At 29.8% G+C, this 288,358-nt stretch overlaps 14 protein-coding genes, 2 long non-coding RNA genes and 1 other non-coding gene across 30 annotated transcripts in view; 9 read left to right on the plus strand and 8 right to left on the minus strand.

Annotated features, from left to right (window-relative positions):
• Window positions 1-1,996: 1,996 nt before the first annotated feature.
• On the plus strand, window positions 1,997-2,785 carry LOC132942331 (uncharacterized). The gene is made up of 2 exons (XM_061010637.1): window positions 1,997-2,096; window positions 2,156-2,785. Exons 1-2 carry the CDS (start codon window positions 2,019-2,021, stop codon window positions 2,540-2,542), a joined length of 465 nt encoding a protein of 154 aa, XP_060866620.1. The 5' UTR covers window positions 1,997-2,018; the 3' UTR covers window positions 2,543-2,785.
• A 2,264-nt stretch (window positions 2,786-5,049) lies between these two features.
• On the minus strand, window positions 5,050-13,618 carry LOC132943690 (gastric triacylglycerol lipase-like). Its single transcript, XM_061012735.1, has 8 exons — window positions 13,303-13,618; window positions 10,320-10,503; window positions 9,469-9,601; window positions 7,841-8,081; window positions 6,624-6,776; window positions 6,334-6,418; window positions 5,937-6,079; window positions 5,050-5,338 (listed from the first exon to the last, which is right to left on the minus strand). Exons 1-8 carry the CDS (start codon window positions 13,393-13,395, stop codon window positions 5,192-5,194), a joined length of 1,179 nt encoding a protein of 392 aa, XP_060868718.1. The 5' UTR covers window positions 13,396-13,618; the 3' UTR covers window positions 5,050-5,191.
• Window positions 13,619-17,825: 4,207 nt separating this feature from the next.
• Window positions 17,826-158,993, minus strand: LOC132943197 (serine/threonine-protein kinase tricornered). 8 transcript variants are annotated; one of them, XM_061012065.1, is made up of 11 exons: window positions 158,740-158,993; window positions 158,473-158,595; window positions 134,899-134,953; window positions 39,499-39,637; window positions 25,871-26,045; window positions 23,035-23,199; window positions 22,701-22,861; window positions 22,152-22,291; window positions 21,905-22,102; window positions 20,343-20,660; window positions 17,826-20,241 (listed from the first exon to the last, which is right to left on the minus strand). In XM_061012065.1, exons 2-11 carry the CDS (start codon window positions 158,491-158,493, stop codon window positions 20,126-20,128), a joined length of 1,488 nt encoding a protein of 495 aa, XP_060868048.1. In that variant the 5' UTR covers window positions 158,494-158,595; window positions 158,740-158,993; the 3' UTR covers window positions 17,826-20,125. The 8 variants fall into 8 exon arrangements, with proteins under 8 accessions (XP_060868048.1, XP_060868050.1, XP_060868052.1 ...); XM_061012067.1 differs by having other exon boundaries at window positions 134,911-134,953; window positions 158,740-158,992; XM_061012069.1 differs by lacking the exon at window positions 134,899-134,953 and having other exon boundaries at window positions 158,740-158,991.
• Window positions 158,994-160,837: 1,844 nt separating this feature from the next.
• Window positions 160,838-164,188, minus strand: LOC132943200 (NADH dehydrogenase [ubiquinone] 1 alpha subcomplex subunit 13). Of its 2 annotated transcripts, none has more exons than XM_061012074.1 (5): window positions 164,035-164,188; window positions 163,762-163,884; window positions 162,619-162,769; window positions 162,330-162,541; window positions 160,838-161,191 (listed from the first exon to the last, which is right to left on the minus strand). In XM_061012074.1, the coding sequence occupies exons 2-4, from the start codon at window positions 163,856-163,858 to the stop codon at window positions 162,334-162,336; spliced, it is 456 nt and encodes a 151-aa protein (XP_060868057.1). In that variant the 5' UTR covers window positions 163,859-163,884; window positions 164,035-164,188; the 3' UTR covers window positions 160,838-161,191; window positions 162,330-162,333. The 2 variants fall into 2 exon arrangements, with proteins under 2 accessions (XP_060868057.1, XP_060868056.1); XM_061012073.1 differs by having other exon boundaries at window positions 163,965-164,117.
• A 267-nt stretch (window positions 164,189-164,455) lies between these two features.
• LOC132943199 (ras-related GTP-binding protein A-like) lies at window positions 164,456-165,982 on the plus strand. The gene has a single exon (XM_061012072.1). The coding sequence runs from the start codon at window positions 164,752-164,754 to the stop codon at window positions 165,676-165,678; it is 927 nt and encodes a 308-aa protein (XP_060868055.1). The 5' UTR covers window positions 164,456-164,751; the 3' UTR covers window positions 165,679-165,982.
• Window positions 165,983-167,564: 1,582 nt separating this feature from the next.
• Window positions 167,565-181,410, minus strand: LOC132943196 (muscle M-line assembly protein unc-89-like). The gene is made up of 9 exons (XM_061012062.1): window positions 181,125-181,410; window positions 180,340-180,541; window positions 177,329-177,507; window positions 175,841-177,267; window positions 175,700-175,776; window positions 175,530-175,632; window positions 174,028-174,148; window positions 168,889-168,973; window positions 167,565-167,853 (listed from the first exon to the last, which is right to left on the minus strand). The coding sequence occupies exons 1-9, from the start codon at window positions 181,153-181,155 to the stop codon at window positions 167,787-167,789; spliced, it is 2,292 nt and encodes a 763-aa protein (XP_060868045.1). The 5' UTR covers window positions 181,156-181,410; the 3' UTR covers window positions 167,565-167,786.
• A 2,250-nt stretch (window positions 181,411-183,660) lies between these two features.
• LOC132942853 (uncharacterized) lies at window positions 183,661-189,878 on the minus strand. The gene is made up of 12 exons (XM_061011515.1): window positions 189,472-189,878; window positions 187,755-187,927; window positions 187,046-187,146; window positions 186,807-186,947; window positions 186,569-186,721; window positions 186,377-186,508; window positions 186,236-186,317; window positions 185,870-185,970; window positions 185,684-185,778; window positions 185,147-185,270; window positions 184,918-185,046; window positions 183,661-184,056 (listed from the first exon to the last, which is right to left on the minus strand). Exons 1-12 carry the CDS (start codon window positions 189,718-189,720, stop codon window positions 183,923-183,925), a joined length of 1,614 nt encoding a protein of 537 aa, XP_060867498.1. The 5' UTR covers window positions 189,721-189,878; the 3' UTR covers window positions 183,661-183,922.
• Window positions 189,879-194,709: 4,831 nt separating this feature from the next.
• Window positions 194,710-202,748, plus strand: LOC132942817 (serine/arginine repetitive matrix protein 2-like). 3 transcript variants are annotated; one of them, XM_061011467.1, is made up of 8 exons: window positions 194,710-194,946; window positions 196,285-196,356; window positions 196,427-196,538; window positions 200,559-201,015; window positions 201,088-201,245; window positions 201,301-201,478; window positions 201,545-201,792; window positions 201,851-202,747. In XM_061011467.1, the coding sequence occupies exons 2-8, from the start codon at window positions 196,293-196,295 to the stop codon at window positions 202,065-202,067; spliced, it is 1,434 nt and encodes a 477-aa protein (XP_060867450.1). In that variant the 5' UTR covers window positions 194,710-194,946; window positions 196,285-196,292; the 3' UTR covers window positions 202,068-202,747. The 3 variants fall into 3 exon arrangements, with proteins under 3 accessions (XP_060867450.1, XP_060867452.1, XP_060867449.1); XM_061011469.1 differs by lacking the exon at window positions 194,710-194,946 and adding an exon at window positions 194,956-196,143 and having other exon boundaries at window positions 201,851-202,748; XM_061011466.1 differs by lacking the exon at window positions 194,710-194,946 and adding an exon at window positions 194,956-196,136 and having other exon boundaries at window positions 201,851-202,748.
• LOC132942819 (uncharacterized) lies at window positions 196,981-197,488 on the minus strand. The gene is made up of 2 exons (XR_009664313.1): window positions 197,417-197,488; window positions 196,981-197,338 (listed from the first exon to the last, which is right to left on the minus strand). It is a non-coding gene; the product is annotated as an uncharacterized LOC132942819 (long non-coding RNA).
• A 1,173-nt stretch (window positions 202,749-203,921) lies between the features above and the next one.
• On the minus strand, window positions 203,922-205,226 carry LOC132942818 (NADH-cytochrome b5 reductase-like). Its single transcript, XM_061011470.1, has one exon. The coding sequence runs from the start codon at window positions 204,982-204,984 to the stop codon at window positions 204,070-204,072; it is 915 nt and encodes a 304-aa protein (XP_060867453.1). The 5' UTR covers window positions 204,985-205,226; the 3' UTR covers window positions 203,922-204,069.
• Window positions 205,227-212,259: 7,033 nt separating this feature from the next.
• On the plus strand, window positions 212,260-214,001 carry LOC132942814 (E3 SUMO-protein ligase KIAA1586-like). Its single transcript, XM_061011464.1, has 4 exons — window positions 212,260-212,268; window positions 212,799-212,958; window positions 213,076-213,303; window positions 213,421-214,001. The coding sequence occupies exons 1-4, from the start codon at window positions 212,260-212,262 to the stop codon at window positions 213,999-214,001; spliced, it is 978 nt and encodes a 325-aa protein (XP_060867447.1).
• Window positions 214,002-220,582: 6,581 nt separating this feature from the next.
• LOC132942557 (KIF-binding protein) lies at window positions 220,583-229,277 on the plus strand. Of its 3 annotated transcripts, none has more exons than XM_061011091.1 (7): window positions 220,583-220,719; window positions 221,828-222,654; window positions 224,142-224,263; window positions 224,402-224,639; window positions 225,438-225,692; window positions 226,234-226,384; window positions 227,332-229,277. In XM_061011091.1, exons 2-7 carry the CDS (start codon window positions 221,852-221,854, stop codon window positions 227,476-227,478), a joined length of 1,716 nt encoding a protein of 571 aa, XP_060867074.1. In that variant the 5' UTR covers window positions 220,583-220,719; window positions 221,828-221,851; the 3' UTR covers window positions 227,479-229,277. The 3 variants fall into 3 exon arrangements, with proteins under 3 accessions (XP_060867074.1, XP_060867076.1, XP_060867075.1); XM_061011093.1 differs by having other exon boundaries at window positions 220,598-220,719; window positions 221,796-222,654; XM_061011092.1 differs by having other exon boundaries at window positions 220,610-220,719; window positions 221,832-222,654.
• Window positions 229,278-231,394: 2,117 nt separating this feature from the next.
• LOC132942560 (TM2 domain-containing protein CG10795) lies at window positions 231,395-232,514 on the minus strand. The gene is made up of 4 exons (XM_061011097.1): window positions 232,359-232,514; window positions 232,035-232,295; window positions 231,872-231,953; window positions 231,395-231,800 (listed from the first exon to the last, which is right to left on the minus strand). The coding sequence occupies exons 2-4, from the start codon at window positions 232,240-232,242 to the stop codon at window positions 231,503-231,505; spliced, it is 588 nt and encodes a 195-aa protein (XP_060867080.1). The 5' UTR covers window positions 232,243-232,295; window positions 232,359-232,514; the 3' UTR covers window positions 231,395-231,502.
• A 93-nt stretch (window positions 232,515-232,607) lies between these two features.
• Window positions 232,608-235,102, plus strand: LOC132942559 (uncharacterized). Of its 2 annotated transcripts, XM_061011096.1 has the most exons (5): window positions 232,608-232,840; window positions 232,910-233,132; window positions 233,192-233,279; window positions 233,372-233,602; window positions 233,839-235,102. In XM_061011096.1, the coding sequence occupies exons 2-5, from the start codon at window positions 232,921-232,923 to the stop codon at window positions 233,962-233,964; spliced, it is 657 nt and encodes a 218-aa protein (XP_060867079.1). In that variant the 5' UTR covers window positions 232,608-232,840; window positions 232,910-232,920; the 3' UTR covers window positions 233,965-235,102. The 2 variants fall into 2 exon arrangements, with proteins under 2 accessions (XP_060867079.1, XP_060867078.1); XM_061011095.1 differs by having other exon boundaries at window positions 232,610-233,132.
• A 4,990-nt stretch (window positions 235,103-240,092) lies between these two features.
• Window positions 240,093-240,252, plus strand: LOC132944024 (U1 spliceosomal RNA). The gene has a single exon (XR_009664404.1). It is a non-coding gene; the product is annotated as a U1 spliceosomal RNA (small nuclear RNA).
• A 12,245-nt stretch (window positions 240,253-252,497) lies between these two features.
• Window positions 252,498-258,633, plus strand: LOC132942756 (uncharacterized). The gene is made up of 3 exons (XR_009664310.1): window positions 252,498-252,606; window positions 254,656-254,739; window positions 258,622-258,633. It is a non-coding gene; the product is annotated as an uncharacterized LOC132942756 (long non-coding RNA).
• Window positions 258,634-271,705: 13,072 nt separating this feature from the next.
• Window positions 271,706-288,358, plus strand: part of LOC132943965 (semaphorin-1A) — a 178,413-nt gene continuing 161,760 nt past the window's right edge. The window contains exon 1 of the mRNA XM_061013144.1: window positions 271,706-271,925. The gene's annotated coding sequence lies outside the window, so the exon portion shown is untranslated. The remainder of the gene's footprint in view (window positions 271,926-288,358) is intronic.

The following is a 288,358-nucleotide window of genomic DNA, read 5'->3' on the forward strand; positions in this document are numbered from 1 at the left end:
ATTTGCGCTTCATCTGTTTACCTGTGCCAAAATATCGTACATCATTATATGCACATCAACATTCTGAACAATATAAGGGTATAAAAAATAATTTTTGATTGGAAACGCAATGATTTTCATATATCATAATATGATACATATTATGTAATAAATATATACAAACAATTAAAAATAAATTGCATTAATTCAATTGAATTGTAGTCATAATTATTATATAAATATTATATAGATAATAAATAATATAAGATTTTTAAGTTTAAAAATAATAAAGATACATAGCAATAAGTTTTTGTTAAATTATAAGCATTTAAAGTTCAAATTTTGACAAAACTCATCAAAATCTGGAATTTTATTTTATTTAAATTTTTTTTATTAGTAAAAAGTTTTATTTATTATATAGTCAAGGTTTTGACGTCCAGGAGCCCGTTGTAAATGATAGATACCTGCACTAGAAATGTAGAAAACAACTTGCGGTTTTTGGTATAGGTACACCTATTTTCAGTTTTCTTGTTATATTGATGCGCAAATGATGTACCTACGACCTTTTAAACGGTCAATGCGCAAATGACGTATACCCCAAAAATCGAACGATGCGCAACTATCTTACAGAAAAGGTCAAAATTAACAATAGTGATGCGCAAACGACAACCTGCGCAATATTGTTTTCAGCTTCTTGGTTTATGAAACAAGTTTATAGATCACATACACATTCAAGATATCCAATTGCTAGAAGTTATATGAGCCCTGCTAATAAGATCAATGATAGTAAAATATTTTTTTGTGTTAAGTATAATAAGACATTCCTAGCCTATGCGACTATCTACATCTACGGATATTCACAGAATGGTTTTAATTTTGTTTTTGGTTATTTTAACATGATAATAATAATACTTAGGTATACGTACATAAAAAAGTTATTAAGGCTACTGAGTGTTATTTAAACAACTAAGTAGTGAGGCCGTCTACGCGGTGTTGGAGCGGTGGTGGTCGGGGGTCCTATGTCGAGTTGTTAGTGCATTGATCCTGTTGACTTCTGATTAAACTTGAAAAAGCTTTCGGCCAAGCTTATGATGTGGTCTTGGGCTAAAATAGTTAAATAGGTTCCTATGTATGTATAATGTTAAATGTATTTTACAAAATTCATAAAAATCCCAAATAACCGTGTAGTTAAGAATTCATAAAATGTAATATAAAGTTATTATAATTTATCTTATTATTATACACGTAACTATATATCCTTTCTACATAGATAATAATATGTACATATGACATTTCATTAAATAAAATCATATATTATAATTTATAATATTATATGTTAGTTATCCATATATCCATTATCTATATGAACATTAGCATTTAAGTTATCAATTGACGATTATAATAAATTGTTTTTAATCCAAATGTTGTGTTTCAATTAATTGTTTTATATCAATCAATTGTGTTCTGTACATTTGTAGGTACCTACATCATTTAATTTTTATTTATATGGATTACTAGTTGATCCCGTTCACTTCGTTGCCCGTTAAAAGTGCCAACTCTATATGATTTAAATTTTGTTCAATTCGTCTATTTAATATTCGGTGTATGATGTTCAAAACTTAAAAATGTTCATCGATCATCTTAAATATATATTACATACTGCCCGTGATTAAGGGGGCAGTATATTTCCATGTGCGAACGCGCGAATAACGCGTGAGTGCATTACAACGTTATTATTATGATGTACACGTATAGGTTCTCGAGAAAACATTAAAAAAATTAGCCTTGGGAATACCATTTTTACGAAGTTACCTGGTTTTGACCAAATATAATATAGGTACAGCCGCAGTGGTTGATTTGGGGGTGGGGAAGCGGGAGGACGGAGTCCCCCTTCTTTTTAATTTTTTTTTTAGCGTACCCCTTCTATTTATTTGAAACGGAACGCTGTTAACGCAACATTTACTAATGAATTTATAAATTATCATTTTCTGATGCCAAATTTACTTAATAGGTTGACACAATATTTGTTACAGATCATTATGTTAAGATCTGGATTAAAAGTGGTAGAAGAACTGCAGATGAAAAAAACTGTCCAAAACGATGTTTGGAAAACGATGGTACAAATGCATATAAACATTTATGGACATTATTTAATTCAGTTTCTATCTGAAATCAGTTTCAGTATTCATCTAGGTGCGTCAAATGCGGTGGAGACCACCGCTCCGTGAACTGCACAAAGGACCGAGCTAGTCCAGCCAAATGCGCGCTCTGTTCTGAGTTACACACGGCCAACTTCAAAGGATGCCGTGTTTATCAATCCGTTACAAAAAAACGCAAAAATACAAATGTACCAACGCCTACAAAGTGTTCGTCAAACGATGTCCCAGGAGATCATGCTCGGCAGCTTCCAAGGAAATCCTATGCTGCAGCGACCAAAACGGTAACCTCTTCCATGGAATCCATCACAAATGTTTTATCAGAATTTATTTCTAATTTTAACTCTTTAATTACTCCACTAATTAATCTCCTTACCGAGATTGTCAATAAACGTTTCTGTCCATAGTGTACAGGTTTTTCCCTTTTTATCTATCTTTTCATCGTATATCAGACCATACCTACAATTACTTATCTTTATTTACTTTAGTTTGTATAAACACGTTGCTATTTTATCTATTTGTATACATTTTGCTCATGCTAACAAATATCATTAATTTTATATGTCATACTATATTTTATACCAATTGTAATTATCCATAGTACTTAAAAATTTTAATTATCATGTTATAATGTTAAAAATTATGTAAACTTTCAATATCCCTAGATTTAGATAGCCTTAGGCTAGGAAAGTCTTATGTTTAATTAATAAAAAAAAAAAAAATTCAGTTTGTTGTTTTGATTATTATTCACCAATTTTATATTTCAAAAAAAAAATAAGTGTTTTTTTCTGTCTATATTATGTATTTGTCGAATAAATGTAATATTGTTTTGGTGTGATTGGTTGATGGGTGGATAGATGGAGGTGTGGAGGTAATGTGACGGTTAATTTTGTGTTGAATGCTTGTTTATTCAAAATCTGCAGAGTCCCCCTTCTTTTTTTTTCCAAATCAACCACTGGGTACAGGTCCAAAATTATATTTAATCATAACCAATAAATATAAATCGAGACATCGAGTTATGGTGTATAACAATTTGTATGCTTTATTCATTGGTTGATATTTTTTAGGCAAACGGGAGCTTTAATTTATCAATAAGTTGCGACTTGTGAGCTAGGAGCCAGTGCACCGCATATAAATACATGTGCGTCAACTTACTCCACGGTCAACTCCATTTACACTAAACGTTCTATAAATGACTGTCCGTGAAATAATAACGTACCTCTCCCGAAATGATGACGTGCGGACCCTGTCACGTAGACGATGGGAGTGGTTACGGCAGCGGCGATACGGCGCACAACGCCATCTGTATAGCCTCTTAAGTCTAAAGACTGTTGAAATCTAGTCGTTTTTTCGTGCATTTAGACCAATCAGCGGAAGAAAAACAAAAGCACTAAAGTAAAGGTGCATTTTGAAGAAAAAAAAAGAAAACTAATTGGTACTATATACTATAGATAGTAGGTACTTAAACAATACAAGAAATCGAAAACTCATCGGTGCTTCTCAGATATACGGTCTACATAATATTAACCAAGTACGCGTACCTATAAATTATAACCTATAAATACGAAGTTTAAACATTTTTTGATACTGGATGAATTTTCTTCCACTTTTTTAAGGCTTTCATGTTGAAACTTTTTTGATCGCAAAATATAGTGACGTATGTGATTGCGCGTATTATGTACGTTACGGATTTCCAAGAATCTTAGTCGTACCTTATCTTTAACTACATAAAGCGTTTGGAGAACTCATCCACTCTAATGATCAGTCACTACACATCACTCACGGAGGATGTAAATTAATGCCTAGATCCAACCCCTTATAGGTTCTCCTTCAACAGCCCTAATAATGTATGCTGCAGACGTACCGTCTCCGCTCAGAATCGTTTTTCGTATGCATCGAGTTAAAATTTAACGCATTTTTAATTAATTTTACCTAATGAATTACTATAGGTACACCTCGACATCTACTATACAGCAGAGCAAATTCCCCGTATTTTTCTTGATTATTTTTAAAAGTACTGAGAATTATTCACTTTTGACAAAATTTACCAAAAAAAATCCAATTTTTTACCAGAAACCACAATTAAAGTTAAAATTAAACAAAAAAAAAAACCATATCATTGTAATGTCAATTCATTCATCGTGCCGTATAGAATTTAAAATGTTGTTCATATGTTACCATACAACTAACACAATCATCAAATCAATGGCTATAGTGTTTGGGTATTGAAAATATTTGACTTTGGTAATACTTCTACTTCAAAACAAATCTCTAAATCTATCATAAACATGATTTATAAAACGGTTAAATTAATTATTAATAAACAAAATATATAGTGGGCCAAAGTTTTTTCTCGCATTACATTTTTAATTTTATGAGGTAGTGGAAAAAACTATGGTCCGCCCTGATTGAGCTATTCAGGAAGAATATATTTTATTTTATACATTAGTTGGCTGAAAATCTGGTCTATAATTTAATAACTATATTCTTAATTATGAAAAGAATATATTATATATTATATACATTTCCGTTTATTTTATATGGTCAATTCCTTGGAGTGGCATACAGCTAAAAAATATAATTTGATTACATTAGAATATTTATTCAGTAAATATTATAACATTGGCGAATTAAAATTTATCCACGGCGCTTTATATAGGCAATTCAGGTACACCAATATTATTTTCTTCGTATTTTATATTTATTTTTATGAGACATCAGTATACTTTATTAAAAATAAATCAAATTATAAAAAGGAATTATTATAATTTATAATGTTAAGGCTATGCATTGTAAAGCATTATTTAATATTAAAAACAGTGGGAAATAATAGGTATCCGCTCTGTTATTGTACAAGCGGTATAATAATATGTACACGTCGAGTGTACCTCGACATTGACTATTGAGAGCTGCATTGATTCAATCATGTAATTCAAAGTACAACGTTATACTCACAATGTGCATTACAATATTGTAGGTTTCTTATATTATTGTTCCTTAACAATTAAAATACATCACATTGACATAAATAAACACATTCTGTAAGATCATAGACTTTAATCTAATAATGTAGTTACTATAAACGAGTTCACGATTTCTTTTGTATTTGGATTTATTACAAGGCTGAGATGACCACCTTGTACTTGGTCAATATAACGTACTTCCTTAATATTTGGTAACAAATTTGCGAGCCTTTTTACGTCCTGAAAAAATTAAATTATATTTCTAAGTGTTTAAATTACGCAATGAATACAATAAATATATATTATAAACATAAATTTAAATTCTGAGTGGTAGGATGAATTGGTTTTACAATGTTTATGTTTTTTCATTTTTTTTTTTATTATCTAAGTTTAACGGTTAAACTGACTTAATACAAAAATAATAATAAAAAAAAAGGTTAGACTCTAACCTAACCTTCTGGAGTAGTAAAAATTCTTCATCGTCAATTTTGAGGGCAGTTGCTAGTAGAAATTAAGAATAATTACTTGATACTTTGGCCACTTTGGGTGTTTCACAGTAGGTACTATTGTACCATTTAAAATAATCGAAAAAAAAAACAAAATATAGAATTAAGGAAAAATCTGAATATTTACGCAAAACTAGTATTCGAAAAAATCGAATTTTAAACGCTGAGACTACAAAATAGAAAAGTCAGCGTTAACTTAAAGTAGATTGTCTTCGAATACATTTTTCTTTCTCTCAATTAAAGGTTATTTTTACTTGAACATTTTAAACATCATATTTGATATTTTTGGTTATTGTAATAAATGTCTTGTAAAATTATTGTTGGTAAATTACCTTTGATGTAGTTAGATAATCAGCTTTTGAATTTATAACAAATGTGGGCACTGTAACTTTGGACAGATCATAATCTGGTGGTATTATTTTATTGTAACGCAGCAAATTTCCAGAAGTCCCATAATCGTAATGACTAAGTTTGTCTGAAAAAAAAAAATTAGAACTGTGATTTATTTATAATGTAGGAATCTACATAAGTATATGGGTTTAACCAATTTTGAATGAGTATTGTAAAGACGTAGATATGTGTGTTAAGTGTGTGGATCACGAAAGTGTGCATTATGGTAATTGTAAAATGGTTACGTAACTAAAAAGTAAACATGATGTGCATGTGACTAGTTTTTGTTTTAAATTGGAAATTAAACGTTTTACAACCGTTTTCTTAGTGTATACTTGCCTTTCATTACTACTTGAAGGTAATGTTTCAACAATTTAGATGACACTGGCTGTGGAAATGCAGCAGCAAAGTCCAAAACGGAGTTCTAAACATAGAGCATATTATTTGACACAATATTTTCAAAATAATCTCGTACTATTAAGGCGAAAAAATATCAATAATGAAATTAACTTTAGATATTTTTTTGGATTATTTATTTGACTATTGGAATAATTTAAGTTAAGAAATTCAAATTCCAAGTTATTTTTTAATATTTAATTTAATAAATTCTACCATTTTTAAGTACACACTTTGTCGATGGGTAAGTCAACTCCATCCAATACATCGATAAACCTCTTACAACTCATTAAGACGCTTTCATTTGCACACATGTTTCTTAATTTACTTAACGTAGTGTCTGGATCCACGGTAAATGGGAAGAAATCGAATCCATTCAAGATTATCTTAAAAATAAAAATAAAAATATTTAAGCTCGTGCAAAATAATAATAATCCAGCATTTACTATAGATTTCATTCTATTTAATTTAGTTAATATATTTTTAAATGTTTTTATAATTTAAAATTGGATTATAATATATTAAACTTTAATAATTTTAATTTTAATAATTAAAGTATATTATATTATATATTATAGATATAGCATATACGTTATACTCCATTTTAAAAATGCATATTTAATTTAATGATACTATAAAACTTTAGCCTGTATAGGACATAAGTTTCGAGTATACAGAATGTAACCTGACAAATGAAAATTATTTTTGTTCTAACCAATATATTGTTTTAATTATTTTTTTTTATATAATTTACAGACGCTTGCGTTACACGTAATTTTTATTTTTAATACAGAAAATAAAAAAATTAAATCTGTTAGGTATACGTTATAGTTGAAAAAATTGATCCTGTCATAAATAATATTTTAAATTCAAGAAATATTAACTTTTTAATTATATTTTATGAGATTGTTTAAATACAGATACTTGTTCTAATCTACATTTTTTTTCTAATTTATTGCTGTTTAAATTAATGTATCTTACTTAAAAAAATATGACATTTCAAAGAATCATAAAAAATAAACTACTTGACTATAGTCAAAAGTTTTATAAAAATCAGATTTACTTTTGATACTTTGCAACTTTAAAAAAAAATTAAAATCAGATTTCAAAATTTTGGTTTTCAGTATTAAAACAAAAAAATAAAAAATGTTATATTATACGTGTAGCAAACAAGTCAGTAAATTGTATAGAAAAAAAATTAAAAAAATTTGATTAGAACAAAAGTTAAAAAAATTTAGGGTTTCATGTTACATCTTGACGATCTACCTATAGTATATTATTGACAAGTGAATAAGTGTCCGACCATATTATATATTCTTTAGCTCTTTGAATATATATGATATTAATACTCTTGTAGTAGTTGTACAGCGATAATGTTATCAGATTTTCGAGTATAAAATTGTTCCACACCGGTTTGAATTTGTCTTATGACAAAATATTATGAAATTACCAATATAATTTCTGAAAACTGTTTGACAATAGCAGTGACCGGCGATGTCTTAAAATTAGTCGCTGGGGCTATGAGTGCAAGTTTGTTGACCTTATCGTTGTACTCTGGCTTATCGGACAAGCCAACAAAGGCTACAGTTGCTCCTAAGGAGTACCCAACAATGTCCAGTTTAGAATATTCCGATTTTTTCAGAATGAAATCTATAACTGCGGTCAAATCGTAGACACCCAATTCGTGAAAACTAGAACATTAAACAAGAAAAACACATTTTCAATCAACTGGGATAGTAGGATTTATAATATATTATTGTATGCACGAAGCATTACATAGTATTAGTATAAAAACATTTGGTTATTAAATATGTATAGGTGGGCATATAGTGTTGAAAATGAAATAATAACTTATAGTACCTAACACCTGCAGCTATAGTATACAAACTTGAAAAAAAAATACAATAATAGTTTAGGTTGTAGAAATAAAGAGATACACGTTTCTTGTTATGTTAATGTATATTTTACTGTTTGTTTTAAACTTAAGAGGACGTCACACCTAGGGATAGGTACATCATACATAAATTACGGGAACGATCTATAGTTTACGCAGGGATAAATAATGATGTTTAAATATTCAAGTTTATTTTACTAAATTTTCTTTAAAAAAAATAATACCCATTATATTGCTTGTAAAATATAACAACAAAAACTCTAGTTTAAATTGGAATATGTAAACTATGTTACAGGCAGGTAGGTTATAATGGTACATATTATATATGAATAACAAAATGTATTATTTATCTCTGTGGAAGTCAAATAATTCTATGTTATAAGAATCGTAGAAAATAATTGTTGATAACCTTTAACAACATCTTTATATTTTCAGTACTATACACAATACTCTTGATCTTGTGATATCAATAATAACATGAACCAGAAGTAAAGCTTGAACATTGGAAAATCATTTACAATACCAATAAATAATATGTATAATAAATTTAAAAATATTGATGGATATTCATTTTATATAACCAAATACCAATGTCTAATCTTCACATAGGTTTATTTGCCATTTTGACGGTTTTTCGTCACGCTACACGAATAATAAAGTTCAAGATTCAAAACTTTTCTGGCATTTAACGACGAACCATTTTGTGCACGACAATTTTGTTAATAAATCGAGTCTGTTTTACAGTAATTTGACAAGTTTGGAAGATTTAATAGAAAGGAAAACTGAAGTCATCACTAAAGAGAAGTAAGAACTTTTGAAAAGTTTACCGGAATGTCTTTACGTTTGAAAACTATAGGAGCAGAATAGATAGACATTATATTTATTTTATTACCTATATAGTATGGGTTTCCAAACCCAGAGTTGAAGTGTACATACATTTTTTTCAATTATTATTTATTGTTGATTTGAAAAGTTAATATTGGTTACTGATCAAACCAATCCCAGACTCTAATATTCAAATTAAGACTGAAAAATCTTAGCAAAACGCTTCAATTTCAACGTTTATATAGTTTAAGCGCATCGTAATGATTTTGATTTCATAGAATTCATAAAAAAAAACCAAATAAACAAAAACACCAAAGTGATTTGGTGAACGTACTTCAATAATATACAAAATCTCTTACCTAAAATCCCACGATACTCTATTCATGTTTGGTAGTGATCCAGGTCCCTTATAAATACTGAGTGTTCTTGAAAGACCCGTACCTCTGGAATTGTATAACCAAACGTCAAAACCGGCATCCGACAGTACGAAACCTGAAGTCAAACAATTCGTATTGTTCTAATCTTCTACTTTGATAATAATAGGAGAATACAATGATAAATTATTATTACTGAAGTATATGTGTCATATAAACACATTGTCGAGTAGACTAAGATACTATATAGGTACCACCAAGTCCGTTAGTTCTAAATATATTGTCATTTATCATAAAAGTATTATCGATGCGTTAATTGTTTGCCGAATTGAGTTGGAGGTTTCCTAGTTGTATTAAATATTTGTTTGGTGTGAACATATATACGCCATGACAGTCATGTACTCATGTATAATATAATAGTGTATTAGTGTGAAGGCACTGTTACCAGAAATCATAAATGCAACGATTATTGCCACAGTTATTTTTCCGTTGTAGGACAATTTTATAATTAAAGTCCTAGTATGGTCGCCTGTTTGACAGAATTTTATTTGGGCACAGGCAGGTTTTAGACATGTCCGGTTAATTGTTTAAGAGTGTTAAAATTGTAAAAATAATATGAAACAAATTTATCAAGTCACAGTGAAAATATGTTATATTTACAAATAAATCCTAGGCTTAAATATCACTATAAATCAATTTCACTTTCTAAAGGATTAAAAAATGTTGTTAAAGTTTTTTTTTTTATAACAATTAACGAAATTTATAAAAGGAAATATTGACAACAAATTATACGATTTCCGTTGACCATAAAAACAATTAAAAATAAAGTTACTCACCAAGTGACGAGTTCTGTACTGCAAATACAACTGAATCTGAAAACATTCCGTGCATTAAAAGAACGGGTCTTCCGATAACTTTGTTGCCATTATGCGGTATTCGTTCTAAGCCCAAATGAGCCCTATCGTCGGTCCATACTTCATACGTCTCCAACGGATATCCGAATTCTTTAATTCTTTGCGACTTCAAAACAATAAATTAACTTATAAATGAAGTTAGGCGAACATAACTTTTTGAATAATAACTATAAAATGTTTATGATTCTACAACAAAACGTGTATGTTATCGACAATAATAGTACTAATTGTTTCAAAAGTGCTTAAATTCCATAATTATCCATTATAATATTACGAACAAGTCGTATGGAACTATAGTATCGCGAGACTGTGGTGCATATTATCGAATTTATCACAATACTCCAAGTTGGCGGTTGTTTTTCGTATTGAGTTAAATGCATGAAAAATAAACCTGTTTGACAAGAAAACATTATGAAGTCTTCATACCACGGATCCGATGATGAATTCTGAGAGGGGATGCATTTTTCATCACTGAGACATATTTATAAAATATTTAATATAAAATATATATTTTATTTCATTATAATCTATTTGTTAATATGTATGATTTGTTATTGAAACACGTGACATTTATAGTTTCATGAGACCCTGATTAAGTAATATTATAATATGTTTTGCAGGAAATATTAATATTTTAATACGCCATTCATTTATTTATTTATTTTTTGCTAAAAAATGTACGATTTATAGTAATATTAACTATGAGATATCCTTCAGGTTGATAGTTCAGATCATATTATTTCCGTGTTAAAAATTAATATACCTAATACATGTTCTACCATATACATAATAGTATTAATTATACTATTATATTGATATGTAATATAGGTATTACATAATATTATAGTGTATTGTGTAATTTTTTGTACTTGGCACCACCCAATTATTTTCATCAGTGAGAGAAACACTTTATTCGTTGATAACCGTTCGCGAATTTAATTTTATACACAATACAATACAATTATTTTTATTTTGCATTGAAATTATTTTCAATGGTGTATTTGTAATATGTTTTTCGTTGCGGATTATTCAGGAACGCAGGTCCATTAACGAGGACTGGTATAAAATGGCGTTTTCTTCTCGGTTTTGATTTTAAATGGAAATGTGATTGATGTGGTTAAAAAATGTGAGCTAAATCCATAGAAAACAATAATACCTACACGTTTTCCGACGACAATAGCTGATCCACCCACAGCTAGAATAAGGAAGTATATCGTGAGTCATGACTCACTTGGTGCAGGAAAAATGTATAGATTATTAAGCAACAAAAACCAGGATTATTTTTATAAATAAAAAAAGTTGGTAACTGCTATGATCTACAAGTAGGTGTCGAGTACTCGAGTGTATCTCGTAGTCCAGTAATTCACCCTGTCATGTAGGTATGTGTTAAATTTGAATCCAATGATGAATCATTTCTATGCGAACACGGTCTATATTACCTAACTAAGTATATTTTATGACATATTCGAACGTCTGCAGTCACCGGGATGTATGTAGAAAATTTTCAGTTTTGAATTTTTAGCTTTTGGTGTCCCTACATTTGTATATATGGTTTTTTTTTTAGAGTAGCGCGATCTATGTAATTATTATTACATATTTTGTTATTGAAATAAACTTATTGTATTGAAACATTGATATAGTTGATAACAACAATAAAGCCGTAAAACGGAATGTGGCCTTTTGAATATACTTTTTAGCTGTTGACAACAATGCGGCATAATGAAATACGTCCTTATTGCACTAAAATAATTATAAATATTTTTTGACTAACATTGATAAAAGCCGAATAATGAAATAACACTTTATTGCACTAAAATAATTATAAATGTTTCCTGATAATGACATCGATAAAAGTCGCATTATGATACGGCCTTCTTGCATCAAATTCATGGTTAAACTAAATATAAATATTTATATAGAAGACGCCCATTTGTCCGATGATTATAATTTATAATTTAATACATTTTTATACACCAATCTATAGGTTTTTTCTTGATTTACAGCGAAGAACCAAAATCGATTTAGTCAAAAACTGGTTTTGCATTAAACCTCTTTTTCCTTCATTTTTTTTTTTGTTTTCCCGTTGCTTTAGTTCCTACTCTGTTCAGCGAAACAACGCGCCGCGGGAAGACCAAAATTAGTTTTATTATATTTTCAAGTCATAGCTCTGAAAATTTAAAGTTGTATACATTTTTAACTACAAAATAATTTGCACATTTTCGCAACCTTACGAATTTTGTCAAAATTATTAAGCTTCAAATGCTTATAAATGCGTTTATAAACTTGTACATATATTTTTAATTAATAACAATTTATAAGGAAAATTGTTTTCAGTTTTCAACATTTAGTAAACATTTCAAGTACCAACACAAGTTTTGAGTAACACAATAACACGTGTATCGTTGACATTCAGTTTAACTTTGATTGGAATTAAATTTTTTTCTATAAATGAATAATAATGAACGTATCATAATAACGTAATACGTCACGTAATATGTGTATATATCTACGGAAAACAAGGATGCACTGCAGATATTATCTATTTAAATAAAATAAGTTTTCATTGAAAGCTTAAGATACGCCGTTGTAAGACATGCGTCAATACCTCATTCGCAATATTCTCCCAGAATATTTTAATAGCCTTTTTATGCTATCGGACCCGTGGATAGTTGTAATTAACAACTAAGTTTTATCTGTTATACACACAAGTTTTGTTCGTGAAATATTAGATATCATGAAAAACAATAACACCGATTAAATTACTCGATTTACTTAATCCAAATTAAAAAAAAAAAAAACATTTTAGGCATTTATTTTGTAATGCATCATGACGTTACGGTACGTTAAAATACGAGTTTAAACATCAAACATGACATCAAAACACGAAATATTATTTTTTACTTACAGTATCCAGACAAGTGACATAATCACACGTGTTAAAAAATATAACACATGACAACAAGATGAAGATGAATTGAAATTTGTCCAATAATTGCATGGTCGCGCTCGAATTATATCGTCTTGAGGTTAAAGCTAAAGAAATAAATGTTACTTAAATGTTTCACTGGCAGATTACCTATTGACTAGATCATATTATGTAATTGAATAAAATAGTACAAAAAGTTTGTACACTCAAGTATCGAAAATATTATTTGCATCAAAACTGCATTTGAAACATTCAACAGAGAATACGCGGATGACTTACCTACTATAACTTATTATTCTATGTGTACCTACCTATTTATACTGCTTAAAAAAAAAAAAAATGTGTAAACCATCCTTGAAGTTTGTGTAAAAACAAGAAGCTGTACCGGAAATTAATATTATTTATTATGATGTCATATCTCCTGTTGGAAATCATGGCCAGTTATTGAACTAAACGTTACATAGGTACTTACATATAAAGTAATTATAATATTATAATAACTGCGTATCAACTTGCGGCACTCCTGTAGGTACTTGCTCAATCTTGAATAAGTTGTGTTAACAAGATTTAAGGGAGACCAATTTATTGATGTAACACTTTTATAGTAAAAACCAAGTATACGTTCTACGGTACGTGAAATTTACTTAAGTTAATGATAATGATATATAACATTTTTGGGAATAATCGTCCATCTTACTTAATATTATACTTATGGAAAATTAAATTTCTTGAAGTAATATAAATAAATTATCAAATATCAGAGACACACCGCTAAAATTCCCTTTTCATTTATAATGATCTATCGCATTGAATTAAAAGCAAGTTGTCACATCCATTACAGTAAGTGTCCTATAATCAATAACGAGGTAAACCCAAAGTTTAATACTGTACCTACACCAGCGACCAGTGTGAAATTTCCTATTCATTAAATTTCAATTTATTATATCTTTTATTGTTGAATTTACTATAATTATTTTCACATTTCGCTTTAATTTTTTTTATTTTGTACCAACTTACTTCTATGTAATGTAAAATAAGTCGTCGAGTATGTAACCGCTCTGCTGTAGGTATAGAATAATAGGTGTCGAGTGTACTTAGTCATTTAGTAGGTCACTGCAATAAATATGTTTAATTTGTTAAATTTGTATACAATGAAAAAAAGTTTCGAGCGTCGTTGGTTTAACTTTTTGGTTCCCTACCAAGCTTATTTTTTTTTGTAATTCCTGATTATTTTGAAAAGTACTGAGCGTTTTTTACTTAAGACTCCCCAAAGTATCAAAGTAAAAGTACTAGATACAATTTGCTATTAGATACACCTTGAAAGTTTAAAATCGAAGCATTTTTATATTTTAAAAAGTGTCTTCAGACACAAAAAAAAAACACATCATTATAAAATCAATACATTCACTGCTTCGTTCAGAATCTAAAAGGTCGGTAATCACTCGCAAGTAATCACTCACTTCATGCATTTACATATTTTTTAGGAAGCTGAATATTAAAAATCTGATTCCGAATTCGTTTCATAATGATATGCAAAAATTTAAAAATGTATGTTGCATATGTTTGCATATTTTACAAAATTTATATGATTTTGAATATTACGTTTATATATTACGAATATAAATCAATTTAATACTAATCAGATATCTGTATTGGTATATATATATTATAATATTCGACTATTTAGAGACCATTTATGGGTACGTAGGGTAGTCACAACAAAAAAAGTCTAGTCCCACATACTGTTGACATTTTTTTTTATCATTAATTGACATTTTAGTTTGATAGTGCAAAACAAAATAATGTAGTGTATAAAAAGGTCGCGACGTATTGCAATCGTTCGCATTCTGCAATAGGTACCTAGGTATAATAGTAGATTTGTTGATTTATATTCCATTTGTTGGATTGGGTAAAAAGTTTTTTCATTAAAATTATTAAACATCGATATATTGTAACGCACCTACACAGTAAAAAAATACAGGATTTATACCTACTTTTAATTAAAAGATAAAATAATTTAAATAGTACTATATATACAAATGTATGCACGTATGTGTATATGCTTTTAGAGCGAACGGGATACCCATTGAATTTTTTTTTATACCCGAGTAGATTTAAAGTATTGCATTGTTTTAATGTTTGTAGAATAATAGTTTACTTCAAACGTGGTAAAGTATATAGACGACAATTATTCCAGGAATATATTATTATTATTATTATTAATATAACGTGAAAATGACAATAATGACATACTTTTTAATTTATATATATATATAAGTGCCTACAACTTACGCGTATAAATATAATATAAACCATACCAATTACTCATGTCTCTATTATATACCTATTAGTATAATTATTATTTGCCTTTGGGTGGATCAAAAGCAAACGATTCACAGTACTCTTATTAGTACTCGGGGAAAACAATAAATAAATTAGGGGAAACGGAAACAATTTCTATGACAAACCAGTTTTCAACAAAATAAATAAATAAATTAATTAAAACCTTTTTTTTATTTTTTATTTTTACAAGAAATATACAATCTAAACATATTATACACAATAAGTATATGTGAGATTAGAAAAAAAAAACATTATGAGGTTGCGTGAATAAGGAGCCACCCATTAGTAGCACTTAGTTTGGAAGTTGCGTTGTTATCGGATTAAGTTAAATTGTCTCTACATAATTGTCTTTAAAGGATTTTCATGGTTTTCTAATTTAATATAAAAACGTTTACAGAAAACAGCAGCTTCTTCTTCTACTGTTTTTACACCTAGGTCTTTGTGTAGGGCCAGGTTTGAGATATAGGTCCGTTGGTGATTTTTCGAAGTGTGATATTTTATTTATTAATTTTATTTTTTCACGGAACCCCGTAGTTGGATTCCATACGTCCATATGCATTTCAGAAGAGATTTATATATTTGTAATTTAGTGTTTAGGGTTGAGAACTTATTTTTTGAAAGTAATATATTTAAAAATCGGGAACGGGCATTAAGTATTAATCTTTTCTTTCTTATATGATTTTGCCAAGTTAGTCTTTTATCGATGTTTAGGCCTAAGTATTTAACAGTATCAAAAGAAGGGAGAAGTAGATTATTAACAGTTACGTTAGGGCAAAGTCCGAATTCAAAACCTAGGTATAATAATCGTATAGGTACTATTGACATTTTTACAAAACGTTTATAATATTATTATTTTCTATATAGGTATAAGTATATATATATATAAGTACATGAGATAATTTTAAATATATTTTAACTCTTTTTGAGATGTTTATTTGTTTTTAGCTTTTTTAACATAGTATATAATATGTTTTTGGGCTGGGCACAACCTTATTTTTCAAACTGATTTTCACGAGGCCATTTTTCGTAACGCTTTGTTTATTGCCTTAGAAACGCAAATCAAAAAAATAAAACTCAGCCCAAAAACATATATATGATTCCTCATTTTCCTTATGGAGGAAAAATATCTAGTAGCACGCCACTTATTTTTTCTATAAATGTCGATACAAAAATGTATGCTTGGTCAAAAGGCTCGACAATGTAATACAAGATTCCTCATAAGTTGTTCTAACTGAAATTTAAAAAATATTTTTTTAATGAGCATCTGAAGTTCAGATTTAGACGAAATTTGATTTTCACGCATAAAATAAGGATTTCTCTTCAAATAATTGTATCTTTTTTTATTTTCACTCAAAAATCTTATACTCGTGATGATTTGATACTTTTATATGTACATTATTATATTTTACTATACACACTAACGTTTTCAAAATATTTAATTTGATTTTAAGGTATTGCCTATTTATATCACGAACCTATTATTCACACTTGTCTACGCACTATGGTAACCAGTTAGTCTATATTCACTCAAAAGTTAATAACAATAATTTATGATATAAATATAATATATTCTATTGTAATAATTTATAACAGAATAAATACGATTTTTCGGCAAATATTAATTCAACCAATACACCGTGTTACCAATTTGTAAAATAAATTACTAGGTATGGTAATTATAAAATACCTATTGGTACTTAATAATGTAGGTTGACATATACCGTCTCCTCTCAGAATCGTTTTTCGAAATGATCTGTCATTGAATAAAAATAAAAATTTAACACATTCATTACAGTAACCTACTCAATGCCGAGATACACTCCATATACTTACCTACTGACTTACTGTACATCAGTGCAGCGGTTATCTACTTGTCCGCTTTTTTAAATATGAAAGCATTGCGTTTTATATTAATCTTAAGTAGTTAAGTATATTATACAGATGTCGTACACGCATTTAAGTAACAATACATTTTTTTTTTTAGAGGAAAGTAGGGTATAATGTTACTAGTGTTCAACTATATTAAAACTACGGTTTACAAAGTTCGGTATTAAATAAAATAGTGGTTACCAACTTGCCGGCTTTTTATTTTTTTATCGCATAGGGAACGAGGAAAAACGAAAAATGGTAAAAAGTAAAAATACAACGGTAACAAATAGTATTGATAATATATACGTTTATATTGTAGGTATATTATGTAAATACTTTAAACAAAATGTTCAGCTTAATTTGTTTCGTTTACAAGCACTTGCAGATAGCCAAACACATATTATAAAATAGTGCGAACAGTGTCGACATAATATTATTATAACAACGTGGCTATAACTTTGCCCAAGTTACAAATGATAGGTACGTAAAAATAGATAATATAATATCAAGATTTTCAAGAAGAAAATTCGATACGTATAGTTAAGTACTGATACAAGGCCCTCGTCCAATACGGGTCATCGGTACGTTTCGCATGGTAAATCGCACATTATTTAATTTCTCGAACGCTCAATATTTAACCGATACGTATCGATACACTCAAATTTCTTTCTTGTAAATCTTGTATATTATATAATAATATATTCTATACATTTTCGGGAATTTGAATGGCGTTATTCAATCAGTAGGGGGAAGGCGACAGTACGTCTAACTTTTGTACTATTCAATAATACACATAATAATATAATGTTTTACATTATAACATAAAATAGCAATATACATTGTTTTTTAGAAATTTTTTTATTATTATTAAATTAATATTTAACTAAAATACATCGAAATTAATCAATTAACGCCCCACGCCGTCCAAATAATAATACATTCTAATCGGCAAGTATCACACGACATAGATGATGGTGTTTATTTGAACATTGGCGGCAAGCGTTTCCATTCATATTTACACACAGAAAAAAAACATTTAACGACATTTCGAGAACAGAAAAAAACAATGAATAAAAATAATAAGTGAAAAAAAATATACACGCTTTAAAATTGAAATTTACATAGGTACTGAAAAATATAATATATTTATATATAATATATAATATAATAGCTTTCGACTCTAATCAGATATAGTGGTCTAATGCGGAGTATTGAGAAGACGACGGTTTTACGATTATATAAAACCACCACATAAAAAACGATAAACAGCGTCATGTTCGTAGTAATAATAATAATAATAATAATAATAATAATAATAATAATTAATAGTAGTAATAATAATAATCATAAAAAAATTACGAACAAACAATAATAATTAACTTTGCGAATATCACAACTGTTAAAACTAACGTCTACGCGTAAACAAACAAAATATTCAGATCGAGAAATTAATAATAATCAAACAAATCTTAAGTCTAACCTGTCCCGGGGTCAATCGCTTTCGGCCTTGTTGTCCGATGATTAATTAAATTAATTATTCATTGGCTACCACTACCTATAGTTTATAGGAACATGCTAAAAGTGCGTAATAATCAACTTTTTTTTAAAATTTTTTTTTTTTTACACTCGTCAAAGGGCAAGTCTCGAACGGTTTTACTAAAATATATAATATAATATATTGTCCGGAACGTTCGACGTCCCCGAGAACGATGATGTGCACTAGGACAATATTTATAGACGTTCGCATTCCCCGCAGGTGGTTGTGGAATGACCGCGCCTGAGCACCAGCGGCACCAGTGCACCAGACTATGTACACGAATAGTATATAACACTATATACGTAATATGTATATACACACAACCCACAGTGATCATTACAGTAGGTATGGTATTGTGTTTACGGTATATATATATATATACACACCAATATAATATGTACACGCTAAATATGTAACGCCTTGTCACCTATATCTCACGTTAATTAATATTGTTATTTGTTTTATATATTTTTGCCGTGGTTATGTCGAACGTGTTACGGTAAATATAAGATTCTTACCTAACGTGTATATGGATTCAAATTTCGAATATTGTTCGAGAGAAAGAAAAAAAAACGAAGGAGTTGACTAGATGAAGCTTAAGGGATAATTTTAGTGTGCAAAAATAATATCAAGTAACAAATTAAGAACATTGAAATTTAACGCTACACAATATATCGATTGGTTTTGTATATATTATATGTTTGACGGTGAATAGATAACAACTATGCATCATCGTTGATCACACAGGTTATCATATATATATATATATAATATATATTTAAAAAAAAAAAATATTTGGTCTTTGGAATCTTCAGTTGGTTTTTTTCATCGCTGAGAAGAAAACACTTTTCTTCTTGAGATCATAAAGTCTGCATGCCAACTAATGGTGATAGGGATGGTGGGGAATTTGTAGTGTGTGGATCGGGGGATGGGTCGGGATAGGGTGTTGAGGGGGGGAGGAGTACAGGGGGAGGTTGGTTGGTGGGAAAAGGAGAAAAGCGTAGGAGGTTAGATAAAAATATCACATTGCACTATCGTTAACGATATTTAAAATCACTTTTTGGTAGCTATGCCCCGCTGAGTGAGCCCCTCAAACCGCTTAAACGTGTAGTTGATGAACACCCAGTCTTTGTAGATCACTTCACCGTCTTGCGATATCGGTGCTGACGCTAGAAGAGACACGGAAAATAAACGGATTAGTAAAACGATACAAAGCGGACATGCGACAACCACATCGGTCGTCACCGCCGTATCATATGTAGGTACTCACGTATTTCGAGTTTGACGTCCGGGAAGTCGTCGAAGTTGGACGTGTCGTCGATGGACTTGACCTGGACAGGTATGGCGGCCGGCCGTTCTCTGATGTGCTCCCAGTCGACGCCACGGAAGAACGCTATCGTTGACCTGAGGTCGTCGATGCCGCGGCCGCTGTAGCCGAGACGGCGGTCTGATTCGCAACAGAACCGGGAGATGGCGTCGCGTGCCTCCTCACTGATGGGCACCTCGGCTGGGAAGCTAAGCGTCTCCCGCCAGTTCATAACCTTCCTGTACGTCTCCTGAGGGTTTTCGCTGCAGAACGGCGGGTACCCTGTAAACGAACGAGACCGGTCAGCAACGGCATGGATAATGTATTTTACTATTATAACTGTATATTATATCATATAGTAATTATTATTGTTAAAATCTTATAAAAAAATATCCAGATAAATGATGTGTAATTTCAATACATAATAATATATCCACTGCTGTTGCCGTTTGGAGTTGAAAGCCTCTCTAGGTTATATATTTATTCAAACTTTTTAACAGTGTCTAGTTCTTTCTGCCATAAAAAAAAAAATGTTGAAAAAAACCAAGTGACACGTAAAAGTTGGTTTCAAAAGGTATTTGATATACTGAAAACGCTAGGGATATTTAAAGTATTGATCACGTTTTACATTCACGCAAACATCTTCTTTAAACAAACGTGAAACGTGATTACAATAAAGGAACTCTGCACTGTGTATTATTAATTATAATCGCAGTCAGTAATTGTTTCATGCGCAAGTTTCGTTTCATTATGCATGTTGATGGACACACAAATACGTTTGCAACTATACGATATACAACTATGAAGGTGTAAGTCTTAAGTGGATGGCAGTATGGAAATATATATATTAAATGTGTGTACAAAAGAGAAGGCTTAGCTTAATGAATAGAATCTTAAGTCACGGGTTTTGTTTGGAAAAAAATAATTAATCAAAAATATAAGATACTTCATTGGTGTTTCAATAATATTGTATAATTAATGCTTTTATGGTACCTACACTTTGTTTCTTTTGAAATCATTTAAATATTTTTTTTAACTAATTTAATATAACATAAAATAGGTGAAAATATTACCGTCATAAATCTTATATTATGATCGGTATAGGTTAGGCAGTAAAAAGAAAATTAATGACTACAACAAACAAGATTCAATAACAACTTATAAACGTGAACATTTTGGAATTAATTATAAAATATGAACATTGAAAGAAATTTTAAAACATGACATTTACAAAAAAAAAAACCTCAAATTAACTATGTCGTAAGACATAAAGTCATATAAAGATGTAGCTACTATAATATAGTCATTATAATGATAGATTATTCAATAAAAAAAATAAAAATAAACTAAAACCGTTATACAGCGTTATGTAAACGCTTAAGACGAAAACATGAACGTTTTTAGGATGATAAATAACATTGTAATTTTATAGTCCATACAAAAACTCTATGCGTCTCTGTGTATACAGCACATAGTTAAATAAACACTAAATACGAATGAAAACTATATAGGCACGAATTCCTCACCGATTAGCATTTCGTACATGATGACACCGACGCTCCACCAATCACAAGCAGGACCGTAACCGGTCTGGAGGAATACTTCGGGTGCAATGTAATCCGGCGTGCCGACGGTGCTGTAGGCCAGCGCCCGGCGATTTCTCTTCCAGCTCTCCGCACGCCGTTTGCTGTCCATCGGACTCGATGCTGGCGAACAGAAAAAACCTAAATATAAGTTGGGCATGCAGTTGACTTTTCGACAATATACACTCACTGAAATCCGACGGTTTGGCCTGGCTCAAGTCTCTGTAGAAATCGGTCCGGTGCGATTTTTTCAGGCCGGTGCACAATCCGAAATCGGACAGTTTAATGTGGCCCCTGGCGTCTAGTAGTAGATTGTCGGGTTTGATATCCCTGTGTACGAGTCAAACAAATAAAACCAAATTAGTAAATCCAAGCTTATATATAATATATATATTATATGTATACATAAATGATACGAATGTCACGCACAGTCTTGTAAAGTTTTCTAATACAACGTACGTATATTTTAAGACTAACATTTTAAACATAAAATTAATTTTGTAAAAATAAAGTATCAACAACATTACGAATCGATTTCAAAATTTAAAAAAATAAACTTTGATTAGGATTCTTAGTAGTACATTGCTTTAAAGGTTATGTATTTGCTTGGTAAATAAATAAATATATAATATATATTTTATAGGAGCGCTTATTTTAATTTTATTTTACGTATATTTAATAATTTTAATTTTCATACAAGTACAAGACTGCGAACGCGCTTTAACATAATCCATCGAACCTGTGTATAAATCCGAGTTTGTGTATAGAATCAATAGCCAACGCAGTTTCGGCGATATAAAACTGCGTACACTCCTCGCTGAGTGTATCTTTTTTCATTAGTAGCGTCATCATGTCACCACCGGGCAGGAACTCCATTATAAGGTAAAGGTTTATTGGATCCTGGCAAAAGTCAAGAGGTAGAGTTTTATTATTAATATTTTATGAAAAGGTCCTTTTGTACATTTTTTTTTTTATATACCACGGTCGATATACACGTGATCACCACACCAAAGCGGTTTGGAGCGTACAATTAATTATTCATTCGCAAACATCCGGCGCGAGGAAATAGTTACCTGAAAACTATAGTACATTTTAACGACCCACTGGTGATCAGCTTCGACGAGGACATCCCTTTCTGCACGGACGTGCGCCACTTGCTCCTTTTCAAGCATGTCGGCTTTGCGTAGGATTTTCATGGCGTATATATGACCAGTGTCTTTCTTTTGAACCAGTCTCACCTAGAAACGAAAGCAATATAATATGTGATTGTATATAGGCTCAAATAATTATTTATAATATCAACAGAATAAACTACCTATATATTTATACATAATATAATATCATACTATACAGTTTTATTACTATTATCATATGTATATGTAAGTCGGTAGTAAAAATGCACACTTCTTCCGGTCCCTTAAGGCATGTATTATAGATTATAGCAATAATAAATAACGCACCTTTAACACCGATATAGGTATTTCAAATCGTTGAAAAATTTTAATATATATTTTAAAATAAGTTTTGCCAATATAGATCTTACAAATTCGAGATGCTCTAGTATTCGAATATATTTCCCACTCCCGGTTGCGGCAATTTTTATTTGCTGCAGCATATCGGACGTAAAATATAAATAACTTCTAATACTGAAGACGAACTCTTCTACTTTTGTAAATTCATATCATTTAAAATTCTTTACAGGCTATAGGCTCATATGAGTTATATGCTGTATTATGTGTACTTTATTAGATATACAAATTCAAATTACTCCAAATATGTATACGTTGTTAGAGTAAACAAAAAAATGTACTATTTTCTATAGATTGTTCGCGTTTGTCCCGAATTTGCGAGTTTGCATATACCAAATAAGGCAAATAATAAACATTAACCATTGTGTTTTCGTACAAAACACAAATAACATAAAATACATAATAATATGTCTTAGGAAATCTTTGTTGCCGATTGCTAAATTTATTTTATGTCAACTGGCCGCAATATATCACATAATAGAAGACAAAGATGTCTTTCCCATATTTTAACTACTAATGTATTCCATACCTACTTTAACAAACGAAATATTTTACAAAGGATAGCACGCGTAGCCTTTCGATAATATAATAATGTACAACTATTTCTGAACTTGAATATATTATAAAAACTATTTAGAAGCTAGAAAAACATAAATTATTTATTGCAATGTTTTTTGAAATTAACATCAACATAATGAACTTAAATCAAATATTTATAGTATCAAGGTATTATTATGGAAAAAATAATTATAAAGGTTTGTAATGGTACGTATTTATATGTATAATTTCATACTTTTTTAGACGCAATAACCGAATTTACGCATAATAATAGCAAGTAAAAACGATAAGTTAAGTTTGAATATTTTTTTCTTATCCTAACCATGTTTTGGAACAAAAAATGGATAGGAGTAAACATTAAGTTAGTAAATTGTTATTTTTTAGTGCGTATAGTATATACACGTTTCATTATTTCTTCTACTAACATCGCACAATTCTTTTTGAATTACCAATCATTAGGTACCTAATAACATGTTAGGTTTTTCAAATAGGTTTCAACAGAAAATACTTACATAAAAAACCCATATAAACCCTCTTTAAACCTTTTAAAAAAAATAAAGACATTTTATAGGTTTTTATTATTTTCTATTAAGCTATATGTGTTAGCGTGTTGAAATTTTTTTTTAAAGACGTGAATTCATTATGGAATACCTATTTATAAAGGGTTCACTAATATAATAAACTATAAAAGATTCACTGGGAAAAGCTGTTCGTTTTTACCCTCGACGTTAAATTGTACTGGAGTATGAAAATTACTTCTAATGATCACTGGGCTTATTAATATTATAAATCGGTTATTAAACTATTAGTTTAAACTTATTAAACTAATGAACAATTTCAATGAAATTGTTTGTCTAAAATATTAGTGTACTTGATGATTCGTATAGATACAATAAAATAAAAACAATAGTACTTAGCTCAAATGGTTATTTAGTTCTTATTACTTGAAAAAAAATATGTCAAACAAAAATGTCTGTAATTAAATTCCTTAGTTTCCTTTGTTAATAATAAAAAAAAAAAAAACTATTAAATATAATTAAGAAGTATAATTTAAATCACATTGATTACTATTGTTCTAAAGTATACACCCATATTATGTATGTCATATATAAATACATTATAGTATGTGTAATAACACCAATCGGTTTCTACAAAGTATCCTACATATATTATTGATCAATACCAACGAAATACTTGAAAACCGTATAACACAAATCATAAATTATAACAATTGGCTTCATACTTTATTATCAATTACTTAACTATTATAGGACGGTCAAGTATACTGTTTATAGCAAAAATCTAAATCGTCAATTAAAATATCAAACACGTTTTTGTTTAATACAATATAGACGAGAATGCATTATTATTCAAATATGTCTATAAACGGTATCTAAATATAGCGTAGAAGAGTTGGTTTTTTAAAAATCATTGGTGAATTTAGTATATTATATGTATATTTATAAGGAGCCGGCACAAAAAATAATGTAATGCCCATCTACACTCGTTAAGTATATTATATAGAGTAGAGAAAATGTACGAATCGAAGGTAATATGAAAAAAAAAAATATATATATTTATAGAAAATCTTGTCGGATGGAAAACCTAGTTAAAATAATAGTACTTTACTACTATATAAGTAAAACGAATTTGGGTTAAAACCGAATGGAACCAATTTATCGATTCAAATAGCTAATGGTGGCTCGATGTACCGTGACTGGTGTACTATATATAATATTATTAACTACACAACTTCCGAATAAAAATCAAAATGAAAAAAAGGTAAAAAAAAAAGTAATAAAATAAATAAATGATGGTTTACCTCTCCAAAAGCACCGCGGCCAATGACCTTTAACGGTTCAAAATCTTCTACCCCGAGCCTAGATCTCTTGAGCCTGAGAAATTCCGATTCTTTTTGCGCATGTTGCTGGCGTTTTTCTTGTTTCTGTTGCTCCGACAGACTTTCATCTTTCAAAGTTTCTTCGAGTTTCGCCAACCTGTATACAAAATTTAAAGGAATTTATAATTATGCGTATATTTAATAATTATTATTTATATTAACCGCAGTCAAATAAATCTCATCGTAACCAACCTAATCTACCCATAGTATTATATTATTTAAGTATATACGTGTATTTCATGCACATATATATATATATATATATTAATATTATGGTGTCGATCGAGAAAATATCAACAGCTCTACTTTGAATGACGAAAATCGTCAAATTGCATAGTATTTGGATGTTTTTAATTCCATTTTTTTTTAGACAATATATATGTATAGAACATTATTTTTTCATTCAGAGAGACTACCTGCTATATTATATAAGCTATGAATACATGCATATTCATCGAGGTGGAATAAGACGGAGATTCCTATTGAATGAAGTGTACGCACGGTGACGAGTTTTCTTTTTCTTCTTTACACCGAGCGAGAATAACAATATAACATTTTATATTATATTGGCAATAAGAGTGAAAAATCAAATTGGAAGTCTCGATATAGCGTGTGTAATATACATGGCACGGAAACAGACCGCGGGAGCGATGTTAAACGGACCGTTACACACTACACTGCAAGGTTTACCACTTATAAATAATCAGGTCATCGTTAAAATCACTTAAAAGTTAAAGGTACCTATAAATTTATTTTTATTCGAATACGAAATCGAAAAATCTGGCAGGAAATTGAATAGCTAAGCATGAGATGAGGTACGAATAAAATCAAAACAAAACATAAATATAGGAACCTACCTACTAACTACCTACTAACTGAATTAGTGGTACCAAAGTTTTATATTCCCCTAAGAATGGGATACAATTTAACAATAGTAGTGCTAAGGTTTGTGATTATGATCTTGACTAGGTACCTAAACATTAAAAGGTTACAACTTACAACTATTTTGTTAAATTGTTATATTTTTAAACTGATCACACTCTTAAGGGGCTCCATCGGTCGTCTTTTAAAGAAATTAATAAAGGCAATTTAAATGATGACATTAAAATTACTTGTAAGTGTGTAGTACAAAGTAAACGAACATTAGTATGGGTTTAATCTGTATTCGTTTTCTGTCAATATTTCCTAGAAATGTCCTGAATTATAACAGTAGGCCCACTGGAGGTTGACTGGAGCCCCCTTAAAACACATTTTAAGTTATTTAATCACAAAACCTCAACTATACAAAATATATAGTTAATGTTCCACAAGTTTAAGTGAACTCCGTAGATTTAATTTGCACGGTTATTTACATGCGTCATAACTTTTTAAAAACAACAACGATACGGTTATCTATTTGATAAATTATTAAAGCGAACAGAGTCTGCAGGTATTATAATTATAATAAAGGCTAATCAGAAATTTGTGTTATAGGAATGGTGATATTTTCAGAAAAACCATACCTACATAATAATGTAGAAATCCCTCAACCATTTTGGTATTACAAAGTTTAGATCACTATAATATTTATACATTTGTGTCATATCTTGATTATACATAAAGTCCAAAATATATTTATAAAAAATATGTTAAATTAATTTACCCCAATAGTAAAAAAGTATATGTCCCTAACATATGCCCAAATAAATATAGCACCAAGGGTATTTCCAAAGAAATGTTTATATGTATTTACCAAATTAACGACTATGTTGAACCATGGAAATAAACGTTTACAATCTTGAAATCTGATCTAGGTATACATTTGCACTTGCAAATTTGAAATTTGATGTCTTAGAACATTTTACGTATGCTGTACATATAGTGTTTTTATGGTATTTTTTTAACCAATAAATAAACGGGTCTTTCTGTGTCCAAATTAATGGATTTTCGTTTGTTGTGTTGAAATTTTAAAATTGATATAAATATATAAGATATTATGATAAAAAATGAATTGAATATCTGCCAAAACGTAAGTTACACAATGCATAAAAAGATATAATTGCTGTACACACGTGTAATAAATTATTTTCTAAAAACTCTATGTTATTGATATAAGTCATCATCTATATAACTGGTACTTTATAAATATATGTATATATATATATATATTTTAAAGTGTTAAAAACGTTTTGATTGGAAATTTGAGTTGTGATCTTATCTAAGGAAAGTGAAATGTTTAATAATAAGTAGGTACCTACGATCTACCAACTAAAAATAATTTGAAACATCAATTTTAAAAGGAAATAAATAATCAAATAATTATTTAAATTTTCAATTAAATACTTGAAAATAGAAAATGAAAACTATTTATAATACATTTACATTGATCATAATTAACTCACCTTGTCGTTAATTAACATAGAAGCCAATTATGCGGAATTGATTAGATATCATATTTACTGAAATATACGCATTGTTTTACATATTGACAAGAAATGTAATTATATCATACATATATTATATAATATAATACATATTTGCATATCAGATATGAAACGCACTTTATTAACACTTTATTTGGGCATTAAAAGGTAATTTAAACAGAAAATAATCACATACATATTAAATCGATTTAAAGCAATATTATGCAACCAACTAATAATAAGCTAATATCAATGAAGATAAATAAATAAAATATTAATTTTGTTCGCTAACAATCGATTTACAACAGAACAAGTTTTAAACCATCGACCGAAAAAAAAATAGAAAATAATAATAATAGGTATATGATAAGACCGACATAGGTTAGTAATGACGTGTACAACAAAATAAAAGAAATAAGAAATTGACCTCCGAAAAGAAAAATTAATACTATCGAGTCGTTTGTATATAATACCAATATATAGTATATACAGTGCCTACTGCCTTACGACCCTATTATTTTTACTACCTTTTTACAGAAAACGGCTTTAGATGAATTCTCAAGGGATAAATTGATAAAAATCAACCCAGTAAGTGTGATTGATTCCAAAGTTCTAAAAAACGAAGGTCGGCGCTGTGGCATTGGCGAAAATGGAAGACTATTCAGAACATGTGCCTGCAAAAGAGGTCCCTTTTGATAACAGATAATAAATAAAAGTATAAGAAATCAACTCGTTTCCCGGAGGGATTCCATTTGGAGCCCGTCTGAAATCGCGTAGAAGTGAATAATAATATAATATATGTAACATAGAAAATAATATATTTCATAGATGAATATAGATAGCATATGTGAAAAAAATGATTGAGCGACTTTATAGTAATGTAAGAATGTTATAATGATGCATTTTTAGACAAGGAAGGTACAGATAAATTTAATTGATAACAAAAAAACTTATACAGCACGAGCATGACGAAAAAAATTACTGAATCGGCATGAAAGTTATTAAATTTTTCTAAACTATTCAGCAATAATAACAACCGTTTTCTCGGAAAATATTCGGATTGTACCAATCCATTGAGTTTTTTTTTACCATAGCATTGTACTTACCTAATTAAAATTAATGTCACATTTTGACATTTGCTATTTTTCTATAATATAGACACAATATATTATATTGTTTGTGGACTACAACGAGTATTGTCGGGAAAAACTTTTGGGAAGAAGTCGGAGAAAAAAGTCGTTTGACGTTTGACCGATCGAAAATCAAATCATAAAAAAAAAAATAATAACGATTTTTAGACTAGGAAAATACTGCGGGTGACACGCAATATACAATTAGTTAAAAGAAATCTTATCGATTTCAGCTGACATAAATGTACGTGCGTTCGTGATTGAAAATTCCCGTCACTGCAGAAATGGTTGGGGTAATAACCGTCATTACCGTTTTGGTTCCACGAAAGAGAACATCGCCCCTTTGTGTTTATCATAATGCGCATAAATTGTACGACGCATATAATACAAGTGCCGTGGAATTTTCAACGTACTATATAAATACATTAAATATTTTGTGCACAAAGTGTTATTCCGTTTTCCGGCGGTATTTAAGGGGTTTTTAAAATCAAAACGCTGTACCGACTCAATGTCAATGCGCCAGTAAGTCCGTCTCCGACAATGACCGCGTTGTCATGATTGAGAGAAAAATCAGAGGAACGAAAAAAAAAAAATCTCAACGATTAGGTACTACTGTATTGATATGCTCGTATAAGTTAGGTATGGTTATAATTTTTTACGAACGTACAACAAAAATAAATTGTATCTAAATGCAGGGTTTTTCGTTCCAAATAAATGTGTTATTGATCATAATAATATACAACTGTATCAGGCAAACATCTATAATTTACAAGAACGATTTATTCGTAGGACACATTATATATTCGTAAGCCATAATCTATAATGTACCCAGCTACATAAACAACAAGTCTCTAGGACAAACAATTTATTATTTCCTTTTTTAGACACTTATATCGCTTATCGCAAAGCTTAACACGTTTCTCAGCCCCTTCTGGCATTATACTATATGGATAATATGTATAAAATAATCACGAGCCCAACTACAGCCATCGTATCGCACGCTGAATGTAAATAATTAACACACAGCACCGCTAAGTCGGAACGAAACGAGGGGGAAAAATCGACGTTTTCGCATACGCATATGTGTGTACACATTTTTTTGCGTTTAAACTCACATGAAAATTACACGGTTATAGACGGCACAGCAAAATTAATATTTACGAGTGGAAACAAAACAGAAATTAGGCATAGAGATAATATTATACAGTTGCTCCTTATCCGACCAATAATTATTATACAAAGGCAACAGGCTCTTTTTTTTGTGTATCGATTGTTTGGGAGGCATATTGTGTACTCGCTGCAGTACGGTTCATTTATATATAATATGTACAAAATACAAATAATATAATATTACTGCGCACCAAACCACACATTCAAATATACGTAACGCATATAGATATTATAAACATTTTTCGAACAGAATAAAATTTGTAAAATATATAAATAAAATATAATAATAATTATAATATATATAATTATTGACAAATTCTAATTTATACTTTTAACAATTTTCAAAATTATATTTTATTTTATTTATTTTTTATATATCATACACATATTTCTATATTATATTTAATTACTATTGACAAAAATTTCATATTACCTATTATAATAATTATTATTTCTTTATTTTTTTTTTATACAACTTATAGGTATAATAAATATTTGATAATTATCTATAAGTATAACACAAAGATTTAAAGTATATAATATTAATTATTAATAAACTTTTTGTTTTGGCCGAAAAGGGAAGGGTACGATTTTGGTCGAAAACGCGATGCCCATAAAAATAATGTTTCTGTGTTTGCACTTTGCAGTAAATTGCTATAGCCTGCGTGTTATAAAAAAACAATATTAAATGCATAATTTTGCCTCGGACAGGAATCGTGGGCGTATGTTCTTTATAGTCGCTTTGACCATTTCACCTGAATATCTAATTCGAAAAAGACATATTTTGTTCTGGAATTCTACCTGACGTCTTATAGAGGGAGGGTGTACCTAAAATTGGTAATTTTTTAAACATTGAGTCTGACCAGAGAAATATAAATATAAACTTTAAATAATTAACTTAAGCACATCATACGTTGCATCTATAATTATTGTTCACCCTGACAACTATTTTTTTTATAAAATAAATTGAATATGATAATACATTTCATCCTGCGACAGAGAGCCAAATATTATTATTTATGCCATATTATGCCATGTCCAGAATATATCAGATATAAAGGGTGATACGCAAGCTCGATACTACTTAAAATTTACCTCCCTCATCGTTTATAAGTTGATTTATAAAAACAGGTGTAATATTTTTATAATATATATTGTCTGCACAATTGCCCCAATATTTTATTGTTGTTATGGGATTATCGCTTTTTAAAACTTAAAGTGTATACTAACAAGTAGGTACTTATCTACGGCTTATACAGGTGTATATTTAGTGTTTAGGCCCCACCCTCGACAAATCCTAGTTTTATTCATAAATCCACATCTGACCATGGAAAAAAAATAATATTAAAGAGCGCGGGAAAAGAATCCGACACGATGCGCTAACAATTTTTTACGATATTTCACTGCGTGCGTTATTATATAGTATACTAACATTATAATATAATACTCCTACGTATAAATTGTTAACGTGACGACGCACCGGGTAATGATACCAACATTTAATAACACACGCGGTCACCTCTACGTATTCAGCAAGTGCGATAAACCTGCCAACGTATATCAATTTGAAGGAACCTTAATATATATTATGTATATTCCCAAGAGACTCATTATTACGGGTATTTGACTACTATATTGTACAATTGTACATACATACATATTATAATCGACGATTTCACATTACAATATATATTATTATTATACTCATGACGACGACAAATTGTTAACACATAATATATGTACATGAGTATAAATGCTCGTCAATTTCAATGTATATAATAGTTAAACGTGTTTTTGAGTAGTTTACAAAAAAAAAAAAGAATTATATTGGTACGCTACATACGCGTATACACGCTCTAACAACTTTACAAACTTCAAGTCGTATTATATAATATATTATATACAATCCAGGTTTTTTAACGATACCTACTATATAGCATTTTTGTGACTTTTTAGAACAAAAAAAAAATTAACTTTAAGTTTTTTCTTGAAGTTCTGAAAAATTACTTTTACCCTTTGACGTTTGGATGTTTAAATTTTATCGACTGTATATATTTTAATAAACGAGGTACGAAGTAGAAAATTTGATTACAACGCGAGCGATTTATTGTTATTTTTTTTACACACTTTTGACGTTCTAATTAAACTCGATCGCAAAAAAATGGTTGTGCAAATTTCCTTCGCATTAAGCCGGTTAAAAGAAAAAAAAGTTACATATATAATAAGTAATAATAGTGTTATTTCGAATTAGAAAAAAAAGTGCGCCGTTTCGAACATTAACATACCAGCTATTTATCTTTCATATTATACACAGCAAAAACACTGTATAAAAAAATAAGAGAAAAAAATCTTTCATAGAATTCCTGAAAGTTGTCATAAGAGTCATAATATTAAAAGTATAATATGGTGACTACAGTTGCATTTCCTTTAAGCCTTCCCTCGTATTCAACTGGTTTTAGGTACTCAATCAATACAATCTTACAAATTAATGTGTTAACAAAACAAAATTAGGTATGGCATATCATTTTTATTTAGGGACAAACAACTATATTAAGCAAGTCTGTATGAACTGGACTGAATGACGACCAGAGAGTCTTGTTCCAACATTCTGTCCACATTATCGTTTTTTTTTTTTAAGATTTTTCACTCTACGAGAATCTTATATAATTTATTCCGTATAATATAGTTCAGTGTATATTTCAACTGTAGGTCTGTACAACCACATGTGTTTTTTAAGCCAAAAGCTCAAGTTGTACACAACGTCAGCATTCAAAACCACAGATCTCTGGTGAGTTATTACATACTCATAATAACCGCTATAATACATTAGGTATATATATATATATATTACTGTTACGACGACAATGCGAGCCTTTATATAAATAGAACGTTCCAGCAGTGACATTAAGTTTTTTTTTAATGCGGTTCACGATTGACCACAGACCGTTTTTAATAGTAACCAAAAAAATAAAATAAAAATATATTTTGTATACCTGATAACATGATATTATGAAATTCAATAAATGAGAAATAAAAAAGTTTCGAAAAATATACAAAACGCGTATGGATTTGTATTGTAATAATTCATAATATATTATAATATAGCGTATCTACCTACATTAAGGAATGTGTAGCAAGCAAAACGTGTAGTTCAGTCTTCAAGGATTAACTCTGATTAAAGTCATATAATATTATACACACCTAAATATAGCTATATTACAGTGATCGAGTCATAGTAATATTATTTTATCGTATACATAGTACAAGCTCATATAACTGCTACACATATCTATATAATATCTATACCTAGGTATTATATTATACAACGTGAATTTATACAATTTCCGGTTCGATGGTTTACTACATTAACCTTACATCGCCGTTTTGGGGATTTCTGATGGTTTTAGATTTGGCTCTTGCAGGTATATATAGATGTACCGCGATCATCATATACTCGGCACGCGGCACGTTCGCGAAACGGATGTGACGACGACGATGGTTATAATATGTATAATAATTGAATACGTAAATTCATGTGTATTATACGCCGCCACATAATGCAAAGTTATACAATATTATACTAACTATGTACACGAACGATATACATATTGTTTCAATATATATATGTATATATAATAATGTGTAGGTACCTGAACGTGACGGATAACTGCATTTACGCATTGATTGGATGGGTGAGCGCGGTGGAGGAGGGGGGGGCTGGGTTGAGGAGCCCAGAATTTACTTGAGTTCTTACAAAGTCCGGATGGCCATTTCGAGTCTCTTCAATAATCTTCTACTACATAATATTACATGTTGTTTTTTTCTCGTTCGACAGCCGTTTTTTAATTTATTGTTTTAACAATGAGATATTTCAATATCCTTTTTGGATTCAGAGCGGAACAAATAATAATATAGGTATACTATTGGTTCAATAGAACGATAGGTGTGGTTTTTTCAATTCGAAAAAGATGAGCTCCAAAAGTTTCACGAAGCACTTTTTCTAAGTACCTACCTTAGAAATTTATCACAGGCAGGATACCAGTAGCGGATCCAGAAGTCACCCGAAGGGGGTGGGGAGGGGGACGAATTTTTAAAAATTAAATTACCTTTTTGTTTAGCCAATAAAGAATAACCTAACGCCCCTCTCCCTCTTCTAAATCGCCACTGCAGAATACCATTGAACAGGTAAAATATAAACAACAAATTTTATTGAGAAAATTTACTAAGCTCGATATAATGTATGGTAAAGTCGTTTTGATAATTTTTATGAATTTCAAATGATAATAATATTATAAAATACTGGATAATTTCGACATGCCTGTTTTCTAAATTGTCGACGACGCGCGACGTGGGTATTTTTAAGTTTATATAAAACATTGATTTTTTTTTATATATAAATGCAAATATAATATAGGTACACAATATGATGTATATTATTGTATATAATATGTGGCATATGTATTGTACATGGATAAGGCATATAGTTTTTGTATACTGTAGAAATGATTTATTTGCAAACAACGTTTTTACAACCAAAAGTTTCAAGAGAATAATTGAACAGCAATTATAGGAGTTTCATTTGGTAAATGGTATTGAAAAAAACAAATTCTTCTGACAATAATATATAATAGCTATACCGACGACTGCGAGGTTAAACTTTGGCTACGTTTCAGAAAAAAGCGTACAACAGTTTCACGTAAGGACAAAAAAATTGTTAATACATTATTTTAAGAACGAGTACACAAAAAACAATTGGCAAGCAATGAAAGATAAGTTTTGTGGTCGTTAAGAAGTTTAGTAGTTGTTGTTTGTTTTCATTATTGTATTAAGAGAAAATTAATATTTCTTTTATTTAAAATATAACATAATTATCGTAGGAACAAAACAAAAAACCATAGCACGCTATTCGATATTTTTTCTCTCCAAGAAAATTCTAAGAACCTTAAATTTAATATGTTTTTGTTAATACGTAACCATGACAACGAAAACCTTACGAAAAGTCGGTCAGAAACAAAAAACGTGTATCATCCAATATATTAGTAAAGCAGTAAATATATACGACAGGGAATGTATTTTTTCAACATCGAAATTTGAAATGTGTTATTAAGCTCTTAATATAATTTAAGGATATAAATACTTAATAATAGTGTTAAAACAATTATAAAACGGTTGTATTATTCAGTAGGTATATTTTTTATACTAGGACAATTTTTACAATCATAAAATTAATATTAATTAGTAATTAGTATATAAGTTTAAAATCATCATAGCTATTAAAAAATTTTAACTTATTATTATGGATTAAAATATCCTTAGCACATGAAGTCTAATAGGTAATTTAGAAACAAAATCGATCTATTTTCGATTTACATCAACATTAAAAAAAAAAAAGATCTGCTTTCATTTAAAAGAAGTAATTTTTATTGAATCTAAGTATTTGAAAATATGATCTTAATATAAGCGTATATAGTTAAGTACTTAAAATTTCTGAAAAATAGTGTTTTAATAAATTCATTATTAAAGGAAACATGGGGATGACTATGCTTGGTAAATCACTCTGTGTATTTATATATATATATATGTTTATATCATTATAACAAAAAAAAAACAGCCTCTGTTGGGTATAGTAATTCTTTATGAAAAATTTTTTGCAGTTGCGTTATCTTTCATGACGTTATTGCTTTAGCAGATACGCTTTTATGTTCGACTTACGGCTTCATAAAGAGATCCGGCTTTTACCATACCCCCAACTGACATTATCGTTGTGTTTCGCTGTTATTGAATTATTTGAGGCCTGCTTTGTTAGTGTTATTTTTTTTTTACAATGATGATAACATCTATAATGATGATCGCAAGAAGCATATTGTTGTGAGATAATTTATAATGTCAACTTAAATCGAATTCATTTTTTTTTTACTACTATTATAGTACTATATGAGTACTAAGGAAATATATTTATTTTTTTACTATAAATCACACAGTATACATAACTACTTAAATTGATTTAAATAAATATTCATTCGTACAAATAACGCGACAAAAGTATTTCAATTTCAGAATACCTCCATATAGGTAATTAAACATTATATTTAAATATTATTTAAATACAACTATTGATTCAACAATTTATTATCAAATGCCATTAAATTAATAATATTGTATGTGAATTTAAATTTGCACTTTAAATTCGATTGATTATACTATTATACATTTTAATATTAATACGAAAACAAATCGTTTGTATAGTATATCAAAGCCCTTATCATACCAACCATTGACGTTTGACCTTATCATACAAATGTTTATGTTTTCATAATTTGTGATGCAATTTGGTTAACTAGCTTTCGAACGTGTATTAATTCACGTTTTCAGGGCAAATTAAAATATTAACAAAAGATATATAAAGCTAGCAAACATTGTTGAGTGTTAGGTAGAAACTACATTTACCATATAATTTACTATATTGCACTAATAAGATATGAACTTATAGAAGAGTACATAAGAATAAAAATAACGTACCTAATTTAATTTAATTTTAAAATGGAGTTCTAGACATTGTCCTAAATACAGAGTACATACCAATTAAAAAGACTTTTTGTATGATATCCATAATTTACATATACAAATCATAAGTATTTTTTGTGTAATTATTATTATTATACAAAATAATATAGGAATACAAACTGAAAAGGTGGGCCAGTGGGTGTCGCTCTGCTGTACAGTAGGTTACAAGTGGGTCAATGTAATGGACGGTGTTAAATTTTAATTCAATGATATAATATCATTGCATACGAAAAACGATTCTGAGCGGAAGTGGTTTGTCAGTATGGATATTTTATATTATATTTATATTGTTATTAATTATTATTAATACGGTAGCCGGTTGGTTGAATTAATATTATGAAATTAAAACAAAATAACTAAAATCGATATTCTTGGTTATTTAATATGTAATTTCATCTAAATTTGAATATAAAATAACTATAAAAAAACTATTTTTATATTTTTGAGATTTTTTGGTTATAGCACAACTAACTTACGTGGAATCTTAAGAATCTTAACAATTGTCTTAAATTTTTAATCCTTAGCTATTTTATAATTTTTTAACTACAAAATCGTTTTTAAATTTCAAATTTGATAAATGTTGTCAAAAATCGAACTTATAAAAAAAATTCTTAAGCTTTTTAACCCAACGAATACAATTTTATCGATATGTATAGAAAACAAATAAAAAATTGGAAACTAAATATGTCCATAAACATCTCAAAACAAGTCAAAATATTTTCAATCGTGTACAAAAAATGCTAATATAGTGAAAATTGCATGTGACATTCTACGGTAATTTGTTTTAGAGTTACATCAAAAACCAAAATCAATTTAGTCGAAAACCTTTGAAAACTTTTACAACCTCAATGCACCAACTATATTCACTTTCCCATCAAACATGATACTGAACTTGAAAATCAAAGCATTATTTCGACTATTTATCGTGTACACATACACACACATTATATCACCCATAATTGTATTTAATACAATTTACTAAAATCAATACATTAATCGCTCCGCTCAGTATTTAAAATTACGAGATAAAGTTCAAAGATATCAAATTGTAATGATCGACAAAAAAAATCTTATCAGTTATGAAAAAGTTTTTAATTTATAACATTTTCAAAACAATTATAATTTATTGTTCTAATAACGATAATACTAATAGAAATGCGTATGGTTAGCTTAACGTTTTTCAATCCTAAAAAAAACCCTAACCTTCGTAGATTTTGACATTGGAGGTCAATAATTAATTATTTAAAGCTTAAATCAAATAATAATGTTCTATTATAAATAAACTTTTGTGCACATAAGTTCTATGATCGTTCTATGATTAAAATAAATTAGATACTCTTAATGCGTTCAACATTTTTTAAATTTATATTTGGCTTTCCGTTATTTAATTTCACACATTATATTTTATAGTTATAATATTTAAAAGATAAATCGAGATGTGACCTTTCGATTTCTTTAAGTCATGTTATCAGCCAATATACTTTAAGCTGATTGGTGTGGTTTAACTTGTTATATTTATACTAGTAAATAGCATGTTAATATAATATAATATTATACTATAGGTGTAGTAGGTTTTGTATATTTTATTTTATAATGCGTCACTAATAATATTCGTTATAATATACGTTTCTAACATTAAAATTAAACAATATAGAACATTCTGAAAATGTGATTATATGGCCAATAGTATTGTTGGCATTTAAATGTTTTAAAAGATTGAATTTATTTAATAATACTGCATGTTTAAATAGGTATATTGCCTTTTCAAAAGTATTTATAAAAATTAGTATTCCTTAAAAAGTTTTGGGGAAGGAACCAATAACAAGATAGATCGTACTAAAGATGTGTATAATATTGTATCAATGTGTGATATTCATATTTCATTTGAAAGAAATCGGAATAGAACAATCAATGTAATATTGTTGTAACTCCAAAAGCTCAATTAGAATTTTTATCAAAAAAAAAGAAAGGTTTTTTTCATCACAGAGACGTCATTTCTCCCTACGAACTTTCAATTTAATGTGGATCATATATACGATTACAAAGTATTTTTAAATTTGTTGTATTAGTTCAGATCAATATAAAAATAATAAAATGGAATTCTAATAAGCTTACACGATAGTCATAAATAATAATATATAAAAGACGTTGTCATGAGAATACATTGAATATATTACCTATTATATATTCCAGCCATAAGATCTACAAATATATCGTACGTCGTACATAACGCGTACAAAAAAAAAAATCAATGAAAATACGTATACGCGTAAGTTTACCGTACCTCTGTTTCCGTTCAATGTGCTGAGCGATCAGATTGCTGTAGTAATTCTCAAGGGTGACTTTGGCCTTGGTCGCCTTGTCTAGAGTATGTCCGCTCAACCGGATACCACTTTCGGTCGCAGCGCTCATCTCCAATACACCTGTGAAACAGAAAAAAAAATCCAACTAAGTAGGTATATAATATAATACAATAAAGACAACCGCACGTTATAGGTACTATACGCAATACAATTCGTTGCCTATTATATTATTATTATATCGTTGCGATATACTATATGATAAAATAATATATATTTGCGGGCACAAGTATTATTTACCACCCCGTTGTTTCGTCTACGGAACGGGAAGAAGCTTTATTGGATTTCCTAAAGGATCCGATTACTCGAACAAAACACATAACAAGGGTGAAGGACAAAAAAACCTATATAATATATGTGTAAAGCATACGTTTTATTATATTATTATTTTTTGCAATATCTTATACATATATATATTTATATATTATGTATATAGTGTTGTATACATATGTATACAATTGTTCCCTAATCCAGATCAAACTAACTAGTATGTGTGCGATCGTGTCAGTGATTAGCCTATAAATATAATAAATACATATAATACATACAGCGAAACTATTTACAGGAGACTTATACAAAGTAGGTAATTTAAAAAAAAAAAACGTAAGTACAAAATATTTTTTTATTGCTCCGGATTTAAAAACAAAATCGAATATATTATAATATATTGTATAATATTCAATTTGTATAATATTTGTACAATTTCAATATTATTTACAACAAGGAACGTTCTCCTCGACGACATTCGTGACCCAGATATAAAAATTATTTTGAAAAACAACAATTTTTTTCGTCGGAATTATTGATTCTTTAATAAAAGTTTCTTCACTATATACTTAGACAAGAAATATTTGATTAAAATGATAATATATTTAAACGAAAATACGAACGTAGGTGGAACTCGTAATAAACATCGAGACAATACGAGCCGCGGCGAAGGGGAGGAAATGTGCGGTGGTATAGTTGAAGTGTTATGGTACATGTACAACGAGGACGCATGAAAAATGGATTGACTATAAATAAACTAGGTACCTACTAGGTGTATATTGTATAAGTATATAGTACGAAGTGTTTTTTTCGCCATGCGAACTCTAAAATGATTTCAGAAGATGAATTAATTATTAACGAGTAGTTCCCGACCGGACCACAATTTATATTACGTTATAGGTGTTCGCGTCCATTTAAATAAAAAGTTCACGGTACGGCTGCTGCAGCCATGACAGATGTATACTATATCTATATAATATTATCGCCAGACTAAAAAAATCCATATTTTTTTTTTTTTTGTAAAGACTGTACACGATTTGACAATGCATTGTGTGCCGTGTGCAGTTTACAAAAGAAAAAAAATCATGATTCTCGAATAACAACAGACCCATCGGGATTTGGTTCGGCCGATTAAACATTAAACACCACGCGGAACGCTGTCTAACGTGGGTATTTAATTTGTCACACGTTGCAGGTATTGTCGATCGCGCAGTATGCCTACCGATGCGTAATACAATAATTGCATAAATTATAATGTACCTATAATAGTCCAGCAACATTTTTACGACAAACTGAGAAGTCGCAATACATTAATGTACGTAAGTGTATAGTATAGCGAGCCATATTATTATTAATGCATTAGCAGTATATATAGCTACCTACGGTATAGGATTGAAAGAAAACGAAATCGAATAGATAAGTTATAGACGCAAGAAAATAAAAATGACTTATCACTTATAGGTACTCGTACTGAACATATTGTTAGGTCTACCGTAATATAACAAATCTTAGAAATTAAATTTGTAGGTATACCCACATTTTCAAAACGATAATATTATACGGACTCAAATATATATTTTTGAACGCTACATCATATATTTATAGTATTATCTGTATATTATGTAAATGTTCCAAGTGTCGGATGGGGTCTCTCCACTTGCTTCTTTCCAGGGTAATAATTCTTTGAATTACTTTTGACAATTATTAACAGTATAGGTATATACTATATACTATAAATATATTATATATAATATATACCAAACACAAAAATTGAAGGATATTTTCAGCAGGAACTACGAACACGAGTTCTGTATAATATTGCAGCGTATTGATATAGATCAAAAGCGGTAAGATAATTAATAATTATTTATATATCGTACATTGATGATTAGAGTGAAAAAACGAATCCCAACAAGAAAGGGGTTGAGAAATAAAACGTTTCGGACGTATATAGTGTAATGGAGTACGGTTGCCCGTGAAACACGCGGTCGCGTCTATTATTGATTTCGAAAACCGCCAGCGGCTGCGGACCTGTTGAGCGACAACTGGGCGCCCAGTCAGCACCATTTTTTTTTTTTAACGACGTTTGCGATTTTTGTTTCGTCTGCCGACGACGATTTCCAAACGGCAACGCTATGCTATTATTATTCGCTGATCCAGGACCACACGACAATAATATATAATACTTACGACATTTATATACGCGACACAATATAATATAATATGACGTATACCTATTATATTTCAGTATGGAGGTAGTATATTATTATTATTAGATAAATACATGGTACGCGCGTTTACCCACTACGAGTGTCGCAGAAATTTGTAATTCAGTGGACATATTTTATTATATGATATAATTAGCGTATATATAATATAAATTGATACATATTATATTATATAGTATTTACGATACCCAGTTAAATCGTGAGTACCAACGCGGTAAAATGGTTCTACGCGGATGGTTCTACGCATTTCGATCTTTGTCACATCATTATAATACAATATGTGTACCTATGTCTCACTGCAGTATAATATACTTTTGGCGCATATACTAGTGTATAAAGTGTATGGGGTGGCGACAGGTGGCGTGTATCTCGAACGTTTGACACATTGAAATGGTATTTCATCACGTCAAACCTCATCTGTGATACAATATCCAATATCTGTATACACGACTATACCACTCGTAAATATAGGTATGTTATGGATAATGTAAATATTCCTATATTAGCCGGTGAACAGTGGGTAATTTTTGTTTTTAAAATTTCTATGCGATGTACTTTTGCAAGTTGCAATTGTCATATTATGTGTTCATAGAGGGGAAAAAAATAAATTGTCTAATTTATTTGAATATTTTTATATCTAATATAACATAATGCATTAGCTAGGTATATAATGTCATATAACATAGCTATGTGTAGACATTATCCAATATTTTAATAATATTCATGACGGCAAATATGAACATTTGACTGATAGAATAAATTATACTTGAGAATAATAACTGTAATGGTTAGATACATTTTAACGCGATATTTGGATGACCTTGTATATTTTATTCAACTCGAACACCAAGTTCACAATATTTCACTCGAAGAGAAATGTATACGCTGAAGTTTCATAAAATAACAAATTTTAATTTTCTAAATTGTTTTATTGTTTGTACATAAGTCTAGCGTTCTATATGTCATATCGTTATTGAAAATATCAAAAATGTATGATATGATGTACCTATTGTGTGTTGTGTAACTCATACGATATTATCACCATCAGGCATCAATAATTGAAAATCGTTTAAAAATATCACCTATATTTTATATTATTATGTTAGGTAGCTAAAGGTGTTTCTTGATTATTTTTTTGGTGTACCTAAAGTATAAACAAAAGTCGATAAGCTAAAAAGTATATAGCTGGTTAAATACATACAGGGGCATCATGAAGAAATGCTATTACAATTTACTATGATTTTTGCCAATTGTAATAATTATTTGTATCATGCAAAACATACAACGATAATAATCTGCAATAGTAGAAGAATGTTTTTAAAACTTTTATTTAATTTAAACAATTTTCAATTGTTGGTATATTTTTAGATGTATACTTTTTTAAATAAAAATAGTAAACAGTTAAAGTGTTATAAAACATAGCGGAAACCCTAAATATATGGGTAATAATATTTTTTATAATATAATAAGATGTCTGAAAATATGCAAAACAAAGTTTACCGATAACTGTGCATAATCATTGCATCAGTTCGTCGTAAAAAATACGCTATAACATACGCATTGCACAATGAACATATACTCAGTAACGGGGGGGGGGGGGGGGGGGGGGAGTCGGTCGCCCACGCCAGGTTATTATATAGTATTATAACACATAATAATAATTATCTTCTCTATTTAGTCACCAAGAGAGATGATGTATAACATGTTATAATGTAACACGAAACCTGGCTGTCGGCGGATTGGGACTGTCGAGACTGTGTTAGACGTTGTCGCCGGAAGCGCTTCCCGCGAGACAAAGTCTGCTTTCAAGGCGTATGAAGAACAGCCGCAAACCATAGGGGTGAAGGGTTGTGGTTACCGTCAACCCCCGCACTGTCACTCACAAATTTCAAGTTCACTTAGTGGAAGATTTTGTTGGTCTTTAATATGTGTTTTAGTCTTCAATTGTAAAACCCTTACTGGAATGGAATACTTCGCATACGCTATTCGTACATTTATGTATGCGTATATAAATATTTCATCTTGAAGATAATAGATATTGACGATTGAGTATATATATATGTGTATATTATAATATCACGTCTTACTTATACCAAAGCAAAATCACAATAAATATTAATAACATAAATAACAATACATATATTATATATTTCTGTATAATATATTATGATAAACTCAATGCAACGAAAACGTATCCCAGTTTTCACCGAATTTTCGAGAGATTCTTACCTCGTAAATGTATATGAATAACATTATATTATATTAGATATAATATATTTTCTATATCTCAGTTTGCAGAGCACATTGTTGGTGTTAAAATATTATTATACTTCATTTTACACGTTAATTTTGACTAAGAGAACATATATTATACAACATAACGACAGTAAATTTATCGACGGAAGTATTATTCGGTTTTTCGTGCGAAATTGGAAAAACAACGACTGCATCGGCGCCGATGGGTTTTCGCAATGGCGTCAACCACAAAAAAATGTTAGTCAAAACACGGCATAGACAATATCATATAATAATTTCATTACGATGCAAATTCATATTACCGATGAAGACAATACATTTCGAACGAAATCGACAAAATATAGGGATAGATTCTTGACACTGCAATGGGACCAGAAACCAAGAACAACAGCAAGATAATGAAAAAACCTTAAAAACAACAGACCTACAGTAAAACATAATATAAAGAAGATGAAAACCTATATCATTAGATCTTAGTTACTATTAGAATATTAGTCTTTCAATAATAATGTCATCCTACTGATTTAATGTAATTCTATTTATGTAAGTATATTTGTATATTTGAATATTTGTAAAGTATTGTAACCTAACTACAACTAATGGCCACAGATGCCGGGTTTTTTTCGAGATCAATAAAAATAAATAAATATATTTCGTGTCACACATATATTTAATATTTGTTATATTGCATAGTGCTGGCGCATACCCCAGTCTGACTCTAGGGAAGACTTCAGGTATTGACCTTAAGTCCCCATCCACATCCGATGAGAAATTGATGTTTTGAACTCGTAAGCTCAAATCATACATAGGTACCTAAAATATATATAGGTAGTAGGTTAGATATTATATAAGATATTTTATATTACGCAGTGACCTGTGATAACTGCAGGTTGTATAATATATTATTTTGACAACGTTTAGGGATACCTTATACCGTGGCAGAATTGCACGGTTTAAGATAAATATAAAATGTTATTGAATTAAACGGATAATAACAAAATAGAATTTTGTATGCAAAATACGTAGGTACCTAGATGCAATTAACACATACGATATAGGTTCCTGCCTAATATAGTTACTATGACGATCGCTGTTAAATTTTATGACACAGCATAGTAATATATAAGATCGTTGTTGAAAATAACGATTGAAAAATTCGATCAACTGTCTGGAAAAAATAATGTAAGTGCGTCCTCCCGCAACGTATTAGATGCCCCACTCGTCATCTTTTTGAAAAAAATATGAAACCCTCGTCTATATTATATTACATATTATTAAATGGGCGTCACAAGAGAAATAATTTTATGGGATAGCAGCAATTTGTCCACAACAATTTTTAAAGTGGCCCTCCATAAAGAAACCATGCAAGTACATCTTCGCCATATTTTTTAAAAAGCCGCAAAATGTTAAAGCTCCAAGCGGGTGAATTAAAAAATATATATATATATTAGCTTTTGAACACTTATTTGCTGCAATCATCTTGTAGATCTCATATAGCAACGAAAAAAATTTTTTAAAAAAAATGTGAGTATATGCAGTGTTTTCGGTGCTTTCTAAGTGGCAATAGTATTATGATGAGCTATCACAGACCGGGTAATAGTAAAATATAACCAATATAGGGGGGTTGCGGCGTATGACATTTTTTGAAAATTCGTAGCTAAGTATTACGATGAGCTATCATTACAGCCCCACACGTCCTTTTCTAGATTATATTATAATTTCCACGCGCGTCATATATTATATTACACTGCAGCAGATCACTTTACGTATATACCACGAGCTTTTAGGCGGAGGGTTGGGGTGGTACTCGAGACGGCCCCCGAAATCCTTTTGACTACGCCGAACACGATTTCGAGAACACTGCGTGACACGACTGCCGCGTCGTGCAATAATTTGTGATTCCGCGTACGTTGCATGTTGGCTTGACGCACTATGACTATACATATTCTACGTAGGAATTTGACGGCGTTGAAGAAAATAATAATAATATAATATATAAGTATGAGTTTCAAAAACAAAATGGCAAAAAATATGCGTCCGTGCGTCATTTACAAGAAGTAAGTAGGTACTGAATAATATAATAATAACAATAACAATAATCTATAAATCTGCGGATACAGTTATTTTTATTATATATTATTCAACAGTTTTGTGACATATATTATTATATTACCGAGAGCATGCATGCGTCACAACTATATATGTATAACATTATACGCGGGGGCGGCGGCGGCGGCCGAGGTACTCGACAACAATGTGATGCAGCTATAACGCTATATAGTTATATCAGTCGTCGTCTATATTATACGATGATAATAAAACGGGTTAATGGTTTGTACCTATATAGGTAACGGCGGGGGGCGGGCGACGGTGTTTTGCCCAGTGTCGTCCGCGGCGGTGGAGGGGTCAACGACTCGGCAAGTAAATATAATATTATAAAAGGTACACACATACAGTGTCTTCTGTTAAAAGTATATATATATACGACGACGACCAACCTGCCAAACTTCGTCGTGCCGGCGGCGGCGACGACACGAAACGAAGAAAAAGTATAACACACACACGCACATATATATATATTTATACATAATATAAACACATTATACTTATATATTATTATATATATAACAACACATTATACATAATACGCACGACGCCGCCGCCACGAACCGTAACGCACCGCAGAGTCGGAACGTTTCCGAATGGTGCTATATTGCCTCCCCTTGTGCACTCCTATGTACCTAAATGTAGCTGGAATTTTTCGTTTTCTAGTGTGCTTCAATTTTTACACACACAGCCGATCGGATTTTGGTTATTTCCTTCAACGCATTATCACGGGACATCATCAATTTGCTAAACGGTTATTTTTTTTACCGTCGGCCTGATTACCTATATTATGGTCTAAGTGAACATATTATATCAGTTGGTAAGTCCATTTCATAATATACGTCATCAAACATAATGTATATTTAAAGTTTTATAATTTATTTCAAATCGTGCGGTTTTGCTGCGGAAATACAATAGGTATATTGTTGTTATCGTATCGCACATTATATTATTATACAACCGCTGCAGTCGCCAGCCATTGCAGAGCACACATATTATAATACAACTGGATGACCTTTTATCTATAAATGTTATCAAATTTGAACTAGAGACTTAATAAAAATCCATTCTTAGTGGAAAGTTGGGAGGGGGGGGGGTTGTAAGCTCATAGAGCCCCATGGCTACACGAACGGTTTTGCAAATGTGTACTATAATATCACTGCATGATATAATACATATTAATATATTATTCAATTATTTGTACATAGAAGCCTGTTCGGCCGCCGTTTAGTTTTCTATGCATACTTGTATATTTAAGTATAATAATACCTATATATTATTACGTACAAAACGAATAAACGTGATCGTAAATACGGATAATACACGGCGGCTGTTGAAGTATATTGTAAACGATTTACCCGGAACTCGACGTCGTACGGCGTACATAATTTTATATATAGTATAATAATATATAATATAATCGTGGCGGGTGCGTGACGAATTTAGCGCAGCTGTTGCAAACCAAGTTTTTTTTTGCATCCAACGTTATTCGATAGCACTATTGTAGAACTAAGCGGGTTACTAAATTTTTTTGTGACGTATAAGATACTTTTTCTATTAATTATTTGAATATGTTGTGTCTGAGAAAAATTGCATGTTACATAATTTGAAATACATCTACTACTAGGCGCGTGTGGAACGATAGGTGCATTCTTGCGAAAGAATAAAACAAAAATTCCCAATTTTTATCATGGTCGCCATACTTTTTACATGGGCGCCCGCAGGGGGGTGCCGCGAGGGACCATGCACCCCCCCCCCCCACTAATTTAGTTAATATGAATTGTGTTATCACTTGTACAATAGTATATTATGCTGTATTATCGGAGATTTTTGACATTGTCCCGCCTCGGTTTATATTTCTGCGAGGGCCACTAATTTTTATCAGAGTATATTTTCATGTAATAATAGATATCGAATAACAAACAAATATTATTGTATTCATAAGGAATTGTCAATTGCGTGGGTATAAGTGGCAATAATTTACTCCACTCATCAATAGACTTACATTGTTTTATAAATATCGGTTAAATTTTTGATGAAACAAAAAAAATGTAAATACGTTAGTTTAAAGTTATTTTAAAAAACTGAAACTTACAAAATATCTTCTAACTATGGTAAAAAATAGTAGCGCACACGGCTTGACCGCGTGGGGGTCAATAAATATAACTACTTATAAAAACATAATTATAATAATACTATATATAATAGCTATTATATTTCTGTTATTATTCGCGTGCGCGCCAATGTTATTATTCGACAGCGACACGAAAGCGCCATCACTATAATGTTATACGCTTATATGTATCAGTACAGAACAGCACTTGTACGCACGAATCGCCGATTGTCCAAGAAATACTGCGGTTTTGTATTTTTTGGGGTTTTTTTTTGGCAAACCACCTTTTGTATACAATTTGCATATTATTTGGACATATTGTAGGACGTTGCTCGATAGGAATACAGCGTTTCTATTTTACAATATGGTAAAATACAATTATTATTTAAGTTATAGCAACAAGTTTAAAGTATAGTCAGTTGAGTTAATCTTTTTTTTTAAATCTATTGTATAGTGTCTGCAGCGTTGAAGACATTTTTCATATCAAATTATTGGGAATAATATTATTTTTATGTTATCATATTATCTGATTACAAATAAGATAAAAAAAAACTTTTGAGTTAATATATGCTCAAGTGAGATATCTGCAATACACAATTAAAAATATCAATATTGATTGCATGTTTTTGCTTGAAAATGAAATTCAACTAATTCAAAAAAATGAATTTTCTTTTAACTAAGCCTGGTTGTCTTCAATAAAAACAACTTTAACACATTAACGATACATTCTTATAAAACAACCACCAGTAACAAAAAATTAAAATACAGAATACAGATACGAATAATTAATTAAATTTAATATTTAAATTTGAAGTAGGGTCATTGGACCCCCCTTCTATCACGCCGACCCGTCTTGTATACTTGTATCCCCCATATTACCTATTGTATAGATTATTACAGATTGTATATATTCTTGTTTTATAAAAAAAAAAAAAATTGAAATAAAACATTTCAGGAAATTTAGAGTTCTAGGAAAAACAATACACAATAATTATTGTAATAATCAAAATAATTGTTTACCATTAAAAACTGATAATATATCAACATTAAAACAATCAATAGTAATAATAATAATAATAATACCATCTCAAAAAATGACTTAAGTTTCACAATATTGGTAATGCAGATATAGATGATATATTACAAAATCGTTAATCTTCTGACGGTTTTTGGATTAGAACCAGGTTCTGAGTCAGTCACATATACATTGCAGCGTATAGTGCAATAACATCGACACCATCACGACCGGCACACGAGGAAATCATAACGGTGCAGAGTCCTTGTCCTTTTTATATTTTCCCCATAAACTAGTTTACGGTTAATTTTTTTTTTATATACAATGATTTTATTATTTTAATAACGCGTCACCGCGTGCACTAATGATCTCGTGGTTTTCACGACTGAAAAAAAAAATAATAATATATAAAGATAAAAAGATTTTGTAGGTACGTATATATATATATATTCGAATCGGCGTCTGCGGTGGTGTATACGACGATATAGATGATTATAACATAGTGCCATCTAAAAGACATCAAAGTTGGAAAAACAATAGTTGCTGTATACTGTATACAACACCAATATAAAAATAAATACATTAATATGCACTGTGACGACGGAAATATGCAATAATAGTGATTCTATTTTTACGGAATAACACGCGAGACGCATGAGTCGTTAAACGATGATAATGAAGATATTATACGACAGTTTCGAATTAATTTTTTTTTTAATGACCGACATGGCTTGTCTCTTAGTTATTATTTTGTTTTTGAGCTTCCACACTCCGTTTTTTACCAAAGGTTTATTATACAGCTAGGACATAGGTACAGTATTACAGTAATAATATAATAGAATATACATATAATATAACACAAAAATGTACGTTTCACCGCATCGCCTATCTATACATACTCGGCCATGGTAAATATAGGTTCTTTATATTATAGTGGTATAATATTTTAGGTAAATAAAACAATAAAATCCCTGAACCACCAAAAGTTGCAATGCCGTTATTAAAAATTACCCGAAGTGGCAATGCTACGGTACGTACATACTAAATTATATAGACTGTTCTAAACACCATCAATCCTAAAATGTAAACGATAATTTTTCAACTTTTCATGCCTAAACGTTTTAACTTTACAGTATACAATAGGTAAAAATAACTAAAGGTTTAGGAATATATTCGATGGAAATTAATCATTTAAAATAATATCAAAATATTCACATTGATCAGCTCTATGAATTGGCTATTTCTGATATTGAATTAAGTATTGCGCTACGGAGTATTTATTTTTAGAAAAGTCATTGCTGGGGACAACGAGCAATGTACTATTGACCCTTTACATGACGCCATATTTGGCTGCATAATGTTATGTGATTCGCGCAAGGTATAAAACGTTATTATAATATCACATAATACGATGTCAATTACATATCGAATGCGCATACGATGCCGCATTTATGTATCAGACTTGCTGCGAATTTTAAGCATTCGGATGTGTTCGAGTTTCAAGTCTGGTCAAAATTGTCAGCTCACCCGAACAAAATTTTCCGAAAAATTTTTTGACGGCGATGAAAACTACATGAATATTGTGTTTGAATATATTTTTTTTAATTATTGTCCACATTCGTTGACGTGGAAGTAATGATTATCATCGCCGCTATGTGCTATAAAAACATTAATCGTAAATGGCGGCGCCTAAGTTGTAAACTTATATATTATACGGGTATGGAATATTATGTATTATTTGAGAGCACGCGACGCAGTGTGTATCGTGTATAATAGTATGTATAGTACAGAGTGATCCATTTACATTTTACATGCAGCTATAGTAATTATCTAAGTCAATTTTTGTTTTAGAAAAAAAAAATATTAAGTATTGATGTATAGTGTAATAAAGTATTTATAAGATTACATTTTTACAAAAAACTATAATATATTGGCTGTGTTACTTTCTTCTATATTATACTAAATTATTTGGTAATTAACTAATACGGCTTTCTTTCAAACTTTTCTGAACGAAAACTTATATTTTTAATTCCGTGATCAAAAGCAAAACATTCTATAATTAAATTTCCAAAAAATTATTAAGCATAAACATCGAATATTGAATACGTATTTTTAATTAATATATACTTATTAAAAGTTTATAAGTGAGTGGTAAAGCGGATGACGATTTTGATGCTAGGTACTTAGACCTTGCCATAATGTTATTTTACTGCGATCATCATCTAAGCTATATATTACTATAATGTTATTTATATTATAAACATATTAATTAATTTAATTTTAATTACCTACTTATTTTGTTTTTGTAAACATTTATCTATAATAGGTATACAGTATAAGTATGTCATATAAAAAAAAACAACACAAAAGTCCACTTAGAAAATGAGCATAGTCAGTTAAATGGATCACCCCGTATAATAATATGTATTTATATATTTTGGTCGCCATATTGAAACTTCTCCTATATAGTTTGTGTAAGTATAGATACACCATACACCGCATAATATATAAAAAAGAATATTATAATATAGAAACGTGCTGCACCAAAACACTCGCTCGTTTTTACAAGGTGCGGGCGTCATATTAATATGAGGGCCCGCGTGTATCAACAAAAATAAAGACGTGATGAAACGCATAAGAAATTCGTTATTTTATCCGTCCGACCATCAACAGTTTTCGCAGCTTAACATTTATAACAAGCATAATAATGGTACATTATTTTACGCAATAAACAGGACAGGTGCACATTTTAAATTTTAATAATAAATACAATTGATATAGGCGGTACTAAAAGACCCACTTCCGGCCTAAATGTTCCAGTGCACAACATGTTATGTGTACATTATCGACACAGGTTTCGACCGGCCATTTTTTTTTTTATATAAATTATTCGCCGCGTAAATCAGTTTTCTTCTGTCCCTCGAAATGGCAGGAAACTCTCTATATATTGCGGGGAAGTTCAACGCGGAGAGAGAGATAAGACGTCAATCGCTGCCCTATATATAATATTATACACACCGTAATCTGTTCACGTGACAGCATGTCGTGCGATTTTCACTTCAATTTAAGTGTATGCTGCTGGTAGGTATAATATGTAAGGTACATAATGTTATGCGATGTTCAAGACTCCCGCCTAGATCTGTAGTACAAATAGTGTGCTACTGCTGCAGCAGTGAATATTATACACGACATTATTTATGCGGTACACATCACGCCTAATAATTTTATTACAATACACGCCTAAAGCAAACGGAAGAAAAAATTCAAGGGCAAACATCGTAGCAAATTGTAAATATATATATATGTATAAATATAAATTTAGTATATGTATGGTACTGTCGTCGATATAAAGTCGGTGTCGTTATCGAGATCGCGGTGTGTACGATGGCGTCGGCGGAAAAAGTGTTTGTGTACGTGAAAGTTTCGAGACGAAAACTGCGAGAAACGATTTACGGCCCGACCCCGAGCACCGAGTGCGCGACGGGTGAATGTAATTTGCGAATGATTTATTATTATTATTTTTTTTTTTTTATTATTAAAACCAAAGAGTTGTGTGTACAAAATTCAAAAGTTGCGTTCAAAAGTCGAGAATAAGGTGAATATTGCTCTGGCGTCTGTTATCCCTCGGAGGTTTGGCGCATATCGTATTATTATATACAAACGGCTCGTCGATTTCCACATCACTCACGGCGCGTATAAACGCCACGCTCGGTATTTTTTTTTATCGTTGTTGTGTGCTGCGATCGGAAATCCGAAAATGTGAGCAGACCGCGGAAAACTAACAATTTTAAACCGCAAGTGTTTACGCGCATGCTGGTGATTTATTACGGTTGTTTACGTGCGTATGATTTTTTTTTATTTAAAAAACGAAATTGGATAGCACGGCGACAATTATAATAATACTGATGTATATATTATAATAAACACTCGGAACGAACGAACGTTCTTAAATCTATCAAACGCAGACAAAATATAATAATACACCTACACTGTCGTATGTATTTTTATTTCGTTTGCCATTCAGACTTGGAAATACGATAAACCTAACCGTTCGGGGCCTCCGCCGCAGTGCGTGGAAAACAATGCTACTGCAGACTAATGGTAATATAATATACTTTTGTGACGGCGGTTAATGTCATTAACGATTGTTATATTTTTTTATATACCTATATATTTATGTGCATTGTGTGTGTGTGTGACTAACGAAAACATTTCGTACACTCGCCGTAGGGTCAATCGAAGATTTGTAGAGCTCACGAAATCGACGAAAGACATATAGGACACGACACAAAACGACCGAGTGCGTTAACTTCTATTGGGACCTACTATATAGCTGCTATATCTACCATTATATTCTTCACAAACGCACATCATATTAAATTTTATACATTATAAATAAATACATTATCTAGAAACAGGGAGAGAACGAGAGAGAGAGAGATCCGAACTTGTATATTATGGACAATGCTACGGTGAATCATCATGAATATAGTTTTTCTTAGTATTGGTTCAATATGCTATCAACCAGTTTTTTTTTTGCTCAGTATGACATATTATTATATTCTTTATAAAATATATAATGCTTCTATCTACACATTATACAATTATAAATACATTTGAAGGAAACAAAATAATAATTACTTATAGTGTACTATTATATCAGTGTGATAATATTGAAATTATATATTAATCATTCATTATATAAATATAACGAAAACTTAATAGAATTTAAATGAAAATCAAATATTTAATTAGTTATAGCTGAAGGTTTATCGAGGCTGATATTTGCGTATATTATTATTATTTATACGTCATAATAAGCTGTTGTCAAAAATAATTGATGTTTTTGATGAAGAAATGCCACAGTACTGCCAATCAAAATAATTCAACATTTTTGTTATTTTACTCGATTCCTAAAGATTTTATATTATTTATGAAGTATTCCGTATTCGCACCATATTTAAAGATCAAAATTAAGGATCTCTGATATGTAAGTACCTATACGTAGCGTGCATCTTAATCACACATCTAAATTACACTCCGTTCCGGATAACTGCAATAAAAATAGCATTATCTTTTTTATATCAACTATACCTATATTATACTGTTATACGAATATTTATTATCGAAGTTGTAAAACATTACAAGTTATATAACGCGAGCCAAAAATCTGTAGTCCCCATTTCATACGATTACCGACTGGACAGATAATAACGACTAAAAATACATGAATGCGGCATACTGCAGTTTATTAAAACGTCATCAAATGTGTGTGAGATATATGAAATTTAGGGAAGATAGAATATTCAACCTGGTCTGAACTTGTCGTTTTTGAAGTGAATTTGATTTACTCATTAGTCAATTAGTCATTCCAGGACTTGGAACTTAATGCGCTAAAAAATAATGAAATATGTATACAATAAATTACTCGTTACAATTGATTTACCATATCCGTGGCGGAAAAGCAAAGATGGTTTGCAAATCAATTATCATAGTTTGTTAATTATATGTTTTATATTTTTAGAAATTCTCCAATTTTCGGTGACTATAATAATCATGTACCCTACGCCCCATTAATTTATATTTGCAGCTTAATTTTTCAAAATATATGATAATATATTATATCGATAAATCAAACCGACATTACAATATTTTAGTGTTAACGACATAAAATGCCTACCAATGCTAGTGTTATGTAAAACAATGCAAGTGGAAAATAAAATCATAAAAACAGACAAACACGCCATATCGCAGTTATACATATTATACGCATAGAAAATAGAAATGGTACAATAATATAATATAATAGGCGATGTGAATATTATTATTATAGATTGACTATTGATGATAAAGGAACGAGCGTGAGCGATGGTAACCTAAGATATTATAACGACCACGCGTAATACAGTATTTTGCCGAGGCCGGGCAGTATAACACTATAACACTATAACACACACACACACACACACAAATGATTTAACTAAAACACGATACAGGGCACAGCCAGAAAATAATATTGTATTAAAAATATGTGTGCACGTCGTCGTGTTTGCGTACTATGTGTATACGTTCATAAATATTGATCTGTTTACGTACGAATTATACTGTTAATATATTATATATGTGTGTGTATATAATATACGACCGAAAGGAATTCGAACAGAACCGATTTTAGAAAACATTTCGTATACATATTATACGCTGCGGCACTTAAAGAAAACACAATATACGGTGTGAATAACACGTTATAGTGTTTTCGATTATTTTATGCACACAATATAGGTTTAAATGTATGTTATAATATATTATTTACTCGGATAAAATATATAAATTTTATTATGATATTATGGTCACATTGCAATAGATACGATAAACCGTCGTCGAAAATTATTTGTTATATCATTATTATTAGGCGGTAATGTATCTAAAAACATTATGATATTATTATGGTTTGATGTTATATATAATATTATTATATTATGTTCAGTGAACGTTTCTATATTTAATTTGTTTTGACGACGAATATTGTTTCCGATCGATTTATCATTTTCTCGAATTAAGAAAATGTTTTTTTTCCCTCAGGCTCGCCCGAAAATTACCGTCAAAGAGAATTCAAATTAATCCCCCGACGGTAATGATCCAGTGTAAATCCTTGGGATTATATTTTCCAAGCAGCCGATCAATTTTTTTTTCAATTAGAAAAAAGCCAAGTCCGGATTTTTTTTCTTTACGATCGACTCTAACGAGTATTTCGGATAATTTAAAATACCACGCTATTATGCAGGGGTGGGGAGGTGGTGCATAATATTTGAAAACGTATTAACTCTATATACCTAATCATTATTCAAAATAATAAAACACGGTTATTTATACGATAATGACAGAAAACCGCATTTCCCACGGCTGCATCATAGAATGAATTGATTACGTTTTGTTATTTAAAGTTCCTATTTTGAAAAAAGTTATAGGCACAGCACATTAATCCTAACCGAATTAAATCGGAGTGGAACTGTAAAATCTATTAAATTAATTGCCTCCGGTTCCTGTAGAATCTTACATAATCCTTTCAGACAAAACGGTGTACCTATTTGTTTTTATTTTTGTAGAAGGGATATAGGTATACGTACATCTACGATAATCCTATGCAATTCATCTCGCGTGCACCTCGCCTATTTAGACCGAATAGCGTTTCAAAAATTGTTTTCACCAAAAGGTTTCTTGCGTTGAAATATTTGAGTTTAAATTTGCGGCAAAAAGCAGCACTCGTGTGTGTAATAATGATTTCTGTCGAAAATGTATAATTATTCCGCGCACATCATTATTTTTTTACGTTGCACCGTCCAAATGTCCAATTTTAACTTTCCACTCGGACGTTAAGATCAAATGCGGGCAATACAGTATCACCATTCATCATATTTTATATCTAACCAAAGACCCGTCACCGATACGCAATTAGGTAGCCACTCGTTTTACCGATGGTATACGCATTATAGGTATAGGCATTATTGACGATGGCTATAATATTATAATATAATGTTTTAGTGGTTTGGTTCACACACTATTTTCATAAATAATTTTCAACGCGTTTCACAGTAATGAAATTCGAACGCGACGACAGCTTATTATAATGGACAGCGCGGCGGATCGTGTGACATATAGTATTATGATGGTCGGTCGAAGGCGGCAAAATCGACTTTTATAATATCGTGTAGTTACGTATGATGACGCGTCCGTTCGAGATAATATTATAAACCGTGGTCCACAAAAACGGGTACACTCTACAACTCGGTTATTACCAATACATCACCCGGCACCCTAAACATGTTTTAGAATTCAGTCTGCGGTAGATTGATGATCCAATACAGCCGATGTCCCGCCAGCAGAATTCAAAAATATGTAGGTACACAGGGTACAACCGAGTAATAAGGGTAATTTAATTATACATTGGTGGTGTACCACGTTTTCGCGGACACGCGGTATATTATTATGTGTGTGACAGTGGCGCCGAACCCGAAGCGGCCGACGGGATTTTTAATCTTCCGTGCCGCCGCGCGTTTTTCTCCAAATGCGAAATAACAATATAATCGATTGACCGCGGCGGCGGCGGTACCGACAGCGACGAAATACGATGAAAACTGGATTTCATTCTTTAAGAGGATCGCGTCGTCCATTAAATAATATGGGGAAAAAAAAGAAAAGAAACGCCTCTCGGAAATTAGGTTCGCTTACAGTGCGTTTTTAGTATATACGGAGGATATTTCGGAATCACGTACCGGAGCAGCGCAGTTGCACGGCACACCACATACAACAATAATAATAATAATAATATGATATATAATCATAAGATAACGATTTACCCATTATAATATTATATGGTATTCATATAGAGACGATGCATTAGTAAAAATGTATAGGTAGGCGCGTATACATACAGAGATACGTCATATTTTGCCCTTCGTTCGCAGTAATCATCGGGTAATTTATCGACATTTCGTATACCTACATAAAATCGCCATAATATTGTAAATTTTCCTACCAAAGTCGCGTTCACTCGTAACGAGCCAGCTAAAATAATCCGGATAAAATAATAAATCATATTGGTTAACTTTGGCGTATCGTTTTGGATGTATTATAATAGCGAGAACCTATTAGCTTTAAATATATAATATTATTGTTGGTCTTTCTATATACACAATATTATTATCTATTCAACGAGGATAAAATACGTAACACAAATTGGATAAAAAAACATATACAAAAGGTCGGGTCGGGTCGATACGATTAATATTATTATTGTTACATCATATTAATAAATATAATTCTGCACATGTATACGTACCTATATGATCGCTGTAAATACGTGCATGGATATAGATATCATAATATAATATATTTTTTTATTGTAATTTATATTTTTCGATTTCCCCCTATTCTTCCGATTACGTAGGGAAATTTACGATAAACAAAACATTTACAGCAGGCTGCCAGGGACAGATAATAATATATATTATACATACCTATTTTTTGACGATATGTATGATATAATTCACTCAGATACCCACGCCTTGTGAACAGTATAAAATGACTAGCACGCAGCTCTACAACGACAAAACTATAATATAATAATTACTATGACATATACGGTCATATAATATATAATGATTATAACGTATCTCCAGCGTGTTTGAAAAAAAAACCAAAATTACGGCGATATTATTATATTATATGGGTAATTACTACAATGGCTACAATACGTGTGCGATTTCAATGAAAGTCACCGGCAAAACAATAACATTTTGTCATTATTTTCGAACGGCAGTAACAACCGATACGTTATACCTAATATATCATTATAATATTCTGTCACAAACGTCACAACAAAAATTATATTATGAGCGAATGAGCGACAGAGGACTCCTATAATACAACGCATTTATATTATAACATTGCATTTAAACACATAAAAAAGAATCGCTTTTTTTTGGCCGTTTCGCGGTAAGTATACACACACTTTGGAAATGTTAATCGGCTGAAACTGGAGCTAGGAGTGTGACTCTTACAGCGGACACTCATCAAACGAAATTGACCCGACGGCAAGTGCATAGGTTATAATCTAATAGTATACATTATATTATATAGTAGTATAATACACTCTGCAGATGTCGTTATAATTAATAATATATAGTACGTAACGATAGTTGTATGAGTCCACGCCGCCGCCGACTTGTCTCGACTCGAAGACGACACTTAATACATATTTATAATAAACGCAACGAACGCACATGATTTTATTATTATTACTATTACTATTACTATTACTATTACTATTATCATTATTGAACGATTCGTCTGCACGTCGCACTCACTCCGAACGAACCACTACGCGCGAGGGTTTCGCCGTCCAGATGACGTCCCAGACGGCGAAATATACGATAGAGACGATAGTCTTATATACTATATAATATTATTATTATTATTATTATGATATTAATATACGATGGTACCTTTATGCTTCCTTTAATATTGTATCAAATGACGACAAAAGTGTAATCTCGGCAACATTCGAGCGAATGTCCGTCGGACCGGAAACATTGCAACTGTGTTCTTGGACGTAAAATTAACGAGCACCATTATAAAGAGGATAGAGATAAACTTTCGTCGCCGGGTTATTAATACGAGCGCGTAAAACTAGCAAAAGACAATGTTTATGGCTATATATTATATTATATAATATATATAAATACACAGCTCGGTATATAGGAATAGGTACATAAAAGTATAAACATGTTGGCGTATTACATAATTATTTTATAAAACATATAAAGTTACAATATACATCTATATTTTGATTCGATTTTTCGTCGTTAACAATAAGACGTAGTGCGAGTAGGACCAGTGCGATTTATATTATATAATATCTGACAACCAACGATAAACATAACATTTGACTTTTTAAAATTGTCTACCGTTATGCATTAAGTGTATAGGTGTTGATCGAATGAAAAAATCTTTTAAGTCTGCAACGTTCAGCCAAAATGAGCAACACGAAGATATCCGGACATAAAACCTCGCCAAAACTATTTTCGGTTGTGACCTCTTGTATTCTTGTTTTTGTCAAACACGAAAAAAATAATTAAAATTGCAAAAAACAAATCAATAATTTATGGGTGTGTAATATTTTTAAAAAAATTGTCCATACATTTCTAACATTTAAATCAAATTTGTACCGCGAAAGTATGTGAAATATATTTATCATTTATACGGTATAATAAATACGTGCCTGCAGGAAGTGCATATTAAACTAATTTTAATAGGTATTTATAAAAAAAAGTTCTAACAACAAAGGTGGACTATATAACATACTAAAATTGATGTTTTCAATGCCATAAACTTATTAATAAGGAAAAACGACCTCTTTTCATCGCAAGGACAATAAATACCTACCTAATAAAGGTTATTGCAAGGGTTCGGGACATCTTGCCTTTTTTTATGGTGGTTGTATATAGTCTATAGGTAACATATAAATTTGTTTTGTTAGATGCTGAAATTAAATACTATACTTACAAGTTTGATTTTGCATATATCATATGGCATATTGTTACTACCTAAATATTTTACAAAATTAAAGGCATCATATTCGGCATTGTTTACTTTTGTTGATATCATGATGGACTATTGTTTTTACCGCTATAATTTTAACAGTACCTTTATTTTAAAGAACATTATTTCGGTAATTTTAATTGCATATTTTGAACATTATTAGTGAAATAAGACTAGTCAAACCAGAACCATATATGGTTATAAACTTATAACTATAGTTATTATATTATCTCTCTGTGTATCTATCGATCTTATCTCACACAACAATCGAGAAGATTATAAATTATAATTATAAATCATTGGAAAATAATTTAACAATAGGTGCGCAACAAGGGGAGCCCGGGGATTGAGTGGGCTGTCCACCCGAAAATGTATTGGTCTATATCAAAAAATATTCTTAATTTTATAAGTCGTCATTATAACATATAAGGTTAATTTTTAGTAAATAAATATTTATAAAAAGTATTATAGCAATTAAGCGTTCATATAATTTAGGTTAGGTTAGGCTAGGTTAATATTAACTGAAGTCAGATTTTTAGGGAACTACAAGTACTTTAGATTTTACGATTTTTCTAATTTGAAATAAATAAATAATAAATCTCAGTACCTACCTATACGACCGTTCTGAAACAATATAGGATGAACGATCAATACCTATTTATATTGTTCAACAAAACATTTTTCATTCACCAAAAATATCTATGAAATCAATTAATTATCTATTATATAATCATCCAGACATACATAATATATAGTTAATACCTCTATATCGTATTTGCCCTTTGTATAGAATAAATAACCACGAAAAACAAAACATTCTAGAGAAGAAATCGATCGAGGACTTAAGTTCAAGGCTATCCATACAATGGTAATAAACTATTTCGTTGTAGGTATTTAACTCTTTATACATTACCAAACCATCTATTATATAGCTTTTGGAATTGTTTTCAGGGATCCTAATATATGATATATTATTGTTAATCTAAAAACTACAATTTATCATTAGGAAAAAACAAAATTTGACATTTTGTCTCTTTTCAAATTGTCATTGTTCTGCGGATATACTTAATATACAATCATCCAAAAGTTTGTAACGTATATTTTATTTCACCAAAAATTATCACTGGTAACTGCGAATTCTGCTTTCATTAAATTGTATTTAAAACATAAACACCCACAGACAAAAGCAATTTATGCTTAAACTATTCCATTATAATTTATAAATAATTTTCGAATAACGATCGAGTATATACGTATATTATGGTACCTATATGTAAACGTTCATTATTATTTTTTAATTGCTGGTATATGATTTTTTCACTAAAAATGTTAAAAGATCTAAAAAAAAGGTTAGGTTAATAACGGTTACACTTCCTGTACAGATAACCCACTTTAACATAGTCCAATAACATTTTTTAATTAAAAATCGTTTACTGAGAAACACGCTTTTGAAACCATTTATAGATAGCAATATTCAAAAACATAAAAGCGGTACGATATATTATCCATCGATTAAAACGTAACTTACTTAGCAGTTTGCATCAAGTTTATAGAAGTGAATATATTATACATAATATTATTATAATAATACAAATTTATCGAAATGCCCAAAATCCGTTCTGGGTTATACATTATACTCGGGGATTACTAGTAAAATGTTTATGAATATACAGTACCTACATACATAGGTAATAGTATTTACTATTTAGGCGCACATGCATCGCGGTGAGTACCCGTTAATACGACCGTTTTATAATTTGTATACACAATAAATTCCTCATTAAATGCTTTACTGCGATGCATATATTTCATAATTCTACTGCGGCAAACATATAACGTTATTATACTAAAATAATAACACAAAATCGAAATCAATCGAATTGTAAGCCGCTAGTGGAGTTTCAAATAATTATTTTTTTTTATTACCTATATATGTACACGATATTATTATATTGTGCATACGCGCACACACACACATCCGTGTACGAACACATTAATTAAAAATGTATCCGTGTCAAACGATTTACATATTATAATGCACACGTCATAGCCACATAGGTATAATTTATATAATATGTGGTGTGTGTGTGTGTGTGTAGGCGCGAACTCTGCACCGCAGGAACTGCCGATAACACGGCGGATAAAACATTATGAGGATATGCGATTTCCAATTGCAGAAAAACTGGTCGCTTTTCCTGCACTAAATGCACATTATATTATGTACTATGGTGCGTATAACTTAATGATACGCTGCAGTATATACGCTACGACGACTCGACGTCTATACACAACATGTACATGTTTTATATTCAAGACAATTACGCATATCCTGTTTTAGTCGCGCAAAACAAACGCCGCACGCACTATTATTATTACTGTACAAACCGTGTGTGCGATTTAATAACTCCATTAAGCGCACGGGTTTCATTACCACGGCCTACTGCCCGGCATAACGCGGTGGTTTTTTTTTTTCTACAACTGCAAAATATTATTATTATTATATATAATTTGTTGAGATGAACAGTTTTAAAGAATCGTATAATGTTTAAATCGTATAATACGCATAATATTATAATATGAAACCAACAATTTTTTTTTCTTACAGTTGTATTATGTCATAGTATAATAAATACACCCCGTTGCATACATCAGGTTTGAATCATTACAGGTGTATGTATATATATGTACGCGGTTCTATTCGACGAGCAATTTTAGGTTGTGGGTTAGCTACATCACCTATATATCAATATAATATATATATATTATAATCCGAGATACTGGCAGCGCGTGACCCATCCCCGCATCGTATTATATGATGGTACGCTTTTCGAGAGGTTGTCTTGGGAATATTATACCACGAACAAATTGTTTGGAACGACCTATATAAATAATAAAGGAATGAACACGAGACGTATATTTTTGTGATCGAACTGTATAATACATAAGACGTCGAGGCGTGTTATCGCGGCATGGGAACTATATTCCTATTTCCTATTATATAGTATTGTAAGTTCGATTTATAATTCACCTCGGTTGGTCACCATTTCGATCAAAGTATGTATAATGCATATTATATTTTGGTATAGACGTGTCCTCTCAATAGCAGTCCATTCCTTTATAATAAAAAACATCGACTATTCGACTGATAAGATATAACTATATAAGACCAAATCATCGCATTCAACGTTTAGCGAGTGTATATATATATACACGCAGGTATACGTGCGCGTCGGTCGCGGTCGAATGGTAAAAAATTTTTGAGCAAGGGCGAAAAAAGGTCGCGCACGAACATCCGCGGTGGCAATGCAGAATAACAAATGAATTGCGCCGTTAATCGATTTCGAACCGGTCTCGCCCCAGCGACAGTGGCTGGCTACGATTTACGCGGTTTGTGTCGTTCTTGAGACTATGAAATTTTGACGAAAATGTATTGTTGAATATAGAATATAATACAGACGCGACTGCAATTATTATAAACATTAAAACAAATCTACTACATAAAAAACGATATTTAATTTCAAAAAAACATTTGCTAACAGAGTTTAACAATACATTAATAAACTAGCCATATATCATAGAAAGGTATGTATAATATACATATTATATTATATATAGCTAAATCACACATAAAAAAACTATAGGTATATCATAAATGATCATAATTTTTAAAAAATGTCTATAAACGTCCCACGAGAATCAGTTATTACAAAAACAATGGATGTCGGAAATCGTTTATAGTATTCTGTGTACACATTGCATATATATATATATTATATATTACGTGCAACAGAGTTTAAAAAAAAACATCTATATATATTATATATTTTTAATATATTATTTTAAGCCTTTTACGCGTGTTAGCCGTTTGCAGCAGTATGCTGTAAAAAGTGTTAAATTGTTTGCTCAAACCACTCTGATAAGCGACAACGTCGCATACGTAAAAACTTGTACATATAATATATAGGTGTATAATTGAACGGAATATTACGCATATTATCATGTATCCGCGATTTTTATATATATACCTTATATACCTCCTTAGTCCTTATATTATTCGCGCTCGAAACACGACATTCCACCGAGACGATGACATTGACGTTTTTATTACGCCATATAAGAACGCGACAAAACCGTAAATATATACATATATATAATATATAAACCGTACATAAATCGATTGAGCGTATTTTTTTTCTCTCACGCCGAAAATGCGCAAACACCATCGTATATATGTAATATGTAATAATATTATTGTACACTTTACGGTGTAGAGTGGCCTGCAATATATTTCTACGGCGACATACGACGAGGACACTTCCCGTATTTATTATAACATGTATGTAGGTACCTATATACGACGACGATGATGCTGATGATAATAATAATGCAATAATAAGTCAACATACACATAATATATATAGTACCTACCCGGCTAGCAGAGTACGAGAGCTGCAATGCCGTATATATAGAGAACCCAATAACCAGGTGTTTGTTCGCGTGTTCGGTGAAAAAAAAGTTGGCGAGCTCTCCTGTATATGTATATATAACTACACACCCACACGTGGCGGCGAACGAGGAAATCAATAGGGACTAACCACGGCGATCGAGAGGTAAGAAAAAAAAAATGAATTTAAAACATAACCACCATACGAATATAATAATATTATATAGAACTGAGAACAAACTGTGTGCGTGCATGGACGTCATGGAGAGATATACATATTGTACAATATAATACATCATAGTTTATAATATTATATACACAAATATAATATGTGATCAGTTTTACCGAAGCTGCTGCTATACATAAAATATCATCGGCCTACGATGATCTCTGACCTGATGACCGGCCACCTGCAATGCACGCCGCCGAGAGTTTTCGATTTTTTTTCCTTCGTATATTTTACGCAACGCGTCTACGTCAGCTTAGTCTGAAACGGTGTTTTATTTGTTTCAAACGTTTTATTATTATATCACAGTTGAAATAAAACAAAAGCAATTGATCGGGAGGCCGCCCATTTACCCAAGACAGAGAACCCGTTATCGGGTGAGATATTATAATATTATAATAAAGATGATATTTTAGTGCGTCCGTGTGTGGTGTTCGATATGATTAGTGATTATAAATATTGTTATTATAGATTTTATATTATAAGGCAACGGGGAGTCTGCTGGCATTGTTTCCAAGAGTAACGGTTCTAAACGTTTCGTGTTAGAAACTATAATATAATATTATTTATTGCTATAATAATGCGAGCACGTGAGAACATGAAACGTTTATTTTTTGACAGATAAAGAGAAAAACGATATAATGTATAGTTAACGAATCAAATCACGAATAAAAAAAAATACCTATACACTGCAACTGCGGTATAGGTAATGTATATAGTCGGATAGGTACCATCGATTCCACACGATTTAACTTTTTGTGTAGAAATTCAATTCCACAAATTGCACGCTTATAAACAACATGTTATATTTCCCCCTAAATTAACGCAATTCAACAAGAGAATCACTGCAACGTTTTCGATTTTCAATTCGTTTTCTACTATTGCCGCATTTAAATTATTTATCATTATGCGCTCGCACAAATCACAGTACCATAATTTATAATAGTTGAACAAATAATACAAATCAATAAACGTAAAAATATCAATAAGGTACAACAAATGTATTGTGTTCACAATAATTCTTCCCCTCGATCAGTGGCGCCGAACCTATAACACAAGAGGTGCGACCGCCCACCCTTTTTTTTGGAGGGTGGGGGTCCGTGGGTACCCCCCTCCCCTCACCCTATAAATTAAGTATGTGTGGTACAAAAGGTGAGTAGAGGTAATGAGAAATAATTGTTGCCCCCGACGAAAATAAATTAAATTCCATTGACAACTAACAGCTAGTTAGAATAATGACTATAATATAGCTGTATATTCACTTCCGCACTACCGACATTTGCGATGCAGATTGAATATTGAGATGTATAGAGTATTATAAACACCATCACTCCGATACACCATTGCATTAGAACTTTGCGGGATCGCATCATAGATATCTACGTACGTTGAAAGTTAAATTATGAGCAGAAGAAATTGCAATCGGAGTTATGTAGGCATCGTCACGTCATATTCGTGTTGGCGTGGAGTCACGCACGCGCGTGGTCGCGATAACGATCATGCAGAATCCCGGTACGATCATTGAATGAATTTTTAACTAAATTATTTTTCGAGTTTCCGCGAAGGATTCAATTATAATTATTTTTTATTCATTCGACGTTTCTACAGGCACAAATTCAAATATTGCTGCAGTTCACCCCTCTGGCGGATTTATTAACAGTTTAGACCCTTTTCACAGGAGTCATATTATAATGTTTGTACGTAAAAATATAATACTTGTACCTACGTCTAATAGAATATATACGTTGCTGGAGTGCGTGCGCATTAATTCCAAAAACACACAGTCTGCAATATTATATTACCTATATTATAAGGACGAAGTAAAAATTCATAACAAATAACCGAGTTCGGTCGACCGAAAAGATTTTGTATTTGTTAATAATTTCGCGAACCGGCAACTATGTGCGCATACAACACAACAAGAACCCACAGAACAATCCCTTTCACAAAAATTAAATAATAACAACAAGATCCACTATATACGTGTGTTGTGCTCGCCCAGGCACATACGTCGGCGTTTTCGTTCAGAGTGTACCTATATATATAGAGAGTACTTGTATAATATTACGCAAATGGTTTATTTTGCGCGGTACGATATAACGATGAGAAACAAATTGATCGCAATTGACACCGTCAATGAATTGTTTCCGTGTGGGTTACTAAAGTTGTTCATTAGTTTAGATCAGTTGAGTGTAGAAATATAGAATATAGATGCAATATATTTAACCCAACACAAAAGGCAGGTCCCAATTATTAAGGATGTCGAATTATATAGGCACTATATATACCTACTGCCTTATAGTGTGTCAAATAAAATATTATAAATTACACGTTTATTTCCAAATCGAATAATTAAATAAAAGCTCTATAGGCACGTTATTTGTCCAATAGCTGCGGTATATGGTTTGTACCTATAGGTGTCTCCTATATTATTTTATCGTTAAAATTGTACAATATCCAACAATAATATAGATGTGCGATAAAATAGTTCTTATAATTTCATTAATTTCCTCTATATACCTACATTATGCAATTAATATTAAAAGCAAGTAAGTATTATCTTTAAACTACACCAGTTTTCAATTTGAGCCAAATAATTATTTTATTAATATAATAATTCAAACATCTATGACACTTCCGACCGTAAATATGCGAAATAGTCATTAATATTTAATATTAAGTTTTCATTTTAATGGCTAAATATGTATCAAAACGTATACAAATTATTATTAATCATACAGATTTAAGAAAAGTATATTATATTGATAATCCATAAACAGTTTTTACGAACACCACCGTTCATAATATTATGATTACCTATAAGAATAAGTAGGTAAATGTACCACATTTTGTTAGGTTAATGACCTAAATGCAAAAATAAAACCTTGAATTTTAAATTATAATATATTATAATTTATAATGCAGCTAATTATTATATAATTGATGTTAATTTGTTTCGACCAAAATATATTATGCATTTGGAAGGTTACGCAAATCGCATCACAAGGTTTAAAGTTTGCATAATTGATAATAAATGCTGAGATATCAATAAATTCGCATTTAAAATGAAGATTTAGCAGGTTAATAACTTATTAAAATGAATGCCCAATTATTTTATCCACGAATTTTTCATCCTTCTCGTTGTTAACTCAACGGTAATTGTACTGCCCATTTTGTATACAAGACGATATGACTGATAACAATAATTTCATTCACTGCAAAAAATTATTTTTAATTTATCTGTAACCCGTCGAACGCGGTTGTCAATAATATTATATTGTCGACATATAGCTGCAAAGTAAAATATCATGTGCGAATGATCACATTTCTAGGAGTGCGAGGGAAGTCACGTGTTACATAGTACGGGTCATATGCGCAGCATACAAAGAGGAAAATTAAAAAACAACAATAGCCGTCACATTGTTCACACTCGCAAATTACACTCTATATCTGAGAGCATCTCGAAAATAGTTATGGAAGACAAATGTATATAATTGTCGTATAAACAATGAAAAATATTCGATCGGACACGTATTTGAGAGGGAAAAACTACGAATGAGCCAAATTAATACAGATGAAATCGATTTTTCAACTCGGCGAGGTATCTATTATTTTTATCAAGTAAATTCGACGACTAACAAACCACTACTGTTGCACAGCAGACTCGGGAATTGAGAAAAAACGATTCGCACGAACGGTTTTGAGGTGACAAATTATGTGCATACCTTCGCGTTTTATTCAAAAACTTATTTGCACCACGGCCCCGCCGTCCACTATATGTAGGTATACAGTGGCTGGTATGACAAAAACTATCCAAGTATAAAAGTAATTAAAAATTGAAAATTATTTTCCGTGAAATAATTAAATTTATTTATAAGTTATAACAGAACGTCAATCTCTAGATCGTAATTAAAAACCTAATGAAAAAAAATGATTAAGCACACAAAAGTATTAAAAGAATATGTATAACAAATATTCAGAAAAAAATTGTTATCTATTATTATTATCTATTATTATTAAAGTTTATAATGTATAATAAATAATGTGGAAATAATCATCTTGTTTTATATAACTATTAAATTACAATTATGAGAGAATTGTGAAGCGACGTGTCAAAAATATCATATAATAAATAAAATCTATTTTATAATTTGCTTAACTAGTAAGTAATGGCCGATGGGTATTATCATTGAGTATAATATATTGTATGCTATTATAATATTATATACAATGGTATTATGTATTTATGTGCACATACTATATATTATATACCTAGGTATATACTGTATATATTATAACAGATAATAATAGTTAATAGTTATTAGTTTTAATAATAAACACGTAGTATTTATTATAATATTAGATGATAGCTTTAAAACGTCAGAAATTGTGTAATCTACCATATTATTTAATGGGTTTTAAAATTGTAATCAGCGGTCAGTAAATATAAAATATTGTTACTGTCTTGGTACGATACATATCAAAAATAAGTTCACATATTATATTGATAATAAATAGATTGGGAAATTAATTAACAGTTTTACAATATCATTGTAAATATTTTAACTTACTGAAAAACACTATAATAATCAAAATTTAAAAAACGATTTTTTCGAAGGCATCTGCTGTCAACCTTTTTTTTTAAAGTTTATTAATAAAAATAAATAGTTATCTCGGGTAATCTTTTTAAATACAAATGTACTTCAAACAATTTAATACTCAGTATTTGAGCGAAAAAACATAAAAACATAACAAAAAAATAAATAGATGTGATCATAGGTACCTAACCTAACCTATATTATATGCTATCGATAACATTGCTTTTTATATTTTGATAATATCGGTTCATTGTTCTTTAGCCTTAAAATCGCTTGTCAATCATTTACAACTAATATTGTGTTTGTACTATCAAGAGATTATAATAATAATTATGTAACAGACCTATAATTGATATTCGATATATGTCATAGTGTGAGGTGGAATGAGGAGGGAGGTTATAGGTGTTTTTCGAGGACCATAATTTTTCTCGTATTGGATCCGACCGAAATGATTATTAATAAATCGTCTTATCACCATTAAATAACGTTTTAACTACACGTGTGCATCATGCATATTATACGAAGCGCTCGGTTTTCATCACATAACAAGGCCCAGTGGTGAACAACACCGGTCTGCATAAAATATTCGTTACTTAATTGTTTGAAACCCTAAAATGGCGCCACCGCCGCATCTCGTTCTCTTGTTATTTTAAACAACACACACGGCACATATCAGTTGTTCGTGTCGGAGCGACTATATATTTTATAGACATGTTGTAACGAAGCGCGTAGGTATAAAATGCGTATAATATTATGTTATAATGTTAGTATTGTATTCAAGCACACAGTGTAAAAAGATTCCTCGACAAAAAAAAAAAACAAACGCTCGGTTACCGAGTATTTAATTTTTTTTTTTGACTTTGTTCAAATCCAACACATACGCCTGAACTCCCGGAACCGCAAAAAGATACGTAGCTACTATTTAGAAAATATGAATGTCAATTTTTTCGCCAAACCATTCATATAGTATTCGTGATTCTAGGTAATTATAGCCGCATTCATTGTTGTATCTACTGCATCGCGTATATTGTACAGGTATAATTCGATCGATTTCCATCTACTCGCCTTCAAAAGCTGTATAATATATTATATTTAAAGGTATAGGTATGACGTGGACACGCGTTTCTAAGATTTGTGTTGTTACACGCGTTGCTCGTAGTTACACGAAGCCAATACGTCCATTTCGAAATTCGTACGACTTTGCTGCAGCGCGTTTATATTCATTTAAAGATATTATTATTACATTGTCTACTGCCGCTGTTGCATTATAATAATAATAATATTGTGTACAGGTAGGTTCGCGACGTGCGTATTAAATAATAAGTAAATGGACCAAAACCAGTGTCGGCCTGGCCATAGCCGCTAGGCCACGAACGCGTCCGGGGCCCCCGGCAATATTTTTGTCGACGACTATGAATATTGAATATTATTATATAATATATCATTACAAATTATAACACTATTATATAGTATAATCATTTTATCAAAAGTTACTGATATAAATAAAATCAATTACACAACTTGAATCGCGTTAAAAAATATTAAGTTGTATAATAATATAAGGTACCCACCTATTGGCTATTATTTATATGATTTTTTAGAATTATAAATAGGCAATTACTATACAACCATGCAGTACAACTAATGAGTATTTTAAGTAAGGTACCTTCAAAAAAATATAATATTTTCCACTACCTGTATATTAGCACTTTTTTTATCATTTTTAAATAACATTTTTGGGGGCCCTTCTGTAAAAAAATGCATATTGGGCCCTTTAAGTACCAGGTACACACTGGCCAAAACCGATGCGTTTGTTGCACACCCTACTCGAAACGGATAGTTATATATTCGGTGCAAATGATAAAAATATAAAAATATGACGTCCGAGAAACAAAAACTTACGTGGGTATAATGATAAATAATAATAATAATAATGTATACGGGAGACGCACAGTGAACTAACTTCACTGCTTCGTGTATCGTGATTATTATAGTCGTTTGAATATTGTATGTTTTTTTTCCTTTCCTTCGCTCGCTCTCGATTGCGGCGAACGAGCGGTGAATTCCGCGTGTATTACGCGTATGAGCAACGCAAACAAAAGTGTAATATTATTAAATAATAAACAATAAGTGCACCGCACGAATCGCCTGCAACGAGAACCACTCACAGAAACATATTTTGCAGCGCGGTATGATCAATGCCATGCGTGTTCCGGAGAGCAAGTCATTCGTAAAATAAGTGTTATTTTTCAAAAGGCATAATATTTTTGAACAGGACCTGTACAGCAGCAGCCACACGACATTATATAATATGTTATTGATTATTATTATTTATTTTATCGCGAACGCAGTTTCATCGAATTCTGTATAATATAGTGTAGGTACGCGTGATTCGCTCGATCGCGGTAAATAATGATATTTGGTCGAGAACAACTCGAGCGCAGCCCGACATATTATTATATGATAATAACGACACATGACTTAGAACCATGGGCGGCTTTATTTTTGTGATGGGGAGGGAGGCGCGTCAAGGGGGCGCAATTGCCTCCCGGTATTATTCGTGGGGGGGGGGGGGGGGGCAAAACGCTACGTTTGCTCCACTCCCGACACTAAAACACAACAGAAAACGGAGTGTGAGGCGCTGAGGTGGCAAAATAAATAATATAATTAATGGTTCGTGAGTGTACCACTGTGTATACCACCTATAAATTATATCGCGATGCGATTTCGTTTTATCGATGTCAGTTTTTTTTCAATTCGCGTAGTTCTATTTTTAAAATATTTAATGTCTACACGACTACACCCCCTATATATTGTGTATATGCCGAGTGGTGCCGACTATACCTAGAACACGGTGTGAGTACACGTCATAATCTGTCAATGTCACGGCACACAGGTACCTACGTTTGAACGTTTGATTAGCATATAATACATTGTGCGCAAACACACACACACACATTATAAATTCGACAAACACGTCCGTTCGAAATCGATAAAAAAACGGTATTAAGTATATATAGCGCATCGATCATAAAATAATAATAGGTAATATCGCAATGATTATATTATTATTATATTATAATAATATGGCTTATTGCGTTCGCACAGAAACGCGACCAAACACACACACACACACACGCGCGCACGCATTGAATATATTGTATAGAATTAGAGAATTTGGAGTACACGTACGTACATAATATTAGGTACGTACGTGTAGTATCGTAGAACATGACAGCAATGATGGAGAATGTGGTGGTGGTGGGGGGGGGGGGTACGGTACATTTTCCCATCACAAAACGGTAATCGGTATGCATAATAATAATATATTATGTGTTATGTGAATTCAAACTGTTCGCATGTATCTAATAACAATTCAACACCTAGACAGTCTACACTCTGTTCAAAAGAGATTATTAATGAATATCGTATATGTATCTTTATTAATTGCGATTAGGGTTTGAAATTTTTATGAAAAAATTGCTACTCAGAGGGGCACTCCTCGTATCTCTTGTCAGTCGCGGACGGCGGCGGGCACACCGATCATATTGTAATAAACATCACTATTAGTGTAGTGCCATGCCGGTACGTACTCACAAGTGATGGTTACTACCTATTATAATATTATATTGTATGTTGTATTATTATAGAAGGGTGAACCCTTATAGTATATCGAACGTGAAACCGGTTTCGTAACGTCGTTTTCGAACAGAAACAATGAGAAAATATTAAAATAATCTGGCGTCAAGTATTGGGTACTATTAAGACAATCTGTTGCGACGCAAACAATTAAAACGACGAACGCACTACGCGTGTGTGTTGTAGTGCGTGTGCATGACGTGTGTAACACTCGGAACTCGGAAACTGGATTTGAAATTTGAATAACAAATTTTGAACGGCTGGTGGTATCGATTCGAACGAACAAAAACAAAAACAAAAAAAAAAACATTCCAGAATAGTCTCGAAACCCGGTGTGGGTAGAATAATTTTATAGAACCGCGCACACGATATTAACTTATAATAATAATGATTAATTACATAAATAAAACGAGCAACAACAATGATGTACGTCATCGGTCGTGTGTTACTCCGATCGATCGATATCGGAAAAAAAAAAAAAAAAAAACGTGCTTATCGACGATAACGTATTTTCGAACGGTCGTATACCCACGCGAAGAAAAAGAAAAACCAGTACTCACGTGTTCTGCGTGAACTGAAATTGAAATGATCCGAAATCGGCGGTGGTAATAAGACCGAAACGTGTTTCGATGATCCCTCCAACGACGACCACGAACTTGGTAACGCGCACTAAAGACGCGGCGCCCTAGTGCGGACCGCGACGGCGACGACGACGACCGTGAAACGCGCGACCAAAATCGCTTCGCCGACGAATACTACTAAAGGGCCGGTTGGACGCACGGAAATTATACGCCGCCGATCCACACCACCCCTCCCCCCCCTCACCACTGCACCACCACACACCACTACCGGCGGAGTACCTTACCCACCGCTCGGAACGCCACCGCGTACACAACAATCGGTGGGGTACACAACACTCGTCGGTGATGGCGGGCGGGGCGCGGGGAGTTGAACTCCGGCCCGCGCCGACGATGCGGTTGGACGGAGAGATGGTGGGAGGGGCGGTGGCGAGGGCAACGTCTGGATGTTCAAACTGCAGCGGCGGCGGCTGAATCGACCACGTGCATACAACCGATCAGCTGTTCTCTCCTCTCTCCACTCCGTCGCTCGACGGTGGTGTTTGTGTGTGCGTTTGTTGTTCGCGTGACCGGGCGCTTGTGTACGCGTCTACGCAGCGTGTCTTACGTGTGCGTGTGCGCGCGGAGTGCGTGGCGGTGTGGCGGTGCGTAGATTTAAACTGGCACGTCCACTGACCTAGTGTGTGCGTTCCGGCGTGCACTGCGTTTATGCAGTGTAGTATTCCCGTCGTATTCGGGCACAGACGCGCACGGGTGTTCTCTCGATTTGCGTACGGAACGCCGCGCTGGAGCAGCACTACTAACACGGCTGCTCGAGCGGGGCCATTTCGTATAATACAGGACTAAGAATGCGCGACAAGGTGAAACACATTTTTTTCAGATGGTCGTTTCGGGGTACATGACGAGATTAATACTAACGAAAAAAAAGTTTCCAAACACAAATATTATTGGCATATTATGTAAAATAACAATTAAGAATCAAAACGACGATTTATGAAATTAATTAATCTTGAGGACTGGCAGTACTTGTTGGAATCCATAATCAGTTAGTGAACCTGTAGTTTTAAACTTTTAATGCTAAATTCTGCATTTATTCAAATTCTAATTTTCGGATTTAAGATTCTAAAATCTAGATCTAATCATTTTTCCAATTATTATTTTATTTATTATTTTATTATGGTATTAAGAACAATCAGCGACTAATATTTTAAGGGTTTTACTTGCAGGGTGTTAGGTACAAGCCTACTTTAACTATGCAACATACATTTTATGTAACGGCCGTAGAGACAATTCTATGGATAATATGCACATTATAGAGTACCTAGATGACTGATGTGCGCGTCTTACCTTGACACGGTGCCCTAGACTTATAATCCTCGTGAAACGGGCGACGCTTTTCGTCGGGCCGGAAGTAATGAGGCTCGTCAATATACGTAGGTATAACACAAGACCCGTTTCACTGGTATATCGTCGCACTGCACAACGCCTTGATGCAAATCAAACAGAAAAACATGACGCTAATAGAGTCGCAAGCACACGAGTAACACGTAAACCAAATCGACCATAATATAGTATAATATTATATACCATTTATATACTATGAATTCGGCGACCATGGTCCATGGTCCACATATTAGTGGTTACCGGCCAGCGGGTACTGGGTGGCAACAACCATGATATTTTCCGTCATCGGTCAGTGAGCCTTTTAGAAAAACGTAGCCGACCATTTCTTTCGTTTCGTCGTCCGCGGAACGAGACTAATAATATATGGTACATTGGCTAGTCTCGTCATTATATCGGTCCGAGGAAACACATCGTTTCCATAGGATTACGAGCCAAGATCGGCGCGTCAAGGTAAGAAGCACAATATACACACAATATATCTCATATATAATATATTTTGTTATTTATAATTTATAATACCTCCACTCCTCAATAACCCCATAATAGGAGGTAGGGACCATTCGTTGTAGGGATAATCAGTTCATGTAATATACGCTCTAAGACAATAATAGAAGTTCTTTAGAACTATATAAATTGTAAGCTTTACATAATAATATATTATATGATATTATATTAAAATATCAAACGATGATTATAAATTATCAAAAACTCGATGTACACATAATATTATTATAATAATATATTTTATTTTGTCTTAATTTCGACGATGCACAAATATCTACATTATAACGTCTTAGTAGGCGTTTCTCGGAAATCGCGAAACGTATCGTCGATAACCTCGATTCGCAATATCAAAGTGTTGAAAAGTGTCGCATATGTCTCCCTCTCTCACTCACTCTCACACACACACACACGCACGTTCTCTCAGTAATGGGACACCCAGAACGACGGAACATATGTAAAACACTAAATAAAAAACGCGAGATTACACGATGATACTACACGGACGACAGCGGGGTGCAGGAACATTCGATTTCAAACGTCAGCCGATGATTTTTAGTGCGACCTATATTATGCAAATCCGTGTTTGGAATACTATGACGTAAACATTATCGGCTTTATGGATAAGTTAAATATATTTTATGCATCCTGCAGTGCTTAAGAAAAAAAATAAGATCACATTTCAGCGGCGGAAAAAGTTTGAACACAGATAGGCACAATAACATTGCAACGACGTGAAACACGTACGCTTACATAATAATATTATAATACACCATGGCCGTCGGTACTGAATAATAGTAATAATTAATAAAAATAACAATACGCAACCGGATGTGCTTTCTGTCGTCCGAAATGTTCGAATGGCAATCGTTAATTTCGTATACACGGTATCGTTTTACGATATCATTTATATGTCATTAGTCATAAGTTCATGTAACGTACCTAAGCGGTAATAATATTATAATATTATTATTATGTCCCTCTGCTGTCGAGGTCAGCACATCTATGCATTGAAGCAATTTCACGCGGGCGTAGTGCCATACACGTATAATCTCGCTTTACAGTAGACTTAGGTATCGAATGTTGTACAAATGTATAATTACCAAATCGTCGGGATTCTAAATCTGACTTGCCCGTAGAAATACAGAAATAAACATTTTATAGCGCAATATTGAATTTCACACCATTAAAATCAAACAGCAATTTATTTTAATGCTCGACAGAAAAGTCTGAAATCAATTGCCAAAACAATTCAACCAAAGATTGACGGACTTATCATAAATTGTTAAAAAATATAAATTTGTTATAAACTATTATGATGTGTATTGGATGTCCTGTCAGCTGTCATTCACTTATTTCTGATCATTCTATCCTTTTTTTCTTGTTTTATCTTCCAGCAATTTCATCTATATCGACATCGAAATTATTCTCGTTTGTCTAACGTCGTATACCCCTCATAACTAATTACATTATTGACGCTTCTCAACTTATAACCAGCTCTTTTTTACTTTAAATAATTAACCATCATTTGTCCATCTACGTCCTACGGTAATGTTTAACAGAATAAAAATTGTGTAATAATAGTAACATATATCTACCAACTGAAAAATGATTATTATATTACATAAGAAGTGGATAAATTATTTTCAATGTTACTTTTAAGTTGTGTATATAAAAATGTATAATTTATATCCAAAGTGTTGTAAAAATATAATAAAAAATAACATAGGTAGGTTCAGTATAATGTGTTTCAAAATTACAATTGTAAATCGTAGAACAAAATCGGTAAGTACTAAATTAAAAATATACAATAAACGTAATTAAAATACCTAAAAGTAGTCTAAATTCACAGTAATAATATACCTTATACGTTTACATGTACAAAATCTATTATTTTAAAAATTATCATTAATCACCGATAAAAAAAAAATACTTTAGCACGTTTGTTAATTGTTAATATAGATTATTCATATTTGTATGACATTTACGTTCACTAACCCCAATAAAGAAAGAAAAATGTATTCGAAACCAAACAAAAATATGTTTGAAATTATTATTTTCATAGCCGCAGTCCGCAAGTACCTAATAATATATAAATACTATGACAGGTTTGCCGTTTGCAATATAGCACGTATATAATATTTTATTTCGGTTATTTTTTAATAAAATGAAATGAGTCGAATGATTAGGTATTATATTTCCTATATAGAAATGTAGGTACCTATCATTTATTGTATTTTTTAAAAACAAAGAAGCTACAAAAACTTTACATTCTGACATAAAATGATCCAACATTTTCATCAAGTTATAATAAAGGTACTTACTCTTTTCTAACAAAAACTTATTTTCATTACGAAAGTGGACCTAAAAGATTTCTAAAGTTTTATAGTAATATACTTTTTTTTCTATTAGATTTGATACCAACACACACCAAATAACATACTTATACATACCTATATTTTTAATAAATCACACGGTCCAATGCTGACAACGTGTTGATTAGTTATGTATTATCAGCTAACCAAAAAATATACCTTACGTTTTTTAAATAAATAAATATATTTTTTTAGAACAGAAAAAAAAAACCGAAAAGTTATTTTCAAATACATTTTTAAGTTTAATATGATTTATATTTTGATGAATCTAACTAAAAGTTACCTATATGAAATATATTAAGTTGAGAAGCTATTAATAATAATACTTAATTAATTACCAGTAAAACATATACTATTATAACAGTAGTTGTATTTGTTTATAGAGTACCTACCTATTATAGCAATTTAATTATTTTGTTATAAATAAATAAAGAAACATTTAAATTAATTCTAAAGGATTTAAAAAAAATGTTCTACGGTATACCTACTTGTATATCATGTATTTACCAATGTCCACTCACAAACTTTTACTTCGGCCTAATATATATAAATATATATAATATATTACTTATTCAGTTGTGTTTAGTTCAGGGGAGTGTTAAAGTAGCGATTTCAGATTTGCATTCATCCGTATCTAGGACACTGTTCAATTTTCAGATGTAAACGAAGAGCAAGATGATCAAAATAGTAGTTATTAGAACAAAACATAAACATAATAATAATAATAGAAATACGGTTCAATAAATTAAAGTCGATAAAAATATTAACAACTCACAATAACACAATTATTTAAATTATTATAATGGTTATTTAAATACCAGCTAGGTATTTAAATTAATATATTTAAAAAGAAACATTAAATTCAATTCATAAACCTGGTTACTTACTTATGTTATTATACTAAACACTTAAAATTCAGTTATATAAGTTATAGAACATTATACTAATAAAAAAGTAAGAAAATTATAGAATGTTTATAATCAATAAGACGGAAGGTAAAGGTAAAACAGCTGTTGGTTCATTAATTTCTAATGTAATGTAAAATAAAACCCGTTTTTCATCATACAATTTGAGGTCAACTGTGCCACAACAAATAATTTCTTCAGTCCGATAAAAATCTAAAACGTCGATTTCGTTAACTATATAATCACTCGAAAAATCGAAACTGTTCTTCAAAGTACAATGAGCATAATCCTGAAGTGGATGAACGCGGGGCCATCCGGCCATATACTATGAAAATAAATACTATAAGTAATACTTAACAGAAAAATGATTACCTTATAGCTCAGATTTCAACCGCAATGGCAACGTTTCAAAAATACTTGACCCGGAGGAAAAAAATATAAAAATATGAACTGTACTTAAATAAGTATTATAATAAATATATTATAAATGTATACATTGAACTATTAAAGCACAAAGGTTTCATATTATTCAATACGTAGAATATAAACAGTAACAGCATTTAATGAGTGATTCTTAGAACACTATTTTCTTCAAATAGTTTTAAAAATGTTTATTTTGAAATATATATAGGATTCATGAAATTTTTAAGAAGTATTTTTCTTTTTTCAACCATGTTATGTTTGTATACTGGTTAACCTACTATCAACTTTTGATTTCTAAATGCGGCAATAGGTATATTTTTAGATGATCTGTAGGAGAATCCTTTTTTGTTGATAAGCATTAAAGTTAAGATAAAAGTTGTTTAATGAAGAATGGTACTTCGGAATAATAATTGATGTATATACAAGTCAGATAACTTATACTTAAAATGCTTATCAACAAAAAAGAATTCTTCTTCAGAATGTACCTATTGCCATTTAGAAATCAAAAGTTGATAGTAGGTTAACCAGTATACAAACATAACATGGTTGAAAAAAGAAATACCTATACATACATTTTTTGTTCAACATTCAATAATACTCAGTGAATTACTCACCTACATCTTTTTTTTTTCTAGAAAGGTACCAGCAGGTTCAGCTTACAAAAATAAAAATATGAGTTATCATTTCAAAATTTAAAATAATTTATAATATAGAATTGAATATTTCTTAAGTTTTTGAAAAAACGAAATTCTTTTTTAAATAATGCATGCACACAGTAGGGAAGTACATTGTTAAAATAATCCCTCGACTGTCTATGTAAGTATATATATATTATATACATAGACATGACCGGATTTCGGATTAGACTACTTATAGGTACATATAGGACATAGGTAGGTTAAGTTATGGTATAATATATAATACAATCCTAGGAGCGCAAGTAGAACATTTTTTTTTTAGGTATACAGACGAAAATATAAAGTGAGTTTTTTTAATGTTTGATGGATTAGTTGCATTTATATCCGTGCATTATATAAGAGCGGTTTATTGGTAAATCCGGCCATGTGTATTATATACATAGTGGTCACTGATTTTATATATACGCTAAGATATTCTAAGGAGAAAAAAAACTAATCCAAGTTTAATCGATTTTATATACTATTTAATTTTGAAAATTAAAAGTTTCATTAATTATTACGATATACCAGTGCACTGATATAGTTTAGTGTTTTATATTTAAATAAGCTGTTTTTAAGTAATTGTCGTTTACCTACCTATACCGTGTATCGTCGTCGTGTAATTACTACATGCATATAATCACCGCGTTTGTTTCGAAGTTTTTTTTCATATGTACCTACATATTGCACGCACCCTTTTATCATTTACTCTCGGGTCATGATATACATTTTACATGCACATCATCGTGAATGCATTCATACTGCAGTTTCTGCACTTAGTATACTTGTGTGCATGTGTATAAGTGTACGCGTAGCTGCAGACGTTAATGTATGGTATTCACCGGATTGTTCTGACCCCTTAGATATAATATATACGAAATAATGTGGAAGAAATGTTTTTTTTTTTTTTTTTAAAGAAAGAGAGAACCTATTACACCTCTGCGCCAACTATAATGGAGACGGTTTTTATAATTACTACAATACCTCCACCTCTCCATCCCACCACCCAATTCCATTTGTCTAAACTTTAATTCCTCATAAAGAACAAACTCCTATTGTTTCGATAATAGTCGATATATTTTATACTGAATTAGTATGGTCTGCAGATTTCGCATTATAGACACGATCAGATTATATAATATACTCATAAAATGACCCAAAAGACCCTCGCCTGTCTTTCGACATCTGCGGTGAACATCCTTACAATATCTTACAAGATCTTCCATAATAACAAAACATCAGGATTAGATCAAACACTAACCTTATCACCAGTATCGCCGTATCTAGAGCACTATAATTCAAATTGTGTTTAATTTGCAATTAATGTCTATATATTCTATATAAAATCAGTCCAATCATCAAATAAAAATCTAAAACCTATAGTTAGATTATGAAGTGTATCTTTTTTTTTTTCTTTTTTTGTAACTACAAACGAAATAAGATCCGATTTTCTGCGAATTTATTGTAACATAACCCTGCGACGGCCTTTTTTGTTGTCAAGATTAATAAATCGGCAATTTAATGATAACAAAGAAAATAATAAAAGATAAATATTCTGTTTTGGGATAGGTATACAGCGGTTTTCAATTCATAAAAAAAAAAAATATTTGAAAGTAGAAAACAGTTTGATTTTTTTTCAAAAACGTACATGTTATTATACTACTTATTATAATAGTAGTTCGAATTACCTATATGCAAAAACATTTTTTCAAACAGTACAAAAAGACAAGAAATCACTTCGGGTAGCTAAAACCTAAACATAAATATAATTGTAATAATGAAGTCTGTATAGTATATACCACGGACTAAGATATAATAATGGACTGAAAACGAGCAGCTTATCACGGCCACGAATGTATGTATAAGAGGCAAAGTGCGGGGGGTCGCTATGTGTTCCTGGAGTTCACAGCGCCCTCTGTATTTAACACGGACTAAGATACAAATTGTGTAGCTAAATAAAACCACCGGTAGCACTGAAAACTTCAAGAACAGTGTCCTTATCAGTTAAGTGACACCTTTTCGTGGCCGTCCCCCGACCCCCGCCGAACATGTCGTTTCCAATCCATTATATCTTGGTCCGTGGTATATACTGACCGTTATATAAAATGTGTATCTTTTTCTCGATTTTATAATGAAACAAGACACCAAGTGTAAGAACACTACATGACCTGAAACATGTTAGGCACTTCCATACTAAAATGATTTGTTTGGGCTTAAGAAATACTATTAATTTAGTAGAATATTGCAGTTGACGACAAACGCAAATTCATTTGCAGCGCCAGAATTCCGGTGTTATTAATGATCCTGAGATTGATATGCAAATGTTTTTTGTATATATATATTATTTTTTTATTGCGGAACACATTTGTTTGAACAAGCGATATTTTCCTCTCAGTTCCAATGCTGACGAAATATATTTTACATATTTTTGCATAATAACTTGCACCTAGTGCCTACCTATATGCGGGTACTTGTATCTATCTAAAATTGTCAAAAGGCTCATAACTTGCACTCATAACACCGTAGGTATACATAATATTATACAATATGTCGCTTCTGCTCAAACATCGACATCATTAATACCCTGTCCAAACAAAATCGCGGCCCTTCGTAATCAATTTCAAAAGAATGTTTACTAACTTGATATTCGCATTCCTTAATTTTAACCAGTATCCACACAACCCACATATTATTATCTACTAGACAATGTAACCGATAAAATCCATAATACATATTATAATTATACTTTGAACATAATAATATATATTATGTGTTTATGTGAACTAGAGTACAAAACGTTTTATGATTATTATTTGATTTATAGTAAGCAGGCCATGCCAATTATTTTGATGCAAAATCTATATATTTTAGAAGCGTTTAATGAAACAAACAATATTACCGCAAGAACTTATGTTGCTGGTGTCGCAAGTCACACCTACGATTTTCATATAAATATACGATGATAAACAAGTAGGTATATATTTAAATTCACATATAGGGTACGAACAGAAAGTTTACTAAGCCTACAAAGCATAGTTCGCATTTAATGATATTTTCGAGACAACACGAGAGAATGGCCTATGCAATATTAACCTTGAATTAATAATGCAATTAGCGTTCAGACTGTAGAACAAGGTAAAATACTTAAGTCCTGAAGGGAACTTATGCTGTATACAGTTATAAATTATAATACGAGAAGTAAAAATTAATAATAAAAATGAAAAACGCAGATGTAGCAGGCACGATTCATAGAAATATGCCTCGTATACTATTGCGATGTGATATATACATAGCTAAACGTAATATTACAGCTAGATGTATGTATTTTTTTTTTTATTAATTTTTTGTATTTTCACACATAAATAAATGCCAATGAATTAATGATTTTTAGTTAAAGTACTTAGACTAGTTAGATCAATAATGCTTATTATAATATTATAATAAAAGCTCGAATGTAAGTCGAGTAATATACCTACTCGAACGTCATGCCGGTCTCACTCGGTAAACATGCACACATATCGTTAGTTAAATATTTGATTAATGTCCATCTGCATAATACAATAATAGTAGTTTAACTTTTCAATTTATATACTGAATATCAATTGGGATATATTTTTCACTTGAAAACCAATCGATTTCTAATGATTTAATGTTGCATATGCATTTTAAATTACAAACCGTACGGTTGATAAATGTCATCCATCCAAAAGGGGTAAGTTTATAAATCCCGAGTTTGTACATTTTCACGACAGAGTGTCGGTATGTCATGAATCAGTCATTTAAAAAAGGACTTAAATCTACGTATTACTGAAACTCGCATGTTTATCATTATAAATCAGTTGTGCTATATCTCCTTAAATATTTATCGTCCTAATAATATTATTTCGGTCGAAAAGTTTAGTTTTAAAAAATGTCTGCATAAATTCCTTTAAGGAAAAAAATAAAAATCCAGGATAAGGTTTTTGATTATGTGCATAATACATAATATATACATAAATATAGGTGTATATAAATAAGTTGAAAATTGATCCTAAAAAATAATTAAGGATTTTTTTGTTTTTTTAATAATTTATACAATTTTATAAAGAAATATGTGATGCTAAAAGATAATCATTTGTAGGCTTAGGGCTTTTCCGTGTTTTTTTTTGTCGTACACATTTCAAACCTAGTTATAAATTTGTTTCGTATATTAATATAGAAGCTGTTACACTAAATTTTAATTTCCACATTTTTGGACAAATTTCCACATAAATGGATATTTTGATGACAATTAATTTTTCAATAAAATGTATAAATAAATTCATATTGATTGATAGGTATACAATACAACTATCAACTGCATAATATTAAAAAGGTTTATTGATGAAACATTGATAAAAAAAAATCAAAAATGACTGCAGTATTGACGCAAATATAGTGTTATCGCAGTTGTTTATGAATAAACGTGAACTATTTCATGTTACAAAAATGTCTTATCCGACATCTAACGTAAAATTCCTGTTCAAGAATTTAAAAAAAAATCTTATTGTTCAAATTAATTCAGAGAGTTAGTTAAACATAATGAAACGTTGTATTTAAAATTGTTTAAACTAAATTTTAAATATTTTATTTCCAGAAATGAAAGAAAATTAAACATTGAAGCCTGGAGGCAGTGTGTCGCAATTTCAATTTAATATTATATTATAGTCATAAGAATATAGGTGTAACAAAATAATATTTAAACCTACAAATTTGTATTATAGGTAGGTACCTAAGTGAAAAAATTTGTATAATCTACCTACCTACCTGATTTTTATCTTGTTTGCTAAATTATTCGTTATATAGGTTACTCTTACCTATATAGGCAACAATTAAAATTTATTTTTTCCAATAAGTACCTACGTAGTACATACCTACCTATTTTTAATAAATAGAATACAATTATTTAATTGTATGATGCATTTTATAATAGAATAAAAATTGATTATTGTACAGGAATACTTTGATATTTGAAGTCTATATTTGCATGCATTATTTGTGAGGTTTAAGAGTTTTAGTGTCATAAACATCTTATCCTTAAAATAATTTGGATTTTGGACCTATTTTTAAATATTTCATAAAAGTTATTGAAAGGTTTGTTTACTAATAATTATCAGCAATAAATAAAAACCTTATTTAAATCAAATAAAAAGTAATATAATATAATTATTATAAATTATTCATCAATGCATAAATTACACTGAAAATGTGCATATTACCTGTGACCTTATCACCTTATTATTTCATTAAACAGTCGAAATTTTACATACATTACACAGAATCATTGGAGATATCCATAAATTGTCTATATGATATAAATATTTAACTTTAGTAGGTATAAAATAAATATTTTAGAAATACAATAAGTTCTTAAGTATTTTTAATACTTTTTTATATTTTTATTATTAAATATACTTATATTTAATATATTCATATTATTTAAAATCTATTGTTCTAATATAATCAGTGTATTTAATATTATAGGTATATACTATTATAATATAGACCAAGAATACATGTTTACTAAGAAATTGGGTATAGGTATCTAATATCTATACCTAACCTATATAAATTAGATCCTGAAGAAAAACTTCAGTTTATAAGTATTGCTAGTCTAATACTTAATATATTAATTAAAATTAATAATGAAAACAATAATAATAGGTAGGTAATAATTATAATAAGTTAATATTGTTAAAACTTGGTAATTTGACTTTTAATATTCAATTATTTTTCCCTATCAATCTCAATATTTAGCCGCATAAAAATAACATAAAAAATGTATTCATGTTTATATATTTATAAGCTTCCTTTATTTCAGCGTTTGGATTATATTATTATAAATTATAATCGTAATGACTGATGAGACTTTCATGATGCGAATAAAACATTCAATTCTAAATAATAAATACCTACATAATATAGTATTGGTATGGTTATACCGAGTTAAATGGTATTAAATATTTTTAAACCCTGTTTTCCTCTCTAATTTTTATCTCATTAGTTAGTTAGATCACTAATTTTATTATTTTCGTTCTACTTTATTTTATTCAGTTTCTTTTTCTGCATAGTTTGTGTTCACTCTTTTCCATAGCATTATAATATATTGATTTTTTTTTCAATTCCCTTTGTTGTACGCCAAGTTTTTTTTTATTAGATCACTTATAAAATAATTTCATAATTCTTATTTTAAAGCTCAAGAAATAAGTTACCTATAGGTACACAATTTTTATAATTTTTTATGCCAATCCTCAATGCCAGTTATTATTATTACGTACAGTAACTATAGAGAAACAACCCCTTTCAGAATGACTTTCTTAAATTTTAACCAGACGTTTTAAATAAATATTTTATTCTGAACCCTTCTTCAATAACAGTCAACAAATAGATTACTATACCTACAGTATACGGTATAGGACTACACCATACACGTCATCTGTATTCAAATTTAAAGTTCCTATAAAAAAAATAGCATACACAATCAATATACTATATACTGCAGGATATAACAGGAATACCTAATAGATGAAATAACTTTTGTTATTTTTATAGATAAATTTTTTTATATAGGTATATATAATTTATATTGACTTGTATTACACGTATAATTAAAAAAATATATATTTTTATTTTTAATAAGTACTGAAAATAAAAAATTTTAAATTTGAATTAAATTTTTTGGGAAAAATTTAAAATAGTCAATTTGTAAATATGGTTAAAATAATAATTCTGATGGTAACAACAATTATCTAAGTCAAGTAGTTTATATACAATTTAAGAATTTTTTAAAATATCAATATTTTTTTGAGTAGCTAATAGTATGTTAGGTAGCTAACTAGTAGGCACCTAAATTAATTTATAACGTAATTACTTTTTTTTAAATATAATTTTTGGGAATTTCTTGACGTTAGATTATTTCTTAAATTATTTACGAACCATATAAATTTCACAAATTTTGGCATGCGTTTAAGACGCACAATTTTTTTTCAGGTCTTCCTGTTATACCCTGTATAGAATACGTACATGGTACATTGGTACATAGATTTGTATTATTTTTTTTTTAAATTTTAAAATAGAACTGTTAGAAAATCAAAAAGTTATATTTTATAAGTTTATAAGTATCCCAAACAAATCGTTAAAAAAAAAAACTTTTCAAAAGAAATATGAACTTAAACGCACAAAATAACATCGTTGGGCAAAAACCAGAACCAAGTTTCATAAAATATGATTTTAAGTACAGTTTAACACGGTATCATCCGTATAAACTTGTTTTACACACATTCAAATTAATGTATTCTATAGAAACTTTTATCGCGGTTTGTATAATTTAAAATTGTTTTAACTTAAGGGTTGTACATGCATTATTATCTCTTGTTTTATTAGGTGCTCCCCGTACTCGATATTTACATAGGTAAGTATAATATATATAGTGTAAGATTAATTCACTAAAACTCCAAGCCCCGGTGTTCTAGTACATCAATAAAAAATAACAACATATAATTTTAAAATAACCCTTTCTAGCTATATGTGAAATAAAAATGCGTTGCATAATGCATTAATAGTGTTTCGTCAGCGCTATATGGCATACATCGGAAAGCTTATAGCATATTAGTATGTGTAGGTAGTTTTGGGTCTGCAAGAGATCTTTTAAAAACGTTTTGTATTTAAAAATTTTTCCCTTCCAGCTTATGAATTATGATGCAGTTATTTGTGAGCGCAATAACAAACATTACACTATATTTTATAATATACAGTGTTAAATGTTAATAATAATGGAATATCAATCTATATACGTACCCAACGAATCGACGATCGGACAACGATCGATTATTGACTAACAGAGGTGTATTATACACATACAATATGATATTATCATGTGTATAACATACGCGTATATATTATTATAGTTGATATAGAACAACGACTCACCTGAAACAAAACATAATACAAACATTATAATAAAACCGCACGACAATAAAATACATATACAGGTGTACATCGTGGAGAATAAAATATTTGCGAAAGTACGTATATACAACATATTAAATAGGTACATATACACAAATATACATAGATATAAATAAATAAATAAATATATATATAACGCGGTGCACATAAAGCTGCAGTTAACTGTGCATAATATGGCGAGATAACCGACGCGAAAAATCGAAACGCCAAATAAAACTTCGTTTACCGCGTAGTATACCACGTATACCACTCATTCCTTGCTGACCTTTAGATTTTCGTATAGACACCGAACACCCGGATCCCATATAATATACGCGATGTTATTTCAACCGAAATGAAACGAACCGTATAGCAGTCCGGTTTTTTTTATCGGGGAAGGGGAGGTGGTCCATTTATTCCCATTACATTTTTTTTCTGTAACGCGATGCATTTAAATATCATCCGTATAGGTAATATAAATTATGATAATACATAATTTTAATTATTATTCATTATACCTAAGTTAATAAAATATAAAAAATATAAATTACAGTTTTTTTATTAGGCTTTAGACCATGATGTGCGTATTACTATATGTGTATACACCAAGAACCGATCCGGAGTTCACCCCCCTTTAGCGCGCCACTATATTGTACATTATATTATTTATTACATAGATTAAACGGATATATAAACGACGAAAACGCGTACAAAAAATACCAACTTGCATATGATTGGCAGTATTTAGCACTATATTCACTACATATATTATTGTTATATAGTTATCCTCTTCAAGGAGTCGGCATCATAAATAAAGATTAAAAACCGTATACAAATAACGGTTGTAAACAATATTGTAATAAGCACACGTTAACCCCTAACATATATAGTATTTATGATATACATATAATTTCAAATATTGTCCTAACACACCATATATTGAAAACACCACAGCGAAAATGTTTAACAATTTTAAATAATATCTGTTCGGGCATAATTTGTGTACAACATCGATTACTATAAAGCCCATACAAGTGTACAAAAATAAATAGGTACACCTATAATAATAATAAAGATACATCATGTCATTATGATGTTATTACTATTTAATGATGAGTTTAAAAATGACAGTAAACTAAGACTAACACATTCAGGGATAAAATAATTAATGTCTAATAAAAATAAAATAACTTTATAAATAAATAGAAAAATAATAATGAACTCGTCATATACAAAGGTAGTAGGTATAATGGTATAATATGTATAAAACATTCGTACCTATTGTTTATTTTTAAGTACCCATCATAATATATTTATTGCCATTTTTCACCATTGTGTTAAACCATTTTAGATTTTGTCATTAATCATTATCGTTTTTTATTTATTAAAACCGTACCTATATATTTATATATATAGACACTTATTTAAAATATTTTCTGTTAAGCCAATATTGAATAAAGACAAAATATATCGAGTCCGATGAAATTTGAAATGCACTAACGGGTTTAATACGTTCTAGACGTTCCCCTCGAAAGTTACCGAAGAGTAAAAAAATAAACACAAGTGACAGTTATAGGTACCACTTACACTATATATAATATAATAGGTAGGTATAACGTATATACCATATTATAATAAAAGAAAGGCACGATCGCAAGGAAAAACTTACGTATTTTTCGAATAATATAGTTCAGCAGTTCTACAATCATAATAATAATATATAGGAACAAACTACACAATAATATATATCATTATACACGTCATCCGACGGGATTTCATACATAATCTCGTCGTTATCGTCGTCATCGAGTAGAATCGGCTAATTAAATCTGACGGGCGTCTTATGGCTCGATAACATTCAATAGCTGCAACAGCGCCTGATTGAAATGCGAGGAGGATTACTTTATATTATAATGGAAATTATGTTATTTACTCGTACGTACAATATAATATCATATCATATCTGATCGCACAGTAGGTACCTATATACTATATCGATAATGATGGATACGAATTTCACGGCCAATTTATATAATCACCTAATCGCCGTCCATTAGATTATACATTTTACGTCTTATATTCTATTCTATATTCTACTCGTCTTAATTATTATGGTCGTCGTAGTAGGCAGACAGAGCAGATTAACTACTGGATACGTTTCGTCGGACGTATACATGTGTGTTATAATAACTGTAAACCATTTAATAAAACGTGTATGTGTTTGTATTTGTAATTGTATCTGTTTTTCTCGGTTGCTTTGATATAGTTGTACGACTCAGCATTTAAAAAACAAAGAACAAAAAAGTAGGTACAAATTTACGCACAGAACTCTGCAGCTTTATAACATAACTATAATGCCATATTGTTTGCTGTCACGTCATTCGTTATCGCATCCATTACACATATTTTGAAAACGGTACGTAACGAAACAATTTTAGGATACACATGATTTTGTGTCACACAATTTTTAAATAACCCCAACATATAAAAATTTCAACAAAACGAAGTGATTTTTAAGATTGTTAGGACAACCAGTGCAACAATTCATCGTGTTATACCATCATGCTATATCATAAAAATAATAGTATAATATACGCGTAGGTATTTAAATGTACAGATTTCATTTTAAAAGCTATACGTTTGTCAACCAAAAATATTATAATATAATAATACTAATGCGTCATTAAAAATCGTGTAATTGCAACATTTTAATACTACAAAAACGTGCTTTAGTAAATTTGTCACTTCGTCCGGAATCTGAAATAATAACTTGAACTGTGTATTTTAAATTTGTACTGTTAGTCGGTAACTATGTTATTCAAATAAAATTGTTGGTGTTTTTAACAACATTTTAATACAATACTATATCTATACGAATCAAAAATCATTGTAAATACTTCTTCCCTGCAGCTACTACTAGAATACTAGATAGAAGATATTATTATACTTTCTCTAAATTAAATATTTTAATCAGCATCTCAGAGAAATAATGTTGTTGAAGTACAAAACTACAAAACTCGACATTTGTTTTTAACTTTTATAAAGATTATTTATGATTAAATGTTCTTCTACTTAATGAAATTATTTATAAGCTAATTATGTATGTATTACATAACCCTAAATTTGTTTTTATAACAACATTTCTTCTTGTTTATGAATAATGTTAATATCAAGCGGTACAACGATTTTTAAAAAGTTTTAAAGTAAAAATAAATGTGTTTTAGTCAAAAATTTAAATATTTTCTTATGTACATACTACATATTTAATATGTTATTTAATACAAATGTGATAGTAATTAATAATAATGTATATATATATATTAATTTCAAAAAATGGATTTATATTTATTTATTTTCAAAAAATTTAAATTTTAACTCAAACTGTTTCAAATTGTACTTATTGACGTATTTCAAATACAGTTTTTTTGTTTTTACTATACTCTGTTCATCGAGAGAACGCGCGGATTATTCGCATCCCTCACGTCAAGCTACCATTGAAACTAGTTCACGACAGGGTCCCATAGATATGCAGAAGAACCGATTTTCATCGGTCAGTGACGGGTTCTCTCGCTGAACAAAGTATAAGTATTCAGTATTGAAAATTTTGAAACACAGACAAGGACCCTCACTGTGTGTTTAAATGTTAATAGGTACTTAAAAATGATATAACTTGACAACAGGTATTATTACATTTTTGGAATAAATATTTTACATATTTATAAATGAGCAAATAATTCAATATAGTTTAGTTATCACTCATCATCAGTTATTACTTATTACCCATCAATGATTTTAATAATCGAAATTTACAATGCATTGTTATTAGCCATTTTCTATGTATAAAAACGGATTTTAAACAACTCACGTGAGTATTTTCAATGACTCACTCTAAATCAGTTTAATTCTATAACTTCATATCATATACATTGATCTCTCGTTGGCAAACGACAAGATACATGTGGCTGGTTGGTTAAGCGTATTTTGCAGTCACACGCTCACACAATCAATATGTACACTGCAACATTAGACTTAAGTATAAACAAATAGTTATTGGTGCACATTGACAGTGCACATATATTATTAGACACTTAGGAAATCTCCCGCAGATTAATATCCATTATAGATAATATATCAGCGGTGAATACAGTTATAAACCACATCTGTTAATATATTTAACTATTATAGATGATGTTGTATTCAAGTAACTATTGTATAGTGCGGTTATGGCCGAAATTGAATCTCTCACGATGATAGTGATGATTTTTGAGAGCCCTGCGCGTGGAATTGCCATAAAATGACATAAACGATTATAGTATTATACGTATACATACGTATATTGCAATATCATAAAAAACAAAATTCTAATTGTATTAATTTATTATAGAAATACGCCGTATTAAGAAAACATAGTAGACTTGTCGGGTACATTTTAATTAACATCTTTGGAGAAATCACTTTAGACACTTTCCGTTGCAGACATTATTCATAATAAACGTTTAAATACAAGAGAACAATATATTTAAACAAACAATTATGCACCCTCATATTTATATATATTATACCTGTTCATTATTATAATAGTTGTTCAGTTTGAAATTACCCAAACAATCATAATATTCATAGGTATTAAGTATACACATGTAATTTACAAAATAAACGTTATAATGGACCGGGGAATCGATTACGGCGCACGTATGACACATTGAACGGTGAAAACATATAATATGTTACGTATTGGGCATTATACACAAATAACAATCGACAAGTTTTCGCTACTTTCGAGTGTGGTACAAAAAAAAATCTGAATAACAAAACACACAATGCACAGCGTTGTTTATAGATCAATGCCTACATTGTTCTGCTCATTATTAATAAAATAATAACGAATTAAAAAAAAAATAAAAAATAAATAATAATGATAATGATAAAAAAAATAATAATAAATACCGAGGCTACACAAACGCACTGTGAAAACAAGAGGCTTTCGAAATTTAATTTGAACGCACCGCGGACAATATTGGCATTAATCACAGTTTCATAATCTGTAAACGGTCCACGGACAATGGATTTTCTCAAATCAACGGCCAAGACATTTGTATCCTTAAACGACCGCCGCAGTGTCATCGAAATACAACATATTATAGAAACTGGAGTTCGAAAAAAAGATAACACGATATTTTGGGGGCAATTAGAACGGCTAAAAATGTCCTCGGTCAAAATATTGGCGACGTTGTTTATGACAGCTATATATATATAGAGCATACAAATAGCAACCTTTTATAACGGTAACGCAACAATGAGGTCCGATAGAGAGTTTATTTTACTTTTAATCGATCGATAAATTACTTTTGACTACCACCCACCGCGATTGCAAAAGGTGGTGAACTCGTTTCAAATGCCAAAAACAATATAGTATTACCCATTCTCGGGGGACGACTGCTTCAGTTATTAATCCGGAACCGGTGATAAAAATGAGTGTATACCTATCATTTGCGTGAACCTATATATTATGTTATACCACGGTTGAAGTATAACATACATATTGATAGATTCCGTCCAAGTTGCCTGTTGTCACGTAGCGAAATACCCACACGCGCCCCAATTATTGTTATTCGAGTGTGTCTGACACTCGTCCGTTGGGAGCCGTCTCATCGCCGTTTGCTATTACTTTACGCCTCCCACTCGCGACGTGTTGCGATGAACCGCGATGATGCTCGACCCTACGGTATACATCCAAATTATGTAGGTAACAGGTTCTAATTATGCACGACGATTCATTTGTTACAGTGAATCAATAAACAACACTCATTATCTAAATCAACGTACGTGTTGTGAAGAAAAATAGATATTTTTAATACTCATGAAATAATTTGAAAAAAAATGTTTTAAATCTAATAAGTAATAGTCCACTTATAAAAGCACAATACTTTTCTAATAAACAAGTTAACGTAGGGTAAACATATCATGTTATTTAAAAAATAGTCCAATTTCAAAAAAACTATAATAATATGTAACCTGAAGACAAAACATTTTGTAAACATATACAGTGTTATATAAATATGTTTCGAGTCGTAGAAAAATAATTTTTCAAAAAGTAAAACTAACTGCCTGGTATGTATATAATGAGTAATGAGTAATGAGTGTACCTACCTATATTCTGTGTTGAGAAAATTAACAAATATAAGTACGTACAACGTGAGCTATAATATAGTATTAGGACCATTACACAACGGCGGCAGCGACTGTGGAAAACAAAAAAATTAACATATATGTCCGACGTGCGTTCTTTTTCCGAAGATCCTTGGATTTATTTGGGTTACGGTGGCGCGTTATGATTCCCACGCAAACCGGTGCACGTGAAATTTCGCACAGATTACACGATGAGAACACTGCACGTGCACTGCAAACAATACAATAGGTATATTGTGTGTATAGTTCTCCGAAAGCCCGAAGGATACACCTAAATATAATATTATATAGATACGCAAGCGATGAGCGTGTTGTGTATATACGCAACAATAACAATAATAATAATAACAATAATAATAATAACAATAATAATAATAACAAAAATAATATAATAATAATAAAACGTTATTAACGCGTCGTTGTACGGTGGCTGTCGTCGTCATGTCTGAAACATCGGTGGAGGGATTTCTTGCGATTATTTTTACTTGAAGACGTAACGTTTAAACAGTATTGTGAATATGACGGTGTGTTCTCGGCTTCTCGCACTCAAAATAATATAATATGTCGTGAGCTCTCGAAAACGTCTTCGTCGTCGCCGAGAAGATTTTTGATACCCGGCAAATGCGTCAGCACCTTTTATTCTAACTATACTCGCTCTCCGTGCGTTGGTTGCCCGCGAGATGTGCGCTCGTACATTATATAAATAATACTTTCTATACGGTTCAAAACGAAATGTTCATCGTTTCGAGGGTGTAACTTTACGCGGCTCCTCGACTGTGTAATAACATATTATCGCAATATCGCCCGGGGGCAGCAGCTATGGGTAGGAAAACGAGCGAGGAAAAGCGAATCCTCCATGCACACACACACACGCACACATACACGCACACATACCAGCTATAAATACGATCATGCCAACATTCTGGTTTCCGCATGGTTGGCACGTCATTTATATAAAATACAAGTCTAAAATGAAAATGAAAATAATTCAATAATATATATTGGTTTATGATGTTATAATAATATAATCGCCTCGTCAATTACGCTTAAATTTACATTATTAAAACGATAAACACGTGTAGTGCGCGGCGTAACACAAGACTTGATCAATATGAACAGACTATACTGTAGTTATATACAACATAGAACAAAACGATTACATGAAAAAAAACCGGTGGTTGAAGTTACATCGCAGCGTACAATTTATTATAATATAGGTATTGAGAACATATTGATAAACAGCAGTGAATCGAATTCGAAGTTTAATTAATTTTATGTCACTAGTCACTACATACATAAGTATTGAAAATATAATATAATATCGCACCCGCGACCAATACAATATAAAAATTAATAAAATATACTGCACCAGGGTGATTTTTTTTTACAGTATGATATATAATGTAAACACTCAATATTTCAAACGAATACCTAGTTAATTAGTTCTATAATAGTATTCAAAGTTTATAAGGTGGTAGTTGGCCAAGATATTTTGAGGGTTATTTTCCATGTGCCACTACTCACTCTTCGCTGGAAAATATAGTTTTATAATGAGTAAAATTTAAACTAATTTTACTTCAAATCATGTAAAAAAATACTATCTACACCGTTAAATACTTTTTGAAATAATGAGTGTTTGCTTTTAAAATAATCGTCCAGTATATTATACATATGTATTGGAGCACAATGGGCAAAAAACATAATATCGATAGGTAAACCTTGTACTTAATGAACATGTGCGATGTGTTAAGGTTAATTGTCCAGGACAACGTTCGTTATGTATGTTTAATTTGCATATTGTATATAATATTAATTATTCAAAACAATTTAATTTTTATTTATATTTAAAAAATAGTTCTTCTGTAAAAATATCCTCTTCGTGGAAAAAATACAGTAAAATTAAATAAAAATAATAAAAATGAAAAATTACCCCGAACACGTCATGTATCATGTGCTGCTTAAGCATCATATGGTATTTTTCAAAATTCTATTTTTCTTACCCCCTGCCACGGTAACCTTGGCTACGAATGTCGAGGTAGCATTAAAACATAGCTGTACACGCAGTTAAAGTACTGTCGATATACCTATATATTATTCAATATATAATAGAGGTACACCACAATGTCGTTCAATAAAAAAATAAATAATATATATCATAATATACGGGCGATGTCGCCAGCACGTAACTAGCGGCGAATAAACACACAAAAACGAGTAAACCGCTATATATTATAACAATAAATAATAATATATTTTATAATAAGTGTAAACCGCGGAAATTGCGTAAACTGCTTCACTGCAGTCACGCGGACGTTGTGTCAACTATATATTTTATACTTACACAGCGTACAATGTATTATGTATAGGTACAAGATGATTATTGTAACAGTTATTTCGTTGTAGGTACGTCGTTTATATGTGTCTTGGAAAAAAATTAATATTTTTTTATTATTTTCATCGTCATTGTTATTAAGTTGTTTACGTTTTAAAGAGACAACATACATTTTTAATTTAATTCCCAAAGAAAAAAAAAATAGAACATCGAACCTGATGCAGTAGTTAACTATATTTAGTTATTATAATTGTGGTAAGAATATTTAAATATTAGATGAGCGGCGAGCTGCAGTAGCACGGAGGCACCCCGCAAAATTATAGTTCACTAAACTAATTTCATATACATAATGAAAAAACTGTAACTATGATATATATTATAGAATTAATAAGTTTGTATACGAAGTACCTCGGTGAGTTATATTATGTGCTAGGTATTTTGCTATAATTTTGTAGAACTAAAAGGTATATAATGTCGTTTGATCACAAGCGACCGGGATTCCGGGATGCACCGACAATCCTCTTCTATTTTATGTTTTGAGAAATTGTCGTATTACGATGAGCACGCCAGTATTGTGTCTAGCGGGAACTCGAACCTTATTTATACAACGAGCACTCCACACACCGTATATTATATTAGTCGATTCCTTGAATTTTTTTTTTAATATCAATACGATAATTTTATCATTATTATTATTTATTACTAACCTAGTCCAAACTCGTATTAAGGGGGTGAGCGGCGATTCACCTATCGCCGGTAACCTGGTATTACCGTACAACTATCAATATGCAAGTGACCGCAAACGGCGGTTTGCCGACCGGCCGCGCATCATGCGGATTTCATTATTCGGACGACGTCAACAAAACAATCGTACTCCGGAAAGAACCCACCACACACACCCATACATTAATAATATACGTATCGTGTACATGTGCCTCTCCCCCCCCCCCCCCCCCCCCCAATCAAGCGGCGGTCCTGGAGTTACGCGGTCATAAGCGCGTCCTGATAAAATGCGCTTACAAATCGATGGCGACCAATATACAATAATATAATTTGACACATACAATATAGGTATAGGTACGCCGTTTGTTTTGTGGGAGAGGAAGTATTATATATTATAGATGCGTATACCTAGGTACATGTATTATATATAGTTGATGCAGTGGAACTCGTTCGTGGACCATGAAAATATCGAATACTATAGTCATGTCAACGGCCTGGAAACAACGACCTCCCTCCAGCAGAGTCAGCGCCATAGTTGTTATATATATATAATATGTGCATTTATATTATATTTACTTCTGAGTTCTGACTGCTGTTGTTGCTGCCACTTCTAGCATGACGGTCGGCCGACTAACGGAGACTAAACTATACGCTCCTCTTAAATTGGCTTTTATTATTATTCGTCTCTGCGCCAAATCGAATGCAAAATTGTTCCCCGTGACTATTTCATCACAATATTATTCCTTGGGGGATATAACCTATTTAGCTAGACAGAACCGGCGTCATAGTTTTTGCTCGTCCCTGAGTGAAATACATCCCACGAGACCATAATATAGAAGGCAAAAGTACAAAAATTACCTATAATCTTATGATTTCAGGTGACCCCCAGTTCCCAGGTATAAAAAGGGATAGTGTTTTTTCATTTTATTTATGAGTTATTACTTATTACAGTAAATGATATAGTCGATATATACATTAATACACGCATAACATATTAGAGCAAATCAACATACCCAGCGTTAGGTAAGTTAATTTATAAATATAATAAAATAACATTGATCTTATAAAAAATATAAAATATTACCTAGGTGCAATTCAATTTAATAAACTATTATTAGGTAGGTACCTATATGTATAAAACGTAAATAACTACTTAATGCATTTTAAATTTATCAAGAGCCAATAATCTGCGATTATGGTGGATTTAAAAGTAATAATAAATTAATAATAATAAAGACATATTAACTATATTTTTAATAACATCGACATGTAATAAAGCACTAGGCCCTGGGTATAAGTCGTAGTTTATACACACTGTGCGGTGCATTGTACATTCGTATGATATTATATAATATACGCTTTGGTCAATGAAAATTTATAAATGCGTTAAGCTCCACGCGTGGCGTTAAAAGGCTTTATGGATGATATATCTAAGTAGCAAAATTAGGTCAAAATATCCTATACTGATATGTATAGGAAAACGATAGCCACGTGATATAAATATACCTATAGTCTTCGATCACGTAGAATAGCCACTGTTCAATAATATATATATAATAGTCAAAAACCTCTAACAACTGCATCGTCGACAACCAGCTTTAAAATCGACTACGATTCTGCAGAAAGTTAAGGAATCGAAATATTTCGGCGAAATATTAAGGAATACATTAAGACCTTAGACCGTACAGAGTTATAGTCACCCACGCTCTCTATACCTAAACAACATTGATATTATATTATGCACCCGAAAAACTGAAAAAATCGTATGTGTAACTATAAGCTATACCCATTACCCACCTATATATATATTATGTATATGTTACAGTGTTGGGAAAGTTCCTTTTAAAAAGGAACTCGTTCCCGTTCCTCGTTCCTACTGTAAGAAAGGAACTCGTTCCCGTTCCTCTTTCCTGTCCCGAAAAAAGAACGCGTTCCCGTTCCTTTTTAAAAAGGAACGCGTTCCCGTTCCTTCATGTTCCTTTTTTTGCAATTTGAGTGGTGGTCAATGGTGTATTTTGCGAACAATTTTTAAGTCAGAAATAATCGAACCGAGAGAGTTAACCGATTATTTCTGACTTAAACATTTTTCGCAAAAAACACCATTGACCACCACTGAAATCGGTTAACTCACTCCTTTCTAGGAGCACCGATTTTTAACAAAAATGATTTGTCTTAGATTTTTTTTGTTATAATTCAAAAGTTGTATAGCGTAGACTTGAAACTTTATATATATACATTCATATTGCATAATTGCATAATATTATACATGTATATTACTATAGTAGTATAGTATACAGTGTATAGTGTGTACTATACACGATACACCACACATAGAGATATGCTATATGTTATAGGCTTATAGCCCATAGGAGTATAGGACATAGTATGATACAACAATCTGTTTTTTTTTTTAATTCAATTTATTTGAAAAAATATTTTTATACTGACATTTTGTTTTGTTTGAGAAGAACTAATTTGGCGCGCGGAACCGGAAACGACCCGGAACACGACACGTAGTCGACCGACGGCGTCGCGGCTCAGTTTTGGCGCGGAAACACACTATATGCGCTTCATAAAATATACTGTGGCACTCAACGTGTTAAAATTTTTTCATTATTTGAGGAACGGAAATTTTCGTTCAAGTTCCTTCAAAATAGGAACTCGTTCCCGTTCCTCGTTCCTATATTTTAAATGGAACGCGTTCCGAGCTTCGTTCCTATAAAAGGAACGCGTTCCAGGAACGCGTTCCTCAAGGAACGCGTTCCTTCCCAACACTGATATGTTATACTATAATTTATATTTTATGGTATAGTATAGTTTATGAGTCGGATAAAAATGGTTTCAATAAAATATATATTTCAGTAAGAGTTCGGTAGAATACAACACGACCTACTAGACGACTTCGCAACTAAACAATGGTGTATAGAAATATAATTCAATATATTTTAAAGTTTATAGTTCGCTTAAACTTTTGGCAGTCCATTTATGGACGCGAATAACTTTTCATCATAATATCATACGATAACCGTCATAAAAGACGAAAATATAATATAACAATTTAAAAAAAAAACAAAGATACCTAACTACGTAGTAATTTTTTGGCAAAAATATATTATACATTTTTTAATTACCGAAAAAAAATTAACAGATTATTAATACACAATGTAGTACATAATAATATATAGTATTAATTAACCTATATTATATGGTTTGACATGACTACATCGTATGTATATCGTATGTATATCTATGAATAATGAAATGGTTAATGTTTATAATTTACTTAAGTCTAAAAGTATATAGAATTTTATAGAGAAGTAAAAGAATTAATTTAAAACTAAAAACTGCAAGTTCTAAAATGTAAAAAACAATTTTATAAAAACAGATTGCTATACAAAAATATTCTACGGAAAAAAAAATAACTAAATTAATATTTTTGTAAAATGATGTAAACAACTTTACCATTTTAATAAACAAGTAAAACGTTTAAAAGGATTATGAAATTGTTATGAGTGAAGGCATTAGGTAAAATATAAAATATGCGTTCAATTTTGTTGAAATATGCTAACAAATGCAATCATACAATATAAAAATTTCAATTAATCAAATAGTTTAATATACATATTGTATAAATACGATTTAAATAATAACTAGGAATATTTAATTTTTTACAACGATAACAATTCGTAATTGTTTCGTTTGATATATCAGTCAAACAAATAGCACGAAACCACAATATTATGCGCCTTTAAATTTCCAAAGTTAGAGCGGATAGTAGATCGTAACTCGTAAGAACGTTTTTATTTCTACGTTGAAACATATAATTCTACGTGACATAACGCAATTGAGCGGCCTCAAATTGCATAGTTTAAATCATCGTCCTCGATATCACTCATATTAAGTGTAATATTAGGAATAACGAACTATAAAATATCTCAAGCGTCTCTGATCATCTAGATAAATCGTATCATTTAAAATACTAAGTTAGAGTATGGACCTACATGCGAAAGCGCATGCACAAAAAAATGACATCATAATATTATTATTTTAGAACTACACAAATCGTAAGCCATAACTATAAATATTGGAGGTTGCAAATAAGACGTAACTATGCATATAAACTTTCAATCTTTGACTACCATAATAATAAATGTTGATATGATACGTAGGTACCTATTCAATAAAAAAAATGTTTCACTTTTTTAGTTATATAATTAAAATATACGTAATAATTGAAATAGGTAAATAGTTTGCTAACACTATAAAGGAGTAGTAATAATAGTCTAGTTTGTTTTAAATGATATATTATACTATATTTACGAAAATTAAATTTATGTGTGTTTACGTATTATTTTTTATATTCAATATCCATATTGGCCACAAACATTTCGTACATGCATAAAATTGTACAGGGTGATTCACTTAACATGTTTTTCTTTAATGATGAATATATTCAAATCCATAAATTTTTTCATATAACTTAAAGTGTCCTGGGGGTTGTGGGCTGTGGCGATTCAAATTTATTTTTTTCAAATGAGAACGCATGTTTTAACGTTCCTTTTATACTGTAAATTATTTAGTGGATAATTTTTTCGAAAATATTGGTGGGCCTAGTTCAAAATTCAAACGAGTAGGTAGTTTTCATTATTATAATATTAATTTTACTGAAGATACTAGTCCTTAAAAATGGTTTGCAAAAAAATTAAAAATATATGTAATTTTAAATCTAGTATTTATTATACCAATTGGACCATTTTTACAAATAATATATTTTTATTGATACTAAAATTTTCAAAATACCATAGCCCCTAAATCTTCCTGACTCAATATCTTGGGTTTATAATTGTCCTTAGTAGTACACTGAGTTAAATAACTCTAAAACTACTCGTTTGATATTTACTCGTATTTTGATTTTGATACATCATCATTTATAGAAAAATTATCCGCTAAGTAATTTACAGTAAAAAAAAGAGTTCTTATTTGAAAAACATAAATTTGCATATCCACAGGATACTTCCTTGAGTAGCACAAAAATTCTCAAGAATTTGAAAATATGCAGTCTTTAGGTATATTTAAAAATTCTAAAACCAGATTTTGAGGAACTGCATTATTGAAGAAGAAATATACGTTGAGCATGCTAGGTGAATCACCCTGTATAATATGAATTATTAAGAATGCAAATGATCGCGTGGTTTTGAATGTATAAACAACAACAGAACTGCCGTTAACGTGTCAACATCGTAATCGTTTGCGATCGACGAAACAAAATAAACGGGTGTACACATTTAAGCCATTAACCGATACTTATGTCTCGCAATCGCTGCGAACTGCACAACGAAACGCACAAAATATAATACAGGTACATATAATATTATAAGAACATCAACAAAATTCGTGCCTTTCGTTAGATTTAATCGACAGACTTCAGTTCAGTGTAGATTGTAGGTGCACCGTCCACGGAACAACGACAGTTAGCTTAATAATATAAGTTACTATAGGTACAAGGTACAGATCATGTTATATATGAGTATATAGGTTTGACCCCCTCATATTATCGTATTTTCAGTGCTATATTATATAAGTCAACGCGTTTTCGTTTTCAACCAAATTTCGGCGGGATAGCGAAAGATCAAAAGTTCATATTATACAATTTAATATAATATACAGCCGTCTAAAAACGTGGATATATAATATATAATAGGATCGTGTTATATATAAATATATAATATAAGAGTTATTATGTTATTACAGTTCAGACGGGGCGGCAATCAAGGCGGACGGTTAACGACATTTATAAGAATTGCGTAACAATAATAATATACTTATAGATACATGATGATATTATTAGAAATTATAATATTATTACGTATTGTATTCTGGAGCTATATAAAACACGACGTTATTGCACAAAAAATAGATGCTCGTTGTCGGGAAACGATCTTGAAAACTAAAAAGGCTATTATAATACCTATTATAATATTATATAGAGGGCCGCAAGACGTTACGCGTTTCGGAGAGAACAATATCGACATAATATACGATATACCTATACCAGAACAAATATTATTATGTATTATTATTATTATCATCATCATCATCATTGTATACCATATTATTATTATACTATAATACCTAAATATGATAGTGCGGATGATGATATACACTTCCGCCGAACGAGTTTATGCAATTCATTAGCATACGATATATGTATATATATATATAATGTTCCTATAATACATACCTATTATATATATATATGTTTATATAATATAACAAGAGTACATCACGCAGCATTCGGCGTATCGCCTAAACAGTTATGGTAAGGTGGTGTTGGGGGGATGGGGGTTTAAAATTATAGGGCAACTTATTATTGTTACGAGGATAATATATATATATATATATAATATATATTATACTTATTTCAATAATTGCATATCATATCTATTGCGATAATTTCATCCCTCGTCTGAAAAATGTATCTACATCGAGAACTCACTCGCGCTATAATATACTCACTCGGGTGTGTGTGTGTGTGTGTGTGTGTGTATAATCCGTTGTATTTCATATATTATAAAGAATTTTTTAGTTTTTCAACAGGCGTAGGTATATATAGCACATATAATTAGGTACATACCGTTAGGTTACATATTGTGTGTCGTTTGTGTGTGCATGTGCGTGGTGGTTATATATGAAAGAAAGAAAAAATGATGACTGTGTATAGTACTGCAGGCGTAGGTCGAGTCCGTATTGTGTATATACAGTGATCCATTTACACTTATTATCAGTTAATTGTTGTGCTTTTTAAATTCTATGTTACTATTTTTTTTTATCGTATAGTGGTGATTTTGGTGTTTTAATTTTTTTTATAATCCCTTATCTTTTTTTAAAATTATATATTTTACTAATTTTTATATTCAGAATAGAAAGAGTTTTATGAAACAGTTATGTATGATGATATTGAATAAATAGATTTTTTTTATTAATAATCATATAAAATTTAGATGAGCTGCGGATTAAACATTAAAAATACGTAAGAGGTTAATGAAAAGTTGTGAAAAGTATTCTGCTTCTGTTTGTGAAAATAAAAATATTGAATAGATATTGTAAATTATAAAAAAAAATGGAGGTTTTAAAGCCACTAAGATGAAAAATAAAAATGAAAAATTTTTTATTAAAATGTAGTCACATAAATATTTTTAACTATATGATAACAAATTTTTCAAAAGCACCACAATTGACATATAAAATCAATGTAGCCATGTAAGTGGATCGGGGCGATCGAAAAATAATACGGAGTGTATCTATTTACGCGATTAATATATTATATTGTGTAGGTGGTACGTTGTGTATCATATATAATGTATAGTATGTAAGCGTACGAATTGTAAGTAATTGGCTGCATCTATTCGCGATTGTCATCATTCATCGTTGAAAAAATATCCGATTTCATGTTATTACCGTGACTACCTATATAAATTGTTTGTATATTTATTATTTTCACCGAGACAAAGCGCACTGATGATGTTTTCCAATTAAATTTTCAAGTATATATTTTAAGTGGGTAGAAGATACACAGTATAATATTATATACTATATACACACTTATGATCACACTTGCGCCAGGGTTTCGTTTCTCTGTAATATACTGATGAAATCGTCGAAATATAAATTTATATTATAAAATGGCTTATATATATTATATACTGTGTGTATACGCAAGTGCATTGTACACGGGTCCGGATACGGCCGCGGCGACGGGACAGATTATTATTAGTGACTACAACGAGTTGTCGAGTATATTAAAAATGTCAGACACATTCGAAACTGTAAAGGTATATAGTGGGAAAGTTTATTCAAATCCGAGAACGCACATTCCCTCTGCAGTTTAAACTTTAATCGTAACTTGAAGTCACACGTGACACTTGATGCGCAAAAATTTTAATTTTCGTTGTGTCTCGTACCTATACCTAATTCGTTTACAAATTCACGTTGCGACGCTGCGGAAATGATAGTTTCATTCTCTTCGGTATCACACAATATAATAATGTTTCCCGCCAAAATAAAACCGATCGTGACTCACTTTATAGTGACGCCCGTACATGCCACACGCATTATGATAACTTATATGCACAGGTAGTAATTTATTTATTTTACAACGACTTCACTGCTGCTGCATCGTTTCACGTTGCGTAACTGTTTGGAAATACAGATAAGCAGGTGATTTTTAAGTCTAAAAATGTGAGTATAATATACGCGTTACATCATGACAGTATTATATACTATCTAATCGAATTACACTGTCTATCAATGCCATATATATCGATTGGTCGACAACGGCTCATTTATATTATTATACGAGTGCTATAACCCGCGGTACTCTAATAAATGTGTTGCAGGATGATGTTAACCGGTTAAGCGTGACCAAATGTATCTTTTTTTTTTTTTTAATACTTATTGCTTAAACACAATTTTTCCTTGAGGCTTCTACAGAGAAAACCTTACGCAAAACGAGCAATTTAGCGGACGAAATTAGAATGGATTAGATGTGTCATAATATACATTATAGGTCTACAATATTATCGATATATACTTACTGAAATTAATACTTGAAATTTTAGTTCGAAATAGTAATAATATCCAAATATAAATATATACAAATACTTAAATATATTTATATTTCCAAGGTATAGTTGTACATGATATTACCTATATTATATAATACAGAAAACTAAACAACAAATAAAGCGTAATCGTTTAACGCGTACAAATACATTTTCGTTTTTTAAATAAATTTCTTTTATTTACGCCATTTATTACACAAATCTTAACAATACGCTTAAAGTATACACATAATGTACACTATCGGGCTTGGACCACGAGCGTGGATCGCCGAGTCGGACCGCCGTCCAAAATCTAGATAATATAATGACGGATAGTGTGTGGTGAAAATGGTTTACGCGCTTAACTTGGTGATCCATGCTCGCGGTCCAAACCCGATAGTGCGTATGGGTATAATAAATTGATAAGATAAAATAAAAATATATATAGATACATTACATAATACCACATAAGTTCGAACAATTTTTAACAAAAACCCTGGTGTTATGTCGTTTTTCTGTTCTATAGCGGTAATAATAGCGGTCAACACTTGACATAATATGTAAAACGATTTTTTTATTTAGAATTATGGAAATTCAAAAAGTAATGATAATAAAAGACAGTTTCAAGAACGTAGGTATATAATAGATATAATTTTAAGACTTGACTACAGGAACAATAGTTAGTCCTTAATTATGGCATAGGTGCATATTATTATCACCTCAGACTTAAAACACACATTAAAAAAAATTACAAGACAAAGACGACATAGAAAAAATATATTATTTGTTATTACGCTATACATGACCAGTTTCCACAATCATCGACCAGATTTTTTTTTTTACGCAACAGTTTTTAATTGTTATAGGCTGTGCAGTATACGTAGTATACGCGTGTGCGTTGGAGCTACAATGCGGTCGTAAACGTCGAAACACGTTTAACCAAAGAGTATACCATATATATATAATATAATGTAGGTTGCTATTATTCGACCGCGTGCTATACATTAGCTTTGTTGTTTTGTTTTAAATCTTACATATTATATTATACAGGTTGAACCACCGCATGATTTCCTATTTAACAGCAGTTCAGTTCACTAAATAAAAAACTGGATAACACGATTGATCTATACACTTCTACACATAAACATAATATGTACATATATATATATATATATATATATATAGTATAAGTTATATGTATATGTTTAAAATGGAAACGTAGATTTTCTACCAAAATAAATTAAAAATAATTTGGTTATTAAACTAATTCTTATGCATAATCACTCCGGCATAAAGATTTAAATCTAGGATTATTAATACAAACAAAAACTGACTAGTTAGAAAACTAACAGTCAACCAACCATCATATTACATTACGATATAGTGTATTATTACTATATTATTCGATGAAAAAATGTTTAAACTCACAAAAATAAAAATAAAAAACGAGTTAAAAGTCAATATAGTAAATTCCATTTTTTTTAAAAGAACTAAGGTTAAGTTAATTTATTTTGCACGTGATTTAACCTACTGGACATTCAGGAGACAAAATTATCAGGAGCATCAACTCAAATGACTAAGTAACGAGGCACAAACATTTTTTTTTAATATAAAGACTAATTTATGTGAAAATCTAAAAAAAAATAACATTCCAATAAAAAAAAAAAAAATAATATTGTATGTACCTATCAATAAATATTACCCATTAATAAACTCAACTAGAACTCAATTCAAAATGTACCTACTGGTTATTAAAAAATTAATAAGTTTAAAATTATGTTAAGTTAACAAAAACAAAAAAATAATTCTTTAAGTTGAGTTAAGTTACAAAAGCACATTCACACAAATACAAAATTTGTCGAAAAAAAATAGTAGCTCTAGAAATACGTCTACTTTGATTTATTAAAATATGATTTAAAAATTATTTTTGCGTGCTCTATGTTATACATTACCAAGAGCGATGTATTATTACAACGTTAGAAGGGAAAAATTTTACTGTTGAAATAAAAACATATTTGAAGTTTATAAATTGTATTTGATATTTGAATACCCAAATTATTTATTGTTAACAAATATGTGAAGGTGATTAATGTTAAACATCACATGGACATTAATTAGACAACAATTTATAAATTTTAATATTTTATAATAAGGGTATAAATATTTTAAGGTTTAGATTCTGAGTGAAGAAAACAATTTTAATTTACTTTGACAATAACTGAAATTTTTTTACTGTTTACCATTTTTTAAGTAGTGTATAAAACAGCTCTATAAGCTCGTGTAGTGGCTCTGTAGAAACTGCGAAATAAGACTAGGTATAAAAAGTAAGTCAGCCAGTCCAGTTTCAACAAAATCGATATGGGTATTATTATTTGTCGTAATTCAGAAAATAATGGGCACTTAAAATGTTAAAAACGTCTTATGAACATTATAGTAAACAGAGCTCCGCTCAGAATCGTTTTTCGAATGCGATGATTTATCACTGCTTTTGAATGTACATAATAATAATTAATAATAAAACTCTATCTCACATCGAGACAAGTGCGCATAGCAACGGTCCTTGTACTCAGTCCAGCTTTTTGAACTATTCTCTGCTTCAATCATTGTGCATATATCGTGTATTGTCGTAAATATCATATAATATAATACATTATCCTACAGAATAATATAATTTGATATGAATATAAAATATAAAATACTTTTGAAAAACTTCCATAAATTTTATATAAGACGTATGTCGTATATCAACATAATACGATCTACTATTCAATTTTAATCTACAGACATAATTTCTTTCATTATCTATTTAATCTAACATTAAATTACTCGCCAAACAAAAAGAATTGCAGTAGATCAGTTGGATTATTTAAAAAAAAAAATGAGAGCTAACGACTAGAACGAAAAAATGAAATCGAGAAAAAAATTAAACATACATTTATGAAATCGAGTAAGAAACATTGAAAGAAAAAACTTAGTAAATGATTTTTGTCATTATTGTTTCTCAGAGAATGACTATGATGGTCTATGCTGCACGCGTATAATATATAATATGTATCGTATAACATCGGTACTATTCGTACTTAGCACAGAACATGAATTGTTCTACTTTTTAGTATTAGCACTCAACATATATATGTACTATAAAAGCCATAAAACCATATTTAGCATAATATGGATATGGACTTCTGAAAATAATCGAAGTATATAAGTAGGTAAAAGGCTATATTTAACTATTGTACTCTCGAATTTAATATTACCTCTAAAGTGAACATTTTTAACGCAGAAGTGTTCTTTTAAGAAAAATAACATGATTAATAAACAGTTTTTATCTAAGATAAATATGGTCACTGTTATTTTAATTATTTAACAACTTTAATGATGATATAACAATATAATATATTTTATAATTCGAGAAATAGCAGTTTTATTCACAGAAATTATTATAAATGCAAATTCCGTACAAGATATACAAAGACTAAATTAATATTTGATAATCTCGCTTAGAACAATCATTCCACTCGAAAAACAATAATAAACTAAACTCTATTTACCGTATGAAAGTGTACCGGCACCTATATATTAAATATTTTCTAACATTAAACCTTCGTTTTTATATCTATTTTTATGTTTTTTTTTTTTTAAATAGACTAAAAGAACATATTATGGTATTATGATAAACTTATATTATTAAGTTTAGCCTTAGGGTATTAATTTGAAAATTGTATTAAATACAAATAGCAGGATTAAAATAAAAGATTATTAAACTACTTAGAACTCAATATGAGCGCATAATTTTTTTAAAAATTATACATTCAAGTTTTGATTGAATTTCTTATTTTCTAGTACAAGACAACATGATAAATTAGTTTAGCTATACGGCTTTGAGGCAACTACAAATTTTGAAATTTACTTTGTCCAATTCAATTCATGCTCGATTTTTTATGTATACATTTAGATGGATATCATGTAAAGCTTTGGAATAAAGTTATTCTGATATGATTCATATGCATATCAAAGAGATCGATAGAATTTACATTATCATAACTGAACGTAAAATACATATAACTATATAATTGTAAATTTGTACTACCAAACAATAACAATCTAAGACAATTTTATAAAGAATATAATAATATGTAAACAGTTTTAAAACAAAAGTTTCTTTTTACACAATTATTATGTACACTTCAACTTGTCTTCCCTATCAAACGATTATAATTAATAGAAAATAATATGTAAGCTATTATATTATATTATGATGTTTTTACATGCCTACTGTAGTAAAACCGTGAATTATATATTGAATCGCCCGGAACCAATTTCTTGTTTTATTATTATTGAGCGAATATCTATAGTTTCTCTTTCTAAGACATGCTTGAAACTTATTTATCTGACAACGACAATATAACCAAACCATTAAGTAATACTGAAATTTAATTCAATGGCAGAACTAAAGATTTAATGTATTACGTGCCCTTCAAATCACAATATTTTTAATTTAAGAATCTATATAGTACCTAACCTATAGTATAATAAATCTAAATAGTGCGATTTAGTGAATTTCACAAGAACTTAATAGTAGGTAAGTATCTTAACGTTATGTGACGTATAAGTCTGCTGAATACTTACAATTACATGATTATAAATTCTTAAAAAAATATTATTATGTTTGGAAATATGAAACAATTTTAAAACATATTAACAAACCTAATATACTTTTCTTTATTATTTTAATAGAAAATATAGGTACAGTCTATACACCTAATCTATAACTAAGTACAAAAAGAAAATGCTAACCTAACCCAATACTTATATATTTAAGACACTTGCCATTATTATCAATAGATTTGGGTGGTTTTCTAATCTAATGAAGAATGGTGTATAAAAGACTGCTGCTTCTTTCTCAATTGTCTTTATGCCAAAATCTTTGTGAAGGGTCAGGTTAGAGACAAAGGGTGGAGCATTAGTATAATCTTGTAAAATGTGATCTTTTAGAATCTTTGAATTTTGTTTAAATGTTATTTTTTAGCTGATCCCAAAAGTTTAATCTACTACATATTTATATCCATATTGGCTTTAGGAACATTTTATATATTAGTATAGTTTAGTTTTTAAAGTGATAAAATTTGATCTTTGACAGTAAGATTTTTAGTGAGCGTGAACGAGCGTTGAGAATATAACCATTTTGTCTTAATATGACTTAGACAAGTTAATATTTTATCGAGGTTGATAGGAACCTAAATATTTAACAATGTCGACTGTCAAGAGACGGTTTAGGTATAGATTATTTTCGATAATATTAAGTCTATCTTATGGCGAAGGTCGAATGAACAGATTTATTATGTTTAATTTAATTCACCATTTTGCGTACCATTCAAAAAATAGATTTAAATAGGATTATAATTTAGTCTACAGTCATTGTGTATTGATAATATGACTTTGACTTCATCGAAATAGTCAGAGACAAGAAACTTATCATACTTCAATAATTTTTCATAGAACTATTCGGAAAACTGCATAATACGATAATAAGTGCACGATATAGGTACCACCTATATTATACTATATAGGTACTACAAGATAATTATATTTCAACAAACCACTAGGTACTATATAAAATACAGTCGTGTAAAACAGTTACAGCATAAAAAAAACGAGACTTCAAAGACATTTTTTTCAACTTAAGAATTGAACTATGGGCTTGCACGCAAATATGTCTAAGGACCATAATTAGCTAGAATTTTACATCGTCGTGTGTTTTTGTTTCAGAATGAATTACACAAGATTTTGAAGAGTCTTAGCACTACTGAATTTTTAATAGCAGGCTGAGTCGGAAACTTTATAGATGATCATTCTTTTACGCTCTCTTTTTTTGTTTTTTTTTTCTTATCCTTTATTCAGACGGGTTGTTTAAGAGGACCCGCGGGTTTCATTTCGTCGTGCTCATACCCATGTATGTATGTCGAACAATGAATCTTACTGAAATCAAAACGCGCTAGACACAATAAATCGAGAACGGTTTCGCGCGTCTGTTGTAGCGATAACGAGAAAGAAAAAATGGCCCACCCGAACGAATAAAGAAAAACGCGAAATTAAATTAAAACGTTGTAATGAAATGTATCAGAAAATAATTAATCGAATGCACATACGTATTGTATTATAATACTATAGATATAAATCGAATAAAAGGAAGCGATGTTAAAAGTTCTCGGTACATAAAATATATGATAGTTTGATCATTTTGTTCTTTCTTGCAAATGCTTTCGCACTGCAGAGTTCATCCACACGCCGACAACATATGAGTAACCCAAAACCGATTAAATACATTTAAATATGATTAATTTACTAATTGGAAACGGGATATATTATTGCACAACGAGGAGTAATAATTTGCCGTTTTTTCGAAACGTTGTGTCTAAAAAAAAACAACAATAATGCGCAAACGTAATGATTCAAATAATAAAACCACATAGAACGCATATTATTGAAATAATATGTACGTTCTTAAATATTATAATTCACATCATCATTATATATTACACGAGTAAAATCATAATATATACACACAAAAACTGTGATATCGAAATTCAGTAAGTAATAATTTATATTATTCTCACGCGTATAATATTATGTTGTATTTACTTTTTTTATTCAATCTTAGTTCGCACAACGTTCCAATATACTATAGGTAAACTAGCATGTATACTTAGTGCAGCTACGATGATAATATTATGAGCGGACGAGTGAGGATATGATTATGTTCCAAACGTCAACCAACACAAACCATCATCAGCGACCTATAGACAATACCACAGCTATCTACACTGCTATACATGAGCACACTTTATATAAAAAAAACTACATGTATAATATTTACACGAATAATACAAACAGAAAATAAATTACTAATATTAAATTAATTTTTTGCTAGAAAAAAACATTGAAGTCCGGTGTATATTTTGTGCGCAACTACGGTGCACTGTCCATTATTTTTTCTGATGACAAACTATATATTGATGACGATTCCAACCTCTGCAGACCCCAAGGATCAAATTCTTTAAAAAAATATATACTATGCCAACGGTTTGTGCATTTATTATTATTTTTTTTAAATACGATATCGCATCGTTTGCAACTTTTATTACAAACACTGATTGTTTTTTAAACGCTTTTTTACAAACGACGAAACGCAGCGAATTACGCGTTATATATGACTTTATATAGCTGGGTAAGTATAATATATAAAGTATACTCGTAATAAACGCGTGCACAGTCGATCGCATTCTAAAAATAATTTCCGTCTAACGGCTTTTTATAAAAAGTTTATAGGTACGTACATAATGACAGTGACATCGTCGAGACGACCATAAGCATATAGGTACTACATATTTTGTTATCGCAGCGACCGAATGTGCCAGTACAATTATATAAATTAGTATTTGTGTGTGTTTGTGTGTGTGTGTGTACAATAGGTACCTTCTAACAATATTTAAATTAATAAGCAAATACGCTACAATCGGTGGCGTCTACCTACGCAATCATTGTCAACACGGTGACGGTACACCCATGATATATGTTTAACACAAATGTGTTGAACTGTCGACTTATGCTGCACGTATGTATAATGGTGATGTACAGATGTATCTAAAATATATATATATTTCTATAAACTCTATTACGGGTATTTGTGTAGGTAATAGGTCGTATATAATGCAATGGTCAGTTCCTAAAAGCGGAAAAGAATATTTTGCCATTCGACCAAATTAAGCGGTACTCCTATCAAAAACACACTTTTTCAGACCAAATTAATTTTTATTGACCACAGTCGTTTATATTTTGTATATTATGGTTTATAATGACACGCAAAAATATACTAACACATTATGTACATATGTTTAGTTTATAAGACAGAGTAAAACTGTATACTTCATAATTAATACTGACGAGTAAAGTATAACTATTGATGACAATAATGACAAAACTGATAAATTTGCACTAATTTGAGTAAAAATAACTAAAATAATAACAATAATAATAATAATATGAATATGAGATTTTATCATATAATAGATAGTTAATATCAAGGTCAAAGGTATATATCATAATCAATTGCGTAATTTAGATAATCACGTAGTTATTTTACATATTTTTTAATTACATTTAGTATTGCAATAATTTGTTTTCTTACATTTTTCTTTCGGAATAATATATCATATGTGTGATAAAATCGTGTCATTACTTATTTTAAAATAATTATGAGTGTATTTCTTAAGCGCTTTTTAATATAACGACTATTTAAGGGGAAAATATATCAACACGACAATAATTTGTTATAATTATTAAAACCATGCGTCGTTTTTTGTACTATATTTTAGGTAAAATAATTATATATGAACTTTTGTCACGGATGATATTTTTTATCTCCAAATTGATCAACAGTATAAATTGTAAATTTAATGGTACACAAAGCACCACCTATATAGGCTCACTCTGAAGGTCTCGCGGTATAGCGTCAACAACAATATAGCAAAAAAAATTTCAGAAATGTATATAAAATATAGCCCGATGGTAATCCAACTAGTTATAATATAATAAGTTGACACAAGTTCTGAAGTCTTCGAGGTTTTTTCGATTTTGTGATAAAAAAGAAGAAAAAATGTAAAAAGGAAAAAACGTTTGTCATCTACTGTCGGGAAAATCCGTCAACCGGAAACGTGCAGGATTACTTATTTGCTAATAGCCAGCGCATCCGGAACGAAATGAGTTGTCTCCATTCATCGTGAAATAGTGAGTAAAAAAAAAAATCGGTCAGTGTTTTACGGCGGCGGGCATTTAGTATTTTGTTTTTAGTTATTACTTATATTAGTTATTCATTATTATACCTATATTTGCAACTATCTTTTTCTGCGTGTGCGTACACATCACACCATCATACTCCAATATCGGTCTGGAGAATGGAGTCAAGGCCAAAACGTTTTGTTCCGGGTGCGCCCTGTATATATTATGAGTTACAATAATATATTATTTTATATTATGTTCGACGCGCGTCGTACACGGTACACGACGACCTCCAAATGTCTTGCCACAGCGAGACAAAATAAAAACAACAATATAATGAAATTGAAATGGGATTATTTTAATCCATCAGTAAGAAAAAAAACGGACTATTCTATGCATATACCTACGCGCATATTCTAAGGTATAGACAAACAAAATGGTAGTGGCGATCATCGCTAATGCATTTGCACTATTCCATTCATGTCGTCCAGAGTTCTCGACCTTCACTGAAAAATAAATAATTAAAAGGCCGTTAAGCTGTATTTTGTTTATTATTTATTATTATGTTTTTGCTTCGAATCGTAATTGTTGAATAAAGCAGTTAACACACGCCATTGTTATATAGAGTAGGTATCTATATAGGTATATATAGGTGTACCTATATAATGTCACTTAAAATGTGGTACTAGAGGATTTTGGAAGTAGGCCAAACGACTGTACATGTACGTGTGTGAGTATATGTGCAATGCATGTGTGTGTAGGTAAATGCGAAATTTTTGTCGGTTAAAGAAAGACGTGCTCGCAATGAAAATAGCGAACCAATACGCCAAGCGTATAAGGAAGAGAGCCAAAAAAAGTTCGCCACTATACGGCTTCATATACGAGACATTGAATTTTCACCGTTACTATTTTTAATGCGTTTAGTGAAACACGCGGAGAGGTGTTTGATTGATCTAAACACCTCGGGAAACCTGGTTTGAAGAAAATGTTCTGTGCACTGCGCTACTAAAGAAACGAAATAACCGCATAATAAAGCGTTGGTTGTACGTCGCATACCAACACAAATGCAACTTGAAAAAACCTCCTAAATTAAAAAAAATTCGTTTTAATTTATTGTCCAGAAAAGTAAGCGTAGCGTTGAATACATAATACTATACTGTTAAAACTATTACGCACAAAATTTGTTTTGCCAAGCGTAACACACGACCGAACTTTACAATGAAACAAAAAAAATTAATAGCTCGTCATTTTTATTTTACAAATATAACCATTTCTATTAAAGTAAACAACTTTTTTTCTAGAAATATAAACGTATAATCCTTAATTTTTTAAAAACTGAAAAAAAATTATACCGCCTATGATATACACGTATATGCTCACGTAAAAGAAAATATATACGCAATCACGCCGAAGCGACATTAGAAAAAAACAACGACGACTGCAATTTTATTTTTTTCAACGGCCCTCAACAATACAATAATATACTTATAATCGCATGCGCACCCATTTCTATATATGAATGTAATAATATATATATATATAAGCTCCGGGAACAAATAAACGCACTTAAATCGAATAAATAAACAGTAAGTACTTATATATCTCACAATATTAACGACCATGAGTTGTTCTTGCGTCTCGGGGTGATGGTTTTATTTTTATTTCCATGACACACAGTGGTTTGTAATACACTGCTGCAGTTTCCCTTATCTAAGGGCGGGGTGAAAAAATGCAAACAATATACGCACGTTTAATATTATATACTGGCATTTAAATAAGTCGTTACACACATCGTACGAGCGTCTATGTGCGGTTAACTCATTGCTATGGTAAAAAAAAATATGTCCATACAGTTCATCAAGGTCAGCAATTCACATGGTCATCTGCGACGACGTACATATTATAGAAGTGCAGCATATAGAACGTGCCTGATGTATAGGCATCGGTTGAATCGGAAAAAAAAGGTAGAAGAAACGTAAAAAAAAACCGCGTTATTAGCAAAAACCATTATGGGAGAAACACATGCAGCAGTATGACATTTAGAAAACTGAGAATGGTCCGGTACGGTGAAATACATTTTGTTTGAATTGAAGAAATATTCCCCTAGCAACACACAAGCTATACGGTTAATCTGGAATTCTAAATACCTATATAGGTGCCCAATATGCAGTGGTTAAAGTGGGACACAATCTTATAAGAACTGCAAGGACCAAATTCCACTTTTTAAAAATACAATAATACTGTCATTTAATACTGTTTCTAATGTACAAATGTTATTTTATAATTAATGATTTGGGCTCATCTTAAAATAGCAAAAAGTATTAGTAAAAAAATATTTTTTGTTTTCTACAAATAAGTTGTCTTTGTCTACACCAAAAAAAAAATGAAATTTGGCAATGGGCCCTTGTTTTAGCGAGTTTCTCAATAATTGCTATTGTAATAATATATTTATTCTTATAAACCGGTAGATAATTATAACAGAGGAGGAGGAGGCAAATATCCAAACTTCGGAACTGTACTGTTCGTTATATGCAATCGGTATATATAGGTAGGTATACGGATATCCTATACGTTATTCTATATTTATTATGTCTAAGGCCTACCTGGGGTGTGCAATATAATACTTATACAGGCTCGTTGCGCAGCATCCAAACAATCACACATACACACGATACCCTATACAACAGATTCGGCGGAAATATTACTGATACTATATTCGTTAGTCGCGAACACGTTTCTGTTGGAGTTGTGATACGCATATAGTATTATGTATAATGTGTACGGACGACAGCTGATGGCCATTCAACCGCACGCAGCTTCTTTTACTGCCTATACATGCTATAATATTATTATTATACTTACACGCACCTCGTCGCAATATGCTGTTTAATCGAAACGGACATAATAGAGCAAACATGATCGTAATACACGTATATACCTATAGTATAAACTATAGTACCTATACCTTTTATACATAATAATAGATAGGTATTATTATAATACGAACGCATTACTATATAATGTATCGAATACGCGACGTTTCTCTGCTCGTTTCTCGTTGCGATTTCGTAATGATAAAAGATCAACTCGTCCATAAACATATAGGTACCTGCGAGGTATCGTCTCCCTCTCGACCACACATATTTATCTCCTCTCGCGTATTCTAATTATTATTATGTTCGTATATGATTTTTTTTTTTTTTGTTCTGTTTCTCTATATACCGACTGTCTAGTGGAAAAGTTTCGCGGCGACACTATATTTACACGCATGCACATATAATATACATGTCGTCCATTGTACCCATTGTTTTTGTATACGTATACACCCGAAATCATTTGAACAAATCGTGTAGTATTCGGTGCCGAACAAACGAAATGCACATACAATGTACGGCTGGTTAGATAGTGCAGCGGTCCAATACAAAGCAATTCGCTCGAAGAAAAGCCATTTTCCCTTTTTATTATAATCATCACTATATTGCCACGGACTCTAAACTCGAAATTGAATACAATATCTTAATAAGATTTGCGTTAGATCAAATAACTAACTGTATCACGATATGATTTAATCCACATGCCTCACTCGCACGTTTGTAACCGGAACAATATAATATAAAATCGGTCGACTTGCAGCACCGCATCATTTGCTCGGACAACCTGTAAGAAATAGATTAACTATACGACAAGGCTGGTCAATTATGTAATATGAATGATTTAGTGTGAAAACTGGAGACACGCCGTGTCGGGATACGTATTTGCAGAAGTAACATTGCTCGAAAAGAATTATAAATAAATATTACAAAAAATAAAAAACATGCCAAAATAACATTCTGGCGTATAACGTACAGAATACCTATAGGTATACCAGTTATAGGCTAGTGTTTGTAACAAATATACGATAGAATAAACATGTTTTTTATTTTATTATTTGCAACGCACTTATTTAACTTGTGTGAATTTAGCTACCTTATCAAATTGAAAAAAAATTAAAAATACAATTTATTCATGAGTAAAAAAATCGAATGGCCTACAGTTAATAAAAATAACTTATTAAGATACATTTCCTCGTCATAATTATAGTTTTTTTTTCATTTCTGAATAATATAAAAATTATAATCACCTTAGAATTGAATGCACTTACAACTGTGTTACCTAAAATACATTATATTAGGTACATCTAGGGAATATATTTATAAATAGTAGTACCTATTATACAGGACAAATTTAATTTATAGGACTATTATTGTTTATTATCAACCACTATATTACCATTATGAAATGTATCGTTCCTTCTTATTGATAAAACTAAAATGTACAAATTTAAGTTTATTTTGAGTCTCCCGAAAAAAAAAACGATGATATCCGTTATGTTTAGTTTGTCGAAGCATTACTCATTACTTTTATATCTTGCATAATAACTATAGGCGTATTTTCTGCTGCTCCAAATTTAATATCTCCAACGGGAAATGAACAACTGTTTTTCTCTGCCAACGTTGTTTACAAGCCAATGACCACATAATACAACACAATACATATACTGAGCAATAACAAAAAAAAAAATTAACGCAACACACGATTGACGTCAATAATATAATATTCACAACAAACACACTATATTTACTCACAGTGAGCGCTGAAAAGTATAAAGGTTAAACCACTATATTGTATTGTACCATATTTGATATGCATCACAGTCTAATCTCAATACTTTTCCTTAATCGAAGAACCGTTTACTATAGCTCATAGGTAACTGATTTAAATTGATTAAAAGATAATAGATAATGAATTATGTCATTCGAAAATTAATTTCTTACCCATGTATTTGAAGGTAACTGAATAAGCTACTATTTCCCCATTTTAACATATAATTAAGCACGACAATATGACAGTAAATGTATATGCCTAACCTGCAGCCTTTAATATATATGTAGAGTTATTATAGGATGAATGATAAAGTACAAAACATTCACAAAACTAAGAAATAATTTTGATCCCCCAAAGTATTGACTAGATTAATTTTCCTATCAGAAAACTAGAAAAGATACTGTTGAAGAAAATCTAAGCATTTTTACTGTCCTAAAAGGTGATGACAGACACAAAAAAAACACATCATTGTAAAATCAATACATTCATCGCTCCGCTCAGAATCTAAAATCAAATACATTTTTAACGTAGAGTACTTATATAGGCCACTATTTGTGTATTTGTAATTTAAACATAATATATTATATGTGTTATAGGTGCAGTGTTATAGTCAATTTAAACTATTGATTTCAGTGAGTCATCGGAAACACCCATGATAATCTTCTACAGAATTCATCAAAATGTTTGACACAAAAAGTCACATTTTTCATTAGAAACTTTAACGACACGTACAAATGAAATGTGATTAATAATAATCTTTTTTTTTTTAATTGATTGACTTCGTTTGAAAATCATCTGCGAAAAATAATCAATAGGACTCAATACCTAGTGATTATAAGATTTTATGCATAGAACTGTATTATTAAATTATAATAAAATACTTAAGTACATATTTACGTTAATCCAATATTTTCATTTGATAGAACCGCGAGCACGTGTTAGGTACCTATGCATAATTATGTAATGCAAGCTGATAGTTACTATAATAACTAATAACTAATAAGCAATCTACAACGTACACTTCACTGCTTATTGATGACAGGAGTATAGAACTTAGGTAGGTACATTTTCAAAGAATTTTGTGTTTATACACATGAGAGTGATCCACATATTTAATATCAACGTTTTCTGCAATGACAGCTGATTTTTATAAGCCACAGTCGATAGCGATTAACCGACATTTAAAAACGTAACAGTAAATCGATGATAACTGCTGCAGATGATGAACTGCTGTAGTACAGTATTGGCTGGTTACAGTCCTAGTGGTAGATAAGTTTCATACCGCGAATAACTGCTTTAAGCATAATATCCGCTAGTCTATAATTATTATGGTGGTCAGAATATTCGTGTAGCGTGACGTTTTAAGCTATAAGACAAATAATTAAAAAGCAGCGCCATTATATTATGGTACTATATTACCTATGCAGCAGCCGTTATTTCAACGCGTAACATTCAGAAGGATAATATAATAGTTACAGTGGCGGTCTTCACACTTTACTCTATATGAAAAGCATTAGCGGAACAAAAAAAATCCATTCCATCGTAAAACCGATATGCTTCTGCTACCGAACATTATTACATGAAAGTAATAAATGTATTTTACACTACAAGTAATTTCACTTAAGAGTACCTAAGTATATATTTTATAAGTATATTTTTCGCGTTTTTTCGAAGCACACGATTAATGACAAAAATACATATTCTAAACTTGTTAAATATATAAACAAAGTGGAGTCGATTAAACACAAACATATACATATATGTTCACAAAACCGATAGAACTAAAATAAACACAACTAAAACGATTTTAATGTTGTTATTAATATTACAGATGAGATTTATAATTTAATAACTTACTAAATTTTTTATTTTTATTTAATTGGTCCTATCTCCTAATTGACCTACATTAGTAACTTTCTAAATGGAGGTTATGTCATTTAAAGTCATGGTTTATTCTAGCTGATGTACTCGAGTGTCGGTCATTGTACTAAACAAATTTATTAACCGTTATGTTAACCTTTGATTTGGCATAAAACACTTACTTCTGCTATTTAACAGTTGTTAAACAATTATTTTATTAGGTACTTGATCAATAAGACATAATGGTATTTTACATTATGCAATTGGTAAAATAAATTAAAACAGCAAAGTACTTCGTAAAACGTTTATATCGTATTTATCGATGAAATTTAACAGATGATCTCAAAATATATAAATAAATTCAAGTGGTGGCATTAAATACTTATATTATGTCGGCTAAATATGGTATAATTACTATAAATAGCGAAATATTGCAACTATTAAACAAACAAACACTTCTGAGATTAGTTAACTATTAATATGTATAAATATGTTAATAGTGTACCTACACTATGTACAACACTATGCTTGTGTAGTTGTGTGTAAACTAACAGAATAATTTTATAAAAATTACCTATGTTAAAGAATTGAAAAAAAAATCAATGCATTTTATAAAAAATATACCAATAAAAAAATAATTAACACATTTTAATTATATTTTCACTATAATCATTAAGTGACACATACAAGTGTATACACATTTAAGAGTCGAAAAAGTTGCAAGCTTTAAAATGATAATCTAAGTATGTAGTTACTGAAACAAATAAATTTGTTTCTTGTATTCTCTAAAGATCCATGAGAATAAAAAAAAATCAAAATCATTTTCGTGAGTTGCTTTCGAAAATGAATTTAGCTATACCTAATAACATTCTTAAAATGTGTACGCGTCTAAATCATCATGGCTTAAACAAAAAATAGTATGTACTTTTAATTATAATTATATTGCCTATACTACCTATATTAGACTTTAGACCCACTGCAGATAATATACAATATACCTATATGTATATAGTTTTGTTTTAATTATATTCTTTGTAAAATTGAATCATAATCAAAAAATGAATACACAAAATACAAAAAAAAACAATGGTTATTACAGCCTTGGATTAGGCAGGAAAAATAAACACAGTACATACACACACACGTGCGCACACACACACCTCATAAAAATATTACAGTAATATCATAGATATAGTATATATAGCGTCGACGCAGGATATTGTTTTATCTATATTTCGTCTTGGCTATACGTTTTTATGCGTAAAAAGAAAGCATTCTTCTAATGTTCACGATCCAAGTCAATATATTTACGAGTAGATCATACAAATAAGCACCCCTATGATTAATTTCGATTGCAGTTGTGGATAAATGAGGAAAAACATCTGTTGGTGATAAAAAAAATGCAATTATACACGGTTGGTGATAAAATTTAACGATAGGTACTCGAAAAAAAAAAGAAAAAAAAGGTTAAATTTGAAACCATTAATAGTATTGTACACAGGCGACATTGAAATCATATTGCGGTGATTGATAATTACCACGCAACAAAATATAATACGCCTCGCTATCAGCGAGTACTCGTATAGTCATTATGTTATATATGCACAGATTCATACATTTTTTTTTTATAGAACATATACGTCAAAGTGACTAATGTGCACATGATTAAGTAAAAATCTGGTCAGACGACTTAAAAGTCACCACGTGCAGTAGGTATGCGCTAATTTACATACACGTGTATGACCATCATCCCATAATATACAAACATATTATTATATTATCCGTACAATACAATCCGATAAACCGAAAATTAAAACAATTACAAATTGAAGAATATACATACTTATATATAGGTAGTGATAATTTCGTCGTGAACCAGGCAACATTTTACATAATACAAATAATTTTCAATTTGTATGTATACTTATACTGATAATCAACGAATAATATAAAATAGTATGTTTTTAACGTTTAAAAACAAATTGTATTTTCTAAGATATTGTTAGGTTTATTATAAAATAGAATCATCCAGTAAATTTACTATATGATACCTATGCATTCTTTTTATAGTATTTAATTAGGAATTGAGTTTAATGAACGTTTTTTATAATGTACATAATATTAATTAACACATTAATGTAATAATAATTGGATAATATGATATTTTATCCCAAATAATATTGTAGTATATTAAATATTTTTAAATTACACAAATAAATTGTTTATTTTTCATTATTCTAGAATAATAAGGATTTATATATTATTATTTTTTTTTTTTTTTATATATATAGAAGTGGTTAATTTACCGGAAAAACTATTTTTTTTTAATAATCGTCGACTTACTATAACTTTTATGATAGGTAGGTACTTCCTAATTTTATTGAATATTAAATATTTATCAAAATACAAGCAATATAAAATAAATAAATATACACGAATAACAACCCTTTTTGCTATATTCCAAGAAATTTTGGGGGGCATGAACGGGTTAGTAAAATCAAAGGAAAACTATAATTGAAAACAAATCTCAAGGAATGAGATGACATCAATCAAACTCAATTAAAAAAAAAAAATCTGTATAAATATAATGACCATCCTAATTACACGATATATACATACTATATTATAATATACGAAATCGACATACCTTTTTTAACCAGCGGCTTTTGGCCGAATCGGGCGAGCCACCAACGCAACAGTCGGCGGAGCAACGAGAACCCATTGGTATATCCGGCGGCGGGTTTTCCGGACTCTGAGTACTTACGGTGGTAAGCCGGCAGTCCACCGGCGGCGGCGGCGTCATCTTTCTTGTTGCCGCCAAACTCTTCGATCACCGGCGACACCACCGAAACGGGAGTGACGACGGCCGTGTGGTGTTCCCTGCTGTACGGCGACATGTGCACTTATATATAATATAACAATCCAGCTCCTCCAGTGCTCCAGTATTCACATTATATCCTTCGTCACAGCACCAGTCTGTATGTATACATTTTTTCTTTATAAAAACTTCGATTTTACAATCCCAATTACGCCCCTTGCAGGACCGGATTAAACCATTCAAAGGCACTATATTATTACGAGCACTTGGATATTTATAGCGGTCAAGTACCCAAATCGTCAAGACAATCTTATTGGAAAAAATGTCATCAGTAAAAAGTGATAAAATAAGACTCAAATACTCAATACCTAATGATTGTATTTGTTCATTATTTTTTACTATATTATTCTGTAGGTTAGTGTGTAACTTTAGTTATAATTATGTAGTGCATACCTTGTATGCTGCCTCTGTATGGTTAACCCGGCCCTCCATACACGTCCACCACGACAGCCGATTCTATATAATACGCGTACGATATATGTAACATTGTGGGGAATATAAATCGCGAATTCTGATCGATCGATCGTCTCACGAATATATTTTCGGACGAACATGCGGTAAAATAATATTTATTCGCAACACGACGAGTATATAGATAGATAATGATGGATATGTACAATATACTCTACGCCGGGTCCGCCGTAGACAATGAAACAATAGACGGTATGACGGAAAGATTGCTTCAACGACGTGATGCCGACAATCCAGCAGAAGATTTCGAAACGCAAGGGCGTGATCAACATTCTATACATGGCTGCAGCGACGAAGATCAACCGATTTTGGTGCGAAAGAGTCGGCGGTAGTGGATGATGGCGACGGTGGTACGGTGGCAATATTTGAGTATAACTCGATAACATTATAAAAATCCGACGAAACCTTTTGCTATTTTCATTACCAATATCCGTGATGTTAAAAAACTTTTTATTAACATTTTTTTATTCATTTTATATTTTTATCTAATTTCCTCTAAATTAACATTATTTTGTAATTTAAAAAAATTACCTTCGGTGGTTATATTGTATAGACTATAGGCGTATAGTCATTAAAAACATTATAATATAAAAATAATCAAATACTATTAAACGCACGCATACCTATACGTTATAAGGTTTTCACTGAGCAGTGAACACATTATTTTCATATTTTCGTTTCAAGCAATTATTATGTACAGTATATATATATATATATCATATTTTATACCCTATATATCATATATAATTGTATATTTGTACACATTTTTTAAAGTTTTTTAGTCATAAATGCCATAAATGCAATAATATTTTGTACATAATACCATATCATCGTCTAAAATTCAATACGGTATACCTATAAAATATTATTTTATTTCAGTTATTTTTAAATGTAGAAAAATATGCAAATGCCAAATTGTGAGAAAAACTCTTTTTAAAATGTATACATAATAATATATCACGTACATTAAAGTTTTCTTTTTTCAAATAACGCTCAATTTATGCCAGAAATGACTATATTGATTTTGATCATATTTTGACTTTGTTATATTGCGTCTATAAAATATAATAACCACAGACAAAACAATATTATTACAGCGACTTTCAGATCTTTGATTAATTGTTCTCAAAATCTATAAAACTGTTTTCGAAGTGCTCCATTAATAAAATTAGTCACCATAATTTTTAAAATGGTGATTCAAGTGTGAAATTTCGAATAAATATGTAATAAGAAAATACAATTAACATTTAACAATAAAAGGTTATTTGCATATTATTTTGTTGTTGAAGTGTTAATTAATCATAATATATGAAAACATTGCTATTCAATAACTAGAATGGATATCTTCAATTATTACAAGAATGAAATAAGCAATTCAATAACCTAGAGTTACGTCAATGACTTTTCGCGGTCATTACCGTTATTCCGGTTATGGTTGTGACTGTGACAACCGGATTGGTACCATTTTTCCCTCTGTCAACGTAACAAACAACAACGGGCAATTACCAACAGTGTTATGAAGGTTTTATCTTAAAAGAGGAAGACACATGTATCCTCTTCAGGGAAATTACACTCATAACGACCTATCAGTAACTACTGATAGGTCATTAACCGTTTAACGGGCGTTTACCCTAATATTACACAGATAAAGAAACACACCTTATTAAAATATTTGGTAAACATGATATTTTAGTATTGAATTATTAAATGGGTATATTAGTAGACCGTGATATTGTTTCATTTTGCTTCTATAGTGCAGGCAACCAACATATTTTTTTAGGAAAGTAAATAGGGGCGATTTTTCGTTATTTATAGTAAGTTCATATATCTATACTTATTCAATATACAATATATAGGTATTATTATAGTTTCAATTCTCAATCGAACAAATTGAAAAATTGAGGTTAAATCCACGCCCAACACTTATGAAAATGGACATTTGGACACGATGAAAGAAAATGATCGATAATATTGGCCAAATATGACTACATGTCATAATTGTATGCTAAAGAATATAGAACGAATATATATTTTTCGATGAAAATGTCAGGGTTTCTTCCAATACCTTTGCCAACGTACAGGGTGGGCGTTTCACCTATGAGTAAATTATTGGGTCTTGTAGGCAACAATGGTGACAAAACTCTGAAAGAAAGTGCAATGATAACAAAATAACCGGAAGAGGAGTGTGTTTTTAATGATGAATTGTCCATAAACATTAAAAAAAATAGTTACTCATTTCAAAGGTGGCCTTGGATATAAACCATTTGTCATTTTTTATTTTTATTTTTTATTTCGTAGACATTGTCTGTTGACAAGCATTTAATGAAGGACAAAATTAAAATAAATCGAACAACCCAATTTTCTACATTAATATATTATTTCAAGTATAAAAATATTGATATTAATTGTTTGAAACAAAACTATACAGAACTTTTGAAACTTAATTCACACACAATTTGTTTCTTTATAATATTATATTGTCAATATAATAATACTCATTAAATAATATAATAAGTATAAAGATTTTGTACCTTGATAATATAATAAATATAATATATTAATTAATATGACCCTAATCTGTCAATTCAACTAAATTGACCAAATTCTATGTATTTAATTTAATAGAAAATTATTAAAAGTAAGATGAGAATAAATGTAAATATTTCAAAAATGTGCAGACATACTCTTATGATATATAGGCATCGGTCATACCAGAACGATACCCTTGTCATTTAGATAGGTATACTTTAAATGTCAAATGTCAAGGGCAAATATGAGGCAACACGATGAAAACCTTTCATTTTTATCATCGCTAACTGCTTAAAACTATCAACGGCAGACGGTAAGTTTGTATATTTTACGGTTAGTATATCAAGTGGAGAGAAAATGATAAGAAATAAAACACGAAAACGGACGTGGGCACCTACACAGTCCGTTTTTACCCATACAATAACATCACGCAAGAAAAACGTAACAAAGCGTATATAACTTATTCTTACGATTGCTGGAAAATGATTTGAATGGGAGAAAGCCACATACCTATATGTACGTATGAAAAGGATCGTGAACAGCGAACGCCGCCGGGGTCGTGATAATATATCCTTGCTGCCGCAAACAGCAATGATCAACGGGGGCGATGAGACGACAATGTGATTTTTCGATATATTTTTGTCATTGAACTATACATTTGCATGGCCCATTCAACGCGAGCACAGCGGTTCTGTTTAACAAAGCGTTTTTGGCGGTACAGAAAACTATCAAGTCACCAGGTGTGGAATCTTATACGTCATACCTAGGTATATGGAGTGAATTTATTTTTTTGTATATACAAAGAAGAGATAAAATAAACATGTGGGCACCGGGTCGCATATAGAGCTATAATATGTACCTACCTATAATACATTTAAATGTCAAATTATGTACATTGTAGGCAAATTGTCATTAATTTTTTTTATGGTAATAATTGTAGTTTAAATATTTTTTCTCTAAGGTTGCATTATATTAACATTTCATCGTTTAAATACTGTTCAACTCAAAACACTGATGTCAACGGTAGGTAATAATATAAATCGAGATATAAATTAAATAAACGTCATGATGGTATAATATTCTTAGTTGATAAGGACGATATGAAAACTACATTGTTGTCCTACTAAATTCATACTTCTATATTATGTGGAATAGAATAATTTTAAAATACATATACAATAATTTTATACTACCTAATGATATACGTAAAATGTACGTGATTACCAGATTACATGAATAATTATTTACTCGATGGTATATTTTGAAATAATAATATTTAGTTTAAATAATTTTGTACAAGATTCACGACACTGTTTTGATACTTAAGGCAAGTTCGACTATTGCATAATGTATATATACAAACAAGAAAAATATATAGGTGATCTAAATAGTTTTTAGCATTCACGATTCACTCATTCGAGATGTAGATACATACTTAAATTGTTTTGGTTTTTATGAAGCTTTGCTCAAAACAAAAATAAATAATCAATATTCAATAATTATAAGTAGGTACCTATATTATGTCTTATTTAAAACATTAATATCGTTGAACATCCTAGTCTTAACAATTTCAACTGAACAAAATGTAATGTGTCTACAATTTTATACAGATTTCATCTGTCGATTTTTTTATGTATACACATCTGCATCTCACATACTAAACATACCTATTATTATTATAAATACACATAAAACAAAATATTGACTTCGGACAAAATATGAATTTCGGAATGTAGGCTTGAAGAAATAAGGAAACGTAACGGAAGCAAAAATGCTTTTGACAGGTTTGTCTTAACTAAGGTGTAGGGAAATTATCAAAGAGTTTATTTTCACGTTTCACATTCGTCATGCCCACAGTATAAAACGGGAAAATTATTTTTGAATACATTTTTTTTTAACTTGTGAATAAAAAAAAAAAAACGATTGTCTGCCAAGTTCTAAGCAAAATAATTAATATCATAACACTACTAGTTTAACCAAATATACAAATATATTATGATAAATTAATCTTCTCCGTTCTGATGTACAATTAGATAATATTACATTAAATGATAGGAATACCATTTAATTAAAAAAACACTTTTAAATTAATAAACTAGGTAAGTAGACCCAATTTTATTAAATTAATAATAATCCCTTTATACATTGGATATACGATATATATTGGTTCAACTGTATTATTTAGTTTAAAAACTCGTAAAAAATATTTGAGGAGATACCAATAATAAAAACTTATTAGAAATTGTGTTTTAATATAACAAAAGTAAGGAATCAATAATAGCTCAAAAGTTTAAAAAAAGTTCAATAATAGACATTCGTCTTATTCGTTGTTTATTACTTATTTTAGAGAAAACTGGTTTAAATAGATAAATAATCATACCTAGGTAGTACCTACATCATAATAAATTTTTCATAATGACATGTATTTCTGTTCGGCGTTTCATTTCTTTCAGATATTGTCGATAGTTTAAAATCAAACACTTACTCGGCATATAATTTAAGCTTAACATAATATTATGTTTCATTTATTAGTCTCGAAGACTTATAAACTTAGAATAATTCCTAGGTTTATTATTACTTATTAGTTATAGTTATTACTCATTGCATTTACATGTTCCACTTTCCAGTCACTCGAACACTCGGAAGCAATCAATTTAATGTAAACATTATAACATTACACGGCTCATTGTTGTTTGCAAAAGACTTCATCGGACTTGACACATAATAATAATAATATTAATAATCATCCAACGTGTATAAATACCATTCAACTGTTTGTTTCGTCCTTACAATATAAATGTCTTTAGACCTTTTCAATTAATAAAAGAAAAAAAACAACAAATTCGCTTAATTAATTAAGTATCTGCAGAACACTATTATGATAATAATATTATCTATTGTAATTTAACATTAATTAACACTATAAAATAGATAAAAATCGAGAAACATACGAAACACTAATAAAACGACACTTGTACGGCGCACTGTAAATATGACAATTATAATATTTAGATATGAAAAAAAAAACACAGTTTTAACGAGAGAAAAGAATCATCACGTGTGTATTTTAAATATCACCAACAATATACTATTTTATTATTATGGTTACCTACAGGGCGACCGCGGTTAGGATCGCGAGCAACAACGGCGACAATGCACGCGGACGCACGGATCGGCGGGAACAACAACACTGCAGCGACGGATGGGGAAAAGACGGAGACGCGGCAGTAATAGTTCCCTCGACGGCGGCGGGCGCTCGCGAGTTTTTGAATTCCGCCAACGGACGTTTACAAACGTGACGTCGGCGCGCATGCGCAAAGACGTAGGTCAAGGCGCGCACACTTTCCATTACCCAACCCTTCCCCTCTGCCGCACCGGCGACTACCCGCCCCTCCTTAAACCACCTCGTTCGTCGTTTGGCGGTGTTAACGTTTGTACCTGGTCCAATCGCACCCACACTGTGTGTGTCCGTGTTGTACACGATACAGGTACACTTATGATTTTTATATTTTTTAAGCTTTTATATTATGATCTGTTTTAAAATTATTGAAAGTTTTTGAATATTGGGTTTTAATCCATTCTTGTTTAATATCGTTGCGTGAATTCGCCTCGAAATACAAGATAATCCGATACATCGACAAATTATAATAATACACAATATAGTACACGTGGTGTGTAAAATAAAACTCCTTCGTATATAGTATTAAATAAGCTACAGGTAAACATTCTGCCTAATGGCTATAGCCGTTATCTGCCACGTTAAAGATAGGTAGGCTTACAACGGATATGCGTTTTAGGAGGTAGGTATTATCTAGTATCTACGTATATACATTATATAATAGCGTTTTAACAAAACGTGTTTATTAGCCCCCAAACATTATTATAGTAGAAGAAACGAGTAATAATACACTTCGCGTTTATATTTTATCATATCATATATTCATATACAGCCGTTGGACAAAAACGAAACAAAACGAAACAGGACAGAAACGAACAGGATCTTAATCGTTCGAACAATATTACGAGTATATATGCACATATAACATAATATAATATGTACATTAAACACAGTTCCCCGGGAATATTAACTAATATAATATGAAATGGTGCGCAGTAATGAAATTCATATCACAATAATATATACCGCAGAGGGTAAACCACCGAGCAATTATAATGGAGTAGGTATATATTATTATAAAGCGTATAAATCCCCGACTAGGCACCCCGTGTGTTTCAACGACGAAGCTGTTTTAAATTAATAATTCTGTTTTTATTGGTCATCAAATTAAATCAAAAAAAGACAATGATTAACAAACTATGTAAAACCACGTTTCTTGTTATTTTTGTAAACTGCAAATATACATACACAAACCCTGTTACAGATCTTAAAACAATATTATCATGTGTTTTTGAATACATAGGTTTACCATATACTGTTACACGGAATCATATTAGGTGACGACGGTAGTTCAACACAATATAAACAGAAATTTTTTTGTGTTTTCAATGAAACAGAACTTTATCAAATATGTAGCCATTTAAGGCCGAGTAGGAACAATAAAATACTACTTATAATGGAATCATTTTTTGAAACAAAGATATATATATATTTTATTAAGTACCTATATTTATAATAACCAGATTCCATTTGGTAGATAAAACAAGTTTTATAGTATGTTAATGTTCAACACATTATTCAAACGTGAAAAACGAATCATTGAATATTTTCATAATAACATGAATACACATTTAAAATTTTAAAATCTCCACACTTAAAGAGTTGTCATGGAAACATAAAAAATTAAAAAGTATATTTTTTAATCAAAAAATCATTAAGTTATCTTAATTATTTAAAGAAAATTATGTGTAATATAATATAATATAAATTCAAAAGTAAAAACTAATTTAAAGTATAGTGGAATGTAGACAACTACAACAGTTTTCATCAAATGAATTGTGTACACATTTAATTGGATATTGACATATTGAATTATCTCTAATTGTGTTATTACTATTAAATATAAACGTTATAATATATTTAAATCAATCAATGTCGTATAATACTTTCGATTGATTGTGTAGGTATATTTAAATTAGTTTATTTAATAATTTATTCATAATGAAAAGTATAAAATACGTTTGGTTCCCTCGTTTTCACAATGTAGGTTACGGGAATTAATTATTCCCCTAATTGTAGTCTAACTACTCAGAATGTAATTGAAATATAGATATATACATCGTTGTTTTTTTACGATAATATATTATTTACATTATCAAAATGGGGTCAACCATACTCAACTGCTATTACCTACAATAAGATTGATTTGTGAAATAAGAACTCTTATTCATTGATAAAATATACTGCAGTCTGCAAGTATACAATGAAGATAGATGAATTCATCTAAATCCACGATGTTTACTTAATATTAAATGGTAAATAGCTGTAAATTGCAATATATATATAAGATTGAAATATGAACTAAATAACAAATTTTGCACAATTTTGTATAATATTTTAATATTCAGTAAAAAAAATAAAATAAAAAAACAACTGTCAATATTTTATAATACATTAATATAGTAGGTATATATAGCCTATATTAGACATTTTGATAGTAATAAATCACATTCAAATCAACTACCAAACTTAAGCTAAACTAAATCGTGAAAATATTTTATGAATAACAATCTATCACAATATGTATCATATTATGATTAGATTCTTTCTTATTAAATTTAATTAGTTAAGCAAACATACGTGAATTCACATGCTTTTCTGTTGTTTTACCTATTCAATTGCGCTATCAAATATCATACCTAAAACTTAATTATCAAATACGAAATCTTACTAATGAAATGATTAAGCCTTATTTGTGACATTACATTAGGTAGACAACTGCATACTTATGTATACACGTATGCACTATGCAGTGCTGTCCAGACATTAAGGTAGGTAGACACAATAAAAACGGTTACGATTATTCAATTAAATTCTACGCAAATCATCAGTTTAAAAAAGTAGGTCAGCGCATTTCGGTGGTGGATGTTTGTCCATCGTCTCTTCGGGCCTCGGATAGGATAGTGTAATTTTACTGTATTCGATTTGAATGCAATGATTGCATTCGATAAAAAACGATTCTGAGCGGACGAGGGTATCTTTTTTATTTAATTGTATTCGTTTATATGGTGATAAACAAAGCGTTTTAAAAACAGCTTAAGAACGATTTGTATAAATAGGTAATTTATATAATTATAATTATTATTTATAATTAGGAAATATCATAAAAATGAAAAAAAAATATAAAATAAAAGAAAAACCTCATAAGTCGCTCAAATGTTTTGAAAATTTTACCATGTCTAGATAAGGCTAATATAAGTAAACAACCCAAATTTCCCTAACCTAACCGAATTACAACAAAAAAACTCCCAAAATTAAAATGTCTATAAATAGCTCAAAAATGGCTAAAATGTTCCGAACTTTAAACCGTAAGGAACAAAATCTAAAACACAACAAAAAATATCTCTTGTTATTTTTAATTTGAAGCAATATTTCTAGTAGAAAACGTCGTCCGTAATTATTTAATATTATAAAATCGTGAAATCGTACGTTTTTTCTCCTTTAACCGCTTTTATTTCGAGTAGCGTTTCGAAAATCGAAAAATGACCTCTTTGAAGTACCAGCTCAAGAACATTGAAAAAAAGATGCTATACTTGATACTTTTGAGCAAGTTTAGAGGGAGAAAAAATGTTTACAGAATAAAAAAGAAAAAGAAATAAACATCATTGTAAAACCATTACATTCCTCACTCCGCCCAGAACCTAAAATGTTCAACAATACATATTATAATGCAAAATAAATAAATAAATAAATAAATAGAACAAATCAAAGTTGGCCAATAATTCACCTTTCACATTTCCCACTATGTGTATAGGTACGTATGCCTAAATATATAATTGGCCCGTGAAGCCAAGTTGCAGATATTGCTTAACTAACTCGCTGCCCATTTGCCAAACTAACCAATTAACTAACGATCGTCTACGCAAACCGTCTGAAAAATACAATTGAACTTCACACGATATTCTTTGGTAGGTAAGAGGGTGTTCCTCGGCTGGGACTTTCGATAACCTACTATTCTCAATGCATCAATTAACAGTTAAATCATCTGAACATGAACACGCCACACATCTCCCAATCTCTCATTGTGTTGATTATAATAATATGTAGGTATACATTGTATTTATATATTATATACGGTACAAGTAACTATTATATTATAGTAACCGTCAACTAACCGATGCCAATCTGCTGCAGCCGTAACAAATTTTATAATTGTTTTTACCGGTTAATATCGATCATATATAGTTAAGTGTAAGTATATTTTCATTCATAATGATGCATGCAGTAATTATACCAATATTGGGGTATAAAGTGGACCGTATAATATATTATATATTAATAGGGCGCAGTGCCAAGTAGTATAATAATTATAACAAAATTACATTTTGTTTTACCTGTTGCGGCCGAGCTTGTCAAACAGGGCCATATACAACTAACCTGAAACAAATGTTTAAAAATTCAAATAAATTATAAATTATAAAATTAAAAATTAAAATAATGTTAAAATATAAAACAAACTTAAAATAGTGATTTAAGCTTAATGATATTTTCACACTGCATTATTTAATTACCATTTAAAGTTATTCGAAATCATCAATCGTATACATTAGTTTAAGTAAATAGTAATAACACTAAAACACTAGGTAAATAATATGATTTTAATGCTATATTATGTTCGAATGTTAAACGCTTATATTATCTGAACGCAAAGTTTATTCAAATTTATAAGTAAAATAATTTGTACATAGGTAATAAATAATAAATTTGAAATTACAGAAAAACTAAATAAGTTTGTATTTTATTGTTAATACCTATACCCATATTATCTCTATACTTATACGATATACAAGAGGTAATTTGTGTATACATTTATTATCAACTTATACTTAAAAGTATTAAACAATAAAAATACTTCGAATTTTTTTTATAACCATTTGCTTAAATACACTAATAGGTAGTTGCGTATACAGTCATTATGAGATGATATAATATAGAGCATGTACTTCAATAAATTATCATAACACTTAAACTTAAAGTATCGATTTAATGGAATAAAAATCTGTCATGATTACTGATTTTCAGAATAACGGAATAGTGAAACTGAAAACATAATAAAACCAAAAAAACTATTGTAATACAAATACAGATGAGAATGAGTAATGTCAAAATAATTCGAACGCTACCAGAAATAATGGAATGAAAAAATTATTGGTAATCATTTTAATAAGAAACAGACATGCACTCATATAATGATCACTAAGACACTAAGTAAACAGAGGAAAAATGAATGTTTTCTTTGTTTCAAGTATAATAATTAATCGTATATAGGTACCTAATACATATATCTATATTGGTAAATATGATATTATAATATAATCTCCAGGAAGATATTATGTTTTACTTATTAATATGAATCATAACTTGATAAACTTTATAATAGCGTAGTTTAAACTAGTTTGCATATATCCTGGCAAGAGCCGGTAATAATTTACTTGGTGGTTATTAATTATATTATTAATCAATGACTTTAAGTATTGAGTACATAGAATATTACTTGTTTTCAAAAACACTGATAGAAAAAAAATAGTGAAGGAGAATCAATACTACCTACATACAGTAGTTAGACAGTTGTCTTATTGTACAAGATTTGTTATTGATTTGACATTTATGTTTCGAAACTACCTATATATAAAAAAAACACGATAGAAGTAAGATATAAAGGTTGATAGATAAAGACACGCTACATTATAATTACCAAATAATCATTTATTTATAAAAACAAAATTGACGCCTTGCTATTTTGTTGTTCAATTTGTGTCTATATGCACCTAATATGTTTTGTATTAATACGTAAACATGGGAAAATTATTTTGTGTACCTAAGACAGAAACTACGAACTCTTCATATAATATGAAGTAGCGTAAAGTGTTTGTCGATATTCTTTTTAAAAATTACGTGTTAAAAATAAACAACAGAACAGAATAAATGTTTATGCATCACGTTACAAATGGAAAGGTGAGTGATACAAAAGTATTCAGAAATTCAACGCTAAATGTACATTCACAAAAAGTTCACATTACTTATTAGATTTTAAGCGATGCAAGGAATACATGGGTTTGATCCATTTTGTTAAAATTCGAAAATGAAAAACTGTGAAAACATAAATTTACAACCAATTATTTATAAAAACATTTTCTAGATTTTGTATAGTTTGTATTAAGTAATTTAAAATAATTGTGCAAGCTATTTTAATGCTATTTATAGGCATTTGAAATATTCTACTTTTTAAAAGTTTTTTTCGATTCGTATAATATAATTCAATTTTTGTTTTTAAGTTAAAAAGCCTAAATATTTATTACAAGTATGAGTTGCTTGAACCCCAATTAAAAAAGCACACTATAGTAGATTTTTCCTCTGCAAGGAAAATTGGGAAATCATAGACATGTTTAAGGGTAGGTATAGTGTAGTGGAAAAACATCTAATAGCGTGTTACATTTTATTATTATTGTTGATTTACATTACCATCATCATCATGACAATAAATAAAATGTAATGATAATCGGCTTCGCAAAAATCGTTTATAGAAAAGAAAGTTGTACCCAGCCTGGCCAGCCTATTAGTCTATTGTAAAATATCAAAAATAAATAAATATATTTTTATTTTATAAACGATTAAAACCAAGTACAGCAAAAACACAAAAATGCATATATTATTTTGAAGTTAAAAATGCATAACATTTTAACCTTTAATATCGCCTAAATAAATTTTTTACTAGAATTTATAAAAAAACTGTCGTACCCCTACGTGTTTTTTATGAGCGATTGAAGTTCAAATGTTGATGACATCATATTGGATTATTAAACGTATACAATTTATCCCCAAACGATTTTTGTTATTTAATATTTTGTGCTTATATAATGATTATTCAAAAAGCGTTACTAAACACGTAAATTAATATTTAACACATAAGTAACATAGGAACACTGAAATGTTCAATATATTTTCATTAGTTGTCAATAGCATAAAACCGGCATTCGCACCGTTCAAAAGTACATCGGTATTGACTTATAAGTTATAAGTAATAACACCTTATTACTAATAGAAAAACAAATTACTAACAGCAATATTGGTATACAATAAAATATCCGTAGGTTCGTTATTCATTGAATATTCATATACCTGCAATGATATATCATCGAATTTTATTTTAATACGTTTATTACAGTGACCTATTCGAGGTACACTAATATATACAGCGGAGCGAGTTACACAATTTTTTAGAATTTAACAACTTATGATTAATTTTATATTTTTTGTACGTCTGACATCACGTTTTGGAACAGTAAATAGGTAGGTACTAAATTTGATTTAATCATCAACATTAAATGCAGTGATCTCTAGTAGCAAATTTGTCCTAGTATAAAATAATTAAACCAGAATATTTATGCAGCACCCGGTTCCAACAAGATCGGTTTTGTTTTTTTGATTAAATTCATGAATTACTGCAGTAAGGAACAATCGTATATAGTGACATGAAATTTTCACCAAATACCAGCTATATTATCATTTTTTTACTAACGGAAGAAAATGTTTTCAATATTTTATTAATTATTGATATATTATTATAGACATTTGAAACTTTTTTAAGTTTTTAATTGATTTAGTTTACGTTAACAAATTTTTGTTTTCGGTGAAAAAAAGCATGCAAATTGAAGACAAGGTTCTTGATTAGTTCTTATTTGCAGTTAAAAAACAACGAAAAATTATAGTCTCGTGCTCACTTGAAGGTTTTTATGTTTATTAAATTTAATATATCCAGCCATTCACCTACCTAATACATTATTTTTTAAGTTTCCCGATTTATTTTAATTTAATAAATACACTTTATTAGTGTGATGTTATTTATTTTAACAATAAACTGTATAAAACAAGGCGATTAAAAATCTATTTTCAGGTCTTAACATTTAGCATATAAAAACAGAAAAAAACTATTCAAAACATTAATCTTCTCTGAACAACACGATTTGGCACAAATGTTTTAGGTGAAGGTTGAGCATTTCAAATGAATTATATCACTCGTCACTAGTGAAGTGTAGACAATTACTTCTCCTGCATCGGTGTAGTTGGTATCCATAAAAACGATTATCGTGTGCTCGTTCATCGTTATTGCAATGCTAATTTATTTATTTACCCATTTGAATCGCTTAAATAAATATTTTATCATTAACTGAATTTTTTATTATTATTATCTTACATCCCGTAACCGATTTACAATAGTACATAATACCATAATACATAACAAACTTAAAATTAAAAAAATTAGAAAACCTAACCTAACCAATTTATTAGTTCTTGATGATTTAAATTGATGTCTTGTTTATATACGTAAATTATATTATAATATATAAACATAACAAATTACCATATACCTAAAACATAAACATTCACCTCCTTCTTCATTATTTAATAACAATTATTAGTCATCAATTTCTTTTAGAATTATTAATTTGTCATCCTAAAGTTATACCTAGGCGTCCTAGACTATAGATGATAATATTACTTACTATATCAATAAATAATAATTTTTAAGTAATAAATAATATGGGTACACTTAAATTATGTTTAATATATTTTACTTATTAAATAACAATAAATAAAACACGGATAAAATATGAAATATAATAATACATAAATAATGAAACTAAAGTAATATATTTTTTTGAAATCTTATACAATATTTGTTTAATTACGGGGAACTGTTAGTAAAACGATTGTTATAAAAACGCACTATAGGTACATACTGTTGGGATAAAAATTATGTAGTAAAAACATAACAAGCAAGTATAATAAATTTAACGAATTTTTTTATGGAGGATGGCGAGGATAGTATTAAACGAATGATTTCCTACCAATTACATAATAAACAAAAAATTAAAGTACCTAGATAAAAAAAACTACTGTACCTACTAAAATAGGGACAATGGTAACAAATATACTTGGTTGAAATTTACATAAAATATGTAGCAGCACACAATTAACTCACCATGTATAGAGTAACATTATAACAAACTGATGTAATATTATATAAAAGCCCATGATTCGTACATTTTCAGACTGAAATATGGAAATTAATTAACCTTTAAGGTTATTTTTTTGCGTAAAAATAAAATCACAAAGCTGTTTTTTGATGTTTTTTTTTCAATAATACTGAATAACAATAACTATGTAATGTTATGTAAGTCATATGAATACTGAGAGTTTAGGGAGAGTTCAAAAATATTTGAGTGTTAAATAATTATAGGTATTCTATTTTGACTTAATCCTAATATTTCTAATGGGCAAGTATATGACCACGGTGCAGGTCATTGAATAAATTATTTCTTGTTTTTATCAGCCAGGAAATCTTAAGTGAACAGGATGTATACTTTCAATAACTTTTACAAGAGATATTAAAAAAACAGTGAGCAAGTGTAATTTGCAACTTAAGAGCTCACTCGCCCAAAATCGCCTTACGAACTCGTCAAAGACATATGATTGCAGGTTTCATCATTTTCATGAAAACAATATTGATTAATGATGAATGGTATAGGTGTGGTTCATTAGTGGAGTACTGGTGTATTAGGGATATGGTTTTAAAAAATGTTTGATAATTCCAATAAGATGGCACATTTAAAAAAAAATCGTACAATACAAATTATAACAATTGATCTAAACTGAAAACTCCAAACTATACATAGATTTATCGAAATAATTAAATAGGTATATTTAGCTTAACTACTGATGTCTATCAATGATCATATATTATTCAATATAATTTTCTGGTTATCAAACAAGTCATCATCCCTTAAAATTGAATTTTTTTATACGTACCTATATTACATACCTATACCTATCTCTTTGTAATTATAAAATGTTTAGGCTTTCTTAAACATACATGATTAAGTGTTTCTTAATATCAACCAATATACAAGAAGTTATAATGATGATAATATTATTTTGTGAAAAGGGGAGATGCAGAATAACTTTTTTTATCCTGCTTTAGTCCACATGGATATACCACCACCTCATGACGTTTTTTTCACAAATACACAGTGTGATGTATATCATATATGTTTAATGTATACAAAAATATATATACTCTTATGCAATATTTTATACGTAGTTGTTGAACGATAGTAGGTAGGTAATTCGATTTATTACGCCAGCCAAGAGTATATTAATTTTAACTGCAACTGCGCAGGCGACGCATTGCGTTTACGAACGGTATAAAACTCAATAACCGCAGCACCCGACACGTGTGTAATGATATGTAAGTATATACGTTCAAGCGATTTCGAACCACGTAAAAAAAAATGAAAAATAAATAAATAAACTAAAAAGGAATAAGAAGAAAAAAATCAGCGAAGTCACTCTGCTGTAAAGTAGTTTTCGAGTGTACCTCACTACCTCGTTGTTGAGTAGGTCACTGTGGGATGTGTTAAATTTAAATACAACGATACATTTTATTATTATACACGAATAACGATTCTGAGCGGAGACAAATCGGAGTCAGCCTTATTTCTAAGGTTCTTTTACTATAATATTATATTTATATTGCTATTAGTAATATATTTGTCTACATAGGTGATACGCGAAAAACAAATCGCATTATATGGGTTTGATACTAATTCATACAATATATATAATTAGCTGCTGTATATCAATACTGACGCACCATATAGACAGTGGCAGATCCAGTGGGAGGGGGGAGGGGAATTTGCCTCCCCCCAATTACCGTAGTTTTCTTTTGTTTACACTGTGCTTAGCCAACTCTGGAACTTTTATACTTTTGCTTACCCCCCCCAAAAAAAAAAATTAAGCCCTGGATCAGCCACTGACCAGTTGTTGAATAAATAGCATAAAATTAATTTAAATTGTATTTTGAATATTTCATTGTGTAGGTTTAGGTAGTAAGTAATAATAGTAATAACGTACCTACGTAGAAATCAAGTTTTCAGTTCGATTATTATTTTTTTAATTACAATAAAATTACAAAAATCGTATTTTTTCGTTTGTATAGAATCTAAAAACCACAACGAAATCAAAAAAGAAGATTTTCTATACATGCGGCACACGTACGTTTGCAGCCGTCAAATTATCACGTGCGGCTCAGCGTCGATTTCCACAAGTGAACTCCCATTGTTTCACGCCATTTTATACGTATACAATATAGGTATTTAGATGGCATTATATATAAATGATAAAATTATAAATACTAACCACCATATACGCATCACCGATCCGGACGGTATCAACCTTAGCCCAGTATGCACTATACAGCCTGGCCACCGAGGATAACGGTTTGACGGTATTATTATATTTATATTGTATAATATTATATATACCCATTACATAAACACGGGGTGATCTGTGTAACGTAAGACATTCATTATTTCAGAAAACACCAGTTTTTAAAAATAATTCTTTGACATATTTTTTAGTAGTTACAAACAATCATTTTTGAAAAAAATAAATATTTTTTACTGATTTTTATCGCTATCATTTTTAGATTCTGAGAGGAGCGATGAATGTATTGATTTTGCAATGATGTGTTTTTTTAAATTTTTAAATTTTTTGTGTTTGTATCACGATAAGCAATCAAAATAATGTCTCGATTTTCAACAATATAGCATCTTTTCCGGTGAGAAAGTGAATTTATAGTTGGTGCATTGAGGAGGTCCAAATTAAAAATTCACGGTAGTTTTTAAAAGCGTCTGAATATATTAATATCATATTAAAATTATAATTCGGTATAGAAATATATCTATTTTCGATTCTGAGCGAAGCAATAAATGTATTGATTTTACAATAATGTGTTTTTTTGTATGTGCCTGTCATCACCTTTTGGGACAGTAAAAATGCTTATTTACTTTTGAAACTTGAATTTTTTTTAGTTTTTTATTCTATAAATATCAACACAATTTTATTCATTGGTTAAAAAACTTGAAAATGTAATACAAGGTAGTTCTTATAAGTTGTTATAATAGCAGTTGATCAATATTAAAGATCCATAGGCTCGATTTTTATTATAAGTATTTAAAGTTCTAATTTTGACAAAATTTATCTGAATCTCCAAAAATAACAATTATTGTAATTATAAACTTATAAAATGTTCAATTTGTATAGCTAAGGATTGAAAATTTAAAACAAAGATTCTCATAAATGCCAAAAAATCAAACAATCAACCAAAAAATCTATAAAATATATAAGTAAACACAGTTATTATTTACAGACATTTAAAATTAAAATTTGGACGAAATTACATTAAAAACCAAGAATAACGATTTTAGTTATTTCCATTACAGTGACTCACTTGTAACCTACTGTACAGCAGAGCGACATCCACTTACCTGCTTTTTAATGACAATATACATTTTTGATTTCATATCCCCTAACCTCCCAGCAGAATATTATTCCTAGTCTTTTGATCTATGAAAATCAAATTTCGAACAAATAGTTTAATAGTTATAACTTATAGGTATTTATAGTTAAGACGGGCGGAGTAGTGAACCAACATTTTGGGTACCAAAAAATATTTTCAAAAACGTTAATATAGTTTTTGAAATAATGAGTAATAAATGAAGTACCGGTATATACAAGGTACATACATATGGGGACACCTGCGTAATGATCTCTGTTGTGCGACTTTCTATCGCAGTCGTGATACACTTTGGTTTACCGCGCGTGATTTTGGAAATGTACCAACACTCTTCAGTCTCTTCTATATAGGTTCCACACACAACGCCACGCTGCATTATAAACTATACTAGTACCCTACCTACAAAGACGTTTGATGGATACGTCGTAGTACCATACATAATATTTTACTATCGCGGATTCAATCATTAATAGGTACCTTGTACCTATACATATTTTTGCATTAATATACTATATTGTATTATACAGAGTGATTCACCGAGCATATTGATCATCTCCATTTTATTCTTTTATTTTGCGTTTATTGAAATTCTAACTTAAAGACCACATTTTTAACTACTTATATTTTGCATGGCATTTAAGAAGTGTCTCGTGTGTGAGACTGTGTGCGATACAAGCTATTTTTTTTTAATGAGAACCACTTCTTTATTCTATAAATTGTTGATCAGATGATTTCTTTTTATAGTAGATGTATACCTTTATAAATCAGAATTTGAACGAGTGGATTCCAATTTATTACAATATAATTGAACATTATACAGTTATTTGCATTTACGATTAACTAGGTAATAGAATAAGTCTATAAAATTCCGTGACAATAAGCTTATAAAATATGAGCTATGGGTTATGTTGATAAATTGAAAATTATAGTAATACACTAAAATAATATTAATCTATTAGGTACCAGCCATTTTATCATAATCAAAAATATAAATTTTCCTATAAATAACGAGTATAGTTGACTAAAATAACATCTATTGTTTTATACCATAATCCAGGGTTTGCCGACTTTTTTTGATTCAATTATACTGAAAATATATTTTTCCTTCAAGGATCGTTTAGTGTAAATAAAAAATAAAAAATAATTTTTTTCTATTTTTTAGTGGATAATATAACTACTAATAGTAATAAACATATTTATATAAATAATAATATTAAGACATATACCTAATGAGTTATTTAAAAATTAGTGTTTCACACTCAATAATTTCAAAATAAATTAACATCATATTGTTTGCGTTGAAACGCGACATTGCATATCGTTGGCCAGTTGATTGTTATCTGGAGAATAGTTGCTGACTAACGAAGACGTTTCTTTAAATGATCATCAGAAAGTAATATACACATAGCTCGGTATTCAGCTTGTATAACTTGTAATGTGAAAAAATGCCATTTAACATAAACAGGCTACTACGAAATATGTATGTAATTGTGTCTACTAAATTTACCAGCAGCAGATCGCGATCGACCATTTGGCCACCCCTGCGGATTATCCCATTATCTCCTAAACTTTGTATCTTGGGTACATTAAGTTAAATAGATATAACACAAGGTTCAATATACCTAAATTAATTAAATAAAATATGTTTGAAAATTCAGTAATTTTGTGGTAGATTATCATATTGCGTTCGATATTATACAACATAGTAGTAAAACAAGGTAGTACATACTAGCAATTCAAATCGATTACATTACCGCAAATACTTGTAATCAAAACTGAACATATTATTTTTGGTCATATGGTTTTAGAATGTTGATAACAGTTATTATTATTAAAATAATTTGTCAAATATTAATAAAAATAAAAATACGCTTGGAATCTAAAATTTTTATTATTCCTACTTTGATTAATATATAATCTATGAGTTATTTCAATTCCTAACAACCATGAACCAAGGGAAATGGGTCATAAATAAAATTTTCTTCTATGACGTAGGTACACAATTATTGCCATGAAATTATTTATACCATGTAATGTGTGTGACAAACAGAAAAAACAAATGGGTGGGCTCGAGTTCTGATACTGTATAGGTATCTTTTTATTACTACAAAAAAATTATTTCTAAACATAATAAGAAAAAACGTGTTAATTTTTTACCTCTTTTCTATGGTTGTACCTACTTTGTAGTAGTTCCCTAGTCTACTACCTAGCTATACCTTAGTCTATAATCTGTTAAATGTATACATTTATTAGGTAAATAATATGTTATGACATTAAATGAGAAATTCGGGCATCATTTAAATTTAAAATTCCGATATTTCATACATTTTCGGTCATTGTTGTAGGTACTAGGTATCCACTAACAAAGAATTCTCGGCCCAGAATCTTACAGGTAATATTTACCACTTAACTACCTATACCAATCAATCAAAGTGTAGTATTTACGATGACTTTACAGCCCAAGGTGTCACAACTCATAATCGTGGTTTATGTCAGAACAAAGAACATTTTTAAATAAGAAAATACATACTGATAAGTGATAATAATTAATAATAAACAACTTTGTAATATTATGTTACAATATTTTGTTCTATTTTTATTTTTAATTTAATAATATTTTTTAAACAATAACTTTTATTTTGTTTATTAAAATAACGATAGTTAAAATTGATAATTTTTAAATAGTAAAAATAATTTACATGAGCTTACGTAATATTCTTTTTTTTTAATATTATGTTTGATTCTATTTTTTGAAATTAAAATAGTTACTTTTTAATAATTATATGATTTCTGTGGATCAAAATATTCTAATAGGTACTTATTTATATAATAATCAACTAATCAAGTCATGTTTAAATTAAGTTATATTTAATTATAATTAATGAGATGTAAATTACTTATTATTTTTAGTTTTTAGAAATTAAATAAAACTTGTTTACAAATTTATAATAACCGTGTTTAATTTTTGTATTATTATTATTTTTAATTACTCTTTTATTTATATGACATATTATGATATGATGAAAACGTATTGTAAAATTTAAAAAGGATTTGTTTCATTTTAATAATTTTTTACGAGTAAACTTAGAATCCTATGAAAAAATCTAAATTTACTGACATACATAATAATAAAATATATAACGTAGACCATCGTGAGAGACGTTTCAAATAGTTCAAGCATAACGGTTTTGTAATAGTCCAGCAATAGTTTCAAGTTCCAACAAACAGCCGCTAACTCGTGCATCATTATTTTTAATAAAATATGTCATCACGTTTAATTTTATATCGTTTTATAACTGTTATTTAATCATTTATAAAATTCGATAAATTCTACTGAGGGTTTAAAAAACATATTACTTAGTATTCAAAATAATTATTATTTCTATGATTGATTAATAAAATGCCTTTAATAAATAGATACAATAGTTTATTTTTATTTTATCGCACAACCAGGTCTGTTTAAAAATTGATTTTTTTGTTTAATTCCATAATTTTTTATTCCTTGAAAAATAATAATATTTCAACAATTCATTTAATATTTAACATTTTTTTTTATACTTAAATGTAGGTATAAGTATTTCAAAAATTATCCAAAATTATAAAAAATGTATAAAATTATTACTGCATAAAATCCCGTTGGTATAAACTTAAATAACCTGACCATTTTATAATTCACGTTAACTTTTTTTGGCAATACGTAAATAAATATTTTAAAAAAATTGCATTCAAAAGTTAAATTAAAACAATCAATAGTTTTGTAACATTTAAAATTTAAATACAATATGCAATAGCCAATAATAGTTTATTTACTGTTATTAATAACTATGAGTGATTAAAGTAATTAAATTTCAGTCTAGACTATAGTAATAAAAATAATATAACTACTTTTACTATATTTTATACTATATATTTTGATTTAGATTTTACATGGTAATAGTTATTTATCATTTAAGTATTGGTTACCAATCAAAAACTAATGAGTAATAGCATTGCTTATGAATAGTTATTACCATCATTAATGGTAATAGATAATAGTTAGTAAAAAACAATAATTATGTGTAATATTTAAAAATGTGGAAGTATTATCTATGAGTCTAAAACATTAAATATAATATATAATATTGTACCTATATATTATTTTATTATTTTACACATAAGCAGATCCACCCAGACAAAAACAGGTAAGCAACGGATTTATACTAATTTTACAGTCAGGTAATTGAAAAATTATGCACTTAAATGTGGAAAAGGGATGTTGAAAAAGAATTAAAAATATAACTTTTATAAATAGTCGGGTGGTGCTGCTAAGTGCCTGCCCACAAATGTTAAATTCTGTTACTTTATATTATTAAATATCCTATTTGCTCATTGTACATAATGTTGTATAGATTGTAAATTACTTAAATAAATAAAAAAAATTTAAAAAAATAAAAAAAAACTTTGATAATAATTTTTGTATGAACATGGTCTTGACTTCTTAATATTGCCTTACTATACAGTACAACAAGTTAAAACGTTAGTTTACCAATTTTTTATTTTCAAATTCTTGACAATATTGACCCCTAGTTGACCCAAGGGATCAACCACTGAATTATACAATACATCTAATTAGTTTTATCAAATCTTTTTTGAATTATTTTATTGTGATTCGCAATTAAATTTAATTGATACTTTTATATTCATATAAAAAAAAATAATATGTTTAATAGTACCTATTACATGTTATATTCATAATCAAAATTAAAAAATGTAATGTGTCAATTTTTATTTAATGAGGATACAAGTACTATAATATAGTAAAAACCAGTTCGTAAAACTAATAGGTAGGTACATCATAAATGTGAGCATTGCATATATTTCAATACTTTAAGTCAACAAAATAAAACATAAACATCAAACAAAGCTACCTATTTTAACCTATATTAAATTCCCATACCAAAATAACAATATGTCTAAACATTTGATTTAATAATATAATTTATACCAAGCGTACTTATGAAATTAAAGTTGTTTTTAACTGACAGGCATGAAACAGACAAAACAACAAATAAATCGACCAGCTGTAAGTACCTACTGAGTAAATTTAAATAATTTAAGCAAAAAAAATATAATTCCATCCATCTCAATATACCGACCACAACAATAATCGAGGTTAAATTGAAATTATATTTACTATTAATGTGTGACTAAACTTAGTAGTGCCTATAATATTTAGTACTATTAAGACTTTTACTTTTAAACGTACGCAATGCTATCTTAAATCTTAATAGTTAATAGTAGTTTCGATAAAGTTATTAATTATCTACAGCGGTAATCAGTATTATCTGTAAGTATGTATAACCACATATAGCATACGATGACGAAAAAAATATATATATAGGATGCTCACCCTCCATTTTTTCTTCAATAACGCAGTTATTCAAAATCCGAATTTTGCAGGAATTTTTGAATATACCTACTTTAAGACCATATTTTCAAATTCTTGAGACTTTTTGTACTTAATTAAGGCATATCCTGTGGAGATACAAACTTCTGTTTTTCAAATGTGAACACCCCGTTTCAACTGTAAATTATACAGTGGATATTTTTTTTGAAATTTTTGACGTACCAAAATTCGTACAGGTAGTTTTTGAGTTATTCAACTTTGTGTTCTAAGGATAAAAGGTCCATGTAATGGGTTTATAAGATATGGGGGCTATGGTGATCTGAAATTTGTAGTCATTAATATTAATCTATCAACATTAATAATTTGTAAAATGATCCAAGTATAATAAATACTAGATCCAGTCTTACGTATATTTTATATTTATGTAAATTCATTTTTAAGGAATATTATCCTTAATACAAACATTTTAATAACTAAGAAACTGCTCATCCAAATTTTTAATTAGGTGCAATAAAATTTTAAAAAAAATTATCCTCTAAATAATTTACAGTAAAAAAGAGGGTTCTCATTTGAAAAACAAAAATTTATATCACTATAGGACACTCCTTGAAGTACAAAAAAATTATTTCATTTGAAAATTGTTTGTGCTCAAATAACAGGGATTTTGAGATTTACGATGGAAATATATTATGTTTGTAAATGGTTGCTATTGGTTTTAACAATAATAATTATTATTTAAATTATTATTACTAGGTATTTATTTATTTTTTATTATTATTATTATTATTATTCCAAGGCATTTTAAACGGCTAGACCGATTTTAATGAAATTGTTTGTGTGCGTTTGAGTGGTTCCCGGGATGATTTATATTCACAATTGGACCCTGCAGTAGGTCCAACCCGGGGAGGTGCTCAAACGGGGATTTTGAGATTTACGGTGGGAATTTTTGTTTATAAATGGTTTCTATTAGTTATAGGAGAAATAATCAGTAGAAATTAGTATTTATTATTTTATTGGTTGCCATTAATCAAAAATCAGATGCAACCATGCACCAAATCGAATTTTCACACATTGCCTACTTGATATACTGTCGCAAATTATCCGCGATCCAACTTATAGTCGGATTGACTACCGGAGAGGCTGAGTTGCACCCAAAAGGAGTTGAACAATCACAATTTTTTTTAAGTTAGAATTTTTTGCAAGCGTCGAAGTGCGTGGGACCAACTAGTAATATTAAAACGCTGACGAGTTTGTTTGGTCGAACACGCTAATATCAAGAATTACTAGTTCGAATTGAAAAATTATTTTTGTGTTGGATTGTCCATTTATTGAGGAAGGAAATATATAGGCTATATAACATCACGCTATAGCCAATAGAAGCCCGGGGAAGTGTTCAAAAAAGGATTTTGTGATTTACGATGGAAATGTTAATTTATAATGGTTGCTATTGGTTTTAGGAGAAATAATTAGTAGAAATAGTATTTTTTATATTATTGGTTGCAATTGGTCAATCAAGCAGATCAGGCACAAGCATGCTTTAAATCGAATTTTCGCACATTGCCTACCAGGGCGGTTACCTGCAGTTGCAATTACTACAGCGAGTTACACCCAAAAGGATTTGAACAGTCACAATCTTTTTATGAGTTGTCATTTTTTACGGGCTACGAAGTGCGCGGGATCAGCTAGTATAATATAAAGTATAAAGCAATCAAAACAGTCAAAACCTAACCCTTCTTGCTACTTATATAACATAATAACGGCAGTCTACAATCATAGTATAGATTTATGGCATAATAATTATTTTTATATTTATAATTATAATTCTAAAATATGTCCATCATACTATCATTAATTTATCGTTGACTATTGAATAATGACAGTTACAGTAGTTGTACCTACAATTTAGATCCTAGACCATTGGCGCAATACTAAGAAACATATAATGAACATATATTGTACACCCCCATAAAATTAAAGTATTTTTCTTTTATGATATACGTAATTGGTTTGCAGTAAATATTAACGATAAAAATAATCGTAATCTCATTATTGATTTGGATTATCGTGAGAATACTCCAGATTTGTTCTGAAATTGCATTAAAATTGTATTTTGTTAAGCTATAGGTATGTTATATTTATATTATTTATTGAAATATCAAATATGGTACATAAATACAGATTTTAAATCATTATATTATTAAGTATAAGGAGTGTGGAAAGGGTGCAGGGTGCAGGGTGCCTAGCACCTACAGGGTTGTAAGCTCTTCGCAGTTTGTGCACTCTTAATATTGGTCCAGTAGCGATAAAGTACTATAGATGTTATGATTATGCTTTTGTAGTAACTCGTCCATTTATCGATATTATCTTTTACTAACAAATAAACAACATAATATGAACTACAAACAAAAAACGATTTTATAAAATTGTTTTAACAAATTACATTTCTTTTAATTGATCAGTTTCAAATAAAACTAAAAATATGTAGTTTAAAAATTAGTCAGTATAAGTATATGTCAAATTAGTGATTAACAAGTTATATGTATTGTCAGTTAATTTTAAGTTTTTCACGTTTCTCATCATTTCTGAATTTTGCTCATATATTTTATAGCATAATAGTTATAAAAGTGGTCTTAAAAACTTTATTTTAATTGATACTAATGAATATGTAGATTCAATGTTTTAAAATACGTTCAAGCGGTTGTACAGTAGATGACAGGGATAAATACAGATACTGATAATATTTCATATTAATAAGTCAACCCATCATTTCATGTTTCGAATTAAAAATAATAACAATTACATTAGGTAATATAAAACTACATAATACAATGTAATTAATAGATTAGTGAAATGTATTTAATAAAAAATAATATATTATCTTAAAATTGAAATGTGACATTTTTTTTAACCGTCCTTCAATATTATTGTATTCTATAATAGAATATCGAAAAGTAATATTGTAATTTGTAGTATAATTATATAGCTCTAACCCATAAAACCATAAACTAATAATTACATATTGTTACATACACATGTTGAATTCTATTTGGTAATAGTAACCTACTGATACCTGATGAAAAAATAATATAACTGTCCTTGGGTATACTTGCTACCACCATTTTTGGTCAAAGATAATCATCTTAATATCTTATCTACTATAACTAGTACATGACTTATACCTATGACTAGGTCATACCACAGAATCGGTGCAAACCTTAATTTATACCATGAGGCCTTATTAGAAGCATTCGTTTAGATATAAATAATATGTAAAATTTATCGATGAGCCTATAAAAATTCTATTAAAATTGTTTGCTTTGTCACTAGTTCAAGAGGGATCTAACTATAGGTATGAGGTATCTAATAAGATAATATCAATGATAACTTAGTTAAGTAGTTATCTAAAAATTGTAAATGGTGAATAATTATGATTATATAATATTATATAATTATAATATTATTATATAATATATTTATTACAAAATATAATAATTAAATATACTTCTAATTAGTTTAAAATATATATCTTGTCTTTAAATTAGGCTTTAACCCTTGTTTAAATGTACATACAAAGGTTAATCTAGTTTAAAAATAGTTTTATCAGTACTTTGAACATAATTTATGGGTTTGATATAATATTACACATACACATAAATGTACATTATATTTTTATTCCACAAAATTGCACAATTGTGCAATATTGTATAATTATTGTGTAATATAACCAAAAAAAAAATTATGAAAAAATTAGATATAGTAGTTTGGTTGGGTCAATAATGGGGTGCGTATTTTGATGCTAACCTAAATCGTCACATTCTTAAATCTATTCTAAGTGTTGATTGATGTACACAAAAACTTATAGGTACATGCGTGATTTTTCACCGTAAATTTGGAGGGTATATTAATAAATGTATTAAATAGCTCACGCTACCACTACGCTGACCAATCGCATGTATTAGATACGTACATACATATTAGTTATTACAACACAAGATTCTAGTAAATGTAGATTACAATAAAAGATACATTTATCAAAATAAACGAGTAATTTAGAGAATTGTCAAACTGGAATCTCTAATAGGTAAAACTAAATATAACAATTAATCAATTAATTGCTTTGGTTTTTTATTTATTAAAATTAGATTAAGTAGGTATATAGGTATACGAGTATACCTATACTATAATTTTATGTTATGAACCAATTAACTTGGAGGATATGAATTTCAATAAAAATGTAAATTGTATTTAAATAAAAATTCAAAAACCTTAATTTAAATGTACTTATTGATTTTGCAATGAAAATTACATTATGCAAAAATACTATTTGGAGATTGGATATTTTAATTTTGATAATAAATGGCAAGATACTACCATAATTACATCAAATTGCAAGATGATGAAATCATTAAAACATGCTGTAATTATCAAAAATTAAAATATAATATTATTATTAATTTTATCCATTTAGGAGTAAATACGTCATATTGAATACGTACATAAAATAACCGATATAATTAATTAAAATGTGTAGATAACTAACTCAACCAGGTAAATTACTTATATACTTTTAATAATTACATTTATTATAACAAGATTCACCAATTATTACGCAGTGACATTTTTATTCTGACCTAACAATTCACCCAATAAATCCATTTCCATACGAATTTTAAAAATGTTAAAAATTTAAATTTTTACCATTATTGTGCCAGAGTTTATTCCAGAGAGGAGTAATATTAGTATTATGGTTAAGGATACCTACCATAATATGGGTTTTTGTTGTGTCCAGCGTCACCTGTGGTAGGCTTTAGGAATTAGGCCCAGTAAATATGCTTCAATCTTAAACTTAGAGAATGATTTCTAGAAGCAAATTGGATCTAGTTGGTACTTTGGAGTATCCAAAATGTCCAGTACTATTAAAATAATCGGGAGATCAAATAAAAATGTAGAAAATGGGAAAATTCACGCAAAACCAGTTTTTAACAAAATCGATAAAGTTTATATTTTGTTGTAATTCAAAAAAAGAATAACTGAAGAGACTTGCATTTAATATTTAAATTATCTTTTTCTAGGAATAATATAATTTTCAAAATATTTCGGCTTTTTTGTGGTATCTACCTATATATTTATACAGTATTTATATATATTTGAAATTATCGACTTGTTCGATTTAATATGTATTGTGTTAGTGAGTAAAAACAATAGAAAATGTAATAAAAGGTTCCTCGTACGTTTTTCGCACAGTATTTAAAAATATAGATAGTACATAGTCACCATTTTTTGTTGTAAACATCTAAAGTTTAAATTTTAATAAAATTCGTCAAAATCACGAAAATAGGCAAATTATTTTATTTTATATTATTGAAACATCTTTCAAATTTATTACACGATTTTACAGAAGTTTTATTATTGGAATTTTAAAAAAGTTTAGCATAAAGCCACAAACAGTTTAAATTTTGACATAAAATATTCACCTAAAAACGATTTATCCTAAAATTATTTTTGTTGTTGTGTTATTATTCAGTAATTAAATCAGTCAATAAATTGTAGCTTTATGCTATCAAGTTTTCAATAAATGTTGAACAATATAATTATTCAAAAATAAACCACGCATTTTCGATATTGAATTTTTAATTTTTAAATTTTTTTTTCGTAAAGAAATTCAAAATTTAATTTTAGGAAGTGAAATGGTTTTCTAATGCTAATTTTGCTTAACAACTAATCGTTTTCATATTGTTTATTCAATAATATTACATTATAAATATTACATTGTTACGAAATCGGGTTTGTAATAGACATACATGTATAATCTAATATATATAATGAATCGAAAAAATAATAGACAGTAAAGTTGTCCAAAATCTATAACTACAATTTTTTTTAAGTACTTAAATCTAATAATAAATGAAAAAAATCTATTTTCCAGTTTTAACTTTATTTGCCCCTTTTATTCTTACGTGATACTTTAACAGTCACTATACTATATAGAGTAGCCTACTTACAAATTAAAGGGGCAAGAAAGTGAATATTTATCCAACTTTGATGCTATTACCTCAAACACAATATAATTATAAAATTTCCCAGTAGGTACTCGACAGTGGCAAAACTATAATAATCAGTGACCAGTGACTCACATACTAGAATACAAACAACTCAATAAAAACTTCAACAATTTGTAGTCATGATGGAAATTATTTAAATTTACTACATCCATGGAGTATTAAACCCAGATTCATACAGAACATTTATCTAATTTATACAAACTTGCAAAAAAGAACAATGGTTGCTATAATTCTTTAACTATTATAATTTCATCATTAATCAATGACAAAAATCTTACTTCGATCTTTTCAGAGACAACAACTAAAATAGGTAAGTAAATAAAAGAACATTTGTAAAACAAAAACATAGTATTATTAATATAATAATCAATTGACATAACTCTGACAAAAATCAAATATACATAAATAGCTCAATAAGAATCAAAAAATTGTTAATATAACGCGTTTTATGAATATTTCAAGTATCTACTGTAGTTCGATTTTGAATTACAACAAAATAAGAAAATCTTAAGATGAGTAGGTTACTCCTAATTGTTGTTACAAGATAATATCTAATATCGTTAAAATGTAAACTACACACTTATAAAAAAAAAAATATTAATTGAACAACGCTCAACTTTTTTACTATCCAATAATAAGAACTTATAAAAATATTGTATTAAATTTTCAAGTTTTTTGACTAAGTGAAAACAATTTTCTCATCATTCATATAGAAAAAACTAAAAAAAAAACAACTAAAATTTAGAATATCTATAAATAGCTCCAAAAGAATATTTTTAAAATCATTTAATTTATAGAAAATGATAATATAAACATTTAATGACAATTTCAAGTACCTGTGTTACTATGTTACATATAGGTAGTAGGTACCAATAAGATACCTAATGGAATTAGGTTGGTTTGTTTTTTTAAATAGCAACAAAAAAATGTTTGGCAAGTGATATCAGGAGCCTTGTATTCAATTTTTACACTTTTTAACCCAAAAAATTAATGATAATTATAGAAAATAAATTTAAAAAATTGAAAATTGAAAAAGTACGCTGAAAACGGGTCAAATTTTTTTCAAAATTGTATGGTGTATAGAAAATGAAAATATAAACATTCAGTCAATTTTTCATGTATCTATAGTTATTCATTTTTGAATTACAACAAAATAAAGAAAATCACTACATGATATCGAGTGTAGTAAAAATATGAACTTCACACTTATAAAAATTTAATTTGACTTTCTGTAGACATTTTTTTTTTGTTTGATAAAGGTAGAAAAACTCATGAGGAATCTTGTATTACATTTTCAAATCTAAGATTTAAAAAGGAAAATTTTTATGAATTTCTAACTCAAAATATATTGCAAATATTCGTGATTTTTACGTGTTTTGTTAACATTTAAACTTTAAATGCCTATAAAAAAAATTTGTAACTGGATTTTTAATATATTTCAAATATTATTGTAACAATATATTACATTTTCAAGCTTTTTTACCCAACAAATAAAATTGTATTGACATTCATAGGAAAAAAAACTAATAAAATTGGAAACTGAAAATGTCCTTGAACAGAAGAAAACAAATCAAATTTTAATGTGTATAGAAAATGCGAATATAAACAACTAGTGAACATTTTATGTATATACCGGTCATCGGAGCAGTTTTACTGCCCCAAACAGTGATGAAACACAAAAATTTAAAAATTTAAAATTAAAAAAAAACACATCATTGTAAAATCAATACATTCATGGCTCCGTTCAGAATCTAAAAATCGATTTAGTCAAAAACTAGTTTTGCGTAAAAATGTCTTGTTTTTTCCAGATATTTTTTTTTCCTTCCCAGTTCCAACTATACTCACTTGCTTAGTTTCCTTCCAGAAAAGATATTTAAGTTGAAAATATTTTTTTCTACTATACACGTTTACATACAAAAAAAACAACACATCATTATTATTCATTGTAAAACTCGTTGTAAAATCAATTCATTCATCTCTCAGAATTTAAAGCATCGTAAAATATAAATATGAGTGTATATACCTGCATATAAAATAAAATTATGAAATTGTACCATCAATTAAAAACCTATTAAAAAAATGATTAGTCCTAACAAAATAATAATTTTACAATATAATTAAAAGAACTTACCGCCAAAAATTGCATATAAATTGTATATTAGAACAATATTATATTAACCACGAGGTCTAAATTAAATACGAGTTTAACTCATACGTTTGTTAATACTAAATTACTAACGAATAGTAGATAAAATGGTAACTCAGAGTGTACAAAACAGTCATGTTTACAATATTTGTTCAACTGCTAGCAAGCAAACATGCTTAATGACTATTACTACACTGTTATTGTTTTTAATATTTTTCCATAGTACTTTAAACGGGGGAAACAACACCAGCAGTCAAAATGTATGCTAGTAGAAAAAAACAGTAAAGGTAAGAATTTAAAATAATAATAATTGAACCGTTAAATTTTTTCATTGAACTATTAAATAACTAAATAGGTACATCAGTATTCAGTAGGTATATTAAAATTTAGATTTTAGATCACTGTCATTTATTAGTACCTATAGTTAAAATGGAAGAGAGGTATATTACCATACACTACTTTAGTTTAAATATTTCACTCCTTCCTCCACTACTTAATAGGTATATTTAAAGATGGAATATATTATAAATATTTACAAAATGTTAACACTCTTCCCCCCTCCCAAACTTATTTTGATCCACTTCGACCTTAGATAATAGTAATATTTATAAGTTACAAGTTCTAGTTGCGAGGATTTAAATGAATACCTATATCTCTTACATATAATTAACTATGTTCACCCAATCGTGTACAGAAGAGTTCCATAACTTTTCATTAAGACATTTAGACATCCATCATTATTAAAATAGATCCATTCTTCCAAGTGATATTAGGTACAATAAGAGTCAAGTACCATCACAACCAACAACCAATCAACTTTTTTTTTATATAAAAAGTTTGTTTTATTAGCTCATTTGGTCTATCTTGCATTGTAAAATTAGGAAATCTGATAAATTAGGTATTTATTTATTTAATTTTTTTTTTTTATTTGGAATTTAAAAATGTCATACTTATAAACCTATAACTTTGAAATATTTGTATTAGGTAATAGGTACTACATTTTTATAAACGTATTGTTCAATATAATATTGAATATAATTTTATTGACAGATTGTGTAGGTAATAAAAAATGTAAAGCTTAAATATTATACGGTATAATATGTTAATATGTTACTAACTTCTTAATATATATTTTATTATACTCTATTCCACGAGAGAACATTCCGGTTCTGCGTATTTCCCACTTTATTATACTAACAAAACTGGTTCCGCTGTGGCAGAGTTCGAGTGTCACATGGGATGCGCAGAAAAACCGATTTTGGTCAGGCTGCGGCATGATCTCTTGTGGAAGAAAGTATAATATATAAGTTCCTCCACTGAGATGTTTCTTCATTCTGTGAATCATGTATTTTTTTTCTCCAAACATCACACTTACTGTTTTACATTTATTTGAACACATTGTGCAATAAAATACTCAAAATTAAAAAAAAAATGATATATAATATTTTATTAAAACTTATTATGCTTTAGAAAATGTCAATGTTAAAATTAACTTAATTTATTTTTTCATTATTTAATTAAAAGTCAGTAAGCAACCATAGATCTGAAGAATATAAGATAAGTGATAATAATATAATATTATAAGAATATGTTTCTGAACTTTATAGACTATAGTCCATATCCCTATAATTCTATAATTACAAATAAATAAAATATGTATGTATAAAAATAACATGGGAAATTGATAAGATTTATATGGATTTTATTTTACTGATAAGCTATCATTGAGATAATAATGTATATTATTAAAATATTAGCCAAATTATTTTCACTCGAATAAATATATTAATGTTTAGTCAAAACAGATACAAGAAATATACTAACATAAATTTCAATAATTAGAACATTAAGTACTTTAACTGTGAAATACAGTTGACCAAGACGTATCATCAAACAAAAACAATCACGTTTACTAACAATTGTTCACAAATAAAAGTTAAGTACCTGGTTGATCCGAAGGAACATGATCTGGAGAGGTCGGAGCAGTCCCCTCCAAATCTGACTTGTCTTCCAATGCTCCTGCCAGCTTAATGGTCTCGTTTCTTTACAGACAAAATGACAGTCGACCTGTTCATTAAAAATAATTATTGCTACTACTAAATAAAAATAACTGTACACCTAGCCAAATATTGAAGAAATAAAATAAAAATGAACATTCAAAAACAACTGTGACTGTGTATTGATATTGTTAATTGTTATACAAATATGTACCAGAAATTGATCTTGAAGTAGTAGAAAAAACGTCCGGTGCAAAGTAAATAAGTAGTGTTTATCAGCTCAATAAAGTGCGCGAACTGAACATAGCTGATAGACGAACTGCTAATTTGAACGGCATACAGTACGAACAAACGTTGAAAATTTAAAATGTTTAATTAAACAAACTAACTAAACTAAAACGAAAAATCTTCAATGATAAAAACGAAAAGTTTTTACTCTTTTGTTTACATATCTATTGATTGGTCTTTATTTCCACTGGTTTTATCTCTCCGTCGGAGGCTGCAAAACGCATTCCTCAGGTATCAGGTTAGCCAACACCGGTGCCCCGGTCATTGATAAGTGATAACGAACAACGAGTTTAACGCATAGACATTAGACAGTTATATTTGGATTTAAGAGGATGTCAGCACACTATTTGTTTTCTCTCTTTAACCAGTTTAACCCACGCGCAACATAGACAAAACGCATTTGCGCAGAATCGTTTTTTCTATGTTTTTAAGTAATTTCAGAGTAAAATCACCCATTGCATAAAAGGATAAAAGATAGAGAATAATATTTTAGAGGGAATGACATACCGGTTTTATATTTTATTGTTATTTGACTTTCAAAATAAACAAAAAAATTTTGTAAATTTAAAATGTTTAAATTGTTTTGAATCAATACTTAGAGAAATCGATATGTCATCCCCTCAAAAATATTATTCTTTATATTTTTTGTAATGAGTGATTTTACTCTAAGATTACTTAAAAACATACAAAAAACGATTTTGCGCAAATGCATTTTGTCTATGTTGCGCGTGGGCTGCTCGAGAGAGAAAACAAATAGTGCGCTGACATTCTCTTAATGACCCAAGAAAACCGAGATTTGGAATATTTGAGGTCCGATATATTTCGGATATCAGCAGCTGAACTGTCGAAGTACCTCAATCCTCACGTTTTGCATTTCGATTTTCGGTCGAATAATAACCTTATTTTTCAAGGAATTTAATAGTACCTAGTCTATAATATATATTCATAAATCTGTGGTGACTGGTGTTATTAGTTAAGGGAACACTTGTTGTCACAAGTGCGTAACACAGCAACTTTTACGCTCAGCAGAAAACGTTTATCTGTTAGTAAAAAAATTAAAACGAATTAACCTCTTATAAAATTAAAAGGTAAGACTATTATCTATACAATGACATAAGCTTTTTAATATGTTTTAATTTTAAAGCGAGTTGTGTATTTTAAAATTGTAAATTGTTTGTACATCTTAAAAACCTCATAACTTGCTTTAAAATTAAAATATAATAAAAAGCCCATGTGGTTGCCTAGATAATAATCTTACCTTAATATTTTATAAGAGGTCAATTTGCTCTAATTTTTAAACTAACGGAGATAAATGTGTTCTTTTGAGCATAAAAGTTGCTATGTTACGCACTTGTAAGACGGAGACAACAAATGTCACTGTAACATCCCCTTAACTATTAAAATAATATTATGCTTATTACGACTTGAAAATATATTAAAAATTGATTAGAATTTACTTTAATGCCTAGACTAACAACATATTCTATATACCTAATCAGAGAAAATAGGTACACATTATGGTTTGATATAATAATATTTTATATTATTATTGTATTATAGGTACTATGTGTATTTTATTACTCTGTGATATCCATACATTTTTTTTAGATAGAGAATTAACATTTCACATATTTTATTAGTATTACTATTTTATTCTCAAGAAAAGTAAATTAACTTTTAGTATAGTAGTATAGGGTATAGTGTACACTAGTACGTTCTTCCTTCAAACCATACAGACTAATATTAAGAAAATATATATTATTAGTTATTACAAATAATATATTTGTATAAATTATTATAATATAATATTTTTTATTTTTGTTACAACTACAGCTGTTATTAATTATATGTTTATAGATTTATATTATCAAAATAATAATAATATCTTCAACCAAAACACTTTTCTAAAGTAAAATTGCTGTAGGTAAAAGGATAATGACTATTGAAAACCTTAAAAATATTTGTCTGAACAATTCACTATAAATAGAAACAATATACTGTATGTTAGTAAACGTTTTTAAAAATACATAATACAAATAAGTTTGTTTTAATTTTTTAAGAATTCATTTATAGATATTTTTATAAATTTGATACAAATTTACTTTTGACATGGTACAAAGGTTCTATTATTTTAATTCAATGTAGAATATCAATTTAGGTTTAAAAAACACTTTGTTATTTTAACCTCGATTTTTACCAATTAGATATTTTAATTAATTAAGCTACAAATAAAAATATGTAACAAACATAAATTATTATTTCTATTTTTTATAATGTTACTATTAAAAAAAAAAATTACACTGTTGTATTGAATCTAAACACATGTAAGACGACAAATATTTTAATGACTCTCATTCTTGTAGAAATTGCACACATACCTGTAAAATAGTAACATTAAAATTACTTACGCAAATATACTATTGAAATAAAAGAATAAAAAGTCATATTAAATTTTAAATTTCATACTTGATAAGCATTTTATAAAGGTCCCCACATATTGCAGCGGTGGCGGTGTATTGCTACTGAACACATTTCACGCTCACTGCGGCGGTAAATCCAAGGGCCAAGACATAGCTAAGACAATTTAACTTTACTCCCACCGCTGCAGTGTGTGGGGACTTTTAGAGTATAAATTACTATACATATATTTAAATCTAAAGATTAAACTATTATTATATAATACATAACTATTATTACTGTTATTATTATAACTTAATTTACTAATTTAAGTAAGAATAGCATGTTATTGAATCTCAATTGTATGATCTCGGAATATTTATTATTATAATATGATCTAAATTGAATACTAATTTTAAAAAATTCTACAAATTCTTGTAGTATATTTCATACTGTTATGTATACTCATATTTACTGTTTATTTGAAATAACTGTTGAGTTATGTATTAACTTAAAATGCCTTTTAAGACTTTAGATTTTATTAAGTTTTAATGATTATTCTTATAGTATTCTACAATTATCTTATGATAAATTTGTAATTTCATATTTACAAAATTTTACAGATTTTCCTATAAACTACAATTGCTGGATTTGAAATTTTAAGTGTGGAAAAATCAATTACAATTATTATGGTGTAGCATTGTTACAAACATCCTAAGTAGAGTAATAAGGTTATAAAAATAATACAAAAAAATAATTCAAAGGACAATAAACAGCTTTCAAGTCTTTGATAAGGTAAATATCAGAAAAAGTTCAGAAATCTAATACCAGGTCTCTAGATTTATTTTATTATCTTATTCTTATACACCATAATAATTTCTTATATTATATTGATCCTTTAAATTAGAACTATGAAAACATTGAACTCCAACTAGCACTTTAGTAATGAAATAAATTGATAGAGTTATATTTTATATTAAATTAGTTTTAATGTATTTATATTAAGCTATACATATACTTCACACACTTAATTTTAAGATTAAAATACTTTTTATATTAAAATGTCTTCTTGGCATGAATAAATAAATATAACTTTTAAGATAATAAAACAATACTTACGTGTTTATAGATATTTGTGCCAGTATACTCGGTCATACAATACTTTATCGGGAGCATGTACATAATACTCATTTAAACCAGGTTCAATGAGTTCTTTCTTATCAACTGTCTTGTATATAGGCTCACCATATAAAGTACCTGTTTTCCATCCTTTGACATTTTTCATCAATTTTTCTTCGGTTTCACGATTTTTTCTTAATTGTTTTAGATATCTGTAATAAGTTAATAATATAAATATAAATTATCATTAACAGTGTCAAAAAAAAAAATTAAATTGTCTAGTACTTACTCTCTGTCAGCTTCAGCATCTAATAGTGGTGTTATAGCAATAAGTGAACTACGTGATTCAACTTGATATCTATCAACTAGTCGGTCATTTAAAAGGTATAAGTACCAGCCAACACCAGTGCAAACTATATATGTACCAACCATTGCTCTACCTAAAATAAAAATAAACAAATCATTAAAAACTAACGCTTTTTTAAATATTTATTAAAAGTAGAACAAGTACCTAGCTTAAAACATTTATACTCTTTTACTACTTACTACTTATTATTATTTGTTCATTAATTAATTTATTTATTGAAACACCTATGAGGACATTAATGATTTGATTGCCAAAATGAAAAAATGACCTATGAAAACTAAAGGATTGGGTTGTATTAAAGAGACTCCATGCAGGACACAGAATAACAGAACATTTGATGAACCACAATGGAGATTTAACCCTTTACCAGAATGCACGTGTAGGTATGAAAAATAAACTGCAATACGCATTGTCGAAGAATGTTCTAATTGGCTTCTCTAAGGTGGTATGAAAGAACTACACAGAGCTGCAATAGACTCAGGGCAATTTATGAGATCCTTGGACATAAAACACCTACAGAACTAGTGCATAATATCCTTTCTGTTTATCACATACTCTATACTATTAAACATATTATTATCTCATCAAATTCTATTTATATATAATTGTTTATCTTTATAATTTGTAGCAACTTGTGTAAAATTGTATTATTACATTATTTATATTATATATTTATCCTAATAATTATCATGAATATTGTACGAAAGCCATACCAAATAAATAAATAAATGGAAAATTGTAATAGAAAACACTAAATAACAAATTAAATTTAAAAAACCTGACCAAAATATACAGAAAAATGTTATCGTTACCTATATATCAGGGGTGCAAAACCGCAGTAAGTGTCTTAACATTTTTACTAATATAGTAATAGGTACCTAGTGTTTCTTTTCCTGTTATTCATATTATTTTTTATTATGTTGTGCAGCTCGCAACTCTTATCACTGGCCACCCCTGGTACATATATACATGTATGAGTTAAATAAATTATTAAAGATAGCTATCAATAATAAAATGCTTATGTTGGTGGTAAACGGTAACAATTATATATTTATATTTACTTACTACTGGCAAATGGTTTAGGAAACACACGAGCAAAATTGATCTTCCGATATCCACCTTTTGGAGGCATATCCTGTTTTACACGCTCTGCAGTCGCCATGATTACTTCCAAGTTATTTCAAAATACTAATAGAGAAAACATGCAAATAAAATATTGTATTGTTATTGAATATAAATCGTAAATATATAATAAAAGTAACTTTTACCAGCAACACAGAGACCGAGACGATTTAATATAATATGATTTATGAATTATGATGTTACTTTTTTACTTACGAGGCTATGAAGGACAAGTCGATAGCCGATAGGACCATAGGAGACGATCAAAGCAATATGTTTTATGAGAATATAAAAAAAAAGTGATACCAGTTTTGATAAGACCACACCAATTCTGTGATTTTGTGATAATACCACCACAGAAGTCTGAAGTGTTACACCACAGTAGTAGAATATAATTAAATATTATATTATATAAATATGTAATATTATATATTATATTATATTATATATTTAATATACGTCTATATGAGTATCACAGAACAATTATAGTATAACCATAGAACAATATAACTGAAGTCTGTGCCATTTACGATTTACCACGGAATAAGAATATCATATCATAGATAATAAATTAATAATAATAATAATAATTTCTTTATTATCTATAATGATGTGTGACAATATTCCCTACTATAAACAGTAAACACTGATTTGTTTTTAATTTTTCGGATCGGTTTAATTTTTCAACGCTTCAAATTGTAAACTCTTTCGTATAATATTTATGCTATTCTGCTATTAATTATTATCGTTAACTGTTAGTAGTTTTGTACTTATTGCCTACCAAATTCCATTGAAACTACCGGCATTTCGTTCGTTTTTTGTTTTGCTGTTCATACGACCTGGAAATCGGTAAGGGTAATAATACCGACGTCTCGGCCAACAAAAAATAGTTGCGTTTCGTAAAAATCGTTAGCGAGCGTCGAAAGTTCCGAAATGAAGAAAAAGGTGTTGTTGATGGGCAAGAGCGGTTCCGGTAAAACAAGCATGAGATCAATCATTTTTGCCAACTACATAGCCAAAGACACTAGTCGATTGGGTGCGACGATTGACGTTGAACATTCCCATGTTAGATTTCTTGGGAACCTAGTGCTTAACTTATGGGATTGCGGAGGACAAGAAGCATTTATGGAAAACTATTTTGTCAGTCAACGAGAGAACATATTTCGCAATGTAGAAGTGCTTATTTATGTATTTGATGTGGAGAGTCGAGATGAGGAACTTAAAAGAGATTTAAGATACTACGAGACTTGTCTTAGTGCAATTTATGAAAATTCTCCGTCTGCAAAGGTATTTTGTCTAATTCATAAAATGGATTTGCTGCAAGAAGATCAACGTGACAAGATATTTTCAGACCGGGAAAATGAAATAATTAATATGTCCAAACCAGTTGACTGTTCTTGTTTCAAGACATCAATTTGGGATGAAACGTTATATAGAGCTTGGTCTTCAATTGTGTATAAATTGATACCAAATGTTAAAGAACTTGAACAAAGCTTGACATTGTTTGCTGATCTAATGGACGGTGATGAAGTATTATTGTTTGAACGTGCAACTTTCCTTGTTATTTCCCATTGTCAACGAAATCTACAACGTGATATTCATCGATTTGAAAAAGTCTCGAACATCATAAAACAATTTAAACTTAGTTGTAGCAAAGTAGCTGCTCAATTCCAAAGCATGGAAGTAAGAAATTCGAATTTTGCTGCTTTTATCGATTTATTTACAACAAATACATATATTATGGTTATTATGTCTGATCCACATATTCCTTCAGCTGCCACTTTATTGAACATAAAAAATGCTCGGAAACATTTTGAAAAATTAGAACGTTCAAGCCAGTCTCAACAGAACAAGAAATAATTACAATTGATTAAGCATAATTAGAAGACAAACCAGTCTTTTGGTTTATCAAGAATATCAATTTGTGTATATTTAGTGTAGTGTAATGTACCTAGTGTTTGTGTACTATTGTACACATACAATGAAATTACTATTTATTAAGTTATAATATTACAACTTATTTGAATCCTAAATTTATATGAATTTGTATATTTTCCATCATAGCTATTATTAAATAATAATCATAAATTTATTTTTATTGAAACTAATTTTAAAAAAAACTGAAAAACAAATAAATTATCACAATATATAATTTTTAATATTTTACAATCTTTCTTCTTTCTCTAGTTATAAGTACACGTTATACAATACAGTACAAAAATAGATTTCTCCGTTTTTTTTTTCGGATACAATATCTAAAAACGCAACAAATTACATACCTACACTAAAATATATTATACAAATAATATCACAAATCTATATATTATTTAGAAGAATTAAATTTCAATGTTTATAATGTAAATTATTTTAAAACTTATTAAGTAGCTCATTACTTTCTAATTTTTTTTATTCAAATTGATATGCATGGGTAAAATTAGTTTTGAAAAATTACAAGTTAAAATATTGTGTTAGTTACACTAAAGAAGTAAACCGTTTCGCACGGGGCACATCTAGACTGATGGCAACATGAAGCCATGTAGGTATGTTGATTGGATATGGAATGTGTCAACTTGGGTATGTTTTGGTAGGGACATGGTTTACTTCTCACATTGGCAATGGAGCTCAAATGATTTTGCCTTGGGGGGTGTATGTGCCTGATTTTTTAACATATTACACTATTTGGTTATTAAAAATATAATTTATGGTTACCGATTTATACCTATGTATTATAAGTTATTATAAATGTTGTAAAGAAGGTCATGGGGAATTATCCTTCTCATACCTATCCTGTTTATACTATGCTGGAGTATAATATATTAATTAATGCAAATTCATATTTTGTAGAAAAACCATGATACTATGTACCTAATACTTTTACTCTATACACCAGGGGCGTGCCCAAGGGGGGCTTGGGTCTTGACCCCCCCCCCCCTATTTATTGATAGAATTATAGTTCTTAAGGTGCAAACAACCAATTGTATACTTTTTACATGTTAAAAAAATGTGGACCCCTCTGAAAAATTCCTAGGTACGCCCTTGCTATAAATAGCATTGTTCAAAATGATTCATCTGATTTAAAAAAAAAATTGAATACTTATTTATTTTAGTTTTTTGGTTTATAGTAATGTATGAACTAATGTTTGATACATTAAACAAATTAATCAAATAATAATTCAGGAAATTATGGAAGTAAAACCATACTTACCCAATTCCTTGGTTACATCATTTATATTACAAATAAATAAAAATAAAAAGAATGGAATAAAATCTGGATTTGAAATAAAGTGTACCTATTGATACTATACAGAATCAAGTAGATACTTAGACCTTGCAGAAAAACAACATCTTCCTGGTGCGACTGACAGAAAATCACCACTTTTAATTTCTTTATATATTAATATATTTCAAATAGGTTTTATTATTGAATCAATAATATTATAATGGTGACTATATAGTGACTACTGTTTATATTATTGATTAGATACCAGATTAAAATATAAATAATTTTATAATTAAAATAATACAGATGTAGAAAAATAGTTGTTTGAAGATGTTCTAGTATCCAGATAACTGAATATTCCCATTTATATTTTATGCTTACAATATCACGTTCCAAGCTGAGGACTCCACACGATCCATATTTTATCAATAAAATTAGTTTTTTTTATAGGGACTAACACCTGACAGACATGCTAAATATTTTACTAGGATAAAATGTAAATAGGTAAATCATATAGACACTGGTATTAAAAAATTATGACTATTTTATTTCATACATTATATTATAACTATTATCATAATTGACCAAAATTAAAAACCAATCAAGGTATTGTTATTTTAATTATAAAATATTTAATGTACACAGTACACAAATTATGCTTTATATTTATCAAATACTTAACTATTAATAGTTTAGTTATTCCGTAATGTAATATAATATATTTTTCAAAGACATCATAATCGATTTCTTATTTTGTTTCAATATAATCTTGGGATTTGTCTGAAAAATATTGATCAAAATTGACTGCAATAAACCTGAAAACAAAAATTGTTTACAAAATATAACTATAAATTATTTCAAAATATTGCCTAGACTGGACTGATCTAATGGCAGCCATTAATGTGTAAGCTGAATAATATTTGTCTAAAAATAGACAATTAAGTATAACTTCATAAAAAAATATTAACGAAAACCACATTACGGCCAGTGATATGATTTAATACATTTAAATATGATTAGCTTGAGGGGAACAGGTGGAAAATCAAAATCAATAATTCATCTAAATATATTCAAGTAACCTTCCCACTTAAAAATATCCACTCGTCACCTGTTAAATTAAACAACCAAACAATTTAAATTTAAATTTAAATTAAACATCTTGGTTTAACTCTAGATAAACTCCTAACCTGTATCCCACACATGTAAACTTAAGCGTAAAACTTTAGACTACAACAAACTATACAATATACAAGCCAATAATTCAACCAGTTTGGTCATACGGTATTCAGTTATAGGGTTCTGCGAAGCCCTGTAATACTAAAACACTTCAGACACATTTCAATCTATCTGCTTACGACTAATAACGTCCTCTCCTTGGTATTTAACAAAAAAAATCTTCATAAAGACCTACAAATTCTTACCCTAGATCAACTAGCCAAATTTTACTGAATTAATCTCTCACAGTAACCCATTCATCAAACAACTATCATCCATTTTCCTTCACCTTGATGTATGTAGAAAACTAAAAAACAGTGGCCTAAAGACCTACTAAGAACAAATATATATATAATAATACCTAAAAAGTACCAGGTTGGATGGCACTGCTAAGTGTGTGCCTATAAATGATAATCTTCTGTCATAAACCATTATTGACTCAAATTTTCTTAAAAAAATATATATTATTTTACTAGAAAGTAACTTATAAGTAAGTGTAAAAATTGCTTTAAGTGATAATAAGTTTATGTTTACGTAAACTCTTGGTTGAATAAATAACTCAAATAGTAAACCATAATTTTCTATCTTACATAAAAATTAATTTGAATTCATCTTAATTTTAAATTAATACTTACTTCATAAAAACTTCAAACTTTTCAATAAGAATAGCTGTATCCGCCTCTAAATAACTATAGGATGCCACAATTTCAGGAAGTAAAACTGAAAAACAAAATACATAATTACATTAATTTACATGATAAAGTATAAAATATGATAAAAACCTATCTTTTCTATTTATTTCAAAATTTTCTATTTTCCTTCAGTTATCCTACTTTTATTTTTATCCACAAATTCGCTCCATACAAGTGTTTTTCTAAGTTTTATATTTATTGCATTTGTAATTGGTACCTATAGTTTTTTAGTTTTGAAACACTTGCTTAGATTCTGCTATTGCCTATTCTACAATTTATGTCTGTGGCCCTTTTCTCATCACTTGTGACTTTGCTACCAAGATATGGATAACTGTTTATATTTTCCAATTTTTTATTGTCCATAATTATGTTGGTGCCTACTTGCTGTCTGCTACAAGCTAGTATCTTTACCATAGCCTCATTAATATTCATATTATGTTCTTTTTGAAGCGTATCATTATTTTTTTATTATTATTTTTCTTCGCTGTCTGCTATCATAGCGATATTATCTACAAATTGCAGCATCTCAATTAGCACCGTGCCAATCTTGATCCCTTCTATATCTTCATATCTCATAACATTACTGTCAAAATTAAATAATGGGGATAATAATACACCCTTGTCGTACCCTTTTTTTGTACTTTGGCTTCTATATATGCATTATATTTACCTTTACCACGAGGGCTGAGAGCGCTCTGTTTCTAAGGAGTATACTATAGGCAATTAGTTTATCAGGTGACGTCGCGTAGTGCTGTTGTGTGAGTAGTAAATAAACATTTGTGTGAGTGTCCAGCGCGCCACCACTACTACCCACATATTCAACAACGGTGCGATGTTCATTATAATTTCCGGGAAACAACTAGCGGTTCGAACGCGCATGAACATGTCATTGTATTTGATGAAATAAAATATTTTGTTCCAACGAGAAACTAATTTTAATCAATCTAGACCCAAAAGCCTGACAAAAATACATCAACTCCAAATTATCGTATTTCAATTCTGTAAAAACATTTGAGTTGATCGACCTTTTTTTTAGGTTATTGTGGAAGTCGATTTTAGAATAACTGTTCAACTTTCTTAAAAAAGATACTAAAGTAAATGTAAAAATTTAAAAACTAAACTATGATTTATTTTTGAAGAAATATCAAAAATCGATTTCCTAGAAAAACCTAGAAAAAGGTCGATAAACTCAAATCCTTTTACAGAATTGAAATCTGATTATTTTAACGATGCGTAATCTTGTCAGGCTTTTAGGTCTAAAACAAGAAAAATATACGTTGCTTCCAATCCCCTAAATATATTATAGTTTATGTTTTTTGTCTTTGATGTACCCATATGGCCAGTGGCGGATAGGCTTAGTACAGATTTGAGAACGATTCTGGTTTAGTATGTTTTCAATTTTTAAGATTTTTTTTTTTTTTAATGTGTATTTAAGGGTGCTTTTTAGGAATGTAAAAAAAAAGCCCGGGCAAACTTCGTTTTGAAGATATTAATGAAACACTTCAAAAACTAAATTTTTCGTAACTCGCATTTTTTTAAGAAAAATACTTAGAATTGAATTTTTTCTTCCAAAATGTGTGTCTTAGGGTGTCAAAAACTACATTTTTTTCGTATAACGAGCATTTTTTTTAAAAAAGTTGAATATTGCTCGGACAAAAAAATCAAAAATATCCCCCGATTTGCTGTGTAAAACCACCTTGGGTAGGCCTCGGAATTAAACATAGTTGTTAAAAAGAACATAATCGGCTAACGTTGCCACTAGTTGTCCGGAGGGGAAGTAATGCTAACGCGGTTCCTCCACCGGTCCTCAATTTAACAAAAAAAAAAAAAACCGTTGCCACTAGCTCGCTGCGCTGCGCTCGGACAAAAAAATCGAAAAAACACCAAACACGAGTCCCTCCGCGCAGCATTAAAAGTAGTGTTGCAAACTTTGGATGACTATAACTTCAAAAGTAATGGTTTCCGCAAAAAAATTTAAACAGTTTCAAAATCAGCGTTAAAAACCACATATTTAAAAAAAAAAAATTAAAAACTATAAAAGCGTATATTATATGGTATTTTTCTTGTAGAGTGGTTAAAAATATTAAATTGGTCAATTTGCATCTTTATTGATAGTAAATTGTGTGGCAAGGGCGGGAAATGAGCTATTTCAGTCGTGGGCGACGTGTGCGGCACGAGCTGCAGGCGAGGGCCGAATTTTGCCCAAGACTGAAATTGCTTTCCCGCACGAGCCACACATACTATATTTTGTCACGCCCCTGCATTCATCGATAACGGCAAAGGTAATGCAGGGATCTATGCAACAACTAGACTATAATTATACGACAACAATATATATTTCATGAAAGAAACGATTTGGTTTTATTTATTTTAAGCGTTGCGCATGGAGTTTATAATATGATTATGAGATGTAACCAAAAGTTTATAATTTGTAAGGAACCGACGACCGTGGTATAGATTTCAGTGACTGTTTGTGCAGGGTATATGCGCGTCACAGCACTTTTGGGGATTTCCACTTTACCACCCGGCACTTTTTGGGGATTTCCACTTTACTGCCCGGCACTATTAGGGATACCCACTTTACCAGCCGCTGGACAGAAAAAGCACGCTTTCCAACGCTTCAACCGCTATCGAAAACCAAACTTTCGGTGCAGGCGTGACAAAAAATTATTTTCAAGCTTCCTCACGCAAGCGGTTCAGTACTTGATAAATGGTCCTAGGGCCCCCATACATCAACACAGGATAGGACCTACAGGGAAAATCCCGAATTCCTGGTGGGCCTATCCACCACCGAATATGAAAAAGTTTTTCCTATCTCACATTGTCAATTGTTTTTCCAAATCTACAAAGGTGATATATTATATGAGTTTATTTATTCTGAAAATTTTTTCTACGATTTATCTAGACTCAAGACTGCTTCCATTGTTTTTCTATTATTTCTAAACCCAAATTGATATTCTATTAAATTCTCTTCTATTTTCTTTTCTGTGTACTATTTTTTTTTAAATCATTGACGTATGGGATATTAGGCAGAACAATAAGTTCTGTACTCTTCACATTTTTCTGCCTTTTTCTTCTTTGGTATAGGTTATCATTACTCATTTTCTGAAATCTTCAAGCAGTTCACCGGTTAAATAGGTATCTGTGATTATACTATACAGCAGTGTTTCTTAAACTTTTTGAAATCACAAAACACAAAACAGTGTTTTTCTATGCGGAACCCCTACTAAACTACTAAATTATTATCAAAAAAGAAGGGTACACAAGACATGGCCATAAACGGCAACTAAACTATAAACTAAACTACTAAATAGAAAATACAGTAAAATTTCAGACTGTAATTGTCTATAATGTAATATAGAAATATAATAATATAGATTTTTCAAAGTAATTTTTTTGAATATTTTGTAAAACCACTTGAGTTTTACAGAACCTTGGAATTAAACACATTTTAAGAAACGCTGAAATACAGTACTTGTCTTCATTTCCAGTTTCATTTCTAAGACCACCAGAATTTCAGATTATCAACCCCCAGAGCTCTATTACATTTTAGTTTTTTCATTGATAGTCAAACTCTTCCCCCATGATGGCAGGTCTGATATAGTCATAATTTTCATTTTTAGCTTCGGGGGTTTTGTATTCTACAGACGAGCACACGTTTTTTAACCATTCCTCTTTTGCTCTCTTAGCTTCTCTGTTTAAAATGTTTCTGTATCTTTTGTACCCTCTTTTATTTTCTTCAGTTTTTCCATTTGTATAGTTTCTTCTGGTTTTTAATAGTTTCACCAGATTGGTGGTAATCAATGGGTTTATAGATTTTATTCAATTCTCATCAGCTGTTTTTGTGGTTGTACCACAGAATAACCAGAAGGAGCACTCGCTGAGCACTAAAAAATCTGTTTAATTTGTTGAAATATTAGTGGACCCATGAATATGACAAAAATGTAAAATTATTCTTGTCTGGTCACACTGATTTGCTAATGTTTACATGCATTTGCAAGTTGCAACTTTACTTTGAAAATTACAAGTTTGTTAGGATAAAGTTAATTGCCTCTGTTCGGAATAACAGTCTCGCAAGAAACAAAGCATAATGGGAAATATCAGGTGTTGCAAATCTGTGCCCCATAAGAACCCATGTTAAACTCAAAAGGTTATTCTGTGGTTGTACTTTAAGCACATTTTCTAAATATCCTTATCATCATTCCCTGGTTTGTTCTTTTTTTGTATTATTTAATTTACTTCCTCATAAAATTGTCTTCTTGTTTCTGTTTTTCTAAACACCATTTTTTCTTGGTTTCTAAATTCTTATAGACATTTTAAGAGGATGTGATACCCGCATGTGTTGTTTCCATCTTACAAGTGCGTAACATACCAAATTCTACGCAAAGCAGAACACGTGTAGCCCCGTTAGTTTAAAAATTAGAGTGAATTTACCTCTTATTTAAGGTAAGATTATTATCTAGACAACTTCATGGGCTTTTTATTATAATTTAATTTTGAAGCGAGCTATGAGTATTTTAAAATTGTGAATTATTTGTACATTTTAAAATATTCATAACTCGCTTAAAAATTAAAATATAATTAAAAGCTCATGAGGTTGTCTCAATAATAATCTTACCTTTAGATTTCATAAGAGGTCAATTTACTCTAGTTTTTAAATTAACGGAACTACACGTGTTTTTCTGAGCGTAGGTTAGGTTAGCTATGTTATGCAGTTGTTAGACGGAGACAACACATGCGAGTATCAAGTCCTCTTAAACCATAAACTTATTTCCATGATTACAAGATTAAGGTTTGAATAAATTGACTTCTGGATAACTTTTACTTTGTTTTACCTGATTTCTATATACATATTTTTCTAACTAGTATGTAGTCCAACTGATACATTTTACCTACTGTAAGAACCTCCAAATAAAAATGGACATATATAATATATAAGAGACCAGTATTCATTATTGTTGTCTATGCATGGCCATGGTAGTTACCTACTTGTTAGTAATTTTTAATATTTATTAATTAAATGTAAAAATATTTGTTATGATTTTGAGAGTAAAGCTAATAATATTATATGTTTATACAAACCAAATAATCTTATTAGATATGAAGGTCCATACACCAAATGCCATAATTTTCGAGGATATAAGTTATTACTACAATCGAAGACTTCACCATCCTTCAAATCGGTTTTCAAACTTTTCAATGCCTATAACATTAATATAAATATAATAATTATAGAATATAAGAAGTTCCACGGTCACAAGTGTGTCCAGCCAATATTAAACTGTAGTTCTTATTTGTAATGATATTGTCAATATATTTATTACTTAAAGGCATAAAATGTATTATAATTTATTTTTACTAATAATATGGAGCAAATAGTTTTATAATTAATAATTATAAAGGTAGAAAGTAGGTAACTGCTTATTTGTACAGAAGGTGTCGAGTATTACTCGTCATTAAGTAAAACAGTGCAATGTATGTATTCAATTTGAATATAATGATAATACCAGGCATATAAAAAACGATTCTGAGCAAAGATAGACTATCGGTCTATATTTAATTATAAATTTATATTTTATATTGCTAATCTAGTAATTTATTTTACAATTAGTAATACAGTATATTCAAATAATTTTTTCCAAAAATATTGCATTAATTATATTTTAGTTATTATAATAGTATAGTAATATATTATGTTTATTATTGTTATTAACTTTTGAGTCAATACTACCTTACTGTAGAATAGAGAGAATAGGTTAGTGATACAAAACATAGGCAATAGCTTAAAATTATTTATAATGTTTTGAAATTGTCGTAGTGTGTATAAAATATAATATTTTTAAAAGTTTCAAGTTTCTATGAATAATATTTTTGAATTTCTACAAAATAATTAAAATAGATATTCTTACTTATAAAACAATTTACTAATTTTCATGATTTTGAAAATTTTTGTCAACATTTGAACTTCAAATGCTTATAAAAAAAAGTTATACCGTCATTAGGTATATCTTTTTAAATATTATATTTTTTTCAATGGCTTTAGTAACAACTTATGAGGAACCTTGTATTATTATTTTTTTAACTCTTTAAGAAGAATTTTTTTTATTGACATATATTGAAAAAAAAATGAAAATTGCATGTGTTTTATATAGAAGAAAAAGAGCCAAAATATTTAGAACATTTTACCATGTATAAATAAAGCAAATATCAACATTTGCTGAAAATGTCAAGTTTAAAATTAGATGTAGGTACATTATTATTTTAAAATAATAACTGGGACTACAAGAATTACTTATGTAATATTAAAAAGATATTTAGAATTTAGTTTTAGGTAAGAAATTATATTAAAACGTGAAGTAAGTTATATAAATAAACATTTCCAACATTTGTTTGGTATTTTAAAACACAATTTTTAAAAAAAATTTTAAAAACTTTTTTGACTATAACTTCCAAATGAAGTTTGAGCTATTTTCTTTGAAAGTACAATAAAATTAAGCATGCAAAACAACACATGAAAATATTAATTTTCAAAAATTGCTTGGGAGCTAAACTGCATAGTGCACTCGTTCCACATTTTTTATTACCTTTTTACGCATTTTAATCTTTTTTTCTGGTGTATACAATAATCGTCTATGTATAAGAGCATTGAAATACTGTATGAATGTTAGACCAATGGTTTCATTTTCACTAAAAAAATAATATAAATTAATAATAATGATATTTGTAAAATGGAAAGAAATAGTTGTATAGTTACTCAGAAGATTCAGGGTCTGAATTTTGAAAATCTTTGATCAAACGATTGATAGTGTGTGTTTTTGAAAATTTTAATATCTAAAAAGAAGCAAACCAGTCCAACTAAATTATTCAATTTGTACTCTAATAAATTGTTACTCACTTGATTCCTGTTCACAACCATTTGATAATCAAAAGCAATTCTTCGTCTTATTACTTCTGGTACGATGATTTTTGGTGTTATTTTTACTACTGGAGCTGGAACAGTAAATGTATCATCTGTTTCTTCTTTTTTTTTAGCTTCTTCAATTTCTTTTTCTTTTGTAATTCTGATATAAGTTTCAGTAATCTTTCTAATAAATTCCTTAGCTTCTTCACTATCAGATTCTTCATCTGATAATCTCTCATCATCTGTAGATTCTTCTAATTCTTCAGTTCCATAATATGTATCCAGCTCTTCACCTTCAAGCTCTTCACCTTCAAACTCTTCACCTTCAAACTCTTCACCTTCAAACTCTTCACCTTCAAACTCTTCACCTTCAAGCTCTTCAGCTTCAAGCCCTTCACCTTCAAGTTCTTCACCTTCAATCTCTTCACCTTCAATCTCTTCACCTTCAATCTCTTCACCTTCAAACTCCTCCGCTTCAAACTCCTCAGCTTCATGGTCTTCAGCTTCAAACTCTTCAATCGATTCAATACCTTCAACATTTTCAGTTTCAGTTTCCTCAATGTCTTTGGTTCTTTCAACTGTTTCAGATTCTTCATCTTCTTTAATTGTTTCAGTTCCTTCAATGTTTATAGTTCCCTCACATGGTTCAACAACTTTAGTTTTTTCAAGTTCTTCAGTAGCTTTTTCAACTTCTTCATGTACTTTAATTTCTTCATCAGCTGTTTTAGTTGTTTCTTCCTCTTCTTTAGTAGCTTCAATAGTTTTATTTACTTCCACTTTTTTAGAATCTAAAACTTCTTCAGTTGCTTCGTCTATTGTTTTACTTATTCCAACCTTTTTAGGAGTGTCTTCTTTTTTAGGAGTGTCTTCCTTTTTAGGAGTATCTTCGTTGTTAGGAGTGTCTTCTTTTTTAGGAGTGTCCTCGTTGTTAGGAGTGTCTTTTTTTTTAGGAGTGTCTTCTTTTTTAGGAGTGTCTTCTTTTTTAGGAGTATCTTCTTTTTTAGGTGTGTCTTCTTTTTTAGGATCATCTTCTATTTTAGGAGTGTCTTCTTTTTTAGGTGTGTCTTCTTTTTTAGGTGTGTCTTCTTTTTTAGGTGTGTCTTCTTTATTAGGATTGGCATTTTTTTTAGGAGTGGCATCTTTGTTAATAGTGTCTTCTTTTTTAAGAATGTCATTTTTTTTAAGAGCACTTTCTTTTTTAGGAGTATTATATTTTTTAAGTGTGTTTTCTTTTTTGGGAGTGTTATCTTTTTTAGCAGTGTCTACTATTGTTGCAGTGTCTTCTTCTTTAGTTGCTTTGTCAATCACTTTATTTTCTTCAGTTGATTCAGCTAACTCTGTTTCAGTTACTATAGTTGTATCAACTGATTTTGTTGGTTCAGTTTCTTCAATTTTAGGAGTTATCATTTTTGGAGGACGACCTAATAAGAAAATTTTTTTTTATAAAGGCCTAAAATAACTATTTAGTTAAAAATAAATTACCTCGTTTTTTTGGTTTTGGTTCGGTTGGCGATGGAACATTTACTATTTGATTTAATTCTGATGACATTTCTGAATATTTACGTTTTTTTCCTTTTAATGGAGGCGTTACAACATTGCGTATTGTTTCTTCTTTAACTATAGTGATAGAACGTTTTGATCCACTCTTTTTTGTGTTTGAACTATGTAATATGTAAAAATTGGAATTGTTAGTAACTAATAGTGGATGGGTAATTTTAATTTATACAGTCCACTAATAATTGTATTATATTTATTTATCATCAACTATTATTATCAACCATTTATTAGCATTATTATTATAACTATCATCAGTCAATCGTTATCATCATCAAGTAAAAGAATCATCTGTCTGTGTCTCACTTGAACTCGGCTCAAACAAGAGTTCAATTTGAAATGTTAGAACAAGCATATGAAATTTATAATAAAGATTTTGAGCAATTAACTTTAACTGCTGAAAAGGATAAGATTGATACTTACATAGAAGGATTGGAAGAAAATTATGTGGCATTTATGCACATACTAAATTCATTTTATTAACACGTATTATATACAGATCAAAAGAAGACATTAAAGCATAAACATTACCGCATGAAAACAATGTATATCAATTGATGAAACTCATTAATATACCTAAATTTGAAGCAAGTTTGAATAGTACTCTTGTCGTGATCAATTTATGTCAATAGCTCATAATAATACAACTATTGATGATGTGCATACAATTTAGTACTTGAAGACCAGCCAACAAAGTAAAGCAGTGGAAGTCATAGCAACCCTATCATCAACTGCTCTCAGCTATGAGGAAGCATGGTCGCTTCTCATTAGCCGGTATGATAATAAACGACTCATAGTACAAAAACATTTTCACTACTTATTATCACAACCAGTTATTATGGTGAATCGGTGAACGCTTTAAGAAATCTTTTTGACATTACTAGAAAACATTTGTCAGCTCTAGGTACTATAACTGTCAGTAGAATATTGGGATGCAATTCTAGTACATATATATAGTATCTAATAGATTACCGAATAACATAAGACAGTTTTAGGAAATAGAAGGTTGTAAGTCAACTGAGTTGCCATTGTGGCAGAATCTATATATGTTCATTTAAAATTAAATACATGCACTTGATATTGTACAGCTAAAAGTTAATGGTCTTTTTAAAGGTAAAAAAATGACTAAGACAACTACACATGCTAACGAATAACTTTTAATTTTCTGTGGTACAAAATATCAATGTTCAAGCAACAAGGCATGTAAAATATGAACATTAAAACATCATACTCTTCTTCACACAATAAAACATATTTTTATCGACATTAATATAAAAAACTAATAAAATCGATAATTTCATATACCTATAAATAGTTTAGCATAAGTCAAATTATTTCAAAAATTTTATAATTAATAGAAAATTCTAATATTACCATTCAGCTAATATCTATAGTAGTTTTTTTTAGAATTACACAACATTTTTGCGTAAAAATTCCAGTTTTTAATTAATTTTTTTGTTTTGTTTTTCCCTGCGCTTTTCAATTTTACTAAGAATTTTAAATTTTGGACATTCCAAACGCGCCAACTACCTTTAGTGTAACTACTTAAATTCTAGACCACTTGATAGATACCACAGATTATTCAGCTTTAACCCCTGGACATTTCCTGATAGAAAGGCCACTTCTAGACTTACCCGAACCAGAATAAACGGATGTTCCTATGAATTGTTTGACTAGGTAAAGCCTCATATAATGACTTCAAAAGGCATTTTGGAAATGGTGGACATCAGAATATTTATGTTCTTTATAGATCAGGCCTAAGTGGAGGTTCACTCAACCCAATGTACAAGCGGGCAACTTTGTCGTAGTTAAAGATATTCAGACTTCACCTACACAGTGGCTGTTAGCCAGAATAACTCAACTGCTTCCAAGTACCTATGATAACCAAGTAAAAGAGGTTTAAATACGTACTGCTGAAACCAAGCTGACAAGACCCATCAAAAAATGAATCAAGTTGCCTATTAATCAATCATTACCTAGTTATAATAATTATGATTGTATGGTACCCATATCTAGCCAAGGACCAATTACGTTTAGAGCGTGTCCAAAACCGCTTCCTTTCCTACGCCGCCTTTATACTCAATATTGCTCACCCACCCCATGATTACCTACCAGTTAGAACTTCCTTAAATATCCCTACTCTCGCATCTCGTCGTGTCGATGCTTATCTCTCATTCATCACCTCCCTCCTCAACGGCTCAATAGATGCCCCTAACCTTCTGTCCTCAATCTCTTTCCGCGTTCCTGTGCATTTCACTAGAAATCACTCTTTATACCTTGTCTCCTCTCACCGTACTAACTACTCCTCTAATAATCCATTAGATAGAATGCTCCGCCTACTTAATAGCTCCTGATCTTTGGCTGACTATATTATTGTTTATCTCTACTGAATGTTTTTGTCTTTAGTTTATTTTACCTTAGCATGTACTCTTCTAGCTGAACGCTGTTTAGTATAAGTTTAAACTTAAGTCTATAATTATAACTATATTTTCCATGTATTTTATTTCATTATTATCACTTCATGTTAATCTACTAATTGTACAATGTATCTATAAATTGCTGCTTGGCGTTAAATAAATAAAATAAAAAATAAATAAATATATTTGATGTTATTTAATTTATATCTCATATGTTACCACTTTATTTTTTTGTTAAACGTACACTTAAGAACAACCCTTCGGTCCTTAATGGAGGAGTATTTTTGGGTAATTTTCATTTATACAGTCTACTATGAATGTTACCATATTTATTTATTTTCTACTATTATGTTAACATTTATTATAATAAATAATAATAATTATTATTATCATTAGTTTTGTTCAAATTGTCAATAAACGTCTTGACTCGTGAGCAACGAACATAAAAATATGTGTTCTTCTTTACAAAAATAAAACTAGGGTATACGCAAAATAAATAGTAATTAATAATTTATTTCTTACTGTATTTCTTTTAATGATGCCATTTTGTTCATATTGGCAGCATTAACAGACAATACTCGATTGTCATCAACCCATTCTTCCCATTTACTGTTCCAGCCTTTGTAATGGATAAAATATTGTGCTTTACCATCATTTGCCTTCCTCCTTTTTAAGCATTTTGCTTCATACAACATTGGTCCATGATAACATAGTAAACTATCACCTATTAAAAAAATATATATTTAGGTACTTAAATGTAATGACTATTCATTTTTGACTCAAACTAATAAAAAAAAAATTAATTTTAAACAGTTTTGGACTAGGTAGTAGATATATATGTCATGTTACACATAATTATTCTACTACTTTAGCCTTTTAATATTTTAAAACATGGTCAACTATTTTACACGTTTCAAAATTAAAATACATTATTATATTATATAATATTTAATAATAATTAAGTATTTCCATTGTTTTATCAGTTATTATTGATATTATTATTACTAACATTCAGTTTATAGGGATGCCAAACAATTATAATAACTAATAAGTAATGTAGCCACCTAATAGTAAGTATATAAGTGCAATATAAGATAGGTAGGTATTATAGTTTTAAAACAAAAATGTAATCATCTCTTTTACTCTAAGAATAAATCATATCTACAATACCCTGTCCCACAAAAGAACATGCCGGTTCTGCACATCACCCCTCGGTGTCGAGTGGGTAACCAGTTTTGGTTGGTGCGCAGCATGATCTCTCATGGGACAGAGTATAGTAACATCAATCTATATTTTCATCTACTTACTTTCTGCGAATCGATAGTTATCTGCTGCCATTATTTGCTAAAATGTAACAAGTAGCAAATATGTATTACTGAATAAGGTTTTAAACAAAAATATATGTAAAACAATACAGAAGATGTAGATGCAGAAATCACTTAGAAGTCTCTCAACTCTCAAGACTTTGTCAAAAATGCAAAAATACAGATTTTTTAATTTCTGTACTATAGCAAATACTATAGTATTTAACTTAAGTCTCCGGAAATTGGAAACCGGAGTTCACCAATTCGGCATTTCGGCATCATAATATTGTAATCAATATACTGTCACAGAATAACATACTACTGATAATACTGATAAGTGATAACTTAGATAATACATACTGACTGTCCACAACTCATCGTCACTCGTCCATTCGTCTTGTCATTTCGTCAATCGTCGTCTACATAGGGTTTATTTTAATTATAATTTGATAAGGTAGTACATTTTTTGAATTAAAAATATTAAATATTTATGCGTACCAGGTACGCATATTTCTTATTACACGTTTGCATCCCCCTTCATGTCAATAAAACATTTGTTGGATAAAAAAAGCTTGACAATTTAAAACATGGTTCCTATACTATTATATTGTTACAATGACATTTGAAAAATATTAAAAATCCAGTTATAATTTTTTTTATAATTATTTAAAGTTCAAATCTTGACAAAATACGTAAAAATCACAAAAATGTGCAAATTATATTAAATTAGAAATCCCTAAAAAAATTTTTTTTTATGTAATACAAGATTTCTTATAACTCCACGAGACTACGAGAGTTCCGGCGAGTAATGGGCCGGCCACAAGTCACATACCTACTTACATTTTTAATTCTGTTTTCTTTTTTTCCTTAAAACTATCAAAGTTTAATAAGAGTTAAGTACCTACCACTGTTTTAAACATATGGTCTATTCGTTTTAAACAATTAACAAAATGTATAAAACAAATGTTTTAAACATAACAACTCTGAATTGGTATCTGAAAACATTAAATCCTGGGGTTGCAGGCGTATAGGAGGAGTGGCTGATGCCGTTCAAATAAAAGTGAGCAAATGTCTTTAGGATATTTTTATTTAAATTGCTCTAAGAACAACTTTGGAGAAACATTGTAGGTATCACGTTTTCAAACTTTATAGCCTTAGATACTTAAATTTAAAATAGTATAAAGTTTTTAAATACACAATAACTTCTTCGCATTTTCGGCATTTAAATAGATACCTACATTTACCAATAGGTTTATTAAACATAAAACACTAAATCATTTTGCAACTTTATCATATTATATTGCATTTAAACTTAAAAGTAGATAGCCCCCAATACTAGTGCCGTAATTCCGCCTATATTATTCGATTATTATTCAAGGATGGTCATTGTAGGAGATCTTTGTGGAAGGTTAGACGCGGAATCTGACCTATACGGTCGTACATTGTGTTTGGACAACGTTCGATAATGCGTGTTTGAAAGAAAATACCTACACGGTATAAAAAGACCATGTGAATTGGAATTGCATATCTTAATTAGAGCAATTACATAGCTAAATTCAATATTCATGTTTAGTATGCAATAAACACACCTACTTACTTTAACTTGGTATGACGTTTACCTACCTCTTGTTTAAAACTCTGGATTTCATAAAAATGGCTTTAATCAATTATTGAATAGAGGGGAGGTGAAAAATGTAAAACTCTCACAGCTAATACGTATAATATCATTGATACAGGTATACAATTGTGCAAGACATGTATAGGGCAAAACAGCACCAGATTTTAATATACTGGATATCCCAATATAATTCCATGCGTGCGCACACATTTAGTCATAAACTTTTCACAAGGCAAAAAAAACGGAATTTGAACACTCGGAGAAATTCTTTGAAACTTTTGGACTCTTTTATAAAGAAATAATCTTTCAATGGTACGATTAACTGCAAAACTCTTTTGATAGCAAGAATTAGTGCGAGCCATCTGGTTTTACTGTAACGTCTGTAACCCAGAAATTTCAGTTCCAGCCACTTCACAAATTTTATTTCTGATTTTCGTTAATTTTTGGTATACCTTCTGAAAATAGGACATTTTAGTGTCCTGAAGACTCCCCAGGGGACAATAGGACACAGGTACGAAAACGGGACGTGTATGGTGACTATTATATACATCTGCAAGATGCTATTTTTAATTATTTTGATGTACCCAACACACAGTTTTAATTTTTAATTTGGATTGTGTATTTTGATTTTATGGAATTGAATTTAATGCTATGTACGTAATATTTGTATTTATTTTTCAATTTCTATTGGTTTTAATAAATTTGTACGGTATTGTACCATTTTTTGTGTGGAATTAGGCTATATACTTTTATAAGTCTGTGCGGTATCATACTATTTTGTGTGTGGTACCTATTGGGTTAAGCAATTTTAGCGATATTGGGTCATGTTTGTGCGGTAATGGAAAGCGCCGATAATTATTTATATATTTTATAAATGGTATGAGGTAGTTAAAAGAAATGGAACAAAATATATACGCTTACTTAATATTTACAAATTTGATTAATTTATTTATCTTCTTAATTCTTTAAAACAACTCTATTGTTTTAAAGCCATATAATGTTGCAGAATAGGAAAATTTATATTATAAAAATCTAGGTAATACTTAAGTACTTAACACAATAATTATAATAGTACCTAAATAATAATAGGTATGTATTAATAAAATATTATTATTTCTTAATTTAAAAAAAAAATATGTTCATAAATCACAATATGCGTTTCCATTTTTTTGTTATTATACATTTATAAATACATGCCATTAATTAAAAAGTCTGCGTCATGAGCGTATGACTGTTTGCTTCCTTTTCGATGACGATTACGCATCACTCTTAATCGACAACCAATCACAATTATCATTATGCTCGATGCAATAACACCTGAAAGGATTGAACACGTTTCAACATTATAAATGTATAACCAATAACGGAAATACTCAAATATCTGGAAAAATTCTAGTTTAGCTCCCAAGTGATTTTTTTGAAATTTTTTTGTTAAATGTGTTTTATGCTTTTTGTAATGGTACTTTAAAAAAGAATCGCTCAAACTTCTAATGGAAGTTATGTTAAAAAAAACTTCAAAATACTCGATTTTCAAGTTTTAAGTTTCGATGTTATGACACTTCAAATAAGGCAGTGATTACACAGTTTGTGGCACTCGTCGCTGCGCTCCTCGGCGTTGTCACTGCGCTCTGCAAATAGAAAATATCCCCCGACTTGCTTAACAACACCACCTCAAGTAGGTCACAGGATAAGTCATGTCGTAGTATATGGGCAGTGATTACACAGTTTGCGACACTCGTCGTTGGCTCCTCGGCCAAACCTGAGAGTCGAGGTCCTCTGCGTGGCATTACAAAGTATAGTGTTCCGCGCATTTGTATAAACGTAAAATCGCTAACTTTCGAAGGCCATAACTTCAAAACTATGTCCGAGCGAATTTTTTTTAAAGTACCATTAAAAAAGCATACTAAAATATACATTTTGCTAATAAGTTAGATAATGAAGGGATGTCTTTATAAGATTTTGAATTATATTTTTTTGTTATTGATTTATAGGTAATTAAGTATAATTTATCCAGTTAATAATTTTGAAACTCGGGTAGGTACCTCTATAGATGGCTAAATATTTAATTAAGTATAAGTTATTATACAATTGTTGGATTTAAGTTTTAAATTTAATATTGAAATTATATAAGTATCAATACCTATTTTGCAAATTCTTTAAATTATAAGTTGTAATTACCAAGAATAAGAGAAATGAATGCTCCATTTGGCATTATTGCATATCCATCATCGCTACTTTCAAAATACACTTCACGAACAATAGAGTCCTCTGTCAGTGGTTGTACTAATTTTCGATGCAAATGAGAATCTAAAATTATAAAATAATATAAATAAGTTCAGACTATATAATAAAGTTTGGATTAAGTTTAGTTTCATTATCAATATTTTGAAAATAATATTAAATTAACCTGTAGTTGTTGATTGAGTAGAGGTTTCATTGAGATTATGCTTTTGAGTTATTACTGGTTTTTCGGTTAATAATGTTTCCGATTTTTTAACTTCTAATTGAATTTGCCGCTGATAATCAGAACCCTAAAATAAACAAATTTTAAATTGTCAAACATCATATAAAAAGACGAAATATTATAAAATCTATGTATTTAGGTAAATGTGATAATGAGAATTTTTGAGGCCAATAATGGTCCCGGGAACCACTCATCCGGTTATCATGCGGTTATTTATAAATTAGAGTATATCGCGGAGAAGTATGTATAAGCCTATTTCAAATTTTCAACCCCTTTAGCTAAAAAGGAAAGCTCACACATTAATTTTTTTCAGCTCGCGAAAAAATTTAATTGTTTTGTTTATTTTAAATAGGGTGGCCAGTGGTTTCAGCTTATATAGTCCACAGTTAATAATAATAATATTGGCATGAGCAACGCCAGGCTGGACAGCTAGTTTATTATAATTTCGTATATAATATATACGACTATTTTTAAACTCACTGGTTGAGGGATAGTATTTGACTGTTCCATCTTAGGTCTCAAGTCTTCATAGAAATAATCTGGATTATTTTGATTTTGATAGTTAGTTTTACCACCTATATTCAAAATATTATTTTTATTAGCCGCTGCACGCATAATTATGCATTATGCTTATATTTTTAATATATTATTAGGTATGTATATTACCCGTGTTAAAGTGATGAAATTCATGGTTCATATTGTTTAAATGGTTGTAGTTATGATCAATGTTCATCCCTGGTTCAGCATTGTATACTCTACTCGGCATACTAAAATAGATTGATATTTTTTAAAATGCTAAAATGTTGAAATTACGTGTAAATTATACCTATATGGCTATAATATAATATTATATATTTATATTGTAAAGAAAAATATTATATTAATTGAAAATATAAAATATCCAATGGGCGTAATTAGTATTTAGATAATTATTTCTCTATATATGAGTGCGTATACCTAAAACTTTCTCTAAATGTAGATGTGCACCATAATTGTACTTTTATTATTTTTATCCATTTTTTTTAATCTTACTTATTTTGTAATAAGTTATTTTGCTGCCGATTATAGTCCGGTAAAACTCCTCCATTGACATGTGTAAATATTCGATTATTCGCTGTAATATAAATTAATATAAATATTATATTATACACAACCAATGTACCTATATCAAACCGTAGTTTTGGTGAACCATATCTTGGCTTGTCCATTTGAGCCCTTCGCCTTCTCTTCCGTACTGAGAAGATGCAAAATTACTGCTATAAGCAGGTTTATCTACTTTTGCATTATTATAGTTGACATTAGAACCTTGAAGAAAAATTGTATTAATTTCGTTGTGGATAATATGCTTATATATTTCCAACTAACTAAATATCGGTTGTTGATTTTTCCACTGGTATTGTTGAATTGGTTGATTTACTTGCTGCCCCGTTATATCCATTGGCTTGTTTGATAATGTTTGTATGTAATTATTTCCTTGTGCCAATCCATAATTTGCGTCTTTCATAAGTACTTGTTTGCCTGTTTTTTTGCAAACGTAAAACTTTTACGTTAAATTTCAAATCTATAATACTTTTACAAATTCTTATTAATTCAATAATTTTACTCGGAGTGGTCGGACAAGCCAGTTCAAGAGCTTCATCACTACCATCGCTGCATTGAGGTATTCCATCACATGCGTTGTAGATAGCAATACATTCACTGGATGTTTTGCATTCAAATTGATATCTACTACACCGAGGAGTTCCTTTAAACAATTGTTAAGAAAAAGTTTTTATAAGCCTTGATTTAATGCATATTTTTATCTATTTTTATTCATATTCAAAATTAAATGTCAAATTTTACTTTCAGAATGTTTATCCTGTGGGATAGTTATTTCTGTTTCTTTATTAATGGCCGAGATTGGTAAAACAGTTGTTGAAGGTGTTGTAAATGAAGTAAGTTTCCTAAATAATGCAAAACAAAAATCATAATAGATGTTTAGCGTTGACATTTATTATGCAGTAGGTAGGTTAAAAATTCGTGTAAGTATTATATAAATAATAAATTAATGCATTATGTTATTAGTTTATCGTCAGTCCAGAAAATAATAAATTATTCACGGCTCATGATAAGAGTACATATACCTATATAATATATATAATATGATAAAGATATCGGAAAACTATTATAATTCATAATATCCAATTTGTGATAAGATTGCATTGTAATAATATTAAAAATTCAGGTATTGTACATTAAAATTACCAAATAATGAATTACATTGATATAATTTTAAAGATTACTTTTCATTTTCACACTGGAAAAGCTCAATACACATTACCCACACATTGATCATAATATATTAAGAGGTCATAAAGATCCATCTACATTGAAAATGAAATATGTTGATATAAACGTGTAAAACTTCGTTGATAGTCTATAAAATATAGATAGGTATAGGTAGGTACCTATACTCTATAGGTTAGAGTAACCTGCAATGATTCATCACGATTTCCGTGGGGAGGGCATAAACACACGAATACCTTAGAACTTCTTTGTTATTTTTACTTACTTAAGTTGAATGAGTTCATGTTCATGTTCAATTTGCGTGAGTTTAATCTGATTTTCTAATTCTGATGCATGTCTGGACAACATCAGTGCACTGCTATAGTTCTTATGATTGGTGAATTTGCATTTAAAATCATCTGATGGTCCACATTCAAACAGATAACATGTTCCAGGTGACTGTAATTAAAATAAAATTCAAAACATAAAGTAAATATACAAAAATATTTAATCTTTAAGATTAAGTAAGCTTAATCCAAAATACGTACATATATTATATCTGATCGCGTTTAGTCATGCAGTACACTTTATAGATTTAAAATTAGATAAAGTCAGTTTTTTATATACAATGTGTCCAATGAAGAAGTGACTGGCCAGCGTCATATGGAAGTATATATCTTAAGTTATAAAAAAAATCTCTTTGAAGAAGATTTTAAAATTTTAATTTTTTTAGTTAAGGCAATTCAACTTTTTTTAAAACCTAACCTACTGCACATACGTATCTTCAAACTTTTCAACTTTTTATCGTAATTTATTTTATTTTAAAGCTATTTTATTGTGCTATCAACCATAACATACACAATAAAACCAGAAATGTACAAACTATTTTTATTAAATTAAAAATAATAAAAGAAAATTGGCAAAAATTAGCATTTTTAAAAGGAAATCGTGTATGACTCAAAATAAATCCATATTTACAACAGCTTATATTCTTATTTTCTACAGAATTCTTTAATTTAATTAAAATAATATTTACATTTCTGGTATGATTTTGTAAACTAGTTGCAATAGCAAATAGCTTTAAAAAAAATGACATACAAGTTGTAAAGTTTTGAAAATGCATCAGCTAATGTGCGGTAGGTTCGGTTTTTTTAAAAAAAAGTTAATTGGCTATAACTAAAAAAATAAAAACTTTAGACCGCCACCCATCCTTTTAAACGGGTTTTATCATTACTTAACGTATACATCTGCATATGAGTCCAGTCAGTCACTTCTTTACAGGACACATTGGTAGAGTAAGGGTAAATGGTAAGTATAGAGTTGATATATTTCGGAATTGATTACAATTAATTTTAAAGACATGAGTACATGATATTCATTACGTATAACGTTTAGTGGGTTCTGCCTATTCGTAAATTGAATAATTTGTTTTCAATTTATTTTATAATTATAGGTATCAATTAAGTATTGTGTATTTGTGTCAGATGCCTGACTACGATATATCACTATATTTGTGTATACATTCGATTACATACTCATATACACTGCACACACGTCATATTTCCCTTTATCATAGGCGCAAATTGACTAAATTTTTTGGGGGGACTCAAGCCCCCCTCCGCCATAGGCCATATTGCTTAGTACCACAGAATATAAAAATTAGTACTAATTACTAAATTTTGAACTGGGGGGACGAAGTCAGGCACTGCATTAATTGTACTAAAACTCAAATATATACTTATTATGTATTTCATTTTGTAACATTATAATAGAATATAACATGAAAATGGTGACTCATTCTCCGAAATTTGGGACAGTTCCCCCTTACAACGGGAGACGTTTGGGTCACGTTAGCTGTTAGCATGCGATAGTTAGCAATTTTGGACTGCGGCCGCGAGTCGTGACGGTAAGTTATCTATTTAGGTAATTAATAATATTTATACAGAATGCATATTAATTCATAATTCATTAATTATTATCGATGAATTATTTTATTGTTTTACTTTTTCTTCGAACACGAACACGTCACACCGGGACGTCCGACAGCACAGTTCCAGACACCCGGCACGGTCGTGCTGTTCCACCGAGTCTATGAACTTTGCGCCCAACTTTTTCGAGTCCTCCGTCCGGATGATCTTATCGTCGTGCACTTCGAACCTGTTGGCGCATCCGAATGGGTCGGCGGCGGTGGCAGCCGTCCCGGGGCGCACCATCACCGCTACGCAAATTAACAGAAAACCGACCAGTGTCATCGTATCTCGGCGGAATATAAAGATCCGTGGCGTTCGTCGTACCGTATATTGTATTGTATACAATATTATATAATATTATTATAATATGTGCGCACGCGACGTGCGTGAACGTAGCTGCGCCGTGAATAGCACTGCCGTATAGTATGCCGTCGCCACCGTATAGCGTTCTCTCACTGCTGCTGTTGCCGATAGGTGGCGGACGGCTCGATCGATATACACTCCATTCTGTTGTACTCAACCTAATACTTATACTTACTATTAATATAATATATAAATATATATGTGTATACAATGAGTAACGACACGATTCTAAAATATTTTATATATATACAGGGTGATCCTTTACACCCCGTCTTTATGCGATCATTCAAATTTTGTTGTGCGATGCTATAGTAGGTAGATACATGCTCATATTTTATAAGTTATAATATTTCATAGTAATTTATATGTATTACATTTTACTACATCATAAATTTCATTTATTAAATAAAGAAAAAATCTGCACATCTATATATTCTATATTTATGAAATAATAACTGACATATCAACGTTCAACACATATACCACATGTGGTCTAGAAACTTGAAATTTTGCAAAGGTGTTGCAAAGATGTAGCCATACATAGACAAATACTAACAAAGTATTTTTGGTAATTAAACTCCCGAGGGGTTGAACAGGGACACAGGGTTATCGAAGTAAGTATTTTTGTTATGAATTAACTCAGAAACCACTCATCTAATCTCCAAATGGTTTTTTAAAATATATAAATCATATTACGATACAGATTTAAACTATTGTTTTATAAATTCAACTACTATTTTCGGAAAATTGATCGATGCAATACAATAAACACACCCACGGCGGATCGGCGCCAACTGTCTGTTTTCCACAGATTTAGGTGCAGTCTTGGAGACCCCAAAAGTTTTCTGAGACGTAGAATGAGAAAAATGGCTGTACCGGACGTGGTATCTCAAAAAGGGTATCTCCAAATTCTGAAACAATAACAACAAGAAATTAAATTTAAACTTGTATTGCAAAAATCAGAGTGAATAGTGATTAATTATTATTAAATGTATAAGTATTAAAACTCATTTATCATCAGTTATCTAAGTCATTAATAGTGTTTATAATAAATTAACGATTGTATTGTTTATACTTTATACATACATATACGTATACGGGTATACATTTAATTTATACGTATAATACGTCATGTTTATTTAAATAGGTAAGAACTTATTTATATCCCAGGTCGTTAATTTTTAAAAATATAATGCCTAATATTTTATTATTAAATTAAATGATATACATACAAGATAGTATAGTACTATAATTTGATTTGACTGATAAAGGATAATCTAAAATACAATTACTTTTTAATAACAAAATATTATGATCACAGAGCTTAGCAAAGACACGGCAGTTTGGGTAGGCAATTTAGCTACACCTCTGTTGTCTGTTAATTTTCCAGTATCTCATTATGTCTCTTTCGTGACTTACTGGTTTTATTGAGCTAATTTGAGTGCTCTGTTTGTAGGAGATAGTATTTATTTTTATAGACTTTTATAGACATCTTCGATTGTGAAGGGGATTTCAGTGCGTATTATGTAAATGTGTGCGTAAAGTAAATTATTATTAGTTTCGTGTTCAGACCTAAATACCTATAATATTTTTAGATTTTTCATCACATTACTGTAGTATTATCAATACGATATTACCTATAATATATATTTAATAGGTATCGAATGTCCTTTATTTGTAAAGTTATATAGACGGAGTTCTTAAAATATTGTAATATATTGCTCATAAATTGCTTTAAAATTAAAATATTGTAATCAATACCAACGAGGAAACACAAATAATGTTTTCAAATTAAAGTTTTTTTTTTTTTTTATGGAGTTAAGCCCTGCAACTATGGCCATTGTTTTTTTGTTTGAAGGGGGAGGAACGGTTGTGGTAGGAATACGTTTTGTATGTGTAGCAAGAATTTATTGCTAAAAATCCCGGGTGGTCACCTATCTGGGAGTTAGCTACACCAAGCCACAATTAAAGTTTTATTATAGATCGAAAATGACTCGAATATTAAAACTAACAATTCTAAACGAATAATTTACTGGATGCATCTATGTAAATTTTTAATTTACCATAATATATATAAATAATAAATATAATACTATATAGAACATATAGAACCATATAGAACAATATTATTACTAGTTTCTAAGTCGGTCGACACTCGACACTCACAACAAACACAGTATAGGTACACTGACACACTGTCCACGGGTTATGGACTTATACCTATGTAGATATTATATTATAAATATACCTATTGTCATCAAAATGGTATTATGTTACAAACGCATATTTATGTACTATTGATGCTAATGATATAGTTGCTGACTTAAATTCAACCAGGCACAAAATAATATAATTTTTCCTGGGAATTTGGCTTTTAATATAATACGTTGTTGAAAAAGTAATTTAAATACCACGACGCATACACATTTTTCTACAATAAACACCGATTGCAGACGATTGATAAAAATCATACAACATTTTTATACAACGGATAGACCTAGCCAGTTAACTAGTTAAGTATGACAAGTGTCAAGTATAGTCGCTGTCGCTCCCTAGGCCTACTGGCTCCGGTCAGGGCTGTATTTGAAAATGTTACGTCCCGGGACCACATGTTGGCTATTATACCTACGATATGTATGTAAGTTTCAACAATTTTTTTTTAATTTTCCGAGGTGCGTGGTAAATTAAACTTTATTCTATGGTTATATTATTTTCAAGTTTAATTTATTTTACATGACTATTTGCGACTTCTAAATTCTAGTGACACTCATGATGGTTGGTGAGAAGAATTCCCCCCACGACATATTTTGAACTTTGATTTTCTAGGGCTCTATGTCTCTATCTCCTGTAATACAGGCACGTATCCAGGAGGGTCCATGGGGACTGGACACCCCCCCCCCCGAAATTTTTGTGCACCAGCACATAAAATCATTATCCTTACAACTAAAATTAAAATAAAATACGTGTTATTCAAAAAAATTGTATTGTGTTGTGGTTCAAAAATAAACCACTATAGAACGGTCGAATATTATTATCTATGGGTCGAATTATATCGCGGAGACCCGACGGCCGACACACTGTCACGTCAACAATGTCGTATAACGTCAATTATTATCGAACAATATTATCGCAGATATGTGATATTTGTACATGTGATCGGAAATCTCGTATTGGGTTTCATAGTTTGATGAGATATTAATCATACATGAGTATTGAGTGCGACTGTGCGAGACAAGCATTTTAACATATTAATGTTTTTGTTGAACTTCTTGAGCCAATTATAATCAGTCTTCAAGATATTCAAGAAACAAACCGCTCAGTATCCTCAAGTGCATCTTCATTTTTAGCTGCAGTGGAAAAAAATAGTTTTATTATTTCTTTGTTAGTTTGCGAACATCTTTTACATCTTTTACGTTTCCGTTATCGCATTACCTACAAAATCCTGCACGTGACCTTTCATCTGCTATGAACTACGCTCACGACATTATAAATAAACTAAAACATTTAAAAAATAACTATATTCAAACATTCCCATCTATTTTTCAAGATGCTAAAAAAATTGAGAAAACTATATTATAGACGGTTTCATTTTAAATTTGGAAAACCATTTTAAACAAAACAATGTTGTTTTGTCATCAATTGAAATCCTATTGCCAAAATTTGCCTTAGACGAAAATGTTTCAAAACTTAAAAATTTAAACATATTTTACGAAGATCGTATATCTGAAAAAGTGGTTTGTTCTGAATTTTTATTATGGTGTGAAAAACGAAAAAAAAAAACCACTGAAATTATGGATATTTTGGATGCATGTGATGCAAAGTTTTACCCAAACATACATTTTTTATTGAAAATCTTTGCAACACTACCAGTTTCTACAACAGCAGTTGAACGCTCATTTTCAACACTAAAACGCTTAAAAACATTGCTATAATAAAACTGGAAATGAGCGTTTAACGGGACTTGCTCTTCTGTTAATACATTGGGAAGTGTCTATCTCTACAGACGAAGTGTTGGATGTAATGGCTCAAAAAAAACAGAAAATTAATATTATAGACCTCACTACATCAGTTGAACATTTTAAATAATAATAGATTGTATTTTGTATTGTATTGTAACTTGTAACTTGGTTTTAATTTGTCAGCTTATAAAAAAAATAAAAGATTTTCTATATATCAATTAAGCATAAAAATTGTACTAACATTTATTTCGACCCCCCCCCCAAAAAAAAAAAAAAAAAATAAAAAATAAAATCCTGGCTACTTGCCTGCCTGTAAATATTAGATCCTAGTTCCACCCATTGACAAGACGTGACTATTTACCACCGGACAATATTGCGATTATGATAATGATAAACAATGATATAGTTTCAAATAAAAATAATAATAATGATAGGTAGGTAATAATGAAATCACGGTCCTGTTCTCATAATAAAATCATTATAATCACAGAAGAATATTATAACATAATAATAATATAATATAGGTAATAGGTAGGTATTCACGATTCATTATAATTTATAATATTATTTAGGGTACAACCATAAGCTGAACCACGGTCTTCATTGTATATTTGTATATAAATACTATAACTATTATATTAATATTATGGTATTTTTAATCAACGGCTGAGCTTATAAGTCTACTATAATATGGACATGGAACAATATTTTAATGTAAGCGAAACTCCCATGGGTACAACGTACAACTAGAACAATATAATTTATTAATATACCTATAACAATATTATAAAATTGAAATGTAATGGGAATTTGATGCCCATTACTCTTCAGCTGCTGATTACGGTCGGTGGTGGCGACACTGTATAGTCTGCAGCTCTCGTCTGAGACAGCCTGTACTGGGGTCGATGTTTTTATTTTTTTTTTTCTTATTAGTTATTGCTGGGCTAGTGTTTTTTTTTTGTAGCTGCTGCCTGTTACTGACTACTGTTATGTAAATCATTATCGTTTCGAAGACGCTTTTGATGTGAAAAAAAAGCTCGGTCGGTTATACATCAATCGCATTCTTGCGGGATTGTGAATGCATCCTTCGAGTTCGATTGGAGTTCTCATCTGTTTGGTGTAGTGTGTGAAAATCTAAATTCGTAAAATTAAAAGTTAAAAAGTGACACGTTCGTTGGTTCAATAAGTATGTATTTTGTTGGCAATCTGGAATGGCTGAAATGATTTTTATTTTTAATTTTTCATGATCTAAGTTTTAATGTTATTGTAATAATAAAAAAAAAAACACGTACTTTGTAAAGAGCGTGCACGTAGAATGTTAAGTCATCGAATCCGTCGAGCTGATCGCGAGCCGCTTCCGTCCGATTATTGTATTATGATTGCGCGACGCTATGTACACCGAGCCTCCGACCGGCGCGTACTGCCGGGGGCCGTTCGTCGGTATTATATCCGTTTGCCGTTCGGTCGTCGCGAATCTCTAGTGGATATTTCGCTTGCCGAAGCGTTCGGGTAGCTTCTCATTAATTCTCATTCGTACTACGTCCGACGTGTTCAATGCTTTTACTTGCAGAACTCAATTGCATATAATGTAATGCTGCTAGTATTATTTATATTTAAGCTTTAGCAAACCGTTTTGCTAATTTGTATCCAACCAATATATCTTAAAATGTATTCATTATCTGTTTGCTTTTCTTTTACCATTTCTTGAATAATCACCTAACTCAATGTTAAAAGCATACTGAAATTTATATTTTTAATCTTATACAGCAATCTGTGTTATTATCTGTTGCCTGTATTTATATGTTCTTACTACTCAAAGATGTACATTCAATTGTAATTTAATAAGCGTAGGTGCCTAGGTACACCCATTTTCAATAGTTTATAATATGATTCATTTTCCTTCTTTTTTTTGAATATAAATTAAATTTACTATAATAGTGTTTTAACAAACTATTTAAGTATCCATATTTTATATTTACCTTGTAACAATACCTATTGCTGGAATTTTTTAGTCTAAATCATGAAAACATTTTTTTTATACTTAACATTGTTTAGTTGTTAGTATAAAATTATTGTTATTGTAGAACTAATAGTTTAAATATTGAGAGTTTATGAAAAGTACTAATTACATTTAATAATTACTAAAATGTAACCTAAATTGATATTTTCTACATATATATAAAACTAAATACGTACCTAAATATTTTCAAATTACTTAAAAGTTTAACATTAAAAAGAATAATAACTGAGTACTTAACATTTTCCTATTATATCATTTTTCCATTGAATTCCTTTCGTCCGGTGTTTTCATTTATGAGTCGCAACTCATCATCTGGACGTATATGAATCCAAGTAATTCTGACAGCTCGACTAATGGTATGAAGTACGTCAAAAATTGATCAATTACATATAATGATATTATTTAATGGCCTTGTATTACATGTGATAATATATGTTATATATTGATAACATTTACTTACTATTTTAAATATTTTATAATATGGTATTATTTAATGTTTTATAGGATTGAACATGTCTAGAAATGAAAGGCATAGAAATGATAAGAGAGCATCGTCAAGTCGTGCCAGATCTAAAGGTATTTTAAAATTCGTAGATCTTAAAATTTAAATATATTTTTTAATTTTACCTATTATTATCAACTCTAGAATCACCAAGAAGAGAGCTGGAAAATGTTGTTAAGAGGGCCCGGAAAGACAGAGATCAAAGCCAGTATTGGATTAACAAAGTTTTAGAAGCTGAAGAAAAAGATCCAAACAGGTATGTTAAAAACTTTTACAATATATTATGCATTACATATCTTAGATATACTTAGTTTAACCCAGTAAAAAAGAAAGTAAATTATGTTCAACTGAAATTTCAACATTTCAACTTAAAAATATTTGGTATTTCTTTAATTTTGTCTCCTTTTTTTGATTGAGTTAATTTTATATTATTATTTCTAAATCTTATTAATCAAAAAATTGACAACAGGGATGTAATCAGGATTTTATTTTTGGGGAAAAGCCAATTAAAGAAAAATTTTATTTTAACCCTAGATTACACGCATTAAAAATATTCATGAGATTCCATGCACACAGTGTTTTTGACCGTGTATTGAAATATTTCAATTAAAACTCGAAAAATTGAAATAATAATTATTTTATTGATTTTAAATAAATAAAAATTGTCAAATGATTTTATTAATACATAATATAAACAAATTAAATTTTCATATAAACGTTTTACATATTAGGTTATTAATTATATAAAATATTTTATTCTAAAAAAAAATTATCTTCCATCGTTTGTTGTGAACAGTTTTGGCATGTCAAAGGCGCTGTATGTTCCTTACATATATATGATTGACACTCGTTACACAAATTTGATGTTTTTCGGTTTTTTTCCAATTACAAAAAGCACATCTTCCAGGAGCATTTGACGTCTTTTGTACTGGTTCCTCTATAGCGTTTGTGATTTCACGTATACGAACTTTCATATTCATTGAAATGTTTTTTATCTGTACTCTTTCCAACATATATTTATAAACTAATGCTTTTGAAAGACATTTTAAATATTCTCTACGAACAATTTTTGCATTAGTGTTACTAGCATAAATAATTTGGCTATTCATACCTGCAATATTTAATGATACTTACATGTATAAATGTTTTATCTGTAGTATGTGTATTATACTCGTACTTACACACAGTATGGCGAACCAATGTCAACTGACAACTAACAATAATATTGCCAGTCGCAATGAAAATAAAATATTCATTTACGTTTTATTGATAGGAATAACGTCTTATCGGCGATAAGAGAGTTTAATAATAACACATAATTGAGTTATCATAAAATTTAATTGTGTATCAATGTCACAGTATAACACGCACACGGTCTTTTAGACCGTATATTTAGGTAATGAATTTTGAACCATTCTATAGTATAGGCAATTGTATACAGTTAGGAGTTGTATCTTATGTTAGTTTATCATCTAATTAGAAGGTACCCAGATTAGGTTAGGTTAATATTTCGTATTTTTGAAACAATGAACAATATTCTAAAAGCCCGGTCTTTTTGACCGTGAAGCGTGTGCTCTAGGGTTAACAAAAATCAAATTTGTTATGATATATTGATGATGAGAATAAGAATATAAGAATATAAAAACAAATTGTTTGTTATTTGATAAATGCAGGTATAAAGTAATAATTTATTTATTATAATAAATATTAATACTATATAAATATAATTAATAGGATGTCAGTGCATTATTTGTTTTCTCTTAGACCCACACGCAACATAGATAAGACGCTTTCACCTAAAATGGTTTTTTTAATGAATTTTGAGTAAAATCACCTAATACAAAAATTGTGGAGGATAATATTTTTGAGGGTTTGACATATCAGTTTTAAATATTTTTTTTATTTTTATTTGTATTTGTCTTTCAAAATAAAATAAAAATGTATAAATTTAAATGATGTTTAAATTGTTTTGGGACAATATTTAGACAAATCCATATGTTATACCCTCAAAAATATTATTCTCTATTTCTTTTGTAATGTGTGATTTTACTCTAAGATTACTCAAAAACATAAAACAAAAAATATTCTGCGTAAAAACGTTTTGTCTATGCTACATGTGGGCCAGAAAAAGAAAACAAACCATGCTATGACATCTTAGGGGCGTTCTTACACTGTCTGATAAAGTGCCGGTTAACACTAACCGATTGATAACAGATTTTATTACTGACAGAATTCAGCTGGTTAAGTGTCGGTTAACTTTAACTGGATATTGTAAGAACAGCCCTTAATACAAATAACAAGGTTAATTTAACTGTAGGTTTAATATAGGTATAGTTATATTGTATTATCTTTTTTATTTTTGTCACGTATTTTGGTGAAATAGATATTTCCCAGTGCACAGATAAAAGAGTCCTGTTAAATGTTAATTTCTAATTTTTTTTCGTAGTAGGGTTTTTACCCTTTTTTAAGTTGAAAATGAACACTGCTTCAGTTGTAAATACTGGGAAGGTTGCAAAGCTTGTAACAGATAGTTTATATTCGGGTAAAACGTTGAATCACACGAGTCTAAAATTGCCATATTTTCAGTAGGGGTTTCTTCAATATTTTTCACTTTTCACACCAAAATAAATACTCACTTACTACATATTTTTCAGAAATGTTATCTTCAAAATAAAATATATCAAGAGTTCTAATTTTTGACGTTTTTTTTAATGCTTAATTTGGTAACAATATTTCTATTGATAATAAAATACCGTTATTTTGTATTTTTATTCTAACCAATTTTCCAAATGTAAAATAAAATTATTTAAACATCATAAAAATATAGACAATTTATAAAATTCTTCTGGCAAATTACAAGAATAATCTATAATTTTTTTTTATTCGTAGTACTAGGAATTTTTTTATTTCAATATTAAAATACATTTTAGATAATACACTAACATCTTAAAAGATTGGTGAAAACAATTTGTTTGAGTTTTGTCTCATATGTACTATCCCTAGTATAATCAACAGCAGATGAAAGATCACGCTTAGGACTTTGCAAATAATATGACAATGAAAGAGTGAACCTAAAGGGTCCCGGTGCCAGTTTTTCAAATTTTCCACAATTCTATACAATTTGAAAATTAAATTTTATATTTTAGTTGCCACCTCAATTATAAGACTTTTCTACTAATCTACTACCCGATACCTAATTAGGGTATATTATATCGAAAAAAATGACTACAGGTATAACTCTCAAGCTTTGTAGAATTGTCGGATTTAGATGACTTTTTTTTTATCTGAAAGAAGAAGACTTCCTACAGCCCGCATCAATCTCTGCTTTTGTATTTTTTTAGACATATTATAAAGTTTAAGAAAAATATATTGTAAAACAGAGATTGACGTGGGCCGTAGAATATTTCCGTTTAGCAATTAAAAAAAAAAATTATGAAATTTGGTTGATTCTACAAGGTGGTATCGTTATTCCTGCAGAGTGTGTTTTTGAAGACAAAAAGGCATCGGCACCGAACGCCTTAATAGGTTTTCACAGACAAATAATGAAATTACAAAACAATTTTTTCTACTGCTGCCAAAAGTGAATAATCTTATGTTGAAATTGCACAATCTGTTTCTTGGATATTTTGCAAATTACCTATAATTTGTTTAAAAAGCTCAACAAAAAACTTTACTGCATTGTACCGTTCTATAAAGCGTATTTCACATAAACCGACCTACGTGTTTTTTTAGTTCCTGGAATATATTCTTTATCAGGTCTGCGCACTTTTTCCCGCTTCCACCAGTTACTACATATGCCCTACATATCCCTGGAGATGTGCGCAGCTGGTCAGGAACCGGTCACCGCCCGGTGAGTTCTTATAATATTTGGAAAGAAGAATTGATACGTCCCCGATTCCCAATAATAAATTTTATTTATGTAAATGTTCTATCTCAGTTTTATATATAATACATCAACAAATTTAACACCCAGGTTGACAATCACTGCTCTACACTTTTTCTTGTTCCTTTAGGTGTTTTAACAAGTTGTTAACAAACCAAAAATAATGATAATGATTTAACAATGTATAAAAAAAATGTTAAGATTTAATAATTTTGAAATGTACAAAGAGATTTTTTAGAGTCGTCATACTATTTTTGAAAAATATTCTTTTGTAATTATAATAGTATTATGTTATCAAAAAAATAATATATTATTATGTGATGTTTAATTTAAGAAGCCTTTATAATATATACATATGCATATCACTTATTTAAGTATACATTTTTGTTTAAGGTGGAAACATTCTGGTTTCAAAGAATTGTATAGTGATCGAAGATCTAGGTCAATCAGTAGACGTTCATCTAGTAGCTTTTCTTCTAGTTGTTCACGTTCGTCTATGCGTAGGTCTCCATCCCATAAACGACGTAAACCACTTTCACGGTCCCCCGATTTAAGAAGATCACGCCGATCGTTATCACTTCGAAGGGGGTCTCCATTAAATAGACGCCGTTCACCATACCGAGCAAGAAAGTCTCCTTTAACTTTACATTCTAGAAGAAGGCGTAGATCCACTTCAGAGTCACCACCAGCCAATGGTTCACGTATCAGGCGGTCCAGATCATTAAGTAGAAGACGTAGATCTCCTATACTTGGTCGCAATCGTAGAATAGGAATAGCTTCACCTCCACCTAAAAGAAGAGGGTCTAAAAAACATGGTCTTAAACGTATTCGAACATCATCAGCTGAGGAGGTATATTTTTAATTTTTAATGTATAAGACTAACTATTTTTTGTGGTTATATAATTATTAATTAATATTTTAGGTACGTTCATCAAGTGTAAGTACATGTTCAGATTCTCATTGTTCAGTATGTGAAGCTAGAATACCTGCTGCTAGACGTGAGCCACCACCAGAACCATTAGCTAGGCCAAAATCTCCTAAAATGTCCAGACCTGTTATACCCATACATGAACGTTCTAGGTAATTAATAACTTTTGTAATTTTTTGAATTGTTAATATTTTAATTATATTTTAGATCAAGATCATTTTCAGTACCAAGGTACACACCCGTAGTAGAAGTAAGTTCTACTACTGGATTACCTAAAGCTGGTCCACTTCCAGAATCTGCACCAACCAAAACTAAACGTATTAAAAAAGTGAAATCGCACAAAAAGAAAAAATCACATAGATCAAAATCTTCACAAATTGAAACTGTATATATAAATTATTTTAATATTAAATTGTATGTTAAAGTTCTAAATAATTGTTAATCTTTTTAGGCTGTTTTACATCAACCAGCGATTAAAGTAGAATCAATGTCGGAAGAAGAATCTAGTGTTGGTGGTTCAGATATGCCAATGAGTTCTTCTTCTGGAGGTCAATTAACATTATCTGAACGTTTTAGTAAGGTGGCTCAAATGGGTCGGGCCCATGAGTTACCACAAAGGAGTCTTCGTGTGACAGCTGGTGATGATTTTAGAGTTGAAATTGGTTCACCTCCTCATCCATTTCCTACTCCAGCTTTAGGGTAAATAATATTAGAAAAACTTTGATTATTAAAATTAACCATGCATTTTTTTTATTAGGTCATTACCCGAGGGTACATCTATTGAAGATGTGAAAGGTCGTTATGCTTATTATAAAGATCAAGGGTATTTAGGTGATCTTACATTAAATGATTATGTCAAGTGGGAAGAATGGTGGTATAAATACCAGGATTGGTTAGAAGCAGAACGTGCATATGATGCTCATTTGGATAGGTATAGAGACAGACGATACAGAGATGAACCTCCTATATTCTGACATGAGAAAAGCTCCATGCGAGGTCATCAGCAATATACGGAATCTGACGATAATGTGTAACGAAATATAGTAATAACATTAAGTGAAAATTATTAACAGTTAAACAAAGTTATCCAAGAAAACTTGTGATCTGTGCATAGACAAATATATTAATTGTTGAAAATAATGACTCATGAAATATCACACTTGATACCAACAAAACTATTATTAAAGCAGCTTTGCTTATAAGTGTTTTTTACTATAAATATTTACCTAGATCATTAAGTAGGTAATCAAAATTGAGTTATTATTACATATATTAATTTCTTATCATTTTTGACAAAATCGCAGCTTTTATGTAGTAGTATTTAATTTGAGTATTGTGTTACTACTTCTTTGGAAACATGTAAATTACTCTTAAAGTGAAATTGTTATGTAAAAGTTAATGTGAGAAAAATTTAAAAAGTAGATAATGTGTTAATCATGTATAACAAAATATTTGAGTCACTTACTGATCATTTTAATTAAGTATAAGCATATATATGTATATATAAATATTTATATATGTATATTTTCTATATTATCTATATTATATTTTTAATTTTAGTGAAAACTAATACCCAGTTGAATTACTGTTGTTGTTAAATAAAATAATGTCTAATATAATATTTGAGATTAAATTTTTTTTTTTTTTAATTCCCAAAAAATAATTTGTTCATATTGATTATTTTGTTTTATTTAATGAAATGAAATAATAAAATATTATATTAATAAAAATATTATGTTTTAATTGTACCTAAAGAAAAAATATTATTACAAATATTATGATGCTATGAAGAAAACGTTAAATATGTCACCACTCGCTTGTTGATTGTATATTTGTATTATATTTTACAGTCAGCTTGAGTTACATAAAACAAAATGTAAATTCAACAAATTTTAATTAAATACAAGTTAACCAACTCTATATTAAAGAATTTATTGGTGAGAAGGAGAACATAATACAAGTGATTTGTATTGGGTTTTTATTATTTTATAACTTATTTTAAAGAAATTTTCATTAAAACAGTGTTAAAGTTATCTTTAACTTTGTTACAAATATTTTTGGAATCTTAATAATCTTATACCACAGAATATAACAATGCTTATACATTCTTTATTGTAAACCTGTAACGTTTGCTATTTTTTCGTATTCATCATCTTTTTTTATACAATATGAAGACTTGTAGAGGTTTGCCTAATCAATTCATATACATTATTTGCTATTGCAAGGTGTCTACTGTCTATGCTTGAATTCTTCTATACCTCACTGAATTATAATGAAAAAAAAGACATGATTATGAATAAAAATATTAGTAAAGCCAATTTTTTAGCACACCTACAAACTTAAAGTTTGCAGTAATTTTTGCTACTGGTTTAGTCGATACCCGCCAAGAATATATTCTCCCGCCAGCCGCCGCTCTGGTTTAGTTGATGAGGGCCACTTATATCTCTCAAATTATAGATGTTCTAATCATTTGTTATTACATTAATAAATAGTTTTATTGTTATATTGAATTAATTTTTTTCCTAAACTCAAATATTTAATAAACATTTTGTAAAGTTAATTTTATAAAAAAAATCATAATTTACTAGGTAATAATCGAAAATAGCAAATTTTATTTATAAATATAAAAAACAATAACGGTTATTACATAGAATATTCACAAAATATATTGAAGATATTATAAACAAAAAAGTTATAACTACATTACTTAAAAAATAAAAATATGGGGGGAGTAGCAAGACAATACTTTCTTGGCAGTTGCCAGTCGTCAACTAAAACAGTAACCCCCCCAAAAAAAATGTTTTTGTCACTGGTAGTAAAAAAGAAAATTTACATAAATTGTTTGTTTATATTCAAACGAAAATTAAAATTCTTATTTTAAATGCCTAGCATTACATTTTAACAATTTGTAATTTGTTTGAGATATTATTATTGTAGGATGCCTAATCAATAATCGTACATATGTGATGTGTAATGTCAAGATACTTTTAAATCTTTTATAGTATTATCTAATAATTGAATATGGTCTTGTTTGATATTGCAATTTTGTAAAGAGTTGAAAATATATTGATTGAATTCATCGTTTCCGCAAATGAGCCATAGCGTTCGCAAGTTTTGTTGTTTATCGATTATTTCAGCCATGCCATCTTGCGAAATTCTTCCTTCTGTTATATTTTCATTGTACCAAAACGATTTCGAACATCGCGACCAATCGCGTTCCCTCGTCAAGTACAAATGTACCGCGCAATTCCAATAAGCCGCGTACCCGGCCAACTCCTTGCGCATCAGCACCCCGTCGAGGGTTTTGCACGAGTAATGCAGTCTCAGCAACGCCTCGCACTTGTCGTCGTCCAACAGCGACCCGATCAGACCCACGAAGCCGGCCACGCCGGTACCGCCGCCGAACATGACTATCGAATCGTACCCGTCGTGCCGCACGCCACCCGAAGGCCCGCGCACCTCGACGACGTCGTCCACGGTCATTTCCAACAGCCGCCCGGTGAACCTTCCGCCGGGGTAGGCCTTGACCAGGACGTCGAACGAGCAATCGTCGTCGCCCACGGCCACCGGCGTGTACGGTCTGCTGAGGCCGTCGGCCAGCCGGACGTGAACGTGCTGAGTGTACGCGACCGGCAGCCGGCCGACGGCCGTCGGGGTGGCCGCGAACGTGTACGCGTGTACGTCATCGCCGAGCGGCCGCGCGGACACGATCCGGTACGGCCTGTGCGTGGTCGCCGACAGCAGGTCACGCCGCAGCCGGTCACCCTCGCCGGTCTGGCGCCGACATCGCCACCGCGCGCACTCTCGGTCGTACACGTCGAACACGCAGTCCGCGCATCCGGTACCGCAGCAGTCCGACTCAGAGGGAGGTTCCGGTGGCGGGTCGTACATGGTTGTTGGGGGGGGGGGGGGTGAAAAGTTTTTAAATGTCTATGCCTCGAACGCGGAACGACGAAATTATCATTCTAATCGAGTATATCGACTTGTTATCAACGCCATCGTTATCACAGTCCACCGACCATGCTATCACACCGTGCTATTGTTCTATGCTATCACATAATGAAACTTCAAGAATCTAAGACCGTGGTCCAATGGGTGGTTATGACTTACGACTGAAAATAATTATTAATAATTAATATTAAAGGTCGAAACAATTAAACGAATAACAATAGTAAATACACTCGTCACTCTCCTCTTGAGCTGCAGTTGAGCTAATAACTGCTCTGTTCATAAAGGTGTTGGTCATTTAACCGCTCGTTTTATGCATTGTATGCGCTCGCTCTACCGTATATTTCATAAACTATACCAATGAAAATAATTACAATACCTACCATTATAATTTATAAATTAGGTACCCATATTACACAAATCATACATTCATACCATATCAATTCATAATAATTACAACGACACACACTCACGCCTAATACGTCTAGCATAGTAAGTATTATGCCTATGCAATATTGGGCTTTTGAAAGAGCGCGGGGCCTGGTGCCGGGCATACCTCGTCGCCCATTTGAGCGGGCCCTGAGAACAGGTCACGAATACGTACTACGAAGTTATTACGTCTTATTTGTGTAATAATAGTCACAGGTAATATGAAATATAATACTATATCAGTTGACGAAATAACTTTGAACACAGGACAACGACATTTTCTCAGGATGAAAGACGGCCTTTGAATGTGAGCGCGTTTACATTGTTTCTTTGTTTATAATTTGTTATTGAAGTGTATTGATTATTGAATATAATTAGTGATGATCTAAACAAGACCAAGACCAAGCCTTTCAAAATCTTTATCTTGGTCTTGGTCTTGCGCAAGACTCTTGCAAGACTATTGCAATTTTTAGAAAATATATTTTAAAAAAAAACTAAATACCTGTTACAGCTGTGTGTAGGTTTTTTACTATGAATCTCTAAGATGAAACTCAAGTCCAATATATTATATAGTATCTATATTAAAATTCAAACATTAACATAAAACAAGTCAAACAATTTAATTTTTATTATACTCGTTTAAAACTTTGCATTTTAAGTTATGCTTATATTATTTTACTTGTATTTGTATTTGATGAATCAATTTACCAGCATAATTAACTTTGTAAGTTCCTAATAGATTTATAATAAATATCAATAGGTACTACTAATTACTAATTATTGACCAATATTATATTTATAAAAATTAAATTGTTGGTTTTTTCAATGTTCACTTTAACAAATAATAATATTAAAAAAAAAGTGTATGGTTTGTTCCAAATATTAAATTGCTTAATAATTATACTTGTTTAGGTAATGATAATATTTATTATTTATAATTAAACTTTTATTCACCAGTGTCCAGTACAGTAGTACTAAATGTTTAAGTTTCTTTTAATATAATATATTGGCAATAAACCATCATATCGATTTTTGGGAAAATAAAATCATTTTTCAGTAATTGCTAATTAGTATGAAACAACTATGTTATTTTGTAATATTAATTTCAATTATTTCTAATCTTTTTTCAATAATTCCGAATTTGCCATTTCCTCGAATACTGATTAAATTTAATAACAATAGGTACAAATAATTTCTTATTATCTTCGTTATAAATTATTAAATCTAGATACATTGATGTGTTTTCGGGGGGAAAAAAAATTTGCAATACTGCAAGTCTTGCAGTGATGGTCTTGGTCTTGTAGCTTCGGTATTGGTTTGGTCTTGTTCTTGCAAGCCTAATCTTGGTCTTGATCTTGCCAAACCAGTACCATCTTGGTTTTGGTCTTGCGAGACCGTAAGACCAAGACCAATTTTGACCATCACTAAATATAATACATGTAACAGCATTGAGTATAGATACTATCTATACTCAATGGTAAAAGGTATATCATTATTATCATTTACAAAAATATTTAGTTTTTTCAATTTTTTACATACTTACCTACGCGTATTACAAATGGTGCTCTGGTATTTTGGAAAAAAAAGTTTTTTAATGTGATTTTTCATGAAGGGAAGCGTGCAAACTTTTTCCAGCCCCTGACATTTTGTAAATTTGCGCTTAAATCACCTGTGATCTGTATCGCTCCAAAAGTATATTTCTTTAATCTCTACCGCCGTCTATTGTTACACGATTTTTTTTAATCTTATTATTATTTGTGTTATCTATATTACTTAAATGTAAGTATACTCGATGTATAGGACGACTGCTGCAGTGTTGCGTAAGTTTCCACACCAACTAGTATGCTTGTTAATAAACAACATAATAATTTATCACATCGCACATGTTGTTTGAAAACATGAGGGTATTACACGTGGCGCGTTTTTTTTTGTTGTGGTATTCCCTGTAGGCCTAATCCACGGTATTCTCCGAGTTGCGGTCGCAACAGACGAATTGCAGTCTTAATAATATTGAAGGTAACATTAACGTCTTAATTGCGGTCAGTATCCGGTTATTTGATTATCCGATAAGCTCTTATCCAATTTTCACGTCAATCATTTCATGATCTAACGGTGAAGCAATATTCAGTATATAAGTATCCTTTTTAGCAACACATTATTGAGCATAGAATATGTTATACGATGTTGCCAACATTTTGTAATTTATTATTTTCACGTATTATTACACCAATTACTATGGTCTATGATACCAGACGCGAGCTTTATCGACAATGTTATCGTACGTAAGTCAACGTTTATAGTCTATTGCAAGACGTTTTCGTATCAACACGTTAAAATGTCACAATTATCTGTAATGTATAGTGGTGTAATAACGTAGAAATAAGATAAATATAAAACGACTCCTGTCGATAGTTATATTAAAATAGTAAAATTGCGCTATTACCCTCCTCCAGGTGTTCGGGGGGCTCTCGAGATCGTGTATTCGAGAATTAGATGAAATACACCGTACAATATAATTTTATGGACAAAAAAAAGGAAGCACGTAGAATGTAATAAATGCAATCAATATAAGATATTATATTAATTGCTTTACTTTATTCGCAGTCGTTTGTAGATAATATTGTAGGAGTTTTAGGTTTTAGATGAAACGAAGTAAAACTTCAAATGCATTAATTGAAAAAGAACGAACGCACTAATTATGGCCTGTCATAAGAAGTCCAGATTGTCGTTCGTTGAAATCGGTTTTGATACTTGAGAGGTTGTTACTTGGTGGCTGGTGCTCATGCACTGATTTAAGGGAGTGGTAGGCGGCTTTATCAAAAAGTTATCGTGAGCCTAGGAACTAAATTATTCTTTGGCGTCAGCATAAAATAAAGTCACACACATCCTACGTAATACCGTTATAAGTGCGTGCCGATATCTTAATTGTCGTTGTTAATGGTTTTAATTTGATGTGACCGATTTCTACAAACGACAGTAAAATTTTAGTATATTATAATGCTGTGTGAGCATATCATTACAGTGAAAAAGGGAAAATTTTGGAAGATTTAAGTGAAATTTTATTTTCGTGGTATAAATAATAATGTATAATACTATAATTTATTTTCGTATACGTTTTTGATTTCGTTATAAAAAATTTTTCTGTTTTTGGAATTTTTTGTTTTCGTTTTATTAATTGTTTTTGTTTTTTGTTCCGTTTAATAACGTTTTCCATCCCTGCATTATAGTCATACTGTTGTTACAAATTTACAACAGTGTATAACACACTAAATAATATACCATATAAGAACCTTTCTATTTTAATTTCAAACTATTCATTTTTAGGGAAAAACATTAATCGTGCAAAATTACAACGATACGTACATGACTATTTGGATATTGTCGAAGTCATATCTACGAAAGGAGAAAATTAAGTAATATTCAACGTAAAACATCGTAAGAGAGAATACGCGAACAAACACCGGCCGACTACCTAAAATACCTAATATATTGTAATTTACATACATCGGTACAGAGGAGACTGCACTTCTCGCGTATAATATAATAATAATATTGGTTTTATACGTCAATAAAAAATATTTTAATATATATAGTTTTAATTTATAATTTTTTCGCAGCACGGCATTCGCACATTTTCGGCTTACTATAGCGTTGAACTTTAGCATGAGTTTCAGCCTCTAGAAAGGCGAGCTAGGCTGCTGGCGCTGGGGGATTTGTATTTGGCACATAGGACATATAAGTCCAAGAGGAGTAAAAATGGGTTAAAAGATTGCGGATGCCTATACGGGTTTCGTATTAGAAACCGGGTAAAAAATATTGTGAGTTTCGGGTTTTGTATTAGAAACCGGATGCAATATTGTTTGCGGGTTTCGCGTCCGAGACCGGGTACAATATTGTTTTGCGTGTTACGGGTATATAGTTAGAGTAGTGGATCAATTTACTAGCGAGTTATGAGTTTTGCGTTCAAAACTGGTAAAGTATTTTGCGGGATCCCCGTTTTTACTCTTTGATCTTATAGCATTTATGTGACGGGGCTGGGAATAATGAATTATTCTAACTTGTATACCACTGCTTAGGTATATAAATTAAAATAATTCATGTATAATAGCTGGGTATAATAATAATAATAGTATTTTTCATTTATTTAAAGGATGATTTCCCCCGATACGTATTTAAAATTCAACACTGTCCTAATATTATAACTTACAACTATAACTATAACTATATTATTATTATTATTATAATAATAATAATGCTTATCATATTTTTTTTTTTTTTATTGTTACAGCATCAACATCATGGTTATTAGCTTACAATATGATTATTTGACAAAAAATGATAGGTTAAATTAAGTTGTACATTTCAATTTTTTTTAAAAAAGTGATAATTTTTTGTATGTCAACATAGGGTCCGATGGCTTCATACAGATTGTCTGGTATTTTGCATTCTTTTCTAGCTTCCGTGAATATTTGGCAGTGGATGAGGATGTGTTTGATTGTAAAGGAAGTGTTGCAAGAGCGGCATATAGGTGGTTCGGTCTTTTCCATTAGGTACCCATGAGTAGCTCTCGTGTGACCAATTCTGAGTCGGTTCATAATGACATCTTCCTTTCGATTTGAATAGTTGAGTTTTGGCCAAGGTTCGACTGAGTGCTTGATTTCCCTTAATTTGTTTTCGGTAACTTGGCGCCACTCTGAGTCCCATAATTGCATACAGTATTTGTCAACGTTCCTGATAATATCTATTGGCGACATAAGAGAAAGTGTTACGGAGTTGGGGTTACTTATAGCGTTTCGAGCTACTTTGTCTGCTTCTTCGTTTCCTTTGATATTGTAGTGACCCGGAGTCCATATAAAACGTATGTATTTATTCGATAAGTGTATTATATTTTTTATCTTTATGACTTAGGGATTAATCTGAGAATTATATTTTATATTTGACAGGACACTGAGTGAGTCGGAACATATGTCGATTCTGTCATAATTAGTGTTAACAGCTGTTTGGACTCCTTTTAAAAGTGCTATGTATTCAGCTGTATAAATGCTGCTATGACTGTTTAATTGGTATAATTGAGTAGAACTTTCATGTATAACGGCCAGACCTATGCCTGTTGAAGTTTTAGATGCATCTGTATAGATTTGTGAACTATTATGGTTATCCGTATGAAGTAGTTCATTAAATAAATTTCGATACACTATTTCGGGTGTTTCTTTTTTTACTTGGGCACTAAGACTGGTATCAATTTCGAGGTTGTGGACATTCCACGGAGGAGTAAGACAGGTTTCATATTGAAGGATTGTATTAGGGGAGATGTTGTTGTCGGACATTTCTTTACGCAGTCTTGAACTTAGTGGTTTTCTGCGATTCGTGTTTAAATCATATACAGATGGAGATTGGTTTATATTTAAATAATGAATAGTTGAATTATCAGATGTCGACAAAATTTTCGTTATATATTTGAGTGATAGTCTTAGTCTGGGATATTGGAGTGGAGGCTCCCCGGTGATGGCTAATAAGCTGGAGATAGGGCTACTTCCGAAGGCTCCAGTTGCACACCTTATGCCAGTGTTATGAATTGGGTCAAGAATTTTGGATATATTACAATTAGAGTTTCCGTAGCAGATTGAGCCGTAGTCAAGTTTTGATCTAACTAGTGACCTATATAAAATTAATAGAATGGAATACTCGACACCCCACTCTAGGTGACTAAGTGTTTTAATTACTCTTAGGTTTGTAAGCCGATTTTTTGGTTTTCAAAATGTGAGGTTTCCATGTTAATTTAGAGTCGAAGGTAAGGCCAAGAATAGTGATGTTTTCAGTAAAAGGTAGACAAATGGTATTCAAATAGATTTTGGGTTTGGTTATGTTCTTTTTGTTGGAAAAAAGGATACATTTGGTTTTGTATGGAGAAAAAATAAAGCCTGAATTATGGCACCATTTTGAAAGTTCATTGAGGCAGTTTTGTAGTACTCTAGTCAGTGGTTGAATTGGGGGGTGGGGGGACGCAGGAGGACTCAGCTACTCTTCATTTTCCTTCATATTATTGCGTACCCCTTTATTCTATTCATCAAAGAACGCAGGGGAACGTAGCGTCCTTCGACATTTTTATGAATATAAAATTGTTTCTTAAAAAAAATAAATAAATACGGAAAAATATTGGAAAGATTAACATTTAATTTAATTTTTTGTATTAGTTTTTAAATCTGTATATTAGGATATGTTATTAGGAATGCAATAATAAAATATTATATATTTATATAATATTAAACAACACGTTTCAAGTGTTTCCACCACATATTAATTCGTGGTATAAACTGCTCAAGAGCTAAAAATATAATGTAACGTTTACGAAAACATCCGGGGTGTGCCGGCGATAACGATCTATAGTAGACCACTGACAATGGGTAATAAATAATAATATAATATAGAGTTCGTATTTGGAGAATCCGTCTGTTGTTTTTGTTATCGACGATTGACAAATGACGATCGTTTTCTACAAAAATTAAATATTATTTATATTTAATTTGGAAACAGGGCGCGCCACTAATCGGTATTATGTTGGCTTGTTACTGTTGTAATGTTTTGTAAATTGTAATTTTGTTGAAAATACTAAATAATAAAAACCGCACTCCTGGAGTCCTGCACGTCACGTTGGAGCTTTAACAGTAAACATTAAACTACCCATACGGCTTTACTTTATTTTATTTTTTATATGATTATAAATAAGTGAAGTGATGAATAAACGTCAAAAATTCTCCATATTGGACTTCTTCAATAAAAAGAAGAAAAATGACCAAGGTAATCTAAATATTTTAATTAAACAACAATTATAATGATCGTTATAATAATATTATAATATATTTAATAAACTCCAAAGGCATATTATAAGGTATAATAATATTATTACAACTATACAAATATACTATTATGTAATTATACTGTGTACATACTGTCTTATATTAGCATTTGAATTGTATTTTATAACATATTTTATAGTATAGGATAATAATACAAAATGGAAGTTGACCAAACATATTTTTTATTATATTTTTATTTTTAATAATACTGAGTTTTATCATATTTAACATTATAATTATTGACTTAAATGTAATTGGCATGTATTTTTTTTTTCAGTAAATAATAAAGATCATATTGGTGTTAACAACAGTTAATGTCAACCAATTGAATTTACAAGAGATGATGACACTCCTGAATGTTGGGACTCAAAACAAGCAAAATACTTTTGTGAGGAATATCCATGGCTGTATTTCAAAAACAAAAAGTTGGGTTGTAATATATGCCATAAAGTAAATTTTAATTTTAATAAGAATCAAGTATCTCATGTGCATGTATCATCAAACTGGATTCAATATGACATTGTTCCGACTGGAAATAGTATATCCAAACAACAAGCTAGTTTGAGGAAAAAGATCTCCAAGCATAAGTGTAGTCAATCACATATCAGTGCAGAGAACATAATTAATCGTAGTAAGCTAGAAACTATGGATCTACAAATTATAAAAAATAATAAATTACAATATGAAAGTACAGAAAAAATATTTAGAACTGCTTACTTCATTGCCAAAAATCAACGTCCATTTCTAGATATGCCTAAATTAATAGACCTACAAGCGCTCAATGGAGTTAATATGGGTCGAGTGTTACAAACCAATAAATCTTGTGCTAATATTGTTGACCATATTTCTAATGAAATGAGGCTTAAAATTTGCAATGATATTATTGAAAACAATAGAAAATTATGTATTGTTGTTGATGAGTCAACTACATTGAGCAAAAAAACAATGTTAGTTATTTGCTTAAGATGTGCTAATGGTGATTCTCAAGACATTAATATATTTTTTTTTGATATTATTGAGTTAAATTGTACTTCATCTGAATCAATTAAAACTGCTATAATCAATAATATGTTAAAACATGGAATCAAATTAGATTTTTTAAAACAAAATCTAGTTGGATTTGTTAGTGACGGAGCTTCTAACATGCTGGGAAGAAAAGCTGGAGTTGGTGTTTTACTACAAAACATTTTTCCTGACCTCATTATCTGGCATTGTTGCAACCATAGATTGGAACTTGCGGTAAGTGATACTATTAAAGCAGTGCAAGGTCTTAATCACTTGAAATGTTTTTTTGAAAAACTTTATTCATTGTATCACCAATCTCCTAAAAATATGACAGAACTTAATGCATGTGCTGCATCTTTAGAAAGCAGTATTTTAAATATAGGAAAGATATTTACAATTCGGTGGGTGGCATCCAGCATTAGAACAGTACGTGCAGTTTGGAATAACTATGTTGCTCTCCATAAATATTTTCAAGAATCTTCCATTGATAATAAAAGAGATGGAAAAGAAAGATCTAAATATTTAGGTATAAATAATATGTTAACATCAAAAGACTTTGTATTCAATTTAGGTATGTTATATGATGTATTAAATGAATTATCTGATTTGTCATTACAACTACAAAAAAGAGATTTAGGTTTGGCAAAAGCTCATAATATGATCGACTGAACAGTTAGAATTTTGGATAGTATGATTGAAATACATGGACCCAAACTAACAGAAGTAAATTTAGCAAACGAAGAAATAGTTTTTAAAGGCATCCAACTTCATATCCACAAAAGCGTGCAAAAGATTAATTCCAGACAATTTTTCAGAAGTATTTCAAATAATCTAAAAAGTCGATTATTTACTACTCAGTCATCACATGTTTCAAATGCTTCCTCTAACTTATTTAAAGAAACTTATGATCAATTATTAGCTGATTTAAATGTATTTGATTCAAATACTTGGCCAGACAATTTCAACATTCAGTATGGCGATGATAGCATTCGTCGCTTGTCACAAAAATTCAAAGTTGATGAAATTAGTGCTGTTAGAGGTTTTTGTGAATTTAAAGACACTGGATGAAAATATAGAAGACCTCAAAAATTTGACTTCTGCAATTAAAAAAATTGCAATATCTTCATCAGAATGCGAACGGGCCTTCAGTTCTATAAATGAGATAGTATCTCCAAAAAAGAATACTCTAAGTTCTGAACATATTTCATCATTAATATTCATAAATGCTGTTGGTCCATCAGTTGAAAAAATAAATGCAACAAAATGGATTGAATCTTGGATAAAAAAAGGAAAAAGACTTGCAACTGAAGAAAACTGTCCTAAAAGAATAAAATTCTTATGAATCACTATGAAATCTAATAAAAGATTAAAAATGTTTGTTATTTATAACTTTTAAATAATAATTTTAATAAATACAATTTAAAAGTTCCTTATATTTTTTTTGATCATACATTTTAAAGCAATACATATACCTATGATAAAAATAAGAATTATTTAACTTGCAGCACATCTAAGAATATGGTCACGGCCAGTCACAGGATGAAATAAATTATTTAACTAACGTTAAACTTCAAATATTAAAATTAATATTGAAAAAAAAAATAATATACTAATAAAAGAGGAATATTTCTTATCTATAAATTTAATATTTTTCTGTAGGTAACTGTAAAATACCTGAGTTATTTTAAATTGAAAGTTAATTGAGTAATTCATTTTATCATGTCGCTATATATTTACAGTTTTTAGTTTTTAAATTTGTCGTACGTTTTGTTGTATTGATAGATTAATACAATATACAAATAAATACCTATGACTATTGTTTATTATTTGTAATATACTGTGTTAGTCATTGGATATATAAATATATTTCATTATTTACATTTTAAATGCATTTAGGGGGTGTGGGGGACAAAGTCCCCCACGGATTACTTTTAGACTAATTTGCTCTGGAACGCTAATTGTTCAACTACATTTAGAGTCCACCTTTATTTTTTTTTCCAATTCAACCACTGACTCTAGTTATTAAAGGGATTGAATTTCCTCTAACGTAGATGTGTGTATCGTCAGCAAACATAATTGATCTGATTGGTTTAGGTATGAAGTCGGGAAGATAGTTGATGGCGGTTTGAAATAGGAAAACACTGAGCGGAGATCCTTGAGGTACTCCATTTTCTAATAAAAAGGTATTAGAGGTGTAATCCCTGATTTTAAATTGAAACGTTCTTTGGCTTAGGAAGTTAGTTAAGTATCTTATCATATTACCGTGAATGTTCCATTTTTTTAGCAATTTGGTTACTCTGTAACGCCAGACAGTATCGTAAGCTTTTTGTAAATCTAAGCTGATAAGAATCATTGTTTGTTTATTAGCCAATGTTTCCAGTATTTCTGATTCTATTTTTACGTGGCAGTCAGTGGTGGAATGGTGCTTTCTGAATCCATTTTGAAAGGGTGATAGAAGTTTATGTTTATTCGCAAACCAATATAATCTGTTGTATACTATTTTCTCTAGTAATTTGCTCATGCTACACAGGACAGAAATTGGTCGGTAACCGGTTGGCTTGAATTTATCATTGTTTTTTTTTTGGTATGGGGGTGACAATAGCATTTTTCCATTTGATTGGTAATATCCCCGATCGCCAGATCTGATTGAATAGTTTAAGTAGTAGGAGGTTGCCACTTGGGGTAGGTTTTGTAAAAAGATAAATGGTATTTTGTCCGACCCGCAACTGTTGCTCTTTTTTCCTAGTAGGCCTGTATTAAGTTCACATAGTGTTATCGGTTCATTTAAAATGTTACCTAAGCTTTGGTTCTCATATATGACATGAGAATTATTAGTTTCTGTTTCTTGTTTATGTTTCAGGAAGTCCGAGTTTAAGTTGGCGTTGCTACTATTTGAATAAAAGTGGTGGCCAATTGATTGAGCTATTGTATAGGGTTCGGTATGAGTTGCATTGTCTGTTAAAATGGTTTTGATTTGTACCGATGGGATCCCTTTTATGATTTTGACTTTGTTCCAAATTCTTGAAGCTGATTCTTTCGAATTTAGTGTTGAGGTAAAATTTATCCATGATTTTTTTTTTATTTTTGATTAAAAATCTTACTTGTGCTTTGTTTTTTTTAAAATCAATAAAGTCCTGGATTTGTTTTGTGCGTTTATATTTGTTAAACGATGTCTTTTTATTTCTTATAGCGTGTTTAATATTTTTATTCCACCAAGGAACTGGGTGGCGTTTTCCAGAGTAGCTATGTTGTTCAAAGGTATTTGAGGCTGTATCATAAATTAGTTTACTAAATTGTTCAATATTTTCATCAATAGTATTTTCATTTGGAAAAGATGAATTTCTTAGATTTTTTTCGATTTCCGTTTGGAAGATGTTCCAATCAGCGTTGGCTAATTTCCATTTAGAGTTACGAGTGTGTATTTCATAAGGATTGGTATAACATAGGGTTATTTTAATTGGAATGTGATCACTACTAGAAAGTTCGGGGATAACGTCCCATTCTAGATTGGGTGATATTGTTGCGGAGGAGAAAGATAGATCAATAGAGGAAAGGTTGCCATTACTAGAGTTCACTCTTGTTGCTTGGCCAGTTGGCCATGATTGAGAATGTTGATGTTATTGTTATTTAGTATTGTTTCGATTTTGGTGCCTCTATGGTTGGTGACATTACAGCCCCACAGGGCGTTGTGGCTATTGAAGTCACCAAGAATGATGAAGGAGGGGGGGTAGTTGATCAATAATATTTTGGATATCTGAAGCGTTGAAGTCTTGAGAGTTTGGTAAGTAAATATTGCAAATGGTTAAATTGCTTTTGGCTGTAATGTTTACAGCTATTACCTATTATCATATTTTTACTATCTAATATATTACTATTTATTTATTATTATTTAGAGATCACCAAAGTCCTATTTCTAAGTCTCCAACCATTCACTATTCCTATTGTACCTCTCTATTCAACCTGTCATAAATGATAAATGTCATGAACCTCATTCATAAACATGTTTTTACGGTCCTGAAACAAAGTGTTTATTTTGTGTGTGTGACGCTGGCCGACGATAGTGAGTGATAATGTGTTTCAGTGTTTTGCGTGAGGCTTAAATGGCGAGGAGACGACAGTATTAAATAAATACATTTTACAAGATACTTAAAATCATCATACTTGGTTTAGGCTTCTATAGTTTATAGCTTAGTTGTGTCGACCAAGACTTATATCAAAATAATTCCTTACCGGACCTTAGACTCAATAATAACTTTTCTATAAAGCTTGACGGCGTTGAAACATTGTACGTGCATAAAAATATTTCAGATCTGTGCTCTGCAGAGAGATATAATCCTTCGTTAATACAATTGCATTCATTGATGATGTATATGCGTCTATGAATCTAAAAAGTGTAATTATGGCTTTATGTTGAAAACAAAAAGAACTTATTCTTCACGAACGAAAAGAAATTAAAGAAAGTTAAAAAGAATAGAGGAAAACTTTTAGAAAATAAAAATTAGAACAGTAACCGAAAAAATATAAATATTATTCACAAAAGTAAAAACTGATGTATAATACAAATGTATTTTGAACAAAATTAAAACGGTACCTACCTAATAATATTAATAAGAAAATTAATAACTAGGTAGCATACTATTTAGCCAGCATATCTATTATTTATTACAATATTAAATATGAATAACTTGTTTGTGTACATTTTTGTCTTTGTGGCCAACACACGATACTAAATGAACACCAAGTAAGTATAGCTATCTCCAGTGTCCAGTCTCCACTAAGGCTGTCCTTAAGACCAGCGGGTCCCAGGGCAAATAAAAATTCATGGTGCCTAAAATTTTAGATTAAATTTAGTTTGAACTCAGAGTGCCCCCCCTCCCCTATTTATATCCGTAGTACATATTGTAGTATTAAAAAAAAACCAAAACTACTCAACAAAATATTAACGACCTAAGTCTTCCTGTTTAAAGCTATTATATTTCTAGTTTAAATTAGCCAGTGTTAAAAAGTACCTACTTAACTGAATATAAATAATTGTAATGACATTATTGATTTTCGTATAATTGAGAGAGGAGGTGGTCCACCTTCAAGTTTGAACTAGCAGTAATTTAAATAAATATAATATTTACTGGCTGAAAAATCATGTTAAAATAGTAGACAATTTTTCTTCTTAATATGTTACTGTTTCACTCATATTAAAAATATAGTTCATCAATATACATTTCAAATTATTTTTATTAGATATACAGTGTTAAGGGTCTGGGAGTCTGGGAATTCTTTACAACTTGTGCACTACTAAAAATATTAGCCTATGCCACAAACTCCACGATATCATCTTAATTCTTATTATTTATGATTTGTATTACCTGCAGCTAGTGATTATATTAAATTTTGTGTTATTTAATTGTGCGAAAATTCATTGACTGATTACTGCAATTTAAATTATAATATTATGACATCTCTTCGACATTCGGTTAATTTTTTCTGGTTTTTTCTTTTTTATATAACCTCTTTGTTACGTATTTTCATGTATTGATGTATGTATCTATTTTAATGTCTTTAAGTGCATCAATAAAGTGATAGATGTTTGGACAAGAACAATGCATTAAACATTTAATTTAGTTTATAATGAAATGATACGCAGCTATTTGCTGTCGCCTTTAACTCAGCCCAAAACATTAGGATGGAATAGTTCGGATCAATATTATAGGTTTTGAAAACGTAATTTATAAATGCCAGTATTTTATCTCCTGCCAGTTGGCAGTTTGATTATTATTACATTTTTCAAATAATCAATAATAGTGAATTAGTTAATTTTCATAAGGATTCTGAAGTTGAAAATATTTACTGTAAATTACTGTTACAATACTACAATATTCAATAATTTGCGATTAGAGAAACTTGAGGAAATTAACTTATTTTTTGTGTTCATTCACTCGTAACTATATGAATTATCAATTATAACTGTGCAACAAATTAATAATTGTAGACACCATTGTATACCAGTGGTGTATCTACGAGGTGGGGAACATGGGAGACCAAATTTTGTACACAATACAACATGTATATAATAATATGTGTATGATGAATATGTCTATTAAAATCCCTCCCCCAAGAAAAAATCCTAGATAGTAGATACGCTAGTAGTACGCATAGTAGACTATGTGTTAGAATTATTTACTTTTATCTGAAAGTCTTATTAGTTATTACGATTTCGGTGTTGTATAAAAATGTCTGATTACAAAAAATGTATAAAAGTACTTATTTTTTTAATAAAAATGGTTGTAACAAAATATATGTATTGTTGTATAAAAGATTTGTTGTAACTTGTAGACTGTAGGTATATATATACATAGTACCTATATACCTATATATATATATAAATTGCTACATGCTAACTATCAGTCCTGTAAAGAATACTTTTCAAATACTTTTGGTTTTAAAAGTAGGTTCTTAACTATCGTCTATCGTAATATAGTCTCTAGACACAGTAGGTTCATAATCATTTTTATTTTATTTATTATTCATTACATTACATTATTATTTATTACAAACCTTCGGGCTTCGGCTAAGACAGAAATACAGAATATTAAATAAAACTATTATTCTATTATTTTAGTTGACAATAATATTTTTCCAAACAAACATCTCGAATAAAAATAAAATGTTCGAAATAAAAAACCAAAGTATTCAATACAAACAAGTATTTAAAATACCATTCAAAATACTTCATGCTGAAAGTATTAAAAAAGTATTTGAATACCTACTTTTTCTCAAATACTTTTACTCAAATACTTTACAGGACTGCTAACTATATGTATATTAGACTTTTAAATTAGGTTAAAAACAATTATATGTATAGCATAAAACAAAACCGTGTTAGAATAAGCATAATATAAGAGATTAGTGGATGGTGGATATAAATAAGGGATTGTCCGGCGGTGATCGTGTGATGAATTTTAGCATTTACTGAAAAACAAAAACAATAATAAAGTGGTATAATAATATGATATCAGTTATTGTGTGTGTGTTGTTTTATTACTTATTAGTACCTAACAAACTGTCCTAACAACTATACGTATACGTCGGAAGTAATTGCCTATATATATGCCTAAGTAATTTACTATATAATATATATTATATACCTATATTGTTATGATCTTAAGAGTCGACCAGCAATGAGCAAAACAAGTTGGCAACTCTCCCTGCGATGTCATATATTGATGTTTAAACGGGACGACTGAGTATTGATTTTTCAGCTACACTCACAAACACACACCCACAATATTATTATACTGCGTTTTCCGCGATCGCCACTGACTTTCGTTTCACGTTCCTTATTTAATAAGATATCGTTTATTTTTCAGTCTCAGGTCCCGACACACGTCCGGTAAGTGATGTATTGTTGTCTATCCGTTCTCTTATAATAACTGTGTCCGCATGTACACGAATATTATTGCACGTTTGAAAAATTAAAAACATTACTTATATAATATTATAGTGTATAGAAATATTCGGGTCGCCACACTGCAATAATTATTTATTTTGGGATGTGTGTGTGCAGAATAATTATTCATGGTAACACCTATACTCAATCAGTAGCGTGACCAAAAATGTATTGAGGGTGGTAAATAATATATATTTTTGTTTTGTACTTATTTGTATTATTCTTGAATATTATTTTTACAGTATATTTATGCTTGATAGTTGATATCGAATAAAATGGATCGCTTATTGAAACGATTACTCAAATACGGCTCAATGGGTGAGATGGGTTGTGGTGGGGTGGGTGGAGATCCAGGGACTCCGCGTCTACTAGTTGCGTCATTTAACTCGATTTTTTCGAGGGTGGTATAATACTAGTAAATAATCTATATATATTTGTTTTGTACTTATTTGTACTATTCTTAAATATTATTTTCACAATATATTTATACTTAATATAGTTGATACCGAATAAAATTTAACGTTTGATACGATTTCTCAATTATATACCAATTGGTGAGCTGGGGTGGGGTGGAGAGGAATACAGGGACGCAGCGTCTACTAGTTGCGTCATTGTACTCGATTTCGATATTAGTGTTGGATGCTATCAACTATCAAGTCGGACTGTATATCAGAACACTTATGACGTACAAATTATTAATTAATTAATAAATCATAGGCGATTACGAATGTAACACGCAATAATTGTATATTTGCGTAGATTTGTCACTATTATAGTGGGTTGTGTGCAAATAAAACAACTTCATCGTTGTATCCCTAAAGAAGACTTCTTTTCCAAAAAAATTAAATATTTGTATTATGTTGCGATGATTTACACTTATGGGTTAACAGTTGAAAACTAGACTATTTAGTGTAAACAGAATTTAATTTGAAATCGTTTTTACTTTTTAGTTTTGCTTTATAGTTATTGTGGCCTGTGTATGTCGAAGTTTGATTAAATATTTTAATTTTTTTATTTAGAATTTAAAATAATAGTTTTCAAATATCATTAGAAAGGAAGTTTTCACTGTGACAAAATGGCTAATGCAGAACCTCTTCGTTACCGTAATGCATCTAATCACTCTGAGGTATTTGGCCTTTCGACTTTAAATCTCCAGCCGTACGAATCCAACGCAAATGCTAAAGAAAACATGGAAGAAATGTATCACACGCTTGTGTTGAAGGTCAATTCACTAAACGGCGGACCTGAAGAAAAAAATTTAAATTCACAATTGGCGGCCGCATGCTATCAGTTAGGACGAATATACTACGAAATTGGAGAAAATCCAGCAATGGCCGAGTCTATGTTTATCAAGGCCAAAAACACTGTCGAAGGTCACGAATCGGAAGCTGACAACATACTGAGCGTCATCAATTCCCTTAATATGCTGGCGTACATTAAGGAAAAAGATGACGAAAATCACGAGGAAGCTTTGAAATACTTACTGGAGTCAGATAATGTATACCAAAAGTACAACCAGGAGAGGTTGGGACCGGCCACGATCGTCTCCAAGCTGCTGTCGAATTGTCCGAGAAAACGCATGATCACGAGCAAGAATCCTCTGATAAGTGCACGACTGTTTTCGCTGTTCTATATCGTCGAGGTGTACAAGGGCCTAGGCATGATCACCGACGCGCTTATTTCCACACATTTTACACTCAAGCTTCAACTGGAAAACAATCTGTACCTGCAAAGCCCTCTAGATTGGGCCCTGTCTTCTGCCCTAGTTGCGAATTTGCTTGTCGAACAGAACGCCTACCAACAGGCCAGACATCATTTAGCGGCAGCATCTACATTCATGGAAAAGATTATACCTAGCAAATTCATCAATCTATTCAAGTACGTATTCATATTACCATTGGCTGTTTAAATATGTAGGTATACTCTATTCTTACTACAATAGACTGATTCACAAAATTCAACAAACTTCATCAGGCATTAATACTTAATGTTTAAATATTTAAATATTTACCATTGGTAATATAGTAATATACTAATGTACATAGGTACATAGTAAATTGGACTGCAATTTAAATACCTATCTAATATATTTTTACATACCTAAACTACGCCTATAATTGTATTAATAACTTCTGATTTTAAAATTTAGGAAACTTAAATTAATTTGTACAGTATGCAGTTTGGACAAATAATTGAATGAAATTATAAGAATCTTCGTACAATTATTAATTGTATGTGTGTATTAAATTTATCGTTAAAAGATAAAATAATTATATTAATTATTTGAAAAAATGTATACCTAGTTTATATAGATTAGAAGGATGATTACTTGTGATGATGGGGGACATGATACATTTTGAATAGTTATAGACTTATAACCTATATATTATATATACTTGTGTTAACTACCTATATGTCTATACACGCTATAGACTATACACGCCCTACTGTGTTAAAATAAGAGTATATAAAGATAACTAATGATAAGGGAAAATTTCTTACGTGCTGTCACTAAGGTTATGTAAAATTAATTAATAACTATCAACTACCAGGCACCGATCTAGATCAAAGATCTGGGTGGGGCCCCAGCAGTTTTTTCATAATTTTAGTATAATCTTAAGGCGTTTCCATTCGGTAATTTATTATTGTCTGTCTTTGTCTAACACATGCGTAGCATAGGATTATTAGATAACATGTTCTATTGACAACGTGCCGATTAATCTAGTGAAGCGATAAGAATTCAGAAAATAAATTTGAATTCAGCATAAAGTCTACAATGGAATGTCCAGACCACTTTTTGAGATATCAGCTAGTCCCTAACTTTAAAAAAAATTGATTTAAAAAGTTTAAGTTAGGGACTGATTTTCCTGCAAAAAGTGGCCTGGACATTACATTGTAGATTTTATGAATTCAAATTTGCTTTCAAAATTCTTATCGTTTCACTAGATTAATCGGTACGTAGTCAATAGAACATGTCTATAATCCTATGCTACGCGTGTATTAGACAAATAAAGAAAATGACCGACTGGAACCGCCTTCATGTAATAAATCAATTAATAATTATATATTAAATAGCATAATCCAAACGTCTTTTCATATTGGCACTTTGTCCAAAACGGTAAATTATTAGATCAATGTTTATGTAAATTTCCCTATGAAAAATGGAAAAATACTGTATCTGGGGGGGGGGGGGGCTATACTGCATATACCTAGGCCTCCCTGGATCCGTCCCTGTCAACTACCCTTATAGTATAGATACTTTTATTTGCTCGAGTCCTGAAACGAATGCAGTCAAAATACCTTACAGTTGAGGAGCTTAGGTGGATAATTATTGTACTAATTATATTTTTAAAAAAATGTTGCAGTTCAGAAACGTACAAACAATATTCAGCAGACATTGCGCGTTGTTGGGTCAGATACGGATTGAGATTACTGAAGAAGTCCAAGTCCAGATTGTTGAAGCATAAGACGCATAGACAATCGCCTGGTATGTATATATTATAATCCTGCAGGCTTATGAGGACAATATTTATTAGGTATTTTATAATAGAAATAAATAATAATATTATATTTTGATCATAAACCATGTATTAATGTACGTTACATGGGTTAACTGTTTTCGCAGAGATCTTTAATAATTTATTATTCAATAATTTCACCATGTGGAACGAAGAACGTGTGACACAGTACTATGTGAATAATTACGAGGACGCGCAAACGTTAGCTAACCACATATTGGTAAACCTTACTGCTACGAAAAATTATTATTCGTTTGAAAAGACGGCCAATTACTATTCGGATCTATGCATGGACACATGCACCGTGTACAAATTATTGTCCAACTTTCAAGACAACCCAGACAAGTATAATAATATATCAATATTACTCGTCGTACCTATATTATATTATGCAGTGTTGGGTAGTGGATATGACACAAAATATTACAAATTACTGTAACGAAATTACTTTTTAATTACATTTTATTTAAATTAACGCAATCGCAACGAAATTACTTTTTAAAAGCGATTTCTATGGAGTAACATGTTTTTTTCACGTCACTGAAATAAGTTATGAATGTATAGAGGTAGACAATTCATTGAGACAACCTAGGGGTTAGAATATTCTATAAACTTTTTAAAATCAATATACTTTTTAAATTACATTTATTTTCTATTCTAAAAGTTTTATATATTAATCAACAGTATATTAAATTATTATTTAAGATACCTACCAATAATTAGTGTTAGCGGAAAATAAAAGAGTTCAGATTCAAAAATTTAATTTAATTCAAAATAATTATGATTCATGAATCATGAGTAAACCTGCTGGTCTAAAATAATAATCAATAATATTATTTTGACATTTATTACTGACATACCTATACCTCAATGTTATACTGTTTACACCTCACCAAACACCAAATATATAATAACTAAATGTATTATAAACGTCTTTATAAATTTTGTTTTTGACTTTTTGTATCACATGAACATAAACTATGTATCTATAAATTTCATTAGCTTATATTTTCTCTTCAAAAGTAATTTACCCAACACTTCGGTAGTTCGGTATAATATGTATATTTAATTTGTATGATTCGTACGAAAAGGCGTGCACTCGCTGGTTTTTCGGATATCATTTTCGTAAATATAATTATATAGGATGGGCAAGCTTTTCAAAAAAGGAATCGTGGACTTAGAGTTGGTGGCCAACAGACTCAACGAGGAAAATTGCATGAACATCTGCAGACGCATTTGGTATGAATTGGGAACAGTGTATAGCGATATGATGGATATCAAGTACGAGCGACACGTCAGGAATAAACTGGTGCTCACGGACGTCGCGATTAAGAAGATCAATCGTTACTCGACGTCGGCCATGAAATATTATTTGAGATTTGTCGAATCGTTTTACGTGTACGTGTAAATTTTGGTTTTGCTATTATGTATTAAGAGGATGTCGGCGCACTATTTATTTTCTCTCTCTGACCCACGCGCAACATGGACAAAACGCATTTGCGCAGAATCGTTTTTTTTCCATGTTTTTAAGAAATTTTAGAGTAAAATCACCCATTACAAAAAAGACAGATAATAATGTTTTAGAGGGAATGACATATCGATTTTATATTTTATTGTTGTTTGACTTTTGTATTCGACTTTCGAAATAAACAAAATATGTTGTATATTATACAATTATGTTTAAATTGTCTTGAAACAATATTTAGAGAAATCAATATGTCATTGCCTCAAAAATATTATTCTCTATATTTTTTGCAATGAGTGATTTTACTCTAAGATTACTTAAAAACATGGAAAAAAACGATTATGTGCAAATGCATTTTGTCGATGTTGCGCGTGGGCTAGAGGAGAAAACAAAAAGTGCGCTGACATCCTCTTAAATATTTACATTTTATACTTTAATCATTGTTAAAAACAAAAAAATTGACATTGAATTTAGGCAAAGAAAGTTTCCAGAATATGTGAGTGATGCATATGTGAAACCGGTGCTGTTAGCTCATATGCACATGGCTAGATGTAATAACAAAAAGATTGTCAATCAAAAGAACGTTAAATTAGAGATTTTGTTTCAGTGTAAACAATACTACCAGGTATTCGTATTTCATTATTTACGCCATATTGTTTTTGATTAGGAATTTTAGAAATTAGATACCAACACAAGCGTTTCCAATTTCCTAAAAATTTAGAAATGTCGTTTCGAGTGGTTTTGCCCTACCTATTCAAATAAAAAAAGTTTAACATTACGTAAAACAATATACCTACCTACTATTAGTTCATTACATAGTACATAATTTCAAATGCAAACAATATAAAAATAATTAAAAGAAAGGTATAACATTTAAAAAAATATTCATATTCACTTTTGGAATATATAGATTTATATAAGTTGAATAAGTAGGTAGGTACCTATTTAATTTAATTCAAATTTAGAAATTGTCCATAAAAACCATGAGAAAGCCACTGAGTTATGGTACAGACAGATAGGTAGTACTGGATACCACTTTTAAATTGCTTTGAAAATATTTTTCTTAATATATTTTGGTTAAAATTGCCTATATCAAACCCCATCATAGCTGGTAACTACATAAGAGCATACAACTGTTTTTATTTGAATATAGGTGCCTATGTACAGCAATAATCATTTAGAAATTGTACAAATTACCTACTACAAAGGCCTTTCTTGAATCTTCGAAATATATAATAGTGACATACCTACCTGTCCTAACTATAGTCTTATTTTTGAAACTATATAGAAATATAATTATTATTATAAAACATACACCGTATAATATAAAATATCGCTATATTATGTTTGGTAGCTTATTTAAATATTTTCATTCAACGGTTAGTAATAAAAGAAGCTATTTTAAGGCACCACTTTTAATTTTTACTTCACAATAGCTATTGTTATGTTGTAGGTAATAAAAATAAATAAACCGGTGGCTTGTTATAATAATTAATCTATACTAACCAGTAGTAGCATAGCCAGAATAGAATCACAACTACTAATCAGTAAGTTACCTGTGTCTCATTATAGACTGTTGTGGATTACTGCCAGAAAGATCCTAGAGTGGAAGCTATGATGCCGATCGAGATGACAACTTGCAAAGGACTATTGGAGTCGATTCCATCAAGGGTAGATCAACTGCTCAAGACCAAAGGCCCAGTAAAATATTACGTATAATATTCTAAGCCAAAGAACGAATCAAGTGACTATAATAGTAAGATCTTTAATTTATATAACATATAAATGCCATTTCCCTACTCTCAAACAGTCAATATTATGTATTTTTTTTATTTTATATATTTGAATATTTAAATTTTTATTTGATACAAATCTAAATAGGTAGGTATTTATTAAAATCTTGCAAAGATTGAGAAATTAATTAACCTTCTAATGAACAATAAACTCAACACATTATAATAATACTCATGATCAATTTTTACTGTTTTGAAAATGTTTATTGTTTGTTATATTGCTGTTAAATATAGTCCGTGGCGTAACATTAAAATCTGGGCTCAGGATTGATATTTTCAGAGGCTCCTTTTTATAAGGATAGCCATATACCTTTATGTTGGGTGCTGTGAGATTTAAAGGTTTTTAAATATAACATGTTGATATTTTGGAAATATATAGGTAGGTACTTGTCTTTTAAAAAAAATTGCATCTTAATTCCTGTAATATAACAACATTTAGTTTTGAACTGAGAGATGAAAGATTTAAAAGTTATACCGGTAAACATTAATTGCTGTTATTCATCTTCTAAAGAGTAATTTATTTGTATTTTAAAAGACTGTTAACATGATACATATATCACAATTCTCAATACGTAGGTAAGTATCTATCTATATTGCTGCACCCTCCAGGCTCCAATTGCTCAATAGTTACGCCATGTTGACACAGCTCCTACTTACTGTTTTGTATTAATTATTGAGTACAATTTTTATGTGTGTTAATTGTGTATTGTACTAAATATATTATTTATATTATATCCTTAATGAAATATGCTAGTAGGTATTACACTGTTTAAAAAACTTAGAACATTTATATAGGCTAAAATATTCTGAAATGAATTGTACTACCTACCTATTTAATTATTATTTTTAACATTTTATTTATTTCTACCTACGATTAATGAATAATTTATGTATCTATCTCCTTAAAATTTTAGTATTAGTAAGAAAATTTATTTACATAATGACATTATAGTGTGTGTTTGTAGTTATAATACCTACTAAATTATTAATTATAATAATAATTACCTACTGAGTTTTAAAACTTCAATTTGATATTAACCAAGTATTTATTGTCATTTTATGAGTATGACTTATGATTCCATGAACTTTTTTTATATCTTTATTGTATTACAAAGAACTATTATATAGACTAGCATTATTGAAAAAACTACAAAACCTATATTTATTAAATAATTATATAGGTGCATTTTAACTAATGCAATTATTTTTTAGCTATTTAGTTAGGTACTAATGAAATATCTTATAATATAATATACTATAATATTAGCTTTAGTATTGTATTATACTAAAGCATAAAATACAATATGGAAACCTTAAAACCCATCAAAATATACAATGTATAGTTAATAATGATTAAATGTACCTAATTGGATAGTATAACCATTACCTATATCTCTTAGAAATTGTATGTAATACAGATCAATTTCTACTGTTGCTTTATAGTAAAATCTTATTATGTCAAACGTCGATATTTTTTGTAATCTTGAATTCAATTGAAATCTTCTTAAAACAATTACCATTATAATAAAACTCAATATCTTGAACATTTTTCTGTTCCCTTTCGGTTACGACATAATGGGAGTTTACTGTATATTATAATTTGTGGTTTGTAGTAATTAATAAAGTAATAAGTAATGTATAATACCTAATCAATAGTTTAGTATGGCCTAAATTTTTACCTATAATTTAATTGGAGAATTGAATAAAACATGTTTTAACATAATATTTATCTTGTTTTTTATGAGCACACATTTTAGATTTTTTGTTACTTTTTACATATATTATTATAAGTTATAATATTAACATGTATAAATAAAGATAGAATTGTAATATTAAATATATATTAATATTAAAATATTACTTATGGCTGAGGTGATGACAGGCAACTGTCAAAGTTATGTCAGGTTTTTATAAATAATTTTTGTAGCTACTAAGAGCTATTTAGAAACCAAGAAACAAATTTTGTAAATGTTTGCATGAGTTGATTATATACATTTACTATACATTAATGATTAAATAACGTCTTATTGTTATGTATTGACAAATGTAAAGGTTTTTTTTTATGTACTCTTCTGGTACCCACTATAACATTTTTAATTCTGTTTTTTTTTTTAAATTTTAAAAGTTTAAAAAGGGATATGTATCATGCGGCTCTGTAACATAAGTTCTTCCTAGTTTAATATTTTTCCTAACTAATGTAATTATTTATACAGTGATAATTACGTTTTTAACATAATTATGTTTTTGAGCTGGGTACAGAAATTTTTATTTTCCTACAGATTTTGCTTATCGCTTTGTTTATCACCATAGAAACGAATAAAATGTAAAAATTACGTAGTTTCCACTAGGTATATATATACAATTAATAGTTACTTGTTAATAGATATTTATGACTCATACATTTTCTTCAAAGTGGAAAATATTGAGTAACGTGCTACATTTGTCATTAAGTTAGGCTTTTTTTTTAAATTTTCTAATTACCAAATTATTATAATGAAAAAGTAATCACACCACATTAACATAACTACAATTTAAACCTAAAGGCTAAAATCATGTGTTTTTACACATTTATTAAAATTTTGAATTTTCAAGTAAACCTAGACCATATTTTCAAATTCCTGAATTTTTGGCCTCCCCCCTCTCAACTGCAAATTATACATAATATTAGATGTAGTATACATCATGATAAATTAGATAGCTATCATAGTATTTTGATACGCATCTACCACTCTTTACTTCACCTTTATTGTAGTTTTCCACTTCTTACTGGCTATCAATCATATATATACATATATAACATAGAATAAAATCAACCAATGAGAAGTGGAGAACTGCGACATGGGTCGGAGGTGAAGGAGATGCGCGTACTGCTCAAAACTAGTATAACTGTGAATGAGATATTTATCTAATTTGTCATGGTATACTTGGTTCATTTTTACAAATTATTTATATTGATAGATCAATAGTAATTACTAAAATGTTCAAATCATCTAAGCCCCCAAATCTTCTTAGCCCATTACCATAGAAATATTATCCTTAATACATAAAGTAATAAAATTCAAAAAACTAGTAGTTTGAATTTTGATTAAGAAATTAACATCAAAATTCTCAAAAAAAATATACCTTCTGAATAATTAAATGTGAAAAAAGAAGGGGGGGTTCCTATTTGAAAAATAGAATTTTGTATTTCCACAGGATTATCCTTAAGTGGTTTGAAAAATCTCAAGTATTCGAAAATATGATCCTATGTGTATTTAAAAATTTAAGCATAAAAATATGATGAGAATGCTTAAAAACCACCCTGTATAACAAATTAAAATATTAATCAGATTTAGAAAATTCAATTTTTTTAAATGTATAACATTTTAGAATTTAGTTGTTATATTATTAATTAATAATTATTGTATGTATAAAATGGGCATGAGTCAACTGTCTAAAGATCGCATGTTCAAAAATATATTTTATTATTCATTAAAAAAAATCAATTACTATAGATAATTATCAAAAATATACAGTTAGACAAAAAAATATAAGTATAGAATGTTGAAATATTTCAAACATAAATAATCCGGGTTATAGTTGAATACATTTTAGGCAAGAAATTTGAACATCTATTTCTTCATAATTTTTGTTGAATTCATACTTCCACTATTTTTTACTTTTATAAATATTTTGTTGTATTGAACTTCTTATTTAAAGAAAAAAAAACTTGAAACAAGAAATTATATGAATGTGTAACAATTGGAGCCACCGAACTATTTTTAATATATAATATAGGTAGATATAAAAAAATGATTTTTTTTATAGTAGTACCTACCAATTTGGAATTAATAAATTAGGTATCAAATAAAATACATTTTTTAACAAAATAATTGATACATCTCATAACTTTAATGGCAATAATAGTAAGTAAACTTAATCTAGATACTTAAAGTAAATTTTATAACACTTTATAGTTCATTATGATCAACAAACCAATCATCTTGTGGTTGTCTGTAAGTTTCGTTGTCCATGAGTATAAAGTTAATGCCAGGACCATAATAAGGAATGATATAATGTGATCCATCAGCCGGACGAACAATTTGTGTTGCAATAAGTACTACATCGACCAGCTGGCCAATGAACATAAACCCAAGTGTGCATAGTTTCAGTAGACCAATTGCCGGGTAACCTAGATAGAAACGGTCCACGCCAAACATGCCCAGAAAAATGGACAATAACAGTGTTGTGTCATAATGGTAACCATTGCTAGAATACAAATTATAGTAAGGTATTTTAAGTAAAATGATTAGTTGAGACACAGAACAATATAAACTCACGTCCATTTACATGGAAATTCTTTCCAAAATGTCGAATTTTTGGTTTCTAAACACACAATACCGTCGCTTGCTTTACACCGAACTTAAACAAAAATTTTTTATTATATAATTTAGTTTTATGACATTGGTTAAGCAATATCAAATGTATCGAGTTATTCAAAACCTTGAGCAACATTGTCTTTGGTGCACCCGCGTAACTGCTGTGTCTCTGGGTCGATGAATTCGTACCCATCATCGGGGCACATGAACTGGCCCATTCGTAGATGTTTACATTCTGTTTCATAGATGGTCGTTTTCCCCGTAGACGGCTGCGCTGAATGTACACAGAACGTCAGTTGGACAACGATCAGTAGTGGCCAAGCCAAGTTCATGGCATTATTGATCGTGTTACCAGTTTTGGAGAAAATAATACTCTCAACTATTACTAAAAGTGCTCAGTTATTATAATTTATATATCTATACAATATTAATTTCCAAATATATTCACAATTATTTATTATTGTTTTGTCATCATTGCTGTTGATCGTTAACTGTTATTCTGCAATATAGCGATAGGTACTAAAAATTATAAAAATTTAAAAATTAAAATGTAATTTTTTTAAAAATCTTTGTCGTTTGTTTTTAATTTTGATTTTGTGATATGTCCTGATTGATAACATTTTACAGTGTAACCAACGTCGTTACAACTAATATGCTACAATAGCCTTTTTACGAAAAAGAAATGAAATTTAATTTTAAACTTTCGATTATTATTCTATTTTTTCACGAATTTTGCAGTCTCATACTTTCATAATTCATATTTCATAGGTACCAAATATTTTCTAAACTAACACCGATAAAAAAGAAAGAAAACAGAAAATCGACGTTCGTGGGTTTTACTGTGAGAGATTCTACCAAATAGTTTAAATTTTCTTTATGCTGAAAAATCAATAACTTAACAAGTATACAGCACAGCTGAGTGCTAAAAGAGTGTGTGAATCTATCTGTCCCTACTGTGTTATTCACATCTATTTATTCATTTGTTCATTGTTTGATTAGGAAACTTCACAATGTTGAGAAAATATTTTAATGGTTCACTGTCGAATGACGTGCACGAATCAGTCAGAGATGTCTGGGTGAGAGCATTGGTGGATCGCTACAGTGCACCTGACCGACGGTGTCATGGTCTGGATGATCTGAACGACTGTTTGCAACAATTTGAAACGGCCAGAAGCTTAGTAAAAAATCCAAATGCAGTAATTTTAGCTATAATATTTCGATAGTAAGTTGTAACACTGAAGTCTTGATTGAAAATATAACAATTTTTTAAACTTTTTTTAGTTTTGAATATGACCCTAAGTTAGCCGACTGCAGTGAAGACAATATCAATCATTTTCGAAGGTTCTCTGAAGAATCAAAACTTAATATGGTAAAATATTATTAATAACTATATTAGTAACTATATTCAATTTATACGCATGTATTTTTGACTTTAAAACATTGTGTATTTTCTTTTTCTAGGATACAGTTTTGTGTGACAATGTTATTTCATTATTAAAAGTTGGTGCAACTAATAGTACAGAAGAACATAAAACTGAAGGATGCTATGGATGTGAGGATAAACATTACTTTTTGGATGTAGACATGGCCATTCTAGGTATGGGACCGGCTGATTATGAAAAATACACAAATCACGTTCGAGAAGAATATGCTTTTCTTGATGAAGAAACTTATAAAGAATTACGTATAAAGGTAAATTATAAACACATTATAATACTGTGTCGTGTTAATCATGGGCGTGCCAAAGGGACCATTGTTTCCCCCCTGGGAATTTTTAACTGCATGTACTTATCAATATTGCTATAACTAATATTAGAATATAATTTATAAGTTACTTTTATCTTGCTCCGGGTGGGATTTTATCCTTTGGGCGCACTTGGTGGTGATATCATTTTATTTTATGTATAAATATTGTTTTATGTTGACAGGTTCTTGAAAGTTTTCTACAAATTCCTAACATATATGCAACAAAGTTCTACAGAGATAAATATGAATCAGTGGCTAGGAATAATATCCAAAGAGAAATTAATTCCTTAAAATCTGTATCCATGTAAATATTTGATGTGTCTAACACAGGTTTCTATAAAGTAATTATAGACATATAAAACAATATTTTTTATTTGTCTATGAGCTTACTAGATTAGCAACTCTAAATAAAACAAATACAAAATAATTGAAACTCCTCCACCATGTTTGAAGTTGGAAAAATTGCAAACTATTTATGTAATATATCGAAACACCGATGGAATACATAATGTCATGTCCATGTCCAATTCCCAACCAATGAAATGGCGCAACAAAATTAATTTGATGATACGAGCTGCTTATCTAGTTTAGTATAGAAGTCTGTGGTCTTTAATAGATTGCTTTTATTTTCAAATATAATATATTTTCCTTTTAAAATTGAATGTGCCAGTCAGGGTGTATGTTTAAATTTATTGTTTTCCCTGAATAACATAATATAAATTATAGAATATTAATTTCAAGTAGGTAATATAATATACAATATTAATATTATAAAATAATAATTAGTGGTATAGATGTTATTCTATATTAAATATTTTATCATTGTTAGTATTAAAAGTGTATTTTAAATTTCAAGTATTTAGTATGTTTTGGTTACTAGTAAACATTTAAAATAAACTTTAAGTCATGATTTTTCTTTGGGTGCTTATCTAACTTGTTACATTTTTAGTATTTTATAACTAATGAAATTCTGTCTCAAAATTGTATTTACCTAAAATGCTATTTAGTATTTTCTATTTAGTTTTTGAATTCTATGTACTAAATAGTTAATACTTATTATTGTTACCAGTCTTATTATATTGTATAGTTAGCGGGTTATCTACTAAGATATCTAGTATATAACCGTGGTAGGTATAGTGTGTAAAAAATTTAAATTATAGTTAAAACTGAGTACTCACTGGTGTGTCTAACTATTTTTAATTTTTATGTTTATCTAACTTATTATATTATTTTGCTATTTGATAAAAGCATTCATCCTAAATATATTGTGTATTTCAAGATTATTTTTAATCCTATACGTTAATTTATTATAATTATTAATCATTTTAAAGTTGATATATAAATGTTACAAATTATTTTTAATGTTTTTTTTTTGTTTCTTTAAATTGTTTAATCTATGAGACTTATCTTTGGTTAAAATAATTTTAATAAAAATATTGTCTGATATATTTTATTATTATTGAATGTATATTATGACTTATGAGTATGAGTGTGAGTAAATTATATGATATATTGTGTTAAAATGTATTATACCATTTTATTTTAATTTCAGTACTAACCTTACCAAATTCGTGTATTTTAATTTATATTTATAAGATTATAACTATTAAATTCAGAATTATTGTAAAAAGAATCTGATTCAGCTTTCAATTTTGAAACTAATATGCTAAATATAGCTGTTACACAATAATACGTTTTATTTATAATAGTTTGTGAAATGCATTATATTGGATATTAGAATAGCGTATAGGAAATGGGAATTTTATAAAATTTAAAATTCCGAACAGTTATAATTTGTAGTTAACTCCACAAAATAAATATACTAAAATATAATTAGGTACTATATAATAGGTATTACAATTTAAAAGTACCTAGTTGAAATCCTCTTTCACAAAATGAAGAAAATAATATATTATTGTTATTAACTTGTTATAATATGATTGTTGTTAAAAAGTAATTTTAGTCAATCTTTAAGAAGTAAGTATTAAGCAATAAGCATATCTGAATTTAGCAATCTATTATCCTATACAAGTATAAAATAATATTTTTACTTTTTTAATGTCAATGTGCATTTTAAATTCTTTGTTGCAAAGCAAAATCATTATTTAATTGTAGTACTTTGATACATAATAATTCAATTTTGGACAAGTAGTTTCTGAGTTATAATTTATAAGTACCTTAGTACCGAGGTATTTCAAGTTACATGGGTGAAGTGCAGTGGTTAAATTTTGATTCACTACTCATCCGCTCATCAAAACTTTATAGGTACCTACTGTTCTACTATAACAAGCAGTGGTGCAAAATCAATTTATTTTTACAGGGGACAAACTTAGAAATTAACCAGCCATCACCCATCTACTATAATTAATCGTTATGAGTTAATCGCACAATATTGTACTTATAATATAGTTATAACATTTTTACCAGCCACTACGTCCACCATAATATAAACATACAAGATACAAACCTACCATCAAATTTTTTTGGGAGAGGGGGAAGTTCCCTCTAACAATTTCCCCCCACCCCCTGTACAAAGGCAAGTAACAACCTATATTATACTATCCCCCAGGGATCACCCACTGGCGGATCACGGTCCGAATCCGAACCTCAGACACATTTTTCACGGACTCCAATGGCTGCGTAATATGTAATATAGATTTTACATTTCATTTTTATATTAAATAAATGACAAATAAAAATATTTTCCAATATTGTGAGTACCTATGGTATACATATATATATTTATATACGTGTTTCCTTCACCGAGCGTTACGTTGAAAGCCCATAACTGCAAAAAAATAATTTCGAGAAGTTGACTGATATAGGTACCTACGTCAGTAACGTTCGACGCTTGCGCCGCTGCGTTATCGTATGTCAAAAAACTATGATTAAGAGTTTCAAAAGTACGTATTTTATTACAATTTAGTAGGATTGTTATTAATTGTTAATGTGTGAAAATAGTCATTGGGTATTTAAATGTGTTTTGGACCACGGGAAGTTTGTTAAGTTTCAAAACGGACCATCGTATAGAAATTAGTTGGTGACCCCTGCTATAGCCTATATAGGTACTTGTCTAAAATTTAAATTTTATGTATCGAAATACTACAAATAAAATTCTGATTCAGAATATGAAATAAAAAATGTACGTCGTTATTCAAAACAATAAACAAATTGAAACGATATAAATAGTAAAAAATATAATTTTTTTTCAAAAATGTTGTTTGGTAACTAGGTTGATACCTTAGGAGTAGGAGAGGAGTAGGAGAGGATACCTTTAGGTTAATTTAGGAAAATATGCAATTTATGCAAATACAATGTTTTTTGCAAAAATAATTCAACTTGCCTACCTATATTATTATTACAAATAAAACCAATAAAAAATAAAATAAAATATTCTAGGTCCTAGGCTACTCAGATTCGTTTTTCTTATACAATGATATATATTATATATACGTACCTATATCTGTCATTCAATTTAAATTTAACAAATCCATTACAGTGACCTACTTGACACCTACTGTACAAAGCAGTTATCCTATACTGTCCCATTTGTATTTATGTAGGCTTAGCTAATCCTATAAGACGTATAAGAATTTTTATCCTTGTTTACTAGTTTACTAGTTAAATATACAGTTGAAACTTGATAAATATATATTTTTATAAAAAAAAACAATATAATGGAAATGGGGGAGGGGGCTTCAGATCGTTAGCCTTCCCCTGCGTACGTCACTATAATATAGTGTAGTCGAATAGTACAGGACTACAGTATAATATTATGTACTATCTAATTATGTAAATTAATAATTATAATTTAATATGTTCGACGTTCATATCGAAATTCTATATCAGATTAACACCCATTGTACAACGATTATAACTAAACACATACGTAGATATACATAATAATTTATATATGATGTAGGTATAATATTATTATTTATGAATTGAGTATCATTTGTATAAATAGGGAACAACAGTATTACTGCAGAATTGATATTATGTTTAGAGTAATAGGTAATATGGTCTATTACCTATTACTATAATAATATCACTATAACAATAAATTATACATTATGTCTACACGCTATTCTAGGTAGGTTAAAATACGAATACCTACCCAGGAAGTTATTTATTCGATTACCGATTCGGTTGAAGCTAATTGGTTTTTATTAGTCCAGAATATTGTCTTTAGATATTGTGTCTACAAATACATATTTTGCATTGCGTACCTATTCATAAATTTAGTAGGTACGCGAGTTATTAATTTATTAATATAATATTGTGCTATACATATGTATTACAATAAAAAAATATTTATTTACCATATAGTAGATAAATATTTTTTTTAAACTCAAATTTAGGCAACTAGAACGGCAAAACACGTCTTTGGATTCTCGCCATCTCGGCCTTGGATATCACTTGAATATTTGATTAATCATTGTACTAGGCATCAACGGATAATGGTTTTGCAGCCGAGGTTTAATACAAATGGAATCTGATAGTAAATAACTATCGACGACATGCGATAATATAATATCACATTAAAAGATAAATAATTCGGTATAGAAATATAACTATTTTAGATTCTGAGTGGAACAACGAATGTATTGATTTTACATGGATTTATGTTTTTTTTTTATTTGTGTCTGTCATCACCCATCACCTTTTGGGACATTAAAAATGCTTAAGTTTTCTTCAACAACATCTTTCCTCGTAGGAAAGTGAATTTAGTTGGTACTCTGGGGGATCAAAAGTAAAAATTCCCAATAGTTTTCAAAAGTATCAGGAGAAGAAAACAAATAATTAAGGAAACACTGAGATTTTTACGCAAAACCAGTTTTCCAGTAAAAAAATAAAATCGAATTTAGATGAAATATTCACTGAATGTTTATATTAGCAATTTCTATGCACCATAATATTTTCAAAATTTTGAGACTCTTTTTGAGCTATTTATAGGCCTTAAGATAATTTTAAGTTTTAAGAGTTTTTTTAACAATAATTGTCGATATAACATTTTTCGCTCGGTCAAAAAACTTGAAAATGGAATACGACGTTCCTCATAAGTGATATAAGTTGATGTTAGTGGAAATGAAAAAAAATTGAGCGTAAATCCACAACCATTTTTATGAGCGCCTGAATTTAAAATATCGACAAAATTCATCAAAATCACGAAAGTTGGAAAATATTTTTAGTTAGGAATTTGTAAAATGTTTTCTATTTATATATAAGCTTAGAACATTTAATACAAGATTCCCCTTATGTTTTTCTAAATTTAATAAAAAAATGTTTACTGGAAAGTCAAATTAATTTTTACGAACTTTGGGAGCTATATATACATTGGATATTCACCGGTAAATTGACAAATTGTCAAACAACGATTTTCATATTTTGTCCTTATTCAAAAACTAATAACCGTAGCCCGTAGGTACTTAAAATTTTCACCAAATGTTTATTTCATCATTTTCCATACATTACAAGTTTTCAAAATATTACAACTAGTTTTGAGTTATTTGTAGAGATTTTAAATTTTAAATTTGTTAGTGTTTTCTTCTATAAAATAATGTCAATAAAATTGTATTAGCTGGGTCAAAAAGCTTGAAAATTGAATACTAGGTTCCTCTTAAGTAGTTATATAATAGCAGTTAAGAAATATTAAAGATCCATAGGCGATAGACATAAGTATTTAAAAGAAATTTTGACAAAATGTATCAAAATCTCAAAAACTATCAATTCTAGTCAATAAAAAATTATAAAATGTTTAATTTTTATACCTAAGGATTGATAATTTAAAACAATAATTCTCATAAATACAATTCTATTTAATGGAGCGAACATTGTCACCAAGTAGCAGCGACATTGCTAGTGAAACGGTCAGGGGAAGAGGTCGAGTATGGATAAAACACCCCATTACCTTTTTAGTTTTTTTCAATATTTACATTAATTTATATACATATATTATGTATAGAGCACCTGGATATTTAAGACGCTGTACTTATTGAAATATAATTACTATAAATTATTTGTAGAATATGCCTAGTATTTAGACCAAGACATAAGTATTAATTTAAAAGTAAAAAAAAACAAGACACACGTCATTGTAAAATCATTACATGCATCGCTCCGTTCAGAATCTACAAAAGAACGAAAATGCGTCTGCAGTGTTTCACTCATAGGGTCATAGGGAGCGCTACATATAAAGTGACGTTTTCGGACGGCGTTTATTGAACAGTCAATGCACGTAACAGCGTCTGAAAATTTCACAAATGTTTCCATAGTGTGACAAGACTTTCTGAAATTCCGTTGGACCAGTCATCGGTTACCGTCACCGTTGGATGACTGGCACGGTCTCCGGTATCCTACAAGTGTTTACTGTTTTGGAGATGCTGTTCAGTGTATAAGTGTTTAAGCAAACATAGAGCATGTTTTATGTTTTATGATAAGTGTAGAGGTCAACCGTGATCACTTAGGCGGTTCCTTCAGGGAGATGCTGGCTCATTGCATACAGAGTCAGAGTCAGTGATCCCTGCGAGTATCCGTAATGTGGATACTTCGGACGCATAATTTTTGTTAGCCGGGACTGCGTACGCGCGTCCCTCATTTTTACTGTTAAATATTGTGTAACTTATAAGATGGAAAATGCTACTAGACATTAGTATTACTCAACTATATTTACCTACCCATCATATACTATAGGTTTGTACTGCGAGCATTATCATTTGTCGCCAAGAAGCACTGACCAGGATCGTAATTTTAGTTTTTTTTTGGGGGTGTGCAAGATTTTAGGAAAGTCAATTTAACAATTTCAACACTATTTAATTCCAAAATTAAATACTTATCATAGAAAATTTTAATATCAATAATATCACATCATTAATTATTTTAAAATTTAAATTAGTGGATATCTACTAATGTATTTACCGTCTCTTCTAAATTGATATTAATGGCATCTTCCTTATCTGCAGCTATAACCATCAAATCATATTTTAATCTATCATCACCCATGGTGGTTCGTAAATAAGTTTTCACTCGTTTGAGAGATGAAAAAATCTTCCATTAAAAACTGTTGCCATATTGTTAATGTTATTAATATAGATATAATTTTTAAAGTTTCGTTGAAACTGGCAGTGACAGTGCTCGTCAAAATGGCGGGGGGGGGGGGGGGGGTGAAGGTGATAGAATCCTACGTCATGATATTTTTTCAATATTTATAATAATTTATGTTTCTGCATAATATGGATGAATATTTAAAAAAACACTATCGTAGAGGTAAATATAAACATTACTTATTGAATTATTTGTGCGATACTTACTATACATTAATGGGAAGAGTATTTGTAATAACGGGAATTAGTATTAAATAAATAGTAAAAAGTAGCATTTACATCATTGTAAAACCATTACATACATCGCATCACTAAGTATCTAAAAAAGAACGAAAATTCGTCTGCAGTGTTTCACTCATAGAGAGCGCGGCATATTGACTGACGTTTTCGGCTTGCGCTTACCGGACCGTCGATGCACGTAACAGTATCTGAAAAGACCCATCAATGTTTCCATAATTTATCAAAACTTTTCAAAACGTTATTATACCAGTCGTCGGTTACCGTCTTCGTCAGATGACTGATACAATCGTCAGTATTTTATTGGGTGTATACCATTTTTGGGTGGCTGGTGCACAGTGTATAAGACATCCACAATAAAACATTGAGCATACATTTACCTGCGTAGAGGTCAACTGTGAATTGTGATCACTTAGGCAGTTCCTCCAGGGCAAGGTAGACTCATTGAACACAGAGTCGGTTGACCTCTGGGAGTATCCGTAACGTGGATACATAAGGTGGGATTGGGTACGTCCCTTATTTTTTACTATTAAGTACCATGTAACTTATAAGATGGTAAGTACTACTATATATTAGTAGTACTCAACTATAACTGCCCACCCGTAGACTATAGGATTGGACCGCGAGCGTCGCCAAGCACCAGTGACAGTGCTAATAAATCGTCTGAGAGGGGTGGGGCGTGGAGGAGATATAACATCCTATGACCTTTTTTCAATATTTATAGTAATTTATTTATATGTATAGAGCAGCTAAATATTTAGGATTCACTATGGTACAGGTAAATACATTGTACTTATTGAATTATACTTACTATAAAATATTAGTTTTAGATTAACCCTAATAATTAGAAGAAGTATTGAATTAATAGTAATAATAAAAAAAACATTCATCATCCCAGATATCAAATTTATATTCCAAGAATCTTAATACAACATATTAATGTTAATATTTAAGTTTGGGGTACACGGAGTAAAACCACAGAACAATAATCAATATAGAAGTGACACTCGGGCCACTGTATCCCTAGGGTATACAGTGTTGGGTAAATTACTTTTAAAGGTAAAGAAATTACGTTACTCGTTACTTCAAATATTTTTATCACGTTACATTACTTTTTCATTAATAAAGTAATGCGTTACAAATAACGTTACTTTTTTTTAAAACCATATTCAATTTATATGATTCAATTATTATGTATATATTTTTATAATCATAGACCTAGTGATAATAATAGAGATACTATAGTATTATGCACAAATGTACAATCATCTCACCTATATGCGGGCTATATAGTGGTAAGTCTTAAATCATAATTAATTTTTATCAAATTTTATTTTTAAACCAAACTTTTTTCTTTATGTTAATAAAGTGATAACATTTATTCCTGGAATGTTTAGTAATATTGTTAACTATTATCGGAATCAAAAACAAATATAATTGATTTTTAATTTTACTAGGATATCTTATCGCGCGGTTTGTTTTTGTAATACATTAAAAACTATTAGTTTAATAATGTGGAAAATAACGCGTTATAGTGCGTTACTTCATAGAAATTACTTTTCAAAAGTAATTTTGTTACAATTGCGTTACTTTAAGTAAAATGTAATGAAATTACTGCTGCGTTACTGAAAAAGTAATTGCGTTACAGTAATTTGTAATTTGCGTTACGTTACTACCCAACACTGAGGGTATATTGGACTCTAAAAGTTGAAACCGTATCCATAATCTGATAGAATGTTGGCAACGAATTTGTTACTAAATTATAAAAACGGAAACAATCCATTGACCACGGACCACGGACTAAGATATAATGGATTGGGAACGAGCAGATTATCAATGGCCTCGAAAGTATGTAACAAGAGGCAAATGCGGGGGTGCAATCAAAATTGAGAGTTTACAGAGCCATCTGTATAAAACACGGACTGAGATACAAAATGTGACGCTAAATAAAACCACTGCAGTAGTGCTGAAAACATTCAATTATGAGTGTTGATTATAACAGAGAAACCTTTTGCGGGTCGTCTCCCGTCACCCGTCCACCATGTCGTTTCCAGTCCATTATATCTTAGTCCGTGCCACGGACGATGACCGTTTTAATTGATTCAAAGATTTTTATGTATGGTATTGTCAGTTTCAATATTGTATATTTGTATTAAAATATTTTTATATGACATTTTTCAAATTATTTATAATATTGATATGAAATATTTAATTGATAACGTATACCACACCCCCAGGATACCGTCTTCAAGTCCATAGCCAACCGATTTGGCCATATCATACAGTGTCTATGCCCTGATCGTATGGTTGCCCGACAAGTTTTGATAATATGGTATAGGAAATGAATCCAGATACCACTAATAGCGCTCTCAGTGGACTTTTTTTTACGTGCCATAACTCATAAATTCTTATTCAAGTCTGTGAATTAATTACCAAACATTATAAGTAAGTAGCAAAATAAATAATAATTATGAATTAATATTTAATTAACTAACATTTTAACAAATTTTACTTTACCACCGGTAGCGCTGTAGGTAAAAAAAGATCACGTGGACTAAAATCGTATGCCGTGTGATAACATTTTTTTAATGGATCGTTGGCACGGACTAAGATAGAATGAACTGGAAACGAAACCCTAATCACCGGGCCGCTTAAGGTTTTGAGGGGTTGGGGGCAGTTGTCCGAAAAATGATAAGGAAGTTTATACCACAATATACCGTTCCAGCATATACCAGCATATTCCAGTGACACCAATTTGAAAAAGCATCGTACAGTGATGCCATGCTAGCGGCACTCGTCGCTACGCTCCGGCGGCGCCGTCGCTCCGCTCCGCAAATCAAAAATATCCCCCGACTTGCTGTGCAACACCACCTCAAGTTGGTCACAGGGTAACCACAGGTGAACCACCGTACAACCACTCTTATCGGTCTTTATCATTATTCGGACAACTGCCAGCCACCGGGTTTTGAGTAGGCTTGTGTGGTGGGAAATATAGGGAAAGTGTGAAACTAGCGCTTCCTATATTCGTCCATCTAAATTAGTGATTCCCAATATTTTTTTACTCAATGCCCGTTTTAGATTTTTAAAAATCTCTCACCACCCCCCACCCTGGATTTTTATGTATTAAATTCTTAAATCTAATAAAACTAAAAGCCCCCCTCAAAATTAAAAAAAAATGTACCGCCCCATAGATAATATAAGAATGGATAGGACATGCCTATACCAGTTCCACACGGGGCCGTGTGCTTTTTTGGGGAAGAGAGAACGTAAAGAGAGAAAGACGATATGGGGCTTTTAAGGTTATGTGCAAAACTATTTTATTAAATAATAATGATAACATGATAGTCAGTTATATTTAGATATTTGTCAGTTTGTATTTTGATTGTTGTGCCTGGAAAATTACTCTAAACTTTGTTAAATATTTAAAATATTTAAAATATTTATTATTATTTATCAATTTTCATATCAATATTTGCTCCATATAACCTTAAAAATAGTATCACTAAAGTTTCATGTGATAAGTTTTTATGTCCTATCCATTCTTATATTATCTATGTACCGCCCACGTTGGGAGTCATTGATCTAAATTATACGATGAATATAGGTAGCGCTAGATTCGAACTTGTCCCATTCCTTCCCCCGCACAAGCCTACTCAATACCTTGATCAGCCCGGTTCCCCGTCACCCACCCGCCTGTTCGTTTCCAGTTCATTCTATTTTAGTCCGTGCTCGTTGGCCAACTATACTATCTTAAATCGTGATATGTCATAGTGACTATCATGCAACTACAATTTACATTTGAATGGTAATTGTATTTATAGCCACTATAACATATAAGTGCTAATACGGAAATTTCCCGCTGTTTATACCGATTCATTTCGGTAGATACTTTTTAAGATTCTTTGGATATCCATACTACCTTTAACCGTGGTTCATTGTAAAACTATACTCCGGTCGGTGAAAGAGCGCTTCTGGGCGGTGACCAAAATTTGTCCGATCTTACGCATTCCTACCACTAAACCTGTCCGAATGCTGGCCTCCGCTACTGTCGCCGCATAGCGAGTGGGAAGAACTTACGGTGGTGACTAGGTGGTAGAGTGGGAGAAATTTGGGTACGAAACCGCAGAGCTCTGTCATTTGGATGCACGAACGAGAAGCTTTCTCTCACCGGCCGGAGTATACTTGTAAATATAGGTATACAACAACTAGATAGCCGTCTCCTTCTTATCATTGGTGTCGGCCCGTAGAAAAAAGATTAATCATTGGTGTCGACCGCCATTTATAAAGCAGGCAATATTTCAAACACAGTGTACATTTTTTATCAATTACCCATTTTTATCGATATTTATAGACAAAAAAAATGTTCTATTTATATCTAAGACTTGAAAATTTAATGCAAGGGTTCTAGAAAGTTTTTATAGTAGTAGATTGAAAATATTAAAGATATGTAATGTTTTTCAACCTGTTGTACTTTTTTAATACAATTCTTACTATAATATTTGCGGTGTGTAGCATTTAATGATTCAATAGAAGATGGGTAACACTAAGCCGAACCCCATAAGACTATACTATAAGATAAAACTGACTGTACTAGTGCAAAATATACACTTCTTATGGTGGGTTGATCTAGAATAAGGTTTAATTATTTAAATACGTAAAACGTTTTCTCAATCTTTTAGTACTTAAACTAGTTTGCGTTTTCCATTTCATATCACTATCGAAATGAATACCAAGGTAGGTACTTAATGCTACAAACCCGATTTAGTTCAAAACAATGCAAATTATAATTCCCGTTTTCTGAACATGAAAGTGAATTATTTACTAAGGTATTTGATGTGGGCAACTTTTTAATAGAAAGGTATTTTAAATTCTAATTTGAAATTTGAATGATATAAGATATTTGAACGGAGATTAATAGTTTTAGTTATTTTTGTTGTCATTTAAAAATATTATTTGTGGGTACTGGGTACTGGGTAGATACCTGAAACTTAAACTAAATGAAATAAAATGTTTTCGGAAAAAATTAATTTAACCTACTATTTAACATAAATAATATAGTAAAATTAATTACTTTAATATAATTAATATGGTTATGTAATTGTTAAGCTATGATAGTCTATACAAGCGGCTTTAAAATTAAAAAAAAAAAAAAATATAATTAATATATTAAAATACAGGTACTTAGTATCTAGTAATATAGGCTGATAGACTAGAGACCACAGACCACAGAATTGTTTTTTATGTATAATGATTTCACCTATATCATTGAATTTAAATTTATCACTTCCATTACAGTGACGCATACTGCCATACGAAAACTAATGTATAGCAAAACGGTACCACCATAGGCACAAATAGCGTTTGGGATTTGGGGGGGGGGGGGGGCTTAGCCCCTAAAAATAAATATCAAAATCTGCAGCCTTTACAATGCATAATACTACTATTTAAGAAATAAAAATGTTGTACACATGTTGGTTAAATAATAGTAAGTTGTTTCTATCATGAGTGGACAAGCTTTATAGTAGTATTCAGTAAACATTATGCCTCGGTCGTTGGGTTGCAATATGTACCTCGGTTATTGTTACATGGTGCGTAAATATACTGAATGCCAAACACACGACAATTAATATCCAGCGGGACGTCACCAGGTTGGCAAAACTTTTGACTACAGACTAGGTACCTATGGGCTATGTGCCTATGTGGCTATATTACTATATGTCAAAACGTAGATAATATATATTATATATATTTAAACGAAAAATATTTATAAACATTCTAGGTATAATCGTTTATTATATTCGTATTATATATTTTAAAATTGATCTTTATTTTGCTTCTATATGACTTGTGCCATCAGCAAAAACGGACTGAGAGGTTTATCGACAAGAGTCATTCTACCACAATATGTTACAATTTATAAACGGCCCAAATCCATTTTAATCCACCCTTTTTGTCTATTGATTTCACAAAAAATTCTTTTTCTATGGTTAGGTACTTACTTTTTATGCCTACTTTTATATCTACCATATACCTAATATACTTTTACGTCTTGTGGGGCCCCAGAAAATATACTAAATACCTTATTGCAACTATAACAGTGATTAATGTATTAAACCATAGATCCAGAATTTTAACTATTGGTTTCAATCTGTGGAAATTATAATAAAAGCAATACTATACTGTATAGGTACGCTTATATTAATAGTTAACCCTTTTCAAAGAAATTAATAGTTATAAAATAGTTGATACCATATAGTAGGAGTAATTAATAATTAGGTGAGCCGCCAAAACCTTAGATTTTGCCGGATGTTATATACTTAATTCATTTATATCCGCTGAAATAAATTTAATATGTATATATAAATAAATTATGATACATAACATAGCCATATTATGTATATAATATAATTATTAGTTAACACCATATAAAATATACATTTATAAATTATAGGTACCTACCCAGACAGCAATTTTTTGATTAATAATATTATAATGACATTGTAATAACGAATAATACTCGTATAACGTTATTATAATATTATCATTATAAAATGCTGTCTGGGTATATGTATTATTCGATTTATTTATTTATTAACTAAAGTCTAAGTTAAATGATATCGGCTTCAAGATCATTGTTTTAGTCGCCATCGAGGGTTACTGTGTGTAGGTAGTGTACTTATATTGTTTCAGAGGTTAGATTGGCAATTAGAGGATTACTGTTGACTACTGTAAGTTCTATAGTTCTAAAGAACATACATTATTTTATATTTATTATTTCTAAAACTTCATCTTAAATACAAGTTAGTAATTAAGACAGCTAACAAGGATGTCTCACTTGGGACTTCACTAGGTATATAACTTGTTGTACTTATATTATATATACTAAGAAAGGCGCCGTTCGGAGAACTTTGAATAAAAAGGGGTGTGAAGAGAGATGGCGTTGGTAATAATGGAAGGTGAATAATAGCAGCAGTTATAATAGAAATGTGTATTATGACATAGTATGTGTGGTAGAATGATCTTAAAATAAATTATAAGTATACCTACCTGCTGTTTTGAGAAAGCATGAGAGCAATGAATGAACAATTTACTATAAATCCTCCAGTTGCAGTCAGTTAAAAAATAAAAACTGGTCCATATTTAGTAATTATTATTAACTATTGTCATAGCCCATGGGTTTATTATATTGACTAAATTTTTAATCAACTATGCAGATGAATAAAATAATATTATGATTTTTACAAGGTTTATGGTTTAATAAATTTGAGTGTTATGAATTACGATTTATAATGATATTAAATTTTAATACCTAATTAAATTAAATAATTAACTGTTATTAATTAGTCTGTAAACTGTAACAACTATTTATTTTATACAATAAATAAACACGCGTTATTGGGGATATTAATTTATTATTATATTATAATTTATAATATAGTAATATTACGAAAAAAAAATATTATGTAGAAATGTAGAATGTACCTATATATAAATATTATTAATTAATCCTAATTTAACTATAATGTTAGACTCATTGGCTATAGGGAATTGCGTATATTATGTGTTGATTTCACTAAGGTCAACGTCAAACAAACTGGTGGTTGGTGGCTCTACCCATCACGGGGCTGTTCTACACTCAGAGTAGGTACACCAAATTAGTTTATTTTACTATTTCAAAATAGCTGAGTATCAGAGTATATACCATATGCGTTTACCGCATTTTCTTTAGGTATTGCTTAATAATTTACTGTTCATTCGTCCATCGTCGTTATATTATGTGATATTACACTATCAATTAAATAATTATATATGCTTTTGTGTGTGAAACGATACCTAAAATAACAGTTTCTGATTAGTTAGTGGTGATTTGGGGTGGAGCCACCAACCACCAGTTTGTAGACGCTAAATTTAATCACTATTGCCATTGACAAGTTTAAACACATTTTAGGTATACTAGCCACTAGGCGCGTAGGTACAGGCGCAATTTCAATTTTTAATTGAGACCGGGAGGGTTTATTCAAATTTAGACCAAACAGAACCTCAATAAGGTGCGTAGACCCAAACACCACACTTTCAACACTTATAATATACTTACAAAGTAAAAACTTATTTAACAGTCCAACTTGATCAATATAATGGCAATTCATATTAATAATTAATATGTTTAATAATTTGGTAATTAGGTACTATGATGATCCTTTAAAAATGTACAAACATAAAATGCTTAGGTAGGTAGTCGAAGGCGCAGCCATGAATTTTGTGTGGAGGGGGGGCTATATGGTTTTTGTAAAATCTTTTTTTAAATATATATTATTATAATATAGGCTAAAACAAACACAGTCAATGGGGTGGGGGATATCCCCATTCACCCCCCTGACAACGCTTCTGTAGGCAGTTATAAGTCAAACTGACACATGGAGGCGATGCTGCTTATCCCCTCCCCCCAGCACTACATAAATATTATAATATATAATACCTATTATAATATACAGGACATTTGAAAAACAATAATTATACTGTAGGTACTTAATATAATATGATATAACCATTAACCAATATATGTATTATAACATACAACATATCACATATCACAATATCCAATTATGTAGGTACCTACCTATGTGTTTTATCATAATTTATTGTTTAAAAATAATAGTCAGTATAGTAGGTCATATAAACCCGGGATCAAAGAGAAAGAGTGCATGTTATACCTACTGCAAAATGTTTGTAAATATATAAAAGGTTATTTATTCGTACAATTTTTGTCTGTTTAAAATAAAAAAATTATTTCCTCGGGAATTTATAATTTATTTATTTTTTATAGAATTTATAAATGGATTTTTAATACATTTTTCGAGAGACTTATTGGAGTTCACCCAAATTGTTTATTTGTTTCTAGTACCTACCTTTTACTAGCCACTAGATGTAAGCGTATTATGGAAATGAGTTTATCAAATAAAATCCGTATAATTAATTGTATTATGACAAGGTATGATATAATTGTATTATTGTTAAATTGTATATTTATGGACCACGGACGAAATTTTACATGTATTATACGAGTGTAACAAAAATAATTGACCATTGTAATCAATTAACCTCTAGTAATAACTAATAACTTTTGTTCTAATCAATATTCCATTTTTTTAAATATCGTACAGTAAATACTAAATAGTAATACTTATCACTATGACACTACCTACTTAATATCTAAATTAAACGTTTTAGATTCTGAACGGAGCGAAAATTCGGGATTGGTAAATTGCGTCTCAAATGACCTTATCTCGGTAAATTGGTTCCCGGAAAAAAGATAATAGGTAAGTTGAGTCCTGGAAAAAAAAGGTACTGGGTAAATTGAGTCCCATAAATAAAATATTAGTATGTTCATTCCAATATTTATAATATATAAATATCTTTATTAGAAGTCAAATTTTATAATTATATTACATCTTATATATTATATTATAGTATTTTATATAACATAATTATATTATGTCCTACATAAATATATGGTATAAAATATTATGTAGTCGGTATAAATTATATAAATAAAAAAATCATATGGCATAAATTAAAATATATGTGTTTATTATAATATTATGTTCTTAGTAAAAACTTAAATGATCGGGCAAAACAGATAGCTGTAGTCAATTTGCACCAAAATTGATCCAAAATAAGGATATGTAATTTGCACCAAAATAAGGGCATGTAATTTAATTTGCACCATCCTCAGGTAGTCCATAATAGGAATTGTAATTTGCACCAAAATTAAAATCTATTATTTTTTCGATAGTATCTCGATATAGTACCAACTTACAAGTTGTTTTACATATTGTTGTAAGTTTATCTAAAATCGTATTATTATGAATATAAAAAAAAGTTGACCAATTAAAATAATTTTACATATAATTAGTTGTATAAACTTACAACAATATGTGTATAAGTTCAACTATTTTATAAATAAAAACTAAGCTAAATTTATATTAGGATATAGAAACTTGTAAGTTGGTACTATCGAGATACTATCGAAAAACCTAACTTTGCGTAAAAAATTCCCGTTTTTCCTTTGTTTTTCACGTCGCTTTTGAAAACTACTGGGAAAATTTTACTGTTCTAAAAGGTGATGACAGACACAAAAAAAAAAATAAAAAAAAACACACATCATTGTAAAATCAATACATTCATCGCTTCCCTCAGAATCTAAAATAAAAAATTGGAAGTGACTCTGCTGAACAGTAGGTTACAAGTGGGTGACTGTTATGGATAGTGTTGAATTTGAATTCAATGATATAATATCATAGTATACGAAAAACGATTTTAAGTGGAGACGATTTGTCAGTCTAGGATATTGTATACTATATTTATATTGATATTATTAAATATTATTAATATCGTAGCCGGTTAAGTTGAATTATTATTATTTGTTTATTATCGTATTTGTATATGATAATATATTTTAGACGTTTCAATTACCCACGAATAATATTTTTAAAATAGGCATATGTTTACAAGTAACAACGAATTAAGAACGATATTCCAAAAAACAATTGCCGGAAATCATTAGTTTTTAACTGAAAACGACAGGGAAGTCTGAACTTGGCGGTCAGTCTTATTTTTAAGTTATATGTATTATAACTAATTGAAATTTTTGGTATTTTCATATGTACCCGGTATACCACACTGCGCTTGCTCGAACAATTAAAATCAAAAACATCCCTCGACTTGTTATGTAAAACCACCATGGGTGGGTGTCAGAATTATTTTTGTATCATCAATTTTAAAACGTTGATTTACCTAGATTAAAAAAAAAATTAATTTCTAATACTTAAGCTCGGTAAACATTAAGCGTTGTACGGGTGCGTAAAACACCGAAAATCGTGAACTTCGTAAGGCTATACCATAAAAACCAATGATTTGCAGGTAGTCGAGTTTTGGACAAGTACCTACATAGGTAACTTATAATAATTCATGTTGTAAATTAATTAGGTACCAAAAAAATATAACTTCTCAAACACTTTGTCTATTGGCACTGGCGGGAGAATGTATTAGAATGTCTATAAACTTGCGGACCAGTTTGTATAGTTGCATGCGAACTATAATTGAAATAGAAAACCAGAATAGGTGCATTGCAGATCACAAAGATTTCTGTAAAAGAACATACGATTTATAAATATACCGGATAGGTATACTGAGTACTTATATAATAATATATAAAATAATATATAAGTTCTTTGGATTTATCATAGTAAATAATATATTTTATGATATCTATGGCAATCGTCAATTGTCGAAATTCGTCGGCGACGGTTAACAATTCTAATAATTTCAGCAATACTATTGTATTATAAATATAATATATTGTATATTTTGATTTCAGTGAACAAAAAAATAATAGGCCACAAATATAAACGGACAGTTCGTTATACCGGATAAATTGTAACACAAACTCGCAAATTTCGTTTGATCAGGTTATTTTCATAAAATATTTCGATACTTTCAAGTTTCAGCTCATCGGAGTGAGATGATTAGATAAAGATGGATGAAGATAGCTGTTTCTTCGGCGATGGCGGCACTCTAGCTACGTTTCACCGGAAGAGTAGATGTTTACGAGTAAGTTTGTTTTCATATTATTACCTACTATTTTACATTTACTTTTTAGACTTAAATTAAATATTTATTGCCACGGACAATCTGTTAACTACGTGACGTAGAAGCATTTATAAGTGTAATCCAAATAGCGCAATGTATAAAATACGCGGACCGTCTTCGTTTCACCACGCCAAGTTTAATACGCACCTTTTTGCATGTTATACTATACGCCGGGTATCACCTTAGGTTTGCGCAAAGTATTTAAAACAATATAATGTTATTAATCTTTATATTTTATATTTTTATATACATAAATACATTATACACCTCATATATTTTATTAGCATACTTACACCTTTTTTATTGTAGTTTATACCCTAGATGGCAATAGATATAGGTATTAAATGTCTTGCAATTATATATTTTACTATAATTATTAATTTCATTATAATATAATATAACAATACACTCTAAATTAAATTAGTTGTTATCAAGACAGACAGTCTTAAAACCAACTCTTTTCTGGACGTTTTCAAAACGTATTATGCTTAAAAAAAATTGCACAGTTGTCGTAGCAGTCAGTTGCTAGATCAACTCGTGTGACATCAAATAGGAATTATTCTTGTTTTATTAAATAGTTTTTTCGAAAAATATATCTAACATGTATAGCTCATACAATTATGAATTTATAGTTAATGGAAATGCGGATGTTTATACTTCATAGATATTTTTTTAGTTAATAATCGTGTAAATAAATGTAGGTACTTACCTACTCATCACTAGTATCAATTTTATTATATTACGTGTAAAATCACCAACACAAGGTGCAGACTGCGTTTAAAAAATTAAAAACATAAAATAATGTTGTAGTAGGAGCTGGAAACTGTAGTTTATTTTAATTTATAATCCAATTAATGTAACCGAGAATGTAACTATTAAATTCATCATTGAATGATTATTCAGAGATCACTTTGGGATAAATGTAAATTAAACTAAAAATAATTAAAAAACATTTTGTGAAAGGAACAAGATTACTGCTAATATTTAAGTCTTAATTATTATTAACAAATAAATACAAATAATAGATATTTTAATAGCTTTTTACTATTAACATTCAGTGTAAATATAGTTTCTGATCGACTTACCAATATGTAATAAACCTATATGTAATAAAATAATTATTCATATCAAATAATCCTAATAATTTAATGCAAGAATTCTCATAAATTGATCTTACAGCAGCCTTAAAACACCAAAAATACATTTGTACATCATTTACAAAATTTTAGTTCCCTATTATGGTGTAGGTATTAATACAAACAATAAATTGCTATTCGAAAACACAATTTCGTATACCTATTATTATTTACTAAATACCTACAATTAAATTAAACTAAAAATAAACATATGATTACATACTGAGTGCCTATAATATAATATTATATATGGAAATTGAATCTTTATTACGAATACTTATCGTTTACACAGACCACAAGAAAAAATAATTAAAAATATTAAAAAAAAAAAACACACATCATTGTAAAAATATAGTTGGTATTATAGTATTTGATGAATTTACTGTATACGTTTATGGCTTTATGTTAACTCTAAAATCCAGTAATCACATTTTTATTTAATAATTCATAAAATACAATATGCTCTTATAAAAATATTCTTGTGCTTCTGATATCTATTCACCACATCAATAATTAAATTGATAAACGAAAATAATAATTTAAATAATACCTATATCATATTATTATAATTAAAATTCAAAATTATAAACTATTTTGGTTTATTGTCATATCAAATTTCTATGAACAAATTGTTCCTTAACACAGAACTCTTTGATATAAAAAGTTGCATGATATTATATCCGTGGATTCATCATATTGACGCACCTAGTATAATATCTATCATTTATTTATTTAATCTATGGTAAATCTCAAAGTCGTTGCAGAAGACACAGTCGATTAAAAATTCTAAAATTTCAATAAGCAAAGAAGATATGAGCAAAAAACTTACTGCGTTTCGTATAATTTTATTTTTCATAAATCACAATATTCTAAGTTCTGGCTGTATTCTGGAGCGTTTCCTCATGGGCGTCGCAGTTCACACACGTCACGGATTCCGCCGAAGGAGTCGATAATTAAAGTAAGTTTGTTTTTATATTCTTTTGGGGCTTAAATTTACTTTTAAGACTTAAAACAAATATTTAATGTCACGAAAAATGTGCTATCCAAGTGTTGTAGGCGCATATTTTAGTTCCGGACTAGAAATGTATAAATTACGCGAGATATAAACGCCGTCGTCGTTTTTCCAGTCCCTGTTTGTAGAATAATTATAATTAATAGGTGCATACCTATACAGGGTACTTAATATAAATATATAAATATTTTGGTTTAATTTATAAAAATATATGTTATGACTTATAGCTGATAATAGTCATAAGATACAATTTTAATTAATAACTGGTAATTTTTTTTCCAAATACAACGTTATAAGTTATATAGGTAACTATTAATTTAGTGTCACATACTTAACTTCTATTGTTCACCTAATATCTATATTCTATATCATTGGGATTAGGGATGTATAACCATGTACACATAAAAGTATATTCACGGAATGGTCAACTGCCTATCCTGACGTGTGCGCACTTATGAATAATAATACCTACTCATATACTCGTATAGGTTATACAGTGTAATACTACATACACGAATGTGTTACCTATTATGTCCCTTAAAGTTCAACAGTTATTATTATATTTTTTTTTTTTTTAAATATAGGTAGGTACATTACAAGACTCTAATTAAAATCACATTTTTTTTTATTTTTTTGATCACAATGTTTTAAAAATTATAATTAATATATAATTTATTGGTATAGTACTAAATAAACTAATGATATAAAACAAACACAACTACTATAATTATTAATAATAATAATATAGCCACGTATAAATTATTAAAATACAAAACGAACAAACGAAAAACGATTCTGAGCAAAGATATCGTTAGCTAATAAATAATATTGAGATTAAAGTAATTTATTTTTTCGGTAGAAAATCGGTATAAATATGAATTATAAATATTTTTTTATTTTCATACCATGACCCGTGTGTGAAAAATTGTTTATATTAAGTGTTTAAGATGTTAGATTTCGGTTCGGCTCATTGTCCACCCCCTCACTCTTCAGCATCAATGCATCAGCAATTATTATTTATAATATTTAAATATAAACTGCATTTTCTGAATTTTCTAAAACATTGCTTTCCAAGCAAAGAATTCGTTTCGTATATTATCAACAAATTGAAAAATGAAATTAGAACATTTATATGGGATAAAGTCAATTTTATAAAAACTTATTAGAAAAAAATTAAATACAATTAAATAAAGGTAATTTTTTTTCTTATATTTCTATTTTTTTACGTAACTATTATGTTCGATACTATGTCTTCAGTTATAGAAAACAACACTTGCCAATATGGAATTACTGGCGAATTTTAGATTCTGAGTGAAACGATGAATGTATTGATTTTACAATGATGTGTGTTTTTTTTTTTATTTTTTTTTTTTTTATTTTTTTTTTTATTTTTTTTTTTATTTTTTTATTTTTGTGTCTGTGTACACGATAAGTAGTCGAAATAATGCTTCGATTTTCGACTTCAGTATCTTGTTCGATGGGAAAGTGAATATCGTTGGTGCATTGGGGAGGTCAAAATTTTAATTTCCCAGTAGTTTTCAAAAGCGATGTGAAAAACAAAAGAAAAATTAAGGAAAAACGGGAATTTTTACGCAAAATCGATTTTTAACAAAATCGATTTTGGTTATTGGTGTAACTCTAAAACAAATGACCGTAGATGCATGAAATTTTCACTGGTTGTTTATATTTGCATTTTCTATACACAATACAATTTTGAAAATAATTTGACTTTTTTTGAACTGTTTACGGACATTGTCAGTTTTCAGTTTTTTTAAATTTTTTTTCTATAAATATCAATAAAATTTTATTTGTTGGGTAAAAAAGCTTGAAAATTTAATAGAAGGCTCCTAGGTTATTGTTTCAAAGGCAGATGAAAAAAATTAAAAATCCTTAGTCACAGTTTTTTTTTATACACGTTTAAAGTTCAAATCTTGAAAAAATACGGAAAAATCACGAAAATTTGCAAATTATTTTGAGTTAGAAATTCATAAAAAATTTTCTTTTTAAATCTAAGATTTTAAAATCTAATACAAGATTCCTCATAAGTTTGTCTAACTTTATCAAAAAAAAAATTTCTACAAGAAAGTCAAATTAAATTTTTATGAGCGTTTTAAATTCATATTTTTACAACATTAGATATTTACTCGATTTCTCATGTACCGATTTCCTTATTTTCTTGTAATTCAAAAACGAATAACTGTAGATACATGAAAATTTCACTGAATGTTTATATTAGCATTTCCTATACACCATACAATTTTGAAAATATTTTGACACTTTTTGAGCTGTTTACGGGCATTTTCAGTTTTCAATTTTTTTAGTTTTTTTTTCTATAAATATCAATAAAGTTTTATCTGTTGGGCCAAAAAGTGTAAAAATTTAATACAAGACTCCTGATATATTTTTACAATAGCAGTTGAAAAATATTGAAAATACATAGGCACAGTTTTTTTTTATAAGCATTTAAAGATCAAATTTGGACAGAATTTATCAAATTTATAATTTAATAATTATTTTGTAGTTAAAAATTTATAAAATGTTCAACTTTTATAGCTAAGGATTGAAAATTGAAAACAAGGCTCCACGTAAATAGGTTATTTATAAATTACTTTATTCACAATAATATCATCAAATATACTTGGTAATATCATAGGCTGACTGACCGTTTTCGCTCAGAATCGTTTTTCTTATACAATGATATTATATCATTGAATTCAAATTTAACACCATCCATTACAGTGACCCACTTGTAACCTACTGTACAGCAGAGCGACATCCACTTATCCACCTTTTTTTTATTTTAAAATATTAAATAGCATCTGATTGACTGATGTGCTATAATGAAACTCAAAATATAACGAATACACTACCTATACGCACTTATCTAAATTCTATTTTATATTCGTTTAAATTGGACTTTTAATTTTTCTGGCCATTTTATTAAGCCTTGTAATATAAGTGCATTAAATCGTATTTTTAAGGCATTTTTCTTATTTTTAATGCATTTAAATCCACGTCCTATTTATAACTTAACGTTATTTTGTACATACCAATCGATTAGTGTACACAATAAAAAATATAATATTATTGGTGGGTTAATAGGTTGATAACTATTATGTAGGTAGGTACAGTTTTATACGTTCAATGTATCGTTCTTAATTCAAAAATTAGCTAAATGAGTCAAATGATTTTGTCAAGGGGTGGGGGGGGAGGATATGGCTGATTTTTTAACATGCACTATTTCAAGGGCTCTTAACCTAAGGGGCGCACCACTCTAAGGAGGAGTGACACAATTTCGTAAGGGGAGGGGGGAGGCGTGAAAATGTTTAAAAAAAAACACGAATTTATTTAGTTATTTTGTAATTTAGGTAATACATATTAATTAATAGATATTTCTTAAATTTTTTTTATTATTTTATTTGAAACATTATTTTTAAATATTGGGATCAATAAAACTATTTTTATATAATTACTATTTTATATCAATTAGAATTTGTTTATAAACCAAGTAATAAATAAATGGTTACCAAGTAAAAAAACCGTTATCTATATTATAAATTTGAATTCAATTTACCGCATTTGCGTCTAGTAGAAACAAATAAATGTTTTTTTGAAAATAATGTGAAAATATCCATCATCCATCGGTTAGGACCATATATATATTTTCTACGATTGGGACGGTTAGGTTATAATTATAAATAATCTATGGCAAATGACAATCGTTTGAGACGAACAGCGATTCCAATGCATACTCACATATTTCGTTCCATTCTGGTTATTAAGCTAGGTGCCTATTTTTATAAATGTCATTAATCTCAATACTTCCAGACTGAACTTTTGGATTGGAGATATGAAGACGCGCGCTGCATTTTGCTTGGCGGAGACGCACAGCTCTGACACTAGACAATATTATACACTCAAAGGGAACGCGTTTCGCCGGAAGAATAAATAATTACGTAAGTTTTGTCCTACTACTCTGTTGACGTGGTAGACCTAATGTAAATATTTATTGTCAGACAAACTTATATACCCGCTAGACGTAGAGTAGTTTTTAAAATCCAGTTGTTATAGGTGTACAAAAATTAGGATTTATGAAAAATACCTTAAATTATAATACTTTGCCTACAACTGTTAATTTATTGTTATAGTAGAATAATTTTTAAAATTTTAAATCAATGATTAGGTAATGCTTTTATAAGTAGGAAGGTAGGTTTTTATACCTACCTAACAAAATAAGAAAATACATAACGATTAATGTTATTTAATATGATTTGTAAGTACATAGCAGATTATACCTATCACTTGGTGACGATTATTTTTGTTTTATACGTTCTTCGTAATTCAGTTCCGTCACGATAGTTTTAGTTTTCGTTAAATGTGAAACATACATTTTCTATGCATACAGGATACGGGCATTAAACATTTGGGTTTATGAGATCACCTCAAACGTACGTTTTATTTTGGGGGTTTTACGGGATATACCTATAGGAAATTTTCTTCAAATTTTTACATTTCACTATTTGATATTGTGATATTATTTGTACCTAGGTTAAGTTTCTGTTTTAGAATCGATCGATAGGTTACCTAGGTATATCACATTCTTTAATTTAAATTCTGGTAGTCGAGTATTGGACAAGTACCTACGTAACTTATAATTCGTATCGTAATTTAATTACTAAAGAAATATGATTTCCCCAACAGTGTCTAGGGCCACCGGCAGCAGAATGCATTATAGAATGTCTATAAACTTGTGGTCTAGTATATGGTTAAAATTGGCATGCGACCAACAACTGGGGGATTGTTCTGGAATATTTAAATGATCTAATAAGGTTCATCTCATTATTTGAATTAAATAATTTTTAAGCGATTGTTGTGTCAATCAATTTTTTAGTTTATTTCATTCTACACACTCGTCTCAGTTTTCTAGTACCTCTAGATTTCTCACAAAATTCATATCGATCATCTCACAGCTTTCATATTCAAAACCAAAAAAATATGTATTTTTATCTTATTTCAATTTTTTTCATCGAACACCAGAATATATTACAGATCATAAAGATACTAGTATTGTATACTAGATAAGTTTCAATTAGCGAGGTGTAGAGAGAGATGGAGATGGAGCGAGATGTAGACGGATGAAGATAGCTGTTTCTTCGACGACAGCGTGTGCTGCAGTACAGCTAGGTTTCACTGGAAGAGTCGATGTTTATGCGTTAGTTTGTTTTTATATTATTTTGGTCTTACATTTACTTTTTATACTTAAATTAAATATTTATTGTCGCGGAAAATCTGTTAACTAAGTAACGTAGAAGCATATACGTTTACTACTACTTACCAAAGGCGCAATGTATAATAATAATAAATTATACGCCAGTCCGAACAATCCAAAAGCTGTCTTACTCGTAGTCGAGTTCTAGTTGGTAACTGACTTGTGAATAAATGTAATTTTTGTTAGGTATAAAAATAAAACTAATAAATCCTTGAATACAACATTTAAAAATACAAACTCTGTGTAATAAAAATTAATATTAGGTATTTATTGGTAGGTTTATATAATATCTGTAGACTGTAACGCATAGGTCATTAGAATATTGTAGAACATTTTACTGCATAAGATGCGTGTTATTTCAGAAATGGTATTCGTCAGTGAAAATTTTCAAACTGGGAATAATATATCATGAGCAGATTGAAATGTGTGAACGTTTCAGTGCTTCGAAGACTAAGTTTCGTAGCAGATTTCGATTCCGTCATGGGGTATGTATTTTCTTATTTCTCAGTAGGTTTTTTTATTATTGTTAATTGATCAAAGGATGTATTGTCCGAAATTTTTCAATATTTGTATTTTAATTATACTGGTATAACACTATTCCGGCTATCAATAAAGTCGTGTTAAAAATTAGAAAATTGGCGAGGTTTGTTATTTTTTTAAGTAATTCTTTCGAGTAGGGAATTCGCTCAATGATATTTAAATATTTTCACCGATAATCAAGTACGATGACTTGTAGATAACTAAAGACTGAGTAAATAGGAATTAGGAAGTGTGTGATATGGCGAAGATAAGGAAATGGGTCAACAGGGTTTCAGAATGTTTGGTGTATGAAAGGGAAAGATGAAAAAGAAATGTAAGGTTAGGGTAGGTAAGTGAAGTGAGGGTAGCAGATATGAGAATAATAAGTAAGGTATTAAGGTACAAAAGAGGATAGAATAAGAAATTAATTAATTAAGGGTAATGTAGGGTAGTGTACATATTGTAGTGAAAACAAGAGAGAATAGGTTTAGGTGGTTCGGTCACTGTATGATAAGAGATAGTGAGAGTGGCTATAGAAGTTAATTTAGGGGAGAAATGATGGACGAGAAGACTGAAGAAGAGATGGATAGACAGAATACCGATCATATGGAGGTGTGGAATGAGAGTGGCTGAACCTGTATATAGCTGTGAGAGACGGGGGAAGAAAAAGTGTAAAGGTAGAATAGTTATGTTAACAATGCCGAATACGTAGGAAAAGATCTTGAATTGCAAAGGCCCTATTGACTCTTTGGCTTCAACTAACCATAGGTTTACCTAACTAACCTTCTTATGACTCATTAGGACACTTTGAATAAAAAGATCCCGAGTTGCAGGTTGCCGAACTTAAGTGTTTGATTATCAAGTTGATCCTTTAAATTGTTGACACCTTAATCCATGCTATGGATGAAGCCCATAGATAATAAAGATATGGATAGTCCACGCCTATGTTAAATACATTTGAGGCCGCGTTCCCGGAGGGGAAGGCAATTGAGGCACCTATATATTGATAGTCGATACTTGATATCGGTATACTTTATTTGGCCTCAATTGTTCCCCTCGAAGACCGCTGATAAGACCATTATGTCCTATCCATATCTTTATTATCGATGATGGAGCCATACCCAGCTCACTCGTGTAAACTTGTTGCTGGTTGGGATGTCAGCGCACTCTTTGTTTTCGGTCTTTGACCCACGCGTAGCATACCAAATGTACGATTAAAAAAACACTAAAATGATTGTGCGTGGGTCAGAGAGAGAGATAAATGGTGCGCTAAAAATCTGACATCCTCATTAGCAGGGCTGTGAATTTAATGCAATGAAAAAGTGTTAAATATTTGTCTGCATGTATGCATTAAAAACAGGCAAATATATGCACTGAAATACTCAACAATATGCACTTAAAATTCAAAAAAATACTGAATGAAAACGTTTTTATTAAAATTTTTTTAAATTAATAAATAATAATTCAAATTGGTATACAAAAAAAATTCTTTATTTATACACTTGGTAGGTGGGTATGTAGGTAGGTAACGTATGAACAGAAAATATAAAAACATTTTAAGAAAATAAGCATAAATACGAAGAAATCATGAAAACATGAAATTATATTAACTTATCAAAAAAAAACGCATATTGGTAACGGTGTTGTAATAATAGGGATCTCCCCAATAAAATACGTACTAATAGCTCGAACAAATCATAAAAGCCAACTGTAATAAATATTAATTTATGAAAAAATATATTAAAAAGCATTATTATTATAAATGAAACAAAACTATGAACTATGGACCGTGACATAATATAGGTATTTCTATATTTTTAGCTCCATAATTTCTGTTAAAATATTAGGAAAATGTATTAAGTACTTACCGTAAAAGCGCTAAATTTGATCTATTACTTAAAATATTAAATTCATAACAAATTATCATAGAAGGTTAGGTACTGTTATTCCACATACCTATTATAGTTTAATTTAACTACAACATTCTAGTAGAGTCTAATAAAATTTGGTTCCATGACTTTGAACATGCAAACTTTAAATACTAAACTATAGGTCTGAAATTTAGTTTATATAGATCTACATAATCCAAAACATATATTGCTTCAAAATATAAAAATAAAGTGTCTTGTAAATCACACAGTCTCTCTTCAATTTTAAATTTTTCTTCAAATTATCTGCAAAATATAAATGTTTAGTAAATTGGAAGACTTGATTAAGTATTTAATCATTTATCTAAAAGAGATGTGCCGGGTCGCCACATTACTATATCGAGGGGCCATGGTGCAAGTGTCGTCCATAAATATCATAATATATATTATATTATAAATACAAACTTAATATTTCACTAACAGTAAATATTATAAAAAAATATTACGAAATGTACTATACTCATATTATATTTTGATTGTATTAGTTACAAACTCTTGAATTAAGAGTTATGTGTGAGGATTTAATTGATTTCCTAAAAGGAAATGCCTCAAGGTTGCCTCAGTAAGTTGAGGGACCGTAGTGCTGTCCACCAATAAAGTACCCGAAAAAAAAAACGATTAATTCAAATATAGAAGGTACTTATATCACAAACTTTTATCAAAGTATGATTGTGTTAGCCACAGTCTTGTGTAAATGATATAGTCTTATGTTTTCCCAATCTAATTTTACAAAATACTGAAAATTAATGAAATCACAAAAATTAGTACAATAGAGAGACTGTGCATTGATTTACAAATTTGTCTTAAATTTACTTTTTGCATAGAGAATAATATGAAGGTGGGCTGGGCTTTTAATATCAGAGTATGGGGGACAGGGCTGGGAATTCATATTATGAATTGAAATATTTAAATAATAATAGAGATTCGTTGATCGCTTTTATGTGCTTCAAATTGTTTACACGAGTGAGTATGGCTCCATCATAGATAATAAAGATATAACATAATGGATAGGACATAACAGTCTTATCAGCGGTCTGATCTTCGAGGGGAACAATTGAGGCCAACTCGAGTATCGACTATCAATATAAAGGAGCCTCAATTTCCTTCCCCTCCGGGAACGCGGCCTCAAATGTATTTAACATAGGCGTGGACTATCCATATTTTTATTATCTATGGGCTTCATCCATAGCATGGATTAAGGTGTCAACAATCAAAGGATCAACTTGATAATCAAACACTTAAGTTACAGGTTGCCGAACTCGGGATCTTTTTATTCAAAGTGTCCTAATGAGTCATAAGAAGGTTAGTTAGGTAAACCTATAGTTAGTTGAAGCTATAGTGATGATAGACGACTACCATCACTGGTCGTGAGCTTTGCGATGATTTTTTTCCTACTAACCATCAAGGTATTCGATATTGTAAACATAACAATGAAAGAAAATATTTAAATATTATTAATTTGGTTATGTTAGGTTAGGTTAGGATAGGACAGGAAATTAGACGTTAACTAATCATCATGGTTTTTAACACGGTCTTAAAGACTGTCAGCAAGAGTTGTACCAGTATAGTTATAAAAACTTAAATACAGCCAACATTAAATAATGATTTTTTTACCACAACAAATTATAAAATGTATTTTAAAATAATATAACAAAATATTATTTTATTAGGGTTTTATAAGGTTTTCAATACTTATGAGTTTTTGTAAATAGAAAATGTATAAAATCAATAGTTTTAATTTAATATATGGTTTTGTGTTTTAATATCCTATTGTCAAAGAATTCTCAGCGTTTCCTTTCCACATTTTTTTTACATTGTACTAAATCTAACTTTTTTCCGCACATATTTACAAAGACTAAAACAGATATCTGACTATGTTTTTATTTGCATTTAGACTTTATAGTTTGTAATTTAATATTGACTGTAGACCCACCAAACACAATATTATTTTAAATTAAACATTTAATGTCCTTTATAAATTACAATCACATAGTAGAGTCCGTGCAGGACCTTTTATCATTTAATTTCATTGCATCCATTATAATTTACATTCATTTTTATACATTATCTAATACATATATTACCATGATACACCTCTGATCATAATAACTGTTCGCATTATTATAATGTAAACAACACCTAGTTTTTGGATTGTAGTTAATATGTATTGCAGTATTTAGCTTCCAGCGTATTCTTTTGTTTAGTGTTATTTCACCCAGATTTCTCAAACAATTTTTTTTTCACTTCATTGAACTCTAGTAGATTTTTTTGTATAAAAATTTTTCAAGATTAACCGGTTATACCTGGGAGTACGCTGAGTACCTATGTACATAATATATAATTTGAAAAGAGACTGGCTAGGTTCTCTCACGTTCCCCATTCAATTTATTTTTTTATTTATTTAACTTTTTTTGATTGTTTTATATATATCTTTTTTTAAAACATAAACAACTTGGTGCCATATGATTTTTTTTAAATTTTTTATCTGCTTCTTAAAATGCGTTTGCCTGCGGTAGCCCACGTTCCCCTTTCAATTTTTTTTTCATAAATTGAATTCAATTGATTTTTAATATGAATATTTTCAAATTTGTGAGTCTTCGGAGAATTTTTTTCTGTTATTTAATTCCTATCTAGATCTTTCTATATAGATTTTTTAAGCACTGACAAGCCGGCGCAAAGACCCTCCTTCAATTTTTTTTTTAGTAATGTAACTCTAGTTGAATATTTTGTATTGACTTGAAAATTGATAACTTGGTGCCCTATGAATAATCATTCTTTAATGAACTAAATATTTTAAATAGTTTTTTTTGTTTAAGATTCTGGGCAATTTAGTTTGTACTTTGTAATATGTATGCCTACAGTTAAATTTTTTCAAAATTTTTTTTGGTTTCCTAAAATGCATTTGCCTGCAGGCGCCAACACCATCCTTCAATTTTTTTTTAGGATTTAACCTCTAGCCAAATATTTTAAACATTGACAATCGGGTACCCCTGAATAATCCTTATCTTTAATGAACTAAATATTTTGAATAGTTTTTTCTGTTTAAGATTCTGGGCATTTTAGTTTGTACTTTGTAATGTGTATTCCTACAGTTAAACTTTTTCAAAATTTTTTTTGGTTTCCTAAAATGCATTTGCCTGCGGGCGCGAACACCATCCTTCAATTTTTTTTTAGGATTTAACCTCTAGCCAAATATTTTAAACATTGACAATCTGGTACCTCTTGAATAATGCTTATTTATTAGAAATAAATATTTTGAATAGTCTTTTCTGATTAAGATTCTGGGCATTTTAGTTTGTACTTTGTAATGTGTATTCCTACGGTTAATTTTTTTCAAAATTTTTTTTTGGTTTCCTAAAATGCATTTACCTGCGGGCGCCAACACCCTCTTTCAATTTTATTTTTTAGTTATGTAACTCTAGTTGAATATTTTGTATTGACTTGAAAATTGATAACTTGGTGCCCTATGAATAATCATTCTTTAATGAACTAAATATTTTGAATAGTCTTTTCTGATTAAGATTCTGGGCATTTTAGTTTGTACTTGTAATGTGTATTCCTACAGTTAATTTTTTTCAAAATTTTTTTTTGGTTTCCTAAAATGCATTTGCCTGCGGGCGCCAACACCCTCCTTCATTTTTTTTTTTAGGTTTTAACCTCTAGTCAAATATTTTAAACATTGACAATCTGGTACCTCTTGAATAATGCTTGTTTAATGAAATAAATATTTTGAATAGTCTTTTCTGATTAAGATTCTGGGCATTTTAGTTTGTACTTTGTAATGTGTATTCCTACGGTTAATTTTCTTCAAAATTTTTTTTTGGTTTCCTAAAATGCATTTGCCTGCGGGCGCCAACACCCTCTTTCAATTTTATTTTTTAGTTATGTAACTCTAGTTGAATATTTTGTATTGACTTGAAAATTGATAACTTGGTGCCCTATGAATAATCATTCTTTAATGAACTAAATATTTTGAATAGTTTTTTCTGTTTAAGATTCTGGGCATTTTAGTTTGTACTTTGTAATGTGTATTCCTACAGTTAAACTTTTTCAAAATTTTTTTTGGTTTCCTAAAATGCATTTGCCTGCAGGCTCCAACACCATCCTTCAATTTTTTTTTAGGATTTAACCTCTAGCCAAATATTTTAAACATTGACAATCTGGTACCTCTTGAATAATGCTTGTTTAATGAAATAAATATTTTGAATAGTCTTTTCTGATTAAGATTCTGGGCATTTTAGTTTGTACTTTGTAATGTGTATTCCTACGGTTAATTTTTTTCAAAATTTTTTTTTGGTTTCCTAAAATGCATTTGCCTGCGGGTGCCAACACCCTCCTTCAATTTTATTTTTTAGTTATGTAACTCTAGTTGAATATTTTGTATTGACTTGAAAATTGATAACTTGGTGCCCTATGAATAATCATTCTTTAATGAACTAAATATTTTGAATAGTTTTTTCTGTTTAAGATTCTGGGCATTTTAGTTTGTACTTTGTAATGTGTATTCCTACAGTTAATTTTTTTCAAAATTTTTTTTTGGTTTCCTAAAATGCATTTTTTGCGGGCGCCAACACCCTCCTTCAATTTTATTTTTTAGTTATGTAACTCTAGTTGAATATTTTGTATTGACTTGAAAATTGATAACTTGGTGCCCTATGAATAATCATTCTTTAATGAACTAAATATTTTGAATAGTTTTTTCTGTTTAAGATTCTGGGCATTTTAGTTTGTACTTTGTAATGTGTATTCCTACAGTTAATTTTTTTCAAAATTTTTTTTTGTTTTCCTAAAATTTTACAAAATTTTATAATTTTACCTCTAGCCAAATTTTTTAAACATTGATAATCGGATACCCTTGAATAATCCTTATCTTTAATGAAATAAATATTTTAAATAGTTTTTTCTGTTTAAGATTCTGGGAATTTTAGTTTGTACTTTGTAATGTGTATTCCTACAGTTAATTTTTTTCAAAATTTTTTTTGGTTTCCTAAAATGCATTTGCCTGCGGGTGCCAACACCCTCCTTCATTTTTTTTTTACTTGTACAATTTTTTAACATGAAAAAAATAATTTAAACACTTAGTAAAAAATAAATATACCAGTCTCTATAACTAGGTACCTATATTTTTAGAATTTTCACTTGGTTGTTTTTTCTACATTTGATGGAGGACTGTGGCAACTATTTGGTTATGTATATTGTTGCACTTCGACACTTTTTTCACGATGGTGACGTAATGTCATGAGATTTTTTTTAATTTTTGTTTACAACAGTCGCTTATTGTGAATTAATCTAATTTCTACAAGTAATTCATTGAATACATATATGGCTTTATATTGGTAATTGTTTTGATAGGCAGTAGTATTTAATTTAGAAACCTTGAGACAATCCTCTCTCTTCCTTCAGAAATAATATTAAAACAGTTATTTTCTTGATTATACTACATATCAGAATGGAGTTGGAGTTGAGAAGAGCGTACAAATGGTTGTTTCAAATTAAAAACTTAAAAATGTCAAACAATTGCAATGTCTATTGACTGTTGTTGTTCATTCTGTTGTACTTTCTTAGTTTCTTGATGTAATTCTTACTAATATTCGGTGTGTAGAATTTAATGATTCATTAGTAGATGGGTAAGCACTAAGCCGAATACCCCATAAGACTATACCTACCATAAGATAAAACTGACTGTACCAGTGCAAAAAATAAATGTATGCTAATAAATACATTTTTCTTAACATGCATACAGGACACATCATTTTTACGTTCAAAAAATAAAAATCTTGTTCTACTTTTAAAAATGTAGCGGGGGTCGATTCACATACATATATATACATAGGTATTGTACTTCATTTGAATTTAAATTGTTTTGCATTTGTAGATTCTAAATTATATTTGTAAATTAATTTGTGTAAAACATGACATTTTTAGAAATAAATAGTCGAAAAGGCAATTAAATTGTTAAAAGGGATAAAGACGACTTATATTATAGTCCATTTATGTGAATGTGCGACCCTAGAAGCCTTAATCCGGCTTTGTAGTAATATACTAATATATGAGTGAATAACAGAGTTTTGGCTTATCTTAAGGATAATATACTATATAGGTAGGTATTATTAATTATACTATTGGTTATTTTTATATTATGTTTATTATTTTTGCTCTGTGATAAGTAATATTTTTTAGGAAATTAAATCATTTTGTTTATAATATTATTACTGGAATGAATTAAAAATGTCACGGATATAGTATGTCGGCTGCAGATAAATAATTTCATAAGTATAGGTACCTATAGTATAGGTTTCTATTTAAAGTTGAATTATAATTTATCAATTTTTTTTAAAAACCCAAACACAATAATATAACAGTGATCCGTATCTATACATAGGCGTAGCGTGATTAATTTATATGGTCAGAGGGGGAGGCTATAGCTTATAATGTTTCGGGTACACAAAATATATTCTAAAAATATTTATGGGTTGGGGGGAGGGGCTATAGTATCCTTCCTCCCTCGACCATTCTACGTCAATGGATTTGGACATATAGGTATAATAAGCAGATTGCTTATAACAATTTATACTTTGGGTAGTTTAGTATAACAAAGTATCGGATAAATTTACTTAAAGTACATTTAGAGGTCCCTATAGGTATTTATAGTTTTGGGTTGGTTACGAGTTAAAGTTATTATGTGTGTAAACAGGATAGTACAGTGGCGTACGCAAGATTTTTTAATGGGGGGGGGGGTGGCTTAAAATTTAATTTTTATTTTGTCCAGTTTAATAATTTCAGACGTTGATTTGAAGTAATTTTAAAATGTTTATAAATTATAAGACTTCAACTTCTCAACTTTTCTGGTAGAAATAATGCTCTGAACATAAACTTCGATAGATATTTTTGGAAGAAAATTGGATCTAGTTGGTACTTTTGGAAGTTAAAAATTGAAAATTTTCAGTACTTTTTAAAATAATTGGAGAAAAAAAAATAAATGAAAATTTGTTAAAATTGTTTGGTAACCTTCGTTTTTCCGTCTTCACTTGGATCGTATTTGATTAATTTGAGTTTTTTTTTTAAATGTCAATGAAAAATTATTTGTCTGGTTAAAAAGCTTAAAATTGTAATACCTAAGATGTATACCAGTATATCACAGTTAATTTGTAGGTAGTTCAAAACTTAAAAAATATTAAATTTGAATAGCTAAGGCTTGAAAATCTAATACAAGGTCTTCTATACAAGTATAGTTCATACTTTTACCAAATATTACTGATAATTTTAAGAAAATTGATATGCAAATACAATGTTTTTCCAAATATGAATTCATTCTGGTAAGACGTACAATATGAATTTAAGTCTTGCCTACTAGTTGAAAGTTGAAAGTTGATAAATATTTAAATAAAAATTAATAATACTATAGTACCTATACGGTCAATGGAGGGGCTTCAGCCCGTCAGCTGTGTACGCCACTGGGATAGTACATCCAGGGGCGGATTTACCCATAGGCTACCAAGGCACGTGCCTAGGGCGCAATATTTTTTGGAGCGCAATTTTTCAGTTAATTTTTACTTTTTAGTTTTTCCTAATTTCATAATTATATTTACCTAAATTTATATTTTATATTAATTTTTTTTGTGTACAACTTGCATGAAACTGGAAGATGGCTCACGAAATCATGTCCCAGTAACGTTTTAATCAATAATAGTAGTATAATAGTAGCTATAATAAACTATAATAATAAGCTATAATAAGGTATAATAACCTTGCCGTTTGAGTTTAATCCTGCAACCGGTGCGCGCTGCGTCGCGCCGCCACCGCTAGAGGTTCGACATCGAAACTCGACGAGGCAGTTGCCGGCGTTGCTTATGTTAATGCATGGGAGGTGGTATACGGATGTGCAGCTTAAACACATACAATATTGTGAATAGCGCATGCGCAAAACGCCAGCCAAGGCAGTCAAATGTACTGCCTCGGGCCACCGGGTATATTGTATATAGCCGCTCTACTAGCTAGGTGGGGGACAGCTCGCACAGTGCTTAGCAAGTAAATTATTTGATATTAACTGGAATAACCCACCTCACCCCGCACCCGGCATCAAAATAAGTGTGCGCGGGCGCGCAGCCACCAAACTAGTCTGTTCTTAGAATACTGGAATTAATTCTGGAAATCAGATGTCTTGACAAAGTAATTAATAATAATAAACATTGCGACGACGCGCGACGCTGGCACTGTCGCCCGTCTCCTGCACATGTGTACAAATGTACCTATGCAAAATTGTATTAATATTTATTTGTTTAGTTGGTATGTTTAAATATAAAAATACCTAAATACAATTTTTAAAGTTTTGTTTTATTTCATGGAACAATAAAGTCGTTATTGTATCGTGTATTTGTGTTCTCGTTGCTATCTGCATAATATATTCTATAACTCAATACGTTAATATTTCTTGAACTGATGTTTGCGAGTCTCACACTCTAACAAACGTGTTTATACCAAACTGCATAATAATATGTATTATAGGGGTCGTACAACGCTCTTGATTTTATTTTCCATAAAATAATTGTTTGAGCGTGGCCCAGCCGAACTTGCCTCGTCGCGTGACCAGCGACGCGTTCCCCGTAGACGTCAAGAGTAGTATGATGATTATAATCACGCAATAATTTGGAAATAATAACCGTGTATTATGCTATTATACATATTTTAGCATTATGGTCAGGTTTTATTCTAAGGACTTTTCCTTATTGCCCAATAAGGTAGGTTCTAGCCAGTAGCCACTATAGGCAGGATTATGTAAATCGGGTATGTCAATATGATTTATATAAAACAAATAGATATTTATGCAATTATTACTAATTAACATTATTTTGATATTATTATAAAGGAAGTGATTGCGAAAATGTCGGAGTATAAAAAGAATTCGCGATTAGTTTGTTGCAACTGCACATTCGTCAAGTCGACCACGATTGCACTTTCGATAGATGATAATACAATTTTTCTCATCGCCCACATAATATTCTGACCTGAATAGCGAATGCTGAGACGCATCGGTATTCGGTGCATTGCATTGCATTTCGCCCGCAATGCGTGTGACGTCGCCGCGGGCGCGCACGGTTATTCGGGCGCGCGGAAAATACCGTGCACCGGGCCGCACTGGGCGGTCGGCTGTGCCGCTAATCAATAATGTTGTGCCAATGATGGACAGAACCACGACGGAACAGATGATGTAAATAAACGGCCGGCGTGTTTTGACGAGTTTTTGTGTCTACGGTCGTCGGTCGCGGTCGCCTCCGCCAGCTGCTGCAGTCGTTTGCCTCGTTCGTCCCGTGTACCGTTCGTCCGTCGTACCGCTCGTGCCGACGCTCCAGACTCGCATACTGATTAACGGTATCAACGCCAGCGACAATCACAACAATAACAAAAATAACGTTATGGTGAGTGTAGTAAATTTTGTATACCCCGACCCGCTAACTTGTTCTCGAACAACACGCGCGGGCCCGATGGGTTTTGTTAATTTGTTATCGTGGTAATAATAGTATTATAGTCACCGACTTTACTTTAGTCTAAACTCTAAAGTCTTTCTTTACTCTTTAGTAATGTCGTAGTCTGTAGTGTCGTCGTATTACGACGTGATAATGATATTATTGATTATTATAATATTAAAATTATCATTAGGGCAGAGGATCTTCTTAACAATTGCATAATATTTGTTATGTGCAATCGAAAAAAAAGTCCAACTATACATTTTATGGAAACAAATTTTTTTTATGTAAACGAAAAAGTCAAAGTTGTAGTTTTATGTTTATTTGTGTTCATTTTATAGGAATATTTCGCTTTTTGACACTTATTATTTAGATTTATTTTTGATTCTTGAGGCATATTTCTTTTATTAGTGCTCTTTGTTTGCACTTTTTTTTATTCAAAGGACTCTTATGAAATCGATTGTCAAACCATTCTTAAACCATTTGACTGCATTTGAGAGCCTCTACGCATTGCCACAGTGTCGGCGCGGCTGGTCGATTGACTATTTGAATGTATACAAATCGTCTATTTATAGTCAATCAAGTTTATATTATCAACTCGTCGTTATATTTTTACATTCATTGTTATCAATTTAGATTTGACATATTCTATTAGTTGGGTAGTGCTAGAAAAACAATTTTAACGCACAATTTTGGGTTTTTGAGGCTACACAATGTCGTCCTCTGCGCCGATTATTATATTGTCTCCGCTGCCGCTGCGAAACGTTTCGTTTCGTCGGTCGTCAACCACATAATGCTATAATTGTACACGATGTACGGAGGTGGCCGGCTGTCGACGGACATGCGACGATTTCGATAGAAAAAGCTTAACATGTTCAACCCGTCCACGACGGTATCCGATCGTACTATGATAATAATATGTTGTCACACGAGTTTGTTTCGTTATCCGACCGACATTAATCATCCTTGTTTAATTATCATAACATGTTTGCGGGACGATATCCGACACCCTCCGATCGACGGTTTCCTGTTTTTGTATCCTCGTCTGCCGAGGTGGTGTATTATATTTTGAATTTTAATTGGTATTATAATACATTTCGTCGTACTGCGAGTGTTGTAGGTACAGTACCTTCGCGCACTGCAGCATACCGGTGGCGTGCCGAACGATTGTTAGACTTGAGGCAAAACAAAAAAAATGAAGGACCCGTCTACCAAAAAAATATGGATTTTTATGTCCTAGGCACGAATAATTTTTTTTACGGCACAAAGCAACATTGTTACATTATATTTATTTTTTTGTATTTTCGACATTTGCCCATCAGTCACCCGCGCATTTTAGACTCGAAGAGTTGAGGCAATTGCCACGAAAATACCTTCTTCGGCACGCCACTTCTGTATAATATGCAGTGAAACTTCCACATTACGAATTCTCATGGGGAACAAAAACAATTCGTATTATTGAGAATTTCATTAAATAGAATTCAATAAATTTGGTCCCCGGTTTGGTTCTTATAAATGTTTCGTTAAACAGAAAATGTTGTTAAATGGAAATTCGTTACATGGAAGTCTCGCTGTAATATGTAGGTACCTACGGGCTACGATTGAAGGTAGGTGGTAACTTCGACTATAATAATATTATAGATATATACGATCAAGAGAATAAGCATCCCGGTTAATTTTGTTTAACTTTCAGTGGAGATATTTTACTCTGGATGTTCGATTGATAACCGCGGTGGTGTAACCTACCACATTTACCCGTCTATTGTGTTTCGCGAGGTCTCTCCGGGTTTTCCGTATGAATTAATATTGGAACAATTTTCGTATTTTACATGGTAAAGGGTAGGTATAACATTTGATTGCATAATATTCTTCGCACAAAATATATTCATTCTGAAGCATTATGATAATGCATACATTGTATCAATAATGCATTGAAATTTATATTTAGAATGACAACGTATCTTTATCCGGCATGGAAAGTGGATATCTGGATGTATTCTACAGAGACACCTGTGTATTTTCCTTCCGCTGTGTAGGTAATTTATTCAAAGTTTGCTGTCTACAAAGGGTTTTACTTGTGAACTCTATGAATAAATAATCGCATTTATAAACATTGTTGCTGTGCAACTTCCATCCAGTGCATCAAAAGGGACTAGAGAATTAGGAAGTAATATTTGGTTATTACTTATTTTATTAAAACGCGGAGACCGAATTACCTACCTTGGTATACCATGAAAATGCATATTTTTAATAAAATATTCAAATATATAATATTATTTACAAATTATAGTTAGGTACAAGTTTAATAAAAATGTGATAGATCTATAAATATTCTGTGACACCGAAATGTATTATATTATAGTTGGAGGAGTAGTTTTTAAAAACCGGTTTAAAAGACAGTTTTTATACCTAAAGGGTGAGACTGGGTGAGACACCTCCGTAAGAATTTCTATAACGTATACAATATTATGACATCATGTAATAAAAATGTTTGAAATGTTATCTTGAACGTTTTGGAATACAGTGAGATAATATTATGATTATTAGATAATTTTATGATCCATAAAAATTGTATCAAATTCAAATATCAGTTGTTTAATGTCTGGTTTCCAAAGTTTATTGATTACATTACAGTCTTATAATGTTTATGTTGGTCTTAATATTTATTTTTGGTTCATAGTTGTAGCCTGTATATGTACATAAGTAAATATTTTTCGAATATTTCGTTATATTATTTTGTAATTTATTTTATTGATATCAGTATTTTTTTTGTATTTCCAAATTAAAAATAATACGGATTTTGAATACTTACATAATTATGATATTTTGCAGGTATGCTCAAAGTGTATTTATTAACGCCTGTTTAATTTACAATTATAAATATTTACCAAACGAATTAACAAAATATATTTATAATTTGTAATATTTTGTGATATGAAATTATGAATTATGAATTATGATCAATACCCAATCATTATTAATATAGCTGTTATTTACACAAAATAAATATATTACGCAACAATATAAAATATTTAGATATATTGTGTTATACAGAATACGAAAATTAATATTGTTTTGTATTTACATTAAGACAGAATATTTCTTAAGTTTTAAAATTATTAGGTGTTTCGTATTAAATAACAGTATAATAATATAATATTATTTACCAATAGTTTTTTTTTACATATAATCAAGTAGGTAGGTACAAATGTACAATGTTCAATTATATAATCAGTCTAATTTTTATAATAAATATTATAAATACATATGTCATATATAATTATACAATATAAATACTACTTGGTACAAAAAGATAAATTACCTAAGTTTGTTATTAAAAACTAACTTTTTTTTTTAAAAATTAAATTATTGATATAACATTTTAAATTTCTTATTATAGTTATCTACATTGTTTTCTGGTACTGATAATTTGTGTATATTAAGTAAACAAGGGGCTCTAATAGAAGTACCTTCCTGTATAATATCAAGGTTGAGATTAATGTGATATTTTTCAAGGATGATGAATTGAATATTGTGTCTATGTTCATATTTTTTAATTCAATACAATTTAATACATCATTGAAATACGATATATTGTTTATACGATACGTAGTGTATATTTCAGAGTATAATGTTAAAAATATAAAATATGTATTAAAGTGGGTTTATTGAAAATTAAAATATATAAACCGTTTCTAGATTAAACTTGAATGTCAACTTGTTTAGACATTGACGAGGTGGTTAAGTAAAAATACTTAAAAATGTGTGTGTAGCTTATTATTGAATTGAAAGTTGGTAAGGTAATTCAATTTATATAATATAATATATAAAAGTTAGATTATTCTGCGAGATATTCAAGAAAACAGAGTATAAAAGTATAAAAAGTAATAAAATATCATAATTTTTTGAAGACATTTTTTTTAGATTTCTTTTGATATACTTCACATAAGTTTAAGATCTATAAATTGAACTTATTAATTCAAGGTTATTCTCATAATATTATATCCTTTGCTTTTGAATTAAGGGGATTGGAAGCGTTAATTGTCCTTCTTTGCCTGACACTTGCAATCTGAGAATTTAGTCGTACCGGAATGATCTAGTTAAGCGATAAGAATACTGAAAACAGATTTGAATTTATCGTAAAGTTAACATTATATCGACCCTCACACATTTAACATTTTTTTTATGATTTTAATTTCTCTTAAAATTGAAATATAACAATTTTTAGTTTATACTTTTTTACTCGCTTTTTTGTTTTATAAAATCATGTTAAGGATATTGGATATTATATTTAGAAATGTAGGAAATTTGATTTCTGTTTACCACTTTACTCGACTTTACTACTAATTAAAATCTTGTTTTTAGTATGCATGTTTTAAAATATTTTTAGTATCTAGATCAATCAGACATAATATGTCGCGTGTATGTTTTTAGACATGGATGGAAAATCACACTTCCGATCCCTTAAAATATATACGTAATTAAACAATGCACTGGCTCGAGCATAGCGAGACGAGTTCTCAAAACTCGATGCTTAGGTTCTGTTTCTTAACTGTGATTTGTATAGGTATGCCTATGTTATAATAAAATACTATTAGATAATATCATAAAAAAATATTGTATTAACTTTTATGAATAATTCATAATAGGAATTTAGGAATAGAAGTGAAGTAAACGAATTTATTATTGGCTGTGGTACCTAAGTAAGAATGTTCATGAAATTTAATGATGAAATAAAAATACAAATTCAATAGAGTATCTTTTATCATTCAGTTTTGTAAATTACGTTAATATTAAACTAATTTTGAAAGAAAAGGAGCCTGTAATAAAACATTTGCCTTTTGTTCACGTATACCTACACTACATTTTTTCCGTACATCTGTGTGTTGAATCAATTTATGTTTTTTATTCTGTAGTACCTAAGATAATAATAAACCAAACATTTTGGTTAAAATAATTTTATAAATTATTACAAAGCCAATTTTACAGTGGTAAACAGTTAATAGAAATATTCACAGTAATATTGATTTTATATATATTTAATATTTTAAATACTTCATAAATATTTTTATATGTAGGTAGGACTAAATACTACTACCTATATATTTATATTATAAGTTAAAATGTATCAAAGTTTTAATTTAATTTTAATTTTTATAATTATAATTAATAATACAAGAAATTTAAGCTGAATACAGTGAGTTAGTACTATACCATTGATTATAAATAATAGTATTTATAATCAATGGTACTACTTAGTATGTACTGTTATTTTTTTTCTGGTGCAGGAAATTTATATTATCAGCGTATAATCTGAATATTTCCGCATTATTGCTAAATAATAATATTATTATTATCTCATATTCTCAACAAGCACAGTTGCTATATTATCTTGTCGTTACCGTCTCGTCTAGTCGTGTGTTATGAGTTTTTATATGATTACCCGTTTATACGCTTCACCACAGTCTAAAGCCCTTCAGGGACGTTTTTCGTTAACATACAATTGGTATACGGTTATTGTAATCAGATTATAGTTAGTATTATTCCGCGGGAGCCGGGAACATAGCATTAAAGCCTAAATATGGTTTTTTTTTATAACGCAGGTTGTTTCACGGTTTTTTAAACTTTTTTAAGTGATGGAAACTTTATACTTTATTACCCGACCACCTATAATATAGTAACATTCCGGAGTCTGGACATCATAAAAAGAACACCTTGTACCTCGTTATGTGCACTCTTCCAAACACATTAATATTTTAATACAGGAAATTGTACCTACTTACAATTTTATAGGTATTTATTTTTGAAATTTATATTTATGAATATTTTTTTAAGATTGAAGTTTGCTGTCACACTATCACTTATTATTATGAAAATATTGACAACTTAAAATACAGTTTAATCGATAATCATTGTAGTTTTTATCTAAGTATTAACACCGTGCGTAAGAATAAGAACAAATGGATAATACAAATAATATGTATATTCAACAATTTTAATCTATACAATAGTATATTATACAGAAGTTAGTCAAAGGTGTTTACTTACCATTAAGTTTATATCTACGATATTATGCGTATTCGAAAATGTCTTAAACTTAATTTTATCTTTTCAATTTTAAATGTTTGAGTATTTTTGATTTGTAATACTTTATGTAGAATGGTATAATTTATTTAAATGTTAAAGCTAAAGCTAGTCTGATAATTTAAATTTAATTTTATAATTTTGTATTTGATTTAAAATAGTTTTATTATATTATACATTTATATTTAAAGGTAGGTATAATGGGCAAATATAATAGGAATTTATGGTTTAGATTCTACATAATATATGATGCTAATCTATTTAGCATCTCAAAGTGGTAGGGTACTATGATACAATATCCAGTATAGGATAGGTTACAGTATAGGTTTCAATATCCAGTATTCCAGTGAACCTCTGGGAGACACTAAATACATAGTTTAATTATTACACTAAATTATACAAAATTGTATTATATAAAATTACATTTTTTATGGATATACCTACCTATACGATTCTAAATCAAACTATCAATGTATATTGTATAATTAATAACGAGACAGTTGTCGGCAGTTGTTATAATAACTAAGTAGTCAGTAGGTACTTATACTATAAAATATGCCTAATTAGTATACCTTAAGTAATAATAATTTTTAATTTTTTTAGTTATCCATATAAAATCATATAATTAATAAGTACCAATAGATACAACTCGTTTAGTTCTGGGCGTTCATTATATTATTATTATATCTGCAGTTAAGTTGTATTTCAGTACATGTTTTAGGTATTTATTTTGACATCTTACCGGGGAGGGGTTTTTTGATTAAAAAATATGCATAAGATTAAAAGTTTGTGAAAAACGGTTTTTGTTGTATATCCGACTAAATAATTTAACGATTTCCACTGTATATGAGTTTCCGGAGTAATTTTTATCATGTTATTTTTCGTATAATTTAAAACGGTTAAAACAATAGTGTTATTGTTATTATTGTTGATTTTTTTTATCGGACGCGCACACAACGAGTGCGGTTACATGTGTGTACGCGCGTAAAACAGCGTCCGTCGGTCGACGCGGAAAACAAAGGACGACGACGCGATTGGTGGTGGAAGCGGGTTGGGTTAGTGGGTCGGTATACGTATTTCGTGGTGATGAGGGGGGGGGGGGGTGGTGGGTAGGGTTTTACTTTTTGCATGACATTATTATCCCTTGGCCGCGGAACGGCATTACGTTTTTTTTCCGATTCGGATGTCGTTTAATATTCGTAAAATATTATTACGAAATAATTATATCGTTCGGAATTAAACGCGACGATAAAACCACGTCCGCGTGGCTCTCGCACGGACGACAGACGACGGTTGTGCTAGACCCCGGTCCGACGTTGTATTATTATTATTATTATTATTATTATACAAATTAAAACCGATTACAATACGTCGCTTAACTCGCTATGCGTATACCGATTTATGGGCTTTAATGCGTATTCGTCGCCGCGCCCCAACTTCAGCGGGTGTGTTGGCGGGCGGGCGGTCATGTCGGCAGCACGTGTCCGACCGAATGACGCATGCGCTCAGTGCGGGCTATTGATCCTCTCGGGCGCGCGCCGTCATCCTCTCCGCCCGTATTGCGGTCAACTCTCCGGGGCGGCGGTGGCGGTCACCCCGCTCCTCACCCCGCGACAATTCCCGTATCACCCATTTCCGCGTCTCTCACTCGCTCGCTCGCTCGCTCTCTTCATCCGTTTCCTCTGCCGCTGTTCTGTCGTCGTCGTCGTCGTCGTCGTCGCTGCTGCCGCCGCCACGGCGGCCGTTCTGTCCGGCCACCGCTGTTCTCGGGTGTCTGTTTCGTCGGCGACTGTTCGCCGCCGCACGTGTCGTCGTCGTCGTACCCGCGCCGCCCAAACATCGCGCTGCGCCCACGACGACGGTGGCGTTGCGTTGTGTCGACGGTTTGAAAAACAATAAAAAAAAATGTAACCTCATATACATATTATACCACTTAAGACCGGCTACGAAATGCATCCATGCCGATGACAAGCGGCCAAAATAGATACGCTCACTAGATCATAATATTATTATACCAACTTTATTATGTTTATTTTTATTACGTTTTCTATTGTAACGACGTATAACATAAAAATAGACGAATAATTGATTTTAAAAAAACAATGTTGATCGCGATTAATATAAAGATCTATAGCAAGTTTGTGTCTCGGTACCAAGGTGGATTGGCTTGCTCGGTACTATATAAGAGATACGATAAGATAAGATATGACATAATAATTTATTGGCCAAAATAGTGACAGAATTAATAATAGTTAATTATATATTTATATTACATATCTTACAGTATTACTAAAGAAATATTAATAAAACGCAAACAAGTTTGGCCCAACAATTATCACCACTGAGCATAGGCGCAAATAGGGGGGGGGCTTTAGGGGCTAATCCACCCCAAAATTGTTCATATCCCCCTCAAACATTTCCTAAATATTGTATTAAGCTTATTCAATATTATTAGTCACACTTTAGCCCCCCCCCTTCAAATCTCAAATGCTATTTGTGCCTATGCCACTGAGGTATTATTTAATAATATAATATATGTCATAGTATAATTTTTTTATGTTTAATTGCAATGTAAATGTTCGCATTACGTCTATATAATATACAAAGCTTATAATGAACACATACAATACATATTATACATGTAGAGATCTTGATCTTCGGCTCGTTTTAATTATGCTCACAGTGTTCGTCTATTGGATGTGCTTAGGTGTGGACGTGCCTTTACCTTACGTATATACGCGTGTGTAATTTTTCAGTTTTAGTAAATGAAATTTAGATTTCCTATCGTTTTTCGTAGTGAACAATTTTACTCATCGCTTCCTAGGGTAGAACTATAGTTATATATATATAGGTATATAGGTTCACAGTTTTTAATTGTTTAGTTTCAACTTTTAAAAATTACAAATCGCATGCGATTGTCATATTAAATAGTTTCATAAAGTTGTATTAACTCTAATATATTTATACATATATTGGTTACATGTATAGGTCTAGATCATAGCTGGTGGGCAATTTGAAACAGATAGAACTTTTTTAGGGCCAAAGTGTTTGTTTTTTTGGGATTTGATAATACGTGAAACCTCGGGTTCTAAGGAGGTTTCTGTTTGCGTTCCAAATTCAATACTTAAAGACGATATGCCTATTTTCTACACATTATTTATTGTAATACCTATATAGTTCATATATACTAAACTGGCATAATTCATAGAATTTATTTAATATAATCTCAGCTTAATCAGATTCGATATTTTTTTGTACAAGCGTTGCAAGCATTTATATATTATAGTTTGGACTTACAGCCGGTGAAATTACACGAATTACTTATTCAAGAATATTAATAATTTTAGATTTTGAGCAAAGCAATGAATGTAGGCATTGGTATTTTTTTTAATTTTTCAATGACGAATAATTTTATTTTCAGTAGACACGTCTATTAGGGTGGTAAAAAAGCTTCAAAAGTTTTATGTAGCGCTTTTTTTTTATATCTGCAACCTTATCTATATAGTTGTTATTTTTAAGAAGTACTTTTCGATTTTCTCAGTTGTTTCCCCGAAAAAAATCTACCAAAAGACGTAAACTGCGAAAAACTATACTGGAAATCTCTCAGAAGTCAGAATCGTTTTTTAATTTAATGATTTATCATTGCTTTTAGATACGTAAAGCAATAATAATTATTATACAAGAGGCTTGTTATGAGGTGAATGAAGCGAGTCGAGTGCTCGGTACATATAGTCATTGAATCTTTTTAATACATTAATATTTATGCAATTCGTGATATTTATATCGTCTTTGTGTATAAAATTTACATACATATATACTTATTACATTTACGATGCATTTTTAATTTTTACATTATTTTTATTGTTTCATCATATTGCTTCCGTGTAGAACTGTGTAGACGCATGATAAATTATAATATTACTTCATAAGTTTGTTGTTTAGTTGATGTATCGGTTCATTATCTTGAGCACATCACGCTCAAGCGTTTAAACATATACCTATACAGTATACATATGGGTGGCTATAGGCAAACTTTTACTTTTGTCACTTCATTTAATCCGAGCCCGACGTTGCCCTATAACATTCAGTTCGAATACTCTTCCGGTTGGATTAGGTTACCAAACAAAAACTGGTCAGAGGAATAGATATTCTCTGGAATATAGTATTTCGTATCCTTTATAGTACAATTAATTTGAACATTAAACGATTAAACATAGGTCATAGCATATTATAATATATGATCATAAAACAATACAGTAGTTAATTTGAATTATATTATAGTTATACATAGATATTTCAATACCAAATGATAAAATAGTTTCAAATTGTTGAACAATCAAAATATATAATCCTATATTTAAACTCGGTAGGTATTGCATTATTAAGTATAAACTACCTACTTAATTACAAACTTATGCTTTAAAAATTATTCTAAGAAATTTAGATTTTATTCTTTATTATTTATTTTTTGATAGGATTAACAGTTATTGAACTATAATTATATGCATTTGACAGTTACTTTTAACAAAACAATTTTGATATAATATACTTGTTTTTTATTAGATGATTTATTAATTTTTCAATAAAATTTATTGAATGTGTTGATATTTTCTTTATTTATGCATATTATACCTAATATAATATAAGATGTTGGTACAATATACAACTTTAATAATGTAAATTTCAAATATATTTTTGTAAAATTTAATTTATTTTTATGACTAGTTAATTGATTCAATAGATAAGTGGTTTTTAAGATAATATATATTTTGTATTATACATTGTGTAATTGTTATGGTAGTCGTATATTTTTATTCTTATATTTATATTTAGGTACAACATTTTTGTAAAGAAAATCAACTATAATATATTGATGTCCATCTAACAAGTATTATATATACCTATATTTTGTACGAACCAGACCTATATAATTATATAACTATTGTATTAAAAATTATCTGCGAGTATAATATATTATAGTAATGTAATTATCGTTTTGGTGTCGAGGGATCAATAAATTCATCAATTCGTTTAATTTCGCGGATGAGAAATCTGTTGTAAAAGGCGTGTCTATGGACATTTTATCCGGTCTAAAGGGAGAGTCGTTTTCATAACAACTAATAAGGGACGATGGTAAACACAGGTCATTGTTTCGTCACGACGTGTAAACATTGTAGGTAGGTACGTGTTTTTATTCAACATACGGTTTGGCGAGGTGGGTGGACATAATAATAAGCCCGATCATGGATAATAATGCGCTTTAGTTCGGTCGATTAAATCGTGTCGCACAATTATTCATTAGAAAACGGTTTTATTGGTGATTTAAAATTAGATATTTATACTTAGGTAGGTACTCTAGTTAAAATTTTGTATAGCATGTAATTACTAATCGAATATACCTATCATAATATTGTGAAATATTTTTCCTATACGTATTCAGTATAGGAAAAATCTATTGCATAGTGAATTGAAGATATAAACTTTTTATAATGTAGTTTTTGTGATTTCTATTGCGTATGAAAAACCAATTAGAGCAATGAAATATCATGAACATTTTTGTAGACATCTCAGCAAGTATGGTTCTAAATGATTATAAGCACGGCTTAGTATAGATTTTTGAATATTAAAATGTACCTACCTACCACTTGTACTATGCACCTACATTATTATATGCCGTAGTGAGCGGATTAAAACTAATGCTCAACGCCCAGTTTTTGTAAATCCAGACGTGATTTTTGTTACTATATTTGTTATAGCTATGTATACTTTTATTATGGTCAGATAAGAACTAGTCCGAAACTAATATTGGCTGTTTGCATGGCGTGTGCAAACTTGAATGAATAATTGTGTTGGAAGTTAAAAGAGCAAAAGTATTAATACTGGATAATTAAAAAGTTTTCTTTTTCGTTCAAAACGCTGATAGCAGGTCGGCGCAAGGGGAACGGACGAAATATTTCATAAAACATTTTACACCATCATCCGGCTTTGCGGGGCGTATACTTTCTAACAAAAGTTTTGCAGTTCTAAACCTGGCCTCCCTACTTTTCAGTTGCCTTTATCAGTGCTCAGAAAATACCGGCGAGACCTCTGAGCGTAGGCTAATTGGACGTGTTTAACCAAACTGCTATGGCATTATTAATGTGAACTGTGCCAAAGCTATAAAGTACATATGTGCATTACGCTCAGAATTGTTGTTGACCAAAGTTTGAGAATCAAAGACACTTTCCCAATATATATATTTGAAGTTATAACTTATAACGAATACCGGAACACGTGTAGATCTCGTATTTCGATATTGAAGGATCAGAATCTATAGTTATCAGACTGATTGGTAACTAAACAACGTAGTGTATTAATGAAAACTCAGAAAATATTATTTTCAAAATGATTCGACTATTATTATACCTAATTTTATTTTTCACTTTAAGAATATATTTTAAATCAAGCCTTTTTATACACTTTTGTAACCTATTTTAGTATCTAGTTATATCTATTTAAGTTAAGTTGTTGGTGTAACCTTTTTTGCGATTTATCATCCTCATTGTTATCATATTTTGTGGCGTCAAAATCGATCTTCTTATTTTATTTATTTCATGTGTCTTTAAGGTTGATTTAGAATACATTATTATTTATTACGAAAATTACATTATTAACTACCATGGCCTTTCAAATACACTTCTTTCAAAAATTCTTATTTTTGAGTTTAATATGTATCATAAGAAGTTACTTTATATACATTGAATATAAGTAATAAGTACCTACATTGAAATTAAATATTAAGAATATCTATGTAGAGCCGCAGTGAGATGGATAACAACTACATTGGAAAATTGAGTTATGGGTTATCTTATAGTTAATTTCACTTTTAGTGTTGGTTCATCTATAGTAAAATTAATAGTAATACCAAAAGTACTAATTATTTCTAATATGTATGTAATTTGTCATAATCAAAAGAGAATACAGACATTTACCTTTTTTAAGATTTGTTTTATTGTTGTTTTAGTTATTTTACTAACCTAACTGACTACTTAATTCGTATTAATTGTTATGATAAGTAAATTTTTGAATGGTTAATGTGCAATTTGTGTACCTTATAAATAACTTAAATGACTGTATAGTGTTACAAGATTTTTTAATAATATAGACTGTAAAATAAGATAATAACATCATACTATGATGTTAGATTATATTTTATTTGAGACAGTTTTGATGATGATTAACTGCGGTAAATCCTGCGAGTCTTTCGTATATTATACGCGGATACACATGACGTGCTTTATAGCTATACAACGTATACAATATATATATATTTTTTAACTTCATAAATAACCTAGTACAAGTCATTTTTAGGTTTGAAAATAAGCTTAAACTTTTTCAAAAAGACTTAAGATCAAATAATTTTAAGCACTTTCTGTTCTTCGAAAAAAATGTAAGCTAGTTTAATAAAAATAGTAACAAAAATGAACTGTGAAGATAATGTACTTAAACTTGAGAATTTCACAGCTGAATTTGTAGATCCAAACCAAGATTTAAAATTACTTTATAGAAAATATTTTTTTAGTTAATGTTATTGAAAATGGATTCCCGATATCAAATTCTATTGCAATGGATACCTATATAGTAATTACCATCTATAGAAATTAAACTCTATTGGAACTATTCGAAGATAAAGGACTAAAGCAGTTCTATTTACGCTATTTATAGATATTTAAAATTTTAATATCAATAAATTACATATTATATAATACTATTTTCGATTTTTGTATCATACAATGTTGGTTTACCTACTAGTTGAGGTTTTTAGCTTGAACATTAAATACAATAGGTTCCTCATAAATTGTTCTTACCACAGTAAAAAAATATCAAAAATACATAATCTCAATTTTGTTATAGGTACCTATGTGCTTAAAGTTCAAATTCTTACAAGATCGTCAGAATCACTAAAATATGTAAATTATTTATAAAAGTTCATAAAATTGTTAACTTAAAACCTAACCTTTGAAAATTTAATATAAGATTCCTCTGAAGTTTTTTTTATGGAAATTTAGTGAAAAAGCCCAGCGTAAACCCAAATAATATATTTATTATGACTTATGAGTTATGACGAAATTAAGTTGAAATTTTGATTTCATTGTATATTCAAACGTATAACAACGATTTTTGTTGTTTTGTTGTAATTAAAAAAATATTAATCGTAGAAACTTGAAACATTTCATTGTTATTTTATTTATTATTTTCTATTCACAATACATTTTTAAAAAAATATTTATACTTATTTTAGGTAGGTACCTATACATTTAATAATATAAGTAGGTACATTGTTTTATTTTTTTTAGATATTGTGAATAATACATTGTTCAATAAGGTACGGATATTTTTATAATCAGCTTAACATTTGCGTCTTACTGCTGGAGGAATGAGACGTGAGACGCAGTTTAACTACCCCTGCAATTATAAACAATAGTTATTACCTGTTGGATATACTTAAAAAAAATTGTGTTTTTCGTTATGAGATAATTGTAATACATTTCGTCGATATCGTCTTTGACATTTTGTAGTTTGCTCATAATAAATGTAAGGACTCTTGGGACATTGTCAAGAACACCTCATTAAAAATTCATCGTGATGTCTATGTTTTATCTGAAATCCCCGGAATCATTAGTGTTTAAGAGTTTGATACGAGTATATGCGATAGAAAATAATAAAAAAATTCAAGCCCAAACTAATAGGTATAAAATAAAGTGGGATGTGTGATAACGAACAGAAACGATACTCAACGCCATTTAGAGTGGTTGGGATTCGGAAAATACTATTGTCCACAAACAATCAATATAATAAAAACTTATTTTTCACCAATATTTTCTCCTAATAGGACAGTATTATTGTATTGGCAGCTGATAGGTACAGATATTTGGATTGAAGTAAAAAAATATTTATATTTTTGATTTATTTTATTATGAGTATTTATATTATATTCAATACATTTTTAAATTGTATAAATTATGTATAAGGTGTATATGGCTTATTAAATACATGTTACTTCGTTACAAGTTATAACTATAGGGATGTGAATTTGTTACAAAGTGCATTTTGTTTAGGTTACTTATTGTAAAGTGTAGCTTTCTGAATAGAAAATAATTTTTTTACATTTTTCCCTTTTTAATTCATTTTTAACTGTATTTTTAGATATTTTTAAAGCATAAAGATATTTTTAAGATTTTATGGTAAATTGAATTCACAGTTCGGGTTATAATTCATAATGTAAATAATTTAATCGATATAGTTAACAAATACATTTATTAGAAAATATTTCTCTATATGATATTATACTCTATATACAGGTCATTCAAATTGTACGTTTGTAAGATTTGAATCACAAAGTTGAAGAGTCCGTAATAATGATTTGCCTACCTATGTTAAAGATGTTCATGAATTATTTACCTAAATTGTTTACGTGCGTGTGTCCTAATATTTTACTTTATATCTACTTATTTTTATAATTAGATTTTTTATAACACTTGCCACTTATAGTAAACGATTGAACAAATATCACATAATGATACTTAACCTAATGCTTTATATTATAAAATAATTTTTTTTATAATATAATACGTTGTACATTTTCGCTGTTAAAAGCTTCGTATAAAATCAGACGTGATCAATAATATTTTTCATTTGTATTCAAATTAACCTTGATTATGCATACTTCTATAGTCAAGTGAATTCATGAATCAATTGATTTTAGTTTTATTTTAAGAGTTTGGCTGATTTGTATAACATATTTTATAGTTTATACTTTTATAGGTTCGTTCCCTCCACACATGTTTAATTTTTATGTAACCAGTAAAAGCAATATCATGTTTTGATATTATCATCTGTTCTATTGATTTTAGTTTTAAATTACTATTGTATATTATTCGTTACATTGTAAGCTTATGAACCATTTAAGAATTACATAAATAGTGCTTAGCAAATATTCTGTTGTACATTTTTTTCTACAAGTAATTATTTGTAATTGGTAATAATAATATAAATATACTATAATATTATGAATTTCATTCATCATTGGCAGACCACGTGGTTCATAACTAATGAAACAGGTAGTAGAAACCAATCGGTTATTGAAGTTACTTGATAAATGGTATTTTTTTCAATGTTGTGTTTTATACTTTTAAAGTTGAACAAATATTATAATGTATTAATAATACAAAAATAATTTAATTTGTAATAAATTATTAAAGCGAAATAAATAGAATGATTTTATGTTTAATGGTTTGCGATTTGATATAGACATAAAAATT

Source organism: Metopolophium dirhodum, chromosome 4 (assembly GCF_019925205.1).
Source record: "Metopolophium dirhodum isolate CAU chromosome 4, ASM1992520v1, whole genome shotgun sequence".
Taxonomy (NCBI): domain Eukaryota; kingdom Metazoa; phylum Arthropoda; class Insecta; order Hemiptera; family Aphididae; genus Metopolophium; species Metopolophium dirhodum.

Coding starts and splice junctions, on each gene's coding strand:
- LOC132942557 (XM_061011091.1), top strand. CDS start 221,852: ATGGCTAATGCAGAACCTCTTCGTTACCGTAATGCATCTAATCACTCT. Junction 224,640..225,437: donor TTTCAAGACAACCCAGACAA/GTATAATAATAT, acceptor ATAATTATATAG/GATGGGCAAGCTTTTCAAAA. Junction 226,385..227,331: donor AGTGTAAACAATACTACCAG/GTATTCGTATTT, acceptor GTCTCATTATAG/ACTGTTGTGGATTACTGCCA.
- LOC132942818 (XM_061011470.1), bottom strand. CDS start 204,984: ATGTACGACCCGCCACCGGAACCTCCCTCTGAGTCGGACTGCTGCGGT.
- LOC132943196 (XM_061012062.1), bottom strand. CDS start 181,155: ATGGCAGCAGATAACTATCGATTCGCAGAAA. Junction 177,508..180,339: donor GCATCATTAAAAGAAATACA/GTAAGAAATAAA, acceptor CATATTACATAG/TTCAAACACAAAAAAGAGTG. Junction 175,777..175,840: donor TGGTTGTGAACAGGAATCAA/GTGAGTAACAAT, acceptor GCTTCTTTTTAG/ATATTAAAATTTTCAAAAAC.
- LOC132943197 (XM_061012063.1), bottom strand. CDS start 124,417: ATGTCGCCGTACAGCAGGGAACACCACACGGCCGTCGTCACTCCCGTT. Junction 22,862..23,034: donor AAATGTACTATAGTTTTCAG/GTAACTATTTCC, acceptor GACTTTTGCCAG/GATCCAATAAACCTTTACCT. Junction 20,661..21,904: donor CATGTACGAAATGCTAATCG/GTGAGGAATTCG, acceptor GTTCGTTTACAG/GGTACCCGCCGTTCTGCAGC.
- LOC132942331 (XM_061010637.1), top strand. CDS start 2,019: ATGTTAAGATCTGGATTAAAAGTGGTAGAAGAACTGCAGATGAAAAAA. Junction 2,097..2,155: donor ACGATGTTTGGAAAACGATG/GTACAAATGCAT, acceptor ATCTGAAATCAG/TTTCAGTATTCATCTAGGTG.
- LOC132942560 (XM_061011097.1), bottom strand. CDS start 232,242: ATGAACTTGGCTTGGCCACTACTGATCGTTGTCCAACTGACGTTCTGT. Junction 231,954..232,034: donor CAAAGACAATGTTGCTCAAG/GTTTTGAATAAC, acceptor TTTTTGTTTAAG/TTCGGTGTAAAGCAAGCGAC. Junction 231,801..231,871: donor GAATTTCCATGTAAATGGAC/GTGAGTTTATAT, acceptor TTTGTATTCTAG/CAATGGTTACCATTATGACA.
- LOC132942817 (XM_061011466.1), top strand. CDS start 196,103: ATGAATCCAAGTAATTCTGACAGCTCGACTAATG. Junction 196,137..196,284: donor TTCTGACAGCTCGACTAATG/GTATGAAGTACG, acceptor AATGTTTTATAG/GATTGAACATGTCTAGAAAT. Junction 196,539..200,558: donor GAAGAAAAAGATCCAAACAG/GTATGTTAAAAA, acceptor TTTTTGTTTAAG/GTGGAAACATTCTGGTTTCA.
- LOC132943199 (XM_061012072.1), top strand. CDS start 164,752: ATGAAGAAAAAGGTGTTGTTGATGGGCAAGAGCGGTTCCGGTAAAACA.
- LOC132942559 (XM_061011096.1), top strand. CDS start 232,921: ATGTTGAGAAAATATTTTAATGGTTCACTGTCGAATGACGTGCACGAA. Junction 233,133..233,191: donor TTAGCTATAATATTTCGATA/GTAAGTTGTAAC, acceptor AACTTTTTTTAG/TTTTGAATATGACCCTAAGT. Junction 233,603..233,838: donor ATAAAGAATTACGTATAAAG/GTAAATTATAAA, acceptor TTATGTTGACAG/GTTCTTGAAAGTTTTCTACA.
- LOC132942814 (XM_061011464.1), top strand. Junction 212,959..213,075: donor AGAGAACATAATTAATCGTA/GTAAGCTAGAAA, acceptor GTCCATTTCTAG/ATATGCCTAAATTAATAGAC. Junction 213,304..213,420: donor TTGCTTAAGATGTGCTAATG/GTGATTCTCAAG, acceptor GAATCAAATTAG/ATTTTTTAAAACAAAATCTA.
- LOC132943200 (XM_061012074.1), bottom strand. CDS start 163,858: ATGGCGACTGCAGAGCGTGTAAAACAGGATATGCCTCCAAAAGGTGGA. Junction 162,770..163,761: donor TCCTAAACCATTTGCCAGTA/GTAAGTAAATAT, acceptor TTTTTATTTTAG/GTAGAGCAATGGTTGGTACA. Junction 162,542..162,618: donor GATGCTGAAGCTGACAGAGA/GTAAGTACTAGA, acceptor AACTTATTACAG/ATATCTAAAACAATTAAGAA.
- LOC132943690 (XM_061012735.1), bottom strand. CDS start 13,395: ATGCAATTATTGGACAAATTTCAATTCATCTTCATCTTGTTGTCATGT. Junction 9,602..10,319: donor AGTACAGAACTCGTCACTTG/GTGAGTAACTTT, acceptor GTTTGACTTCAG/GTTTCGTACTGTCGGATGCC. Junction 6,080..6,333: donor CCTTCAAGTAGTAATGAAAG/GCAAGTATACAC, acceptor TTTTTTTTTCAG/ACAAACTTAGTCATTACGAT.
- LOC132942853 (XM_061011515.1), bottom strand. CDS start 189,720: ATGACACTGGTCGGTTTTCTGTTAATTTGCGTAGCGGTGATGGTGCGC. Junction 186,722..186,806: donor GGCTTGTCCGACCACTCCGA/GTAAAATTATTG, acceptor GCAAAAAAACAG/GCAAACAAGTACTTATGAAA. Junction 185,047..185,146: donor TACTCAATCAACAACTACAG/GTTAATTTAATA, acceptor TTATAATTTTAG/ATTCTCATTTGCATCGAAAA.